Raw genomic sequence first — 288,358 nt, forward strand, 5'->3', positions numbered from 1 at the left:
ATGTATCATTTAACACCAATGTTTCCTTATTGATCTTCTGTTGGTTGATCTATGCATTTATGTAAGTAGAGTGTTAAAGTTCTCTACTATTATTGTATTACAGTCAATTTCTCCTTTTATAGCTGTTAATATTTGCTGTATGTATTTGTGTGCTCCAATGTTAGACACATAGATATTTACAAGTCTTATATCCTCTTGTTGGATTGTTCCCTTTATCATCATGTAATGCTCATCTTTGTCTCTTGTTATAGTTTTTGTTTTTAAAGTCTAATTTGTCTGACATAAGTATCATTACCCCAGCTTTCTTTTTATTTCTGTTTGAATGGAATATCTTTTTCTGTCCCTATGCTTTTAGTTTGTAAGTGATTTTAGGTCTGAAGTCTATCTCTTGTATGCAGCAAATATATTTATCTTGTTTTATTATTCCTTCAGCCACCCTAAGTCTTTTGATTGCAGCATTGAGTCCATTTATATTTAAAGTAACTACTGACATATATGTACTTATTGTCACTGGTGACAATTCTTTCTGTCTCCCTTTTTATTTGTTGTTTTTCTCTTTAAAACCAAACAGGGGTGATGATATATCTAAAGATTTAGCAGTGCTTCTCCAACTTGACTCTAAATTGAGACTATCTCCCTGATGTCTCTAACTGAGTTTCTCAAACTGAGCTTTTTGTTTTCCAGTGTTTTAGGGGTAGGTTTCCTTAGAATAATTTATCCATGTATTAAGACTACTGCCACAATGTGATGGCTATCCTGGTTGATTTTTGCTACATTTTCACTTTCCTTATGGTTTTTCCTCCCCATTATGAATTAGACTTTCAAGTAGACAGCTTACCATCAAAGGAGAATCATTCTAAATTGGGTTGAATATTTAAGATATGGAACCACAAGTAGTATTGATTTTTGTATTAATTTTAAATGTAGCTTTCATATCCATTTACTTTGAATAAAGCAAACAATATTAATTCCTTGAAAGTTTATAATATATTGAACACAGAAGTTCTTTTTTCTACATGTACAAAAATTATACAGTTGTGCTTCTCCATAAGTTAAAAGTTTTACCTTTCTCATTTTCAAAGCTTTGCATTAATCCTCTCTTTGATTTTTGACTTGGGATTTTGGAGAAGGAAAAAAAAAAACTCTGCACTTTTGGGATTTGTGCAAAAATAAGATAAGAAATAGTCTTACATTAGCAGCTTAGATAAATCCAAATATCAATGCTGAGTAGAAAGATTTGATTTATTTTAAGCAAAAAAGGAGATATAAAGCCACAATTGAAAACCTGAGAATACAAATATTATAGATACTATACATGCAAAGTGAGAAAAAAATCCCCAAATATTTTAGGGCAATACTTGAAAAACACTACACATTTTGGGAAAATATTGGTAGAATGAAATAATATAAATCTTTGCTTTATATACCACTTAAAATGAGATTACTAGGTTGTTAAAGGCAAATGTACATTCTTTTTGTCTTTCTGAAATAATTTTTCATGATTATGAAAAGAAAATTTGACATGACCAATGTTATTTATTGACTTATTCCTTAAAGTACTCAATTCAGTTTTCCTCTTTCAAACCATAAAACTATAGATCTATAAAGAAACTTAGAGATCAATTAATAAAGCTCTCTAATATTTCAGAGAAACTTGAGTCAATATCAAAAGCCACATAGCTAGAGAATTGCAGAACCAGAATCTTAAGAGATTTGGAGACTCTAGATTAGTCTTTTCTTTTTTTTAATGTTTTACATTTATGCATCGTAGCCTAGCATCCACAGAATCAGTCAATACATGCAGTAGCGTTAAGTACATTCCTGCCAAAAATTTGTTAGTGTTACCATTACCGCTTTTTATTTGTAAACAGCTATTCATCCTTTTTCCTTGTCGGACTCTATTCACTAATTACCTTCTTTCCATGAGTAAATATCAATTACAACTTGTAATGAAAAACCACATATATGGAGATAATCATTTCCATATTCAAATAGATAAATGAAGTCTACGTAAATGCATTAAATAATTTATTTAAAATATTATTCAAATTGTGGGATACTTACAAAAGTGATTTATATGTGTGTTCCTTTATCTCAAATATACTACCTTCCCCCACTCTTCACCCAAGTCCTTGTCTTGGGCTCTGCTTTTAGTGGGACCCAAACTAAGAGATAGAAACATAAAAAAGATATATATAGAGATGGATTCAGCCTTCAAAGATGTATTTATGTGTATACATATGAATATGTTTTATAAAATGTATTTATGTACATAATATATATGTATATAAGAAGACACAAAAGATGTGACTGTGACATCACTAACCCTTCCATTGATCTCTAGGTTTGGTCAAGTTTAGCTATCAAGTTCTTCCTCAATTGCAGTGATTATCATGAAGTAGCTCGTCAAAACATAGTTCCCTTTTCTTCCTGTCTCTACAAATTGCACTCCTATATATAAAGTCCCATCATGTGAATGTGTATTCATATTTGAAAACCACATATAAAATCCAATCTGATGCTGATTTCTTACTAGAAATCATGTAATTTTTTGGCCAAGTATGAAAGAAACATTCTGTAATTCTTTTTTTATGCTTCCAATTCTTTCTCGCATCTTTTTTTATCTTACATACACGTATAAGGAATTTTTCACACAAGTTACAAGGCATTCTCACACTTTTGGAAAGATAATATTTTTAAATGTTAAAAGATATGCTTTTCTTTCTGGGACTCCTGGAATTCCTCCACCTGTTCCATATGTCCTCATGGTTGGAATTCCTCAGTTACAAGTCACTCACTGCAATATCAGAAAAAAACAGTGACTATGAACTCTGAAGCATCAAGTTAGCAGGTTGCAGATCTAAGTGTAGGAGAGAGGGCTGGAGTGCTCACCACATTGAGAGACCAGCTAAGACAACACCATTGGAGGGCAAGAAGGGCAAGCCAAAGCTTAGAAACCACGAGCCTCTGGCAGAAGCAGCACCATCTTTCCTCACATGGGGAGTTTGTGATGTTGATTAATGAGCTGTCCATCTTGTTTGCTCCCCCGTGAGGATCACTAAACCATAGTAATCTCATATCGGTATCATTCCTTCGGTGTGAAATGATGTTTGTCTGTGTCCTGAAATTCGGCACAGGCATTTGTGGGGCCCAGCCTGTGCAGGCAGCCCCTCAGCCACAAGTTCAGGACACATACAAGACTCCAGAACAGGAGATGGGCACTCTGGACAATTTGAGGCATGTGCGGGACAGGGAGAGAAAGCCCTGCACTCACAAACGTGGGATTCAATGGATGTAATTCATGACTTTCAGGTTGTTATCTGTAAATGATGCTCCTTTGGGGAAAAAGTTATTGATTATAGGAGGGTTCCTCTTTTGATTATTGGTAATTAAATTTTTCTACAATGGATATGTATTGATTTTGCACCTAGAAAAATTATACCTAAACATTTAAACCTCCTGTATGTCACCAACAAAATCACTAACTGTAAGTGCAAGGTTTTACTTTTTAATGTTTTTATTTTCAAAGTTGGGTCTCTATAGACATACAAAGATTTATGTAAATATGCACAACTCTGACAGCCTTCCAAAACTCAATCTATTTTACATTATTATTAACAGCTGATGTTTTATGAAGTATTTTCACAAAGTAAAAGAAATGTGAAACATGAATACAATTATTGCTTTCTGGAATTTATAAAAGGTCTGAAAACTTGCCTCAAATTTGCTTCTAATTTGCTATATAATGGACAAATAACTCTTTGTACCCTTGTTTCTCTAACAAGGCTATACTGGCTTCAGCCATTTATTTCAAATTCATATTTGTAGAGTGGAAAACTGTTAAACATATTAATTTGAAAGAGAATGGCATAGAAATTAAAATTCTGTTTACTTTAAATCCACTGTCGTATTATCATGTGAAAATTTTGAACTTGAAAAATCATAGTAATATTCTAAGTAAGTGGGAAGCACTTATTTCCTTAGGACACAAAGTGTGTTGGAAGAAAATGTAGTCCATGTGGGGAATGTAGAGCCATTTGCCAGTGGAGCTGGCCAGGAGACCAGATGCTGCCACTGGGCGAGCCACCTTCAGTGACTTGGCATCTGGACATGCTCGATTTGATGAGGTGCATCATTTGATCATATTGCGTTTAGCCATTTTCTTGGCTACCTAGCCTGCGATAAGCACAATCCAGCAGTTATGGAGGACCGTGTGAATACTGCTCTAAGTAAATCCAGCATTGCGATAGAGAAACGGAAGGCATCTAATGTCTTATTTTGATTGTGCATATGACACAGGAAAATCCCTGAATTATAAGGCTGATCAGTATTTTTTCCATGTATTTACATCCTTTATAGCTGCATGTGTGCACCTTTAACTGAAATATCCCTGTTACTATGTTTGCAAATGTATAAAATGATAGGGAGCATAAAAGTTAAAAAGACCAGTGGGGTTAAGTATAATAATTAAAAAGCTGTATGGAACTGAGTATTTTGGTGACATTTTCTATAAGTAAAGAGCTCTTGAGGTGAATAAGACATGGTGAGGTATTTCTTTGAATACATTTGCCAGCATTTGGTCAATTTAATAGTCAATTCTTGTATTTTTATGGCAATTTATGTTTCATAATGTCATATAACTTGTTGGAAAAAATTTTGTGTCTTACATTATATACCTAATTAATCTTAAATACATTTTAATACTTCATTCCAGTTCTAAAAATGTTTATGAGTTTAATGTGATTGAAATAGATGTGCCGGCCATGTGAGTACTCGCCCCACCTAGTGGCTCTTTCATACTATTCCATCCTGAGCACAATTTGAGGTGCTAGCAGGTAGAGCAGGTATTCTCACTTCTTACTCATGTTAGAATCACCTGGGGAGTTTTTAACATCGCTGACATTTTAGCTCCAGACCAGAGCAAGTAGGTCAAAATATCTGCAGGTGTGGGTCAGGTGCTGGCTTGTTCAATCCCCGTTTGTTCTAATGTGCAGCCTGTGTTCACACCAAATATAGAAAAGGTGTGGTTTGTTCATCTAAGCATTTTTTTAATAACAAAGAGAAATTAGAAATAGCTTAAATGTTTAATAAAATAGATGCTGGTTAAATAAGATAAACATATGAAAGAATGCCGTGCAGGTATTCATATTCCTGAGGCAGGCCTAAGGCTTTAAGGTATTGCTCCCTGTAGTAGTGTCTGATAGCCAGTGTAACAAATTGACCCAAACTTGGTAGCTTAAAACAACAGAGATGTATTGGAACTCCAGTTCCAATGTATAATGAATGCACAGTTCTGGAGGCCTGACATTTGAAATCAGAGTGTTGGCAGGGCCTCCTCCTTCTGGAGGCTCTGGGGAGAATCCAGGGGAAAATTCTTTCCTTGCCTCTTGCAGCTTCTGGTCACTATTGACGTTCCTTGGCATTCCTTGGCTTGTGGCCCCATCACTCCAACGTCTGCCTCCATCTTCACTTTGCTTTCTCCTCTGCCTTGCTCTTAAAGGGCACATCTGATAGCACTTGGGGCCAATTTACATCATCCAGGATAATCTCCTCAAGATCCTTAATTTACCACATGCACAGAAATTTTACCCTATATGAGAACATTCACAGATTCCAGGCATTAGGACCTGACATTTTTCAGGGGCGCCATTCACCCCACTACACTCCTAATATATTTTGTATGTGTGTGTGTGTGTGTGTGTGTGTGTGTGAAGATTGGCCCTGAGCTAACATCTGTTTCCAATCTTCCTCTTTTTTGCTTGAGGAAGATTGTCCCTGAGCTAACATCTGTGCTAATCTTCTTTATTTTACATGGGATGCCACCACAGCATGGCTTGACCAGTGGTGTTAGGTCTGCACCCAGGATCCAAACCTGTGAACCCCGGGCCCCCAAAGCAGAGTGCACAAACTCAACCATTATGCGACCAAGCTGGCCACCCCATATACTTTTTAGCAGGTTCAGCATAATCTCTAAATTTGTTGAAATATATGCAATTGAAAGGGAATATATAAAAATGTTAAAAGTGATTTTCCAGAAAGTTAGATTGCATGACATTTTTCTTTACTTTTTATCCACATTCCATCTTTTAAAAAATGTCTGTAATAAATACATTACATACATATGCAACATGTACATGGGTATATATCACAGTTGCCTCTGTGGGTAACAAAAACTGACACTTCTTACAGCATTATTTAGCTAACGTCAACTGAATGCATATATTTATTCATATATTTATAGGGCATTTTAGAGAGATGCAACATTAAAAAAATACTTGCTTTCTGGGTGCTAGCAGGATACCTAGGGAGATAGAGAATAAACAGACAAGATAATGTAAGATAAAACAATCAGAAACTATGACCAAATAAAGCAGTGCACCCAGATAATTTTATAGGTGAGTTCTACTACAGTTTCAAAGAAGAGATATGCTATTTCCATGTTCTTTAAATTGTTTTAGAGACGAAAAAGTGTATGAGAACGAATCTTTCTTTCTACTAGACCAGATTATCAAAACTGGATATACTTGGCACAAACAGCCCAATCATACACAAAAACAAAGCAGATAGCATGTATGGATCAATTTCATATATTAATGTGGCTGTAAAACACTAGAAAATTAAATCCAATTCTTTTAAAAGGTAATATGACATGCACAGAAACTATTTTTCCACTAATTGTAGAATGTTTTACATTAGGCAACATTAGTATTTTAAATAATTTACAGCTTTTAGAGATTAATGAGTAAACACCTTGATAGATTTCTGATAATCATTTGATAAAATTCAACACTCAATTCAGGTTTTGAAAGTAATAATGGAAGAATAGAAAGTTCTACATAAAACAACTTAAATGTTGAAACAGAAGAATCCCTATTAATGTTAGAAACTTGATAAGGATGCCCACCAAACCAAAAATTACTCAAAATTGTCCTGGAGTCTACCCAATGTAGTGAATCCAGGAAAACAGATTAGGAATATGAGGATGAAAATCAAGATCTAGAATGATATGATATAAGAATCTGATGAATAAATTCTCAGAATGACAGAACTGAAGCAAGTCTAGAAAACAATCAGGCCAAAAAAAGGCAACTCACCCTCTTGTGGAGCTTTCCTCGGAAACTCAAGAATTCTTTACTCTTCAGTGCACATTTCTGCTGTAGATTTTTCCCCAATATAATGCACCTGACAATGTTATCATAATTTTTATTTTTAACTTTTTAAGTTCAAACATCACAGAAATTGAGAGAATGGAATTTTGAAACCCTATGTAGCCACTGCATAGCTTCCCAGCTTCAACAGTCATCAGAATTCTGGCTTCATCTAAAGCCCCTACATTTATTTATTTATTTATTTTTATTTTTATTTTTGAGGAAGATTAGCCCTGAGCTAACCTCTGTGCCCATCTTCCTCCACTTTATGTGAGATGCCACCACAGCATGGCCTGATAGGCAGTGCATAGATCTGTGCTTGGGATCCGAACTGGTGAAAACTGAGCCGCTGAAGCTGAGTGCACGAACTTAACCACTACACACCAGGCTGGCCCCCCCTACATTTATTTTTGACCAGAATATTTTAAAGCAAATTCCTAACATCATACTATTTCACCAATCAAATACTTGAGGGTGTATCTCTAACATATAGGAACCGAAAAAATAAGAAGATAATCATAACACCCAAAAACCAAATATTAATTCCTAATATTATATAATACATAGTCTGTGTTCAATATTTCCTCATTCCTCAGAATGGTTTTCCTCATTGGTTTATTCAGATCAATAGTATATTTGGGGCTTTCAAAAAATGTAAGTTTCCATGTAGCCTGTGGGCCATCCTGTCTAGAAGTCACTTCCTAGGAAGCAGGGTTGGGGCCAGCCTGTGTTCTGTGCCAGGATCCACAGCTTGTGAGCAGAGAGTAGAGGTGGAAGCATGTTGACCACGGGATAGTGATGTGGTCCCCAAATTCCTGCTGGAAGGAGGACACGCAGAAGTGCTGGCACTGCTCAGCTGGAAGAAAACAAAGGCAAGATTTGGGCTCCAGCACACTGCTTCTGTGATGTCAACTGATCTTGGGAGTGCTAATTCTCCAACAGTCCCCATGATGACTATACCAGTTCCGTATTTATTGAGCATCTTGCAGGTGTGAGACGTTTGAGCTGTGGCTGAGTGCAACAGAACTGGTAGCTACTGAAACTCACAAGTTACTGGGCTTTTCCTTCTCCTGCCGGTGAAATCAGGGAGGAAGGTATAGATTATTTCTGGTTTCCCTATCTCCCTCTCTCCTTCCCTCTGTGAATAAACAGAACCCCAAGCATTTCTGCAATCTAATGTTAGGAAGAGGATGTTAAGCTACCTACATCCTAGGAGAGTAATAGAGAAACATACTTAGGGACTAACAGAGGATCTGGCTGGTAGGTGATGCAAAGAGCCTATACATTTGGCAGTAGAAGCGTGTTATCCTATGCGTCTCCAAGAGAGAGAGGTTGAGGCAGGAAATAGAAGATAGTGGCTTAGGTGAAATGGGGATGGGTTGCCTTTGTATTTATGTCTGGATCTTCAGATATAGTCACTTGCCTTTGTCATAGGTATGTCAATGAAAACTTGCAGCATGCCTGGTACATAGGAACCACTCAGTAATGTTTGGTGAGTTGAATTAAACTGAACTAATCAACTCAAGTAAGTCAAATGAGAAGTTAAAGCTGATAGCTTTGAAGACAAACAAGAAATGAAGTACGTGACAAGATTTCCTTGACTTGTTCAGAAGAATGCATTGGGGAAATCAGCAGAAATGATGTTGATGAAATGGGAGCTTGGAGTTTAGTGAAGAGTCTTAAGAGCTATATAACTGTTTGCATTTAATAAGATTTGTAGTGGTGCTGGGATAGAAAATTTGCTATACCTTGTAAATCCATTTTACTGCATAACTGATGGATTCTACAAAGGATGTGTAAGAAGGCAACAACAGTGGAGAGCTGTAGGTTTTTTCCCCTGTCACAGACTAGCAGATAGAGATGAGCAAGCCATCAGAATTTTAAAAGAGCTACACTTTCAACAAAACCATCTTTGTATTCTAATCACTGTGTTCTTCTGGGCTTTCTATTAGCTTTTTGTCTTCAATTATTTACAAAGTGTATAAATGGTTGTCAAAATATGAACATGTGTTTCTAAAGCATTTCTAAGCTGAATTCTCCCGTCTCTCATTACCTCAGGAACTCGTTCACAGAATCTGAACACGAAATGTGGATATAGGAGAGTTTTGCTCTCCTTGAGGCACTGTGTGTGTTTTGCAAACGTCATCGTTCTGAAGTACAATATTTCATGTCTTCAATAGAACACTATTCAGTGTGCTGTGTAAGAAGTTCGGCATACTGTTTTTAAAAAGAAGTTTAGAAGATATTTTATTTATAAATTTTAAATATAATGCATTTATTGATGTTTTGATGGAAAATAACTATGTACATTGCTTTAAGATTCCATATTTTAAATTTAAAAATAGACATTGGGGTTGTAGTCACCCCTGACACAGGAAGGGTTAATAATCACTGGAAAAGGCTTGCCAACAAACTGTGACCCGGAGGTGAGAAGGCCAGTTAGCCAATGATGGGTAAGACCTCTAGGGGGAGGCAACCTAAGCCAAGTACAGGTCGCCCAGGGGCACAGATGGAGACATGATATTGGGAGCAGGACGGGCCATTGCCTAGGAGGCCTTGCATGCTCCGAGATAAAATATATGAGCACAGCAATAACATGATAATATCAAAACAGAGGCCGAGGGAGGGTTCCTTGAGAAATCACTAAGAAATCTTGGCATTTGCTAATTACATTGTCCAGAACACCTGTGCATGTTTAACAGATGTAAGCTATGTATATATTGAAACGCTGGTTATAATAAACTCAGAGTGGCCATCAGCCCTCTCTGCATCTATCCTGATGTGTACATTGGATTGTGACACCAACAGGGGTTATTTTTGCATTAAATATAATATTTAGGTTACAATAGAGATATCAATATTTAATACTTTTAATGCTACAGAGGAAAAGGGATAATTGAAAAATGGGATAAGGCAGGTAATTCAAGATTTTGGCAAAAATCAACTAAAATCTGAGTGAAACAGCTAAAACTGTTGGTTGTATAAACATTTCTATATGAGAACATCCATGGTGACACCCAAAGTACAAAGACCTGGCAACAAGGGCGTTTAGTTCTATCTTCAGCTCTGCTATGTGATAGAAAATCTCTTACCTGAGTTTCCTCATTTGTAAAATCAGGATAAAACCAGACTCATAAGAATGGAGTGAGGCTCAGATGAAATGGTGTGTATGCCTCAAGGTGTTCCAGGCCCACGAGACAAGGGTCAATCATAATAACATCCTTTCTACAATACATTGTTTACCTGTCACAGGATGTGGTGCTCTGTAAGCTACTAAGCCTCCCTTCAATCTCAAGTTCTAAAGTTGTAAGGGGATTTCTTTTATATTTGTACATATATTTTATCATACTTCTTCATAGATAGAATTTCTTCTGTATTATAATTCACTATATAATTGTATATAGTGAACACAGAAAGTGTTGCTGTCTCTTCTGAGTCAAATATGTTTGTTGAAGGAGCATTTCTAATAAGATTAGAAATGAGATTCTCCTTCCTAGGCTGATCTTCACTTTTTTTTTTTATGCCAAGGAAGATTAGCCCTGAGCTAACAACCATGCCAATCTTCCTCCACTTTATGTGTGGGTTGCTGCCACAGCATGGCTGACGAATGGTTTAGGTCCACACCTGGGATCTGAACGCATGAACCTGGGCTGCAGAAGCAGAGTGCACCAAACTCAACCACCAAGCCACAGGGCTGGCCCCTTGAGCTTCACTTTTTTGCTAGTACCTTGGCGTAATAGGTGGTTTCACAAAAAAGAACGATCATTAATCAGCAAATTTTTATGGAGGACTCCTGAGGGTTTCCTGCTTTACTAAGCCTACTCATGGCAATGCAGTTACTGTAATGAGCTTTGGTATTTAAAATCAGAGAATGAAAGTATTTCACCTTTTTGAAGGTCAATTTTATTCAATAATTTAGAGGAAAAGGTTAAATACTAAAATACAATTTTTAAATTCCAAGCAAGATGGAAACTCTTTGAAATAAAATAGGAGACGTACACAAGAAAACATGAGGTGTAAGGGCAATCTCATGACTCCTAGAATGACAGTCATCACTGGCTTCCTCCTCCAAGAACAACTTCGGAATACGCACCACACACAAACCCCAATGTTATGACTAACAATTAGGCTTCTGGATTCAGTTTAAGATTTCTTTGAAGCTCTCTTAGTTCTCAGACAGTATTCCTCTAAGGACCTGCAATCAAAACACTGTTTGCTAAATTTACTTGAAATTATATATATTTTTTGGAGTCGTCGAATTATTAGCTTCATATGCAGTTTTATTCATTTCAGTTTCTTTTCAATTTTTAGTGATTGATTTTTTCATTTCTTTTTATTTCACTTTATTTCCTAAAAATGTCAAACTTTTACGTATTTTGAAAAGCAAAACTGCATCCTCAAGGTATATTCAAGAAAATTCTCACTTCTAGTTTGTCCTCCACTATATTCCCTCTTTCCTTCTTTAGGGAACCAATTTTAGTGTTTTGCTTTTCCTTCTGGTATTTATTTTTGCAAATATTATAAACACTTCTCTGTTGTTTGATTTTTTTCTCAATGAAGTTTATGGCCTGGGTGGTGGCGATGGGGTCGTAGGTAAATCTTATCCCCAAACTCATTGAATTGCACACATTCAATATGTACAACTTTTCACATGTCAATCATACCTCAATAAAGTGGTTCGAATAAGAATAATAGTAAATGTTTTCTTAAATAAAAAAGTCTAAAGATCAGTTTGTGTCAGTATACAGACATTTTCATCTTTATGAGGCTACATGGTATTCAATTGTACTGATGTTCCATATTTTATTCAACCATTTCCCTATTGATGAACATTTTAATTTTTTCCAATGCTTTGCTTTTGGAGGTAATGTCACAATGAAGGCCCTGTTATTTCATACTTCTGCCACTTTACGTTTGAGATTGTTCGATGAGGGGTACATTCACACGTTAATCATTTCTTTGCAGTATTTACTAGTTTCTTCACATAGGCATTATGCCTGCACAATGTACTGTTTTGTTTAGTTGCTCTGATATTTATTGATAAAGACTATCAAACTGTTTTAAATATTTCAGGACATTATACGAGTAAAACTCATCTTGCTATGAGTAGATATAGTTTCCTCCTTTTTGTACTCTAAAATATTGTTGCTATGAACATTCTTGTGCCTCTGTTCTGGTGTACAATTGCAAGAATTACTCTCTGTGCATGTGTGTGTGTCTGTACACAGAAAACCCCAACATAGACAATGTGTATGCAGAAAACCCTGACATAGACAACATAACCATCCTCTTCTTAATATTGATTAATGGCTGCTTATTATCTACTAGGTAAAGCCCAAATTATAGTATTGCAAACATGTCCGCTTATTGTTTTCAGCCACTCTCCCATGAACGAGCCTTGGTAAACTTTGCCATGCTGTTTCCTATCTCTGTTACTTGGCATAAGCCTGTTCCTTTGTCTGAAGTGCACTTTAGCTCAGTTAATACTAAACTTCTACTTGTCCTTCAAGACCAAGTTCAAGTATCTCTTCCACTGACCTCAAAGATGAGACACTTGTCTTTCTTGAGTGTTCCTATGTTGAAATCCCTATTTGAATACTGAGCACACTGTTAGTGTTAAGTACTTGTATATATAGCTGTCTCTCCCACTTAACTGTGAATTACTACGGGGCAGGAATAAGTTGTAGTCATCATTGTATTACTAACATCTAGCATAGTGTTGGTCTCATAGCAGGCACTTGAAATATTTTTTAAATTGATGAATCAATATTTAAAAAAATATTGAAAGTGCATCATGTGACATAAGATCTTAAATTTTAATCTGGAAATTTCCCCCAATTTTCTGACCCTGAGAGGAGGCAAACATCCAGAAAGAGTTAAATATTGATCTAACACCTTACCAAAGTTAGAAAAACGAGCCTTTCCTGGTAAATCAGAGGCACCCACAAAGCCTGGAAAAGAATGAAGATTTTTAGAGCAAGAGCACAAAGAGAAAGAAACAGATAAGAGTTTCATTTTGGTTTTCCTTATCTTGTCTTACATCTGATAGAATTTTAAAACTCACAAAGGAAGGCTCAAAGACTACTAGACCATAGTTAATATCATAGGTATTAGAAAGAAGAATAATGAAAGATGGTCATGACTTTTCTCCAACAGGAAGTATAACTGGGTGGAGAAGGGTGAGGGTGTTTAGAGGCAATTCGGTCCCCCCTTCTCGAGTTTCCCAGTCCTTCACCCTTTACCATAAGCCACATGAGTTTTTCTTCTCATTGCTGTCATCAGTAGTTGCCATCTGTTCTATGGTATCATCTAAGAGAATGCCATGTGTTCATGCTTCAGGTTATTCTCAACTCTGAATTGTACTCCCACTTTTTCAGCAGCCTGAGACATTGTTAGTCTCCACTTCTGCCCAACTAATGGTATAATTCTTGACATCCAGAAGATCAGTATCTACTTGAAAGAAAATAGCCAAATGTGAGTGTCTGGGTAGAGCCCAAATATGGGGAGGGACACATTTACAACAACCCTGAGAAATCAGTGTCACTATTCACATTTTGTAGATGAGAAAACTAAAGCTTAGAAAGGATAAAAGGTTAACTCATTGGGCCAAAGTCACACAGCCAGTAACTGGTTGAAATAGAAATTTAAACTCACTGTTGTCTGACATTATTGCGGATTTGTGTTAAATTGTCTCCCTTGAACTGCATAAAAAAGAGATGAGTTATTTAGCTTGACATGAAAGCTTTCACTCTGTCTGCCGTGGCCGACTCTGACCACTGCTTATCTGCAGAGGACGAGTTCCTGGCTGGCAGGTGAAGTGTGACAATTTATATATTTTGCTTCAGATTTAGTTGTCTGGTCCATGACAGAAAGTGGCTTATGCTATTCTTTATATATGGATGTATTAAAGAAGAGAGAAGAGAACATGGATTTAGACATTAGGAAACCTGAGTGAGTCCATGACTGATTTGGCTTCTTGCAAGCCAACGGACACTTAACTCTGGTTCTCATGCTCCTCACCCACAGAAAGGATTATATAAGAATTGATTTTACATTTTTGTGGTGGTCAAGTGAGATGATGTCTGTAAAGCCACTGTCAAAGTAAAGCAATGTATTAAAGTGTCATTCGTTTATTCAACACATTTACTTAGCTATATATTAATTAACTAAATAAAAGATGAATTGTGTATATATCTTGTCCTCAGAATGCTTTTTTCATCATGATCTTGATAAGATGTGCACAAAAATAACTATGAATGAAAATGAAAAATCAAAAGAGGTGAATGAAAATAGAGGCTACAATAGTTCCTATGAAACTGTGGAAAAAAATCACTCACTTATAATGAAAATCTTGTTAGCATTTGAAATGTCTATGTAGCAAAAGAGCAAAGAGATTATTTTTACCTGATATATAGGCTTCCATTGAGAAAAACAATTTCCCCTTACAAGACTGATGGATCCCAGTAGGAATAACTGTCACCACTATCAAAAGAATGTCATGGCATATATATCTTATGTTATTGGATTATCACGCCTAGGAGATTTCTACCATTAGTATTATTAACAATATATAATAATGTTAATGACATTTTCAATTATTTAAAGCTATCCATTTCTACTAGCATCTACAAAATTGATAATTAACAGAAGTGACAATTTACTTATATGTCAGTATTGCTGAGAGTGAAGACAGTATGATGCTAATTTTTCAGTAGAACAGATACAAGTGGCAACTACTACTGGTCGTTAAAGCACAGCTTCCCATCTCCTTCATGGAGAATTTTTGCAAGTAATTGATTTTTCAATCTTAGTGATAGATTTACTTTGAAATCAAAACCAGGATGTGTGTGTGTCTGTGCCTGTGTGTGTTGCACTGCTGCGGAATGGTAAGGGGAATAAGAATAAAAGTAAAAACAAAAGAAAAAAAATGGTCCTTGAGATTTCAGCAAGCAATGCTCAAGTCTCAGGGCTTGGAGTCCAATTCTCACCGTGCACCTCTGAGCTGGCAATAATACCGGGAGCTTTCATCTGGCTTCTCCATGCCCACAGGCAGCAGTTGTAGCATTCAATTTGGTGATATAATTAAGGACAATAAGCGAATAAAATGAGCTAAAAACAAAATCGCTATTTTACTCAGTAAAATTTCTCTTGAGGAATCACCAGTAGATTTTATAGAACTCCGAAAAGTTCACTTCATGCCTTTCTTTTGACAGAAGCCCAAGGCTTCTTTCTCTTGTGTTCATTTTAATTTAGAATCCCATGTCTTAGAACAATATTAAAATTTTGTGAATACTCTAGAATTGCATTCTGTCATTTTAACTCTTAAATTTAGCGTGTGCGTATGTGTGTGTGTGAGGGAGGTGGAGAGCGAAACCCAAGTACTGATCTCTGTGATTCTGGGTAAATCCTCACAAAAGCATGTTTTAATGGATTTATCGTTTAGAAAAAACAGATCTATAAATTGGTTTTCGATTTCTGCCTTAAAAAAACTTTGACCCAAGGCTTTGAATCTCTCTCTGTTTTAGTTTTCTCACTTAGAGTATGAAGTAGTTTCACTAATCTTATCTTCACTGAATTCTTAGAACAATACCATTTATGTTTATAAGATGTTTTGAAACTTTTCAAGGAGCATATTTCATGGCTGCAAGATATAATTTAAAATATTTTTTCTTTGAAATCTACCCATTGCTTTAAAAATTTTCCTATCTTCTTGAGAACAGTTTTATATTTCTGTCACTTGAAAACTTATTCTTTTTCTGGCATTAAAAATTTCTATGGGTTATACTAGAGAATATCTTATTTTATGCTTTTGTTGATATTTCTTGTTCCTTTGAGGAAATAAAATCATCATTTAATTATCATTTAAAAGAAAGGATGAAATATTCTCTAAATATGTACAACATTGAGCAAACACCCATCTATTTACTTAACAGGTAAAAGAAGTATTTTGTGAGAGCAGAAAGCAGAGAAAATTTATTTTTAAGAAGAATAAAAAATACATTAATGCAAAAAGTAAGTAAAAGATAACATTTATCTCACATTAAACATGATTCTATACTGACTACATCAGCAATTTTCTCAGTAAATAAAACATAAAGAAAATACAATTTGGGTAGCAAGAAATACATAAATAATAATTTAATAATTATTAAGTATAGAAATAATATTTTTTAATATTGATAATTACGGCAATATTAATAATTTTAATAAATAAAAGAGGTGTATTAGGAAGAAGAAAACAGTCTTGAAACTTAAATTCAAATTCAATTTTGATAATGGATATTAAGAATTGAAGAGACAAAGAATTTAACAAAATTGTTTTCCTCTGGCTTTTTAAACAATCAAGAATCACGTATAATTTTTTTTTTTTTTTTAGATTTTAAAAAATTTTTTTTTCCTTTTTCTCCCCAAAGCCCCCTGGTACATAGCTGTGTATTCTTCTTTGTGGGTTCTTCTAGTTGTGGCATGTGGGACGCTGCCTCAGCGTGGTCTGATGAGCAGTGCCATGTCCGCGCCCAGGATTCGAACTAACGAAACACTGGGCTGCCTGCAGCAGAGCACGCGAACTTAACCACTCGGCCACAGGACCAGCCCCAAGAATCACATATAATTTGAGACCGAAAGGCAGACCTTGGAGACTCAACAGGAGGCCTTCCAAAATGGTGCACAGCTGGCAAAGCGGTGCTGGGGAGGATTTGTCCTCTAATACTCGTGATTGAATTTGTGAATTCCAACATTTTCACTATGTCTCACAAAATTCTCTCTGATCCTGAGTAGAACCTTTTCAATTTTTCAGTCCCACAGTTCCAGCTACATTTGTCACTCTTGGCTACTGTCCAGTGTTTCCTTTAAGGCTAGAGAATTACACAATGCCATATGTAAAATGCATTCCTGGGAAAATATTAAGGCTATATGAAATACATTCAAAAACAGTTCCCAGTATCACTTACTTCTACTCCATTCATTTCTTGGTTGACTTTTGGTTGATTCTTATTTATTCTTCAAGCTATCTTTTGCCTATTCATTCCAGCTTGAGGTGACTACATAAAGAAAGTTTATAACATTCATTAATTAAGTAATCTAATGGAATTATTTTTACCCTGCAAAATTGTTTATTAAAAAAATTGATGTGAGAATTCTGCCTCTGGGGGGATGGAGTAGTTATCCTTTTTCCTATTCCTCCTAAATACAACTGAAAACAGTGGGCATTATATATAAAACAAACATAGGAAGACTGAAACATGAAGAGAGGAAGGCAGGCAGATAGAGATTCTGGAACCTGAGTAGCAACATGACTTGATGAGCTGTCTGCATTTTCTTTTTGTCAAATATTTCCTAGGCTTGGAGCTGAAGAAGCTGGCAATCTGGAAAAGCCAGCTGATGCAGAGGGGGAAAAAAGCTTGCTTTCTCCAGTCAAAGAATCAAGAAATGACCAAAATAGCAAGACAGACAATTTGAGACAATAACCACTCTATTCCAGCCAAAGAACACAGAAAAACTGTGACTTTACCCACTCATGCCTGGTAAAAGCCAAGTAAAGAGCCTTTCACTTTTGTGAAGCTGTGAAAAAGTGTCCCAGCATGACCACCAGGGGGCTGTCAGAAGGTCTAGGAAGCAGCTGGGACTTTCATCACCACCAGTCGGTAATGAGTCTGGTGTTGCAGGGACCACATGGGGAACCTGGACTTCCACCCCACCTAGCAGTAAGGAAGCACCCTTTCCTTCAAGTAAAAACTCTCCCCTAGGCCATCCCTACCCTCCACGCATAAGCATCCTATAATCTGCCAGGAAGACTGACCACTTTAACATGGGCACCAAAGAAAATAAGATATACATACGTATCAATTTATTATTAGGAAAAAAGGAAATAAACATGTTAACATTCCAACAGATAAATGATAGACACCACAAAATGGGATTATGAGCTTATGAAAGATTTCTGAAATAACTCAATATGTTGAAATACACTTATAAACAGGGAATATCGTGCATCTGGGAAAATCAAACCAGAATAACCAGCACTTATATGTGTCTTACTAAAGCTAATGTTCCTTAAAGAAAATAAAAAACAGAAAAAACTACCCTTGGGCATCCAGACCAAATATACAAAAGAAAGAAAATCAGACAATTTCCAGACTTCAGTCAATTGTTTTTATGCCAGGGTGGGAAAAAAGGACCAATATTCTAAAACACTCCAGAAAAGAACATGAGAGGTCAGGCCCATGGCCGAGTGGTTAAAGTTCCACATGTTCTGCTTCGGGGTCTCACGTTTGTGGGTTCAGATCCTGGGCATGGACCTACTCTGCTCATCAGCCATGCTGTGGAGGCATCCCACATACAAAATACGGGAATATTGGCAGAGATGTTAGCTCAGGGCTAATCTTCCTCACTCATGCACAATACACAAAATTTAAAACTGAAAAATAAGGAAAAGAACATGAGAAAAAATGAATTATATCCAGCCAAATCATTGCTCATATGTAAATATGACAATCACCCATCTGTGAACTTAGAGAGTATTGTTTCAAGGAGCCCTTCCCAAGGAATCTGCTAGAAACAAACTTCAGACCACCACAACATGATTATAAATCTTCAGCATTAGCTCTGGAGTGATCATTGAATATATTTAAATGTAGAACTAAGATTTTAAAATGAAATTACAATTAAAATCTATTTGCAATGATTATATTTCTATTAAAATGGGAAGAGACATGGAAACATAAGAGGAAAGTAGAAAAGCTTTAGAATGATCATAATGCTGACAAATCAAGTGTTACAGAGAATAACACCAAATATAATGTAAGCGACTAAAACTGAAGGGTGAGGTAGATTAAGGCAAGAAGGGAAAGAATGGTTTCCAGCTAACTTCAAGACTGGAAATCAAGTTACAGCACCAAAAGAAAGAAATGTCTAAGAACGTTATATAAGCAACCAATAGACAAAAGAAAAATTTAAAAATCCTAATTATTAAAAGAAATAGTAAAAAAGAATGAGTAAAGATAACAGACCTCACATTACATCAGGTAAACAAAAGATGATCTCACAGAACTGAGACCAAACACATAGGCCATATCGAAAATGTGAATAAGTATAAAATCCTCCGCTAAAGTTTGGCTAATAGAGCCAAGTTCGATGCTACGCTGTATATGAAAGACTCTCTGAACAGAATGATTCAGTGGTGGTATGAACAGAAGGATAGGTAAATAATATTCAGGCAAATGCAAATAAAAAGGACAGCGTAGATTCATAATCTTGATGACAGGAGAGAATTTGGGTCAAACAAGTATCATACAAAACAAAGAAGCACAGTTTATAGTACTGTAGAATACAGCATAGAACATGATTCACAGGGAAGATGGGTGAGTTGTCAATATGTATTGATGAAATAACACAGCAGCCACTTGCATACAACAGAATTTAAGGGATGTAAGGAGAGAGAAGAAGAGTGAACCACCATTCATAAAAGGAGATTTGAACATACTTCCCACAGACCTAAACAGATGAGTGGACAAAAACTTAGTAAGGACACGGAAGGTCCAAGCAATGTAGTCAATAAAGTTGATAAAGAAGCTGGGTTTGCTAAGTGTGGGTACACACACACACATAGAAGAGGTGGGAATGAGAAACAGTGAGAGAGGTGCATAATGTTAAAAGATATATATTTTTTAAATAACAGGAAATTTAATTATGGGCAAAATTTTAAATAACAAGGAAGTCGTCTTCATTTTGTTGGATGTAAAAATAACATCGTGGTTATGTCTGAAGGCCTCTATAGTTGTCAGAGATGCGTAGCAAATATTTAAGTGATATGACAACACCTTTAAACTACCTTAAACAAAGGCATAGATAAAACAAATGTGCAGATATTGATAACTGTGCAAGTTTCATCCAGGGAATGGCTGCACTATTTAAATTCTGGGTCTAGGTCTTTCTAACTCTAACCTTATTTACATTCAGTTTTCTAGACTGAAAAACGGCTTCAATAACATTTGCCCCATCGGATTGTTGTGCTTACTCTGTTAGACAGCAGGTTTCCTGCTTACACAGTACAAAAAGTGAAAGCTCATTGCGTTCCGATGAGATAAATTGGCACTAAAGAGGAACAATATCAAGCTTCCATCTCAGGTTACAAAACTGTCTTTCAACTGGCCTTTTCTTTCTATGAATATGACTTTTACTAGATTAAATAAAATAAATACTTTGGTGCCCTGATATATTCCTGACCTTCCAGGCTCTACAGTTCCGTAGGCACTTGGCCTCTCATTACAGCAGCCGACACAGTTAGCTGAGGGGATCGTGGAACTTCTGCGGCTTTGCAGAGCTGGAGTAGAGCAGGCCTACAGCTGGAGTTCTGATTACTGCTTTGTGTGCATTTTTAATTTTTACTTTTTTTATTCAGGAGAGTTTAGATTCCTGTAGGACAGTGGCTCCTAAAACTATTCCATGCAGGTCTGGGACTAAGGCCCTGGTTGCTGACGGAACTGGGTCTGGGGCAAGAACTGAAAGAAAGCTGAGATTTGCCACTCCCTGGGGCCATGACTAATATAAAACTAATTAGTCGAGACAGCCAGCAAGGAGAAGCTGAAACACCTCAGGCCAAGATGTGAGTTAAGCCACTCAGGCTCAGCAGAGTGATCTGTAACATCCCAAATGTCATTGCAAAATGGGGCCTCCATACTGCCAGGTAAGAACGCTTTCTGGCTCGGAGGTCTTCTATTTTGGGGAGAGGCCAGACAGGTGGAGTAAAGGCAGGCAGAGGGGCAGGAAAAACTAAAAACCCCCACAAAACTCACACATTTAAGAAGTGACTGCAAATGGCATAAAGAAAATTGATATAACCAAGTAAGAGCCCTGGTATAATTTGCTCTGGAAAGATAAAATAAACTAAGTAACCTAAACATAGCTTTAAGAATGGTTAATATCCTTGAAGAGATAAAATAAAGAGATGTGAAGAAATGATAGATGTGAAAGAACCAAATGGAAATCTTAGAAAAAAATATTTTTTATATATAAATAAATCTTTCAATAGGCAGGATGCACTCTGAATAGAGTTGAAGAGACAAGTAATGAATTTGAAGGAATTAGAGTGAAATCTATACAAAATGTGGTGAAGATAGATGAAAAGATCAAAATAGCGAAAAGGCTCCAAGGCAGAGGGACGATGGAAGGAGAAGCTCTCATATAAGTCAAGAAAAAGTCCAAGAAAAAAAACTAAAAGAAAGTTGAAAAGAAATGGCAAATTGAAAAAGACCACCGTAAAACGCAAATTCTCCTCCTGCTGGTGTGTGAGATGAGAACCAACAAGCGCTTTCAGCTACAGCTTAGTCTGCATCAGGCTGTTACCGGATTTCTGTCATGATCCGCCACGCGGCTCAGATACAGAGGGAGCACTCCCCCTCAGGGGCGCCGTCATTACCTCGATTTTGGCAGGCGAGGGCTCCTTATCCTGATTCAATATGTCTTGGAGAAATGCGGAACAATTAGACATTGTCAGTTTGAGCACTGTGATACCAGAAGAAACTAGGAGAATAGACAGCATTTCCAGTCTGGGTTCTTGACCCTTTTCTGAGTCCTCAGAGCCAGGACTCTCCCTTGTGACTCCAATGCCCACAGTATGTGAAGAGGTTTCATTGGCTGGACTTCCTGCCCCTTTTGCCCCTCTTTTCAGGGACTTGGGCTTCTGCCAAGTGTAGGGTTGTCATTTCTAAGTTTTTAATTTCTTGGGTCCAGACTAACGAACCATTCTAGACAGGGCATATTCATTGCTCCATCTTTTTCCACAGTCCCCAGTCCTACATTCTGGCAATTCTGTGTATGGTCTATCCAATAGCAGAAACAGGCATTTTTGACACACATCTTGGGTCCCCAGTATCCACGAGGTTACATACATCCTTTGGATGATAGGGTCACTCACATCTAAAGTAATTAATGGATGAACCTTCCTACCAGCGCTTGTTCTGGGAAGCTTTTTTACAAGAGATGGGGGGACCTGCTTATCCCTGCTTCAAGAAGCTGCTTCAGGGGAGCTGAATCATAGCTGCCACGCTAGCTTCCAAGTCTCAATAGAAGCATCTGAATCCCGCTCCTCTCTTTGGTTCTGTTCTCTGAGGCAGTCAATGTGACCTCCTTCTATTCATCCTCCCAAATTAGTTTCACTAACAGTGAAAAGCCTGTAAGTCCCTCTGGTCTCCTGTGAAGTCAAAGTTGCCTCTGTAAGGCTTCATTCTAAATCAATCCAGTAGCAACTTCCATCCCCCTGGGCCTGATTTTTCCGAACTCCACCTCACAGTGCTGTGTTTTACAGCTCACAGAAGAGTTTGTAAAAATCTCAACACACACAAAAAGGTCTTTTCTCCTTCCTGTTGATGTATGATGAGAAATTTGACTTCAGAATCTTGGCAATGTCTCAAACAAACAAATGCCTGTTCCAGTCATGCTAGTCATTCATCCAGAGACAAAGGGATCTGCCGATTTGTAACTAGATATATTTCTTAATTTTGAGACCTCCAAAAGTTTCCATAAATCCATTACCATGCCTCTTCCAAGGCCAGTCAGGCCTGTTACATTTCAGCAGCATGGTGTGATCATAACTCAAAATGTTCTTCTCTAGTTTCAGAGTCTTTGTGATATTCTTTTTACCTGTAGTCTTTACTATGGAGTAGTGGCCGACTTCAGGGCTGATACACGCATCCTCATCTGCTGCTGACCACTCAGCACAGAATCCCTCACTAGGAGTTACCCTCAGTCATAGATACCTACCTCCCTACCTCCCCCTGAGGGGAGGCCTTCCGCTCTGTGGCCAGTGACTGGTTCATGGTGGGAAAAGACCTGGCCCTTTGCCTCAATTAGGATAATTCTAAAGTGCCCTCCCAGCTCCCAAGTTCCCCATGGAGCATCTCAAGTTTGAGTTTTAATCACATTACAAGTTGGTTTCTCTTCCCAATAATACCCATTTGACTTCCTTGCTGGTATATTCCACAAAAGCACTTCCCAGTAAACCTTCTGCATGGAATTCTCCACCTCAGTGTTTATTTCCGGGGAACTCAGTCTGACAGTTGGTATCAGCAGTGATCCTAGGTAACATACTCAAAAACAGGAAAATAGAGATGGATCACTTTCCAGTTAGTGGGCAAGGGGGAGGCCATTGCTGATGGAAGATGAAGTTTTGATAGACCACAGCTTGTGGTAGCAGAGTGGTTGTTAAAAAGTTTACCAGTAATGAACTCGAATGGGAAACCAAGAGAGGGGGATGCACCAGCTGCTGCAGTATCTCCAGTGCTGGAGAAGCATGAGAGAAATGATAACGAGGATTATGGAATTGAGTGACTGCTGCTGAGCATCGCTGTGTCTTTGTTGGAGGAAGATAGTGAAAGGCTCAGAGTGATTAATCAACAGTTCAAGGCAAAATGTGAAAGCCAGATAACCTTCTTGATAACATTTAATGAAACCCTAATATCCCGCATCCAGAGAGCTGATGAAGCAGAGGAAAGCTCAGCGTCTAATTATGAGGGAGGTTTAGGGTCTAATTGTGAGGGCAGGGGAACTTTAGAGGAGGTTGAAATCTCAACCCCAGCCAAGCTCCTACATCAAAGTCATGACCCTGATAATTAAAATGGGGAACCTGGGTAATGCAAGTGAGAGCCTCTAACAGTATACATTTCACTCTTACTTCAGGATTATACTAACTCTCTTTTCTTCTCACAATATATTTCAAAGGCAGCTGGACCATCTGGATATTCTGCAGAATGTCGTATTGATCCATTATATCAATGACCTCATGCTAGGCTAACCAGACTGGATGATCAAGAACTGTTAACTATGTTGGAAGTCTTGACACACACACACCAAGGAGGGTAGGAAATAAACCCAATGATAATTCAAGGTCTTGCCACATCTGTGAGCTTTGTAAGAATTCAATATTGGACTTTACTTCCCAGTTAAGGGCAGATTATTGCAGCACACATCACTCAAAACTAAAAAAGAAGCACAGAGCATGGTGGACCTTCTTGGGTTTTGGCTGAAGTACGTTTGGCATGTAGACATTCTGTTCCAGCCCATTTAATGGGTGCACAAAAAGTAGCTAGATTTGATTGGGACCAAGAAGAGGAAAGACAATATGGGTCCCTTGCTCCAAAGTCTGATCAAAAGCAAGTTCTATACATCAGTGCAATCTCCAGGGAATTCCACATCAGGAGGAAAAGCAGGGCAGAGCTCCTAAACTAGCTAAGCACATCTGATCAGGGCCACACTTCCTCCTTTAGGAAACATGCCAGGTTTTTAGGAAATTGTCTATCAGTTGAGACTAGGTTGAACTTCAAGTTCCAGTTGGTTATTCTGCAAGGAATTGTCTTGAATTTACTCAATCCTCTAAGCACACATAATGATGTTTTGTGTGAAATGTCCAAGTATATCTAGACTGTAGGTTTAAAAATCTGGGGCTATGGAGGAGAGAAATGTGGTATCGTTGAGACTAGGTAGCAAGTGGAGCTTCTACTGAGCTGGTATTCGTACTTGATCTTTGTCGAAGTTCATTGCGTGTGCATTTAAATAAGGAAAATTGTGCAAGGCAGAGAGAACATGGTACCAGTTACAGCGGACCTAAGAAAACAATTGTAGTGCCAGGGACTCCATGGAAACTCTGAGTTCAGCATCAGAATCTTCGGGGGTTTGCAAGATTCGTCCTTGGTGTTGGGGAAGAAATGCTTTTGGGGTGCAGCAATGGGCTTTGGGAAGGTGAAAAGTTTACCAGGTTTACTTTAAATATACAGAACCTCAAGTTTGTCAAGCCCAGTTTGTTTGAATACACAGAAACTCAAGTTTGGAGTCTTCACAGATTAAGCCTAATCCAATTTGCAAAATTTGAGGGACTATACCCTTCATTTTCAAACACTGAATACTAAAATAAAGCAACCAAGACAAAAGTACCCCAAAATGAGGAATAAAGTGATTTTCTCAGAAAGGTGATGGCCTTTTGCTCACTTTCCTCTTGACTAATGGCATTGATCTATTAGCTAGCTGATAAGCTGAGAGTGGAATTTATAAGCGTGTCATATACATTAATTACTCAGCTTGATGTAAACATATGAATATGGAAAAGAAAAGAAATATCATGAAGAGAGAGTCATTTAAAGTGGTGATAGAAACTTAAGTTTAAAGAAAAAATTACTTTTTCTTAGAAATTTTGATATTTTTCTGTGTTGGTGACCACAAACATTATTTTTTTAACAGTCTCTTTTTCACTGAGATAGCATATTATTTGGGGGAAAATAATGATCTGTTGGAAGGTCAATTTATTGAAAAAAATGTTTCAAATTGATAGACATGACAGCCTTTAAAAAAGGCTGAGAGAATAAACAGCAGAGTCACACTTCACAGAATTTGACATGAAAAATGAATGTAACTTGTAGATTTACTATTCTCGTGTACCTCCCATTTGTCTATATCAGAAGTAAGTTTTCTCTTCTCTCCAGTTGCCTCTCAGGTTTACCATTTTTATCATTTTCCTACTCCTGAATTTCACTACAATATTTCAGGGATGTATTTAATATGTGCTATCACCCAATTGTTATTATTATAACTTTTGCACAAGAAAATCACCACACACAATAATTTATTTGCAAGTAGTCTTTTCCACATTTAAACAATATTTAAAAATCCATTTGTTTTATTTAACTCCAACTCTCCGCCAAATGTCATTGTTTTTAGTTTATTTTATTCCTTGCTTTAAAAATGTTGTTACAAACAGAATTAATATCTACAGCTTCAGTAACCTCAAAAGACAAAATTTTTACAGGGAGATGCAAGTCAAGGCAAACTTTAGGTGGTAGAGATATGCTATTTTTTTGTGGTGGAGAGAATTATTGTGGTTATTACGAAATGTGTTCCATTCTGAAAGTCTGCCAAATTAGGCGTTTCTTGATTTGCTTTGCAATAAATGATGCACTTTCACAAAAGTGCTCCAGATTCCAGAAGCACCAAATGAACAAATAATAAGAAATGGACACTACTGTCAATGTACGGTAAAAATATACTGACATGTTTGCTTGCATGTTTATTTATTTATAACTTGCCGGTTCAGCAAAGATTTAAGGCAACTGGATCAAGCTGTATGCTACTTTAGAAAAGGAAGGCATTTGAACTTCTTCCAAATGTGATTTATTGGAACCAATTGCAGTGAACATTTCAGATGGGGCAAATGTTTCCTGCTAGAGAAGATAAAGTAACTTAACTATTTTGGTATTAATCTGTGGCAATTTACTTGTTTCTGATTAAAAATGACCTTCCTTTCTTTCTTTTTCTTTTCTTTACAACAGATCTGTGAGTGAAAAGTGGGAAGCAATAACTTCGCATCTAATAAATATTCTGATAAATATTCTCTCTTTTGCCAAGTAAGAAAATTTAGAAGTCCCCCTTATTCCTGAGAGTCAGGGAAGTGGAGTTTAGTTTCCTTCACTAACTCTCAGGGGTAAGGTAAGGCAGTGTTTTTATTTTACAGGTCCAGAAGAATTTTATTCCCCTCGAGAATAAGGGGAATGGAGTTGGCTAAGAAACCCAAATGACAAGTTAGCAGGGACTTTTGTTTCACATGTCAAGGGAAGGATTTTTGTAAGTTGAGGTATTGCTTCCAACTTCTCACTCACAGATCCTTCGTTTGAAAAGCAATCTCTGTTGGGGTCAGTGGAGTAGGGAGACTGCTTTGGTGGTTTAGATTTGTCCTGTGTCAACTCAGCTAAGCTGGAACTGCATTTCCCAGAATTCTCTTCTCTTCAAAGTTCTGGGTGAATAGAGGTCACACTCTTGAATGTGCGTCTTTTGCATGAGAGTTGGCAGGAAGCAGCAGTCCTATTTGCTTCTGTGCTGCTGCTGCTGCTCACACGCGCCGTCACCCATCATTTGCTGCCGGCTCACCTTTTGGCTGTCTTAGCTCCTGCGGAGTCCCCTTCTGCCTGACTGTGACTGTGGGGCCAGTGGATGTTGTGATGCCATTGGAGGCTGTGAGGTCTTGAGAGACCCACACACTTCCATCACCTTGGGTTCCAGCTCCTCTTTATAGTTTTCCATTATAAAAGAAATGTATGTTTGTTATAGAAAATTTAGAGCATACAGAAAGCTAATAAAAAAAAATCATCTTGTCAAGAGATTTTCACCGATTGAGGCATATGGGGTAACTGCTCAGATTCAAAGCTGGTTCGGCTTGAACTAGAGAAGCCTGACTTGTGGCCTATCAAATATACATTGAACATCTGCTTTAAGCAGTAAAGTAAAGAAGACACTTTCTGAAGGTAAGAATGCTACTCCTCCTCCTAGGACCTATTGGTAATGCCGGCGTTAGTCTCTTTCCCAACAAGGGGGTCATGCTGACCTGCTAATTTGCAGCTAAATATCTCCTTGAAACTTTGAAAATGTATTCTGGGTGTGTTTGATGTATGTTCTTTGTTCTAAAAAGATCTAAGACTGTACTGAAAACCATGCTTCTCTGAAATGCTTTCTAAGGACTTCCTGGGTTATAGTCCTTACTCTGGCTCAAGTAAAACTCATCTTATTTCTCTTATCTATGGACTGGTTATTGGTTATTTTGCATCGACAATCTGTAATCCCAATGCCTCATCAAACTTCTCTTAATATTTTTGTGTATATTATCTTGTCAATCATATATATGCGTGCATGTACATATGTATATATTCATCTATATTTACACTCAATTATATAATGCATAAAATGGGAGACTATATATAAATTATATGTCTGTCTACGTGTTCAATTATATTTTTACATATTTAATATTATGTAATATATTATGGTTATATATTATATAACATATAAAAATGAGACTATACACAAGTATACATATAATTTTTTTTAGAAGTTGGGAGTTATATTGCATATATAGATATTTAATTTGCACGTTTCTCACTGCAATTTGTTATTAGCATTTCCCCAATTCCCTAAATATTCTTGAGTATGCTTTAAATAATTGTCTATTGTTTCATTCTTTATTTACTCAATCATTAATTGAGTGGGTATTCATGGTCTCTTATTTTTCTGTATTATAAGCAACACTGGAATAAGAAACTTTTTACATAAAATTTTGTGTAGATCTGTATTTATTTCCTGAGAATAACTTCCAGAACTTAGAATTTCTGACTTAATGGGCATTTTTTTTTTAATGTTCTTGATGCTTAAGACTACATTACCCTTGTTATCGACTGAATATTGGTTTTTCTCTCAAATTTATATGTTGAAATCTTAACCTACCCAAGGTGATGATATTAGGAGGTGGGGATTTTGGAGGTCCTTCAGTCACGAGGGTGGAGTCCTCAGAAATAGGATTAGTGCCTTTATAAGAGCTACCCCAGCAAGTTCTCTCATCCCTCTTGCCATGTGAGGTCACAGGAGAAGATGTCTATGAACTAGGAAGCAGACCCTCATCCAGACACTGAAGCTGTTGGCAACTTGGTCTTGGACTTCCTAGCCTCTAGAACTATAAGAAATCAATGTTTGTTGGTTAAGCCACCCAGTCCAGGTATTTTTGTTACAGCAGCCCAAAAGGACAAAAATAGCCTTCCAGAAAAGTTTTACCAGATTCTGCCTAATCCAGGAGTGTTTTGACAGTTTTCCCTTTCCTAGAATCCTGGCTGACATTGGTTATGATCAATGATGTTTGTCTCAGAAGCTTAGTACTTGAGAGCTCTCTGTGTAATAGCAAGGGGCATGGGCTCTGGATTGGGCACTGCTGGAGTGTAAATATCAGCCCTACAGCCTCTCTGCTCTTGAATGGTTCATCACCTTCTCCATGTTTCCTCATTTGCAAAATGAGGACAGTGAGAAGAGTACTATGTGCTTAGTAGTTGAGAGGATTAAATGAAATAATTCCTACACAGCTCTTAGAACAGGAGCTGGCAAAAAGCCACTTGTCAATGAATATGTATTTCTCTTATGGAAATGCTATCTTATTGTTTTAATTTGCTTTTTTCCCCTTTTTACAGTTACAGGGCTAACAGTTTTCCATATGCTTATTGCTCATTTTTATTTCTTTTCATAGTTGTATATGCATATCATTTCTCTTTTGCATTGATGTGTCCTTTTTATATTGAAAGGCATCTTTATACAAAAAAGATGCAAACAATCTGTATTGCATTTTTACTCAGTGTGGCCTTTGTGCTTTAGTTTCATTGATGTTTATTTGATTTTATTTAACATTTATTATTTTTGTTGTACAAGTAATGAAGTAAAAATAGTAAATTCAGATATGTAAAAACTTGTAAAAATGAGCAAGGAGTATAGAACCTGTACTATTACATTTTAGAATAAAAACATAATTTGATGTGTATTTTTTATAGAATTTCTGGCTTCCTTCCTTCCTCCTTCCCTCCTTTCTGTTCCCTCCCTTCCTCTCTGTCATATATATGTATATTTAAACAAAATGAGAATCTTGCCTGAATCTTTTTAGACAATTTTTATTCAACAATACATTGTGAACAACTTCTCATATGATGAAGCAAATAGACATTTTCATTATTAATTGTCACCAAGTTCTATTGTACAACTATTTCATAATTTGTTTAACCTAATGTCTTACCCTCTATGTTTGACATCCTTAATATAATATTTCTAATTTTTCACTAATATGAGCTAATGTTTTGTTAAATATTCCACATTATTTATCTTGGATCATTTTTATATTATTTCCTTAGCACAGTGAGCTTACCTTAGTCACTTCAGGCTGCCAGACAAAATACCATACACTAGGCGGCTCAAACAACAGATGTTTCTTTCTCACAGTTATGGAAGCTGGGAAATGCAAGATCAAGGTGCTGGCTAATTTGGTTCTTGGTGAGGGCCCTCTTCCTGGCTTGCCGATGGCTGTCTTCTGGCAGTGTCCTTACACAACAGGAAGAAAGAGAGAGGGATGGAGAGAGTTCTGGTCTCTCTTCCTTTTCTTATATGGACACTAAGTCCATCATGGGGCCCCATCCTCATAACCTTGTCTAAACCTAATCACTTCCCAAAGGCCCACCTCCAAATATCACCAAATTTTCAGTTAGGGTTTTAACATATGAATTTAGGATAACATAAACATTCAGTGCATAAAAGATTAAAACCCAAGAATATGCATTTTAAGCTGTGGTTTCAAATGCCTGCCAGAAAAATTGTAGCATTTACACTATCACCAGTGGTGTTCAGGGTGTCCCCATTCCTCGGGCTCTTGAGAATACAGAGTTTTCTAACTCCTTTCATACATAACTTTCATATGGAGTCACTCAGAGGGACAGGCCTGAAAGGCCCTTCAGTGTTTTCTCAGAGCACCTGTTACCAAACAGAAACATAGGTTCGTTTACCCATCGCACAGGGGAGCCAGTAAAGAAAAAAACCCCTAATACACCAGGCTTGTGGCAAGGAAAGAGATTTATTATTATTGAAAGGCAGTCAGACAAGGAGATGGGAGTTAGAACCCAGATCCACCTCCTTGAAGGGAAAAAATGTAGGGGTTTTTATCTGGAGTCTTAGGTAAGGGAGGGAGAGCATGTGTTCGGGTTTTAGGTAGGGGAGGAAGAGTATTTGGCCTTGCTGGTTGGCACCTTCCTACCAGCCTGTGTTTGGCCTTGAAGACTGAATCTTGACATCTTAATGACTAGACCTTGAATTTCTGGGAAAGATAAGAGGGACAGGAAGACCTGGTTAGTTGGTTAGTTTTGAACAACAGTTGATTTCGTTGAATATACACAGCTGCAGTTATCAAAGCTTATCTCAAAATTTTTGCTTTAGGGAAGACTTTCAAATTCTTACTTCTCAATTTCAATCCCCTTTGTTGCGTGTTCATCCACAATCTTGTGGGATTAAGGGTGTTGTCTCAAATATGGCTAATTCCTGCTGATTAGGGTGTGTCACAAGGAAGCCATGGAATGGAACAACTTGACCTGTCTGATAAAATGACTTTTAGTGTTTTTTTAAGTAGGGGTTTTGACAAGGCATTGTAGTAACCTGTCTTGTAAATTTATGTGCAAGTTGTAACAACAATAAATATCACAAAAGAGGCAAATACAACAAAAATTACAGTAATTAGAATTATTAATAACTTTCCCCAAAAGGTCAACTTTGAACCCCCAAACCAGGAAATTCTGATGATGTCAGTGTGTGTTCAGGTATCTTTTGAGTGGCTTACCTATATCAAGTTGTCCAGCTTCAGTTTACAGGACTTCAGGAACAAGGGTGGTTTCAGTTGTCAATGATTCCAAACGAAAATGTGGGAAAAAAATTCAAAATGTTAATTTGGAGATCTGTACCAGATATTTCAGGAAACGAGAATTCAGGATCCAGTCCAGTTTACAGATAAAAAGTAAAAACCTTGAGGACAATTAACAGAACCAGAATCCAACATCCACTACAATGTGTATTATAGTTTCTATTGAAAAATGATTTTTCTCTCTAAAATCAACCTCATTTTTACCAAAGATAGCCAAATTAGGACTCATTGCTTTGTAAAATGTCTACTGTCAATAAATTTGGCCCAGTTATTTACATAAGTACAGTAAGAGTAATAATTGACCATCTAGGCTCTCTTAAATCTATTTTGCTGGAACTTTTTATAAGGAATCTCACATTGAACTTTAAAAACCTCTTGAGGTCAGGCAAACCAAGCCAAGGCCTTATCATCAGATTAAGCCTTCAATTCCTTGGGTTTCGGTGAATTCTTCTGCTCTCCAAAATATCCTGGGATTCTGTGCACTTTCTGGAGAAGTGACCTTCTTTACTCACCTGGTAAGTTTGGTAGGAACTCTGTAAGCAAGGTACCAGGCCAATATTTTTAAATGGCTTTATTCCATAAAGCCCAATCTTTGTTTTTCAAAACTGTCTGCTTATATCTGAGTTTATGTAAATTTTTCTCAAATATGACATTCCATTCAAAGCCTTGGTGATATAAGAAGTGTTTCCAATTGCTTCCTGTTGTAAGGAGGACAGATCCTTATTGACCTTGAACTTATGCAAATAACTGCATTGCTATGAATATAAGAATACCCACTCGTCAAGAGTTTTCAGATTATGGAGGGATAAGATAGGGAGAAAAAGATAAATGCTTCATTTAGTTCTGTTTGAAAATTGTTATGTCACAATTCCTTAAGAGAGAAAGTGGAAAACCTTTCCTTAAATCTGGAAAAACAAAACAGTAAAAAAGCAATGTTTTAAACAAAAAGTCGTAAAAATTATAATCATCTTCCTCAGTTTATTCAGTCCCATGGTATCAACTCTTGATCTTCTATTAGGGGTTTCATGATGTCATCAGTTTCTTTATTACAGTCCTGTAATTTCTTTCTCAGATCAGTTTCACAATCTGAAAGTTTATCAGAAACCTGCATTCCAGAGCAAGTGTCAGAGTCCTTTCCATGAATCTCTGTGAAGATGAAACATATTTAGAAAAACATTTGAATAAAACAACAGTCTGCAAACAACACTCAAAAATGGTAATTTACAAAGAAACTTGGCTATTTCTGTGACATATAGCACTTTGAGATAATAACTAGAATTATGACTGACAACCAGGACAGATCAGAATATTTAGAATGTTATATATATATATTTTTTTTGTTGTTTTTTTCCAAGGAAGATTGGCCCTGAGCTAACTACTGCCAGTCCTCCTCTTTTTGCTGAGGAAGCATGGCCCTGAGCTAACATCTGTGCCCATCTTCCTCTACTTTATTTGTGGGACGCCTACTGCAGCATGGCGTGACAAGTGGTGCCATGTCTGCACGCAGGATCTGAAACCCAGGTGAACCCTGGGCCACTGAGAAGCAGAACGTGCACACTTAACTGCTCTGCCACCAGGCCGGCCCCAAAATGTTATTATATATTTTTAAAAACACTTGTGTTAATAACACTTACCAACACAATATAACCTAGGAAGATTTATCATTTGGTTGATAATGCTTACCATGTAATTTAACATACTAAATAATATAATTAGTTTAATATTTTCCTGTATAGAAATAGAAGAAATTCTTTGAAAAATCCCAGGGCTGATTGGAACTTCTCAAAGTTTCTTTTAAAGTCAAAACAAAGGCTTTAATTTTCATAGAAGATCATGAAAAACGTCAAAAAGTTTTGGGGCTGGCCCAGTGGTGCAGCAGTTAACACATTCTGCTTCAGTGGCCTGAGATTTGCTGATTTGGATCCTTGGTGTGGACCCATGCACTGCTTGTCAAGCTATGCTGTGGCAGCCATCCCACATATAAAGTAAAGGAAGATGGGCATGGATGTTAGCTCAGAGCCAGTCTTCTTCAGCAAAAAGAGGAGGATTGGTGGCAGATGTTAGGTCAGGGCTAATCTTCCTAAAAAAAAAAAAAAATCAAAAGGTTTTAAAACACTTGGTCAAATAGGAAATAATTCTTAGTTACCCTTTCAATCAAGGTGACAGCAAACACTTAAGTCAAATAAAGAGTTAAAACAGTTCTTAGTAGAGAGACCTCAGTATTTTTGAACATAGGAAATTATTTTAAGAAAACATAGATTTTTTTTGTCTGTTAGGTAAACTGACTGAAAGAAAAGCCTTTTATAACGTCTTTATCAAGAGAAGACCATACTTTCAAGAAAATTATCTTTTTAAGAAAGAAAGCCAAATTCTAATTTTGCACCAGCTTACTTTTGGTATTGAAACATTTACTTAGTGTCAGCCAACTTGAGCATGCACAAAACTCCTCTGTGTTTTACTTTCACAAACCTTCTGGCACTTGTTTCTACATTCAGAATTTGTCCCATGTTTTCTTTCCTTTTTTCTTTCCTAGTAGTTTAGTACAAATTTCTGTTTCTCAACAACAAAAAAATCTCTATTTTTATACCTTCTTTACTAAAACCATACATTTTACTTTCTTGTATACAGACTTTCTAGAAATGTTTTCTTGTAGAAAATTTCTCAGCGTGTACAAAACATGTTTATCAATAAACTCAAGCATCTTTCAGTTTCTTTGAGATAGGAAATCACAGGCAGACAAATCTATGTTCAGTAATCAATTTTCAATATTTTGTCTTGTTTGGAAAATGACCTAGATAATCAATTTCTGTCACTTAACTTAATTTAGCAAAACTCTAAAGTTTTAAGTTACTAAATAGATTTTGGAAGTTGTTTTTCAAGGATAGAGACCATAAAACATAATTACTGCATCCCAAAACTATTACCCATTTTTATTTATCTAAATAATTTGTTCTCAACAATTATGTTTCAATTGTTTTTAAAAATATCATGTGACCTTAAAGCAGTTAGCCATCATCTTAAATTGTTTTAAGTTCATATACCATAACACATAATTGTTAAAAAGTTCCCCCCCAAACTTTTATCCTTTTCACCTCTATTTTGTTTATCTGTTCCCAATAATTGTATTTAGATTGCCTACTAAATCCTCATGAAACATCGAACAAAATCAGCTATCATTCTGTTTTTTTTTGCTGACAAATTTTGTAACAGATAGCATGTTTGCATCATATCCAATGTTGTGAACTCTGAAAACATATTTATTTTAACCAAACAAACTAATGAAATGTTTTTGCTTATCAAAGATTATTTTATGTCATGTTAAATAGTTAGTCTTTTAGAAGTTTCTGCATATTAATCAAAGATTGTTTCCATTGTGAGAGGTTTTGCTTCACAAGCAGGGCTGCTGGCATCTCCCAATGTGGCATGTTTAATTATCCAATTGTTTTCTTTTAAAGTGGCAGTAAAGAATTCCTGATTTCATTTAGAAGCTTCAAAAGATTAAAATAGGTTGGTTGTTTAATTTTATAGCTGGCTTTCTCCAATTGCATGTGGACATACATCAGTGCGGGTAAATTGAAAATGCCGAATTTTGGCTATTTTCTCTCTGGAGTCTAAGGAATATTGTGGTCATGTGATATTACAAAAGAAAACCACCTTCTTCCTGGACATGAGCTCATAGCTGACATCAACACATTTAGCAAGAGGTGGCTCAGAGGGCTTGTCTTGGAGATGGAAAGAGTTCCCCCATTTCAGAATTGTGAACATATAGACACTCAGAAACAGATGGGATCCCAAACAGAACAGACTTGTGCACCCAACAGATTCTGCGTAGTCCTATGCTATGTCTGTCATTTGTGGGTGCCCAGACTCAGATGGGGATATCCCTTCATGATTTCTCCTGAAAGAGACAGGGAGTTCATGGCAGGCCTGGTGGAGGGGGCCTTGAAGACTGAATCTTGACATCTTGATGTCTGGACCTTGAATTTCTGGGAAAGACAGCTCACTCACGTACTAAGGAGGGGCAGAAAGACCTGGTTAGTTTTGAACAACAAATTGATTACATTGAACATGCACAGCTGCATTTAGCAAAGCTTATTGCAGTTTTTGCCCTGGGGAAGATTTTCTAACCTCTTAGTTCTTGGTTTCACACCGAGATGAAGGAGCTGGACTCTGAACCCCAGCTTCCCCATCATCTGTGACAGTTGACTTTGGTTTTATTTGTAGGATAATCACATACATCCTCTTGAACAAAAGCTCTTATTTTTTAGCTAAAAAGAAATTGAGAACTTTGCGTAAATTGTTACTAATCTGATAGTAAACAACTGCTCTTCACAATTCTTTTTGTTTTTATTTCCTTGAGTAATAATGAGATAAAATATTTTCTTATCTTTATTAGTCATTATCATTCTTCTCCTGTGAACTGCACATTTATCTCCTGAACTCAAATTTAGGTTATAGTGCTTGCTTTTTCTTATGGCATGAACGCTTTTTTACCAATATTAACACTTTGATTAACAGGATGTGGAAAAGTAAATCAAAATATTTATTATATGAGAATTAATATGCCATGACATATATATAAATTACAGTACCATAAGTCACAATTGAATTTGAAAATGCCTTGTAAATAGTTTGGCAGTGATTGTATGAACATTAATCCTTGGAGGGTTTAAGATTTGTGCTGAAATTATCCTGGTCAGTATGATAAGGAGAAAGAATAATTGGCTGACAGAAACGAGATAAAGACTAAGACCCAATTAAGTTTGCAGATAAACTAAGGGCATAATAGGATTTCAGTCAAGTGGGAGCAAAGCTTCCATAGGATTAAATTGTGACGCCTCCAATGTGGCTGCTCCGGTCATGAAGTCTTAGCCTCAAGATGATGGCAATAACATGCAAATAAGGTCAAGATGAAATGCATTTACATAGTGCTACCTGAGCTAGTGTTTCAGGGAGATTTGTGGAGGAAAAACATTTGAGGTTGAAAGTAAAATACACTGTTCTAAGCTATATATTTCTAGACTTTCTTATGGTCTTAGTTAATCAGTGTAAAAGTTAAAATAAAAGTTTTGTGTATCCAGGCTGACTCATCTGTTCTATTTAGTGTACATGACTGCATGGGAGAAAACCCCAGGATTGGCATTGTCCCTTCTGTGATTTGGGTCCTTGGATTGTTGTCTAGGGTAGAAGTTTACTGCCTCAATTGTTCTCCCCAGGCTTGCTTCCACCAAGAGGAATTGAACTCCTTAAAATGGTGAGGATTTAGACAAGTAAGTTAACAATACATTTCAAATCTTTATTTTTCCCAATTTCCACTTGATTTACCTTCTTTATAGTTTGGTTGTTGTTTCTTATTTATTTATTAGTTTGTTTGCTGTTACATTTCAATCGTACTGAATTTTAATGTGTGGTCAAAATTTTCTTTATGGTGTCTTTCTTTGGTTATATTTGCCCACTCTACAACCATTTAGATACTAGCCTATAGTTATCTGTAATACATTTATGGTTTAGTTTTAAACTTGGAAATCTTTATTAAATCTGGAAATTATTTTTATCGAAATGAAATGGCAGTTTTATTTTTCTCCATATATATCCAGTTGTCTATAGCATTTTATTTTATTTAATTTATTTTTTAATTTTATTGTAGTAATGTCAGATTATAACATTATGTGGTTTTGAGATGTACATCATAATATATTTCAAATTCTGTGTAGATTACATCATGTTCACCACCCAAAAACTAACTGCAGTCCATCACCTCACATGTGAACCTAATCACCCCTTTTGCCCTCCCCCCTCCCCCCTTCCCCTATGGTAACCATCAATCCAATCTCAGTTGCTATGTGTTTGTTTGTCGTTGTTTTTATCTTCTACTTATGACTGAGATCACATGGTATTTGACATTCTCCCTCTGACTTATTTCACTTAGCATAATATCCTCAAGGTCCATCCATGTTGTCACAAATGGCCTGGTTTCATCATTTCTTATGGCTGAGTAGTATTCCATCGTGTATATATACCACATCTTCTTTACCCGTTTGTCCCTTGATGGGCCCCTAGGTTGCTTCCAAGTCTTGGCTGTTGGGAATAATGCTGCAAGGAACACAGGGGTGCATGTATCTTTATACCTTTGCGTTTTCAAGTTCTTTGGATAAATACCCAGCAGTGGGATAGCTGGATCATATGGTAGAACTACTCTTAATTTTCTATAGCATTTTAAATATCATTCTTTGTTCACAAATTTGAGATAATGCAGTTATCATAAATTAATATATTTTTTTCTGTTTCTGTTTTCTATTTTGTTTCTTTGACTTTTTTTCCATTTGCATTTTCCTACTGCACTAGAATAAAGAAGAACCCCTATTTTAATATTTTAGTTAAGGAACCAAAGAAAAGAAATACTCTTTTGAAGTGCACCTGGTGTTTCAATACAGCTTATCATCTCTGTTCTTTGTCCTTGGGATAAAGCCAGAACTTTATCACATTTGGAGTAGCCTACCCTTGACATTCTCAAATATCACTGAGCTTAGAAGTCATCTTGGGTGCACACAAAATGTGTAGATTCTCAGCTGAGTGGCCAGGGATTCCTATCCAATCAGTCTGGGGTGAAGGCCTGGCACCTGCACTTTTTTTTTTGCAGGGAAAGATTTGCCCTGAGCTAACACTTGTTGCCAATCTTCCTTTTTCTTTTTTTCTTCCCCAAAGCCCCAGTACATGGTTGTATATCTTAGCTGTAAGTCGTTCTAGTTTTTCTATGTGAGGCACCTCCACAGCATGGCAACTGACAGATTCTGTGACCAGGAAGTGAACCTGGGCTGCTGGAGCATTGAGCAATGAACTTTAACCACTAGGCCATCAGGGATGGCTTGAGTGCACTTTTCATAAGTATCCAAGTGATTTTGACATGGCTGTTCATGTGACCAAACGTTGAGAAACTTGGGCCAAAATTTGGCTGATTTTTATATGTTCAAAAAGTCGATTGAAATAAAATATTTGAGTTTATTCTTGAAACTGTCTGATTTTATGGCTGAAATCTAACAAGGTAATTATTTTATTTTCTGATTTATTCTATTCAAAATATTTTGTTTTGACATAAGGGATATTTGTAAATTGTCATTCTAAACATTAAATTGGCTCCAAGCTTACACACAATCTCCCTTGTACATTTACTAACATTATTAAGGCCACTGATTTTAGTACATGGCTTGAGGAATGGATGAAAATGGTTAAAATACATCATCTTGTATCTTCTAATCTTTGTAGATGATGGTGAGAAGAATCCATAGGAACTACCCTCTGGGATGTGCTAGACATCTGGAAGGAATTTTAGAGCAGCTGCAGTTCCTGAGTAGGGTGTGGCTGGGTAGCAGTTCAAAAAAGGATGGTTTTGAATCTGTGACTGTGACCCAATTGCACAATTAGGTTGACATCAGGGATCAATTTCCATCAAAAATTTAAGTTTTTAGAAAACTTAATAAAGTGACAATATGTTGCATGTAAAATATATAAGTAAGCTATAATTTAAACTAAGAGGGGGCAGTTGCTGAAGAACTACTTTTCAAAAAGAAGTCCACAACAGCAAACAGAAATTCTTAATGAGAGAGACAGAGACAGAGATAGGGAGATAGAAAGAGAGAGAGAGAGAGCCCACAAGCAGGTGAGAGAGCCCACTGGGAGCAGGGAAGCTAGAGAACATGGCTGTTAATTCCTAAGTGAAAGGCTGCAATAAACAGTCCAACTTATACAGCAATCCCCCCTTATCTGCAGTTTCACTTTCCAAGGTCTGAAAATAATGCTACATCACAATGCCTATGTCATTCGCCTCACCTCATCTCATCACCTAGGCTCATCAACTAGGTATCACATTGTCTCACATCATCACAAGAAGAAGGCTGAGTACAGTACAATAAGATATTTTGAGAGAGAGAGAGACTACATTCATATAACCCTTACTACAGTATACTGTTATAATTGTTCTATTTTATTATTAGTTATTGTAGTTAATCTCTTACTCTGTCCAATTTATAAATTAAACTTTATCACAGGTATGTATGTATGGGAAAAAGCATACTATATAGAGGGTTTGGTACTACCTGCAGTTTCAGGCACCCACTGGGGGTCTTGGATAGCCCCTGTAGATAAAGAGGGATTACTGTGCTAGTATCAAAGAGAAATTGCACCCGATAGAGTTAAACAGTCCAAGAAGACTTTATTCAAGACTATTGCAATAGGAGTCAAGAATACTGCACTATGAGAGAGATGAACTCAACTCTGCTCAAACAAAAGGTAGGAGAGATTTTAAGTGCTGCAAAAGTCCTGGAGGACATTAAGAGGGAGGTTAGTCAAAGTGATTAGGCTCCTACCATCCCACAGACACTGGGAGGTAAGAGCACTATCTTTCTTGATGATTAGTTTCAGAGGCATGGCCCTCAGGTCCTTGTGAAAGACAGTTTTCTTGGTAATACCAACAAAAAACAGGCTTGATGTGTAAATGATATATTTTGCATTTTGTTATATACCTTAAGCATCTTTGCAAACAGCATCAAACCTCCTTTGTTACCTCTGCCATTCTTTTCCCGGAATTAGCTGCTGTGCTAAATGCCTCCTGCATTTGTGATTTCTCCATGTATTCCTTTCCCTCCTCCTTACCCTCTCTTCCGACCCACCCCCATCTCCTTCATTATAATATTACATTTTCTGGTAAAATGCTGTATTATCATTTCTTATATAGACCCTGAAGGGCTAGCATTACTACCTAATTATCTATGCATTTTAAACAAATATCCTAATAAGCAAATATTTGATTGGCAATTGCCTCGAATTCAAATTGGAAAAAGAAAAATTTCTGCAGAGTCATGTACCCTTGGAATGGGAGAAAAATGTTCTCTAAATCTGCATAGGTGAAGTTTCTTGAATAGCTTTAGTATTTACATTTTTAAAAGATTTTTACTGTTGTTGAAAGAATAACAATTGCTGTGGAGCACTTTTAAATACACTTGGCACTTAATAAATGCCTGTTTTTATTAACAGTAACCTTGATATCTCTTTTAGTAACTTAGCAAAGGATTCAATGCTTGACTATAGAATAAGGGAAGAATATCTCAAATACTTCTCAGGGTTACTTAACAAATAACAAACAAATATACTAGACATAGAATACATTTCAGTTGAAATAAGTACAATGCATAGAGTACAATGACACAGGGTAAATAAATCTTTCTAAAAGTTTCTTTTTTACTCTAATTGCCTCATTTTCTTTTATCTTTAATTTTTCTACTTTAAAAAGTCATTTAAAAGATTGCAATAGTAATGCAAGCTTATTATATCAACTTAAGCAATGAAGAAAAAGTTAGTAGTCTCTCCTTTATCAGTTAGGCATGCTTTGGAATGCAAATAATAGAAAACACCACTAAGAGTGACAAATAGAAGTTTATTCTTCTCATATAAACAGAAGCTTTTATGTAAGCAGTGGCTGGTCTTGATCATATCTCTGCAACACTTTGGGATGTTTCTCATGATTACAATATGACTGCTGAATCTCCAAGAATCATATTTGAGTGTGTAAGACAGAAAACAATTTTCCCCCTGCCCTTTTGAGCTCTTGGCTGAGACCCCTGTAATAAAAGATAAAAGAGATTAAAAAGAACAGACATTTATTGACATGTCTACTTCATCTATGTGTGGGAGAAGACCACGGAAAAATGAGTAACTCCCTGAAGTGGACTAAGCCACTGGCTTAAATACTATTTTCAGCTAAAGACAAGAGAAGGGAAGGTGTGGGAAGGTCAGCAGGAGAAGCTGGGCAAACACGGGGATGGTGGTTGTGCAGATTTCAGTCGGAACCTTCTCCATTGATGAGTCTCCTGTGATTTCATCATCCTTCTCTTTCTGGTACAGAGAGGGAGACACCCTGACAAATGGAGATTCCCCTTATAAATTTAAATTTCCATTGCAAAAGAGTAACTTTTACACTGTTTCCAGAGCTCCTCCCATGTCAGCTGCCTCTCAAAATAATCAGCTCAAAATAATCCTTATGCCAAAAGAGGCAGGTTTTTGGGGTGGCATATTCTGCTACATTTTAAGTTTAAGGCAGGAGAGGAGGAAGAGGAAGGCAGTGCCAGCTGCTTCTGATCCTTTCATTTGCAAGGCAAATGATTTCTCAGAATCCCCTAGCTGACTTTCCCTTTGCCTCATTGGCTGGAACTTGATGACCTGGACCTACCTAAGGGCAAGGCCAGCTGGGTAAGTTAATACCTGGCTTCCCAGCCAGTAGAGTGGAAGAAGGGAAGGGAAACAGGCCAATGAGGCATGAATTTTGAGAGAACTCTGCCTTCTTTCCTTCAGGTCTACTTTTGTGGTATTGTGACTACAGGCCCTCCAGGACCAGTTCACCTGACCCCAGCTCTTAACAACAGAATGAGTTAAATAAGAATTGTCTGTCGGAAAATCTGCAAAGTCACGTAGCCAGGGCATATGCAAAAGAAGAAATTGTGACTTGAAAAGACCTCAGAACCAAAGATCCTCCTTCCCTTGGAACCCAAGGACAGGGACATGATGGGAACTTGAAAGTCAGACTCTTATCAGAAGTCTGGGGTCTCTCATTCAGGAAGATCTGATGTTCAAATTCCTTCCCCACCTCATCTAAGATGCTTAGAATCCCATTATAAGTGTTTAGAATCCTGCCATAAATGTTTAAAACCTTACTGTAAAGGCTGGAAGCGCACCAATCAAAGCCCGTCCTGCCAGGTTTTCCACGTGCCAGCCTGTTCTCCTTAACCTCTTAAATTTCACCCCAAATCCTGAACTGGGGAGACAGATTTGAGAGCACACATCCCTTGTGTCTCTGTAGATTGATCTTGCAAAATAAAGCTGATCTCTTTGCCCAAAGGATAATGCTATAATTAATTGGCTTGTTCATAGGGCAGAGAACCCCAATTTTGTGCAGTAACAGTAATAACCCTTTGCTGTATAGCCCTCTGGTTTCACAAATACACAAACACATTTCTAGACATTATGTACATATATTACATTTTATTAACAGCAAAAATGGGGTAATATATGACATTACTCTGCCACTTTTTCCCTCTACATCTTGTCTTCTCTATATAATGTAAACAAGGATATACATATGTATATATGGTATATATTACATTAACAAATATAATATAGGTAGTATAATATGTAAAATATATTATATGCAGTATAACATATCAATATATATGGCAAAGCTTTCCAAATTTGTGTGCATATATGTCTGTAAATATATGTTTATATATATACATATATCTATGTGCCTGCACATATATATGGAAAACATTTGTTTTTATGTATATGTTCTCCTTGTAAATTTGTCCATATGTGCAAATTTTTCATTTCTGTAAGATTAATTACAGTTATACAACTACATAAAAGACAAACATTATTGTTTTTAAGAGATACTAAAAAATATTGTAGAAAGTTATACCTCCACCAACATTTTATGTGACTTTCTACTTCTCCTCACTGTGTCCAGCATTGGATAGTACTGATGTTTTAATGATTGACTATCTGATGAGGCAGATCAACAGATTTATTATACACATTTATAGATGTTGGAACCAAAGCTCAGAGAGGCTGACTGACCAGCTCAAGGTGAAAAATTATTCAAAGTTGTATGGTTTGTTTTCTTAACAAGTGCATGTTAACCTCAGCTATCTGTGATTATTTTAGGTCTCCATCTTGTTCTTTCTCCACATTTTCTTTTTTAAATACAGAACCACCACTGTTCCATTTCCTCTTTCTCTAAGAGCAATGCCCATTAGGACCCTGCCTCTTCTTCTTTCACCTGAATCCTCTTTTCCATCGTGGGTACAGATTCTTGTCTTAATTTTGGTATCTGAAAAAGGCTGCTTGGATATGTATTCTGATGCTGACCCTGATATCAGTTTCCCTACATTAAACCCAGTATATATGGGGTTAAAACCAAAACATGCATTTCCTGCTTACTCCCTGGCTTCCTGGCTCCAGAACCCACTATCCTCCATGGAGACAGACACAGCCAAGGACAAGCAGCTGGATTCATTATCTCCTCCCTGCAAAGAGATACAGGCTGTTGGGAAAGCTGCTAATCAGCAAGGTCTTGGGCTCCCTCCTCTCTGCAAGTAGTCTCAAGGGCAAACACAGGCTGGTGGGAAAGCTCTGACCAGTAAGGCCATGTGCTTCCCCCTCCCCTACCTAAAACCTCAAAGAAAAACCCTTCCTTTTAGCTTTTTGGGGAGTTTGGGATTTCAGTGTTAGCTGTCCTTTCTCCTTGATCAGCACTGTGCAATAATAAAATTCCTACTTTCTTCCACTACACTTGGCGTCAGACATTGGCTTGCTGCACAACGGGTGAGCGAACTCACTTCAGGTTTGATGTCAATTCCAACCATGACTCAACATATGATGTTGCTGTTCTATGTGCAGGTAAAATTGACTCAATCACTTTTTTCTTTTTCTTTTTTGGTGAAGAAGATTCACCATGAGCTAACATCCGCTGCCAATCCTCCTCTTTTTTTGCTTGAGCTAATATCTCTGCCAATCCTCCTCTACTTTGTATGTGGGACACCTCCACAGCATGGCTGATGAGTGGAGTGGGTCAGCACCGGGATCCGAACCCGAGAACATGGGCTGTCGAAGCTGAGTGTGCAGAGCTTTAACCACTCAGCCACAGGCTGGCCCCTGACTCAATCACTTTTCATTGGGTCAACACGCTCTCTGACACTCTTTTGGTGTATGTAGAATGTTTGAACAAGTGTCTCCTGCCCTTCAGGGGTACACTTGCTATGTACTTATAGATTAAAGCAGCCTCATGTGATAGAGTTATTGATGGAATTAATAGGTTGAAAGAGTATTGCTTCCCTGCTACAAAGGCCTGATGAATATAGATTTTAAAATGTTATGGCGAGTTGCTGGTTCATGTGCAGACATCTGTACACACAAGGGTTTCTCCCTCACCTGATAACTTAGGAATGGTCCTTCTGCCACTTTCTCTAGATGTGAAGACAATTAACTTAGCTCACATAAAATTTTTCTTCCTTGGTTGTATTATGTTGTAAAGGTTAATTTTACTGCACGTGCATGCTCTAAGTATAATTTTTTGACATACACTATTTTATTTATGAAAAAACTATTTACATAAATGTCAAATGCACATTATTGTAGGAGTAATCACCTAAGATTAAAGGCACTCCTCCTTGTTTGAATTCTTTTAGCTCCTCTATCAGTTGCAATCAGGAGGAACCGCTTTTATGAGACAATAAACCTATCAATTTGAAGTTTCTCTGTCTCTATCTTTCTGTTCCCAACACCACCTACTCAAGTGGGGTCAAAACAGTGGTGGATTTTATGAGTGGTACAATGAAGTAAAAGTTATTTTTAAAATCCGACGTATTATAATTATGTTATTATATTATTAAAAGTTTAAATATCTATTAGAAAATGTTTTTACACGCCAAAATATTGATGCAAACACTTTAAAATTTAAAATTCCTAGGTTAGTAATATACTGTTTTTCTCCACTCTCTAAGGAAACAAATCAAAGTTATAATAAATGCGTTTAAGAGCACCCTGTTTTTATACGTTTACGTAATAACTCATGGGTACCATTTTACAACAGCTTTTTATAATGAGGAATATGTTTCATGTTCACAAATATTATATGAAAAAATCAATATCCCATTTTATTTTCAAAGTGATGCATGAAAAGGAGTTTCAAGATTTATGGGATTTTAAAATTCCAAGTTACATTAAAATCTTCAAGTCTAATGATCCCCACCCAAAGCAGACTTTTCTCTATCGTATTCAATTTCTGCTTGATTATTTTTAGAGACAGTCTTTATACAGCAGCTGATTCCAACTTCAGAAAGTTTGAAGTATTGGAAGGTTTTCTTTTTCCTCCGTCAAAGTCAGCTTCCCTGTATTTCCACTCATTGGTTCTAGTTCTATTCCCTGGAGCCACACAAGACACATTTCATCCTCTTCCCCATGACAGTCCTTCAGATATTTGTGAATAATTCTTCCCATAAGACATTTCTGCTCCAGCTAAACATTTCACTTAATTAAATTTTTCCCCATATAACAAGTTGTCTAACTCTTTCATCATCATGGTTATCTATCTCAGCACACAAGCTTATTTTTTTTTAACGTTATGAGCAAAATTTATAAGTAATGTTATCGATTTTCCTCACAGAATGTGGAAGCAGCCACAGTGTAGTGAGTGAATCTAGGAGTGAACTGAAAACAACACTTCAAAAGATGTCTGACCGAAGAGAATATTCCAGACTAATAGCTCCCTTCATCTGAACATTGTGCTTTTATCACTGTGGTTAGTCCACGGCTACATCAAATTTTAGAAAATCAACAGTAGATTGTAAGTTCACATTGAGTTTTCAGTTGTCTAAAAGCTGATATTTAATTTTCATAACTCAATGATAAAAATTATACGTCTAATAATCATGTTCAAAATTTCAATTTATTTGCTAGATGAGAAAGCAAGGAATTTCTATTAATAACAAAAGCATATACGTAGTTCCTTTTCTCTTTACATCAGGCAGCCACCATTATGTCCATTTAAGTAACTTCTTTCTTAACGTAATAGAGGATTTATCCTGTCACTCATTTATACAGCCATTCACTGATTCACTTGGCAGATACTTATTGAGGTGCCACTGTGTGTCAGATCCTCTGGCTGATGCCAGGAATGTAATTGTGAGCAAAACAGATACTGTGCCTTCCTTCATAGAACTTATATTCTAGAGTATGTGTGAGAAGATTGACATTAACCGAGATAATTATTGATTGTCTGAAGTGCTGTGTAAGAAATAGAAGATGTGAGGTGATGGTAGTGATTCAAATATATAGCCAGAGCTGAGTACCTTTTTCCCAGGGCAACAGAGAGGTAGCTTATATATTTTTATGATAACTAACATTAGCTAAAGAAGAAAAGATATTACTTATGCAAGGATGTTCTGCAGTTTAATGTTTACATTTTGTTTAATATCCTGTATCTGTAAACTCTTTGAGAGAGACACAAATCTTGAATTTTTAAAAATAAACATTTGTTTATTTATAAGATAAGTCAGTTAACTTTATTCAAGTAAAGTAAATGGCAGGGAGAGTTAGTTGTACCCTATAACCCATAATCATGTAGAACTGAAATGATCATTTAAAACCTGAATATGTTTTTCTCCCTTAAAACTCATTGGTGATGATATCAATAGGGAGGGAAGACCGAGGATCTCCAGAAATCCTCTCCTCCATAAACGCACTGAATATACTGGCAAAAATATCTGAGTCAACAGTTTTCAGAACTCTGGAAATTAACCAAATGGCTGCAGGAATCTGAGCAGCATTTATTTAAGAACAGTAGGATCTCTGTAAGCTGGTGAGTTTGTGATGTTTTCACTTACTCTACCTCCATCCCCTTTTCCCTACCTACATGGTAACTTTGGAAACAGCCCAAATAGTGAAAACCAGTAGCCTGACATCCACTGGAAGAGGCAGAATGGGTTTGGAGCCCCTTCAAAGCCCCATTCCCAAAGAATTGCTATTATTTGGCCTGTCTGGTAGTTCTCTGGAAGACCACACTTGCAATCCTCTTCTTTATTTGATCTAACTCAGAGGTCTACCAGTGTGAACAGCCTTTTCTCCAGGGGGCATGTGTCAAAAACCATCATCAGCAATTGATCATCATCAGAGCTGTTTAAGAGAGTAGGTAACAGTTGAGACAAACACCAGGCTAATCAAAAAGCTGAAAAGAAAATCTTAGGAGTCAGATGTTTGCAGGGGCTTTGAAAAGCTCTGGAAATCTAGAAGGTCACTCACATGTGTAAGGCTCTGCACTTGCCCTGGACTACATGCACATTCAGGAAAAACCTGAGCAAGCCATAGGTTCTCATCTCTGGCTGCCCCTGAGCCTTTGCATAAGCAAGAAGTGAAGGTGAAGGCAGAGTTATCAATGCCTGGCTGAGAGTTAGAGCCACGCCCCAACACACACACAGCCCCTCAGCAAAGAGTGGGGTCCTCATTGGTTCCAGGCATTTAAGCAAATCACTGTCTAACAATTAGTTGACCACTAAGTTAATCAAGCAGACAGTTTGATGGCCAAAAACATCAAGGAGTACAGACTTTAGAGAATTAGTTCAGAAAATCACTAACAAAACAAAGAGCAACCACAAAGACAACAACAGCAAACCCTGAGAACAGGAGAAGATCTTCCCAGATTTCTCATATTAAACTGTCCTGTTTTCAACAAGAATGACAAAAATGTGACATGCAAAAACAGGAAAATATGCCCTGTGTAAAGGGAAAAAAAAGCACTCAGTAGAAACTGTCCCTGAGAAAGCCCAGATACTGGATTTACTGGATAAAAATTTAACTATTTTAAATAGAGGAACTAGAGAACTAGAGGAAACTGTGTCTAAGGAGCTAAAAGAAGTTGAGAGAGTGATGTATCACAAAGAAGAGAATATCAATAGATAGATATTATACAAAAAGAACCAAATAGAAATTCTAGAGTTAAAAAGCATAGGAACTAAAATTAAAAAAAAAAAAAAAATCACCAGCAGGCCTCACAAGCCTACTCTAGCAGGCCAAAGAAAGAATTAGCGAAAGTGAAGATACACCAGTTGAGATTTTCTACTCTGAGGAAGCTAAAGAAGAGAGAATAAAGAAAAATGAACAGAGCCTCAGAGACCAGTGGAGTGCCATCAAGTGTACCAACATGGGCACTATGGGAGTCCCAGAATGAGAGAAGATAGAGAAAGGGGCAGAAGGAACATCTGAAAAAATATAGGCTGACAGTTTACTAAATTTAATGAAAAACCTGAATCTACAGATCCAAGAAGCTTAACAAACTCCAGTGGGATAACTGAAGAAACAATCCGCATCTAAATACATCAAATCAAGATGTCAAAAGTCAAAGACTCTCAAAAGCAGAAAGAGAGAATTATTAATTAATTATGTACTAGGGATCCTCAACAGGGTTAATAGCGGATTTCTCATTAGATCAGGCCAAAAGACAGGGGGATGATGTTAAAATTACTGAAATAAAAATGACTTTGAGACAAGAATTTATATTTCCAACAAAACTGATTTTCAAAAATGAAGGGGAAATTAAGACATTACCAGAAAAACAAAAAGCTTAGAGTTTGTCACTAGCAGACTTGCCTACAAGAATAGTAAAGGGAGTCCTTTAGGCTGAAATGAAAGGACACTAAAGAATCAATCAAATCCATATGTAGAAATAAAGACCACCAGTAAACATAACTACATAGGCAAATATAAAATACAGTATAAACATATTCATTACGGTTACATATCTATATCAAAAGACATAAACATTATTGTTTTCAAGAGATACCAAAAAGAGATTGTAGCAAATTATACCTCTACCAGCACTTTATGTGACTTTCTATTTCTCCACACTTTGTCTAGCACTGGATAGTGGTGATATTTTAATGATTGGCAATCTGATGAAGTGCATTGAATGTCATATAGTTGGAATCACACCGTATGTAGACTTTTCAGATCGGCTTCTTTCACTTAGCACTATGCATTTAAGGTTCCTCCATGCTTTTCATGATTTTATAGCACATTTCTTTTTGGCACTGAATAATATCCCATTGTCTAGATGTACCAGAGTTTATTTATCCACTCGCCTACTGAAGGACATCTTGGTTGCTTCCAAGTTTTAGTAATTATAAATAAAGCTGCTATAAACATTAGTGTGCAGGTTTTTGTGTGAACCTAAGTTTCAACTCATTTTAGTAAATATCAAGGAGGGTGATTGCTGAATCCTATGGTAAAAGCATTTTTGGTTTTGTAAGAAACTGCCAAACTGTCTTCCAAACTGTTTCTACCACTTTGCGCTCCCACCAGCAGTGAACGAGGGTTTCTATTGCTCTCCTTTCTCACCAGCATTTGGTGTTGTCAGTGTTTTGAATGATAGCCATTCTGATAGGTGTGTAGTGGTATCTCATTGCTGTTTTAATTTGCATTTCCTTAACGACACGTGCTGTGGAACATCCTTTCATATTTGCTATCTGTGAATCTTCTTTGCTGAGGTGTCCCTTCAGGTCTTTCACCTGTTTTTTAAATTGGGTTGTTTGTTTTCTTATTGTTGAGTTGTAGGACTTCTTTAGGCATTTTGATAACAGTCCTTGATCAGTTATGTCTTTTGCCGTTAAAAATTTTCTTGCAGTCTGTGGAAGAGAGTCTTCTCACTCTCTTGAGTAGTTCAGTATTTTAATTCTGTAGTTTTTAACCCGACAAATAAGACATTATTGTTATTTACATTTTTATTACTATGTTATAAACACTTGTTTGGATTTACCTGTACATTTAACGTTTTCTGTGCTCCTCGTTTATTCTTGCCTCTCACACCTTCCTTCTGGGGTCATTTTTCTTCCTCTCGAAGGGTATCCATTAGAGACTCATATAGTAATATCTAGTGGTGACAAATACTCTCAATTTTGCATTTATGTGAAAGTATCTTTATATTCCTCTTGTTTCAGAAAGTCAGTTTTGCTTCCCAGATCCACAATTGAAGGATAATAGTCTTTTTCAGAAATATTTTGAATAAGATATTTTTATACAATATTTTATGTCATAAAGACTGTTTTCAGACTAATTGTGTTATTTTAGGTGGTATTTTTGTTTGCTTTGTTTTGTTTTTCGGCTGCTTTTAAGTTCTACTCTTTGACTGTGATATAACAGAGTTTCACTCTGATGTGTCTGGATTTTTTTTATTTTTATCTATTGATCTTAAAAATTCTGGTACATTGTGCTTCTTGTTCCTGTGGATTCATGTTTTTGATGTTCTGGAAATTTTCATTTTATTGTAGATTCATATACTTTTTGATCCCATCCTAACTCTTTTCTTGTATGGGACTCATTAAATAAATAATTGACTTTCTTCTTCTCCAAGTTTCTTAACTTCTGTTTATATTTTCTCTTATATATTTTCTTTTTCTCCTTCTTTCTTTCAGTTCTGTCTCATCTCTCTCTCCTGCAAATAAACAATCCAGATATTTCAGGTCTTTCTTCCAAGTCAATGATTCTTACTTAAGCTGCCACTAATTTGTCCATCCACTGAGTTCTTAATTTATACTATTTTATTTTTCATTTAAAATTTTTTTTCTTCTTCCAAACTTTTTGGTCTTTGTTAGTCTTTTCTTTATGGACCTTGTTTAAAAAAATATATTTTATGTCTTTTAACAGTGGCACACATAACTTTATTTTATTTTCTGTACTTGATATTTTTTAATAATAAAGTGCCTGGGAATCTGAATTATTTCTTGCTGTTTTTACTATCTCTTACTTGTTTGGCTTATTCCTTCGTATGTCTTGTATTTTCTTTGGTTGTCTTGTTTTCAATCATAATATTTCTTATCTCAATATACCTATAAATATATTTATCAATATAGATAAATATATCTATACATATATTTAATTTAAAAAAGCAGAAATACCACTCATGATGTAACACAAAGCGTAGTCAAATAAAATCTTTCTTGGAACGTTTGACTCAATCTAAATAGTCAGTCGACAGAGCTCTTCAGTTTTCCAAGGACCTTAAATTGCTTTCTTTATCAACACATGATAAAACATTCAGCAAAAAGCATTTGAAAAACTATAATACTTTTATGTCCAAATGTTTTGTTTTGTTGACACAAATAATCCATAACCAATCTATAAATGAAAATTTGTGTGCCCAAGGAAGGAGGGGAACCAAAGAACTGGGGTGTACAGAGTGGCTATATACCCTCAAAGAGCGTGTTTCACATATGATTGAAATGTTCCTTTTACAATAGTCACGAGACTGCTCTGTCAGCACAGCGATTGATGGATGCAGCAGGTAGTAGGTCTGCTGTCTTGGTGGACACAGCAGGGTGGCAGGTCTGTTGTCTTGAGCTGGGTGGTCACAGGTGAGCTCAGCAATCAGTTCCTAGCCTAGGGAGAGATGCTTACCCTTAAGGAAATGTCATTGTGGGGGAAGTTGCACCTTTATCTTAAGGGCGTTTGTTTTTGTCATATGAAATGCTTAAAGTGGATATACAGTGCATGCTCAATGGCCATGTCAGGTCCTTTTGGAAAAACAAAGTCAGGTCCAATTAGATTTACACAAAATGGCTTCCTCATATACTCCAATATATCCTATTGTTTGCCATTTCTATTTGTCAGTTTCAGAACCACCTTTTAATTAAAGATAATTCTTTTCTTAAATGAAGACTCACAAAAAGTAATATTTTCCCTGTACAAAGATACTGTTTTTTGGTAGTATCAGTAATTATTTGTTGAATTTTTCCAATGAATGATAAAATCCTTAAGCTGAAAAAGGTCTGAAGAAGTAGGAATGTTTACATTCTGTTTTTAGAAACAGGCATAGCAATGGTTAGATCCCTTTGATGTTTTATGGACGGCATTTGCAAAACTGTATAACACATAACTAGGTAACCCTTAATTCCATAATTTCACTTCTAGGTATTTTCACCAATAGTATGTGTAGAGATGTTCACTATAGCATTTCTCATCAATAATGGAATGGTTTCTTTAAGTTGATATGCCCAAACAATAGAAGACCATACAACTAGTGGAAAGTAAGCATAATTTTATATGTTATGATAGGGAAATATGTCCATAATATACTAAAGCAGGAAAAACATGTTGCTAATGATTGCAATCTCATTTTCACTAAAAAACTTTATATGAAAGTAGACATTCTTGTCAATTATGCACTGTTCCCACACATACATATATATGTGCTATTTTAACACAAGCCTAGATGATTAACCTTTCTAATTCCTTTTGGCTATAGTAACAGGGAAGTCTTCATTTACATTTTGGCCTCAATGTAGGATTGTTACCATAGAAATACATAGAGAAAGACATTGCTCAGCCTTGACTATCACAATTGACTTTTGAAGTCCATGGCAGAGAGAGGAGCTTTGAGAGAACAAGGCTTTGTGTTATAAGAGCCATGATGCATTCGGTGTGAAAAGGCAACATTTATATCATAAATAATGGATTTAGGAAAGAACAGATGAAAAGCCAAATGACTCTAAAGCAGAGGAAAATGTACTGAAAGATGCCTGGCTTGGGGATCTCAGTGGACAGGATCATGAAGAGAAATCAGTGTGGAGTAAGAAAATATATTGGGAACGCTAAACCCCAAAGTGTTAATGGCAGTTACGTGTAGGGGTTTGTATAATAGAGAAACCTCTTTTTCAAGTTTTTGCATTGCTGTATTTTTGGCAATCTCCAATAAACAGGAATTACTTGTGTGATTTTAAAAATGACCTTAAAAAACATGAAACATAAGGAAAGAAGTATGGAATTTGGGAAAGAGCAAGAATAATCTACTAAAACTCCCGTGTGCATTTTGTGATTTGTTGAGTTTTTGTGAGGTTATTTTTAAATAAATTTTCTTACTCCTAGTTATTCTCCAGGAATTACTAAATAATTCAATCACTAAAACAAAAGAACTAGAAGTAAATCTTTCATAATTAGCAACAAGCTTTGTGAGAAAATTTGCTTCATGTTCCTGAGTTATTTTTGAGAGGTTAGAAATAGGCGGAGGAAAGAAATGAATTACAGGTGAACAGAAAATAGACCCACAGGGCAGTCCCAGGAACCTACTGAAGACGAATGGAGGCCGCGAGTCCAGGGAAGTGACCTAGGATGGAAAAGCAGACTTCAAGTTTGCGGAAGGTGAGCTTTCCTGAGAGAGCTTGCTAATGAACCCAATGGTAGCTGTTATCTGTATCTTACAAATTGTTGAAATCAATGAGAAATACAGCACATTTTATTTAAAAGAGGTTGAGACAACTCAGACTATATGCATGTCGCTGAGAATTTGCCAAAGCAGAGACCACTTGCAGCATGAGGACATTGTAGGTGTGGTGAGTAGTTTTAGAGCTGGTGGGGAGCAGGTGGGGTGGAGGCAACTGGAGTTTAACAATGTGCTCAGAGAATTCCTGTCATGGTATTCTGGGGAAAATATTTTTTTGAATGAGAACGTGACATAACCTGGAACACAATATGCCCCAGAACAATATTGCTGGTTTTGAAATGTGCATTGTGACCATGGACAAGTTCTCTAGGCATTTCCTGAGAAGTTGCTCCCTACATAAAATGTCAGAAATATTCATTTCCACCATCACCATCATATGTATGTCATTATGGTAAATGTGATGGCACTTTTAGAAGCAGGTAGACTTCTTTAACAAATTATTTTAGATCATGATTTAAAAAGAGAAAAAATTCTATGCAAATATCAGCCTCTTACCGATGATGAGGAAGCTACCTATTCTACCAAATGGTGGTAATGTCTCAGTATGTAACAAAATAGTTATAGGCAGCACTTTTTGAAACCAGCTGTTCCAGCTTTATCAAATATGCATTGGAAAAATCCTAGCAGTAATTACTGGAATATTTGAAGGTGATGACCTCTATTAATACAAACTTTATTGTTATAAATTACTCTATTATTAATTTGATCTTGGGAAATAGCATAGAGCAAACCTAATTAACTATAATTAGTAAAATAATCATCTCAACTCTTTAATCCAGAAAGGAAAACACTTTTTTTGCTTTTAATTCATTTAATACTTGAATAATAATTGTTTTTCTCCTCCTTCTTTTAATCAAGAAATAATTGCTTCAATGATTAAGTAAATAGTCTTCATGGACTATAAGCTCCTCCTCTGAGAGAAAAACAACACAACAAGTGAAAAAGAATGAGCCATTAATTAGCATATCACTCTGTGCAATATCTAAGCAGACATACCATGGTGAAACTTTCTGTGAAAAAGCAAGAATATCTTTCTCGACCTCAGTTTGAGTTTTTTCACTTGGCATATATTTAATAGGGCATGTTATTTTTCATCTAACTAACTTTGCTCAATATGCACATGTGTGTTTAAAACAATAGAACTAACGTGGGATGATGAGTTGAAGTTGTGAAAAAGGAGACAGAGGCGGATCGGAGAGCTCTTTCAGAACCACATATAATATTAAGTAATAGAATAGCCGTCTAAGTACTTTAGGCTTCATTTCTCTAAAACGAATTGCTATGCTTTGATTGCTGTGGCAATTATGCAACAGGTTTCCTGGATCGCTGGAAAACCTCATGCATTTGTGTGAATTCAGCACTACATTTTGAAAAATAACCATTGAACAACTCTCCTGTCCATTTGTTTTGAATTTGCCACGCATGATTTAAAGTAGCGTGTACAGTGCATACTGTGCAGTGTTGCAGTCTCTTATCACAGGGCTGAATGTTTAAAGCATGGATCTAGGTGTCCTTCAGGGCATTTCATTTACTCTTAATAATCCATTCTTAACAATTGCCTCTCTTAAATACTCTGATAGTATATGTCATTTGATGTCTCCATTTCATAAATTATTTTCCTGCTGCAGACAAAACATAGGGGGAGAGACTCTATCTTTGGCATAATTGAGAAGTCTAGTTTCATTTGAGCAGACCTGATATTCCTGTTAACTTAGATAATTTCCTGAGGTTTTTGGACCCTCCCCGCCTTTGAAATCTCCTACCTAAAATACCTATCAAGTGTAAATGCTCCCAGGAAATTCATCTTCATCATTTCCCCTTTCTCACCCCACTGATGTGATCTCTGCTTCCAGTTTCTTCTCCTACAGTTTTCCATAACTCTACAAGGTGTATATCTTTCTACAGTATAATTTGATTCTTACTTAAGAAAATACATAAAAAAAAAAAGAATCAAATGGAATCTGGAGATCTTAAAATACAATAACTTTTAACAACTTTTAACGTGCAATAACATAAAACAACTTAAAAAAAAAGTTCAGTAAATGGGCTCAACACAACGTGGAAGGAACAGAGCAAAATCACAGACGGAACATTATAAATCTTCCAATCTAAACAACAAAGAGGAAATCAACTGATTGATTTTTCTTCTTCACATCTATTCTTATTTAGTTGTAAGAGTGAAGACTGAGGAGGAATGAGGCTACTTCATCTTGGTCAGAAGCAGAAGTCCAAGGCAAAAAGTTTGTTTTAGATCTCAAGCATTTTGACACCACTGCACAATATCTTTATTGCATAATCCATACTATATCGCCTGTCATTTATGGTTTCAGTTTATTTGAAGTGTAAAGAGAACTTAACAATGATTGCAGAACAATTTGAATGCAGAATCCTTCTGATTTTCAAAACTTTAAAGTTTTTCTCCCACATTTAAGCCAATCACACATCTTTTTAGCAACTCATTTTTATTGAAGCTATAAAGTTAGGGATAAAAAAAGTAACTCTTTTCATACTTGTTACACACACACAAGCATATTTAAGCTGTGCTATTAAGAAAAACATATTTCTTGTTTATCCTGTGGTACTTACACTAAAATTTACTGCTGTAATCGTTTAGGGCACTTGTAGAAAAGCTTTTGTCTAAGCCCACCCTGACCCCGTTAATTCAGATTCTTTGAGGAAGGCCTAGGATTTGAAGTTAATTTTTAAAGCTTCCCAAGTGATTGTAGAAAAGCTGTGGTGAGCAAGATTGAAAAAAGTCAATTTATTATAAGTAGGATGAAGGCCAAAAACAACTTATTTTAAGAAACATTCAACTCAATTTGTGGACTCAAAAATAACGAGATGTATTCAAGAGAGTATAGCCTGTCAGTCCTAACTACCTAGCCTGCTGTGAGCATATATCAGCATGCTGTAGATGCAATGGGTGGTTTCAGTGTCGTTAGGAGACTACATGCTACTTCTTTGCTCATCTACATCTTTAGAATGAGGATCCGTTCATCTGCTCTGCCTACTTTAAAGGTTTGTCACAGGAATATTGAGATCTGTCTTTTAATGAGCTCTAAATATTTGTTAAACTTAGCTTCGTTATTGTTAACCATAACTATTTCTGTACGAGGTGGCATTTGCCCTCATTTATAGTGGGTTGGGTGGGGCCTTGCACGTATTGCCTAGTTATAAATGTCAAAACTCAAGTTTGTACCTTTCTTCACTACTCATTTGTATTATTTATGTAATAGTTTAGAAAGAAGTGCTTTGGGATTTATAAAAGGCAAGAAAGTAATACATTGGACTTAGATTTGTATAATATAATGTTATACCTCATCTCTTTAAAGGAAGAAGTTATAATTTAATGCATAAGACAAAAGTGACCAGATCACGTATGGTTACTGTTCCTTCAGTTTTCTATACCTCATCTAAGGTAAATCGCTGGACTGCAGCAAAAACACACAAGGGACATCTTATAATTGATGATTCTCAAAATATCTGTTTCATGCCTGGGAGAATTAATTCTTCCCTTCAAGGTGAATATTGCATCCTTACTTTTTGCCACAATATCTAAAAGGACCATTTTTATGCAGCAAGGACATTCTTTGACATTCCAAGTCTTTATTCACTTTCCCAGGAAAGGGAATTGGCAGATTCATCTAACAGAGCTGATGATTGCTGGCATGGAATGGAATTGTCAAATGAATTTAGCAAAACAGATGTTTGAAGAATTTTCCAACCCCCATGAATTAGGCTTTCAACTTATGTTTTGACTTTTTTATTGGAAATATGTTCCCAGAGTTTGAGTCAAACCCACTTTTAAGTAAAAGCTAAAACTTCTTTCTGAAACATAAGATGAAAGACTTTGGGTTATCCTTGTTACTTTTAATTGGTTTCCTGTTGTTCTTTGGGAATGAAGTAAAATTGGCTTTAAGAAGATAGAGAAGAATGTCCTATAGAATGAATACTGTATGATTATGGTGATGGTTAATTTTATGTGTCAACTTGACTGGTCTAAGGGATGCCCAGATAGCTGGTAAAATATTATTTCTGGTTGTGTCTGTGAGGGTGTTTCTGGAAGAGATTCTCATTTGAATCAGTAAACTGAGTGACAAAGATCACCTCACCGTGGGTGGGCATCATCCAATCCATTGAGGGACCAAATGGAACAAAAAGGTACAGGAAACTTTCTCTGCTTGAGCTGGGACATCCATCTTCTCCTGCCCTTGGGCACTGACAGTCCTGGTTCTCAGGCCTTCAGACTCAGACTGAATCAGAGCATCGACTTCCCTGGTTCTGCACGTTTCAGAGGGCAGATTGTGGGACTTCTCCATCTCCATAATTGAGTGAGGTGACTTTCGCTCTGTTGGTCCTGTTTCTCTGGAGAACCCAGCTAATATCACTATGTACCTATAATGAGAAAAACATACACTTTTGAGAAAATTATAAATGATAGTTTAATTGAGCTGAAAATATCATGCTAACACTCTGGTATGCAATATCTGGTGAATAAGCTTTGGCATTATTTTTATTTGAGATGTTCATAATATTTTATTCTTTATGTGATTTCTTGGCTACATGATAATTGTCAAGCAATTTTGAACTCTGTAGTAGCAATTGGTGGATTTTTTTATCTAAAGAGACTGTGCTACTTAAATTATGGACTATTAATCCCTGCTAGCAAGACATTAATGATATTTATATTTACTAAGATGAACTTGAAAAAATTTATTTTGAATCAGAGGTTTTGTTCATGATCTTGTGGTGAGAAGTCTAGTGTAAAACACTGGCAATTTGCTAACACAGCACATAAACTGGGCAAGTTCGAGAACGTTGATTTGAATTACTTAAGCAAGATCTTTTTCTGCTACAATTATCTTTATAATGAAAGATTCTTTGGATGACTGTAAACACATTTTAAGGACTAATTAGTGTAAACCCCATCACCATATATTACTAGGTTAACAAAATTAACATGGAAGTTGTGGGCCAATGATTGGCCACTTCTTATCCATGCATCTAGCTCTGTCAGTAAACCACATACAACAATCTACAAGAGATTTCTGCAATGGTATATTTTATTTCTTTACAAATATATGTTGCTTTCAGTGTTTCAAATATTCCTGAAATTCAGCTTTTAGAAAGCACCAGTTGTAAAATCCAGAGCTATTATTGGAAGAGAGCTTTGTCTAATTGAGACTAAAAGCTTCTAGACATCTCCTTCTTTCTCTGAGTGCTTTTCAAAGGACACCAACTCCTACAGTGAGCTTCAGGGAGGATAATTTTAAAGCGATTTCAAAAACAAAATCATATTATTTTTCCATATTGTTTTTTTAAATGTCTGAATAATTGAAACAAAGAAACTATATTTCCACAACAGAAGGGGGTGTATGGATACTTCTTCAATTTTAATTGATTAGAGCTAATTATATTCAAAATATTCTGGTGAAATTTTATTGTATAAGAAGATCCTATCCTATTTCTTATGGATGGCCAATTCACTATTCCAAAAAGTAAATAAAAGATACTCTTTATTGTGAGTTTGCAAAAGATATAACCATTGTAAGTAAAGCTTATGTAAAAATAATAAAGATAATAAGAAGTGTTTACTTAGAAAATTCAATATGATTCATTGGTAAATGTGTATTATAGGTATATAAATTGTACTTAAATTACCCCAATATATTATGATGCAGATTGTAATACTAATAATTTAATAGTCACATGCAAGGAACTAGAAAACTGAGAAGGTAATGAAAAAACAGGAACAGTAACAGCAAACCATTGTCAATGACATCTGGTAATGAATCATCTGATTTGCTGGAGTATGGGTTTCATTTGGCAAGTCTTTGCAATCAAAATTACATTTTCAAAGTCAACATGATTTTGCTTATACAGATTTGAGATTATAATTCTAAAGATCCAAAATATGTGCACCTGTGCTAAAATTGTAAATGAAAATAGATGTTCCCAAATGACATCTTTTAAGGATAGGATATCTAGTAATTTGATATTGAATACCAAACATTTGTAAACCAGTGCCATCACAGAGATATTTTTACATAGCTTCTTTGGGAAAATATGAAAAACTCATCAGTGTTCTTGAAATTTTATTCAAATAGGAAATCTGGAACTTTAAGCTCTGTGTATGAACAGAGGATATAGAGGCGGGTGTATAGCAAGCTGGAGGAGGAGTCGCACATGTATTTATTCTTGAGTAGTCGAGTGTCTCTGAGAAGACATGTTGCTCCTGGAAACAACTCAGAAAGGGAGGAGTTGGTGAGGCATCATTGATGAGTTCCACTGCTGGTCCCAAAAAGAACAGGAGAAAGTTTCAGCTGGAGGTCAGGGTAGGGTTTGGGAGGTCAATACAATAAGATAGAAATTAAAGCAGAATATCTTAACATCAGAGAGGAGAGTGAGTAAATGTTCATCTTGCAATATGTTCCTTCTGAACAGGAAAAAATATACCCTTCCAGGAAATACAGTGGGAACAGAAGCTTTTAAGTGCATTGTGTGAGCTGGAGGAAACTATGGAAACCAACTTTGAATTGAAACCCAGTTGTTTGAGTTAGAATGGAAGATCTGGCTCAGGCAAAGAACGTGAAAAAATATGTCACCACTCTTGATTTTATTCTTTTATTATTTTCTTCTTCTCACAAAGTACAGGCTTTTGCTATATCAAAGGTGGATCTCTTATGCAGTCGAAGAGGATGTGGCTTGATGAGGAACACTGCTGAGTTTGAGAAGGAGAACTCTGAAGAGAAGCAAGGATGGCAAACACAGGAGATAGCTGTCCTTCCGATTCTGACAAGAGCTCAGTGTTCTATCAAACTGCAGTTAAGAATGGTGATGTTAAGCTAACGTCTTTGAACAGACAGCTCTCAGCTCATCTCTAGGCAAAAGAAGGAAGTGGAAAAATGGTTCCTTTTTATACATATTGTTTTTGTTTATGGAATCAGGTGGCTGTATTCTTTTGTAAATGAGGAAACATGTCTCGGTGATATTGCAGTGTGTGTGATCTGATGCAGCCCAGGATAAGGAGGCAGCCTGGAGCATCTACACAAATGGACCCCCTTAAATCAGTAAACATGGTGGGTGGGGTCTTGGCTCTGCCAGTGCTGAACTATTGTGTGACTTTATTCACATCATTTAACCTCCCTGTCCCTCTTGTTTTTCTCTCTGCAACATTGGGGCCTTGGAACAGATAATTTCAATTGCTTTTCCATCTAGAATAATATAATTGAATCCCTCCCGTTTTACTTACACGGCTATCTTCTCTGACATTTGCCATCAGGGAAATGGAGCATTTTCATAAAGCATAGTCCTGAGAGATTTGAGAATGACCTTAGGGGCTTTGTGCTGTCATTCAGCGTCGTCAACAGCCAATTGAGTCGTTAGTTTAGCATTGATTGAAGGAGCAAGTGTCTCCTCCAGCACTGATTACTAAAATGAGAAAGTCACCCAACCCATCATGGCCGAGTTTCCTGATTTTTGGCTGATCAAAGTAAACTATATAGTACACAGAATACCTTTACAAACCTCACATTTTCTAAGAAGTCTTTATAATAAGTGATGAAACAGCACTCTAAAACTAAAATCATTGCTGGAAATTATTGATCTATTGTGATGTGCTAGGCACACATGTTGTAGGCACATTCCACATGTTAACTCACTTATTTCCAACAGTCACCTGTAAGTTACGGGCATCTTTCCCCATTTTATGAATAGTGAAGTATGAAGCCCACAGAATCATGGTCATATGGTGAGCCTGAGGGAGAGGGTATGTGAACCCAGGCACTCTTACTTAGGGCCTATTCTCTGAACCCCACGCTGCATCTTTATGAGCCCAGGCTACTAATTTCTACTGTTTTTTAATCCTGTTATCAAGGTCCTCAGTCGAGTTCTCGCTTATATTATCTTTCTTTTTGTATCCAGCACTTCGCACACACAGAGATGTTTTAATGTCTGCTCTTATCTTTTGGCCTGGTTGGTCTGATGATGCAACCTCAGAATTACCATGAAGCTTTTCTGTGTGAAATTTTTAAAATTCATTTCTTTCAACTCTGTAACTAATGGCCTTATTTTTTCTTCCAGAGTAGTAACCAGTTCTGTCCCATGCTGATTCTCATTAAACTGAAGAAGAAGTTTTTACTCCAATAGTCCATTCTCTCATCCCAAAACTGTTTTCTTCCCTGCTGCTTCTAGACATAGCTCTCCTGTTTTCATTGGCTTTATCTCTGCAGTTTTAACACACTCTACAGAAAAGCCCTGTTCCCTTTGCTTCTGTAGTCAAGCTGGATTCCATCCGTGACCCCTGGGGGAATTTTCTGCCTCTTGGTCTCTAGGAGGCAGCACGGGCTGTCAGTCAATGGCTATTGACAAGTTGCCTTCTAATGGGACCCAAAAAATCGCCTTTAAGAGAACACAACTTTGGAGGACAATTATACAGAACTACCAATTCTCTACACTTGCAGACTGACAGTAATGGCATTTTAAAAGTAGTTGCCTGCAGAGGGACTGCTCACAAAGAATGAACCACAGAGGATGAAATGACAGATCATCAGGAGTGATATTTTTGGGCAGGCAGGCTCTTTGGTGTCCCTGAAACTGTATTATATGTATAGCTCTTTTATGAAAGACACTTTGATAGAACACCTGTGAATAAAAGATTTTAGATTTTTTCAAAAAAGCTGCCGGTTCTATAGAACCTTCATTTAAACAAAAAATACACTATATTATGGCATTTTCACTTTGTCTCTAAGCTAACAAAGGGATCTGGGTACATGTGGGATTTTATATGCTTAATATAGATTGCCTTATTTTTCGTTCTTAAGCCTACAAGGGAAAATTTGTATTTTTTTGTGAAATCTTGAAACAAGCTGAATAATCCATAATGACACATAATTTAATTTCTATTAGTTGATATTTTAAGTGGGTCCCAGAATATTGTAGTCTTAACTTCATGAAAGAAAGTTTTAGTAAAATATAACATTTATCATTTGGGTGATAAGATCTGTTTTTAATTCAAAAGTCAATTAATGTTTTGCAAGTGTTTTTGAAATGCTTTTTTCATGTTTGAAAATGTATGTATTTTTAAAATACATAAATTGAATTTCTTTTGTAGGTGTTAACATAACTTGATGAGGATTTTTAAGCTGGTTAATTTTAAAACTTCAGATGAGAAGCAGGCTCCGAGGAGTGAAATTTGCTTGCCCTTTGACCAGAGACAGTTGCATTTGTGAAGGAAATCTCCATGCCTCCCTCTCTGCCTCAGGAAGAAGAGGGGATGGCCTTATCTCTGGAAACTCTTAATGGGGAAGGCAAGGACTTAAGTTGTTTACTGTCTGGCAACCTCATGTAACTGACCTCCCCCCCCCACCAAAATCCTCTTTTGTCTTTAGCTGAAGATAATACTTAAGTGGTGACTTCTGCCATTTACTCAATCCGGTTTAAGTCTTATCTAAAAGTTGTGGGACTGCCCAATCGCCAGACCCTACCGGCACTGGTACCATTTTAACATTTTTTTGTCTTGTAAAGAGATAACTCACCTACCTATGCCTTAAATTTAGCCTTACTCTCCACCCAACTTTGCAGCAGAAGCAGCAGCAGCAGTGGCTCCTCCTGCCCGTGGGCCCTGTCCCCACGCAGCAGCCTGACTGCCCATGGGTCCTGTCCCCATGCCGGCAGCAGAAGCTCTGACTGCCCATGGGTCCTGTCCCCATGCTATTCTATTCTCTAAATAAAAGAGCACTAGTGCCAGATCTTAAGAGTCTAAGAAATCTTTCTTTCGACTCCTCGGCTCACCGACCCTGCATCATAACTCACCTGGATTCTTTTTTATAGTCTATGGATGGCTTTCTATGGTTGATATAGTCTATGGTTGATAAGCCCTGGGGAATTGTATGGAAAATTTTGTGTGAACATGAAATTTTCTGGATAAAAGATTCACAGCTTTAGGGGCTGGCCCCGTGGCCGAGTGGTTAAGTTCGCGCGCTCCGCTGCAGGCGGCCCAGTGTTTCATCAGTTCGAATCCTGGGCACAGACATGGCACTGCTCATCAAGCCACGCTGAGGCAGCGTCCCACATGCCACAACTGGAAGGACCCACAACTAAGAATATGCAACTATGTACCTGGGGGCTTTGGGGAGAAAAAGTAAAAAAAATAAAATCTTTAAAAAAAAAAAAAAAGATTCACAGCTTTAATAAGGTTCTTCATGAAACCCTTGAGCTAAAGGCTAAGAACCAACAACCTAGATGAAGCACTCCTACATCATTGTTTTTATTCCCTTTCAGTACTTAGTTTCTTACACCTCTCCAAACTCTGGAATATATATTGTTGGGCTTTGTCTTAGGAATGATTTCATTAAAATACAAACAAATCAAATAGAGCCATCTTGAGAAAGGGCACCTTTTATAAGGACTCAGGAGATCTTATGGAACTCACAGGTGGGAAGTATAGTCATGCTTTGAGGGACCGGAACCAGGATTTGATCAAGCCATCAGACAGCAAGGTTTGCTCTCACTTGTTCTCTTTACTGTCTCATCTCTGCTTCTCTCTGTGTCTATTTCATCCCATCCTACACATGTTCCTTTATTTACTTCAGTACAAACCAGGTTCAGTTCTAGGAATCAACATGAGATGTCTTTATAAGCCACTGTCCTGCATCAATAGCTTATGAAATTAAGTTTCTAAGTGTTAATTCCCAATTTCTGGGAGATAGAATATGACTGGATTAGCTGATACTCCCCTCTAGATCCCGGTTGAGGGGTCACATGGGTGCTTGCTCACCAAGGAGGGACTGTGAGGCTAGTCTCCTTCAGAGACATGCCTTTAGCACAGTCTGATTGTCATATTGGTAACATTGATAGTGAAACCTGTACCAAATATGATCGATTAGAATCCAGTCAGGAGCCATATTTCTGAGAACCATCACTTTCAGTGTGAGTAGGTGAATAGAGTCAAATTGCCAATTCTTCAAACCTGCTGATTCTCTACCACCACCTGGCCACCTCTGCTAAGGCTGGCCATGATGAGGATTATTTTGGGCTGGTTACTTTAAAAAACTGCAGACACGAAAGAAATTTGAAAAGTAGAATTTACTTACCCTTTGTTAAGAGACATTTACATTGTAAAGGAAATCTCTATCTGTAAAGGTGTCTCCCTCATTGTACCAGGAAGGAGGGATGGCCTTATCTCTAGAAACTCTCACCAATGGGAAAGGCAAGGACTTAAATATGCATAATAATCTTACTCTTGTTTACTGTACTTGTCTGGTAACCTCATGTAACTGATTCCCCCCACCTGCACTGATACCACTTTAACCATTTTTTCATGATTTTTCCTTTGTCTTGTAAAGAAATAACTCACATACCTATGCCTTATAAATTTAGCTCTAATCCTCAACACATTGCAGCTCTTACTGCCCATGGGTCCTATCCCCCATGCTATTCTATACTATTCTTCGAATAAAGGAGCACTACTGCCAGACCATGAGAGTCCAAGAAATGTTTCTTTTGACTCCTCGACTCACCGAGCCCCCATGATGCCAGACCTCCCATAACACAACTGCTGGTACAGGAGGGGGCCTCCAGAATCCTTTTCTAATTAGTCATTGCCTGTGCCTAAAGAGTTGTTAAATATTTTTACAATTCTGCTCATTTTTAGAGGTCTCTGTATTTCCCAAAGATTCTGAGAATTATGGTGAGAAATAAATTTATATGTTGCAGCTGCTGCCTCATAAAGACATCGGCTTCTGTTAATGTCAAAGTAGATAAACTGGAGCTTAGAGAGTAAAATACATGCATAGATGAGAGACTGTGAGGAGAAAGGAAGAAGGTGTGGCTACCATAACTATAGATGGCTTTCCAGTTTACGATCTAGTCTTGCCTGAAACTTGAGAGCACTCCCTCTCTGTGACTTTTGTGATTTCCCCTGGTTTCTCACAAATAAACCTCAGTCTGAATAGAAGTGAACTAGATTTCTATTTCTTATAACCAAATCATCCCTAAAATAAGTTCAAGAATATGTAGCCTAGTAATGGGGACCTGGGAGAAACAAAATATTGGAATGGACAGACTAATCGGCAGATTAGATACAGCTGAGGGGAGAATTAATAGCTGAATAGATTATGGAAAGTTTAGCATACATAGATAAACATATAGAAAATAAATATCAAAGGGACTTTGAGAATTTTGGATGATAGAATAAGAATTTCCAATGAACATCTAATAGAAATTCCAGAAGGAGAAAATGGAGAAAAAAGAATGTGGGCATGAGGGTATTGGAAGACGAATTCTGAGAATATTCCTAAATTGATGAAAGATACAAATTCTCATATTCATTAATCCTGACTAAGAAGAAGATAAATAAATAAAAACCTAGGCACAACAGAACAGAGTTCTCCAGAACTCCAGAGATAAAATGAATGAATCTCAGTAGCACCCAGAGGGAAAAGATAATACCTACAAAAGAATAATAATGGTTCCATATCTTGTAGATGATAAGCTCTTCTTATTTTTTAGTTTTAGAGAAACTAGCAGGGGTAGCAATTTTTCCACCCTGAAATATTATGCATTCTCCCAACAGCTTCTCTACATATCTATGTTTGCAACACGTATTTGTAATGCAAGGCTGTTATCTGTTTCTCTAGAGACTGTGAGGTCCTTCAAGGGAAGAATTGTATCTTATGTGCCTTTGTCTCCAGACTGCCAAACCAAAGTCTGGCAGCTAGCTGAAGCTCTTTCAGTGTTTGAGAGAATGAACAAATGACCCATTCCATTGACTTCTCTCAAACTGCTCAGTGAAGATGGTTCAATCTTTCTCATAAGTACTATTCTCTTCCTTATGAGAGTTTAGTGTGACGTGACGTAAAGGCGATATTGAGGAAGGCCGTCTGTATCAACATTTCTCATCTGCTAAGGCTTAAATTTGATGATTTGCAACTATTAATTCCCCTTTTTTTATAGTTATGATCGTATCTGAGGACTTCAGACTATAAGAAAGCCAAAAAATTAAGTCTGTTAAACTTAGGGTTGATTTGTATTTAAGGAACGTTTTTTTTTTTTGACACTGAACATAGTGAGTAGAAAATGAAATTGACAAAGAAATAAAGAAAAGGAACAAAATCAGTTGGGAAGGCTGAAGACCACCTTTTGCTACTTCATAATTTTGTGTAGGGCCAGTTTGACTCCTTGATAGTCAGGACCTTAAATATCTTTATATTATCCTAAAGTCTCTTTCTGACTCTAGTTAATGTAGAAAACAAACAAACAAGAAATAAATTCCAGAGGTGGGAAATTGGAGTGAAGCAGGTATCTGAAATAATATTATTCTAATCAAATTATAGATTCAAATGTAGTAATCATGCTTAGTATCATTGAATTCATGAGCGGGTGATTCCTTATTTTAGAACTCAGTAGAGAACAATTGCTTAACTGTGTCTCTGTTTTGTTCCTAAATAAACTACCCACTGATATCTCAGAAGGTCTCGTTAATTCTGAAAGTCGTATTGACTAAATGCTCTTTCTGGTTTTCAAAATGTCAATTTATCTGGATATCCAGGCAGAAATGCTCTAATCTTTCAAGAACTTACATCACAGAAAGCTGATTAGACTTCTCATGCTGTTTGCTATATTATAGACAAACAAGCATTCTCAAGTGCAAAGTATTACTTCCCTGAGTTTCATCAGTTTTAGGAAATTGAAATATTTGTACAGTATAGTCTTGGATGATGTTCTCACATATTTAAGTTTTTTTAAAAAACTCCAAGAAATTAGAGTCTTTATATTTCAATAAATACCAGGTGCTCTTTTTAAAAATGCCTCAGAACTTCAGCATTTTCTCTACTGTGTTCCATTTTATTTAGGTAATTTACATTATGTCTTTGGACAATCAGTATGGAAATGCTTCCATTTAGAAGTGGCTTAGATGGTGAAAATCACAGCCACATATGCAACTTTGGAGAAGTGCATGTTTTAGTGACTATTGATATAATGTTCCTTATGTTTCATCGAGTAAAATCCACCAGTGAAAGGAAGAGATCTTCTCTTGTGACTGTAAGTGTGGAGTTCAAACTGGCAATACTTGGGACCAGCAGTCGTTACTTACATTCACTGCAGCTGTTTGCACTTAGAAAAAGTTATCTACTTTAAATGAAAAAAAAAGCTTAATTGATTTTCCTTCTTCATTTGAACAGCTAAACAAAAATAAAATGATATAAAGCTGGGAGGAATCTGCAGAGAAAGAGCATATGAAACATAGCACCATCATTTTATCTTTTTATTTATAACTATATTTGTTATCATTTATGTCATAATGGAAATTTTTCCCAAGGGATAATATAACTCCGTTAAAACCATAGATTTCACATTGCTATACCCTTTGCTATTTTCAAGTCAGCCCATCGTGACTGTAGAGAGCAGATCTGCGGCACTTTCTCTTTAAGCACAAATTTGAGTCTCAGTGTGAGATTGCTCCCTTCTACTTCCAGTCTGTTCAGATTTTAATCCATTTACCCCCAGCCAACCTAGAAAGGAATGAGTTTTCTCTCTCTCTCTGGTACTTCACTTGCTTTTGTGGCAGCAAACATAGGTAAAATGGATATACTGCTATAGTTATTGGTAGTTATAACTGAGACCAGGCAAATTTCATCTTTGCCTCCCCTCTCTTTTGAGTCTTTTCTCTTAGGATCTTCAGTTATCTGGACTTACTTCACATTCTGTCCCTGATAGCCTAGGATTCCCCAGTATAATTCTCATATCTTAGGATCTTATAAACTCTTCCCTTTCAATGATATTCTGATCCAAATGGACATGGGGAAAGCTAATAGAGAAATGAGATATTACAATATTGTCTAATATAGTCCATGCTTCTGTGTTCAAAATGCATGCCTTTAAATGCTGGCTAAAGAGAACTTCATTAAAATTGGGGGCATTATGACAACACAGTCACAGAATATTTCTAAGGAACATAGTCTTTGAGTATCCTTGAAACATACTACATTGACATGTGCCACATTCCATGCTCATCAATATATTTCTTGTGTAAATTAATTTAAACTTGTCAATTAGGAAATCTGTGGCTGCAGCCCATGGCAAAAATGGATGAGGTTGACTTCGTTTCAGTCCTTTCAAGGTGTTGCTCCCTTCTTTGTAATATATTGTTCTACTCTCCAGAATTTTTCTACGTCTTTAGTTTTTGTCACCTTTTCTGTGGTATGTCTAGGCATAGCTTTCCTAGTGGATAGTCTGCTTGGAAGCTACTGAGACTGTTAAATCTGTGAATTTACATCTTTCAATGAATTTAGAAAATTTTCAGTCATTATTTCTTCAAATATTTTTTAGACCTTTTTTACTCTTCTCTCTCTTCAAGGCTAATTACACATCTGTTAGACATTTTGGAATTGTGTTATAATGATTGCTAGAATAGAGATGTGCAAACTTTTAAAGGATAACAGGTGGTAAAACTCATATTTCCAATTTTCTAAGAACTGAAAATACAAGAGCAACTGCCTGGTTACTTTGTAGAGTTATCAAAAATCTCTATAGTTACTAAAAGTGCTCTTGATCCAAAGACATATGGAGTTATTATGACCATATCTTTCCCCTACCCTTTTGTCCGACAAATCCTCCAACACCCTTGAATTAGTATGTGAGTGTGTGTTTGTCTGTGTGTGTGTGTGTATGTGTGCCTGCACCACAATCATTTGCTCTATGGTGTTTTTAAAGGTTTTTTCGTAGTTTGCTCTCTTTTTTCTCCCCCTTAGCTGGCAATATCCCTGGAATGTTTAGATGTTAGACTTGAGTAAAGTTGAAGAAGTGTTTTCAAAATAACAAAAAGAGAAGTCCTGTTAGAGATCCAGTGTTCCTCGTGGTGAATATAAAGGGTGTGCATTTGGGAATTGACAGACACAAAAGAGCATGTGAAATTGTTTTCTAGACTAACCCATATCAGATCACAAGTGAACTGTTATCATGAGTCACTTCATGCATGTAGATAGCACTTGTGTTGGCTGGGTCTGGATAATAGAGATGGTCCTAGACTAAAGAATACTCAATTATCAGTTGACTTGATGTCATCACTCAGAGCTGCTCTACAGTTAATGGTAAGATTTTCTTCAGAGAAAGGTGGAAAATGCCAGCACTTCAACATCACTCTTCCTGCATTGTCCTATTATTCTCACTAGGACAACAAAAGCCCCTAACTGTGAACTCTGACTCTAGGTTAGCTCCTAGCTCAGAGCCTGATTTGGCCTTCTTGGTTTTGAGCAGCTTTTAGCATTTTAAAGGAATCTTGCTCAGACATATTTCTGAGACTATATTCATACTGTAAAACTACTTTACAATGATTTCACATTAGGTCACTGTATTAGTTTTCTAGGGAGGTTGTAACAAAGCCACAAACTGAGTGGAGTAAACAACAGAAACTTATTGTCTTACCATTTGGAGGCTGGAAGTTTAAGATCAAAGTGCCAGGTCGTGCTACTCTGAAGGTTCCAGGGAAGGCTCTGCTCCATGCCTCCCTCCTGGCTTCTGCTGAGTGGCCAGCATTCTGCGACACTCTGGTTTACAGCACCGTAACTCCAATTTCACTTGGTGTTTTCCCTGTGTGTGTGTGTGTGTGTGTGTCCATATTTCCCTTTTTTGTAAGGACGCAAGTCATATTGGGTTAGAGGCCAACTCTACTCAAGTATGTCCTCATCTTAACCTAACTAATTGCATTTGCAACTACTCTGTTTACAAACAAGGTCGCATTCTGAAGTAGTGGGGATTAGGACTTAGAGAAATTTTAGGGGACACAATTCAACTCCTAACAGTCATTGACACATTAATATTCATTTAAAACCAGTTTATGACTGGACTTATCTATGGTTCTCAAAGCTGAGAATTGTGAAAAACAGAAAGTCTGCTGCAAGAAAATTTTCTTGTTGGTCTAAACAAGAGAAGAGTTAATTGGAAGTAGAAACAATTGTCATCAGATCAGAAGTTGGAATCTTTAGATTTTTTAATTGATTTTTTTCTATTCATGGAATAAGAAAATAAGAAAGCCTCTCATTGCCAAGGAGGCTTATTATGAAAGAACTTGGATTTTAGATTATTTTAATTGTTTTTAAGTATTTTTGTTTTTGGCTAAGAATGTTTCTACTTTAAAAAAATTATACTTTCTATCCCTCCTTTTGAAGTAAAATTGTTATCCTTGTTTAACACAGACCTCTGTGCTGGAGAGATATGAAGTGTATTTTCTTCTTCTGGGTTCAAAGGGTATTCACAGCTTTTCAATGTTGACATAATACAGCAAGTAGCAGCAAAAAATGGCATAGATTGAATTTAAAAAGGAAACATCAGAGTTTCATTTAAAAATACTTCTATTATGCACTGTTCAGAATTTGAAGAAAATGCAAAGAATGTTGCAAGGGAATGGAAATTCTATTCTTGAATAAAGATTATGCCAAAAATAACATGAATTTTACCTTGTATCTCTTGCTTTGCAATACATGTATTATTGACTGGAAAGAAAAGAGAAGCATTTTGTGTAAAATGTTTCCATCTCCCTAAATAGCAGATTTTTAAAATATGATTTTATAAAATTAAATTGATATAATTTCATTTTTCTTTCTTTTTTGTTCTTGTATTGTTGATCGGGGGAAAAAATCAAGAACAACAAAAGAGCAAAGGACGTATTTTGGATAGTGGAAATGAAACCAAACTCATTCTTACATAATTAATGCCACCAATATTTATTGAGCCCCTCCACGCATAAGTCATTGTGTCAAAGTCTATGACCACTGCCTTGAATTGTGGGTTACAATCTAGAAGGGTGTCTACAAACTTCTTGAACAGGAAATTATAATACAAAGCTGCATTTCAAAAGTACAAGATTAAAAATTTCCCTGAGTTTAGAAATACAAAGAATTATTTCATCTGAGGAGATCAGAGAAATCTCATGGTCATTGTCCATGTGGGGCTTTATAGATCAAGTACAACATTTTTCTTTTTCTTTTGGTGAGGAAGATTCACCCTGAGCTAACATTTGTCTGTTGGCAATCTTCCTCTTTTTCTTTTTGCTTGAGGAAGATTAGCCCTGAGCCAATATCTGTCCCAGTCTTCCTTTATTTTGTGTGTGGGATGCCTCTGCAGCTGATGGGTGGAGCAAGTCTGTGCCTGGGATCTGAACCTGTGAACCTGGGCCACTGAAGTGGAGTGTGTGGAAATTTAACTACTTGGCCACAGGGTTGGGACCTGGTAAAATTTTAGTGAATGACAGAGAGAAAACATTTTGAAGGACTAAACAGCATTTTAGAAACTAAAAATTAAAAGTGGTAAGAAAATCTCAAGGAATATAATTTTCACTAAAGGTCAGAAATTGCTGATAAGACTCAAGGGCGTATGGGGGCAGAGAATGGAGGGCTGTGAAGGCCAGACCAGGGTGTTTAGACTCCATTTATTGGAAAACAATATGACAACAAATACTTTTTACAGCTGGGTGATGTATTAAGGATGATGGCGTTAACATGGCACAGGGCACACACAGTTGGAGAGGTGACGGACATAGAAAGACTTAATATTTGTTTGACTCACTGGCGCTGAGAGAGGAAATAAGAACCTTACCAGTTTATAAAAGCAAAAAAGGAAAAGAGGGACAATGGGTCCTTTTTTTGTATATCTGTTCTTTAATTTGATGGTTCATTAGTCATTTATTTATGCAAATACATTGTACCGGCTTTCCTAGGCAGCATATCTTGTGGGTTAGTAGGACTAGCATTATTGAATTCTAGACCTCAAGGAATTTTTGAAGATTTATTCATTCAGATAACTTATCTAAATGGTTTCTGTTCCTGGTTGTGGAGGACACGAGGGTGTGCCTCGCCAGCCCCTGACTACAGGGGGCATCATTGATCCAGAGCTCCAGCTGCTGTGCTTCCAAGATCCGTGCCGGCAGTTGCCATAAGGCTACGCTTCCTGTGAACTGCCCCCAGTAGTGACTGTGTGCCACGTGTATACTTAAGGCAGACCTGCTCCTGGTAGACCCGGGAGTCCTCTGATGGGCGACTGTGGCTCGAGGATTCCCCAACAGTTTTAGTGAAGCTTCCTTAGACCACATGGCAGCCTAGAGCACTTCCACCCAAACTTCTCTTCCTCTCTCTTTCTCTCTAGGTTATATCTGACTCATGACCTGACAGGTCGCCCAGCTTTACACAGTGCCCTTCCTATTTTATCACACCAAGGCATTTTCCTTGATAAAAATCATTGCATATTTAATGGCATGTCTGGACATCTGCTCCTCAGTAGACTCAGACTGCTGTGAGTGGTACTAGGAGTGGTCTAGCAAAACATGAAGTAAAATGGGGTTTGGAACTAACTCTCACACCACCTGGTGGGCAAATAGGACACTGTCCTGGTTGCCAAGGCCGGGCACACGTGGTTTCTGGCACAAGTTGACAGCTTAAGTGCTAATGATATCTCTAGAGGTGTTTGAAAATATCCTGGTATAGGGGAACGCTGTGGTAGGTATGATGCTGCAGACATTTGAAAAATATGGGGGAACAATGCTTACAAAGACAGTGCCATTGCCTGGTGTATTGGCTAAGTTGTATTGATACCATGCAGAATGATGAGAGACTGAGAGTCATTAACAAATGCTTAATGGCTAAGCGTGACAGCCAAAGAGTCTCTGTGGTAGCGTATAAAGAGGTCCTTATTACCTGTAGTGAAGAGGGGGCACACAGTTAAATGGAAGGCTGAAGGCCTAAGTATGAGAACTATATGGTACCAGAGACTTTTGAATCAGAAGGTAAGTAGATCTGTTCTTAATAAGATGAGGGCTCTGACAGAAAATCTGGAATTCTGAAAATTGGGATGAGAACATCTGGATGGATGCCCCTGGGGATGCTGACTTTACAGCCCTGACTGCCTGGAACTTCATCTTGCCTAGTGAGGGTTAGCACTTCCGTTGCACTTGAAGATGCTGCACAAGCCTCTCCCTCAAGGCAACAGAAGCCTCTTTTCCTGGTGGCCAGGTTGAGAAGTAGGGTTAAACCTTAGCATAACCCTGCTGGGATATGTGGGGCCTGATAAGGGAGCAAAGGGTATATATACCTAAAAAATACCAAAAGCTCATCTGTGTGTACCAGAAGGAGCCTGAGAAGTATCCTTGAGATAGAATTTGGCAAGAGCTTGGTTAAGGAGGCCAGAAGAAGGTAAGAAGGTAAGACTTGTGAGCAAGAATTCATTGGTTTGGGAGCACTTTCTTGGGACACAGGATTTAAGACACAATCAAGGACAAGGGATAGGGAAATCTTACTGGAAATGCCTAAAATGTCTTGACAGACAGAAGAGGAAGGAATACCAGGCTGAGGCAGGTGGACACCCTGAGACAGATATATTAGGTAAGGCCTGAAGATCCACCAGAGAAATCCCAGAGGATACACTATTCACCAAGGCTGTGGGATGTGCCCAGAAGTTTGCTGGTGAACAGGGATGATAGCAAAAGAGGTGGTCACATACCTGGGCACGATGGGACACCAAGAAACAGAAGGCAGGTGGTGACACTTAACTTCCAGATACCAGGAGGTGGGAATTACTATTAAAATTGTCAAGGTAAGAGGAGAAATCTAAGACAATTAACCTGCCATGGGTGGCAGAGATGGTTAACAGAACCTGGTGTCTCTAGGGACAAATAAACAGGCAAACAACAAGGGTGCTGCTTAATCTCTACAATTGAAAATGTAAGAATGGAGGAGCTAGAGACTGAAGGACGTCACCCCAATAAAATGTCACCATCTGTTGTGCAATTGCCAGATCCGACCAACTTTTCATAACTGGAACCCACTGAATTAACAGATCCTATGTGGAAAACACCTTACAACATCATGAAAAGCATGTACTCTGTTGATTCCTCAATCCTTCCCCAAAGGTACCTATAGCCACTTAATCAGGTGCCTGAACACTGGAGATAAAAAGGAATAAGCAGAATTCTAAGACTTTTGGTCACAGGGTTTGAGTTGACCCAGATACACAGTGTCATCAAATCTCTCTGTTAGTGTGAGGTTGTTTTATATTCTTTCATGAGACGGCGTTTGTGGGTTCTGAAAGCAGCACATTCCACACCAAGTAATATGGCTGCAGTCTATATTTCAGGTGACGTGGAAGGATGTCAGCTTTGAGTGAGAGCCAGAGAAGGAAAGGTTTCTGCAGCAGGTCCAGGCCACAGTGCAATCACTCCTGCCATGTGGACTATAGGATCCGATACCCACTAGAGTGTTGGAGGTGTCAGCGGTCATAAACATGCGGCAAGCTCCATTGGGAGAATCCCAATGCAAGCTCCCGAGATTCTGTAATGAGGGCATGCCATCAGCAGCAGAGAATATGTCCTTTGAGAAACAGTTCTTAGTGTGTTATCTTGGATTATCTGGATGCATCCTTGTATTCGTCTGCTAGGACTGCTGGAACAAAGTGGCGTAAACAATAGAAATGTATTGTCTTGCAGTTCTGGAGGCTAGAAGTCTGATCTCAAAATATTGGCAAAGTCGGTTCCTTCTGAGGGCTGTGCGGGAAGGATCTGTCTCCTTGGCTTGTAGATGGCAGTCTTCTCTCTTTTCTTCACATCGTCTTCCCTTTGTTTGTATCTGCATCCAAATTTACTGCTTTAATAAGCAAATCAATTCTACTGGATTAGGAACCACCCTAATTACCTCATTTTAACTCAGCTTTTTCTGCAAACACCCTATCTTCAAATACACATTCAGAGGTCTTGGAGGTTTGGACTTCCACATGTGAATTTTGAGGGACACAGTTCAATCTGTAATAGCCCTAAGTGCCATCACGTGAATCCTTATCAGAGGAAGGTAGAGGCAATATGATCACCGAAGCAGAGACTGGAGTGATGCAGCCACAAATCAAGAAATGTCAACCACTGGAAGAGTCAAGGAATAGATTCTGCCCTAGAGCTTCCCGAGGGAGCATGGCGCCGTGACAGCTTGATTTCATCCCAGTCAGTATTGATTTTGGACTTCTGGTCTGCAGAACATGAAAAAATAAATTTCTGTATTTGAAGCCACCAAGATTGTGGTACTTTGTTGCAGCAGCCTTAGGAAACCAACACAGGTGCCAACTGCTGTGCTCTGAAATCCATCGACAGCTTGCTCCCATCAATGATCAGGTGTGGCATGAAGACTCTTATCTGAGAGACTGGGACTCAGCTGACGGCAGATTTGAGTTCAAGCTCTCTCTGCTAGCTTTACTGAATTTTTCTTAGACCCCACAGAATTTTAGGTTGCTTTCATCCAACTTTATGTCCCTCTCTTCACATGGCGTCAGGCTTGCTTTGCAGGCTGATGGCTGTCCCAGCCTTAAGTAGCTGCTTTTCTGTTTTCTCTCATACAGCCGTTTTCCCCAATAAAACCATATGAGTTTAATCTGTTCCTGCCACCTGCCTTTTAAAGGACCAGGACTAACACAGCGGAATTCTGAGACTTTAATTTAAGAACTGAAAAACAAGTCTAAATGTTTCACCCCAAATTTTTCTCCTACATCCCAGGCTTACATATACTACTGCCTGATCCATAGAGATTTCTCACAGATGCTTCATATGCTACATTCTGTCCAAAAATGGACTCAACAAGTCCCCAGCCCCTCACACAAGTGCATGTGTAAACACACACATACACACACACACACACACACGCATCTTCTGTCTCTAATCTCAGCAAATGGTATCATCATATGCTCAATGCCCAAATAAAAATTTATCCTTCTGTACTCTTCCTTTTCCTCACACACCACGTTAATAAAATTCCGAGTCCTATCAATTCTACCTTAAAATTTTGCTCAAATTTGTCCATGTCTCTCCTTCCCCAATGCTAATATGCGTTCTGGACCATCATTATTTTATGTTTAGATTACGACCTCAGCTCCCTAACAAGCTCCTCTACTTCTAGTCCCATTTGCCTCCAATTCATTCAAAGCACTGAATTTAGCTGGATTAAGCTAAAATCCAGATCTGCTGGATTAGGACACAGTGTAAATTCCTAACGTGCTTCCACAGGCATCCTGACCTGGCTCTTGCAGATGTGTGGTCCCCACCAGCCACCCTTTCCTCTCTTGCTCTTTATTAGTCAGTCCTACACAGCACGTGCCTTTATCAGACTGTGAACTCTGCCTTGCCTTCCTGGCTGTCTGCACATAGTTCTCTCTGCCTGGAACACTTTGGTTTTATCCTAAATGCTTTGTCCCCTGAGAGGCTTTCCATAATAAACCTCTAAAGGAGTAGCTTTCAAGTAGGAGTGATTTTGACCCCCAGGGGACATTCGGTAATGTCTGGAGATGTTTTTTTGTTGTCACAACTTGGAAATACTACTGATATCTAATGGGCAGAGGCCAGGGCTGCTGCTGAACATCCAATAGTGCACAGGTGGTTCCAGCCCCCAAGAATTATCTGACCCAGAATGTCAAGAGTGCGGAGGTTGAGCAACCCTGCTGTGGGCTGGTCTAGTTACCTCCGTTAAGGTCCACAGATCCTTCTACTCCCTTGATTGGGCAGCATTTCCCACACTGCATTGTCTTTGCTTCTCACTGTCTGTATTCCACACTGAGCTTCCTGAGGGCAGAGGCCTTGCCAGCCCGATTCATGCCTGTGGTCTCACTGTCTATCACGGTGCCTCAGCACATACCTATGAATGAACCAGTGAAACTCAAGTGTTTTCACCACCTTAGTGAAAAGACACACACGTTTTATGCTTCCTTGTCTTCTTAATGTGGTGCACTGAAATAATTTGGCTTTTATAAAGGTTTTATTTCCCACTTAGCTCCACCCACAATTCAGTGTTGGTTACGAGCTGGGCTTATGATTTGGTGATAATCTCAGGATTTTAACACAGCCCACACTTCCCTGATATTCTAGGTAACAGGCCTGCTAAAATGTTCTCAGGGATGATCAGAGACCTAGGGATAATTATCTCCATGAGGAATGATTTCATTGCTCTGCCTTTCCATTTCTAACAGTATTGGAGCCTTCTTTTCTCATTGTGATCACTCTTTGCGATCCTAACAGAAATATCAGCATGGAGACGATGAGCTGCCACGTGTCACTTGGCTCAGTATGGCTGAGTTGTTACTTTTTGTACCTGTGGACTATCTGAAATAACGTAAAGAAGGATCAGTATTAGCTTGACTTGCATAGCATGAGAAGATTTCCTCCAGACTGAGAGCAAATTGTCCAGGCAAGAAATTTTGATGAGCTTGAGAGGCCCATCTGGAAAGCCCAGCATTCCCAAGAAAATGCTTGAGCAATGTTTGATGCTAATGAAATTAAGAGCCCTTTCTGAAAGACAGATTCACACCCTCAGCTGACTTTGAAAGATACATCAATCTCTAGTCAGCTTTGTGACTGTGCTAATAATCCTAACTGGGAATCTTTTTGTGTATCAAGTCTAAAAATTATTATCTAGCCAACATTTCTTTTTCTTTTAATGTGTCTCTACCAAGAAGAAATCTTTAAGTTGGCTTTCTCAGGAGCATTTTTTTAAATTATAAGCTTGAAGTAAAACTTTGACATAGGCTCAAAAACAATTCTTTTGAGAAGCGCTTTAACAGGAGTCATTCTGGGCTTCTAGATATCAACCAGCTTCATGGGAGCAGGATGCACAGATAACCCTAACTCAGAAGGGTACACTTCTCCATATTTCAGTAGAGTCGGACCACTTTTCATATTGTAGCATCCTCTTCCAATTTATCTTTGTCTCATTAATAAAACAACATACCAATCCAATCTGTGTCCCTTAATACTCAGTAAGGGGCATTTTTAATATTGGCAGAATATACTGCTGGCTCTTTTGCAGTGTATATCACCTTTAAAAGCTCCATACGCCTCTGTGCTTCCTGACATTTTGGTGCTTGAGTATGTCAGATGAAACTTAAATGTGACTCCCTCACATCCAGCAAAGGTACACCAAAATCCCTGTTACACGATTCCTACCTAGTAAATAGGAGGAAACAGGCGCGCTCTCTCAAAACCCTGATGGCTAATATGCTGTAACAAAGTCTTCGGGTCATGAAATAAGATTATCTCCAGCTGGTTGTCCTTTTGAAATTAAGGAAGTTATTATTGATTTTTACCAAATCTTTGAAAAAAATTAAAAGTCTGAGAAAGAAACAATAAAGGAGAGTAGCATTCAGCCAAGGAAGGTTCAGCTCTGTAGACACTTAAACTCTCTACATGGGAGATCTAAAATATCTCACTTCAATTAGGTTTCAGTGGCTTTATTTTAAAATTAATGCAATAAAATGGAGTAGATTATGCAGCCCAAAATAGGGTCCCAGAACTTTTAAAGAAGAATAGCTAAATACATTGTGTATGTATGTATGTGTGTGTATATATATACATGATGTCTCTATAGTCATGGTATCATCAGGATCTGCTCACTAATACCATGTTTATGACCTTTGTAATCCGTTTTTAATATGAACTTGGGATGAAAATCCTTAGCTGTTTACTAAAATCTATTCTTTCTTCTTCCTGGGCCTACAGCTAGACTACATTTCCCCTCTTCTCTTGCAATTAGCTTTGACCAATGTCATATGAGCATAAGAATGTGTGTCATTTCCAGGGCCAGGCCCAAGAAAACCTCCAGTGGGTGACTTCCATTCTCTTTTCCCTTGATGGGCTGGATACAGATGACCTCAAAGACTTAGGGCTTGTGGAGCCACCAAACAGAAGGAGTTTGTGACCTGAGTTATGGAGCAGAGCAGGCTCTGTCTCCTTCCGCTGACTGGAGCCACGAACCATCTCATCCTCCCATGACTCTGAGCAAAGACTAAACTTTTCGTGCATAAGCCACTGAAATTTGTCTAAAGGTTACCACAGGCACGACCACCCTAACTAACCCGGCAGTTTCAGAGCTTAATTTCTGCAGTTGTAATTCTTTTCCTCTTTTGACACTTGTTTTCTTCTTTCATCTCACTGTGGCTTCTTGGCTTCTTCTCTCTAATAATTCTTCACGCTTTTTCTCTCATATTTTGGTACTTTTGTCTTAGTTCCCTCCTTTCTTGACAAGCAAATCTCCCAGTCTCTACAATGTTATTGATGAGGTCATCAACAAGGCAACAATGAAAGGAAGGCAGAAATACTATAAAACAGATATTTTACTCTTGAAATCATGTTTGGATAAATTTGAAAATTTCAGATTTCAATATATCTTTACCATTTCATGTTTCCTCTTTCATATTTTAGTAGACTAAAGAGATTCCATGGAGGAAGGGGTATAGTTTTGAGTTTAGATAAATATTTATTTGACTTTACATCTCTGACAAAGTTTCCTTCTTGGTGAGAAATGAGAACATACTAGATTTAGAGAAGAGATATTTCCCACAACAAGGTGATGGATCTAAAAGTAAAAACCCTTCTCAATAAACTTGTGGTGTTAATATTATTGACTCCATTTTATGAACTTCAAGCAGTTTTACTACATGAAATATGCCACCAATTATACAAGAAAATTTAAGAAACCATATTTTAGATTAGCAAAACTTATTACCAAATAGCATAATATAAAATTAAGTTTGACAGGCATAACATATATATTTTTTATCCTTGTGATATTTGATATTGATTACGTATTTTGAATTTTATATTTAGTTTATTTCTATATTCTATTTTTGTGAAGATGTTTTTAGAAAATCCAGTTTCACGCAGCCAGTTGGTGTGCAGTACAATGTTCCGGAGAGCTTATTCTGCCACGTGTGGAAATTGTGCTCTGTTTTTGCTCAGAATTTGATAGTCGTCGCCTGAAAAAGCCAGAATTAAATCTCCTCTACTCACACATATTCCATTACTTAATACTCTGCTTCCTAACAACTTAATAGCACAGAGCCTGTGCTGTTAAATGGATCGAGAATCCAGACACAACATTTAGTTCAGAGGGCAAATATTCATTTAAAATAGATTGAAGTCTAGACATGGGAAGCATTATGTAGTTCTTTGTTGAACCATCAAGCTTGAGATTATGCTCTGAGAAGTCATCCAAGGTGACAGAACGACTATTCTCTCCATTTGCGTGTGTGTGGACGTGTGGCAGGCAGTGTTTGTGATTGTACGGTTGCTGAGGAAGCCCTAGTTCTCTCTGCTGCTCCCTTTTCCTGGATCTCTTCCCTTTGCCTTTGTCGGAGATAACTTCTCCTATCTTTCAGTAGCAACTCACTTTTACTTCCTCAGGGACAACTTCCTGTTTTCCCCGTCAGCACAAACTCCCTGTTAAACGGTCTCCTCTGCAGCGTGTTGTCATGATTGTAACTTTATGTTTTGTTTCTTTAGTTATATGACTAGTGTGGATCTCATTTATTAGACCTTTTCCACCGACTGTGTGGCCCATGTATACAGCATCATGGGTGTCACTTGGGATCTTGTTAGAAAAGCAGAATATTGTATTTGATCTCAGACCTATCGAATCAATCTATATTTTAACAATACCCCAGTGATTCATACACACATTAAAATTTGAGAAGTGCTGCACTAGACTATAAACTTCATGAGGCCATGGTCTGTCAATTCCTCAGTACTGAACACTCTCCTAGGAATATATTTATTGACTAAGTTTCTTCATTGAATTAATATATGTGTAATGTACCAGAAGCATGTGGGCTCATTGAAAAATAAAAAAAACAATCCAACTAAAGGTGATTCTTCTTTTTTTTTTTTTTTTGGCTAAGGAAGATTCACCCTGAGCTAATGTCTATTGCCAATCTTCCTCTTTTTGCTCAGGAAGATTGGCCCTGAGGTAACATCTGTTGCCAATCTTCCTCTTTTTGTATGTGAGCCTCTGCAACAGGAAGGCCATTGACAGACAAGTGGTGTAGGTCCATGCTTGGGAACCAAAGCCAGGCTGCCAAAGCACAACATGCAGAACTTAACCACTAGGCTGCCGCAGCTCCCAACGTGATTCTTTTAGAATTTTCCCATGTATTTATTTGACAAATATTCAATTAATGCAAATCACAGGCTAGGAATGGTGCTATTAAGAGGTGCTTGCAGTGTATTCATTTGCTAAATTATCATCTAATACTTGCTAACAGGTAAGTATTAACATACGCCAAAGGTTTAAGAAAAATGTGTCAGAATTATTTAAATTTGGCCAACTGGTTTAATTTTCTACTAACCTGGAAAGACTATGGTAATATATTTTTAGTAATGAAACACCTCAACTGATTTTATAGAAAAACGGTATTAACTGAGAGCACGGTTTATGGATCGCCCTTCTAAACTGTGAATTCATGACAGCAGGAGCCATGATGAATACATTCACCCTGTTGTCCTTGTCTGATGCATAGTGCCAATAGGTACTCTTTTGGAACGGGGTAAGGCATGAGTTTTAGGAAAGGAGGATGAGGTGAAATAATCAGAAAAAAATCTCTAAATTGACGTTAAAATAGGACTTCTTCAACTTAGCATATAAATCATTTAAAAAATACTTATTAAATTGTCTGTCATCCATCTACTCTAGCGAACAATGCCAGATCTGTAACTTCTTTAAAATAACTAGGTCTTTTAAATTCTGAATTTTGAGTAGGTCTCAAAGGTCACAGCTTAGGAAAAAGACTGAACCAAAATGTGTGTGATGGGCATTCATACCCGTCGCCTGGTTTCATTGCAGCTACACAATGTAATGACATCAGTATGCAGAATACACTACAAACTACAGGTTTGTGGAACCAGCAATCGTTAGCTCTAATTAAGTTGGAGTACAGCAAACTTTTCTAAACTTACGCTGTAGACTTATGTAAGTTAGATTTTTTCTCCTTAGAAAAGTTGCACATGTACAACTTCAAAACTGTATGTACAACTACTTATCATTGCTAGAAATGTAAGTTTTTCTCAAAGGATCTAATTAAAGTTCTGGGCATCTATCCTTTTGATATGATACAGACTCTGGGATCACAGGGGGTCTGAACAGGTCTGATAAAGCTTCCAAAAATATTTCAACAGTTTGATAGCATTTTGAACAGTTGATTTTTTAATTAGCTGAAAAGAAAAATTAATAAAACTACTTGAAAGAAAATATATATTGATTATTACATTCTCATGTGGTCAGGTTTTTAATTCCTTGTTAAATTTTAATAATAAAATCTTGATAGTATTTTTTTTTGCAGAGGTTGAATAAATGCAGAAAAAAATATTCTCATAAGATATGCGTTGTGAAACAGTGATCATTTTAACAGGATTAAATTTTCCTGAGAAAATGCTATCAGACTCAAGTGTAATTTGAACTAAATTCAATTTATAAGAATTAAATGCATGCCAATTTTTAAATTATATGTTTTAAAAAGAAGGAAGGCCTTTAGAGATTGATTGGGTAATATTTTCATCTTTTCCACTCTAATTGGAGCATTCTCCACTGCCTTGATCTCTTCATTTGCTCTAGAATCCCAATTAAAGCTGTACTTTTTATTGCTTTGCTCATGTTAATTCCCCAAACTAAAATTCTATCTCCAACCCTCTCTGTCAATTTAAACTATATGCTTCACTATTCATCTCACACTCTACAGCGGACTTCCCTCTTCTGAATTATTTTAACAATATAATCCATAAAACTCACCTATTATATAATAGCAATTCAACCAATAAATATTTTTTAAGTGTCTGCTATCCATGTGCTATCATTACACTCTGTATGGATCTTGTGTGTGTGTGATAGAAAAAGAAAATAAACAAACATATCCTTGTATAGGAGGACATGGTTTCCTACTGGTCCAGATTTTCACTGGTGTGATTCTCACTTAATATTGGGATTAGCTGAATTCTTTCACACATATAGAGAAAAAAAAGAAAAATGCTGTTTTTATGATGTCCTGTTGCATCTAATTTCCTAAAAACTCTAACAAAGTAGAACTACTGGCCCCTAATTTTTCTCAGGGTTGAAACTGAAACTCAAGGAATTATGACTTTGTCAGAGGTGAGACTTGAATCCTAGTCTCTCTGAGTCCACGAGCTTCTTTTGTATGTACAATGCTGCCATCTCAGTCATTTTTAATTTGAGGAACTATACATGACTTACTTCAGTGCTCTTATTCTTCAAAACATGGGAATTTTTTCCAGAGTTTAAAGTGGCATACAATAGAATACATTTACATATGTATATAATATTTTTCTGTTATTATTCTTGAAATAGACAATACTGAGAAATAATGTTTCCTTATAACTCATTGTTTCCTCTCATTCAAACCTGCTCCTTCTTGGCAAATTAATAATTTTCTTACCTATACTTTAATCATAACTTTCAAACTTTTCTCTTTCGAATAGTACTTCAGTTTTCCTGTTTACCAAATTTAAAATAATGGAGCCATCTTAAATTTGCTCTTTATTCACTTTTTAACATTTCTGCATTGCATTTCTTCCTTTAGAGTAATGCCTCATGAATTTAATCCTTTGTATTTCTCTTGTGGCTACCCTCTTTCAAGTCCTATCATTTACTCATGAATTGTGTTTCTTTTATCTTCTAAGTTTTTCTTTCCACAGCTGTCAGATTATTCTTCATTAACCAGAGTTTTCGTTGTATCACTTCACTAAAGCCCCTGCATGGATTTATATAGCTTACCCATTCCTGTCTAAAATTTCTAGCTAATGCTCAGTAGCCTTTGTTGTTTTATCCCTCTATCTCTAACCAATATTCAAATGAACTTCTACACCTCGATCCTTAGTGACTCTCATACACTAGTCCTAATAACTTTTCTCTCTTTATTTAAGCTCTTTCTTTTGTCTGACATCCCTATTCCTTTCCACATGTTTAAAATCTTGCAGAAATGGGAACTTATCAGTGAAGCTTTTCTGATTATACTCACATGTGAATTTTCTTTCACAGCTCTGAATTCTAGGAATTTACTCATTGGAGTATATACACTGCTTTGTACTTTTAGGATCTTGGCTCTGTCATGCATCTGATGTGTGACCTTGAGAAAGTTGTTTAACTTACTTTGTGTCTCAGATTTGCATGTGAAGTGGGCAACATAGTAGAATCTATCTCAAACAGCTGTAAAAATTAAATAAGTTAATATATGTAGAGTCCTTAGAACAGTTCCTATCCTATATTATGTACTCAACAACAGTTGTCTTTCCTTATCACAATTGTTCTGCAAGTCATCTTCCATGCTCCAGCTCTATGATGTTACCACACTGGAGACTCGAGAGGAGCAGTCTCACAAGCTCCCGTTCAGCTTGAGGTCATCTAATTAGAGTAGAAGGCAGCATCAGGGAGGAAAGTGTCAACATTTAAAGACACATACAAGAGGTTAGACAGAGAATTCAATCAGAGTTTTTGCCTACAAGGTTCAAGGGAAAGGTCTAGGAAGAAACTAGGTGAAAAATAAGAAGGTCATTCAGCGCATGGATTATGGGACCTAAAAGACCCCTTACGTGAGCTGTTGCTCCAAGAGTTCTCCGTTCTCTGTGGTTTTCCCACAAATGCTCAAGGTGAGGCTGTTGACTCTGCCCCCATGATAGAGGATTCCTTAAGGTATTATCCTCAAGTAAAGACAAAAATCTCCCTTCTCAGTCCATGCTCCATCCATCCATCCATCCGTCTGTCCATCTGTCCATCCCTCCATCTGGCCATACATAGTCCAAAGCAGGCCACAAGTTCTGAGCACATTTGAATCTCCATAGGAGTTTCTAAATTCTGTAAGAATCTCAAAGATTTCAGAATTTGAAAAAAGCAGTCCTTTTTTGCCAACTTTATTACACCATAGATTTCTCCTGTGAAACAGAGCAGGACAGTGTTGAGTTTTGAGCACTGTGTCAACTGCTCCACACAAATTCAGCATTTTATGGAAGCCAGAGGACTGGGTGTGACCCGGGCTTGGGCACACCTTCCAGGCCTCTCACCTGAGTGAGCTCAGAGGAGACACTTCAGCTTCTCTTCACCAGTGAGCTGCATGTTATTCTGAAAGATGGACAGGCACTGCTGACTGGACTACAAAGGCAAAACCATTTTGTCTTGGAAACAGCCTGCTCATCTATCTGTGTCAGCAAAGAAATAACTTTACTTCAGAGCTCTGGAAGGAACCTTGAGGCAAATTTTCTTAGCTCTTATTTCTGCAGTTGTTTTCCATTGAATAAAAACCAACTCACTTCAGATGTCTTCCTTTATCTCAAACTTGCTCAGTAATTCCTTCTTATAACTTACTGATTTCTGCTCTCCTCCTTCCTAATCGTATCTTCCCATTACATGCCTAGTTTCAATAAACCATAGTGAATCAAATTTTATTATTATTTATATGAACTTGGGTAAGTTGTCTTCCTCAACTCTGGACAAAGATAACTTATAATCACCAGCTAATCTCCATGACTACATCCTGGGCCCTGTCAGTTTACAGTGAGTCACTTCCAAAGCATGAAATTGCCAACGCAAATGACGTATTTAGTTTTTGAGGAAAGCTACATTACTTTTCAAGATTAGCGTTATAAAATTCTATGGTCTCCTTACTTGTTTTCTTTTTTTTTTTTTAAGATTTTATTTTTTCCTTTTTTTCCCCAAAGCCCCCCAGTACATAGTTGTATATTCTTCGTTGTGGGTCCTTCTAGTTGTGGCATGCGGGACGCTGCCTCAGCGTGGTCTGACGAACAGTGCCATGTCCACGCCCAGGATTCGAACCAACGAAACACTGGGCCGCTTGCAGCGGAGCTCGCGAACTTAACCACTCGGCCACGGGGCCAGCCCCATTGTTTTCTTTTTTCTGAAATAACTTTCTCTTTCACTATAAATATAGATAACTCTCAATATATATGTAAATAACTATACATGTGTTCACAAATCTACCCTGTTAGCAACCAGAAGAGAAGTTAGCTGCTTAAAGGCCCTAGACTCAGGATTCTTACCAGATGAAAACCAAACACAATCTTCCTTCAACCATTGAAAGGAAATAGTTAAGAGATTAATCTAATCCAATTACCATTGACTAGAATTGGCAGAGTGAAAAAAATACCCACAAAGAAATAATGTCTAGTTGTGAGAAGCAAAATGATATTACTTTCATCTTTAATATGCTTTTACTCCTTTTTATCACACATAATGCATATTAGGAAATGTCACATTATTTTTTGTGCTGCACTGATGAATTGGCCAGTTGAAAAACAGAATCACAAATATTCTTAAAGTCTTGCCCAAGGTCGCAGAACTGCTGTTAAACTCCATGTCCATTTCATTTTCCTTTTAACACCTTGCCTCTTCTGACAGCTAATTCACATATTGTCTTCTTGGGCCGGATGTGGCAACTATCCAGTTTGAGAAGTAAAATAATGAGATAATTTAAATAGATTGGGGAAACTGCCCTTACGCAGATTCTGAAGCTACAGAACTTTTATACCACTACTCTTCCATCCCATTTTTCAGTTTTTTCTCATTCTTTCATTGAATTCTTCTTTCTCCTGCCCTCCCCTCTGATTTTCTCCTGTACACGCTCATCATTATGTATTCACCTATTCAGAAATCATTGTGCACTCACTAGGCAGCAGGCATTTCCTTAGGCACTGGAGGTACAGTTTCTCACGTGGTTCCTGCTAATGCGGAGTACACAGTTTACCAGGCTTCCCCACCTTCCCACCACCTCCACTACCATAGTATGCACACACACACACACACACCCCTGGATTCACAGTGTCCCAGGTGATACCCAAGCTACCTTTAGTAGGTGATGTTCTATCAATTTTTCACAAACATTGGTCTACTAACCAGCTTCATCAGCGTCACCCAATCTTCTTAAATAAAAGTAGGTTCTGAAGCCGCACCCTTTTAATCTACTACCAAATGAGCGTCTCTGGAAGTTAAGCCTGAAAACTTTTCTTTTCCTTTTCTTTTTCTTTTTTTTTTTTTTGAGAAAGATTAGTCCTGAGGTAACATCCGTGCCCAGCTTCTTCTACTTTATATATGGGATGCTTACCACAGCATGGCTTGCCAAGCAGTGCCATGTCCCCACCCAGGATGCGAACTGGCGAACCCTGGGGCTCTGAAGCAGAACGTGCGCACTTAACGGGTGGGCCACCAGGCCGGCCCCTGAAAACTTATTTTTAACAAGCTTCCAAGAAATTATGGTGCAGAGCCAGATAGGGTAAACCACTCTTAGACTGTGAAACTCGATGTCTTACTACCAATGTCGAAACTCACCTGCCCTGTTCCTAATAGAATAAATGTGTCAAAATGAACCATTAACCACTGCTAAGGAGAATTTGCATTTGAAAAAGAGACTCTTGAGGACAAATGTCTTATGCTAATAGAATAAATATACAATGTGGATGTTTCAGGACCTGTAGTACGCTAAGAAAGAACAATATTTTAGGGGAGCCAGCATTGCAGGTATGCTTCAAAATCAACCATGGGATGGGGACAGTTTCCTACTTATAAAGCAGAATTATATATTAAAGGAGAAAAGTAAAACTTTTGTGTGTACACTAATCAATCATTTTTATTACTCAAGTTGTGGTGTGTAATGGAAGGGGAAAAAGATTTGAACCAGCCCATTAAAATGAAGTGGTTGAGTCACTGTTTGCAGAAATGCATTAAAATGAGGTTGATGACTCAAGTGCTGTCTCCCTTTTCTGGCGAGGCAGCTGCTCACCATTAATGACCAGCAACAGTGAGGAACGATCCATCTGCCCTGTTCTGGCGCCGGGGAAACACCACCTGTTCAATTTAGAGCTACAGCTTCCACGAATCAACATGAAAATGAAGCCTCTAGATTCTTTTAAAAAATTGTTGGGATTGCCGAACCAGAATGGAAATAATATGTAGCTTTTATGTAAAACATCAAGAAAATTCAAAAGCCTTTGTTTGCTCTCCCCAGTTAGTGTTACGAATTACTTGAAAGAAACAGCGCTGTCGCTGTGAAATGAAAATCTTTGACACAATGCAAATTGTGAACTCAAGTGTTCCATATTAATAGAGTGGTTTCAGATTCATTACGAGCTAAGTGTCCCTGGATTTACCCTGACGAACACCTGTGGGAAAAGCAATGCAGTTTGTGAGTTTGAATCTGATGTAATCTTTTTAGTCTTGGAGAAGTAACAGAATTCAAAAAACACAAATAAGAAAATTGTTCAAAGATTTTAAGATCATAATTTTCACTGGGTGTTCAAGTTTACGCCATACAAAACAATGGACTCTCACGATTTTGTTTCCTCTTGTTCACTCCAAATAAGGTTATCTTTTCTGGTAGTAGATATCTCATTTTTTTCCTTTACAGATTTCTGTTTTTCCATAACTTTGCTCACAATATCCTCTCAGCTAGACTTACCTCACCCCATTGTTCATGTTAGCAAAGTCACAGACACCCTTCAAGACTTTGGCTAGCCTACTGTCTCTTCTCAGATGAGCCCTCAAAGCAGCCTAACTCAAGGGTATTTCTAGCTGTTTTAAATATTAATATTTAGAGATTCAATTTTTCTGAATCATCTTAAATTTTTGACTTAAAAATGATAGAAACTTGGAAAATGACAAATATTTTTATATGCTTTTTGGTTTTCTAGATACTGGAAAGACTGACTTTATTTTTCTTTAAGGAGCTAAAATTTAGTAAAATTAATGTGCATTGTACAAATCAGTATGCTCAAAATATTACATTGTAATACTAAAAGCAGCAGTTCACTGGAAGGCTGTCAAGTACTGTGAAGATTTTACACCACTTGTAAGCTAACAAGTTAGTCTGCCATAGTTTCATGGATCCTAGAAAAAGACATGAGACTCCTGGGTCAGAGACAAAGGAATTTATTACTTACAGCACAGTAGGAAGTGTGAACATCTGCATATTTGCACCAGTTTCCCTTATCCCCAAGTCCTATGTGGATATTGCAGATGTACTCAGATGGATGCTTGCACATGTTCTATATGAGAGAAATCTGAGCTTAGGGACCTAAGTCATTTGTAATGGGTAGTAAGCATGCCTGACCTTTGCCGCAGATCAAGAGATCGTGTTTGTTATATTGGACAGTATGCATGACTGCTTTTTTCCAGAACAAAGACCAATTAGTATCTCTGCATCCAAGATGCAGAAATGTGAGAAATCCATGGAGAATTGTTTTTATATTAACTTCCGAGGAATTTTCGCATAAGTACGCTACTATGTCAACCACTCTAACAAATATGACCAATAGAAGTTGAAACCACATCTTTTCAATTCATCTCAAACTGCCTTTATTTAAGGCTACTAACAACAGGACCTCAACTGTCAGGATGAGGCCAACTTGCAGAATTGATCTCAACTACCCCTGTGTTGAGGAACCCCTATAGTTCCAGACCCAACTGAATAAATCTCACTGGGGTCTTCCTTAGAAGTACAGGTATCTTTCTTCTTAAGTTTTTGTAATTGACATGAGATATTAATCCAGGCACCCTAGGAAGTATTAGAGTGTTGTGCAGACTCCACATTGGCCAGCTAGGAGGTATAGGGCAATTGTATCATCCATAACTATCCCGACCAGTGAACTGAGGGTGGTCTTGATTACAGCCCAAGGGCAAGGTGGTATAATTCGTCATGTCAGATAAAGTCAGGGACAAATGTAGTAACACCCTTTCTACCTAGAGGACTCCCATTGTAGCGATAAGTGCCCACAGGGTAAACACAAATCATAGTAATATATGAGTAAGTTATACCTTTGGGAATCTTCCCTCAGTAAACAACGTTAGCCTTATTTTTGAGAGAGTTCCACAGTCATCTGAGGCCTACATGATCTATTGGTGGTATTTCTATGACCACCCCTACAGTGCAAGCCACTGTGTTGGGGGGAAGAAAGGAAGATAATGACAGGCTTTCACACAAGATTTAGTCTTAGGGGTGCACATAATATCCTGGGAAATAAAAAGTGTTGTTTACAATTGTTGGTGCCCCCCAGGAAGACCCAGATCAGTTGTGGAGGGGTAGGGTGACTGCTTCCCACGTGGCATTCTGGTCAGCTGGCAGGGTCTCTGTTCAGTTTGAATAATTGAGTCTAGTCTTTGTTTTTGGAGGGATGCCCAAGGGTAATAAGTCCAACCTGTTCTGATTGTTTACGTCATCTGCCTGGTGGCATTCATCTGCTTCACTGATTGATTGGTAAATGGCTTTGGAAATGGGGCTGGAGGAGACATCCAGAAATGCCATAATGAGTCATCTTCATCTTGCCCCTGTTCTAAAAGGGGAAAGCTATCTATATTTTATGTTTATCTACTTATCTATCTATCAATCTATCTATCTATCATTATCATCTATCTCCATTTAAAGACACGCTTTATCAGACTTCAGAAATCTCTAAAGGGGATCAGAGGATGGGAGGTTGGAGTGCGTTCTTCACTTCAAACCTAGCGAGAGGTGTTTAGTGGGAACAGCGACAGCTTAATATGTGTCTCCTGGTGGCTACACTACTGTTCACCTGCAGTCTAGGATTTGTTTGGGCAAAGGATGTCTATTTTACATGGACTCAATATAGGCCGAATACAAAAGAGTACTTATGTGAAGTTGTATTGGGTTCTGTTAAATAAAGTCACAGGGAAAGGTGAGGCTTACTTAACTAAGAGAAAGCGAAGTGTCATTGAATTTCTAGAGGCTGATGAAGTATGAACTGACCAGTTAGAATAGGAATGCAACCTACTGCATGAAGGACACTGCAGGTCAGAGAGCTCTGGTGATTGGGGCAGGTCTTCTGATAATCGAGATGGAACTGCTTGGGACGGAACATATTTATTTATTTATTTATTTATTTTCCTTTTTCTCCCCACAGACCCTCAGTACATAGTTGTATATTCTTTGCTGTGGGTCCTTCTAGTTGTGGCATGTGGGATGCTGCCTCAGCGTGGTTTGACAAGTAGCGCCATGTCCGCGCCCAGGATTCGAACCAATGAAACACTGGGCCGCCTGCAGTGGAGCGCGCGAACTTAACCACTCGACCACGGGGACAGCCCCAGGAGGAAACATATTTAATCACTGAATTGAGATTGTGTTTGTTATTTTAAGTGACTGTAAGATTTTCTATTTTATAAGACTGACGGGAGAACTGGATGGCTTGAGTAAGTTTTCATACAGGGCCAGAGGAAAAATGAGCCCCGTTGTGTAAATTTAAAGGGGAAAAATAAAGCTACTTTCTGATCATATCTACAGAGTCATGCTTTACAACATTCTGGTTACATAATATCGTGTGCAATTTACTTAGTAAAAATAGAAATACATACATGTTATATATTACATGTAATACTACAAGCTATGTATGCGTTATATATTGTTGTTGAGATAACTTCCAATTTCTACCCATCAGGAATTGATGAAAAATCTCTAGCCACATATGGTGATGAAAATTTTCCATATTCTCATTCAGTCTATATGCTATATTTTTCCTGACATTCTTTTTGCTTCATACCCTCAGATTTATTGGAGCTTTTCATAGTAATAGTTGAGAAATTGGTCTTATATTAGTTTTTAAGTCAGTAATTTTTAAACACTCATTGTAAATAAATAACCATATATTGTCTGGTTTAAAAGTGTTTTTTTCTTTCCCTTTTCTTTGGTAGTCACTGAAAAATTCCTATTGCTAACTACTTATTAACCTTAAATGAGTTTTCTCTCCTTTTGTGTGGCTCAATGACAGTCTATTTTCTGTGTTTTGAATAGTTTGAGCTATGTGTCTGTGCCCTCAGTTCAGCCGCGTCTATAAAATGCTATGATCTGCATCATGAAGTGGGTTTTATAGCCCCACTTTTTGGCAAAAAGAGTCAAATTGGAGTTGGAACTTGATTGACAGTTGTGGTCACCTTGGAAATTCCTGTGTGATTCTGTTAAAGGTTCCTTAAACTGTGGTATGTTGCGGTTTCATTAATTAATAAACATTAATCATTTTTCTCCTCCACATGGGTTATATTCATCATGATCATATATTAATTGTCCCACTTCCAAGAATAAATACTCTCTGTTTCCTATACTGATGCCATATACAGTGATATCAGAAAAAATTCTTTGTTTTTAAATATAAACGTGCTTTCAAAACAGGTAAGTTATTTGAAAAGGAAAGATAATTGTTGGGTATGCTTTAAGAAACCCTCAATCTAAGACATTATTTATGAAATAGGTGTATTAGAGGAAGAATCATGGTTCATAGTTTTCATATTAAATGATTTTTTTAATTCTATAATTACCTGGAGCTTTTTTTTGTTTCTTCTTCTCCCCAAAGTCCCCCAGTACGTAGTTGCATATTCTAGTTGTAGGACCTTCTAGTTGTACTACCTGGAGCTTTTGAAGTTTAGTTCAATTTCACGCGATGTCTGTCTAGCAGGAGTTCGGCTGCTAAAGAGAAGCTGAAGTCATAATGGAATGTCAACATGTGACTGCTCTCAGACTCCTTTCTGAGCCTGCCCCTAGTGGGGCCTGGAGCACAGCCCTGCAGAGTGGCAGAGACACGTGCCATAATCCAGTGCATCCCATCTTGCCTGAGAGTGTGCTGCTGAGCTGTGCTTCCCCTCTCAGAGCCGGTCTGTTCACTCACATAGAACTCGATTTGGTCTGTTTTCTGAACTCGAGTGTGAATTGATCATTTGCAGTTTACTTGACCTTGCTTACTTCTAATCATGTTTAGGAGAGTTCTGAAAAACAGCCATTGAGAAATTAAATTGGGGAAATAATATATAATAATATATTCCCTAAATTCCAATCTACAATTAGATTGATTTCGTTAGTCATGGTGTACCTCATTGTTATTTATTATTTACAGACTATATGAAATAGTCCATTCAATTCTACCAGGTGTCCCTTTAGACACCAAAAAATGCCTTCCAACTGCAGGACTGTGTTTAAGGCATGTCAGAGCATCTTAAAATATTTTTGCCATTTTATGATATCAATCTGTGATCTTTCTATGATTTGAAAACAGTCTGACATTTCCAAGCACGCGTAATGGACAAGTTCTCTGGATAGCCAATATGTCTTTCTGTTTGTTCATTTATTTTGACATCTCCTCCGAATCCATTTGATCATTCAGTATATGTAATTTGGGAATCTGCTGTGACATCAGAATGGGAATCTTCCATCCTGCACACTAACTGCTCTGCCTCCTGCATGGACAGTGCCTTACAGTTGCCACTCAGGGAATGATGAAGTGCCGACAAATACACAGGGAGGAGGGACCTGACTTCCTTGTAGCTTCTGAGAATTTTGTAAGAATTTGTGCATATAATTACTGTCATTTTTCTATTTGTCTCAAAATATCATTAAAAATTTTTGAGTGCATTGTATTTTAATATTATAACTCTATTCTAGGTCTCTAAGTTAGGAATACTCTACCAAAAGTATTAAGCTTTCTTTATAAGATATAGGGGGAGCAGAGATGGAGAGAGAGAGAGAGAGAGAGGAAGATTTTATGATTAACTAAAAAATATGAAAATGGGAAAATGGCCAGGATTAGACAGATCACCATCAGGGTTAGGAAAACAAGCAAATCCACGCTGGGCTGTGTTCACCATGTTCTTCTTAGGGTTACAACGGGCAGAAGCTCCTGTTCCTGAATAAAGGAACACATGGCTCTTACTTTATTTATTTTTTTTTGTGAGGAAGATTCGCCCCGAGCTAACATCCATTGCCAATCCTCCTCGTGTTTTGCTTGAGGAAGATTAGCCCTGAGCTAACATCTGCACCAGTCTTTCTCTACTTTGTATGTGGGACACCTCCACAACCTGGCAGGTGAGTGGAGCAGGTCCACACCCAGGATCTGAATCTGTGAACCCTGGGCCATCGAAGCAGACTACGAGGAACTTTGACACTAGGCCACTGGGCAGCCCCCATGGCTCTTACGTTTTGTCATCAGGACTGTGGTGAGCAGCCTCAAGTTGCACACCTGTCTTCATGGCTACCTTCTGCCTGTGCTCCAGACTGGACTCCCAGGAACTGTTGTCCACCATTTGTACATCAGATGCTAGGTTCTGATCTGAAATTTTTGGTGTCATTGTAGTTTTCTATATTTTAAAAAATCTAACTTTTCCTATAATATCCTGAAAATATATTCCTAGAAATTGAAATTCTGTGCCCCAGAGAATGGGCATTTTGTTTTTTCAGTTGGACATTTGAAATAGCAATTTTACAAGCAGTTTTATGTGTATTTTAAAATGTCAGTTTATGTTGTGAAAAATACATTACAAAGAGAAGAGTGTATTAAATATATGCGTACCTTTTTAAAATAATGGAAATAAAACAAATGCTCATGTCACTACTGTACAGGTTAAGAAATAAAATACTGGCAGTGTCTTAGAAAATCTTTCTTCCTTTCTTTCTTTCTCTTCCTTCCTTCCTTCTCTCTCTCTCCCTCTCTTTCTGTCTCTCTCGCTTACTCTCCTCTCACACACACAGTCCCTTAAGAACACGGACTCTGGAGTTAGACTGGCTGTATACAAAAGACATCTTGGCCACTTGCTTGCTGTGTGAGCTTGGACACAACATTTAGCCTCTCTGTGCCTCATTTTATGATTTATAAAGTGAGAGATAATAATAGTAACTAACTCAGAGATGTTACATGGTTGCTCTGAGAACAACACTAACATACACTTAAACACTCCGTAAGTGTTCATTTAAAAAATTCTCTTTGCATATTGTGTTGCCTTTATCACTACATTGGGGTAGGGTTTGAAACAAATCCATTTTACAGATATGTTTATATGACAGAAATATAGAATCTCCTTTATATTGGTTTAGAGAGATTTTTAAAACAGGTAGCTTGGTTAATATGTGACAGATAAGAATTATTAATGAAAAAACACAAGGGTGTGAAATATCTTAAATATGGTTTTAAATGAAAATTCAAGTTACAGAAGAGTATAGAAAAAAAATCACCAGTGTTCAGAATATCTTTGTGAATTCTGTTTTTACTCCTATTTATTTTGGTTCCACTTATGTCGTAATACTTCACTTAATGTACACTTAGACCATATCAAAATAGGACATTCATATTTTTGTTGCATCTTTGACAAGAATATCTATAGAAGCCATACTGGGCTTGAGAAAGTATATTTCACACCCACTTAATTTATTCATTTAATTTTCATTTCAGAAAAACGGTATTTACGTCTTCGTTGAAAATCAATTTTATTTGATTGATTGTGGCAATTTAATTGTACAATTGAATTACTAAAAGATCCCATTCCTTCTGAACAATACTGGTAACAGGTAAAGTTTATAATTTTTTCAGGTTTCCATATTTCCGATCTTAATTTATCTCAAGTTGAGGACTCCAGTTTCCTGATGCAATTGAGAGCATCATCGCTAAGTATGTCATATTGAAAGGCATGATATTAGTGGGAATGTTATGGAAATAACGTGTTAGCATCGTCTTGCGACATGCAAGACTGCATCAGCCATTTACTAAGATAATCCATGTGAAGAGATTTAAGATAATTCACACGCCGTAAGCATCCTATTTGTAATGTTATCATATATTTTTTTGAGACGTGGGGAAAAACAGCATAACACATAAACAGCTGGTAAACGCAGACTGAAGAAAGCTGAACAGACTTGCCCTGGTGCGATGGCCCAGTTACGTTGAATGGCCCCTGACTGGTGGGAACAGGCAGTGTCAGCCAGATGGACTTGCCACCTTGTAAGGAAAGAAAGTAAAGGCACCATGCCCTACTCAGGAGGAAAGATGGAGGACAAACAAGACGTCCTGGCATCAGCCGCTGGAGGGAGACTAAAAATCTTAGCTGACTGCCGGTTTCTCACGTGACCAGCTCTGGGATTCCTGAAACTGATTTATTTGTCTTCCTTCCACGTATTTTTTCCCTTTTCTCCATTTGCTTAGTCATCCGTCAGCATAATTATACCTCTTCTCACAAAGAGGCTACCAGCAGATCATGAAGACTGATAAAGGCATTTGAAGGGAGAAAAGTACACTTCAATCCCAGTGCTGAGACTAAGTGATAGGCCATAATCACTGTCCACACCCATTCTTGCCCATTCCGAATATTTTTCTTTCTTTTGAAAGAGATTATAGGTCCTGGTCGTCAGCACGGACCCCTGAGGGAAGGGTGTAGTGAGGACCAGGCTTATTGTTTCCTCCAGGATTCAGACAACATCAAGTGAAAGCTGAGAACCAGCACACTGACTTCCGCATGGATAAATTGGTGTTGTAACCTGGATAATTGTGTCAGTAACTTGAACAACAACAGGAGCAACGCCAAAGCCAAAGTGACTAAATGTGTAGACGTGCAGCAATTCAAATCCCAATTATCAATGATACCTTTCCACACACAACTTTTAATGCGAGATGTAAAATCTAAAGGTAACTAAACGTGAGTTCTTCCATAAGTAACACCACCAAAAACGAAGGTTGCAAATAGAACCAATGTCAATATATCAAGTCTACACTCATCATCATCAGAGTCACTTTTTTATTGACACAGCCCTTGTGTGACAAAGTCTTGTCAATTGAAGAACTTAGTGGCGATTACCTTTTATAGTCAAAATACAACTTGGAGTCAAAAATCATATACTTTTTTGGCAAAAAACTTCTTGGGAGTAAAGAACCTGATAGGCATGTCCAAGGGAGAGTCTGGGCAAACAGGCGGGGACAAAGTCAAGAAGAAAAAAGGTACATTTTCTAAGCTACGTTTCTTCCTTTTTGTGTCACACCTTTAAAATTTCTTTGTTTCTGAGAAAAGTAGAAGATCAACGTGCCACTCTGTATTCCTTAGCACTAATTATAGGTACATCATACAGCTGTTCACTAACATAGTTACTTAGTCAGTGTTGTTTTTCTAGCTTTTAACTCCTGGCATTTAATGGCAGGTGCTAAAAGCTGCCTGTGAAGCATGAGTGACATGAGAAAGGCAAAAACAGCATCAGTAGCCTGCGTAAAGGGACTATTTGTAGTTCCAAAGCACTTTATTCTTTCAATTTTTGCAGATGTGGGTGAGGATTTTTGAGCTTTAGGTGAGAATGGGAATCATTCTGAAAAATATATGATGCTTATTTTCAGAGGATGATGACTCATCAGGATTCATGAAGGCAATTTTTCTTTTAGGGTGATGACAGATTAAAATTAAAGCTATTATTTTTCGACTAGATGCATATCTGTTCTATTAATTATGCATTCTACATGTCATGTGCAAAATGAATTAAGGGATAAGGATTAATGGATCAAGAAAATCACAGTTGTAAATAACAAAAATATCTTCTTAAATTGTTTCATAATTTTATGCCGATTTTAATGTAATGTTTTTATTAAATACATTTTTACCCAGAAAAAATCGCAGCTCAAAAGTAAGTAAGCTTCAGTGCATTGTGACCATAGCCACAAAAATTCGCTCTCTATATATTCTGGTATAAATTGAGCAAATTTCTGTAGTTGGAATTTCTATCTACCAGACCTGTTGGGCATTCATCAAAGCCTGACCCTAGGTCATTTGATGCCTCTCACTCAGCATCCGCTGCTACTTTGCTGTGGGATATTAGGTACCATCAGACTGATCACCCGCCATGTTGGTATTATCTAGAACCGCACTCCACGAATGTGGTAGCCACTAAACGCACGCGCCTATTGAGTACTTAAATGTGGTTAGTCCAAACTGAGATTTAAGTAAAATAAATACCAGATTTCAAAGACAGTAAAAAACAGAAATGTGAAATATCTCATTAATAATTGTTTACATTGATTACATCTTAAAATGATAATATTTTAGATAGATAATATTTGGATATATATAATACTGGATATGTATAATATTTTGGATATATTATTAAAATTAACTTCACCTGTTTCTTTTTACTATTTTAAATAGAGCTACTAGAAAACTGATTCCTATGTAGCTCACATTTGTGGCATACATTATATTTCTACTGGGCAGCACCAATCTGGATGTTTTTGTTGGGCTGTTACACGTATACGTTGTGTTTTTCCCTGATTTTTAAGGCAACCTTATAATTTAAAACATTATTGTATCACCTCTACTTCCCAGTTAGCTCATACCAGCTTCATGAATTTATTTCTCTCTTAGCCAGGTTAGTTTTTCTAAGAGATTTCCTACAAAAAGTTTCCTGTTATAGATATGAGGATTTTATGATTGATAGTATTCTTATTTTGCTCTTTCATTAAAAAACTTATTTGACTATAAATTCTATATTCAAAGTTCTTTTCCTTTAACACTTTCAAACTATTTTTTTGTTGTTTCTCTTACATCTTGATTTGCCATTGAAATGTTTGATTTAAAAGTTAATTCTTCTGTGTGTGTGTGTGTGTGTGTGTGTGTGTATTGGGGGTTGTGATGGTTAATTTTATACGTCAACGTGGCTGGGCTACAGTGCCCGGATATGTGGTCAAACATTGTTCTGGATGTTTCTGTGAGGGTGTTTTTGGATGATTGACATTTAAACTGGTGGACTTAGAATAAAGCAGATTGTCCTCCACAATGTGGGTGGGCTTCATTCAATCAGTTGAAGGCTTGAATAGAACAAAAGACTAACCTCCTCCAAGCAAGAGGGAATTCTATAGCAGACTGCCATTGGATTTAAAATGCAACACCAGCTGGTTTTTGTATCCAGTCTGCCAGTCTGTCCTACAGATTTTGGGGTTGCCAGCATCCTTACTCCTCTGAACCAATTCCTTAAAATAAATTTCTTTTTATACAGTCATGTGTCACTTAATCATGGGGATATATTCTGAGAAAATGCATTGTTAGGCAATTTTTTCATTGTAAGAACATCACAGAATGTACTTACACAAACCTGGATGGTGTAGCCTACTACACATCTAGGCTATAAAGTACTAATTTTATGACACCACTGTCATATACGCAGCTCATTGTTGATGGAAACGTCATTATGCAGCACATGACTACACATACATGGACTATTCATTTTGTTTCTCTGGAGAACCTTGACTAATACAGAGTCTATTTTTTTTTTATGAACTACTTTAGAAACTTTTCTTGAATCGATGCCATTACAAGTCTCAAAACTTTCTCTAGGGTTTTACTTTTTATTTACACTATGCGTCTCATGACCAGACTTTTCAGTTCTCCTTTTTTCAAAGTAGTTGGTCACCACTTCTTCAAATATTTTCTTCATTTATTTTTCTCTTTATTAAATCGATGTTGACACTGTTTTTCCTTCACGTTGCCAATTTTTCTTTTGTTTCTTCTATTACTTTTCCTTGACCTGACAGTTTAGCTCACTAATTCATTCTTTGGCTGTTTCCATTCTGCTATTTAGCTTATTTGTTGTATTCTTTATTCCGACTACTATTATTTTCATACAAAATATTTCTATTTGGCCATTTACACTTATACTTGCCTCATATTATTTTTATCCTCCCTTGTTTCTTTGTAATGATGATTTTAAATTCTTATTCTATACTTCATTCATTCTCCCTTGTCTGGCACGTCTACATAGTTTATTCAGGATTTTTAAAATTTCCTATATACGTGTCATGCCCTTTACACAGCTTCTTATTTCTCTGTCTCTCAGTGGTGTCAGCTCTCATAATTGATGATATGGTTGTTGGGAGTTCTCAAGCCCAGACACTAGTCTGCAGACCTTCTACTAAATTTAGATGAGTGTACAGCAGGGGAGGGGGCATCTCAGACATTACAGTCTAGTCTCTGGTCACTCAGTTTGCAGCCTCCTTTCCACTAGGTGACCCTGAAGTCAGGGAACATCCTAAAAACTCAGGAACAAGATAAGCAACAGCTAAATAATTTAGAATTTATCTTGCCATTTGTGATACACCGACAATTCTCTGTTTCTCTCCTCCGATTTGACTTTGTAAAAAGTTTTTCTCTCAATATCTCAAGAGGCTATAGCATCAGGGTCCTCTGGAGTGTGTTAAAAAATTTAAATTTGAAAATGGACGCTAAACTAAAGCTGAATCATCTCAGCAGAGCACTTGAAGATTGGTATTAATATGCTCTCACAAATCCCTCAATGGTGCTTACTGGAAAAATACTTTTATTCCATTTCTGAATCCAGTAAATGAAAGCATCTTACTGTTAGCTCTGCCCTTGGTGTGAGAGCCAAATTTCTTGTTTGTTCTCCTCTGGTGCTTTGTTCTCTATTCCCTAATGTGATTTTGTTACTGCAAATCTTTCTTGAACTGACAGATAAAATGGATTGGGCCAAGGTCCCTGAATCAGACAATTTTGCTGCCTGAACTTGCAACTTCAGCTTAAGTTGTTCCAGTTGGCTCTTTCATGCCTTTTGAGCCTCCACTCAAGGTGATTAATTTTTATTCTTTTATCTGTTTAGGAGAGAAGAACATTGTCAGTGGTCAGGAATTTTCATATTGACCCTGAAATCTCTCTTTGATTTTACTTGTGCTCTTAAATTTTGTATTGCCTCACATGTATATTTTCAATCTGGTTTTATTATAAATCTGACAGAGGCTTGTTATATGCAGATCATGCATTACAGCAGTTGTAGCCAATAATTCCCCTAATCTCCTCAATTGTAGTGGTCTAGGAGGAGCTGTAAATTGTGCTAAAAAGAGAGAAGAGGGGAGATTGGCTAGCAGCCAGTCAGGAAATGCTGGCCAGAATTAAATCTCCTCAAAGGCAAATATTTTGGTAAAAGTTGCAAACAAAATACAATTTAAACTCTGTTCTAGACCCTGAGACACGGATGTCAATACTATATATTCACCAGTTCTTCCTTTGCCGTGATATTTTTGAAATTATCTAAATGTGTTGGGAGATTTTCTGCAAATTTTTTCAAAGATGTATCGTCTTTGCGCATGTGAACTTACAAAGATGACCATTTTTTAAATATAATTTCTGTAGAAAATATTTGCAAAAATTCTTTCTATAACCAAGCTGCGAATTTTAAATGAACAAAGAAAAATCCCTGGACCACCAATTCTTTGTCACAATTGGTTTAACTTACATGTTTTGCTCACTAATTGGAGTACCACTCAAGTTATTCTTCAAAAGGTGTTTTCCTATTTTACATATAATTTAACGTGCATAGGCATTTGATTTTATGTCCTACAGCACATTAGATATAGAAATTTTTCGGGATGTAGAAGAGGAATCTCAATCAATCATATTGGTTAAATGAGAAGCTAAAAACTTAACAGAAAGGAAAAGACAGTAAAAGAAGACAAATGCCCACACATCCCCCCTACACTAACACACACACTTCAACATAGACACACATATGCCCACACAGCACATTTAACACCCACCTATAAACAGCAATCTCAATGCATACACACAACCTAACACACATACACACACACAGACCTCAATCCCAGTACACACACAAGACTTCATTTTAACATACATGCTATCTTAAATCCCAACATACATGCAGATAATATGTCCAATCCTTATAGAGACACAAATACACAGACCACAGCCAATGTCAACAAACAAATATTATTCACAACCCCAACACATTCGCCTTTAACACACACATATCGGTATTCAGATCCAACAGTATACTTCCTCGTTTCTCTCCCCAACCTTCTTTGAAATTAATCTTTTACTTCATGTTTCCTACACTCTTCCCATCCCCTTCACTACTCTGCTGAACCCTCTCTCCTATATCTTCTCTCCCACATCAATCACCCATACACACCCCCATCCCATTATTCCCACACAAGCATAACTGAATGCATACACATAAAATTTAGTGGATGACTAATATCCCTACAAATTTCAAGGGTATCCCTTCAAGGGTATTATAGTATAAATCAGCATATTGTCATAAGCTAATGATCCAGAAAGATTAAATTACATTCATTCTACTTTATTTTAGAAGGTAAGAGAAGATTTAATATGTTTCAGGAAGATTCCCATTAAATCTATGACATAACAAAACTTTGCAATGATTAAAAATCTACGGGGAAAATTTCAACTATCCAGAAAGGTATGTCTTAAGGTTTGCAATTTTCTGATGTATTATTTCCTGGATAATCAGAGATCCTTACCTGCTGCTCTAATAATCACACCATTTATACCTCAACCCCTGTCTCCCATCATAAGTTGACTATACAATGGAAACATTTTTGAGTTCAAAAGCGGAAACTATAATTTTGCCTTAACAATAGACATAACTCAGGACTCTGTAGGAAAAACTGTGGTTAACCTTCCTATACAAAAGCTTTAGATACTATCACTTTCCAATAACTGTTGAACCCACTCTAATCTGAGTCTTGCCCTCTTTACTCCATGGAAATTACTTTTGTGATGCTCATCAAGGGTCTTAATGAGGCAGATATTCAATGAACACAATTCTCAACTTCTTGATCTCACAGTTGAATATTTTATTCTTAAAATACTCCTTTCTCTTGGCTTCATGACACCACACTTTCTTGCCTTTCTTCCTTTCTGGGTCATTCTTTTGGGGCTCTTCCTTCTCTACTTTATTCATACATATTGAAGTATCCTTGAATCTCCTTCTTAGACTACATTTTTGTTCATTCTCTGTGTTTGTTCCCATGGCTATCTCATACACTTTTTGGAGCTAAATATGACCCCTCTAATGCCTATGACCACCAAACTTATATCTGTATTCCAGAAAGCTGGTGTGTTCACCCTCACCTGGATGTCTTAGAGACATCTCAAGTTTAAGATGGCAAGACTAAACTCTTTAACTTTCTTTCCCTATATTTCAACTCCAAACCTTCTCTTTTCCTAGGGTTCTCCATTTCAAAAATATCTTTTTGATGTACCCACACCAAAAGTCCCCCATAACTCTTTCCCTATATCTCATCTATCATCAAATATTGTCCATTTTATGTCAACAATGTCCCTTGAATACATTCCTTTCTCTATCTTCACTGACGCTTTTCCTGTCTGAGCTATGACGACCTCTACTACAAATGACTAAATTAAACTCTCTTTTATCTATTTCTATCCTTGTCCACCTCCTAGTAATTAACCATGTTGCAGCTTACGTAGACGATTTACAAGGAAAATTCATTCATGTCTTTACCTTCATCAAATCCTTTGAAGATCTGCTGCTAAATCCACCTTCTTATGTCACTGTCTTTGTTTCCCTTCCTTAAAACACCCCTTTCCACACCAGGACCTTCATATATACGGTTCCATTTGAATATGCTTTCCTTCTCTTTAATCTGATTATGTTTTGTGTCTAAGTTCCCCTTATAGTCCAAGGTCTAGATTAGTCCCCAATTTATGCCTCTCGAAAACCATATATTTTCCCTCACCACATATATCACAGTTGTAATTACATGGTTACTGGGATAATGTTGTTAAATGTATTTTCCCTCTACTAGATTAAAGTTGCATGTCTCTTATCTCTACCATTGTATTATATATGTCTAGCACATAGCAAGCACTAAGTAAATATTGGTTGAATGAGTGAGGGTTGTAAAAATCTAAAATGTAAAAGAAGTACTAAATAAGCTGGACTCAAGATGTGCAAACAGAAACAAGCTTATTTTTTCCCACTACACTTTAAAATTTTTTTTGTTGGTTCTTTCTTTGTCACCTCTTTGATAAAATCTCAGGCATACCTTATAGTTTGATTTTTGGTTTCATGTAACGAGAAGTCTTCAAATCAATTAAAAACTACAGTCCAGACTAAATACTTGCTTAATTCAACTTAAAATTTAAGATTTTTCTCCTCCTCTAGCCTGGTCAATATCAGCTTTGGAAACTTGCAGTGGAACAAGTTTCAAGGACAGTTTATTCTCTTTCTCTTGATTCATATTCTCCTCTACCACCTTCTTCTTCTTCTCCTTCTCCTTCTCATCCCTCTAGGTCAGGCCAAAGGGGTAGGGGACTAGCCAAAAGGGGTACAATATGGAGTAGCTTCAGTTATAGCCTGGCGTCTGTGCCCGTGGATGGGATGGCAGCTACTCCTTATTTGAATATGTTTGAAAGCTATGGGAAGAAGCCTGTGGAGGGGTACAGGTATACCGTGCAGGAATATGAATAAGTGATCTATATTTTGAAAGATAATAAGGCTCCAAGGGCATTCTTGCAGGAAAGGATCAAGGACACTAGTCACCTAGAATAGAAGGAACACTGTTTCATTTGACACTGCAGGAAAGGATATAATTTTGAGGACAGATAATTATAGCCTTGTAGATAAGTGAAGAGTAGGGGGTAATGAAATGATTTTTGCTCTTGACAATTTCATTTTATTCTCTTGGAGTTTGGAGGCAATATCATCAGTTGATGGGGTGTGTGGGTTATGGGTTGTTAGAGCAAAATTTCTTAGAAAAATTGATCTTGAGCACACGTCAAAGTATATTAACTTGTTAATGAAGGAACTCACAAGAAGATAATAGAGTGTGTCAGGTCAAAGCAGTATTGGGGAGAAGGATTTTATATATCATAAATGAGAAAATGTTTATATAAGTAGTTAGGTTGCTAAGGGTAGGTGCTGGTTTATTTCACACGGTTATAAATCTGTTATAGCTGGAAAATTACCTGACTCTATCAGTTGACATAGGTTAGACTTGGGAGCTCAGCAATTAGAGCCAAGTTCCCAGTGTTGCCAGACACGAATCATTATTCAAAAATAACAAGTCATATATCTGAGAAGCAGACAATATGCAATTGACCTGTGACTGTTAATCAGACGCATCAAGTTAGGAGTTTCCATTCCCTTTCAAGGATATATTTAGCACAGGAATACCAAATGGTATCAAAGAGAGACTGTTTAGGAGAGGCAGCCATCATTAAATTTCTGCACCTTGCATCCAAATATACTAACGACACAATTTGCTTATTTTTCAGGTTTACAATTTTATTTCTGTTTTTGTCCCTCTTTTGGGCCTAGACCACCACAGATGTATCTTGACCATAAATATGAAAATCTTCATTGAAATTTTGTGCTAAAGCCATTTAAGAAATTTCCTGCCTATAAATCATGTTCCAGAATTCTTAAGCACAATGGTAAATTAAAACATGCTTACCTAATACAATAGGATTATAATCATAATTACCAGCAGCAGTTTTCCAAATTGCGTATTATTACTTCAACTCAATTTATAATATGGAAAGAAATTTCCAGTTAAAATACAAATATTGTATATAAGACTGAAAGAAAGCAGTAGGACACAGAAAAAGAGCTTTCTCAGCAAGGGAATCGTGGGGAGACATCTCAAAAACATTTCTGAGAGGCTTTTTTTTTCTTTTTTCTATCGAGTTTGGAGACAATATGAGTTGATGGGATTCAGAAGTTGTGGTATAACGGCATCAGAGAAAATGGTGAAATTAAACTTGTCCTCAAGAAGTATTAATCTTTTGCCTATTCTTATTTTCCAATACTATTTTCCCATTGGGCACCTACTGATCACATATTTCTATCCCTATTTTTTTGTCTGTACTTCCTACAGGAACAGGAAGGTTATAGGGGAGGTTCAACCAAATTTACTTTTATATAATTTTATATTTACTGGTTTTAGCAGATTTCGCCAGAAACAATAGACTTAGAGAGTCTCACTAAAGTTATACCCACTCTCACGGGTCCTAAATAGGCTTGAATAGGTCAAGATATGCTGGGTTCTGCTCTGGTAAAAGAAGGCCCTCCAAATTTCCATGGCTTTAGAAAACAAAATTTTGTTTCTTGCTTATGCTACACGTCCATTGCTGGTTTAATGTGGGCTCTCCTCTGGGTCATCCTCCAGGGTGCAGGGCATCATGCGGAGTATCACTCTAGCACAGCAAAGGAGGGCAAAGCAGTCAGTTGTTCTGACAGGTGATTTTTTTTTTTCATAATTCATTGTCTAAACTTAGCCATATGGTCACAACTAAACACAAGGGTGACAGGAACTGCAATTTTACTGTGTACTGGAAGGTGGAGTGCTGGAAATATTTGGTAAAGGACGTTAATGACTAATAGAGTGTGCCCTTCTGGCTACAAAATATGCATGCATTCTCCCTTCCATGGGAAAAATGAGCTTCCTCAATCTCAAGAGGGACAACTCATAAGTCCCATAACCCATAACCCATCTAGTTATGCCATTAAGCTCAAAGTCCACCATTTCTCAGTGACGGACCCCTATATTAGAAGTATGACTCTTGATCTACAAGCATATAAATTAAAAAGCAACTTACCTGCTACTCTACTCCCAATATACAAGTTGGAAGAGGGGAAGGATCATTCCCACGGGAAGGAAGAGGAATGTGAGATACACAGCAGTCACTGTTCTGTAGCAATTCTGTCCCACGCAGCACAAGAATCTCTTATCCTGAGCGTTCAGACATTTCTTGATTAGGTCCTAATGCTCCTAACACTAGTACCAGATTCTATTATCTATGGCACTTGGCTTTGTCATCTGGAAGATTATTCTGCTTTTTTTAAAAAATAAAATTTTGAGTAGTTTTAGGCTTACAGAAAAATTAAGAATATAGTACAGAGAGTGGCCTTAAACCTCACATCCAGTTTCCCCTATTATTAATGTCTTACGTAAGTATGGTGCATTTGTCACAACTAATGAAACAATATTGCTGCGTTGCTATGAACCAAAATCCATACTTTATTCATATTGCCTTACTTTTTACCTAATGTCCTTTTTCTGTCCCAGGATCCCATCTAGCACACCACATTACATTTAGTCATTGTGTCTCCCTAACACCATAGGTTGAAACCCTAACCCCCATGTAACTGTATTTGAAGATGGGGCCTTTAACGAGATAACGAAGGTTAAATGACGTCATAAGATTGGGTTCTCTAATCCAATAGGACTAATGTCCTTATAAGAAGAAGAAGAGACACAATGAGTGCGAGAACACAGGAAAAAGACCACATGAGGTGACAGAGAAGGCAGCCGTCTATAAGTTGAAGAGAGAGGCCTCAAGAGAAACCAAACCTGGTGGCACCTTGATCTTGGACTTCCAGCCTCCAGAGGTGTGAGAAAATAAATTTCCGTCGTTTAAGCCACTCAGTCCAGGTATGTTATTATAGCAGCCCAAGCTGACTCATACAGTAAACATGGTACTTTTAATAAATAATTTTGCAAATATATTTAGAATTAACTACTTTATATATATATAAATATGTTTGTATATACACATATATAAATATAAATACATATACATATATGTAGGCTTTCCAGAGATGTGTTATTTTATAAATTTTTGTAGGGAAACGTGTAATTATGTTTGAAATATGCAAATTCATTTGCTTTGTGTAACTGAATTGCACAGAGGACTGCAGCAAAATTTATCTGGCAGTATTTGTGTGAGTTGGGTGGGATCATGAAATTGATCTACTGTAATGTCCCTTTCAATAATTATAGAAATGCTCTATTTTCCAAATCTTAGTCTAATAAAGGACTTAGTAAGGTTTACACATTTATATACACTGAACTGAGATTTAAAGAGCTCAAATAAATGTGTTAACATATATGTTTATTAAATCCATATGTACTTGAAAATACATTAGCTTAGAGATTCCATTGTTAAATATATTAATTTATATTGCCACTCATTTTTGAAAGGACGAAATATTTTTTATAAATTCATTTTGAGCTTTTAAATAAATTCAATGTGTTCTACGTAAAAGGATATTTTCAACACAGAATGGTGGATGTGAAGCGTTTTCTATTTCAGCATTATGTTTAAAAACTTTTCTCATTACCAACATCTTTTTAGTTAGTATCATGAGATGAAACAGTGTAACTAAGGAATTTTCTATAAAAATTATACTTCTAAAAATATCTGTTTCTATCTGCTGTACAGTAAGTCATGAATACACATAGGTTATACCTTGAAACATTTAAATGTAGTACTTACAAGACTTGCTTGTATGCTATAAATTCATTTTCTGCTGTCAGGAACCTGAACTATTTAAATGAACCCTCATTAGAATGCTTTCTTTTGTATTTTCGTTATCTACAACTAGTTCAGGGTAATAGTAATAGCAGCAGTGCTATTAATGCTGATAAAGCAGCTAACATTTGCTGATTATTTTGTAGTGGCGCGACCTTGTAAGTAGTTTGCACTGTTTCACTTAGTCTTATCAAAAACCATATAATTTAGGTATAATTACCAATCTTATTGCATAAGAGAAAATGGAAGTGAGTGGAATTAACAGGAACTTTCTGAGCTTACCCATCTAGTAAGCGGAGTCTGGATTGGAACTGAAATAGCCCATTTCACGATCTCTATTCCTTTTTGTGTGTGTGAGGAAGATTGTCGCTGAGCTAACACCTGTGGCAATCTTCCTCTATTTTATGTGGGATGCTGCCACAGTGTGTCCTAACAAGCAGTGTTAGGTCTGGGGCTGGGATCTGAACCCAGGGCGCTGAAGCGGAGCTTGCGGACTTAACCACCATGCAACCAGGCTGGCCCACATTGTCACTATTCTTAAGAATTACGCATTTTCCCCTCAATTTCCTACACTCCCATATCACTGGGGAGTTTGCTTCTACTTTCATTCCCAGCGTCTACCCATGGAGATTCTGATCCCGAAGGTTTTGACTCAAGACATTCATCTTTGGAACTACAGTTTGACAACTACTGCAAAGTGATACATTCCTTTTCCAAATGGTAAACTCTCACTTCCAACAAAATGAAGTTTGAAAATCCATTACAATTATACTGTAGTAGACTGAATCATGGCCCCCAAAGATGTCTACATCCCAATTCCTGGAACCTGTGAAGGTTAGCTTATTTGGCAAATATTTTGCACACGTGATTAAGTTAAGGCTCTTGAAATGGGGATATTATCGTGGATTTTCTTTTTTTTTTTTAGAAGATTTTATTTTTCCTTTTTCTCCCCTAAGCCCCCCAGTACATAGTTGTGTACTTTTAGTTGTGGTTCCTTCCAGTTGTGACATGTGGGACACCGCCTCAGCATGGCCTGATGAGTGGTGTCATGTCTGAGCCCAGGATCCAACCCAGCGAAACACTGTGCTGAAGCAGGCGTGCAAACTTAACCACCTGGCCACGGGGCCGACCCCTATCGTGGGTTTTCTGACTAAGCTGAAATGCAATCACAGGTGTCCTTATAAAGGGAGGCAGAGGAAGATTTCAGACAGAAGAAGAGAAGGCATTGTGACCACACAGACAGAGATTGGACCAAGGAGGCCACAAACCAAAGACTAGCAGGAGCCACCAGAAGCTGAAGAGGCAAGACAAGATTACGCTCCAGGGCTCTCGGGGGAGCACAGCCTTCAGCCATCTTGACTTCTGCTCAGCGATACTGATTTTAGACTTCTGGCCTCCCAAGCCAGGAGAGAGGAAATTTCTGTTTTAAGCCACCAAGTTTGTGGTAATTTGTGATAGCAGCCATAGGACTTTAACACATGTACCACATGACGGCTTCATAAATTGCTTGTCGCTCTTGAAATTAGTGAATAGTTAACATATGCTGAAGTTCACCTTTAGAATAACTGTGAAGAAAAACTTTGCCTATCAAATTAGTATTTCTAGTCTCTGTGCTCTAGCTCATTGCACATGAATGGACTGCCAGATTTAGCAAAATAAAAATATAGGCTGCTCAGTTAAATTTGAGTTTTAGAAAAACAACAAAGAACTTTTAGTATAAATATGCTCCATGCAATATTTAGGACACACATTTAGTAAAAAGTTTTTGTTGTTTATCTAACAGTCCAAGTTAACCGAGTATTCCGTGTTTTTCTGGCACATGGAGCTAAGTTAGAAAAGGAGCGAGCGGTCTTAGATGAGAAGTGATGTGCAGAGCACAGGCCTATGTTACTGGGGTCATAGCCCAGCAAAAATCTCACCAAAATAAACATTTGAGAAAGATGGAGCAGACAAGGTCTGAGGAAATAAAATCTGAGTTTTGTGGCTCTCATGCAACAACGACAAAAATGATCCAGGGGGAAGAGATGCAGGTGGAGCCCTGACCCAAGTTAGACAGAGGCTGAAGCCAAGGTATTCTGTCCCCCTCACTTGGAGAAATCAAAGGACCTCTTCAGAGGGGTAGTAGCAAAGTTTCAAGATGGCCCCTAGAGACCTTTTGGGAAATTCAAAGCAAATGAGATTCTCCATTATCAGCTTCCAGAGTATTAATTAATTAGAAACAGCTACATTTTGGGGGCTCACACCACAGCAAACCCCTGACAGAAAAGCATAAATTATTGCCCTGGCCCCACTCTGGGCCAAGGAGGAAAGTGAATGCCTCGTATGAGTGTTTAAATTTTGGCAAAGCCATATTTCACACAGAAGTTATTACTCAGCACTCAACAAATTAGCGTTATTCATCCATCCATCACTGAAGAAATTGACTTTTTCTCGAATGTCATGAGAGTGCAAAGGACCAAGTATGTCTGGAATTTACTTATGAAGTCATTATGTGATATCTAAATGTGGTACAGACTTGAAACTGCAATTAAATGTGTGAAAATTCAAATGTACTAATACTTGTTTGATTTTGCGTGTGTGTGAGACCCAGCCAATACTGTAACTTAGAGAACTTGTTTTATTTTGAATTTCAGTAAAATATTTTCAGATGTTTGATTCTTCATATTACTTTACTTAGTTTACAGGTATCTTCAATTAAAAAGTTGAACTAGTATATGCCCTGAGTTAGAGAATATCTGTATCTATTCGTTCCTTTTAAAAATTAGAGCTTAGTACTAAGTCTTCCTGTGACCAAAGCTAAATAATAACAATAGTATCAAAGAGAATGAAGAGTTAAAACATAGTGCTAAACAATACCCAAAGGCGGGATTTGACCGTATTTTTTCTCCTTGCTATTGTTTATTTTATTGGGTTTTCATTGGATCAGAGTGTTTTATGCTTAGGAATTCTTTGATGTTCTCTTTTTTAAAAAAAAAAGATTGGCATCACCTCCAGGAGCAAAACAAAAAGACAACCCACCAACTGGGAAGAAATATCTGCAAATCATATTTGAAGCAACCCCAGTGGCCTCCTTTGGGTGACTGGATAAAGAAGATGTGGTATACATACAATGGAATACTACTCAGCCAGAAAAAAGACAAAATCATCCCATTTATGACAACATGAATGGACCTTGAGGGTATTATGTTAAGCAAAATAAGCCAGACTGAGAAAGATAAACACCCCATGATTTCACTCATACGTGAAAGATAAACACTTGGACAAAGAGAAGGGATTGGTGGCTACCAGAGGAGAAGGGGCTTGGGGGTGGGCATAAGGGGTAAAGGGGCACATTAATATACTGACTGACAAATAATAATGTTCAACTGAAATTTCACAATGTTATAAACTATTATGACCTCAATAAAATAAAAAAATAAAAAACAAAAAACAAACAAACAAACAAAAAGATTGGCACCTGAGCTAACATCTGGTGCCATTTTTTTTTTATTCTCCCCAAAGCCCCCCAGTACATAGTTGTATATTTTAGTCGTGAGTCCTTCTAGTTGTGGCATGTGGGATGCCGCCTCAGCATTGCCTGATGAGCGGTGCCATGACCCTGCCCAGGATCTGAACCAGCGAAACCCTAGGCCGCCGAGGCAGAGCACATGAACTTAACCACTCAGCCACAGTGCTGGTCCCTTGATGTTCTCTTGGAGAAAAGTTTATTTTTATTTTTGAAAGGAGAATTGGATATTTCTTTTTGGATAGTTGTGCCCAAATGATACTGGCAAGAGATACACTCTAGACCTGTGTGTTTGGAATAATTTCCCTGATACATGAGCAGAAGGTCAATCTAAAAGAAAAAAAAGAAGAAAAGAGATACTTCTAAACTCAGGGACTATATTCAAATTTGAAAATATTTTTGGCATCTTGACACATAACCGGATACATTGAAGTTATTTAAATGAAAGAAAAAATGTAACCAATGAATCTTATGGAGAGGGAAAAGAAACAAAGTGAAAATGCTAAGTTAAACTTGCACTCATTTAACAAAATTTTAATTATTCTGCTTAGCCACTACAATGTTTCTATTTTAAGTTATAGTATAATTTACATAGAGTAAAATGCACAGCTCTCAGGGTATCTTCACAGATATAAACAATTGTGTAAGTTCTTCTGAATACTACATTTGTATAATTTGTAAAAAAGCTTCTTCTCTGGCGTTTTCCTATACTATTCCTTGTACTCATTGAAATTACACAAATGTATCCTCTACTACTATTCTCTGCCTAAAGGAATTAGGGATCCTTGGAAGATTAGCTGATTTCATATCTTCGGTCAGAAAAAAAAGACAAAACCAAATACAATAAATTTCTCTCTTGGATTTGGAAGAAAAGAGTGAGCTTTCAGAAGTGCTCCAAGATAATGATCATGAGGACAAAGAGGCCTGTCTCATGAGAGAGCTGTCTACATCCACACGGGAACAACTGGAGGATCAAGAAGAATATGTTAATTGCAGTTCTTTGGAGCCAAGTGAGCCTGGAAATTCTGAAGTGGTGCTCAAAATAATGTTTGCTAGTGCAAAGCCATAATCCTAATATGAATCAACGAAGGTGTGCAATTCCTGCTAAAAAGGAAGGAATGTTGGAAGACATGGGATTGATTTATTTAGCTGATGCTAAATGTTTCTCCTCTTGAGTAGTGCAAGCAGCTATTGTGGTGAAACAGATGGGTCTGTATTCTGACCTCTGCTTGAACGTGAAAGATGTGCGGGACGAGAAGTGAGGGGTAGCCTTGCTAAGCTGATGCTGCTGTGGGTGACGGAGTCTTGCTCCTACATGGAGTAGGGGGACTATAAAGCTCAGTCCTATTTAGGATTCTCATTCCCAGGATGCCTGAGATGACTTTGCGATTCATCTCTGCCTGCTCTATTTGTCTGGAGTGTTCTGGAGCCGGCCCACCCTAATTACCCAATAATGACAGAATTAGGTAAATACTTCCAAGATGAGGCATTCTGGTATTTTGACACAGTTATTTTAAAGGACGTACTTCAGTCTCAGAATGTTGTGACACAAGGGCATAGAAATCCTGCCTGAAGAAGGGCCCAGGTTAAGCTTCCCCCATTCCTGTTGTGGTTTCCACACAGCCCTGCGGTACCATCAGCTGATGGCTGCCTTGCTGGGAACTGGAAAGCCAGGGGAAACTTGACTCTCTGATGGGGCAAAAGGCTTTCCTGGCCATCTTCATTTATCTATGCTTACTTTAAAGAATTATAGTCTTTACCTCTTTTTATTGCCATCTTCCAGTCAATCCTGTCATACTTTCTTCAACTACATAGCAGGCTGTGGCAATTCGGACAGCTTCTCCAGAGGAGATATTTTTCTCATAGGTGACTTTGAATCTGAGAAGAGAGAAGGGACTGGAAATTAATAGTTTCCACCATTTAAGAAGATACATTATTCTTACAGAGAAAAATAAATAACTCAAATCGATTTACTTTGAAATTGCTTTGAAATTATGTTTTCCATTTTTTTCATCAGAGACACAATTCAATTAATAGTATGTTAGATATAGAGATGTGTGGCTCATAATCCCTCCTCTATAGAGATGTAGAATAATATAAGGAGATCTATGTTAATGTAATAACTGGAAGAGTAAGGAAGTGACAGGATCATTTACATGCTCTATGCACATCAATCATACATTCATCTTTTTAACATAACCTGAGATAAGTTTTACTGCAGTTCATCAATTCGAAGACACACTTTTATTTTCACATTTTAATGCTAAATGTCTTTGCTATCTGGATGTACTTCACAATCGTGATGTCTCATGATTTTTGTTAGCTAGATGGCAACTCTGGTGTGGATATCGTTATCTGTGCATCATGAACCTCAGAGTGCCTGTATAAAAACTTCAGATTCAGTGTCAGAAGTTTGAGGGAAAACCTCAGAAACAAGAGTGGAGCACTTTTTTAAGGCCCAGGACCCAAATGATGATGGATATTAGAAAGAAAAGATAGTGATTCAGAAATTTTAAACAACTTTCCTGGACCAGGAATCAAAACTGGCTGTCTATAATATCTAAGCCAGTGTAAGAATCCAGCACAAATGGCTTTCAGTTCTTTTATGTATTATGTGAAGAAATACTGAATCACCAATCTTTTGGATGACCCAGAGAACTACATTGTATGAAAGGAAACAGAGGTACATGAATTCTGAATCAAAATGTGATTCAGAAAAGTCAGATACTGAAAGTGAAAAAGTTTCACAGACACTTTGACCAATTTATCTACCTTATATCTTCTCATTTTATTCATGCATTAAAGTCACAGGTGATAAATGCTTATGTCTAATCAGGTCTAAAAAAGCTAGTCTAATAAATATAAAATTACTCTAAATGATAAATTATATTTTAACTGGCAGCATTTTTGTCTTTTTTGGTGGCACAAAATACAATGGTGTGTCACAATTCTTGTCCTTATTTTAGAAATGAGAAAGTTGAAACCAGGGGTAGCCTCATTTTGAACAAAGCCACACAGCTAGTAAATAGCAGAACAAGCTTTACTTTCAGATTCATCTAATACCTAACCATGAACTGTTACACACCACATTGTGTTACCTCTACAAAGAAAGGGTTGCAAGCCTTTAAAAGAGAGAGGAAGTACATTTTATTAGAGAGCAAAGCATTCATGTTGTCCTTTGCACTAGGCCTTGCAACTTAAATCAAAGTTGTGTCCTTCATAAAAGTTTTCCTCTCTGCCATCATCTAGTAGCAAGTATTTTGGCCGTGGGCAAAAGACAGAAGAACCAGATTCAGATTCAAAGTAGAGAAAAGCCAAGCCATCTTGAGCACACAGTGCACAAGGTAGGAGATTCTGACCTGAACCAACACATTTACGTTCCCCCAGTGCTGTACCTGCAGGCATAATTCTCGATGATGCCATCCCTAGTGGTGATGGATGTGGGAATCTGAATAAGAACATGTCACTATAAAACTCATCAGTGGCCACTGGATCCAGATGTGTACGTGCCACCCTGGGAACATGTTTGCCAGGACCTGCTTCTCTAAAAATGTCATCTCTGGGGCTGGCTTGGTGGCGCAGCCATTAAGTGCGCACATTCCGCTTCTCGGCGGCCCGGGGTTCGCTGGTTTGAGTCCCAGGTGCGGACATGGCACCTCTTGGTACTCCATGCTGTGGCAGGCGTCCCACGTATAAAGTAGAGGAAGATGGGCACGGATGTTAGCTCAGGGCCAGGCTTCCTCAGCAAAGAAAGGAGGACTGGTAGTAGTTAGCTCAGGGCTAATCTTCAAAAAGTCATCTCCATCAACGGTTTGACAATTGAAATCAATGAAATGCAAATTCCTGCTTCCACAAGTAAGCATTACATTCTGGACACGTCTATAGAGGGGATCACTTCTACCCACTTCAGTGGTAATGACTCCATGAAATTTTACTGTATAATAAATTTATGTCCATATTCAAAAGTAAATTGATTATAATTTTAGATCTAAATTCAATTCTTGGTTATATACATAAAAAAATTTAAATATGATACAAAAATGGGACATCAATAATCTGATGATCAGATGAGACTTACCTTACTTTGGATTACTGACATACAGATGTGTATTTAGTCTCTGTGACTAACAATTAAAAACCCTTTTCAGAAGGGAGTTTGCTGAGCTGTTGCACTACATCTTTCAAAGTAATCTAAGCAAAATTTCTAAAGCCTGTATGTTTCATAAATATTAGCTAATAGCATCACTATTTTGTACTGTTTAGTAAAACTCATAGGTAACTCTACATTTGCATAATAACAGGTAGTTTTTTCTTCAAGCTATGATTACATTTTTCGTGTCTGGTTCCCCTGCCAAAATTTATAAACAGATTGAAAATTAGATGGATTCCAAGTAGGCATTTCTGAGCCATCTCTCCCACACAACCATAAATGAAAATTACCAATTTAAAACAAACAGATAAAAACTCTATTTTAAATTTGGTGCCATTCCACCTTATTTAAGTCCAGGCTGAACTGAATAGTTGAATAAATTGTTTATTTGAAAGAGGTAAGGGAACTGTGATTAGCTATGATGAAGAGAGAAAGCTAAGTGGTGACTTCATCCGTATTTTCAAGTATAAATGAGAAACTGTTATAGAGAGAGTTTTAGACTCCATTTCCTTTTGGAAAAAATCAATTAACTTTAGTTTGCAATGTGACAGATTATGACCTACAATTTAGAAAAAATCTGAGAAGTCAGAAATGATAGCAGAAAGGGGCAAATTTTACCTAATTTTATACGGTTATAGTACTGATGAACTTGCTGCTAATGTGAGATGTAAGAAAAATATGTTCTCATCCAACTCCACGTGCACCTTTGATCCCCAAATGTCTATAATTGTAGCATTATAATTTAGGATATTAAATTTTTTGTTTTGAGGATTCCCACTTAATGTCAAATAATTTGCAAGCTTTTAAATTTCTAGCCAATTCCTTGCCAGTTAACATCTTAGAGTAGGGCATATTCTCTTATTTCTAATTTTGAGACAAAGCTATTACAGAATAGGGCCCAGATGAAGAAGAGCTTCATACTAAGATTGGACATCTGGTACATACTATTGCTGTGCTTGATATAGATTTATTAGCTACTGAATTGTGAAATAATAGTTATTGAATGGGAGGCTATGGATATATACACACACATAATATGTTTAATATATATTAGATATAATAAAAGAGACAAAACAGTCCTATAAGAAGAAACATCACTATCAGGCACTGCTTGAGAATTTGTTGTCTGGATTTAGATAAATTTGGGCTTGAATTCCATTCTCCCTACTCTTTAGCTTTCTCATCTATATGATGTAGATAATAATATCTACCTTGCAGAATTTTCTTGAGGTAAATCAATCATTTATAATTTATTTCATAAGGTTGCTGTGAAGATTAGATGATATAATACTTACAAAATCCTCACCACTTACCTGACTCAGAGAAATTGCTCAGTAAATATTGTTCTAATTACTGTCTCCCTCAAAATTGCCAAGACGGATGCTTAGCTGTGTGAGTAATTGATGCAATATGCAGAGATAAGTGGCGATATGCAAAGCTCTTTGCGGAAGTACAGCAGGAACTCTCAGAGGAAAGTCAGTAGCTAAGACTCTGGGCGTAGAGGAAGGAGATTGGGCAAGAGTGTTACTGAACCTGAAGTGAGTTCACTCACCTGTTGCGGAGCAAGCCAATTTTTGACACCGGGTGTGGTGGAAGAAAGTAGGAATTTTATTTTTGCACAGCACTGAGCAAGGAGAGAGGGCAGCTAACGCTGAAATCCCAAACTCCCTGAAAAGCTAAAACGAAGGGTTTTTATTTGGGGTTTTAGGTAGGGGAGGGGGAGCATAAGGCCTTGCTGATCGGAGCTTTCCCACCAGCCTGTCTTCAGCCTTGAGACACTTGCAGAGAGGATGGAGCATGTGATCTTGCTGGTCAGCAGCTTTCCCATCAGCCTGTATCTCTTTGCAGGAGGAGATAGTCCAGGTGCTTATCCTTGATGGTGTCTGTCTCCATGGAGGATAGTGGATTCTGGAGCCAGGAAGCCAGAGAGTAAGCAGGGAATGAGTGTTTTGGTTTTAACCCCGTATATGCTGGGTTTAATGTGGGGAAACTGATACCAGGGTCAGTATCAGGAGGGTCAGGACATATTTCCCAAGAATTGATGATATTTGAGAAAAAATTAAAAGAAATGTAGTTATTCAGATGAATGGAACAGGTAAGAACATTCCATGCAGCAGGATTAGTGGGTGTGAAGGCACAGAGGCGTAGGATTGAGGTACCTTAGGGAGCTATAAATTCCTCTGCATGGACGTAGCATTAGAGATGGCCTGGGGGAGATTGGTAAGAGATGGATCTGCAGACTTGGACAAGAGCCATACTGTGAAGAATTTTTCTTACAATATAATAGAATTGGGTTTTGTGGTATACAAGAAAGGAACTTCAAAAATGTTTTGAGAGGGGGATTGGTGTGGTTGGATTTGGAACCATTCTGGAGGTAGTGAGAGCGCTGAATGAAATATACCACCACCAGCTGCAACATAATCTATTAATAATCAAAGACCCAGGTGCGGGGACATGTTACCGACTCGACGGAGCTGGAAAGAAAGCAACACTGTACAAAAGTATGTGTAAGGTAAAGTAGGCAGGGTTAATAATCGATGCTATACGGGGCCTTAAAGAGAGAGAGGCTTCCCAGATGACTCAGGTTTCTAGCTTTCACGGTTGAATTCTGCTTTTCACCAGATAAAAATTAAAATTGGTGGAATGAGTTTGAGAAGATAATCAGGACTTTAAGGAAGAACAGTACGTTTCTTAAAACTTGGAGGTCTCCTTTCCTTTCCTTCTACTTTCCCAATCCTTGAATGCTAACAGGAATTTTTTAAAGTGATTTTTAATCATACTACTCATAAGCATATTGATGTGGTAACTTTAAAAATACGAATGCAAAAGTTTGATATTGCTACTAACTTTTAATTCCTTGCTTTATCTTATTTTCTATTTATTCCCTGGATATGTATTCAAATTTTCTTCCTTTCTACAAAAGGAAAGGTCATATTAAATATCCTCTTCAGTGCAACACTTGTCACATTACATAGATTCTCACAAAAATTCCTTTTTAAAATTCTAACAAGGAACCAAATTATCTCATTGAAGAAGGTCAACCCAGAACAACTTAGATAAATTTGGAAACAACCAACTCTTCTCACACTAAGTTACTTGGGATAGAACATAAAAGACTTTAATGACTAGCCTTCGAAATTGTTTGACTATACTTTTTATCTTCAGATTTATCAGTAGAAATAGGTCCAAGCTGCCATATATATGTGCTGATCAGTTAGTCTATACGCTATCAGTGAAAGCTGAAGTGGTCATGTTGCCAGTTCCCTGTTTTATGGCTGCTAGATTTCATAATCTAGGGATTGTAGACAACTGTACCAGAAAGTTTTAGCCACAGTCATTGTAGATATAGATTAATATTTACCATAGACTCTTAACATTCACTCCACAGGAAAACTGACCTCATGGATATTCAGTATGTTTTGAGAGCTTTTTAACATCGTCACCTTAAACTTGTACCCCTCCAGCAAGAGTCAGCAAACTTTTCCTGTAAACAGACAGATACTAAATATTCTCAGCTTTGTAGGACAAATGGTCTGCGTTTTAACTACTCAGCACTGCCATAGTAGCGCAAAAGTGGCCACATACAATATGTAAACAAATGAGAGTATCTGTGTTCCAATAAAACTTTATTTACACAAATAGACAGTGGCCTGAATTTGGCTCATGGGACAGTTTGCAAATCCCTACCCTAGAGCCTGGTCAATAATCTGTAAGCAAGTGAAATGCCCTTGTAGGGCCTTAATTCAAGTTGGAACTGTGATTCAAATTGGAATTCAAAAAGGATTGCTTCCCTGTGAGTCATCATTAATATGTGTCTTCCCTCACAAGCAACCAGAATTCATATAGCAGGGACACCTTTAATTGAGTCTCACTCGAGAGACTGCAAATCAGTGCTTTGGCTGGAATCAATTGAGCTGCGTCTCATTCAGCCCGTTTCTGTGCCTGCTTGTCTACTTCTTCTCCCTCCTCTGACACCAATTCTGTTGTGTCATGTATAGTCACTATGTAGAACATTTCTATCCCCAGAAGGAACCCCCATGTTGCCCTTTTATAGCCACACTGATCTCCTTTCTGCCACTCACCAAACCCATCCCTAAACTCTGTAATCCATTTTGTCCACCCACAGCAAGTGCACCAAAGTTTCTGCAGAGCATATTCCACGCTAGCCTGCTACATACTCATTACACCTTCCTGGCATCTCCTTAAAAACTCACTCGCACTAGCCGGAGGTTTTACATCAATGAAAATATGAGATAGTTTCTGCATTGATTAACTTTCTCTCAGGGCTTTTGGCTAATATATCATCTTACAATACTGTTAGATTTTCTCTCCGTACCTGGTTATTACATGTGACCTCCACTGTTGATCAATCATTTCTAATCCTGGTCTAAAATTGCTGTTTTCTTAAAATCTTCTGGCTTTTTTCACACTTCCCTGAATCTACTAAAGAGACCACATGCTGAATGGAAGCAGAACACCTGCAATATATTATAGATAGACATCATCACAGGGTTATAATCACATATTAACTTACACATTGCGTGCTCATAGCAAACCAATAAAAAGTCATCTTAATTTATTAATCCAGAGATCATATTTATAAGTTAAACTTTTGTTATGAGATATCGATTCAGATGCAGTTGTAAGAAATAATACAGAGAGATTCGGTGCATCCTTTACTCAGTTCCTCCCAATGGTAACATTCTGCAAAATGATAGTATAGTATCACAGCCAGGACACGAACATGGAAACAGTCAAGATACAGAACACTTCCACCACAAGGCTTCTTCATGTTGTCCTTTTTAGAGCTACACCTGGCTCCCTCCCCCATCCTCCAACCTTGTCCCTAAACCCGAGAAACTACAAGTCTGTTCTCAAATTTTATAAATTCCTGACTTCAAGCATGTTAGATTAACAGAATCATGCAGTATGTAACCTTTTGGGAATGGCTTCTTTTACACTGCACATAATTTGCCCGACATTTATCAAAGATTTTCCTTATATCTACTGTATTCAAGTTTTTTCTTTTCTTTTGTTGAGTATTATTTTCTAAGTTGTTGAATATCATGAATGTAAATTTGTATTTTTCCCTTATCTTCTCAATGGCTGCAGAGTCTGTGGGATTATACTCTATTTAATTCCTTACATTAATAACTTGCATCCTCTTTCTTTTTATCTTGCCAGTCTTGCTAGAGGCTTATAAGACTTTTAAATTATTTCAAGGGATCAGTGCTTTGATTTGTTAATTTTTATCTATTGTTTTTGTTTTAATTTTACTGATATCTGCTCTTACCTTTACTAGGTCCTTGATTTTTTTTTCTTTTTGGATATATGTTGCTCTTTTATATCTAGATTCTTGAGATAGAAACTGAGATTTTTGATTTAAGACCTTTGCTCTTTTCTAATATAGTAATTTACTGTTATAAATTTCCCTCTCAGCACAGCTTTAGCGGTGTCCTATACAATTTGGTATGTTGTGTTTTCACTTTAATTCAGTTCTATTTCTTAAAATTTCCTTTAAGTCTTCGTCTTTAACCTATGGATTATTTGGAAGTGGATTGTTTAATTTCCACATATTTAGAAAATTTCCTGCTCTTTTTCTGTTATTCATTTCTATTTTGCTTCCGTCATGGTCAGACAGCATAACCTATATAATGTCAATTATTTTATGTTTACTGAGATATGTTTTATGGCCTAGAATATGACTTATTTGGGTGAATATTTTACAGATGCTTGAAACAATTGTATATTCTGCTGTTGTTAACTGGGGTATTCTGAAAATATCAGTTAGATCCTCTTGGTTGATTTTCTTGTTCAACTCTTCTATATCCTTGTCTAGGAGGAAATATATCAATCTCTGAGAGAACAGTGTTAAATTCTCCATGTGTAGATGTGGATTTGTCTACTTTTCCTGTAACTCTATTAGTTTTTGCTTCAAATGTTTTGAGTATCTGTGGTTTCATGCATACACATTTACAATAATTTTATCTTCCTGGTGGATTAATCTATCATTATCTAATATCCCTCCTTATCTCAAATAGTTTTCTTTGCTCTACTGAAGTCTACTTTTTTTCATATAAATATGGCCCTTCTACGTTTTTATTAAACTAATGTTTGCATAGTATTTCTTTTTCCATCCTTTTTTTTCAATCTACCTATGTCATTAAAGTTGATGTGAATTTATCTAAACAGCTTGTAATTGCGTTGTGACTTTTCATCTGCTCATTTTTTTAATTTAATTTTATTTTTTGTTTTTGTAGCAGTAATGTTGGATTATAACATTGTATAACTTTCAGGTGTACATCATAATATATTTCAAATCCTGTATAGATTACATCATGTTCACCACCCAAAGCCTAATAATAATCCATCACCACACCTGTGTGCCTAATCACCCCTTTCCCCCTCCTCCCTCACCCCTTCTCTTCTGGTAACCACCAATCCATTCTCCATTGCTATGTGTCTGTCGTTTTTATCTTCTACTTATGAGTGAGCTCATATGGTATTTGACTTTCTCCCTCTAACTTATTTCACTTAGCATAATACCCTCCAGGTCCATCCATGTTGTCACAAATGGCTGGATTTCATCCTTTCTTTTGGCTGAGTAGTATTCCATTGTATATGTATACCACATCTCCTTTATCCATTCCTCCCTTCATGGGCACCTACGTTGCTTCCAAACTTGGCTATTGTGAATAATGCTGCAATGAACATAAGATTGCATGTATCTTTATGCATTTGTATTTTCAAGTTTTTTGGATAAATACCTAGCAGTAGAATAGCTGGATCATATGGCAGATCTATTCTTAATTTTCTGAGGAAACTCCATGCTGTTTTCCATAGTGGCTGAGCCAGTTTACACTCCCACCAGCAGTGTACGAGGGTTCCCTTCTGCCACACCCTCTCCAAAACCTGTTGTTTCCTTTCTTGTTAATTATTGCCATTCTGACCAGAGTGAGGTGATATCTCATTGTAGTTTTTATTTGCATTTCCCTGATAGTTAATGATGATGAACATGTTTTCATATACCTATTGCCCATCTGTATATCTTATTTGGAGAAATCTCTGTTCAAATCTTTTGCCCATTTTTTTAATTGGGTTGTTGGTTTTTTTGTTGTTGAGATGTATGAGTTATTTGTATATTTTGGATATTAACTCCTTGTCTGATATATGTTTTCCAAATATCTTCTCCCAATTTTTAGGTTGTCTTTTCATTTTGCTGATGGTTTCCTCTGCTGGGCAAAAGCTTTTTAGTTTGATGTAGTCCCATTTATTTATTTTTTCTTTTGCTTCACTTGCCTGGTCAGACATGGTTCTTGAAAATATGCTGCTAAAACCGATGTCAAAGAGGGTGCTGCCTATGTTTTGTTCTAAAAGTTTCATGGTTTTGGGTCTTATATTCAAGTCTTTAATCCATTTTGAGTTGATTTTTTTTCATGGTGTAAGATGATGGTCTATTTTCATCCTTTTGCATGTGGCTGTCCAGGTTTCCCAACATCATTTATTGAAGAGACTCTCCTTTCTCCATCGTAAGCTCTTGGCTTCCTTGTCAAAAATTAGCTATCCATAAATGTTTGGATTTATTTCTGGGCTCTCAATTCTGTTCCATTGAGCTATGTGTCTATTTTTGTGCCAGTACCATGCTGTTTTTGTTACTATAGCTTTCTCACATATTTTGAAATCAGCCAGTGTGATACCGCCAGCTTTGTTCTTTTTCCTCAAGATTCCTTTGGCTATTGGGGGTCTTCTGTTGTTCCATATAAATTTTAGGATTCTTTATTCTAATTCTGTGAAAAATGTTCTTGGAACTTTGATAAAGGTCGCATTGAATCTATAGGTTGCTTTACGAAGTATGGACATTTTAACTATGCTAATTCTTCCAATCCAAGAGCATGGAATATATTTCCATTTCTTTGTGTCTTCTTCAATTTCTTTCAACAATGTTTTACAGATTTTGATGTACAGATCTTTCATATCTTTGACTAAGTTTATTCCCAGGTATTTTATTCTTTTTGTTGCAACTGTAAATGGGGTTTTATTCTTAATTTCTCTTTCTGCTACTTCATTTTTAGTGTATAGAAATGAAATTGATTTTTGTATGTGGATTTTGTATCCTGCAACTTGACTGTATTCGTTTATCATTTCTAAAAGTTTTTCAGTGGATTCTTTAGGGTTTTCTATGTATAAAATCATGCCATCCACAAATAGTGACAATTTCACTTCTTTCCCAATTTGGATCCTTTTTATTTCTTTTTCTTGCCTGATTGCTCTAGCTAGGACTTCCAGTACTATGTTAAATCAGAGTGGTGAAAGTGGGCATCTTTGTCTGGTTCCTGTTCTTAGAGGGATAGCTTTCAGTTTTTTCTCCATTGAGAATGATATTAGCTGTGGGTTTGTCATATATGGCTTTTATTATGTTGAGGTATTTTCCTTCTATACCCATCTTATTTAGAGTTTTTATCATACGTGGATGCTGTAACTTGTCAAATATTTTCTCTGCATCTATTGAGATGATCATGTGATTTTTATTTCCCATTTTGTTAATGTGGTGTATCACATCAATTGATTTGCAGATGTTTGAACCATCCCTGCATCCCTGGAATAAAACCCACTTGATCATGATGTATGATCTTTTAAATGTATTGTTGTATTTGATTTGCTAGTATTTTGTTGAGGATTTTTGCATCAATGTTCATCAGTGACATTGGCCTGTAATTTTCTGTTTTTGTGTTGTCCTTGTCTGGTTTTGGTATCAGGATAACGTTGGCTTTGTAGAATGAGTTAGGAAGCCTCCTCTCTGCTTCAATTTTTTGGAACATTTTGAGAAGGATAGGAATTGAGTCTTCTTTGAATATTTGGTAGAATTCACCAGGGAAGCCATCTGGTCCAGTACTTTTATTTTTTGGGACATTTTTAATTACGGCTTCAATCTCCTTACTGGTTATTGGTCTATTCAAATTCTCTACTTCTTCTTGATCCAGTTTTGGAAAGTCGTATGATTCTAAGAATTTATCCTTTCCTTCTAGATTATCCAATTTGTTGGCATATAGCTTTTCATAGCATTGTCTTATAATCTTTTGTATTTCTGAGGCGTCTCTTGTAATTTCTCCTCTTTCATTTCTGATTTTATTTATTTGAACCTTCTCTCTTTTTTTCTTGGTGAGTCTAGCTAAAGGTTTGTCGATTTTGTTTATCTTTTCAAAGAACCAGCTCTTGGTTTCATTAATTTTTTCTATTGTTTTTTAGTCTCTATTTTGTTTATTTCTGCTCTGATTTTTATTATTTCCTTCCTTCTGCTGATTTTGGGCTTTGTTTGTTCTTCTTTTTCCAGTTCCTTTAGGTGCACTGTTAGATTGTTTATTTGGGATTTTGCTTGTTTGTTGAGATAGGCCTAATTGCTATAAACTTTCCTCTTAGAACCACTTTTGATGTATCTCAAAGATTTTGGCCTGTTGTATTTTCATTTTCTTTTGTCTTTGGGTATTTTTTCATTTCTCCTTTGATTTTTTCATTGACGCAATTGTTGTTCAGTAGCATTTTGTTTAATCTACACATTTTTGTGGCTTTTCTGATTTTCTTCCTGCAGTTGATTTCTAGTTTCATACCTTGGTGGTCAGAAAAGATGCTTGGTATTATTTCAATCTTCTTAAATTTATTGAGATTTTTGTGGCCTAATATGTGATCAATCCTGGACATTGTTCCATATGCATTTGAAACGAATGTGTATTATGCAGTTTTTGGATGGAATGTTCTGTATATATCTCCCAAGTCCATCTAGTCAAATGTGTCATTTAAGGCCAGTGTTTCATTATTGATATTCTGTTTGGATGATTTATCCATTGGTGTAAGTGGAGTGTTAAAATCCTCTATTATTGTGTTACTGTCTATTTGCCCTTTTATGTCTGTTAATTGTTGCTTTATATATTTAGGTTCTCCTATGTTGGGTGCATAGATATTTACAAGTTTTATATCCTCTTGTTGGATTATTCCCTTTATCATTACATAGTGCCTTTCTTTGTCTCTTGTTACAGTTTTTGTTTTAAAGTCTATTTTGTCTGGTATAAATATTGTTACCCCAACATTCTTTTGTTTGCCATTCGCATGGAGTATCTTTTTCTATCCCTTCACTTTCAGTTTGTGAGTGTCCTTAGTTCTGAAGTGTATCTCTTGTATGCAGCATGTATATGGATTTTATATTTTTATCCAATTAGCCACCCTATGTCTTTTGATTGGAGCATTTATTCCATTGACATTTAAAACAGCTATTGAGAAAACTGTATTTATTGCCATTTTATTACTTTTTTCTGGGTGTTTTAGGAGTTGTTCTCTGTTTCTTTCTTCTTCTCTTGCTGTCTTCCTTTGTGGTTTGATGGCTTTCTCTAGTAATATGCTTGATTTCTTCCCTCTTACTTATTTGCTTACTTATTATAGGTTTCTGGTTTGTGATTACCACAAGGTTTCTGTATAATATTCTATGTATATAACAATCTATATTGAGTTGATATTCTCTTTAGCTTGACCTCTTTCTAAAAGTTCACATCTTTTAATCCCCTCCTCAAATTTTTATGTTTTTGAAATCATATCTAATCTCCTGTTTTGTTGTCTCTATCCTTTACTCTCATCATGGTAATATGTAATTTTAGTACTTTTGCTTTTTAATGTATATATCATCCTCACAGGTGATTGATCTGCTACCTTTACTGTATTTTTGCCTTTACCAGTGATTTTATTGCCTGATATTTTTTGATACTTTTTAATCCCTATTTGTGGTCTTCTCTTTCCCACTTAAATAAGTCCCTTCAGTATTTCTTATAGAACTGGTTTCTTGGAGATAAACTCCTTTAATTTTTACTTGCCTGGGAAGCTTTCCACTCTCCTTTCATTCTGAGTGATAACCTTGCTGGATAGAGTATTCTTGGCTGTTGGTTTTTTCCTTACAACACTTTAAATATGTCTTGCCACTGTCTTCTATCTTGTAAGGTTTCAGCTGAGAAGTCCCCTGATATCCTTATGGGCTTTCCTTTGTATGTCACTTGTTGCCTTTCTCTTGCCACTTTTAGGATTGTCTTTATTTTTAATTTTGGACATTTTAATTATAATGTGTCTTGGTGTGGGCCTCTTGGTGTTCATCTTGTTTGGTGCTCTCTTTGCTTCCTGTACTTGGATGTCTGTTTCCTTCCTTAGATTAGGAAAGTTTTCAGTTACTATTTCTTCAAATAGATTCTCTGCCCCTTTGTCTCTCTCTTCTCCTTCTGGGACACCTATAATACAAATGTTAGTGTGCTTGATAGTGTCCCAGAGTTCCCTTAGACTGTTGTCATTCTGTCTAATTCTTTTTTCTTTTATCTGTTCAGCTTGGGTGATCTCCTCTAGTCTTTTGTCTAGCATGCTGATCTGTTCTTCTGTATCATCTACTCTGCTTTTGAGTCCCTCTAGTGAATTTTTCATTTCCAGTATTGTATTCTTCATTTCTGACTGGTTCTTTTTTATATTTTCCAGTTCTTTGTTGATGTTCTCACTGTGGTCATCAAGTCTTCTCCCAACATCATTGAGCATCTTTATGAGTTTTTGTTTGAACTCTTTGTCAGGTAAATTGCTTATTTCTGCTTCATTTCATACTTTTTCTGGGGTTTTGTCCTGTTCCCTTGCTTGGAATGTATTCCTTTGTCTCCTCATCATGCCTCTTTCTCTGTACTTAGATCTATGTGTTAGGTGAGTCAGCTATGTCTCCTGAGCTTGGAGAAGTGGCCTTATGTAAGAGATGCCTTTTGAGGCTCAAGAGTGTTCTTCCCTCTCATCACCAGTCCAAATGATCCAAGAGTGACCCCTGTTTGGGATACTTGTGTCCTTCTTCTGTGGCAGGGTTGCTCTTACTGGAGCTATCCAGGTAGTCTAGTCTTTCTCTCCCTGGCCAGCTGTTTGTAAGTTGGGTTTGGGGAGCCCCAGCATGGTTGGCTACAAGGTCTAATAGCACACTCCTGTTGCAGTTTTCTTGTTAATTGAGTATTTACCTAGTGTAGCTGGTCGCTAGGCTCAGGGGCTTACAGTTGCTGAAGGCCTCAAGCCTGTAAGGCTATTGTCAGCTCTCTTAGGATTGCGACTGAGTGGGGCTGGCCCTAGGCATGAGAGTAGCCAATTGTTTCAGGCTTTGGAAGGTGGAGTCAATCCTCTTTGTGGCTGATTGTGAAGCACAGGTCTTCTGCTGCTGATAAGCCCCACTTCCCATGGATCCACACATACCATCAACAGTCAAACAGCCCTGGTCCATGCACACTTCCTAACCCCCTGGAGTGTACCCAGTTGCTCAACTACAGAGACCCCCACCTCTCCACCAATGCCCCCCCACAGTGCATCTGGTCCTCACACAGGCCCTGCCCCACAGAGGCAGACACACTCGCCTACCTGTAGAGGATCAAGTCATCCAGTCTATGCAGGCCGGCAAGTAGCCTGAGGGCTTCCTGTTGGGTGAGGCTGGTCCCTAGGGTGGGCTTCCTGCCCTGGCTGAACTAGATTAAATCTGTGCTCTAGTGAGTGTGGCAGACCCCTGGGCTATCACACCAGAGGAAGAACTTCAATGTCACCTTCCTGCATCTGTGTCAGCACACCTGTACTAGGTCACAACAATGACAGCCACCAAAGTCTCAGTCCCTAGAGAGGTCTCACTTCTCACCAAGATGCACCCAGAGCCTACCAGGTGAGTCTCTTTTCACCAAAGGACTGTGTAACTGTCTTTTTGGTGATTTTAGGTTGCTCTCTGAAACGAGTGAATTTGTGCATGGGCCCTTTAAGAGCTGGGTTTTTTGGGCTTTCCTCCTATAGCTTATCTAGGGGTATTCCCCTTGCAGTTAATAGCCAACAAAGCCAGATAATAGAACACTCATCTCAGTTGTGCTGAGTCTGAAGGATGCTGATAGTGTTAATGTGCCCTTGCTAAGGTCTCTTCTTCTCCAGGGAGGGCTGTGTACCTTAGGGTGGCTCCTGCCAGGCTGGCTGTGAAGGTCTGCATCTTGTGAAGGTGGCATTCTTCTTTTCCAGAAGGAATTTCTGCCTCTTCCACCTCAATCAGGACTATCCTTTGTTGTGGGGGTTCTTTTTATCCAGTTTTCAGTTTTCTCTCCAGAGTAATTTTTCTGAAAATAGTTATAACCTGGCTGTGTTTGTGGGAGGAGGTGAGTTCAGAGTCTGCCTATGCCACCATCTTGACAAGATCTCTTTCTGCTCTTCTATTTTTCAATCTCTGTCTTTTTTGGAATATTTAGACAGTTTACATTTAAATTAATTATCGATATGTTAAGAATTAAGTCTGTCAAATTATTTGTTTTCTCTGCTTCTGATTTCTTTTCCTCTTTCTCACCTTCCTGTGTGTCACTTGTACCATTTTTTTAAGGATGTCATCTTGATTTATTTACAGTGTTTTTAGTGTATTATTTTGTAGAGTTTTCCTAGTCACTGATCTGGACATTACAAACTACAATATACATGTGATTTGTTACAACCCACCTGTACCATGTTACCACTTTGAGTGAAATGAGAAGGTGGAAAACTTATAGTTCCTTAGGCCCCTTTACTCTCCTCACTTCTAAAATATAATTGTCTTGAGTTTGGACATTTTTATAACTTTTATTTCAGCCATCACAAATAATTTAGAAAACACACAAGGTGAAGGATAGTCTTTTCTATTTACTCTTATTTCTAATCTTTTCCATGTTCTTTCTTCTTTCCTAAGGAAGGAAGATTCTTTCTTTTGTTGTCCCTATTCTATTTTGAAACTTTCCATTTTTATTCTGTTTCTTTCTATGTTTTCCTTTCTATTTGAGGCAGCTCGGTTCCCTTCTCCTGTTGGCTGGGGTGTTGGGGCTGGAGGGAGAGTTGTAAGATACCCTACCTCAACCTTGTTCCTCTAGTCCTGGGGTCCCTAACTGGGTTGCATCCCGTTTTTCATCTTTCAGAGTTCTTATGTTGTCTCTTGTGTTATTTTCAGAGGTTGTAGTTGTACCTGGTGCAAAGGAACAGGGAGAGACTAATCCATGCCACCTTGTTCAGATTGTAAGTGACATGAAATCATGCTAAGGACTTTAAACTCATTTTTGAGAATTTCAAAAATGTTTTTAGTTTTACTGTGGGGTATATATACATGCATCCATTATTTTCTGAATATTAGAGGCCCCAAATTTATGAGGTTCTATAGAGAAGAAATACTCATATCAAGAACATGCTCCATAATGAATTACACACTTATAAGACATTCCCCAGTCTTCTCTGTACTCTGTCTCCACTTAGCAATACTATCAAATTAAGCATTTGTATTTGTCTCGTGCTGTCATCAGTTCTTGTCTAAATCCAATTCACGTAGTACATAAAGCTAAGTTATGGTGAAATGAAAGAGTACTTAAGATGCAAATCATGAAATCAAGGAGAGTCAGAGTGTAAAACTGCTTGCATTACAAACAAAGTCATTGGTGTTTCAGGATCTGGCAGAGTTACACCAAATAACATGCAAAGAAAAATAATTCTACAAGACAATGACACTATGACGAGCATATTAAAGGAAGTATTTGACCATTGAAATTTGTAGTTGAAGTCTTTCTCAAAATGATGAAGCTTTCAAATACTTTTGCAAAAATTGTCCTTTTTAGGATTATGTCATGAAGCCTACACCTGTAGAGGAGAATAATGAATTATGTTTATCATAAAATTTCATTAGAAAATTTAGACTAACCCTTGTAGAACTTATTTTTACTTTTTTTTACTCTAATAATTAGCTTAGAATTCCTAATTTAGTCTAATTTTTGAGAACAATAAAAGATAAGCTTAACTGCATTAGTTGGGATTTGCTAGACTATGATGTGGTAACAAATAAATCTTTAAATCTCAATGATTTAACACAATAAATATGTACTGCTCATTAAGATCCAATTTGATGTGGATCAGGAGCCCCCTCTGTCGTGTAGTTTGATCATCAGAAGCACATGCTTCCAGGGTTGCTGTAGAAGGGGACGAGGGGACTAAGTAATTTCACAGAATTTTTTATGGAACAGGCAGGCCTGTAAGTGGCTTATATCCCTTTGGTCTTATTCCCAGTTACATGACCCACGTGCAGAAGGTTGAAAAGAAAACAATTTCTTTTGGCTTTATATGTGTAAGCACATAGTATTTTTTCTGCCACCATTATTTTCATCTTATAAGATATATTGAAAACAAATCTTTTCACTATTACTCTGACCTTTTGGATAAAGTTTTAATTACATAACTATGAGTGTTTTACATGACAATTTTCCTGAGATAATTAATAAAAGCCTTCTGTATACATGAATCTTTTTGCTTCAATAAAAAGAAAATTCTATTTAAATTGTGCTTGTTCTGCAAGATTTCATAAACAATAAGTTTTAGCCAGGAGTGTCAATTTAATATGCTGGTGAAATTTAACCAAGTTGATTAACATTATACTAAGCCACTTCAGAAAGGTAGCGTAGAAATATGCTATTCTTAAGCCAACATGTGGTTTCATTTTAGAGACAATGGTATCAGAATTCTTCACTAAAATGTGAAACCTGACTCAGCATAAAAAGTATCTGCTATCAATTGCATTGCCAGCTACCCAGGCAATCTTTTTCAGTCAGTTCCCAGGAAATTAATGAACAGATTTGATTCTGCTTAGCTTGGAGAAGTGATAAAAATCTCACTCCGAGGTTATGTAAAGGAAGATATAACCTTTTATTTTCTATTCTTTGAAGAATAATTAAAAGATTTAATTAAAAAATTCCCCACACAGTTCAGTTTTTTCCACTCCAAACTATAGTAATGCTGATTTATCAGATAACACAACTATCTATGCCCTAGGCTATAATAATCTTCTCTCTGTATTCTGACTTTGTGAAAGGTTGTTTTTTTTTTTTTTAATGGTGAAGTGATTTTTCTTACTTCTACTTTAACTTGCATAGGAATTTCTAATTTATTAAAACAATAAGTCTGCTCTCTCTTGTCCCCATAGAGGAGAAAGTTTACATAGAACTGTGTATCCTGACACTATACATACAAAACAGAAATCACTAATTTCTGAAAACTAAAATATATTTAATTATGTTACTTTTAAATAATTTTTATTGCTAAGGGTATACAATGAAGGCCAATTAATTTGACCAGGAAGGAAAATGTCAAAGAAAAAAGTGGAGAAATAGTAAACTTGTTACCCATTTTTGAAAAATGAATGAGAGAAGACAAAGGGGTTAAGAACGGGAGGCAGTATTCTAGAATAAACTCATCAAGATGTAAACTGTGTTTAATCTGTCATTGTTAGAATATGGGGCATTTGAAAGACATACATGGGAATGGAAGACATGGAATACTGGAAAAAAGTATTCTAGAAACTTGTCAATATAACTAAAATGCTATTTGAATCCTTTCCTAGTAAGCAACTATACTTACGCAATCTAAAAGAGTCAATTAAAAATCAGTTCCAGAAATGAATGAGAACATATGAGGCATTTCTGTTCTTTATTTTGAGACAGTGGCTTTTTCAGCATCATTTAGATACTATGACCACATTTGATATCTATCTTTAAGATAATTCTGAAACTGAATGTCAGCGGTCTCTTTGATTTATTCATGTCCATGCTTAGAATATTACAGAAAGTCACCAGAATGTGAAAGACATGTTGCATGTCAAGACAAAGTTGGTTTAAGTAAACCACATGGTATCCATTGATATCAGTACCCCATAATAGTAAGTACCCCAGTATCCCATTCTCAGCATGCTAATATTGCTTAGATTATTGATGAAAATTGACAGGCATTTTGTAGTGATTTACCATTCAAGAAGGTATCAAATTTTGAGGTGACTCAAATTACTTGTTGTAAATGCCAACATTAAATGGTAAAAACTTGTGGGGCTGGCCCCGTGGCCGAGTGGTTAAGTTTGCGCGCTCCGCTGCAGGCGGCCCAGTGTTTCGTTGGTTCGAATCCTGGGCGCGGACATGGCACTGCTCATCAGACCACGCTGAGGCAGCGTCCCACATGCCACAACTAGAAGGACTCACAGCGAAGAATATACAACTATGTACCGGGGGGCTTTGGGGAGAAAAAAGGAAAAATAAAATCTTTAAAAAAAAAAAAAGGTAAAAACTTGATAATGCCGTTTTTGCAAGTTAGTTTAGCTGCTTTGCATATATTATTCATTTCTTCATTCATTCCCTCATTCATCCATTCATTAGTTTTCACACACACACACACACACAGACACACACACATAGACTATCAGGTATATTCAAGGCATTATGCCAGGTAAAAAGATGATTACGATGATCTTGCCCTCAAGGAACTGATAATCTATTATTGGGAGAGAAATGTAAACAGAAAAAGCCTAATGAAAACAAAAATAAAGATCTCCGGGAGAAAGTGAAGAAGGATTAATTTAAATTAGACCTTAAAGAATAAGGGAGATGTTGACAGAGATGCCGACAGGCATCCCAGGCAGTAGGAAGAGACAGTAAGTGGGAGATTCCTAATGGACAGCAGGCAGGAGCTAGTGTTCAGTGGTGGATAAGGCTGCATGGCAGTGTTCTGATTATCACATAGCCAAGGACAAAGTAGAAAAATGACGTTCTGTGGCTAATGTTTTCTATATTTCTCCAAAGTATTGTAAATTTGGAAAGAATTAAAGAGATTTTCAAATCCAAGAAATATTTTTATGTTGCATTATTAATTCGGCTAAGTATGCATACATATCATACATGCAGGGAATGTAATCATTTTGCACTTTAAAATCTTTACTATTGTTAACTTGGTATATCTAATTTGTGCCTAAAGACTGTATTTGTTTTCGTGTGCTAAGATTCACCTGCTGTTTAACAATTTACCGTAACTTTATGAGAATGACTTCACCACCTTGATTTCCATTAGACATGTGTAAGTGATGTGTAACTTACAGCCTTTCTACTCACAGAAGCTTTGAAAAGATTTGATAATGGTTATCTTAATAATCACTGTCCATTGTTGGTCAAGCCAGACACATTATCAGAACCATTGAGTGAATGGGTGTTCCACTGATAGTTGCTGAGATTGTTTTGAAGCTGTTTTGTTTCACGAAAAAAAGGAAACAAAAAGAGTAAGGAAAATCTGTCCATGCTCTATTTTATGATCAAAACAAGAGTGAAAACTCAATGGCTCAAATCAATCTCAAAAGTTTATCTTGAGAAATGATAACATAATTTGACATTAATGGAGCAATCATTCACAATTTTCTTGTTTTTATTTTTGTGTTATCCTCTGTAGCCCAGTATTTTCAATTGCTAAGTAGAGTTTGGTGGGTTTTTATCAAATGTTTAATAACGCTTCACAATAAGAAACACATTTTCTCTCATGATGCAGTATACACACATGTACATACATACATATAAAACTGAAACAAAAGTCTCGTGAAACAGTATTGTGATGCTCCTGGATATTGTCCACTTTATTTTGCTTCATTTTGTTTTATTTTATTTTGTGAAAAATGTTCTTGTTGAGATCCGTTAAATTTGTTTCAACCCTCACCAGTGGGATGAAACCTAGAGTTTGGAAAATTTTAAGAGAATATGATTTTCCTCCTTTCTCTCTCAGTACAAAAAAAATTTAAAAAACTAGGTTGCATCCCTTAATCAGTTGTTTTTTGACTTTAAATGGTCTCCCTTACTGTAACGTATTATCAATTAACTTTTTTTGCCTTTTGGTAAAATGAAGGAAATTTTACCTTGACTTAAGGCTACATATATTTACAGAAAAATAACAATCAAGAAATTATATGTTAAGAACCTAATTGTAATAGTTTTTTCCTTGCCAAGCGAAACAATGAATCATTTTAATTTTTTTTTTTTTCGAGGGAGATTAGCTCTGAGCTAACATCTGCCACCAATCCTCCTCTTTTTGCTGAGAGAGATTGGACCTGAGCTAACATCTGTGCCCATCTTCCTCTATTTTATATGTGGGACGCCTGCCACAGCATGGCTTGATAAGCAGTGCGTAGGTCTGCACCTGGGATCTGAATCGGCAACTCTGGGCTGCCTAAGAGGAATGTGCGAAATTAACTGCTATGCCACCGGGCTGGCCCTTCATTTTAATTATTTTGATACTAGGAATTATTTTATAGATTTGTGGGATATGACATTGAATTATAACATGGTTGGTTTCTTTCTATGGGAAATTGATTCAGTGAGCTAAATGAAAATGCCAGAGAGAGCTGGAGGTAAGCATGAGTTTTCTTGTTGTGTATTTTAATATTAATGAAAACCACTTTTATGCAGAACAAAAACAAGTCAGCTACTGTACCTATGGGGAAAATTACATCCCGAAATCTTTTAGCCATTACACATAGAGTCTCGTCAGTTTATAATTTGTTTTATCCTCTGGGCATGATATTGATCTGGCTTCTTAAAACTTAAAACCTAAAAATGATAAGAAAAATAGATCTTCAGGTGATTATACACGAAGAGTGTTTCTGTGCTACAAATGAAAATATTTCGGTGTTAATTCTCATATGCACCTATATTCCTTTAAATACTCGAAGTGAAAGATTAAAATAATACGACTTGTAAGTGATTCCAGCTGTTAGCTATGTGTCAGGCAATATGCTAAGCATTTACACAAACCATATTATGACAAAATCTTTAAGCCTTTAACTTCACAAAACCTGTTAAGGAAGACAATTATTTTTCTACTCTTTGAAGATGACATATCTTTAAAGGAAATAATAGTGAAATACTGTGAACTTTTTCCCATCTGAGCTCTTAACAATTATGCTGTACTGGTACCTTTATGACCACATTTATTTTAATTATTATCATAGATGCAGACAATCATGGTGCTAGCATTTTAACAACTTTCAAAATGAAAAATATGTATCCACTACTTTGTGACATTTTTACTTCAGTATGTTATTCACGTCACCAAAATATATACAAAACCCTATTTTTCCAACTCAAAGTGAGACCTCACAGAATGACGTCATGAAAGGAACATAAAATCATAGCCAAAAGAATAATAGGAAAAAAAATTATGTGAGCATCTTAACACTGCTAACGCACAAAGGAAATCAAGAAATTAACAAACATCTATCATGCAAACGTATGCAAATGTGTTCACCTTCCGGAAACTCCAGAGGACATATAAACCATGTTCATATTCCTGATCCTTCCTTGGAGTAAACACATGGTTCAACAGCATTTCTCTGTCATTCATTTGATTCAGCCATTGTCTGTGATTTTCAGTCCTTTATTTAATATGGATTACACGGTGATATGTCATTGGAAGGAGTGACGTTTCACAAGGAAGGAAATGAGAGGGGGCGGGTGGTCAAGTATTGCCATGAATTAGGAAGCATGATTTAATAAACTGGCCTGCTCAAATCACCTTCCTTTATCTGATTTCTTTTCTCCAAGGAATTCACCAATCTTACTAAATATGTATAATTCAAAGGTTTAATGAATGCACACTGGATATATGAACTTTTAAAAAGGTTTATTGAGCCAGCGCTGATGGTCTAGTGGTTTAAATTAGGCGTGCTCCACTTTGGCGGCCTGGGTTCGGTTCCTCTGCATGGAACCACACCACTGTTTATCAGTAGCCACGAGCTCACACAGGAAAACTAGAAGGACTTGCAACTAGAATATACAACTATGTACTGGGATTTTGGGGAGAAAGAAAAAAAAGAGAAGAAGATTGGCAGCAGATGTTAGCTCAGGGTGAAACTTTTCCAACAACAAAAAAACAGCAGCGTTAAAAAAAATGTTTATTGATAAAAGGCATTCACTGAATCCTTTTCCTTCTTAGAATATGTTAAAATGTTTATCAATGACCAAAAAGTTTTGAATTAGTTTAAGACCAGATACTTGTAATTTTTAAATATATATTTTTTACCTCATGCCATTCTATTTAATCATTTTTCATGAAGATGGTGAAGATACATAAATGCAATTTAAGTGAATCAATGGAAGTGTATACTTAAGTTAGTTTTGTTTATTATCATATGATAAGAATTTTCCTAGGACTTTTTTAGGATACAAAGCACATATTATGCAGACTTCAGGTGTTATATGCATTTAACTAAAGATTTTATTCTTAGCTAATATCCTCTCTACATCACATGGCTAACAGACAACATTATTGTATACTTTCTTGGAATAATTAGAAGGGAAAATGCAATAATAACATTATCTGCATTTGGACAAGAAATCAAATTTGGTTTTGGTTGTCAGGTTTTTTCGTAAGAATATTAGAATTATTTTAAGCTTTAGAATTATTTTAATATCTTAGGATGTCTATATGTTTATTGAAAAGAGAAGTCACTGAGCTAATGAGAGCAAGATTTGTCTCTTTGACATACTTTAAAGATGTTTAATTAGTATTCTTGTAATTCACCAGCATTAGAGTGCCATTTATAGAGTGGTTAGCTCAAATTTAATAAGCTTAGAGTCCTGTGATTATGAACATAATTTTCTTCTTGACCTAGGCCAATGGGTGGTTATTATAGAAACCAACTTTTCTAGAAACTTCACACAAAGAACATACGTTGGCACAAAGAAAAGTCTTAAATTAATAAAATGCTTAGTAGCACAGTGACGTTGCTGATAATCAGAGTATAAATCAATGAATCGATCAACAAAAGCTAATCCAGAAGTGACTGTATTTTTTTCATGAAGTTCCATTGTAGCAATTTAAAAAATTGTTCGAGGAGAAGTCTTCTGTTTTCTTCATCTCTCTTGAGATTTTTTGTTGCGAATCTTTAAAAAATATGAAAAATAGGGGCCAGCCCAGTGGCGCAGCAGTTAAATTCACACGTTCCACTTCAGTTGCCCCGGTTTGCCAGTTTGGATCCCGGGTGCAGACCTATGCACTGCTTATCAATCCTTGCTGTGGTAGGCGTCCCACTTATAAAGTGGAGGAAGATGGCCAAGGATGTTAGCTCAGGGCCAGTCTTCCTCAGTAAAAAGAGGAGGATTGGTGGCAGATGTTAGCTCAGGGCTAATCATCTTAAAAAAAAAATAAGAAAAATAAATATTATTTTAAACCATTTATTATGACAGATGAGAGTAAAATTTTGACAGATGTATATTATTGGCTCTTCATTAAGAAATTAAATTCAAGATAAAATTCCCCAAAATACTGAGGAAGTGAATATTTGAAAGAAATTTAAGAACTGATAATCACTCAGTTTTTTAAAAAATTTCATTGGCTATGATTACCTCTGACAAGAGACTTGAGAATATTTTTCAGTGTAATTATTCCAAATTTAGGAGGAAGTTTTGTTTTGATTTTGAGCTTAGGTTAGACCTTGGATATTGTTTCTAAGATTAATGGTCTATCTTATGCTGCTTCAACTCTCTTTCTATTTTGCACTTTTAAAACATTTTGCCCATACCTTGTAGTTTTTCGCCACTATATTAAATCGCTTCCCAAATATAAATAAACAAAACCAAATGGAGCCTTCTCTTGACATTGTGTCTCTACAGCATAAACCCCATCTGTCTGTTCAAATTCACAGCCTCACTGTAATGACTAGTGCTGTTCATTCTCTGACTCCATTTCCTTGCCCTGTGTTCACTCCTCCTCCTCCACCCTCTACTATTGCAAGTGTTTCTCTTTGACAATCATAGCACACATTTTCTTTGTTCCTTATTTTTGCCATCTGTTCCTGCTATTGGTTTCCTCCCACTCTCCCCGCTTCAAGATCATATTCTTGCTTTGTCTTGATAGAAACTACACATTCCTATGTCCTCCCTAAGTCTCTTAGAAGAATTTATCCCCTTCTATGTATTTAATTGCCATCAACAAGAAAATAGATAACTCTCAAATAGATATATGTTCTTCTTAGATTTCTTCCTGAATTTTGAATCCATATATATAAGTATAAATATATGTTTCTACTCATTACAAATATATATACACAATCTCCAAACAATGGATATTTGTTATCTATATATAACATCAGAAGTCTAGTAGACTAAATGACTTATAACCAGTAGTTTTCCTTTTAAAACTTCATTCAACTTGCTATATTAATATTAAACTATTTACTGTAAATATTGCAATGGTTTACAACAGTTTTCCTCCTAGTTGGGTTAAAATTACAGCTATGCTAATTGCTGCCTGATCTCTATTATTACCACAAATGCAGGTACTCAGTTGGCATATGCATACATCTATAATCAAAATACATCAAAAACATTTTCTTTCAAGTTGTTGAATCCTTTTTTATCCCTTTTATTCGGATGAAGTCAGAGTTGTAAACAGAAGAAGTAAAAGAGAAGTTGCTTGAAATGACTGTGGTGAGGGAGGAAAGGACAGCTGTGAGGTGGAGCTCAGAAGCTGGGAGCCCTAGAAACCACTTTACACACACATGCACAAGGCACACACCCACGTTCACACACTTATATGCAGTTTAAACATCCCTATCTCTATCTGAGATTTTGTTTATATTTCTCATAACTATCTCCATGCACAGTAACCAAATAATTAAAACATAAGAATTTAGTTTATAAAATGCAAAATGATATACAAATGTTAGGAGCTACTATTATTCGAAATTGTATTACTTAGAACTCATCATAGAAACATAAGTAATGTTGATTTTATAGATGTTACATAATAAATTCACACTTTTGGGAGTCCCTTTTTTGAATTCAAAGTATGTACATGTTCAACTACACAAATGGTTATCCAATTCACATAACTGTCATTAAAGTATGTAGGTTGCAGTGGCCTCACATTCTTGATGTTCTAGTGGGTGTGAAATGGTATCTCTAATAATGCCGGGGGGAGGAGTGCACGTGGGACCTGAAATATCAATATAAGAATCACATGGAACAGTAAATGTCCAAGCATGTTCTTGAATGAAAAGTAGATCCTTTCCTACTTGATAGCATGACAGTGTAAATGTGGATTACTTAAGTCAAAGGGGCATTGCTGCAGGTTTAGACAAAGACAGACATGGAACAGCCTGGAGGCCCAATGTATAGACCCTTGCTTATGTGAAAATCAGATATATCAAGACTAACATTGAAGATGAATGGGGAAAAATTCATTAGTTGCCATGGTTCGATACATCATACTGATAAAATTGCTATTCTAATAGAAAATCAAAAGTGATCCCAACTCTTTACCATACACAAAAATAATCCCGGGTTAATCAATGACTTAAATGTGAAAGACAGATCTTATAACATATTAACACAAGTTTACGATAATTTACTTGTGATCTCAAAAGATGGAATATTTTATTATAAAGGGTAAAAAGCATAAACCATAAAGAAAACGTTTGACAATTTTACTACTTTAAAATTCATAGCTTCTATTCGCTTAGCAAAGACCAAAAAGAGAATGAAAAGAGAGCCACAAACTGGGAGAAGAGATTTGTAATGTAAACTTTAACAAAGAATGATTATCCAGACAAAATAAAGAACTATACATAAGGCTGAGTATAACATAAAAGAAACATTGATTAAAAGGATAAATAGATAGTTCACAGAAGAGGAAACATAAACATTTGAAAAGATAGTCAACTCTTAATAGAGACAGTTCTGTAAATTGGACAACAATTTGTGTAGTTGAACATGTACATACTTTAGATTCAAAAAAATAGACTCCAAAATGTATGATTTATTATAAAACATCTATAAAATCGACATTACTTGGTTTGTATTTAGCAACTTGCTAACCTCTTAAATTGAGTTGAAGCTTTCTTTTATTGATTGCTAATACTTTCTATGTAGATAATCATGTCAGCTTCAAATACTCACAGTCATCTTCCTTATTTTTAAAATGTCTTCCTATTTCATTTGTTCTTATTTTTGTTGCTGTTATTTATTTTAGGTCTGAATAGAACATCTTGTATAACGGAAAATGTAAGTAATAATATGAAGCATTTTGTCTTGATTCTTATTTGCATTCTCAGGACCATTCCAGACTGGTTCTGATCTTTTTCCTTTATACCGCTACATTAATTTTCTAATATTTTGATTAGAGTATGTCCTAGAATTGATTTTTTGAATATTCCATTTTCAATATTTTGTTTCTAATATTACTAATATTTATTTTTCTATACTATTTCATTATACATATATATTCATGAATTATATACATCTATAATTCTCAGGCATTATATTTTCAATTATTGCCTCTTTACCATTTCACTTATTCCTCCTTTTAGAACTTTAAAAACAAATTGAAACTTCTAATTGTATCTCTTGAGCACTCTTCCATATTACTAATATCTTGGTTTCTCTGGGTTACATTCTTGATAGTTTCTTCCAATAATTCTTCCATTTTAACCTCCAATTTCCAATTGAAAGAAACAAGCATCCTGTCCATTTTTCTTAAATGATTGAAAACATTTAAATCTTAAAGAGGAAAACACATAATCACTAAGTTGGGTATACTAAGTTAAGTGATTATGAAAGACATGCCTAGACCTGCACTGTAGACACTAAGTACATGTGGTCTTTTAAATTACGTAAATAACATAAAACTTAAAAAAAATTAGTTTCTCAGTCACATCCCAAGTACTTAGTAGCCACGTGAAGCTAGTGGTTACCATATTGGATAGTACAGATATAGAATACCTCTATCATTATAAAAAGTTATAGATTGTGAGTCCCAGTAGGGCAAAAAGTTTGTGCAAATGTGTTCAATACAGATGTGTCCTACTGAGTATGTTACATACATAAACATATTCTATTAATTCCAATATGCTTTTGTAAGAGGTAAGTGCCATTTGAGCTTTGCCCATAAAGAAGGGTCTATAGAGGAGCTGAGGTGGTGGCTCCTTAGCCTGGGCTTCTCTGGGTCTGCCATTGCAGGGAGGGGGGCCAGGACAGCTGTGGAGGCTTGCACACTTCTGGGCCATCTCCCCATCATCTCTATAAATATCTCAGCCCTTTCAATCTTAATAATGCTAAGATAAAACATTTGAACCTCTTATTTATTAAATTTCAACTATACTATTTATTATTATTATTCCAACTAAACTATTATTTGATATGGATATTTGATCACTGCAGTGTTACATGTTGAACTACTGGTTACACTGTCTTACTGGAAGAGGGAACGTTTTTACTGTGTAAAGTCAGAATGAGCTATTAATAACCAATTAATAGTTTTACTACATTAACTTTCTAATCAAGATAAAAGTATATATATTTTTGAAGCTTAAACAAAATGAAATTTTAGAGAAATATTCCTTCGGCAGAATTGGTTACTTTCTAATGAAGTTATGCATTGATAATATACTTGAAAATATGTGGTAAACCCTGAAATTCTATGTGAATTATTATTAATATTATCTAGTCAATCTTGATTCCTGTAATCAGTCTGGAAAGTATATAGTGTACAAAAAAGAGGAATTCTAGCCAAAATTATGTTTGTTTTAATAAAAATATATGATGATTAGTAAAAGAGTCTATTTGTATGTATCCTTAGTTTCAAAGTTCCAGTGATTGAGGGGAAAAAAAACATTTCTTCATCTTTCTGTGCCTGGAGCCATCATTCTCTAGTTGAACAGCTTGAGAAACACATTGCTTACATCAACATGCTCGTTAGAGCAAAATACCTTAAAAAAGGATCAAAAGTATATATACCATATGAATCTAAGGGCTTTATTTATTTTCTCACACATTTTCCTGTTTCTAGTAGTTCACAAAGATGAACACTATATTTCATCTTTAAACCCTTTAAAATGAGATATTGTAAATACATGTTGCTGTTGACACACAATTGGGGAATGGTAACAAATTAAGCAACAAGATTGTGGGTCTTTTTGGTTAGTTTGTTTTGTTTTTGTTCTGCCATGCTCAGAAACTTAGGCTGATGGCCATCCTGACTGGAAAACACTGATAAAGTGGGGCGAATGACCGGGGTCCATATTTTAGCCTTAACTCTGAGGAAATGCCTGTATCTCCTCTACTGAAAGGGCACAAATGTGGCCTCATGTAAGTCACTAAAAAAGATGAGACTATATGAGATCTATTAGACTGAATTATGAACTCACCCTTTATTAGGTACATGACTCAGACAGATATAATTTTTAAATACAGCTGTTTGCTACCAAAGGGCATGATTTTATGCTAGATATGTAAGCAACTTTAAGAAATGGTTGTTTCTCCCAAGGAGACTAACTCTTAAAATCCGTTACTAATTATTCAGAGAAGACAACAAAGAAGAGTGACTTTTATTTTAATTTTTCTCCTAACTCACTTATTTTATGTTTCTGAGTATAATTCTTTTACTCTCAGAATATTGTAGTAGTATTATTATTAAATTGGATATCAAATTATGTAAAAAGTCAATAGTATAGCTTAAAAATGTAAATTGAAAGAAAAGGAAGAAAGTTTAGAAAAAATATGATGCTTACCTCTTTTTTTGCTTGAAAAGTGGGATAGTAAACATTATTATTAATTAAATTTATTTGACTTGCTTCCAATGTTTTATGGATACTTTAAGTTAATCTCCTTCCAAATGTATCCTCATATATTAAAATGTCTGAAACAAATGTGCAATACACAAATCAGCTAAAGCAGAAAGCATTTTTTTTTTTTTGAGGAAGATTAGCCCTGAGCTAACATCCACTGCCAATCCCCCTCTTTTTGCTGAGGAAGATTGTTCCTGAGCTAACATCTGTGCCCTTCTTCCTCTATTTTGTATCTTGGACACCATTACAACACAGCTTGATGAATGGTGCATAGGTCTGCACCTGGGATCTGAACCCATGAGCCCGGGGCCACTGAAGTGGAGCTTGCAAACCTAACTGCTATGCTACTCAGCCAGCCTCAAGCAGAAAGCATTTAATGAGGGCTGCATCAATAAAACCATTCACACATGGCTAGTTCCAGATCACCTCAGGAGAGACTTTAAAACTTCTGAATTCAATGTTTCCTGTGCTTAGGCATCCCAGTAACCATTTATCCTCACGAGAGTCTTCTCTTTATTCCTTCACATTGAAGCTTTTCCACACAATGATTTCTTTACTTCGTGAAAGTTTCATTTTAATCAGTGGATCACTCAGGATCTTGAAATTGGCATGGGAACATAAGGAAATGAATGATTTAGAGAAAAAAGAGCTCTATGCCCTCTTCCTCATTGTTGTCTGGTACTTCTCAGTGAGCTCCAGACTTATTGATCACCCTGTGTGTTCAGTGAAGCATCTGCACGACAGAGATGAGGATGTAGAGGAGGCAGACATTTCCTCTACCCACTGTGGGTTCGTCTGACCAGAGAACAAATTAAATTCACATGAGACAGACTAGCAGGAGAAAAGTAAACACAGCTTTATAACATGTATACATGGGAGAGGCTCAGGCAACCTGAGCAACTCGCCAAAATGGCTGAAGCCACCACCTTAAATATCATCTTCAGCTAAAGACAAAGGAGGATTTTGTGGGTGGGGGAAGTCAGTTACAGGAGGTTACCAGACAAGCATAATAAGCAGGAATAAGATTATTATGCAGATTTAAGTCCTTGCCTTCAGCATTGGGAAGAGTTTCTAGAGATAAGGTCATCCCCCTTCTTCCTGGTACAGAGAGGGAGACACCTTTACAGATGGAGATTTCCCTTACAAATGTAAATGTCTCTTAACAAAGGGTAAGTAAATTCTACTTTTCAGTTGCTTTCCTGTCTGCAGTTTATTAAAAGTAACCAGCCCAAAGCAATCCTCATGCCAAAGACATATCTTGGGGTGGCCAATTCCAGGCCTCCACAAGGACCTACGAAAACGAAAACCAAAAATGACAAAATGAAAATGAAAACTGTTGTAAACAGAGCCAATGAACAGCAACAGGCCTCTCTCCCTTCTGTCCTTTCCTCTTGCCCTCTTTCTCTCCCTCTTTCCAAAATTTAAATGTGCTCAGCATTTATTACAACATTTAACCAAATCTTCCTTTAGTATTATGATTCTACTCTACTGTTATATTTCTCTGAAGCCTTTTACAATCCATCAGAGGGGCTGCCCCTTATTCACTTACTATTCTGTAACTGTTTTTGTTTTCTCCTGTACTCTTTCAAGCTTTTCTGGCCTAAATACCTAATATGCTTACTAGGCCTTATAAAATGTATAATCCAGTCTCAGTGAAGGTGAATTACTCTGTAATTAGCTGTGTGTCTGCCTTTGACATCATTTGATCTCTCAGCTGGCAGGAATATGCTTTAAAATACACATGTGTGTGTGTGTGTGTGTGTGTAATTTTATGAACATTTTGGATCCACAAATGTAATGTCTGGAATATCTATCAATATGAAGTATTTAAATAAAGAAATCCATACTAAAAGGGGTAAAAAGGATGGCATATATGAGGTTAACTTGCTTTAATGATCTTTTTTTAAAATCTAATTTAAAATGTAATTTTTAAAAAGTTATTATCTCACCAGTTTCTGAAATTTTCTAAATTTAAATCCATTCTAACCTAGCTTCTTTTTTTCCCCCACCTCCTTCTTTTTCTTTTCCTCTGGAGGAAACTTCATAACCTTAGAATATCAGAGTGAAGTGTTATTTTTAGTTTCTCCAAAACAGCTTGATTCTTCTTATGAAAGAAAATGGTTGAGCTGATATGTAAACTACGTTCTAAATGCTCTGGATACAAGTGAAGAACTGCCAGTGTTTGCTTGGAGCCATTTCTTCATCTACTAATTTACTTGTCCTTCTTACTCCTCCCAATACAAGACTCACAATTAAGCATCCTAAATATGTGATTGCTGATGAGTTCAAGTATCCTAAATGCCTCTGTGTTAGCCAAAAGTAGTCAACAGTGGGTTTCAGTAGCAAATTACACACACAAAAATATGTAAATCTAAAAGACACTCATTACAATCTTCTGCATACTTAGAAACTTGAAGCAGCTGTGGCTGTTTCCTAGTGAGTAAAGCCAATTCACCTTTTCTGCTCTTGTCTTTCTTTAAAAAAAAAAAAAAAAGTATGATTTGCTATTCTTGACCTCTACTTTCTTCTCCAAACTTCCTTTTCTGTTGGTTTTCTTGATTCTTCCCATCTTTGCTTCTACTTTACCTTCCTAGCAGCTCCTTTTCAGTCTATGTCTCCCCCGGCCCCTTAGATACTAAAATTTTGAGCAGTGTTTTGAATACCTGGTTCATATCAGAATTATGTGACAATGCTTTTTTAAAGACTAGTTTCTGGGCCCCTGCCTTGGAAATCCACAGTCTCAGATATGAGTTGGTGTTAGTTTTCTAGGGCTGCCATGACAAAGTACCATAAACTGGGTGACTAACAACAGAGATTTATTTTCTCACACTTCCAGAGGCTAGAAGTTCAAAATGAAGGTGGTGGCAGGCTTGGTTCCTCAGGTTCCTTCTGAGCTGTGAGGAAAGGATCTATTCCAGGTCCCTCTCTTTGGCTTGTTAATTTCCTTCTTGTATCTCTTCACATTGTTTCCCCCTTATGTGTGTCTCCATCCAGCTTTCCCGTTTTTATAGAGACACTAGTCATATTAGTTAGGACCCAGCCTCAGGACCCATTTGAACTTAATTCTCTATGGAAAGACCTATCTACAAATACAGTTACATTTTAAAGTTGGGGAATTAGGACTTCAACAGATGAATTTGTGCTTGTGTGTGTGTGTTGGGGGGGGTGGGGGGGTGCACACAATTCAAGCCATAACAGAGTCTTAAGATCAGTATTTTACAATTATATTAAACCTAATATACAATTTTGGAAAATGTCTTATGTCTGTGTCTTTGGCCTTTTCTTTCTTTATTTTGTGCACTCTCTTAGTTGATGAGACTGGGTCATCCCTTAAGGAAGCGCACGTTTCTCCACACCACTTCGGCGGGCGTCCGGAACACACGCTGCAAGGTGGGAGAAGGATGCCATGGAAAGTTCACAGCGCAGCGTTGTTCGTCCTCCTGGCGGATCGCGGTAGCTGTGCAGACGGGCCGCTGCAATTATTAGAGAGAGGGACTTTGAATTCTACAGATACTGAGACTTTAATTATAACTAAAATATGCAATGTTTTACAAGTTATTAGATGAGCTGAAAAGCTATTAGTTGGTAACTTCTCAGCCTCTGTATCCTGCCCACTAAGATTCAGGCGATGGGAGCTTAAAAAAAAAACCTTGGTACCAGTCTTTAGGAAAAATAAAAACACTCCATGCTTGTACCTTGCTGTGTTGAGGCTGATCAAAACAAACTTTTATAATTAGTTTTCAATGCAATTTTCCTTTTAGCTATCTTTCCAGGATTTGGGTAAACATTTTTGCACCCAGTTATTTTTTTCTTATGCCACACCCTCTTCTAAATTACCTCTTGCTTTCACTATTTTTATGAGCTATCATCAGAAATTTTCTCTGGAACACGGAACTCACAGACATAAAATAAGATGAATCCCGTTTCACTAACAGCTGCTATGTGTTGACTCAGAAATGATGATAACTGCTGCTCTTATTTAATAATCACAATAATTTCCTGGTCTGTCAGTGCTTAGAGATTTAAAAAATGAGATTCACAGATTTGAAGTAATTGTTCCCTCAAGGGAACGTAGTTTTGAGGTCAGAACTATTCACAGTTCCCATCACTCCAGAGCTCATGATTTCAGCCACTGAATATTTTGCTACCTTGATTTAGAAGAGTGTTTTATCAGTCCAAAACACTATTCCATCAGATCATAATAAACTCTCATCTAGTCAGGGCAGCTATTTCTACTCTATTTTAGAAAGACAAGGAAGCTGACTTTCAGAAAATTATGTGACTTGCCCAAACCAGTCCATCAATGCATGACAAGAACCAACCTTGATGCCTGGTCTCATGTATACCTTGATTAACATCTATTTTGTTTGATCTGTGTTTTACAAATTTTTTTATATAAAATATAATTTTACTTTGACGAAAATTTTAGGAAAATTTAATTTAACATTTTTCTTTCCTAGCTTGTTTTAGGACTGAATCTTTTTTTCCCAGTTAATTTACTGAAAAAAAAAACCCCTCATAAATCTTACTAAAGTGCTTTTGTTTCTGAGAATTACGTAAAGTCACTACCTCCCTTTATGAATTTAATATATGGGTAGTTTATAAAGATAAAGATGGAGAAAAGCGAATTTGGAGATATAAGTTTTAAAAATGAGAGGTACATAAAAATATAGAGCATATATGGAAAATATTTAGAAAAAAATGAGAGTAATGGCATAGAAAACTTGATTCTGTTTTCCGATTTTTTTTTTTTTTATGAGGAAGATTGTCCCTGAGCTAATATCTTTCGCCAATCTTCCTCTTTTTGCTTGAGGAAGATTGTCACTGAGCTAACATCTGTGCCCATCCTCCTCTATTTTACATGGGGATGCCATTGATGACTGGTGCCAGGTCTGCACCTGGGATCCGAACCTGTGAATCTGGAGCCGCCAAAGAGGAGTGGTTAAGATTGTGATCTTAACCACTATGCCACCAGGCCAGCTGCAAAATTTGGTCTTAAATATTTTCCCCTGATTACTAAATGAATACTTTTATTATATGAAAATGGATGTTTTTATTATTCATTTATCTTTGCTCCTCTGGTGTACGTAAAATGGTTTCTGAATTTTATGTGCTCAGGAAAACTTGAAGGAGGCCTGTTGCATAGCTAAGAGTCAGTGGAGCTGAGCCTTTTAGTCATAATTGCAGTAATTAGGTAATCTGAAACTTGGCTCTCAATTCAAATCTAGTTATTTATCTGTCTGAATAATTCCCAAGATCTGCTTGGACAGAAGTCTTGTAGTTCTTTAGTGAAACTTGGAAATAGTATGTACCCTTCATGAAGACCCCATTGACAGCACAGGAAGAGAAAAGTTCATAACAATTGATTGTAACCATGGATCCAGATGCCCTTTCAAATATTCATAAAGATTATAAAACAGTCTTGTGGTTGCTTTTGTCTCTTCAACATTTAAGTATTTCTCTAGGCTTTGGGGAAATGATCATGCAAAAGACACTATAGTAACTAACTGTTATTTTCTGTCATATACCTATTATACTTCCAAATTTTCTTTCTGTGTTCTTTTTTGGATTGAATATGTTAGTGAAAATTGAAAAACTAATTGTACTATAATTATAGTTATTTATTAACTTTATCCAATCAAAGAAAGAAAGAATGGTAGAATTAAAACGTAAGTGTTGGTATTAGGAGAAACTAAACAAGAAAATATAACTAGACTTACTTGTTTGGTTGAGTAGTAGGAAAATGTTTTCCCTTTAGAGTGTGTAATAGAAAACTTGAATGAGTCTTAGTTATCATCTGGATAACACTTCATTTGAGTGGATAATGAAACTAATGGCTAAAGAGGTTAATTAATCATAAAAAATGGAATTCCTGCTATGTTTCTGGTCCTGGACTGGCCAGAGGAATTTGCCCAAATATTAACTATTACAGATTGATTTTGGAATATCTCTTTGTAGTTCATAACCAATCTAGAGAAGACTAACACAGGCTAGATTATAAATAGTCTTAAATCGTGTTTAATTGTGATTGAATATCGTTCTTGTATATGTCAGATTAGCACTATGAATCATCAGTCCTCTTAAAACTACTTTTTTATAAAAAATGCCGACCGCTTCCTCTATCTAGAAATGCTCTCCTTTTGTGACTTCCTTGGCATTTTTCCGACTTCACCAGTCACTTTTCTTCTGACGCTCAGCCAATTCAGCGTCCTGTCTTAAACCTCTCTGTTTTTTAAAACTATAGGGTGAATACTGGTATCTTTTTCCCCTTTCTAAAAATTTATAGTCTTTCTTTAGATGAATTCATACATTCTCATGGCTTTAATTACCTGCTACATGTTTGTAATATGCAAACAAAATCCTAGCCCAGAACTTTCTCCTGAACTTTTAACCTATATATCCAACTGCCTACTTGGGTTATCTACTAGTATGTCTCATGAATTTCAAAAAGATATGTTTTCATTCCCTTCACATACATCTTCCACTTCTGCCTAACTCTCCATCCATCACCATCCATTTTTCTTAGTAAGATGTGCATTCCTTCAACCAGTTACCTGGAATTGCCCAGGGCAGAAAATGAAAATTGTCTTTTATTTTTCTCTCTCTTTTTCCTTCACATCTATGGGAATTGACACCAAACCTATTCTGGGTAACCTGTAGATGTAGCCTATAAAATATATCGTAAGTGCATTATTCATTCATTCAGCCAATACTTCTGAGCACCATGTGCCGGGCACTGGATTATACACTAAAGTACTTAACTGTGAACAAGACAAGCAGGATCCCTGCTCTCGTGGATCGTGTATTACAGTGGAAAAAGCAGAAAAAAATTACAGCAAATAAGCCAATACGATAATTCCATAACATAATACCACGCAAGAAATAAATTGTGTGCCACTTTCAAGAATAAGAGTAAGTCTATTTGAACATGGTAGTTAGGAAAGGATTCTTTTGAAATGAGAACTGAAGGATGAGACCAATTTAGCCATAAAAATGGCCTGATAAAGGGCATGTTTGGCATTTGTAACCACATTGTTTCTTTATTGTAAACTTTAATTTGCTTACAATGACCCATTGGTTCTTGTATGAATTGGCTCCTGCCAGCATATATGTAATAGCGTGCTGGATATTATTCAAGATACTTTAATATAGCTGTGACTAAGGCAGAGAAGTTTAGTCCTTTTATTCTACTGCAGAGAGTTAGAGAAATAAACTAAGAATTCGAGGAAAATATCAGACACTGGGAGGTCGAAGGAGGCCTTGAGAGACACGACATTTAAAAGGGAGATTTGAATGAAAGAAGGGGTCAGTCATTCAAAGGGAAATGCCCAAGTGAAGAGGTTAAGGAGAGCAGAAGCTTAGTGGATTTGTATCAGAGAATGAGGCAGTTTGGCTGGAGTGTGGGGGATGACAAGAGAGGGTATAAGATGAGCCTGTGTAGATAGTCAGGAGGTGATGGGGTGGGGGAGGGGGGGTGTGGATTTGATTTTAAGAATAAGCAAATCAATAATTTATTGCATATAAAATATCATGGAAATGATGATATATATGTAACCTAATCAGTTTGGATCATTTTCAGTGACATAACATCATGCTCATTACCTCTGATTTGCCTTTTTTTACAGAAATATACTGTTTCTACGTGCAACTCTAATTAATTAGTTTAACAAGGAAACTTGTCTTGATAAAATTTTTAAAACTTTATGCCATCAATTATTTAGTAAACATATAGCTTCTATAATTGGGCCGTGTTTTGGGTTTTCCCATAAAGAATATTTTCCTCTACTTCTCTTACAGAACAAAAAGGCAATGTTACATTATGCAATTTCATCTAGTATTTGACATTTAAATTTGTTGACTTCACATTAGAAAGTGCTGCTATAGTAACTGAAAAAGTAGATATCAAGTGAGTTATTGCACACCTGGATCTTCAGAAGAGCAGATGTTGGCTCAATTAGAAGAAATGGAAATGTTAAATACCACTGAATGAATTCACCATGGGTATATTGCTGTTTACTTTCTATGAAATGGATTCATATTCAACCAATTAAGACAAAACTTAATATGGTTTCTATAAACCTAAATATTTCCAAAACAATATTTTGCTTTTTTTAGTGTTAAATATTTTTGAATGTAAGATATAGACAAAATGATAGGAGCAGTTAAACATAGTTCACAAGTACTATATTATGAGTTCAAGCTTTGACTCATTTGTTTTTTATTTCCCAGAATTTACCAATTTATGAAAATGACTTTATTCCCTGAATTGTGGGAGTCGTAAAATGGAATAAACAAACAGGAGGGGCCCCCTGTTCTTTGTATATATGTGTACTGAAAAACAGAAGTGTCTTCAATTTTCCAAGCAGTTCTCTTAATTATCAGATAGGCTAAAAATACATCTTGGAGTCAAAATTAAAACAGAACATGCCATTTATTATTTAAGGTTCATAAAGCAACTACGACACACCTCATTTGCCAGGTATAAATCATAGTCAATGCTACTATAATAATAATGCAAGCTACTATAATAATGTAAGAAGCCTTGTGCCCACATATTCTAGGCCTTTGGGTTTAGTAAAATGTGGAAAGGAAAATTTTATAAATGGATTAATATCCAGAACCTTGGGTGATAACCAAAGTTGTCTTAAATTTTAAATGAAAATTTAAGAGAGATTGACTGTTATTTGATGTTTGAAATTAATATAAAGACAAAACCAAGATGTCACTAAATTCTGAACCACAATTTGGTGGTTCTATGAAAAGGGCCAGAGACTTTCAGAGTAGAACTTCTATTATGGATTATTGATTTTGAGACAATTGTTAAATTCCCAATAAACAGCTAGAGACTGAGGAATTTTGCCTGAGAGGACATAAATGTAAATGTGGGTTTGCAACCCATTTTGGCATCAATGCGATTGAAATACTAGGGTTAGATGAATTCTCCAGGAATAGAGGCAGAAAGAGGAAGATGATGCTTCAGAGATCCTCATTGTTAAAAAACAAAAGAAAAAGAGAGAGAGAATGGGAAAATCTTAGTAAATACTACTTTCAACAATAAACAAGAGAACACTGGGCCAAAGAAACTGCCATCAAAATATTTGGGGGAAGCTAGATTCAAATTCCTTTCCTGTCCCACTTTGTTGAGTGTTTATATCATGAAAAATGTTGAATTTTGTCAAATGATTTTTTTGTGTTTATTGAGATAATCATGTGGTTTAACTTCTTTATTTTATTAAAATAGTGTATTATATTGGTTGATTTCGTAAACAGAATTAACATTGTATTCCTGGGATAAATTTCACTTGGTCATGGTGTGGAATCCTTTATATATATTACTGGATTCTGTTTCCTAGTATTTTGCTGAGAATTTTTGCATCAATATTCTTAAGGTATGCTGGTCTCTAGTTTTCTTTTCTTGTAATGTCTTTGCTTGATTTTGATATCAGGATAATACTGACCACTTAGAATGAGCTGAGGAATGTTCCCTCTCCTTCTACTTTTCAGAAGAGTTCACATGGAAGAGCTTCTTTTATCTAGGTTATCTAATTTTGGGGGGGATAAAATGGTTCATAGTAATCCCTCCCTTTTTTTTCTGTAATGTCAGTAACAATGGCACCTCTTTCATTCCTGTTTTTAGTAATCAGAATCTTTTCTTGATGAGACAAAAGTTTTAAAAAAAGAAAATGAACAAAAGAAAAGAATCACAATGAAATATCCACTTTGGAAAACTGGTATTTTCTAATAAAGGGAAACATACTACTGCCCCGTGATGCAGCCTACTCCTAGGCCTTTACCAAAAGTAATAATAATAAAAAATGCCCAAAACAACTTGTGCAAGAATGTACATAGGATTTTTATTCATAATATCCAAACCTTGCATTATCCAATGTCTATTAAAAAATAATAACTTTTTCAAGTGGAATATAGTCATACAATGGATTCCTATCCAGCAGCACAAAAATAACGAGTTACTGATAAAGACAGCATCTTCAACCTTCAAAAATAGTATGTTGAACAAACAAAGCCAGTCTTAATGAATAAATACTATAAGATTCTATTTGTATGAAGTTCAAGGAAAGGCAAAGACTAATTTTTGTTAACGGAAATGGGAAGAGCAGTTGCATGTGGTGTGAAGCCTGACTGGGTAGATGCAGTAGGGGACATTCTGGCATAATGGAAATATTCCATATTTGATTGAAGTGGCAGTTAAATGAATGTGTTCATTTGTCAAAATTCATCAACATGTAATTAAAGTACGTACCTTTCACTGTATGCAAATTTTGCCTTCTTTAATATTGAATTTATTGTAATGATTCCCATTCATGCTGTTATATTTTTACTGTAATTTATATATTCTCCTAAAACAACATGTAGAGTATTATTTTGCATATTTAAATGCTTATATGATTGATGGCATAATGCATTTATTCTTCTGCACCTTGTTTTATTACACATTGTTTTTATGACACTCATGAAATGTGTATAATTAATTCATGTATGAATTTCTCTATATAATTAAAATAAAATGTATTTTTTTCTTCTGTTGATAGGTATTTTTGTGGTTTCTTTTTTTTTTGGTGAGGAAGATTGTCGCTGAGCTAACATCCATGCCAATCTTCCCCTGTTTTGTATGTGGGATGCCACCTCAGCATGGCTTGATGAGTGGCATGTAGGTCTGTACCCAGAATCTGAACCCACAAACCACGGGCAGCCAAAGTGGATCATTTGAACTTAACCACTATGCCACCAGGCTGGCCCCTAAGTTTATTTTTCATAATTAAAGGGAATACCCTATTAACTAAGGCTGATATTTTCGGCATATGTTGAATAATTTGGATATTTTCCTGCACGTAGTGAGTGTTAGGTTGTAGAGACTACGGATTCTATTCCATTCCTTTAAAGATTGTTGGTTTTGTCTTTGTCTTATTTTAGCTGGCAATTAACTCGGTTAGATTCAAACTTCAAACTTTGTTTTTTCAGTAGCAGGTCAAATCTCACTTTACTTATTTTATCTTTAGCGGGCTTTTTTGCTTTGTTCTATGTATACATGTTTGAAGGGTTAACCAGAGATGTGGGAAAAGCTTACACACAGGTTGGTGGGTTACCCTCATTGTATATTTCTCATTGTATATCATTGTATATCCCATTCCATGTTTGGTTACTGTGATTACTCCAACTATTTTTCCTCTGTTTCTTCAGACCTGAAAGTCTGCAAATTTCCCTTTAGGGTTTTTGCCACCCTGTGTGTTGCTGCCTGTAGCTACTATTCAGGCTAAAGCTGTGAAAATGGGAAATCACTCTATGCTTTTTATTTCTTCTAGGATTAACTCTCTTATAAAATTAGTCTGCATTTGTTCATTCTCCAGTTGCTTTATTCACTTAACTCAGGGTTAATAGCTTATATCTGCAAGATTATAATTCTGCTAGGAATTTATCCATATGAAAAGTTGATGGACAACTTTTAATGTGTTGGTAATTATGCCTGCCTTCAACTATTTTGTCATTTCCTAGTGTCAAAATTTCAACAATTGTTTGATATTTACCTTTGTAACTCTTTCTAAATACTTTACCTTAGGATAAAACTTTTATTTAGTAATTGCACATGAAATGTATTTGATAAAATATGACTTTAGTTTCTTAAGTAAATTAAAATTTTGAGTTTACATCATGAAAATGGTAACATTGTAGAGTAACTTACAATTTTAATTGCCCTAGGATCATGAGAAAATGCAGACATGAGCTCAAAATGTAAATTATAGGTTTCTATCAAATGAAGGGTAGCATCTGTCATAGCGTGCTGTATAAATGAGAAATTTTCATTAGGTCAAATATTCAATGCTAAAGATAAAATAGAAATGAAAACTTAATTTAAACTGAAGTCACTTCCAAAATGGTTTGGATTAGTTATGACAGAATGTACTGATTTTCTTCAATTAAATAATTTCTGGGTCTAATTATTTGTCCCTGGTTCTACACTAATAAAAATTAAATTTAGACATTAAGTATTAGCTCTGAATCCTAGTAATTAAAAGATAGAGATTGTTAGTACAGAAATAATATTTCAAGTGGATAAGACAGAAATACAGAGTTATCATGTGATATCTAATTACAACTGACTTTTGAGAAGTGCTACCTTAGTTTTGTTCTGATTAAATATAAGGTCCAATTATTCTGAATTAGCAAACCAAATTTTGACATCAGTAATTCCATTCTGGTAACAAAATGTCAATTCTCTATATCTGTGTCACTGATGTTAGTGTTTATAAATGTTAAGTGTAAAAGAAGCTTGAAATAATGTATTTTTTCTGTAAAACACTATCACGTGAAACTAATGCTATTAATTTGAATGTTACTGATTTTTAGGTTTTGTTTGTAGCTAATTTGAAAATTTATTTTTTTAAAATAGGAGAAAAAGGGCCAGAAATTTCTATCTAAATTAGATTTGTACCCATTTACATTACCTTTTATTAATAGCATTAAAATATGAACCACCACTAAGATTCTTCATGTATCATTTTCCATAAATAATTGGCACTTTTCTTTAATGGCTATTTTCTCCCTTAGCTAGAGGAAAATATACAGTCTGAAGGCCGCCTTCAAATCCCAGCTTTATCACCTACAAGCTGTGTGGCGTTTGGCAATTACATAAAGTCCCAGTGCTTCAATTTCTTCAGTTGGAAAATGGTGGATAAGAATAGTATTGTCCTCATAGAGTGTAATGCAGATTACATGAGTGATATTTGTAAAACCCATAGACCAGTGCTTGACATGTAGCTCTCGCTCTGTACATATTTGTAAAATAAAAGTATTCTAGTCAAGTAGAAGAACAAACTTCCTTCCAGATAATTCCTCTAGAGAGGCTATGCAAGAGAGAAAAAATGCAGTATAACAAAGAGTTTACTCTTATCAGAGAAAATTTGAAATAGAAGCTTTTTCTAGATACACTGGAGAGCTGTTAGGCCTTAGAGAAGATGTTAGAAGAAAAAACCAGAAGATTTAAACAATATTTACCTCTTCTCAGTGTCAGCCCAGTTATTTTTTGCAAATTATGTTTATCTAACACGTAAGGTCAGTTCGTTTTGTTGCCAGCACATCTGCAGGACCTGGTGTCTGGTTCTTCCAGGGTACCCCATCAGGTACTTTACTTTTGCTTCCATTGTCTTCCAAATCGTGGGGTATTACTGATAATAAATTATTACTAATAATGAGTACTACAGCAAGGCTTGCCAGGGTTTCTCATTTAACATCTCGGAAGATCCTAATATTTGATTTAGAATGTATGAGGGAGATATCACATCCACAAATATGGGTAATAAGTCATGAGAGAAGGGGGAAGCACAAATTCCATCTCTTCTGGCCACCACGTGCTCTCTACAGGATATCTGGATTCACGTGACTGCTACTGTAAGCCAAGTCAACGAAGCAGCTGGCCCTTTTCCCTAAAGACACATTCTTACTGTGGGGGTATGGGAAGGGAAATAAGGGAATTTCATCTCTATAAGTCCTTATGTAGAATCGAAGATTTCAGTCTCTATAGATTAAATAATATCAGTAAATGTGGCAAACGTTGACATCTTCTGTTTATCTTAGCAAAATATCGTCATTAAAATTTCATAATTATCCCATTGAAATAGGTGAAAAAATGAAGTACTTTCTAATCAACTACACTTTTGGGATGTCTGCAGTTAGGGAAAAATTCTCACATTAATAGTGGGAGAAAAGGTGCTGATCAGTAAATATTATCTGCCAACTTCAGCAGGAGTGGAGTCAACCGAGGTACATTAAAAGTAGAAATTTCCAGATGAGATATAGAGTATGTATGAAATCTGGCTTTGGAAGTACCTGTTACTCTTTTCATCAGTATTCTCTACCTCTGTTCTTGTAACATAATTTGAGTATAACATTTATAATGAAACAGTTGATATATTTTGCTATAGTACATAAGAACAATATTATTATGGTTTTATCAAAAGGAATAGATATTCATTACTTATATTTATAAAATTGACTTATTAGCCCAAAAGCAATTCTTTTTTTTAAGATTGGCCCTGAGCTAACATCTGTTGCCAATCTTTCTTTTCCTTCTTCTCCCCAAACCCCGCAGTACATAGTTCTATTCCAGTTGAAGGTCTTTCTGGTTCTGCTATGTGGGACGGCACCTCAGCATGGCTTGATGAGTGGTGCTAGGTCCGTGCTCAGGACCTGAACTGGTGGAACCCTGGGATGCTGAAACAGAACACATGAACTTAACCACTCGGACATGGGGCAGGCCCCCAAAAGGGATTGTTGTAGCAGGAAGTAGAAATATAGTCAAGAACCCCAAAGTCATTGTCCTTCATTTTAATACAAGAGCCCTGAAAATTTTAAAGATTTCAGATGAGGTACAGTAATTCTTTTATGTCCACTTTCTCATAGGGATAACTTTATATCTCACCAAATGAAAGCAATCACTTCATTACAAATTTGCTGCATTTAATATCCTCGATCTGAATGAAAAGCTTTTCTTTAATCCAAATGGAATTTTCTATTGTGTTGTCTGTATTATATTTGTAATTACACTGAAGTTACTATTTGTTTATAATTGGGTCATAATACATGATGCAAGCTAAGAGGAAATAACTAGCTTCAATACAAACCATTAATTTTCATGGACAAAGTTGACACTCTACAGATGTAATTTGCAAGTCAAATATATGGTTTTTCCCTCTTGGATCCTTTTTTATTTACAGGAAGTCTTGGTTGAATTAATAAATAAATAGTAGCTGAAATATTTCACTTTAATTAGTAGGAAGTGGCATTTGTAGAGAAATATTTAACATGAGATGTGAGATGCTGTCAGATGGGGGATTAACACTAAAACAAAGATCTGAATAAATATGTGGTTTTTCAAGCCAAGTTCACTAAACACACAGAGGATCACACTTTAGATAAGAGTTTCCCATTTAATATGAGACAGGATAGCTATGCTCTTTGAACTGTGATAAATTGCTCAGCAGGTATCTTGGGAGACGTGAGACACCAAGATATTATTCTTACCCAGGAAATTGTCAAACCCTATTATTTCCTAAGAAGCTAGACAGTTTTAAAAGTGAAACAAAAAAAATTGTTGTGTGGAATTATAATGTTCTATAGGCATGGATTTTTTTTTCAATACTAACACAAAATTAGCATCAATGTCATTCTTTTAAAGAATGCAGACTAGTGGTAAAATGGAAAAGCATAGATCTTCTTTCTTCTCTTAGGACCATAAACAACTAAATAAGTGAACCTTTACTCTTTTGATCTTGGTTTCTACTTTGTGTATCAAATTCCAAATTGTGCAGAGACTAGTCACTTTGTACATTAGAAAAGGTGTTCTGATCTGTCCTTTTCCTTATATACATTCCGTCTATGCTGAAACAAAGATAAACTCACCTCGTTCTTATGTTTTTCATATATCTATTGGAGTGTGTTCGTTTGTAGGACAACTATTCTTGGAGCCATGTCTTTGCTCAAAGATTTGCTAGGTGCCATCTAGATAGATGAGGTGGGCTATCTTCAATGGGTTTCCTTTATATTTGGGACAGTAAGACAAGTGCCCAATATTGGGTTAGAAGTGTCGTAAAGGTATTACAAGTGATGTCACACAAGTTCACCAGAGGCTGATCTAAATTCTAGTTCGATCAATCGAGGAAAGGAGATTTGTTAATCAATTTGGGGGTGGCATCCACAACTTAGTGCATGTAACATTCATACTCAGTGCATGCACATGTGATTTCAGGCGAAACCTCACCCAAATTAACAGAGAAAATGTAAAAAAAAAACAGCATATAGCTCCAATTTAGGATTTAAGTAACTTAAAATTCAGGTCAAAATGGTCTCCTTTCAAAACTCTCAAAGCTCTGTACAGCTGTGCATTGTAGATAAAAATCATCTACTATAACTTTTCATTGATTTACTTTGCTCTTGGCACAGTGCCATTACTCGAAAGTTTTTATTAAAATTATAACCAGTGCTTTTATAATTATGAGTCAGTGTCATATTTGATGGGATGCAGGTGAGCAGCAAAGCTTCACCACTAGCAGGACAGTTCCGCAGCCTGTCTTTTCCGGTTTGGGCAATGTAGAAAACTGCATCTTACCAGTTCCATGTGCAAAATTTTAACTTCCTGAAATGGATTAAAAAAAGAGCTAACATGTAAAACTTACTGTAGACAAAAGCTTTTTAAAATTATAGATAAAAATATACTTTAGCATAAGGATGTCAATAAGATGTGATAGTTTGGATTCATTCTTCAACAACTTAAAGAAAATACATGGATAAGGCAAAAGGATTATTGACCATTAAATTCTGTTAATTTATATTTGATAATTCCTTAAATTTGTTCATTTTAGTTATTAATGGAGAAGAAAGGACGTTTGGAGAAATATTTTAATTGGAATTTGATTCAGATAATTTTGTATTTATGGATCAACATAAACATTGAAGCCTTTATTAAATATACTTTTCCTTGTAATAAATTATATACTTGGTTTCAAAGCATAAATTTTTAATATTTTGCTTTTTAAGTTATTTTGTGTCCTATAAAAAATAGCAGGCATAAAAAAATTCTGCTTTACAGATAGACATTTTTAACTTTTTGAAAGAAAAACATGCTAAAGTTCACTTAATAAAGATCATGAAAGTACCTGTCAAAATATTCCAGGATCAAGAAGACAGTAGCAATTTCAAAAGTGCAGTTTCAAAGATTCTTTATATTCAAGGAGCAAATAGATTCCCTTAATCTCTCATAAAAGAGCTTTTATAGTCTCAAGTTATACAAAAATAAAACTAAGAACAAAAGATTATATGAAGTTACCTAGAACTTTTTAAGTTAGAGTTCTCTCTGAAACTTTCTTACTTGCTTTAGAAGACATAGCAAGCCAGAAATCGAAGGAACGAAATACTGTATTAAATAGATTTAAATTCTGTTGTATGTATTTATTCTCAGACTTAAATAGTTTCCAAACCAATCACCTCTTTCTAATGAGAGATGCACATTTTTTCTACAGCTTTAAACAAATAATTTCTCTTGAACGAGCTTCCCCACCACATTGGGTCCTCTGACTTTTCATCAGTATTTTCTCTTTTTTGAAACACAGGTTTACCTAGAGCACCAACAAACAAGGGTTTCAAGAGATGACTACTTCAAAGCAATATTGGCATTAAAATATTTATTTGACATCATTTCACATATTTATACCACCCAGGATTTTCCCTGCCATGTGATTACAGGGACCTATTTTATGTGCTGTACCAGCTGGGATGGTTTTAGTTACATTTTAAAGGAAAAGAAAATCACACTTGCTGAGCCAATAAGACCGTTTACTACTTCTCATAGCATGCAGTTTCCTAGTAAGGTGGACTCCAGGTGTAAGAAGCATCTGAGACCTGAGAGGCTGTCTGCTCAGAGATTTTACAGAAAGAGTACTTTGCTCTTAAGCAAAAAAGTACTTCTCTGCATATTGCCGTGTCACTTGGTTGAAGTGCCTAGGATGGCGGCAGCTTTCCTGAGGTTATAGAGGTGGTTTCTTGAGAATAGAGGCGGAACAATGGCAATGAGAGGAGAGGGCCCGAGAGTGGAGGTAGTGATAGAACCGGATCCCTGATGACATCAGTGTGCCGGTTCCTAAACCTACCTTTTCCGTGAGGAGTGTAGGGATCTAAAGAATGGCTTAGCCTATTCACAATGCCGTCCCTAAATGCGTGAAGGGGTCGCCTTTCCCTGAAACACTTGGTTGAGAAGGAAATCTGGGTTATTTATCAGGAAGAGAGGAGGGGAAGTAAATTTTTAGTCATTAGGGGTATGTGCTGCAGGTACCAAACTAAAGTAAGAGAACTTCATTTTCTGATGGTCTTGTATTTTATAATATCATAAAGTTCATATAAGTGCATCAAACTTCATAAAGCTCTCTTAAGACATTGTGTTTAGACTACCTTTAAAAACATCCTATGGGAGCTGGCCTGGTGCCGTAGTGGTTAAATTCCCATGCTCCACTTCAGTGGCCCTGGGTTTGCGGGTTCAGATCCTGGGTGTGGACCTACACACTACTCATCAAGCCATGCTGTGGCTGTGTCCCACATACAAAATAGAGGAACAATGGCACAGATGTCAGCTCAGGGACAATCTTCCTTATCAAAAAACAAACCAACCAGGGCCCAACCCGTGGGTTTGTGTGCTCTACTTCGGGAGCCTGAGGTTCGACAATTCCGATCCTGGGCATGGACCCACACACCACTTATTAAGCCATGCTGTGGCAGGCATCTCACATATAAAGCAGAGGAAGATGGGCATGGATGTTAGCTCAGAGCCAATCCTCTTCAGCAAAAAGAGGAAGGTTGGCAGCAGGTGTTAGCTCAGAGCTAATCATCCTGAAAAAATGACGACAACAACAACAACAACAAAAATGTCCTATGTGAGAGTGGGCAGAGTGCTTTCTTAGGAATGACTAGTCATGGTTCTAACTCTGACACCACCACTGCATGATTATATGACTTTGGACTAATATTTTAACCTTTCTTTGTTTCCCAAATCACGAAAAGACAGATGACATTAGATTCTCTAATGTCTTTCCTATGTTTAGCAGTTCTATGTCCTATACTTATTTGTTCAACCAGCAGGTATTTATTTAGTGCCCAGATTGTCACTGATCCTTTCAACGCGATTGGTCCTCTCCCTCACTTTGCTTAAACTGGAGAATAAAACCCAGCTGTGGGCTCCCACTGTTCCCAGCAACTGCCCACATACACTAGACTTTTAGTCAACTGACCTTCACTGCATCTCCCTGGTGTTGCATTTGCAGCTCAGCTCCTGTCTCTTGGATCCCCTGTCTGCTGTTGTTCTGTTTCAGGCTGGTAACTCTTTTGGGCTTCCTCTGGCTGATGGCATTGTGGTTTACCAGATGCTCAGGTTTGCAAGTGAGGAACATTTTGAGAGATAGTTTTCCTTAGCTCTGGTATCACCAAACTGTTCAGCTGAATTGTCCCTGGACTTTTGATAGAGGAGGAAGCTTCAAATACTATGTTAGACCCTGAGATGGATGCAGAAAAATGTAAATGAGAAGTATCCCTTGCCATTAACTGTGGGGGTGACAAGAGAACAGCAATATGACTCATAAAGCTCAATGAACATATTAGCAGTCACCATAAAGAGGCACAGTGACCATGTGGTGCCACTATACACTGTGAAGTATGAAATGCCTCTCTCTGTAGTCTCCTTAGTCCTGGCTTTCTCATCCACAGTGAACTTTTAGGAGACAGAGATGGGCTTTGTTGTCGTTATGCAGTTCTATTGGCCTGCACTATTCACACGTATAAATAAATGCCTGTGAATGTATATATGTATTTAATTGTTCAGATGTGAATTTATTTATTTATTGTATTTATCAGGCATTTAAATAAAATAAATAAAAGGAGAAAAGCAAATTACAGGAAAGGAGAAAGGAATCTTGGGAGTTTAGCATCAATTTGAGACAACTAATGGGTGGAAAATTATCTTTAAGTATAAAAATTTGCACCAGAAGATGGGAAATAGATCTCCTCTAATTCTACATTATAAGAAGGTGAATGATATGGTTTATTGAGACAGGTTATGTTGAAAAATTACTCTGAAAATTCAAATGAATGTGATTGCACCAGGCAATTATTCTATGACTATTCCTACTGGCAGATATAATACAGAAATTGTATGTTCATTGGGTAAAATAATACATAGTCATGCATCCCTTAATGACAGGGATACATTCCGAGAAATGCATCGTTAGGTGATTTCATCGTTATGCGAACATCAAAGAGTTCGCCTACAAACACAAACCTAGATGGTACAGCCTACTTCACACCTCGGCTCTATATAATAATCTTAAGGGACCACCGTCGTATATGTGGTCCGTCATTACCTGAAATTTCGTTATTCGGCACATGACTGTAGTTTTATAAGAAGTAGTTTAAATTGTTTTTCAACAAGCACTTCAAACTTAATGCTGGAAATATTCATTACAACTACAATGCTTAGTATAGTGCTGAGAACACCTCTGGCTCTTAATAAATATTTATTGAAGCATCCATTTTACCAAAGTTAAATTTAGTCTTCAAAAACTTGCTTTGAGATATCCCCAAACCCTGACTGTTTAGCCCATATAGCTTCTCATACAATTATTATTTATTCTATTGAGAGTACTATTTAAAAATAAGAGAATAACTTTGAAAATAATTTAATAACCTCTCTTGAGATCTCCCTGCAGTTAAACGTTTTGTTCCCTTTCATGACATCTTGGTCATAGTGTGATTCCATTAAATGTCCATCAGGCATAAATTGTAGAGTCAAATCTACAGAGAAAAAACTTAATTCTAACAGATGTGTATACGGATATGTGAAAACAAAGTGCTTTAACATCAAGGACCATTTTAAAAAATCTATTTCATATTCCGTAGCATTAGGATAGTATCTAATTAACTATACGCTTTTAAAAACTATTAGGTTTTTTTCAGTACTATTAGTTTTTTTATGTTAAAAATTTAAAGACGTCTGAAACTATTGCATCCTGTAGTTAACAAAAGTTTATTCATCATTTTGCTAAAATGTTAAACCACATGTGCTCATCGATGTTTGTCTCCTGAGATGGACTGACCCACTTTTTTCTACAGAAAATTTTCCTGTCATCAAAAATTGCCTCAACTTATGCCTGAAGGGATTAACTGGCCTATCGAAGAATCAAGTTCTTCCAAGTAAGATGGGAAGCGTTCTTTGGAGTAATATCCAAAGCTCAGCATTACTTGGCTTTATTTTTCCACGAAGGTCAGGGATCAATTTAGTAGCAAGAGACGCCAAAGCCAAGCAGAATCTGCAGGAGAGCCGAGCCAAGGAGCCAGTCTGCCTCAAAGAGTCAAGGCAAATGAGGAAGTTTACACAGAAGACACAGAGGAAAGTTGAAAGGGTTGTCTTTGGACATGGCCTGACTTCCTGTTTTCAGATCTGCTTTTACTCACTCCTGAATATATTTATAATTTTCTAATTGCAGTACCCAACTTTTAAGGCCTCTTCCCACACCGGATAGCCATTATCCAGGCTGAGTTCTTGCTGGGATGGCATCATAGAAGGTATTGGGGTTTGGTTTGGTGATTGGCAGGCCTCAGTCTTCCTTCTTTGGGAAGATAATCATAGTTGATCTGGTTTGCAACCAGCTTTGATCTCACAAGATTACACTGAGTAACCAGTTACATCGAATAATGTAACTCACCGCGTGAGTGAAGTAAGGGGAGGTCAGGTGTGTTGTGGGGTTTTCATTTGTTCAGATGGAAACTGGATCACCGGAATCTAGGCTAGACTGAGAGAAAAGCTGAGGACAGGAAGTAGAAGGAACTGCATTTGATTAGAAGGCTTTCAGAGACTTGTAGTCTGACTGTCTGCAGGAACAGATAAGAACAGAAGGTCTGGCTCTCTCTTTAGAGTCAGTAGATGGAAATAGAGACATACTCACTGCCTGTGAATTTATACCTGGATTTTGCTTCCTGGCATGTGCTCAAAGATTAGACTGAACTTTCACTTGTTAGTCTTCATGTGACAGATTCTACTGTCTCCTATTCTTCTGTCATTCTCCACACAAGGAATTCCGCTGACCTCAGGAGATCAGTAAGGTACCATTTGCTTGAGTCACACATTAGATTGAGTCTGAATAACTGTAATTCATTACATAAGTTAAAAAATGAACTGGAAATTTTAAGTTCAGTGTGTTACTGAGCTTCGCCATGTATGTAAAACAAAAAAATAGTTGTAGGGGCAGACCCTGTGGCTGAGTGGTTAAGTTCGTGCAGTCCTCTTTGGCAGCCCGGGGTTTTGCAGGTTCAGATCCTGGGCGCGGACATGGCACCACTGGTCAGGCCACGCTGAGGCAGAGTCCACATGTCACAACCAGAAGCACCCACAACTAAAAACATACAACTATGTACTGGGGGGATTTGGGTAGAAAAAGCAGAAAAAAAAAAAAAAAGGTTGGCAACAGTTGTTAGCTCAAGTGCCACTCTTTAAAAAACAAAACTGGTTTTATGAGCGATAAGTTGTGTGGAGAAGCTTTTCTTCCCCATGTGCTTCATTCCTAGTGGCATTTGAATTTCAGAAATCCTTTGATCCCATGAAACAGCTTAGTAATTCTCATGAAGTTCCTGTGAGCTATCTGTCTGCCATCGTTCAACAAACTATTTTACCATACTTTAAAGTGGCCATAGATTAATAATAGGGTAATCTCTGGCCATGCATAGATTTATTGATATTGATAACCTCCTTCATATCAGGCTAGCATGGCTAGCAAAGTTCGCAGAGTAAACAGTTCCGGTAAATGACGAAAATAAAAGAGCAAATCAATTTCTTCTCATTTAAAGAAACTTTTCAGGTAAAGCAGCTGTGACAAAGATCTTCAGGGTTTTGTTCTTTTTCTTTTCATATGTTAACCACACCTATAAAACTTTTGTCAGACCTATGCCATACTAGTTATTGTTAACTAACTAGGTAAGTGAAGATTATAAAAAAATATATATCTCAGGTGGATTTTTATATTTAAGATATATTTTTATATATATCTCAGATTTTAAAAAATATATGTACATGACAAGGTCAGATGGATGCCTCTGAACTAATCTATTAGGTTCAATATCTAAGTATAGAATTTGCTACCTTATTTGGTTTATAGGCATATTTGTGATGTATTTTTATGTGTTCAGATGATGCTACTACATAATACCAAAAGTTTTGAATTGTATTGTTTTCCAATAGCAAGGATGAAGCCACTAAAATGTTCACACCAGCACACTGCTGATTTGTAACTATTGATTGCCATGGACTTTTTAGATTGTTGGAGAGGAGATAGTCCTTTAGATAGCTGGAGAGGAGAAAGTTTTTCCTGTACAACAACTGAACCGACAGTGGGAACTGGGAAGCTAGGTTTCATGAAGAGTATTAAGCTGTCGATCAGCTTTGCTAACTATGTTAGGTGATGGAGGAGGAGAGTTTGTAAAGTTGATATTCTTTGATCAGCAAAAGTGTTTTAGTTACGTGTCAGTGGGCCAAAATTATGGACATTATAATTCCTGTCATTGAAAAACCAAAAAGAAAACATGTTACAACTACACAATGAAGTGAGAATTATTTCACAGTTGCCTTCAATGAATAAGAAACTAAGCTATATTTACACCATTAAGCAAGTATTAAAATAGGATGAAAATTAGATATTGATGTTCATTCCTATGCTGAAAGCATTTAGTGATCAGTATGTAATATTTTCCATATGATTGCACAAGTAACTCTTTTATTACTCTTTTTCAAATCAGATTTTAGTGTACAGAACAATGGCAAGATTTACAATTTGTGGTAATACATAGCAGAGTTGGATTTTAAAGGAAATGTATTATTTCTTATAATTAAAAATACTTAGTTGTTTTTCTCGTGTAGTAATTTAATAACATTGACCTTTCAATAAATACCAATTACTGATGGTACATTTGTGAAAAGAAGGTTAAAAAATGAGTTCTAAATTTGAAATTACTCTCCAGTAAAGCAGTAGTTTTTTAAAAACTCTGCAATTAGAGGTTATTCCACAGATGAGGTTGTAATGGCAGAAATGATGCAATGTGTATTTTGTGTGTGTGTCCTTTTAAATATGCCGATTTAATCACAGACTATGCCATCACAGGCTGGATGGTCTCCTGTCACATGGATCTATGGGTGACGCTTGCCATGAAAATATGTTCGGAAATCTGCTACTAAAATGAGCAAATCCAAAGACAGTTCATCTCTTTTAAAGGTTTTTGTCTTCTTCATTTGAAATGAGACTCTGTGTTCTTAATGCCACCTGGATTGACAAATGCCCGAAAGAAGTTATATGACTATTATTTTCAAAGACTTGTCATAGTTTCTGTTGTAATGTAGGTCTTCTAAGATATAGCTATCATTAATTTTATTAACCACGAGGAAATAATTTTCAAAATTTTATGTGAAGATTTTTCAGAGTTCCATATTCATTGCTGTGTTCTTCACATGACTGTGCTTCAACTGCTAAAATATAACATTAAGATGATTTTTCTCCTGTTTGTATTTTGAACTTGCCTATCAGATTGTTAGTACTCAGGAGTGTAGGTGGAAATTCAGTGAAAATAATTAAGCTGAGATCTCAATTAAACAGTTCCGTATTTCAGATCATTCCATTAAAAAATGTGTTAAAAATTGCAGGGGTGAATGATCCTTGTCAAGGAGTTTATAACTCGTTATAACAGGAGAGTTTGAAAATCACACTACTGCAGCACCTGACAAATGAGCTACGTTTTAGAATCAGCATATAAATTGAAAACCACATATAGGTGGAATGACCCCTGAAAATCCCTAAGAAAAGTGCCGAAGTGGAGTAAACCTAAATTCAAGACAGTGCGCCAGCATTGGAATAAATAGCTGTTCCTCTGGTGGAATCACGCTTAGATTGGTGAGCTTCTGCTGTGATGAGCATTATAGAAATAAAAGAGTCTGTTGAAAAGCAGAGACTTCCACTCCCTCTCATTTTGCAGTTGGGCTGGAAATCATTGATTGACCTGTTTAAATAATTATCTCTGCATCTCCCTGTTTCTTGGTTTCTCATTTTTGTCTTGATTAATTTGTTTGTTTGTTTGCATCTGTATCTGTCTCTCTATTTCACTTGTTGTCATGCTCTTCTCTCTTCCCAGGTGCCAATATTTGAATTCTTAAAGGATGGCTAATGCGGTGACCCTGAAACAAACGACTCTTCACAAGATGGCTTGAGGAGAGCACACTGTGTTCTATGACATTACATGGGGTTCAAAAGAGCAGTGGATAGCCTCTAGTTAGGGAGTAGGAGAAACTAGCATGGCGAGGTGGAGTTGAGATGAGCATCCTAGTCGTGGATAGAATTTTAAGTGGTACAGGTGAAGAAGGATATCACGTTTCAGGTGAAGGGAATTGCCCGCAGACACAGAGTAGAAAACAGTAGAACATATCTCTGTCTAACATAGACTTGGAAAGACATTTGAAAACAGACTAAGGGTACATTTTAGTGCCAGGAGAGAGAGCATACTAAAAACAAAACTCAGTGAAAACTGAAAAAATATTTTTAAAACACTTGTGTCCTGACATAACTGGAGCTCTGCTTCAAAAAGAATAATCTCAAAGCAGTTTATGGAATGTAGAGCTACAGAAATAAAGATAATACAATGAATATGGTAACGAGAAAGTAAAAATGATCAAAGATGACTTTGAAATTTTTGAGCTTATCTTGCAGAGAGAGACTGTGCTATTTAAAGAATTAGGAAAGCCAGGAGCCTGCCAATTCCCTAAATCTGACAAATAGTCACTGTTTTTCCTTGTAGTGTTTTTCCCTTCAGTTTTATTTTACCATTTAATTCTTAGTCCATCTCTTTTCTTTTGAATTGTAATATAAATCTAATTTGATTTGTATTTCCACTGGGTAATTTTCCCTCTAACATTATTGAAAAGTTAACCTCTTTTTTATTGTTTGGATTCATGTAGCCTTACTATGTGTTATACACTGACCATGATACATAGTATAGAATTAGATAGTGTTTATTTTTATATACAGTGTCTGGCATTATGCACGATATTTAATACCATAGTCTATCTGTCTATCTATCTATCTATTTAACTACCTACATACCTATTGTCTGTCTATCAAATTTATTCCTAGATGTGAATGTGTCTTTTTTCACAGTTCCTCTGCTTCTTATATTCACTTTATTTTTAAATAAAAAATTTGATTTTTTTTCCCCTCCATTGAAAATATTTCAGGCTAAATTATGAAATGTACCTGTATTATTATTGCCATCAGCTCCCCCATGCTTAAGTTCAAATCTTCAAAGAAAGTAGAGATGTCTGTGAAGAAAGTAAGGGGGCTAGGAAGCCTCTAGAAGCCCGTATATTCAAGGAAAATTTAGAAATGGTGGAATATTTAAAGAGGTAAATTTGACCCCAGGTATAAGTTTGGCTCTGCACAGATGCCTAAGCTACCATCCATACAATTACTTTTATTTGTATAAAAATAAGGAAAAATATGAAAGAGGGGCGACTGCCTTATGTTACTCAATATGGTGTTAGATTTTAGAAAGGCTATACAAGTTCGTAGTACAGCAAGTGGAGAGACATCGTCAGTTTGGAATGGTGTTGGGCATCATGTTGGAACAACAGAAGGTATTGCACATCTTTGAAGCTCTGCAAAAGTTATGAGAGGTGGAAATAATTCTGTAATTAATCTGAGTTCCATATCACCAGGTATACAAGTCTGGATGAACAAGTTACGTTCAGGATTGGTAGGGTCCATGAGATTGGAGCCCCATGCAAGTCTACGTAATTTGGAAATCACCTGTGAAATGGCTACCAATCCATTTCCTTTCTCTCACCATCAGAATCACTCAGGCAATTGCCATGGGCTGAATGCTGCATCCACCAAAATTCATGTGTTGAAATCTAATTTCCAATATGATGGTATTTGGAGATGGGGCCTTTTGGAGGTAATTAGATCACAGTACTGGAGCCCTTATAATGGGGTTGGTGCACTTCTAATTGAGAGACCTTGTTCCCCCTCTCTGCTCTCTGCCTTGTGAGGAAACAACAAGATGGCCATCTGTCAACCAGGAAAAGAGCTCTCACCAGGCGCTGGATCAGCCAGCACTTTCATCTCAGACTTCCAGCCTCCAGGGTTGTGAGAAACATGCTTGTTGTTGAAGCCACCCCGGCCGTGGTATTTTGTTATAGGAGCCCGGACTGACTAAAACAAGCAAGCTTTCATTTATCGAGTCATTACATCCTTATAATTTCTTTGTTTTCTTTTGCTGTTATGGACATATTTTACATACTTTTAACTTACTACTTTCTTATTTACCTAATGAGCAAGAGAGAAAGAAATAAGTCATTTTTATTGTGGTAGAAGGGTGGTATTCACATGTGGTGTTGACTTTCTTGTCAGCGTTGAGGCCTTGACCCTTGGTTTTAGGCCAAGGTGAATGAAGGGGAGCTGACTGTCGGGTCCTGGTTGTTACACCTCATCCTTAGCCCAGCAATATAGAGATAATGAGGAAAAGAGGCAAGACTCATGTGGTTGGGGGGTGTGGACGGGTGGTCATAACCCTCTCTATTCCTTCATTCTGCCCCAGCCAGGGGCAGGCAGCTTGACATCCTCTTTTCTAACGCAGGAATATTAAAAAAAAAAGAAAAAAAAAAGAGTATATTTTATTTAATCTATTCAGACTGTGTGGTTGCTTTTAAATGCAGAAAAAAAGAAATAAAGAGTTTTCCTTCATTCATTCCTTAAAATAAATGTATAAAATGTGCGAATAAATATAACATACTTTACTGAGATGAGTGGTTTGTAGGGAGAGGGACAAAGGCAGTTTTAAAGAGAACTTTTTTCAGGATAAACTGTTCCTGAAGGCTGTGTGTCTTCTGTCAGAGGAATACAGAAACGTCATTCCTCGTTGAGATGTATAGAGTTAGCAATAACCTCTAAATTATCTACAAACTCTCGGATGGTGCTAAACCTGCTCTATTTTTATCTTGAAAATGCAAGTCTCTTTGGAATAGATTCTCCCTGTCTAACCAGTGCCCGTCAAGAATTGTGTTTGTTTTCTGAAAGAGTGAGCGTGCCTGCAAAGAATGGATTATTCCTCTGCCTCATGAAAATCAATTACGGATTTTGTCTAAAGCTTTATCAAACACGGAAGAATTTATACGCCCTAGAGAGTGTATACATATCAGGGTTCTTCCTGGGGCATGATTTGCATATACATTCCACACTATCTGGGCATAATATGTAACTGAATTTGGGGCTACTGCCAAGGTCCTCAGGTTCCATAGTGCAGGCTTTACAAAGAAGGCATCTGGATTCAGAGCTGCAGAAGGGCATCCAGGCCCTCCTGAGAAGCATGGGGCTTCACTCTGAGTGCAGAGACAGTTAGTGGACCTCTGCTGTACCTCAGGATGCAGCAGGAAGCTTATGAGCAGCACTTAGGAGTGTAGGGAATTACACAGGTCAGTGACCTTGCTCCATAATGAAATTCTAGAAGAAAATACTTGCTGGTCTCTGAATATCCTATGCCTTTTTTTTTTTTTCTGAAGAAGATTTGACATGAGCTAAGCTAACCTCTGCTGCCAATATTCCTCTTTCTTTGCTTGAGGAAGATTAACTCTGAGCTAACATATGTGCCAATCCTCCTCTATTTTTTTCTGTATGTGGGATACCTCACAGCATGACTGGTGGGTGGAGTAGGTCTGCCTGGGGTCTGAACCTGTGAAGCTGAAGTGGAATGTGCAGAACTTTAACCACTCGGCCATGGGGCTGGGCCCTCCCATTCTTTTCTTAATACATAGTTTGATACATGCCAGCTCCTCTGCTTGGGATGCATTTTAAACACGTCTTCACGTGGCACAGTTCAGAACTTGACAGATAGCACCTATTCTTGGGGCTCTACATAATTTTACACATTTTACTTTTTATAAATGTTAACAATATCATCCAAAAGGCATACAATATGAGGTCCTACAAAATGGATCAAGAGCTGCTTTTTCAGCTGCACCCGCCCCCTGCTCGCTCTGCTTTGGTGCCTAAAACAACCTACACTTTCCTTCATCACTTGGCGCAGGTGAGCTTCTCCGTCTTCCGAGTCCTGTGCAGTCCTGTTTGCTTGATCTATTCTTCTCTGGGACTCTCTGCTTGATCGAGAATAACGCTCATACTAATGGTCATTAGAACCTGTAGATCTCAGAGAATTCTTCTGAGAGCCTAGAGTTGCTGATTTTTTTCTTAGACAACGTGAAGTTAGAGTCAAATACCATTTGAAAAATATTTTACTTTTTTCTTGATTTAGAAATTTAGGTGAAAGTGGTGGGTACAGAGGTGCAAATACATGCTTATGCATGTTAGATACATTTACATATGTAGTTTAAGAAATAAACTAGTAGATTCTGTTGCCCTTCAAAACCCCTTGATGACTCTCCTAATTCTAGTTAAGAATTTGCCTCTTAATACATAAATGACACAGCACCAGATCACCATTCTTTCCATGTAAAAAAAAATGATTTTAATCTAGAACAAAGCCAGAAGTTTACAGAAAAGCATCTTAGTCAAATTGGTTTATTTCTTAGTGCCATTAAAAACAATTTGACTAAATTAAAACGTTTTTTGATTTGTAAAATGTAATCTGTTTTTTGATACGTGGCCTATTTGTCATATGTACAAATATGTATATGTTGTATGTACTTTTCTCCCTATTTTGTTTTGTTTTTGTAATGTTATTGTTAATATCTTCTTATAACCTAGATGTGAGCAAGGAGAGTCACAGGCAGGCATTCAGGATAAATTTATGAACCAAAGAGATGTGCCCCCGCACACACAGCTTAAAATCTAAGGGAATATACAAAAGAGTAAGCAGATAGGGCAAGCATAAATTGCCCTGTGATTCTAGAGGAATGAGGTATACCACTTTCTTTATTTTAGAATGTAAAACAATAAAAATCAGGCCCCAGTTATTGAGAGTTTTCTCTCTCTCGTCATTAGATTGTATCAGAACTCTGAGGCCATTCTTTAAAGTTTTAATTTAAGAGCGTCCTGGTCCTTGTTCCAGGGTGGTTCCCACTGCTCCCTCTGTTAGAGATGCTGAGAACTACTCCCTCACCTTCTGCTGGTGCGAACAACTCAGGGGAGATGGTCCTCTCTGCCGACCAGTGCCCCTTCCACTGCTGCTCTCAAGGCTTTGGCTTGAGGCCAGTTAGCCCAGGGAGCCGATGCCACCAGGCTCTGCACGGAGCGGGGTTCCTGTCTCTGCTGCTGTGAAACTCTGCACCCCTTCCTCCCTACAGTCTCTTTCCCATCTTTTAGCCTCAAAGTCCAATTAAAATAATTGAAGATGTCATGAGATCTCAGAAATCCAGATACAACTAGGGGCTTTAGAGAATTTGGCTTTTTGGAAGTGGTATCTTTATTCGAGATTTGAAAGATGATAAACAAACGGCAAGTAATAGTATATATTGGAGACTATGAGGAGCCATTTGGTGTAAAAGTAATTCAGCCTGACTTTGTTTTCCCAAAGGACCTGACCGTGGCCATTGAGCATGCATTGCATATCTGCTTTAGACATTCCCTAGGGCATGAACAAAGGCCCTTGAGATAAAGATGCAACTTCCCTCCCCCTCCCAACATTGGCAGTTCCTTAAGGATTAAGTATATTTCCTTAGGCTAGGAACTGATTGCTGGGCTCACCTGTGACCACACAGCTCGAGAAAATAGACTTGCCTCCTGCTACGCCCTCCGAGATAGCAGACCCACTACCTGCTGTGTCCATCAAGAGCTGACAGGGCAATCTTGTGACTATTGTGGGAGGGACATTTCAATCATATGTGAAACATCCTTTTTTTTTTTTTTAAAGATTGGCACCCGAGCTAACAACTGTTGCCAATCTTCTTCTTTTTTTTTTTTTCCTGCTTTTATTCCCCCCAAACCCCCCTGTACATAGTTGTATATCTTAGTTGCAGGTCCTTCTAGTTGTGGGATGTGGGATGCCACCTCAACGTGGCCTGACAAGTGGTGCCATGTCCACGCCCAGGATCTGAACCCTGGGCTGCCACAGCAGAGCATGCAAACTTAACCACTCGGCCAGGGAGCCAGCCCCTGAAACATCCTGTTTGGGGGTATACAACCACTCTGTATACCTCACTTCTTTGGTGCCCTTTCTTCCTTTGGGAAGAAAGGCCCCAGGCTGTGGTCCTCAGATTTTAGTTCAGAATAAACTCTCCCAAATTTTCATTTACATATTGGTTATGGATTATTTTCGTCAACAGAAGTTATTGCTAAAACAGTTGTTTTCATAGACTGTCCTTTCCCAGTCCTTTGGCTAGAGAGCGTAGTCTTTTCTTGGGAATTTGGTTTACCAGTTGCCAGCTTCTCCAGCACCCAGCCCAGGACATACTAGAGGCTAAAAGAAAACCTCGGAACTCACTGCTGGGTTGTTGCCTGGGTCTGCAGTTTCCCAGCCTATCTGCCTCCTCTTCACCTTTCGGAGTTTTTTATGTCATGTCCAGGGTTTTTAGCTGTACCTAGTGGGAGGAAAAGGGAAAACAATGTGTATATTCCATCTTGTCTGGACCAAAATGTCCCTTTTAAATTTTGCATCTGCATTAATTAAAATATTTTATTTGTTGCCATTTTGTGATAACTGTCTCAACTTAACTCCACTAAATTGTCATCAGCTCTACACTGGGTATTGGGTAGGCATCCTGTTGAGAGTCCTCTATTTCTGGGGTGCTGTACTGTGTTTGTTCTCAAGCCTGTGTTGCATTCTTTCCCATTGCTGTAGGAGTTTATACTTAGTTATGAGACTCAAAGCAACTGCAGGATATGGGCACTTATCTTCTCCTGACATTTTCACTGCCAATCAGGAGCTCTGGGGGGAAACCTCATGAGTGAAATGCATTTGATTTTCTTTATCATGCAGTAATACCAGAGATAAAAAAAAACCTTAATCTGAGCAGTGCTACGAAATCACTGCTTTAAACTTTTAATGTGTGTTTCTTCCAGGCAGTATTTTCATGGACTCTTCTCTAAGGTTTACTGTTATAGAGAAATGTCCTGTGTGAATAAATAAAAAAACCCCTAAGCTCGAGATATATTGGTAAATGTTGAATGAAACCACACTAACCATGCTTCCCTTCAGTTTTGAAGATTGTACCCATGGGTTTTATTGGTTTTAAATTTCATCTTTATGACTCTAGAGGTTAGTTCATTTTTGTGCCTTCTTTTCCTGCAGAAGAAATAAAATCATGTGTCTCTACACTAAATTTTTATACTGTTCTCTGGTAAGTTTCTTTCATAATTCAACAGAGAAAAGGCTTACCAGTTTATCATTTATAATGTCTCAATTTTTGTAGTTTCATCTGTTTTGAAATGTTTCTGTGTATAACTCACTGTGGATAATTCGAAGTGAGTAGAAAAAAACTGATTTTCTTTTCTAAAGATGTCACTTTAAATAAAAAGATTCTTCTTTTTATTTTAATCAAATTGCTTTTTCACATCATCTACATCATCTTGGAACAAAGAGCCACAAATGACAGGAAAACTGTTTATTGCCACGATATACAAGAATAAGAAAAAAACACTGAATATGATTTCCCTGTCTAACTTGTTTGCTCCCTTTCCGGGATTAGAAAAAAATAACCCTCACTATGGAATAAAAGTCATACTTTTTTGTTTGGCATATAAGAAGGCTTCAACGATCCTTCTGCTTTTAATAAAATTTTCTAAATATCATTTGTAATAGTCATCTTAAAACAATTTAACTCAATCGATGTTGATTTTAACATTTAGATATTAATCTGAATTTATCTCTAGAGGTAAATAATATACTTTATGGAATTGCATAACATTAGGAAACACAAGGTCTTTATTTACATTACACAATTCTGAGATAAATCCATGAGGTTGAACTTGAGCTTAATGCTCATTGCCTGAAAGCAGTGATTCTTAAGGAGGCGGGGGCGGGGGGATGATTTTTTCCTTTCAGGGACATTTGGCAATGAGCATTGAGTAAATATCCAGAGACTTGTTTTTCTGAGGAAGATTAGCCCCAAGCTAACATCTGCAGCCAGTCCTCCTCTTTTTTCTGAGGAAGGCTGGCCCTGAGCTAACATCTGTGCCCATCTTCCTCTACTTTATATGTGGGATGCCTGCCACAGCATGGCTTGATAAGTGGTGCATAGGTCTGCGCTCTGGATCCGAACTGGCCAACCCCTGGCAGCCAAAGCAAAACGTGTGAACTTAACTGCTATACCACTGGGCGGACCCCAAATATCCAGAGACATTTTCGACTGTCATGACAAAGAGGTGCTATGGCATCTGGTGAGAAGAGACCAGGGATGCTGCTAAACATCCTAGAAGATACAGGACACATCCCACAGTAAAGGATTATCTGGTCCAAAATGTCAATAGTGCTGCTGTTGAGAAACCATGGCCTCAGAGGCATAATTCTAGGGTCTGGTATTTATGGGTTGTTGGAACCTAAAAGAATAAATAACTGATTCATGCCAAGAATTTTATTTTCTGTGTTAATGCATGCATAATGTAAGACATTTCACCTTACAGAGGTTTTTAAACATTCCAGCAGCAATTATTTCCCTCTAATGTACTCTCTAATTGTTTACTTTGTTTCTCCAAGCTTTTGAACAAATATATCTTGTAAAAAAATTCTCCTGAGTGACTCTTGCTGAAACAGACAGAAATGAAGACAATCCTCCATTTGTGGCTTTGCAAATGATTACATATCCCTAACATCTGGGCGGCAGATCAACTGAAGGTAACATTTAGGTCGCATTCATTTTAATCTGCATTGTGCTAGATACACCACCTCACCTTTTCACACAGGTATGCGGCAGGGTGTAATTTTCTCCCTGGACCCCACGCCCCTCTGACAACCCCATGGTATGTGGTGTCTGAATCCACATGGGCAGCGTGCCCCTGGCGCCGCTGTCTCTGCAGGTACCTCCCGCTGAGAGGGGCAGCACAATGTAAGCCTGGTTGCTCCACCTCTCTCTGTCCCCACCAAAGATTCTTGACAGTTTGTCCCAGACAGACTCTCAATCTTCCTGCTGCTGCGATGATTTCTTGCAAAGGAGGAATGATCACAATTCTCACCCCTGGACAGTGCCTTTTAGGTTTCCCATAACATGGTTGTATTCACCTTGTAATGTTCCCATTAAAGAGAAGCACCTTTTCATTTCACACAGACTTTTTCCTCCCAGAGAAAATGGATGTCACCAGAGTGTCCTGAGGATTAAAGCCAAACCCAGAGGCCAGGAAGCACCACATGACTGCTCTCTTCTGACCCTCAGGCTCTGTTGCTCATTTTCCTGGCAAGACTTCTTTCTTTAGGGAGAATTCTGTCTCAGAGCCTCTGGCATCCTGTTCTGCAACAACATGCTGCCCACAGCTCCACCCCACTCTGTCAGACTCTTCCATGTGTGTCTAAGTCGGTGGGAAAGGGCCCACCTCCTCTCCGCCGGTAGGAGGCTCCTGAGCAGAGATCAAGTGCTCCCTAGGGTTCGCTGTTTTAGAACGCTTCATGACCAATTTGATCCAATCTTATCGTAATCCAGTCGAGACCCCAATACATCTTTAATCAACAAAATAAACAAAAATGAAAAAAACAATCATTACAACGACACAAACATTTTTTTACCTGACCATAAATTGGCAATAACAGGGCAGAGCTGGAACAGAGTAATAAGTGAGTGTGATAGTTAATTTTATGTGTCAGCTGGACTGGATCAGAGGATGCTCAGCTCTCAGGTTAATTATTTCTCGGTGTGTCTGTGAGGCTGTTTTCCGAAGAGATTAGCATTTGAATTGGTGAACTTTGTAAAGTAGATTGCCCTTCCTGGTACAGTGGGAGACCTAAGATCCACTGAGGGCCTGGGTGGAACAAAAGGTGGAGGAAGCGGGAATTCCTTATCGCTCTGCCTGCCTGGATGAGCTGGGACATCTCCTCTCCCTTTCTGCCCTCAGACTGTGGTTTACCTCATTGGCTCCCAGGGTCCCAGGCCTTTGCACTCTGATTGAATCACAGCACTGCCTTTCCTGGGTCTCTGGCTGGCAAATGCCACATTGTGGGACTTCTCAGCCGCCCTAATCACATCAGCCATTTCTTCATAATAAATCTTTTATATCCTATTGGTTCTGTTTCTTTGGAGAACCCTGACTAATACAGTGAGGGAGAGTTCAAAGCCTTTAGGAATACTCAGCCAATATATTTTTAGGACTTGAAATGGTCTGATGACTCAGGGAAGGGACACAGCAGGTTCAAAAATATTGATAGTTATTATTTGCAGGTCTGTCTACCTATCATCTACCTATCTATGCACTTATTCTTTGTGCAGATGAATATTTCATTTAAAAGCAACGGGCCTGGCCATACACAACTGAAAGGTGTTTGAGAGAAACGCCCTGTCTAATTCCTCAGGGCTTTGCAAGCTGAATCAGTGCATAGAAACAGATTCTTTGGAGTTCATGACAAAGATCATGCACAAATGCCTTTGAGCAGTACTTCATATATTCTGGCCAGGTCTTACAGATAACGATTATCACGAGCTGTCAAATTGATTACTGTTGTACAGCTGCAATACTACGTGAATGTGTGATGTTTAGTAATCACCAGGAAACCTCCGGAAAATGTGGCCCTGGAGGGCTGATAAGAAATTAAATCTGGATGCGGTTTAATTGACAAGGTTGGGGTTTTAAAAGGCTTAGTACCCTGTGGTCGGCCGAATAATAGTCCCCCGAAGATTCTCACATCTGAATCCCTGGGACCTGTGAACCTTACCTTATACGGCAAAAGGGACTTTGCAGATGTGATTACATTAAGAATCTCGAGATGGGGAGATGATCCTGGATTACGCTGGCAGGCCTCAGGTAATCAGGAGTCTTTATAAGAGGGAGGCATGAGATCAGCTTCATTATTGGAGATATTATGAAGGAAGCGAGAGGTTGGAGTGATGTGAGAAAGGGGCCTTGAATCAAGGAAGGCAGGTGGCCTCTAGAAGCTGGGAAAGCAAGGATACGGATTCTCCCCTGGAGCCTGAGGAAGGAACCAGCCCAGTCCACACCTTTACTTTAGCCCAGTGGGACTGATTTTGGACTTCTAACCTCTACAACTGTAACAGAATAATTGTGTGTTGTTTCAAGGCAAGAAGTGTGTGCTATTTTGTTGCAGCAGCACTAGGAAAGTAATGAAAACCCCACCTCGGTCTCCCACCACCTGCATGGCCTCCTTCTCCAGAGGCTGAATCTCCCAGCCTCCCCCCAGGCTTGTCTCTTGTGAGAAAGTGGGCAACAGGAAGATGGTGCTCACTGAGCTTTTCCTTCCACCTGCGCCTTGAAGCTGGCTTTGTGGAGATTGTATTCTTTGAATTTTTCACAGTTAATTCTAAATTCCGTAGGATTATGTATCTTGAGGATAAATTTCACCAATTTTTTTTGATGACTTTTTTCATATAGGCACCTTTCTCTCCTCTTGATCCTTAAGAAGCAGTTGCAGAGCCAAATACGCACGATTTTGAGAACTCCACATCTTCCATTGATTTTAGACAGCTAATTTGATATCATTGAGCCTTGGTTACCTTATCCACAGAATTAATGTTTGCATAGCTTCCTCTCCTGGTGATATTTTAAGGATTGGATGAGAGACATATTAAACTTCTGTCAAAATGTTCATTTTAAATAATTAGCAACTATTCTAAACGCCAAGGCACTAAGATAACTACTGTACCTAGGGTGACAGATCTTAACCAGAACTAATTGTCTACAGTATGGAATAATGGAGAACCCGAAGCCTCACTTTTTCTCTTTTTTAAAGATTCACGCTGAGCTAACATCTGCTGCCAATCTTCTCTTTTTTCTTTCCTCCTTCTCCCCAAAGTTCCCCAGCACATAGTTGTATGTTCTACTTGTGAGTGCCTCTGGTTGTGCCATGTGGGACACTGCCACAGCATCGCCTGATGAGTGGTGCTGTGTCCACGCCCAGGATCTGAACAAGTGAAACCCTGGGCTGCTGAAGCCAAGCACGTGAACTTAACCACTTGGCCACAAGGCTGGCCCCAAGAACGCTCTCTTTTTAAAGCTACACAATTTATACTCCCACTGCTCCTAGTGGAGAGACAGGCTTGCGAGTGATGGACTGGGCTCCAGGGGAAGCTGCCTGCATGCAGATCCTATCTCTTCTATTTATTCCTATCTCAAAATGTGGTGGCAAATGTTGTGTGAATTGATACACTTAGATTACCTGACTCATTACTAGTATTCAGTACATATTAGCCATTATCATTTCTATTGCTACACTAAGGACATTTTTTTGTCAAGAATAGAAAGAAAGAGAAAAGCCAAAGATACTTAAAAGTGATTCCACTGAGACGGCTTGAAATGTCGAATCAAAGGCTTTGCACACATGTCTGAGGTAGGCGTCTCAAGGACATGCAGGTAGAGAACTTAGAACTGTCAGCTGTGTTAAAGAGTCTTGAAAGTCTGAAGAATGGGAAAGTGTTGAAATGTAGAATTCTAAATTTTTGCTGGTTTTACCAGTTTGCTCATTATATCATGTTTCATCATGAATGCATTTCATTTACAAAATCACTCTACCGTATTTTTAGGCAAAAGTTTTATCTCTATTTTTGCTTCTTAGACTTAATTATCTATTATTTAAACTTCCTTTAATGCTGTAACATTACTAAGTGACTGCTAATCTCCATTGTTGAATAATTTGTCCCTCCTGACTCTTTAGATAAAGTTCAGCCCCGTTTCATGTGCTCTCAGCCAGGACGGTACCACTGGGCACAGGTAGGGCTTTGCATTTATTTGTGTGATTACGGAACAATATTTGACTCCTCTCTGAACTGGAACTCTCTCATCGCAGTGACTTTGTTTATTTTCGGTACTGATTCCCAGTATTGAGCCCAAGACTGACATGTGGCAGACGCTAAATGAATGAAAAGTAGATGCCTGCCAGTCCACATTAATATTACGTTATAATTATTCTATGTGAACATATACATGATGATGTAGCCAAAGAACATTTTATCATATTGTCTTTTACCAACCTCAAATTGATGCCACTTCATCCTACATGTTTCTTTGCATCTCAGCAAATCCTTTTCCTATTTGATTTGGATTAGATTCTGCCAATAAGCTACACTTACTCAAAATTTAGGAGAAAGAGAAGGCGGCGTGATTCGGGGCAGCAGAATCTCTGTTGCTCCAGGCAGCTAAGACAGCCATTGGGGACCAATCTGATACTTTCTCTTGAGCCTTCTAGTGGTTCTTTCAGGTGTCTAGGCCTGTATGAAGGTCTTTTTACCGGGAATATCCAGAATGGCTTCTGTTTTCCTGACGTAATCCTAACAAACACAATCAGTTTGGGGGATCTCTGTTTCACTAAAGAAAGACATTACATATACACTATTTTATAGTGAATAGATAAGCTGAAATTCAGATTGTTGTCTTCTTTAATATTTCCAGAACCACACACAGTGCTGTCTAAATTCCATAAACAGTTTAATTTGGTTAAGGATGGATTATCCATTTTTTACTTCCTTTTAGATAATGAATTATTTTCAATATTACTTCAGTTACTGTACTTTTCTCTTTTTGTGACATTATATTTTATATTTATTAAAGTGTAATAATCAATACACAGTTTAGAAATTTAGAATAGTTTTCTTGTCAAAATGTGATCTTACTTATATTTTTTTCCTCCATGATAACATTTGGTGTTTTTCACTAATTCTCACATTCAGATCGATTCAGACAATTTGGTCATTTGAGAATCAGTCATTTTGTCCTAGAATATTCAGAGTTTTGTTTGTGGTAGTAGAAATCTGCTAGTCACTAAGATCTGAATATTTAGTCCCTAAAGTCATTTTCATGGATTCACCTGCAGCCATCTAACATGGGCAATTTTAGATTTCTTTTAAATCTATCATTTGCTATCATTATTCTTGCTTGTTTTAAATCTACCACAGACAATGCAGATAATGTTTCAAAAAGCCTCAGTCATTTCTTTGGAAAGACGATTGATTTAGAAAGAAAGAAAAAAGGAATGTTTTGCACTTCCCTGAGCATAACTTCTTCAAGTCTGACAGCAGGCACTGCATTCCACAAAGTTTTATTTTCCCTTCGTCTGGATCTTATGCCCGTGCTTTGTACCATGTCGTGGGCATATCTTCTTTACAGATGCCTCCTCTCAGATGCAGTTATCAGGAGGGTACCATGTTAAGTTGTGATTCTTATTAACCTTTTCAAAAAAGAATATATTTTCTTTACTTCTTGTTATTACCCCAAAAAACTCAGAAACAAAAACAAACATTAAAAATCATATTTGTAGCGCCTGGCCCTGTGGCACAGTGGTGAAGTCTGGCGTGGTCCACTGTGGTGGGCTCTGCTTTGGTAGCCTGAGTTCATGGGTTTAGATCCCAGGCATGGACCTACATTTCTCGTCAGCATGCTGTGGAGTCATCCCACATACAAAATAGAGGAACATTGGCACAGATGTTAGCTCAGGGTGAAACTTCCTCAAGCTAAAAAGAGAGGAAGATTGGCAACGGATGTTGGGTCAGAGCACATCTTGCTCTCCAAGAAAGAAAAATCATATTTGTCAATGGTGGTTGATTATCTGAATGGAAAAGTAAATTACACATGAAGTCAAAGTTGAGGACACAATGAACTTTAGGTCAGCCAAGCAGGTAGTTGTAAATATGGTTTACAGAAGTGAGAATGTTTGGTGTCTATTGAAGGGGGACCTCATTAATAGTGTATTATTAGTAAGTTAATGTCTGACATTATGATTTGGAGAATATGAAAGAAGCTGGAAATAAACAATTATCAAGTGGAAGTTTGTGGGAAGTCTCATTGGACAAGAAGTATCTGTATTAAAGCCGTACTACAAAAATAAGGAATAAGGACAATAAAGAATAATAAAGTAAAGGATAAGGAAATGAACGTGGTATTATCAGAAATAAAGATTCTACTACTGATGCATGCAACAACATGGATGAATCTCAGAACCATACACTGAAGAAAAATAGCCAGACTCAAGAGATTATATACATGTGATTCCATTTATGTGAAGTTTTAAAAGAAGGAAAACTAATCTATTGTCCTAAAAAGCAGCAGTGGCTGCTTCTGGAATGGGAGGATTGAGCCTATCTATGGTGATGGGACTGATCTACACCTTGATGGATTTGCATGGGTGTTTGCATTTTTACAAGCCAAACAAACTGCACATCTGAAATCCATGCATTCTTTTTTGTGCTTTATCTCCCCAAACCACCCTAGTACATACTTGTATATCTTAGTTGCAGGTCCTTCTTGTTGTGCTAGTCCATTTTTGTATATGCAAATGACACCCCTAATAAAAAATAAATGGGATTTGAACACTTAGTATATTTTAGAATTTCAATGTCAGTACACAGAGATCCAAAATTCTTGTTAATGGCCACACTATATTCATTTGTATGGATACGTCATAAGTTATATAGCCATCCACCTAGAGATAGACATTTGCATTGTTTTCCTTTCTTTCATTTTTATGATTTATTTATTTGCAATTTGAAATAATGCTGCCATGATCATCCTTGGAAATTTATACTCTCACAGTTTGGAAGTCATTCTTTGAGATACATGCCCAATATCTAAACTCCATGATCCCTCCAACAATGCCTTCTTTGCTCCCATTTTATCTCCATTGACTAGCACGGGGCCTGAGACATGGTTAAGTACTCAACAAATATTTGTAGAATCAGTGAATAAAAGCAATTACTAGACTGTAGGGTACAAACATCTTTTCATTCAAATAAACATTTTTAAATTGTCCTCAATACCTACTTAAGGCTGACATGCAGCAGTCACACTCTGGTGCAGTTAGAGCATCATTAAGATCTGAAACACTTCTCACCTACTGGTGGAGTCATGACCCCGGCAGCCCCATTCCCCAGCGCAACACTCACCCACAGCCCAGCTGCTCCTTTCCTCGGAGATGCCAGCAAGTCCTCAGGATCTAACAATTCAAGGTTTAACACAAAGCTAAGGAGTAGGTCACTTAGCTGAGGGCCTCACTCCAGTGCAATGGCTTTTTCTCTCTTGATTTGTCAGAGCCTGTATGTGGCCCTTAAATATTTTAAATATCTTTTTTATTCTATTCTTCTAATTTAAATACCTACAACTTTGCAGAAAACTGATCATTTTTTCCCATAGACTCACCAACTCTGAATACATCAATTGTTTATCACTAATGATCTAATGACTGAAACATGAGAGCCCTTCTTAATTTTAGTTATTTGATAATTACTGAAATTGGTCTTTTTTAATATTTTTACTCTCCATTTCTATTTCTTCAGTGAATTTCTGTTGATACCTTGTGTCCTTTTTCTTATTGGTAGTTTGTGTTTTGTTTTTGTTTTAAACGATTAACAGAATCCTTTATGCTTTATTAACCTTAATAATGACAATATTTACAATAATAAAATTTATTTAATTCTTACTATGTTGCAGTATGTTTCAGTAATAGCAATACATTATTACCTTAGTTATCCATCATAACAAACTTATGAGGTGTCTATTATTATTTTACCAATGTACATAAGGCAAAACAAAGTTATATAAGTTGTACAGGGTTATAGATTTGATAAGAATTGGGACCAGGACTTGAACTCCCTAGTCCAATGTTTTAAACAGTACATATGATGTTTCTCCACCTTAACCTGATTTTTTTTTGTATTTTTCACATCTCAGATGTTGTCATCTTGTAAGTTCTCTTATGCTGTCTTTTGCTGTACAGCAAAACTACTGATGTGCGTTAACTCATGTAAAGGGAAGAAAAAATGAACATAGATGGGCTAGGCAGTTGATAGTAGCTATCTTTGAGTTCTATGATGATAACTCCACTTTCTATTTTATACATTTCTATAATGTGTATCTAAGTGTATACTTATATATAGTGTCATAAATATGAATTACATCTTAACCAGAAAAAATGACAACATACAGTAGTTGAAGGCATGTTGCGTTGTTTGTATTTTTCACGAGCTCTTTGCTTCTGTGCATTTGTGAAAGAAAGCTTTATTCTTCATGACTTTCTTATTCCAAATACAAATAGCTCTTCAATGCTATCTATATTATCTGTGTAATGAAATGCTGCTTTTAATTGGCAAAAAGCACCAGATGTCAACAATCCAAACACATATAAAGTTCTGTGATTTTCCTTTTTCTTCTTCAAATATGTCTTTCATCATTTTTAAGTTTAATAAGTTCTACCTTCCTAACCAGGTTTAACTAACTTCTCCAGTCACAGTGTTATAACAGGAATGTTTATGTTGAAAGGGAACTCTTTGTGTTCCTAATCATGCTAAATGTTGTACATTATTTCACAATCTGAAATTTAATTGGAAGTTTTAAGTTTATCATTTTTTAATGAAGTAGTAGTTATCCATTGTTTTTAAAATTGGGAATTACTGAGGTACTTGCAATTTTTAATTTGTTGAATGAGTAAATGAACAAATAAGTAAAGGTCGTTCGGCAAAAATAGAAAGAAAAATGCCGGATCTAATAGTTTCATGTTATATCGATTACAGACAACTTAATCTACTCTAGTTAATTTAAGAAGAGAGGGATTTATTAAGGGATATTAAACAGCTCACCAAAGCAGTCAGCCATCTAGAGAAACGGGACTGGAGCTAAATTTTCCGGAGTAACCTCAAATTGTAAGTGTATAGACTGGAGGTGTGGAGAAGGCAGTTACAAAGCCCTTTCTGGACTGTATATGTGAGAGTATAGGAAGGTGTTAATACTTAATTACACAAGCAATTTATTGATTCTCGCTCTGATAAGTATCCCAAGGGCAATCACAGTGTATAATGACGCCGCACATCAGTGAGCCCTAATTTGGTCTGTGCATCCGGGGAGGCTGCCCGAAGGACTGACATTTAAGCTGCGTCCTGAGATGAATAAGAGCATAGCCAAGCGAAAAGCTGAGGATCCAGGCAAACGGAAAAGCCGGCACAGAGACGATATTGTCAAGGGCAAAGCTATTTATCACGCTCTGCTGTGCGTCAGGCACTGTAAGAAACAATGGAAAAATACAGGAGAAAATACGACATTGTCCTCAAGGCAAATAACGTATAGTGGGATTATTTTAATATGTAGATAGAGCGTTTTTATGTTACTAAGGGTTTTGATATATATTATATCAAGACATCCATGCACAATCACTTGATGATGTATTCAGGGATTATTATCCTCATTTTAGAAATAAATGCATTGAATTTCACTGAAGGAGAGTGAGTGCCTGAAAATCATGAGATGTGTAAGTTTTCATAAATAAGCATTTGTAAGCTAACTCTTTGCAAGAAATTTATGCCTTTTCCAATATACCATGCATAAAATTTATATGCACATATCAGTATAAAACATGGGGATAAGAAAACGTTTAATCAACCTGTAAAAGAAGTCTTCTCTGCTTTTTGGTTCTCCTTTATTTTCTGGCATAAAGGGGAGGGGAACACATCAAACATTAAATATATGGTTATTAAAGGTAAACTAAAAGTAAGAAAAATTAAAAATCCTGACTCCTTTTCTTTTTCTTTTGTTTCCTACGGGGATCAAGGTAGTTGTAGTATTTTAGCATGCAATTGTACTTGATTGATTGCCCAAAGCACAAAGCTGAGGTAGGAAAGAACAAAAATCAGGTAGGATAGGGTGAGAATAAAGGAATTATGAAGCATTTCTTCAAGAACTGACCACAATGGGATTTAGTTATGCACAATTATCTTCAATCGGAATACTAATAGCAAAGCAATGAAAAGTGGCAATCTGCACTGAAAGGTAATATTTTAATAGTGTTTTAAGAGAAGCATTCTTAAGCAAATGCAAAAATTTCTTTGAACTTCATGTTTCATAAAAAAGATTGTTTTTCCTGTTCTGTAACATCTTTAACATTTTTAGGTAGATCATACTAGTACTTTAGAAGACTTTGAGATATTATTCTATACTTGATATTGTAACAAACTTTTTCATCATCCAGATTCAGTTGAGAATGATCTTGGATGAAGGAAATAATAAAATCTTTGAATCTTCTTCTCTATCCAGCTGAAGCAGGGCAAATCACCTCAACATCTGTTTTCTGGAAATAAATTCAACTTATGCTTCATGGTAGGAGAAGATGACAATTCCAAGTAAATGTATTTGATAAATGATTGTGCTGTTAGTTTTAGATGTGCAACCTACCAATGGCTGGGGCTATAGTAGGCGTTGTGCTGTCACCCTGGAGAGATCAATTATTTCTGAACTTCTTCTCTAATGTACTCTATTAACTTTAAAACTCATTTACACTGTTTTCGTCTCTCATACCAGGTGGCACATCTATTTTTTTTTTTTTTTAAGATTTTTTATTTTTTTCCTTTTTCTCCCCCAAAGCCCCCCGGTACATAGTTGTGCATTCTTCGTTGTGGTTTCTTCTAGTTGTGGCATGTGGGACGCTGCCTCAGCGTGGTCTGATGAGCAGTGCCATGTCCGCGCCCAGGATTCGAACCAACGAAACACTGGGCCGCCTGCAGCGGAGCGCGCGAACTTAACCACTCGGCCACGGGGCCAGCCCCACATCTATTTTTTTTTTAACGGAAACATTTAGGAAACCTAAAGAAGGCACATTATTTCATAGTTTCATATTATTTAGCAACTTTTTATGAAAGACTTTGAAGTTAATTGATGAAGTACTATAAAAATTTGGGGAAGAATTTTTCCTACTTCCTTATTCAACTTCCAGAAAAGAACCTGGAACTTTTCCTACATACACAAATCTGAACATCTTTTTCTACATTTGTAAAACCAGACTAATCACACATACCCTTACTTCATAGACTTTTTTAAGAATTACATGTGGATGTATTTTATTAGCACAAGAATGCCGTCTTCCCCTTGCTGGCTCATTCTCCTATCTGTTTAAATTCCATCTCCTCTCTTCACACTGTTGCACCTCTGTCGTCATCATCATCAGAATAGCTTCTTTCAGGCTGCTCTGACTTCAATTACAAGCAAAAGAAGACCCCAAACTAAATTTGACAGGCAGCCCGTGATAAAAGGTTGAGTATAGGGCCGGCCGGTGGCACAGCGGTTAAGTTCATATGCTTGGCTTCAGTGGCCCGGGGTTCTCCAGTTCGGATCCCGGGTGCAGACCTATGCACTGTTTATCAAGCCACGCTGTGGCAGGCATCCCACATATAAAGCAGAGGAAGATGGGCACGGATGTTAGCTCAGGGCCCATCTGCCTCAGCAAAAAGAGGAGGATTGGTGGCAGATGTTAGCTCAGGGCTAATCTTCCTCACCCACCCACACACAAAAAGACTGAATACATATATATTTAGCACATATGCATTTAGTAATATGAAGCTTTAGTGCTAGAAAAATTCTAACTCTGGAAAACAGGGACTTGATTTGCTCAAATCCTAAGATAATTGCCAGGCTTAAGTATTAGACCTAGCAGAAGAACACTCTTAGTATGGTACAGCTCACTGCCTGACTCCACCATCATCTGTCATCTTCTGACCACACACACACACCTACATAGAACTGAAATGTCCTCTAAGCTTAAACCCAAATATTGCAATCTTACTGTACTCCGGTATTCTCCATACATAGAAAATCTACGTGTCATATTAACACTGCTATTCTTTCTCCACAGACAGTGGCAAGGGAGTAGTAGTTAGGCTTAAATGAGAAGCCAGAAAATAGCTCCCTTTCCTGGATGCCGTTTAACTCAAATATGGAAACACATCATGATGATCCACTCAGTACTCACTATTAATGAAGGATGGGAGACGGCGGGGGAGGGGGACATCTGGTCATTGGGAACACAGCCCAGTTCCTTCAGCAGAGAACTGTAGTTTTTACTTCATAAGGCCTTTTTTTTTTTTAAATAGGAAGTAAATACATATAGAGATTGTCACCAGAGGTTATATGAAGAATAAAGACATCGAGGACTGTGTATTCAGAACATATAATTTGTAGTGATTTTGCATATTATTATTTTATAAAATATCAAATTATTATTTGATAAAATTGTATATTACTTGAATATTTTATTATTTTCCTGTTGACTAATCCCGAAGTAGACTCGTGATATTTATTTGAAAATTTGACATTGTATTAACTTTGCTAAATTTTCTTATAGTCTTAAAACTTTTTAGGTGATTCTCTTGAGCTTTTTATGCAGATAAATAATTCTTCTGCAAATAGTGACGTTATTGAACTTTTACCTTTAAGTATTTTTCTTTTCTGATCTTCCCAGATTGAGAAAGATCTCCAGGTCTATGTTAAAAAGCTACAGTAATTAACACCCAAATTAAAGAGAATGTATCTAAAGTTTAAAAATTTAGAAACAGGATTTATCAAGTTTAGTATGTACCCTCATCCCTAATTTCCTGAGTTTTAATCAAAAATAGGCACAAAAATTTAACATCTGCATCTGCTGCGATAAACTTTTTCTCCTTTAGTTCACTAACGTGGTCATTACATTTACAGAGTCTTCTATTTGAGCTATCCTTTCACCCCTTTGAGAAATCTTATTCATGATGAATAACATATTTTTAATGCACTGCTGCTTCCATTCATAATATAAAATAAAATTATTTTAAGCCTGAGATACTTTAATTCCACCTTAATGAAACTGTATTTGAACTATTGGTCTCAAGTTAGAAAGACTGAAAAAAACCTGCTACCCTAGGTATATATAGCAAGCCCTTTAAGAATGTTAAGCCCTTGATTAGCTTTTACCTTGGGCTTGAAAATATAAGAGAGATTATGACTCAATGGATACTATAAAATGTAAGTTAAGTATATATTTATTCTTAATCTTGAGACCCTAAAAATGAATTATTATCTTTGTTTATTTACTAGGTTAGCACAGTACTTTAATAGAGGCATAATACTTATCCAAAACACTTAGTTTATACCATCGGGACAGTTAAATTAGCATACGAAATGTTTGCTGAACATAATTTTGGGTTTGTTCACATAAATATTTGAAAGATAGAATTAGTCTGCTGGATGAATTATATAAGTATATAAATATATCCCCCAAAATACATATATAATGTTATCATATATTACATTATATGGTATGTAATATATATTAACCATATAATATATAAATATTGATATGTTATTTGATTATTTAAGATAAACAGATTCTGTTGTTAATGAAAATGGTAGTCTTATACAACATATATTATATAGAATATAATTAATAAATATTAATTTAATAAATAATAAATTACTAAATAATTTTTAGTGATAATAGAATCTGTTCTGTTATCATTCACTTTTATCAAATTCTTTATTTTATTTTGCATACCCTGGCTTGTTATTATTTTATTATAAATGTTCTTTTTTGACAAGTGATATAATTATCTTCCTTTATCATTTTGGAAATAATTATTATGCTTCTTTTAAATTCTTATTCTGCTGTAACATTAATTCTGATTCGCCTTTCTTTTTATCAGATTATTGCATTTATTTGGGGCTTTCCTTTTTTTGTGAATGGTACTTGTTAGACACCTGCTTGTTCCCTGGAGGTTATTTGATGCCAAAGTTGGTCTTGGTGGACTATGGGGAGATGGGACAGAGAATTAGCACCAGAATTCCATGCCCTGGTCTGTACACCATCCAGTCAGTTTAAGATAATGCAGAAATGATCTTCACAATGGAAAACCCTGGGCTAGACCACTGAATGTGCTGGGCCTCCACCTGGTGACTCTTCCAGAATGGAGCCTTTCTTTCCGTAGCCCTGCACCGCTCTTGGCAGGCGATTCTCCCCTGGATTGTAATGGTCCAGTCTTTGGGCTGTGAAGGGGGAGTGTGGAGGAAGGGCTACTTTTGGCCTGGCTGTCGTGTCGGTTTCCAGGCATGTCTGGATGGCACCCAGATATTAGCGTTTGAGCCTGACTAGTGCTCACGTCAGTGAGCTGTGTCACAGTACAGTGAGGAAGAAAAAGTGTGCAAATCAAAATCTACCATGCAACCTGCCTCTTGGGAGGGACCCCCTGTTTTTTCTCCTTTAGGATGTTACTTGTATCCATCTCCCAAACACCAAATACTAGCCTCTTCTGTCTCCCTAGGAGATTGTCAAAGAATTTACTAGACTTCACTGTGACACTCCAAAGTTGCCTTAGAGATAGTAGTCAGAGCCCATTCTAATTTACCATCTCAAGGAAAGATACATTAAGTTTTGCACACATGAGAAAATAGTCCTGTGTGGAATTTGCCCCAAGGTTTCAGGGGATTAAAAATTATTGAATAATTGGGGCTGGCCTGGTGGTGTAGTGGTTAAGTTGGAGCACTCTGCTTTGGCAGCTTGGGGTTCATAGGTTTGGCTCCCAGGTGCAGACCTAGTGTCACTCGTCAAGCCATGCTGTAGCAGCACCCCATATAAAGTAGAGGAAGATTGGCACAGATGTTAGCTCAGGGCCGATCTTCCTCACAAAAAAAAATGTTTAATAATTATTTATTTTTCAATTGGACACAGCCATTAATTAAAAGATGATTACTTATGGAGGAGAAGTAGAGAAACCCTACTTAGATTATGTAGTAAATGAACTCTAGAGCTGCTTTTTAAGAAAACATAATTGTACTACATTTTTTCTAAAAGTAGTTTAGGCAAGTCACAATAATTCATTATATAAAAAAAATATAGTAAAATAATAAAAACTATGATTTAGCATAGGAGGAAGGTGAACACAATGACAGTTATGGGAGAGAAAAGGCTGTGTATTCACCTCTAAGAATCTGGGCTCCTGGAAAAACAATCAAATAAAATCAAGCAAACAAACAAATAAAATAACCTGAAAAAAAGGGAAAGAAAAGAACCTATGAGCTCTTTCACTATTATAAAATAAATAGTAGTCCAGTTATTATAAGCAAATGTTTTTCTTAACTACAGTCCAAAAAAAAGATCTCCTTTATATATATATAAATAAATCTTATGAATGACAATGGACAAAAATATAGAATAATATATATATATAAAATTAACAAATCGTAACAAAATGCAAAATATGAAGACAAATATAAAGTAAAAGTCTTTATGGATGCTCTTAATAAGTCTTATAAAATTGTCTTAACATTCAAGGATGATTCTGTATAAGAAGCATTTGTTCTGTTGTGGAGAATGAAGGGGTGAGGCACCGAGTTATGAAGCAAAGAGCACCATTTTCTGAAGCAGAAGGATCTGAGAACTTGTCCCCAGGTATGGGCCTGAGACAAACAACCTTATTTCACTCAACCTTAGTTTCTTATCTATAAAATAGGAGTAACAGCACATATCACTCAGAACTGTAGTCTGATTAAAAGAGATAATTTATTAAGTACCAGACAAAATCTTTGGCATTTATGATGATTCACAGATCTCCTAATCCCTCTATGGTGTGAATCTAAACAGTAAATTAAACCTGATCTCTACCATTAGCAAGATGAAAAGAACAAAGAGACACACATTAAAGTTATTTTCACATACGATACAAAAATGTTACAAAATTATTTTAGTATTTCACCCCATTTTATCAGTATGGACACACGGTTGAAGTGCAGCACTCCTTTTCCTGAATTACTGCTAGCTCGAAGGCTGTATTTTTTAGTAATTAAGTCCCTTTGTGGACTTACCTTCATCATTATTAGGCTAAACCTGACTTAAACCTCCTGGTTCAATATTTTTACTCTTAACAATTATACCCATAAGCACTTTTCTGATTTTTCATCCAGAGTCTTGACACAGTCATAACTTTCTTTCATTACTTCCTGGATTTACCCATAGCATGGCACCATCTTCTCTTAAAACACTTCCGCACAGCCCAGCGTAGAAATGGTGGCTGCATTATGAAACGGTCCATGCATAATTCGTAGGCTCCATTCTAATGCTTATGTTGATCTTAAGCCAAAAGAAAAAAAAAAGCCTATGCTTTTACTTTTAAATTGTACGCACCTTGCTTCATCTGCTGAAGGTTAAGTATTGTATTAAATATTATCTTTTTTTTCCCTTTTCAAGACTTTGTAAAATAATTGCTCATTTGAAACAGTGGCAAGTACAGTAACATCACGTTAGGGAAAAAAAATTGTCTCCAAACAAGGCTTTTATCTTACAGCTTGTATAACAAATATAGTTCATTAAAAAGACGGTATCAAGTGCTCTGCTGGCCTCTTGCTCCACTGTCTCTGGTCATTTACTCATAAAATTCTCACTCTACATATGGCGGTCCTAAGAATAGATGGATGAACTGGTAACAATTCATAACACCAACTGTAATAACTGTCACAGCTATATACTGATTTGTAGGGCAGAAGTTCTGTCCTTCAAACTGGCCTGTGGGTTCCTTCCTCTTAGATTCAGAGGTTGTGACTTTTAGGTGTAAACACTGTAAATAATCTTAGTTATGATACTGTGTGCTGACAGAGAGAACACAGCATTTCTGTTAGAAGGAATAGCCATCTACTCACCTTGCGAAGTAGGCTCTCAGACAACCAAGTCATAAATAGTATTCATAAGAAAAAAAAATATTGCAGAGGAATCTCCATTTATTTAATTCTGATTTGATGCTGTATTTTAAAATATAAATGTCCTAAATGTTTAACTTTTAGATATGAGTGACATTTGCTTACAAAAATTCATGAAAATATTTTGTGATATAATTCCATTTTATATATTTTTGACATTAAAATTGAATATACGCAACTACCACCAAAATGTTAATTTTTTAGGCCCTGATTCCACCAATATGATATATCTGATCTTTGAGAGTGAATTTTATGAGGCATATCTGTTTGTGTGTATTGGGGGGGATAGGAAGAAGGATGCATTTTGAAAAATTCAGAAAACTGTATTTTGCGTATAGATACACCATCTATGAAATACAAGTCATTGGTGTCTTGAATTTGGGCAGGTATTTTCAGTCATAATTCATGAATACATTTGCTTATAAATATATAAAACTAGTCATTTCAATAGAAAAACAATTAAAATAAATGAAAACTGGCTCTAAGTAAGAAGATAAAATTATTTTATTAAAGGTGCTATTTTTATCAATCAAAGGAGAAGCTTTCTTAGGGAAATCCTGCTGCCAATTTGTCTCCAGGAATATTAAATTTTAAATGAGGCTTTATATTTTCAATTTTTTCTTTATCCTAGGTTTTTCTTTACTTGTTTTCATAAATCATCATTAATGCATATTTATCATAAATTTTTCATCATTTTAATTAAAGTTTGATTCTATTTTTATTTTATGGGAGATGAAGTTTTTAAGAGAGGAGCTGTAGAGAATAAATAATACATGGTCTGAAGTTCTGAATCTACCTTTGAAAGAGCATTTTAAGAATAGTGTTAACATCCTCGGTTTTAAATTGCAATTGCTCACTGGTTTGTCACTACAAAGAGAATTAGGAGATGCTAAAACTACTTTTACTTTTTGATGGGAGATGAAGAAAAAAATGGTGAAACAGCTCAAAGTTAGGACAGAGTGCTAAAATCTATCACTGTGTTTTCTTTGATAACATCCTTCTGGTTCAGCTTGCTGTCTCCACAGCCCTTTTACCAAAAAGTCTTCTTCCAAAACCATCCATCAGGGAAGGGAAAACCAAACTTTTAAATAAAGTGCAAATGGCCCATCCATTTTGAAATATTCTGAGCCCCTTCTCATCACAAAGTGAAGTTGAAAGAAAGGAAGAACATTTTAGGGAGTTACCAGAGCCAAAGAAATGACAATCTTGGCAGCCTGGGTGACTAGAGAATCACAAGGTGCTCCAGCTAGATGCTGCTGAAACCACGTCTATCCTTAAATCTAAGTCCCCGGTTTAGGTAAAACTCCAGTCAGACCGGGTCTTCACAAAATGGAGTCCCTGATCTCTCTTAGGAGTCGGACCATCTACACCCGCAGTGCGAGGAGATGTGGTCCACGGCACAGTGCACTGAGACCAGCCGACGTGATACACCTGGGGCGAGGTACCTGCACCGGGGAGTGGTCACAGCGCCATGCTGGGATTCCAGGATGACAGGCACAGAGACCCTTGGCAATTCCAACTCTGGCCTCCTGTCTCCCAGAATTCTTTACATTGGTCTTTATCTAATATGCAGTTGTATCTTTCCTTTTCATTTTCTCGCATAATTACATACATTTAAACTTTCTATTTAGTTTGGTATATTTTTCTTCTAAATCTGTGCAATTATCTAATTCAATGATACATGTTGAGTAGCTTGAATGCTTATATAGAATGTATGTACTGCAAATTAAATTTACTTCAAAAAATGAGGCTAATAAATTGATTTCCTGTCTTGTCTGTATGAACCAAACTATAAATATCCTCTGACTATTTCAGAAAGCCACATTCTTTCTTCATTAAGGAGTGCATTAGGGAAAAACACAATTGTTTCCTGAACTTTCATTATATTCCCTTTCTGTTTGTACCAGCTATTTGTGAATCCTGATTAGGAACCCACCTCTAAAGCTCACTTCATTTCCCCCATCTCTCCTGGAAAACAGGATAGACAATCAGATTTGTTTAAATCACAAACTCTGCTTCCTACAGGGTTTAGGCAAAGTGATAGAAATGAAAGAAATGAGCAGGATGAGCTAGAAAGCACAAGTCCTGCTTAAACAGGCAAATTAATTTACAAGAGTCAGAAGGAGCTTTGTGAGAATGAGTCCTGAACCAGGATATTTGGCAGGAAAGAGGTATCAGCGATGGAGCTAAGACATCTCATGACGCATGAAGTTCCCCTATACTGCTTCCCAAATTAATCGAGATTGCATATTCCTTTCAAGAACTGATGGGACTTTAAGGAATGATGTCACCATCCCTGTAAATAAGTTTCCTTGAAATTTACGCCGTGGAAGGTGCTGCAGACTGATTCTAGGGTAGCCCCATGATGCCCAGCCCCTGGCATTCAAGCCCTTGTGTCATCCCCTCTCCCTGAGTGTGGGAGAGACCTGTGATTTCCTTCTAACATGGAAAATGACGAGGTGATAGGATGTCACTTCGATGGTTACCTTATATAGAATGGTAACTTTCCTCTCGCTAGTGGACTCTCTCCCTCGCTGGATTAAAGATGGAAACCGCCATGGTGGGAGATGCCCTACCAAGAAACCTGAAGGCAGCCTCACCTCTGCAAGGAACTGAATCTTAAATAGCAGGTGAGCTTGGAAGCTGAGACCCAGCTCTGGGCAACACCTTGATTATAGGCTTCTGAGAACCCCTGGAGCAGGGAACTTGCTAAGATGGACTCGGACTCCTGACCCACAGAACCTGGGAGGTCATGCATGTCTGTTGTTTTAAGCCACTCCATTTCCGGTAATGTATTACAAAACCCTAGGTAACTAATATAGAAGAAAACATTAAAAATGTATAAATATCTTGGATCGCTAGTAATGATTGAAATACCTATTCGGGAGAACAAATCTTACCATATGTTAAACTTCCACAGGCCTATCTTAAGATCTAGCTTTCAATTCTATAATTTTTTATTTAGGAGAGAATAAAAAAATACACGCTGGTAAAAATATTTGGAAACAGATGTTTAGGAGTTGAAGTATGGCAGTATATTACTTTTTTGTCTTTTCCCCAATTTACTGCCTTCCGAAGAAACTAGTATACACCAACGGTGAAATGGCCTTGATGAGGAGCCGGTAATTAACATTGAACATTTTAGAAATAACTTTCTACGTCTAAAAAAATGGCATAGAATTAAATTTTTCAAAAGACAAACAAAAATACATGTGTTTGCCATGTTTTTCTTAACATATACAAAGGCCTAATTAACTCTATGTGAGACGGTTATTAAAAAGAACACGCCAGAATCACAAAGAATGATTTCGAGAGGGTGTGAGGTCATATAAACACTCCAAGTTGGAAAGGGTTTTGTTTTTATACTTCAGATACTCCATTGGCCCAGAGCTTTGTTTCCGTTCTTGAATAATTTAAGAACCTTTTCTCTCTCTTTTTTGGTAACTTTGATAGTCTGCTCTTCTGCTTTGATGAATAACATGTTTTTCACAGCTCACATCCCGCGTCAGGAATGAGAACAACTACAATGCGGGCTCTCATTTTCATTGTTTCATATTATGTATGAGATATGCTAATTACCTGGCGCGGTTCCTGCCAGAAGCATCCCGTGTTGATGTAAGCGCAATCGTCAGGTGTGAACAATGCATCCAGCAAGTCCTCGGAGATGCTTGGCGAGAACAAATCAGCGGAGAGTTGCAGTCCACCTGCCACACAGCAGCTTCACTTCAGTGACCAGGTGCCTGTTCAGATTTTTCAGAGACATGCCTGGGAATACTCTGTAGGTTCCGCATGGTCGGATCCGCTGGTGCGTGTCCTGCCCCTTCCCCAGCTGCTGCAAAGAACCCGGCTCCTGGAAACTGCTCAGAACTGATGTAAATACGCATTCCACCTCAGTGGTTCCTTACTCCCTAAATCTCTCCTGGGACAAACTTGCTACATGTTTTGAGTGGTTCTAAGCTGTGACAGGTTCAATTAGCAACATAGGAAAAAAAAACAGAATCACAGCAAAATGGACATGGTCCCATCCAACCCCTGATTTAAATCAAGATGAATTTATTTAAACTGTGCATGATCATAAATTACACATGTGTTCAGACTAAGTACTTACACATATGTTATTTTACTACCTGGATACCTTAAACTATAACTCAGACATCATGCATCTATTCATTAAGCATCTACAGTGTGCAGACCTTGCTTTGTAGTAAAATGCTCATTACTTCCAGTGTCATCCACTCTCTTTCTGTACTGAGTCACTGTGAAGATACCAAAAAAATACATTTCTGTGAGGTGTTGATCTTTTTTCTTTACTCAACAATTATTAAGAGAAACTGAACGAGATGAAAAATAAATCATGGGGTCTAATTAAACTTAGAGCCTTAATTTTTATGGAAAACCCATGTTTGTCTTTCTACTTGTACAGTCTTTAACCTCTAACTATGTTGACTCTAAGATGACAGGAAATATATGTCAAATACAATTTTTATAAAAAACAAGATGAAACTCGGCACTCTTGTGAGAAAGAGACAGCATGTCTGGCTTCCTTCAATTACATTATGCATTTCCTTCTCCCCAGCTGACAAAATAGGATTTTTATGTACCTGGCTCTGTAGTTTACAAGAGATTTTCACTTATATGGTTTGATATAGTGACCACAACACATGCCCAAGTTAGGTATTTTCAACCTTCCAGATGGGATCATGGAAACACTGGTGTTTCATCAAGATCAAACAGCCAGTAAGAGACACAGTCAAGATATTCTAGATTGATCCATCATTCCACAGCTGCTTTCTCATCTCCTCCCCCTCAGCTTTGAGTGTCTTTTTGTTTTCCTTACATAACTCCTCTGTGTTTTCCTTACATAGCTCTCCCATCTCTGGGAATATCCCCTGCTCTGAAACCTCCCTTGCTCCATACACTCAAATCTACACTCCTGCTTATCACCAAGAAAATGAATTACATTCAATTTTTTTCTCCTCCATGAAAGATTTGCCTTAAGACATATATTTAAATTATGAATAATGGATCTATGAAGGTTGGGTTAACGTTGTGGGTAGGGTTAAGGGGGTGGTAGACTGGAAATGTTCCCTGAGACACAGGAACTTTTCTCTCACGTTAGGCCTGTCCTATGATGCCATGCGGTTATGCCTGGTCCCAACCCCAGGAAATGCTAGGCATCTTGATCAATGGAGATTTAGGGTGACAGAAACAGGGACATGCAAAGTGGTGTTGCCACTTCATGCTTGCTGAGATCTCAGTGACTGAATGGCTAAGAATGTATCTCACAGTGAAGCCAGAAAGATGGAATTTTACATATGGCTCAAAATGTTTAGTTTTACCATTGGAAAATATATACATATGTATATATATATATATTTTTTAAACTAAAAGACAAAAATCTTTCTTGCAGGCTCAATCCACAAAACATCATCTATCGAGCAAATGGAATTTTATTAGATTGTAAAGTGAGGTGCCTAAGAGAGAAGTTTAAAATGTTAATCCAATTTCCATTGGGTTATAAATAGGATATTCTTATCCCCAACTGTAACACGCGTGTGTCTGGAGCCTTTCACAGTGATCCCCACTGGGCTGTAATCCGCACCGTCAGAAGTTAATGTATGGAAGTGTAACACTCGTACATTTTAACTGGGAAAGGAGAAAAAGGTAAGTCATAAAACATGCATAATAAAGAGCTTTTCCCCACCACCAGAAAATTTATGCTCAAGACTAAATTAGTTTCTTATAAATTATGCACAACCTCTTATGATGTTAGTAAAAATGTGGCACAAACTGCTGAGAGCTTGTTTCTAGTGCAAATTCGATAGCATTTTTGAAAATGATTGTATTCATTTTTATCAAAATTTTTAAAAGATAACATCATTTGACCATTTATTTTTGTTAAGAAATACTTTTGCTCAAGAAGTTTATATTAGCATAGTAACTAAAACAATGTGGGAATTAAATCAATGCTTTTAATATTTAAAATGTTAACTTCAAATGTTTGCCACGGGTATTTCCGAGATCAAGTAGCTGTGCTGTTGAAAGTGGTCAGTGTCGCTTGCCTGACCTATAACAACAGGCGTGGGTAATGGGGAGAGGCAGAGGTGGAGAGAGTAATTTGCAAATTAGAGCAAGACAAAAATCTATAGACCACCTGGCTGTGGCTTTTGTGTTTTTTCCACCTAAAAAATGCTCATACAAACAAAACATGCACGAGGTCTTATGGTGTTATGAGTCTCTGATTGAGACCATGTGTTACACAGCACTTGCTTGAATCTTCATAAGCTCTCATCCTATTAGGAAATTTGGAATAACCGAGTTAGAGTTGAATATGCCTTCTCATATATTGCTCTCAGAATCCCCTTCTGAAGTGCCATTTGAGACTATGTGACATCAGCCCCCAAAATACTTATAATTCTTAGCCCAGTAACTTTATTTTTAAGGTAAAAAAATTTATTTTATATATATATATACACACATATATTTCATATACATACACATATACATATACTAGTATATATGTGTATCTATTCATATACACAAGGAAATTAGCCATACAATTTATTAAAAAAACAGAAAAACTACAATGTCCAACAGAGAAGTTAATTACAATAAATCTATACTATAGAATACTATGCAGTTGTTAGAAACTAATAGTCAAATAATATTTAGAGATTCTGAAAAATATTAAAGATATGGTTTTAGATATTAAAAGTGTAAAATTGCATATGGAAGATAATCTTGTTCTTTTAAAATATAAACACAAATAACCTATATGTTATTGATTATCACTGAGTGGTAAAATAGCAGGTTTTTTCTTGTTTTCTTTTTTAATTTTCTAATATACAGTAAACTGTTATGCTTTAATAATCATACTTTTTCAAAGGATTAAAATAAACATTGGGTTACACTGATGAAATAAACCAGCTGTTTTATATTAATCTTGCCTCCAAAATTGTGTGAAATGTGGAATTTGAGTGGGTGGGATTTGTTTTCCCTGGCTATGAATACTGTTTATTCTTTTTAATGTCTTGGTACTTTGGGTTAAATGTAACTAGGAAATATTTCAAAAACTTTTCTTTTACAATGAGCCAAATATTTCGTCAGAACGTGGTGATTGAGCACACGTCCTCAGAATTTGACTTCTTTTCTTCTGCCTACACCAAGCTTCATGTTAGTAAGTGCGAAAGGGAACAAAATAATATTTCAACTCTAGGGGAAAAAAAATCCCCCTTCTAAAGGAAAGGCCATTTGCTTTAGTGGCTGAACACAATTTTGCAAGGTCTTTTTTGTACCGGGAAAGGGTTTTATTTATTTTTGAAGAAATAATGTGTCGTTTCAGCATCTGAGGAGGTTCGTCGTCTGACTTCAGCAGCAGTTTGAGGAGGACTGTGGTGCCTCAGTCTGGACGTAGGAATTACCTCCTGCTTCGCGGGAGGAGAGAGCTCCAGCCGGGAGGAATTCAATGAAGTTGCAAATGATTTGACGTTACCCAAATTTTCTTCCCTGTAGACCAGGAACTTTGAGTACTTTCGGGTAAGGGATTGCTGTCTAGATGAAAGGCTATGTTCTGTATTTACTGAGTCAGAATCGCCATCTTCGTCTCCCCCACCTCAGCTACTCCTGATCATTATTTAAAATAATTCTTAAAGCTAAGTTTCCTTTTGTGTTAGAACAGCTTTCTCAAATTTAAATAAAATAAAGATTTTTTAGCAATATGAATTCCTGGGACCTTCCCTTTGAAAATCAGATTTAGCAAGTTCACCCCAGGACCCTGGCTCTGTTTTTAAATGTTATCCATGTGATTTTATGATAAACTTTGAAGAACGATAGAGCATGTTTAAAAATCAGCACCACATATTTATTAAATGATTCTTCATTGATTTTAACCACAACTTCCTAATGGTGTTCACCTACTTTTATTTCACATGCCAACAAACAATCGTGACCTACTGCGTTCATTTTTTGACAATAACGTATTTTACCTTTAAATTCAAACACGTTGTGCGTTTTAGTTTTCCTCACTTATCTGCATGTTGACAACTTCTGATTTTGTATACTCTTTTTCTTCATTCTCTTCTTAGAAAACCAACCCTAAAAACTGAGGGAAAAAGGAAAATGGCTCACATTGTAAGTGTGAATGCTTTGTGGTCCCAGAGCACTCTTCATTTCCCTCAAGGGCAAGTATGATGGCACCAAACGTAATAGTTTATTTTTTTCTCTCTTACCCACCAGATTCAATGCTTTTCCTCCAGGGCTGAGGTTGTTCTTGTTAAGAGAGCTCACACCACTGAGCATTTCGTTGGTGCAGGGTCAGGGAAGCTTCCAGAGCTTAGGGGAGAACATTGCTAACATAACAGGAAGTGATGGAGCTGGGGTTCTGGGCCAGGGAAAGTCACCCCAGAGCCCCAACACTACTCCACATTCCTATTTCATTGTGTCTGCTCCTAAGCAGAAGGTAAGACCTACCACATAGAAAGTGATCACGCGAGAAAGTATTCATTGAATGAATTAATGGACAAAATTTAATGAAATCTGTAAGAAAATATAAAGGTGTTAATATATCTACTGACTCCATTGGCAAATCTTAAAATATAGTGATAATACCACATTTTCTATGACTCTTTTTGAAACACCCACACTATATTGGAAATAGTTCATTGTTACCTCCATGATCTCATAAAGATGGTTAATATACATACATATATATACATATATGTTAGTGGCATTTGAACTATTTTAATTTAAGAGAGCTCCAAACCAGTGAATATGCATAAATATATTTGCCTAATTTCACAAAGACATGGAATTTACTCTTTATTAGTACTTGAATATACTGAAAAGATAGTTATTTGACCCCTAAAGATGGCCCTACCTCCATTAGAGCTTTATATTTTGCAGAAATTTGGAAAACTTTGCATAATTCATTTAATGAGAGGGAGAGGAAGGAGCAAGAATCAGCAGTCTAACACTGGTTGAATGACTACTCTACGCTGTGTTATTTTTATACTTTAATCCTGAGAACTAGTTTTAAAGACTAATGACATTTTACACCAAAGGGGGCTGAAGTGAGACAGGTTAAAAAGTTACTGTGTCACAAAAAAATTAGATTGTATATCCAGTCTCTTTAATGCCAAAGTGGTTTTGGACACCTCACTAGAGCACATCCTGACAATTATTTCTCACAACAGCATTGTAATGTAGCTCATCATTCAAAAGGGCTTTTGGGGTAAAGGATGGTATCACTTCATGTTACTCCTTTTCATCTATATGTGTTCAGGTAGATGTATATTTTACTGTAAAGATGTAGATATTTTTGTATAACTAAAGGTAAATCAATATTGGCACAGTTGCACACACATACAAGTCACACTTGGCTCTCACAGTTCAGAATCATTATTGAGTCCAGGTGCCGATACCATGGCCTAGTGGTCTTAATAAGTATAATGATACAGGACTTACATAGAGTGAATATTGCAGGATAGACTATGAACACCTCCCAGGGGGAAAAAAAATTAGGACAAAATTTTGCGAGTTTCTTTCAAAATGAACAGAAAAACACTTTTCATCTGTTGATCTATGTTTTCCTTATCTTAGAAATTTTGGGAAAAATAGATTGCTTTGACAAGCCTTTCAAATTCTGCCCCCTGAAATCTGCAAAATACTTAGAATGCAAGAACACTCTATTTCCACACCTGTGCTCATGTCACAGTACCTTAAGGCAAAATAATGCAGTGATTCCTTTTTGAAATTTTATATGGTGTTGTCTACCAGACCAAGGCTCCTTTGAAGAAATTTTGAAACATACTGGTTTTGTATCAACGAGGTCTGGAATCAAGCTGTCGTCTCTGTGAGTGAAGAGACACTTTTTTCATTGCATCTGCTATTTACATGGACATATTCACATGTGCACATTACTGTTGCTAGGAAACTTGGAACTAGATTCTGCCACCAACCAGGAGAGATGCATAAATAAATGTCATCAGATCACCCCATTTATCACAGTACAGTTTTCTCTATTGCTCATCTTACTGCAGCTGAATTATACTTCAAAACCCAAGCCTGTTTAAATTAGCCCAAGTTATCAAACGTCAGCAAATATCTTAAACTTCAGTTAAACACCCCACAGCTGGTCAGTGAATTCTTCCATCTATAATTGATTTGCTGGTATACATCCATACATCTTTCTTACATCTAAGAAAGCATAGTCAATACCTTTTACTTTATCTATATCTCTACCTACATCCATGGCATAGTCTCTTAGTCATACAGTTCAGAAACTAGAGTTTTTTTTAGACTTCTTTTTCATTTATGCAACACATTTTCATGTTACTATTAATGATTGAACTGCTGAGAACCCAATAAAAATATGAGTTAAACCTGGCTTCTGCACACAAGAAATCTGCAATCGTGTAAGCAAGATCAATCAGGTAAAAATTTAAGTGCTCGTCTTACAAAAGAGGTGAAAGTGTTTTAATGTTCAGACTGGTGGCTGTTTCCTACAGGAGATATCAAAGAAGACGAACTAGAATGTGAGAAACTTGACTTTAGATTTAAAAGTGGGTAAAATGAGGCCGGTGGAGTTGTGAGAAGAACAATCCAGTAGGAAGAAACAACTTTAGCAAGTTTGTTGTGAAATCAGATGTGAAGAAGATGTTTGCTACTATGTCAAGTGTAAGTAAAAGAGTAAAGGAGATAAACCGTTGCTAGGCAACATAGATGGAGCCATGTGACCAACAGTGCCTTTAAGTTACAAAATGGGAAGGGGAGAGGGCTGTGTTTGGAATGGTAATATCTCTTCTTTTGGGGATAATTTCACTGGTCCTATTAAACCTATGTGAGGGCTCAAGCTTTATTAAAACTTGCGCACATTTCTTTCCAGGTCCATATGTGTGAGTTTGTTTGAGCCTAATAATGTCTCAGAGAACTTCCTGAAAGGTACTCCATGAATGAGACTGCACCTTGAAAAAAAACAACAAAATTTTTTCTTCTAAAAGTTTTTGAAGGCATGCATAAAAAAAATACCAAAAATATTTAAATACCTATGTTGTTTTTTGGATAATGTTTATTTAGGAATGATGTGCCTTACACAGGGATAGTAATTAATTCTTAGCATAAAAGTTTAACTGATGCTTCTACAAGCTATATTTGATCTACACATTCTTGCATATACCAGCTAAACATCACATCGATGAGTTTCTTTCTTCGACCATTGGCATAGGTGAAGTATCTTAAAGGTTGCTATTGAACTTAGTGCAAAACATTGATGTTTATCTGAAATATTTGGGTTATTTGACATCAAGCACCACCGAGGTATGAGGATACAGCTCTACAAGTAAATTGATGTAGTCTGGCACCAACATGGGAACCTCATAGGAAATTTCTTTGAAAGCCTATGGGGTAAAACTGGCTTCTCCTGAGATAAGAATATAAGCCCCCCAGGGTCCAAGTAACAGTGTAGGCAATCAAAAATACAAGTTAGAGACCTTAAGAAACCCATCCTGTGCCTTAACATTCTAAAACCTGGTGAAGTCTGTGAGAGACTAGAGACTCAGTGAGAATGCCATGACTTAGTGGGACCCTCCGAAAGGCAGACAGGCTCTGAAAATCCTTGGTAGACATTGGAATGGGACCACTTAGACATTTCTTCAACTTGAATTTGAGGGCAGCACATTGCACCAAGATGGCAAACTGAGGAAATTTTTTTGCAAAACAGGAAATCAAAATTTGGTCAGACAGCTGAATCAAATGTCTAGGCTCAAAACACAAGTTGTAGTGGTAGGCAAAGAAGGGGAGTCCATTTAAAAACCAGCACTACTGAGACCAGAGACACAGACTAGAGAGAATATTTGAAGAAAAGAGTGGGAAATAGACCTTGCCAGATTTTAGTTCCTACTCAAAGAATGATTTATGTTGCTAAACAGAGGAAGAGCAACTTACCATTTATAGAAAAGTCTGTGGGATGAAGTTGTAAGTAAAACAATACAGTATTAAGTATGTTGATAGTTGTCCCACTCTAATTCCCTTTATAACTCCTTCTCTCGCTGCCTTCCCTCCACCACCAGACACTCGGCATCTAAGTTGGCCTCAGCTATCTCTCCCTTTCTCCTTAGACCTACCTTCATTCTTTGAGGATCTTTCTCTTTGTTGAAAGATCAGCTAACACTGATATGATCATGGCTCAAGAAGCTTACAAAGTTAACTCTCCGAGTTACCACGTTTATACTATAGAAGGGACTTACTAGAGAGAAAATGTATTGGAGACGTTTGAGGGATAATGAGAAAGAAGGGATTCTTTTGTACTCCCTGGCTGATGGGAGAAATACGAAGATTTCAAAGAAATTCTTCAATGGTTTAAAAGCACACCAAGTATACTGACACCTGTCAAGATCTCCCTGGACCTATGGCTCTTTTACTCCATCACTCGTCGTAATGAGAACATAATGAGAATCTCATTATTAGTGGAAGTTCTTTACATACAGAAACTCTGATGCCATAAGAAGAAACCCTTCTCATACAGATGTTTATGTTATGTGGACTGCAAATCTCCCTCCAGGTTTTCACTTCAAGCTAAATCTTGATTATCTACACAATGCCTGACTGTTTCTTTGAGGCATATTTTTTTTTCCCAATAAGAAGAAAAGAAGAGAAATAAGCAACCCTCAGTTTCCATTTTATTCTATTATGTCAATGAAAACAATCTGTTTGGTTGGTAGAGTAAGAGTCAAAGAAGCTTTGTTCTGATCTGGATGATTTTCATCCTGTGCTGAAGGGCAACTCACAAGGTGTCAGGATTTGGCAATAGCTTTCTCGTTCTTTTTTATTTTCTTTTAATTTCTTTTCTCTCCTTCCTTTCTTCTATTGAAAAAAATATTTTCTTCTAAAAGTTTTTAAATGTAATCATAAGAAAATACCAAATATATGTAAATAAATAGGTTTTTCCTTTTTTCTTTCCTTTCTTCTTTTTTCCCTTTGGATCTTTATTACTTTCCCTGTACATGAGAGAAGCATGACTATGTAGCTTTAGAAAATTACAAGCATAAGAAGAGAACTGTCAACTCAGTATAGTGAGTTCTTTTATCTTTTCTGGCTGTAGTTACCACTGAATTAATATTTCCTAAATATTCATTATGTTCATATAGAGTAGATACCATACTAAACAAAATATTTACACCAAAATGAATTCGTTTCAACTGCCTTTGGGTTACTGGCCTTGTTAATGTATCATTGATGAGACTTTTTAAAGGTTGGAAATTAAATATAATTTTTATTTCTTTTGGTATAAAGGAGTTTATCGCGTTGGGAATGAGGGAAAAATCCTTCACTAGTTCTTGCTGTAGTCCACTCTTTCTTCAAAGGTTCTTAAGACTATTGTCTGGTTAACTTACACTTCACCTGGTGATGCAAATTTCTTAGGACTCTAGAGATGAAACATGTATTACCATGCATTGTTACTTTCCTTTCTAGGTCAGTAAAATGAAGCCCAGAAACTTTGGAGCGTGTCCAGTGTTGCATAGACAGTGAAATAGGCAGCTCTGGGGCCTCAGTCCATGTCCCCTCCTGATACGCTGTGCTTCTCACAGCCTGGCACTGCTGATGAAAACCCTTCCACTGAAGACAGAATACATGTATTATGCATGTGCATTGTGTCTGTGTTTTTAGGGGGTGACAGCAAAATAAAGTTATTTTCTTAGTGTAAACAAATTATCCAGGATAGTCGCTAATAATATCGGATGATGACAGCCTGTGTTCCAGGAGGTGTTTGAGAGCAGAAATAGGCTCTTGCAGAAAATTACCTTTTAAAATGTCAGTGTGATTATTATCATCTCTCTATCTCTAAATATGGATCCATATACCTAAAAGTGAATGCGTATGTTTATTTCTAAATTATTTCCTCCTTCTGATTCCCTCACTTGTTTTAGTAACTCAAGTTAAAATTCAAAATTACCATTAACAGTCTCCCGTCCACCCTTCTTCCCACACCAACCAGTGTTATTTTCAGTCTTTGTGTTTCTACTTCAGCAATATGGCTCATTTTAATCCTTTTTTTTAAGTTCCCACAGCCTTCATTATTTTCCCATTATTTCTCTTCCGGAAAGATCTTCCTGGGGCTGGCCCGGTGGTGCAGTGGTTAAGTTCGCACGTTCCACTTTGGTGGCCCAGGGTTCGCCTGTTCGGATCCTGGGTGTGGACGTGGTACCGCTTGGTAAGCCATGCTGTGGTAGGCATCCCACGTATAAAGTAGAGGAGCATGGGTATGGATGTTAGCTCAGGGCCAGTCTTCCTCAGCAAAAAGAGGAGGATTGGCAGCAGTTAGCTCAGAGCTAATCTTCCTCAAAAAAAAAAAAAAATCCGACAAAATTCCTAATGCATAGCTATGTCTATACAAATTCAGGTTGATCTTCATGATTGGAATGAAGGTGATACGCCATCTCTACAATTGTTCTATGTTCTCTCTTAAAAGAAAGAATAAAGACTTTCTGTGTAAGATGGAAAAAATAGTACAAAGATGAAATAGAATGACTTGAATAGGATGAACAGAATGAAATCAATGTGAATAGGGAGGAAGTAAAATATGGTCCTGAGGGAATAGACATCAAAGAAAGGAGAAAAATGTGAATCAGTGGCCCTATTCAATGAATAGCTTTCTTTTTTAGAGAGGAAAATTACCTAGTAATAGAATCTCTGAAGCTATGTCCTCTATCATGAAAAAACAAGAAAAATTCTTCAGGAACAAAGAATATAGGAACACTTCACTAGCCCGCTGAGGGAGGGATGTGTCATGACTGTCGATGACACTTTGTTGATGTGTATTTGCTTGGGAAAATATAGATCTGACTTGGCCAATGAGGTGGAAATGACCGTCTTGTTGTAACAGACACCTATATGATGACAAAAAAATCTTTGTCTTAGAAGCCTGCTAACTACTAAGCCCCACCTATCAACTGGGTATAATTAGCACCCCTACAAAATATCTAGGCAGGAAACCAAATAATTAGGGGACTTGACCATTTTCATCTGTTTTGAACCAAAATTTGAGACATCAACAAAAAACTGAGAATCTCAAAATTGGCTTTAAGAGTGGACTGGTCATGATCATCAAAACCCATTTCCTCTTCTTCTAGAATATATAGCTAGACAGCATTTCTTATTCTTGGCAACTTGATGTTGACAAGAGAATGGTGCAGGATTGACTTCTAGCCCCTCCAGTCCTGCCTTCAGAACTTTCCCACCCATGCTCTTCCATGCTCAACCCTCTGCTGCCGGCTGGATGTAGACATCCAGAGCGACCTTTGAATCATATGTCTAAGACGGCAGAGCGTTGAGCAGTTTGGCTCACTTAATCCCTGGAGGAGTCTTGAACTGCCTCGAACTGTTTTGCCCAGTTTTACAGGAGTGAAAAAAATTAAATACCCAGTATGTTTAAACCATTATTCAGTTGGAGTTTTAATTGCTAAACCAACTAACATTGTGGTAAATTATATAGATAGAATCTAGAAGTATTTTTATGTAACTAATATAGATGATATATCAAAGTGTTAAATATCTTTCTAGTTTATGACTTTAAATACTTTAAAAGATTTTATTTTGGCTAGTCAAAAAAATGTAGTTTGGAAGACAGTGACTAAAGATGTGTTTTGCCTAGAGAATCAGTGGCATGAATAGGCAGGAGTTTGAGTGAAAATAGAGTGTAAAAGAAGATTTTCTAGGGAATTAAAAATTATTTTATAGTAGTTAATGAAGAAAATAGAGAAGAAAAGCAAAAAAAAGTGATAAATAATTCATAAGAGAAATAATGAGTCATGAATTTAGTACATTCCTTATGCTTTCAGAAGTTTATACACCAAAGAACAGGGTAGTATTAATATATTGAGGTGGTCTTTATATAGGGAGGTAGATAAAACCTCACAGGTTTGTTATGGTTGAGTATGGTTGCTGTGGTTGTATTCTAAGATGGTGGAATTTGGCAGAAAGAAATCAAGGATTGGGTCTATTTGAACAATATGTTATCCAGTGTTAAGATTTTGCCCTGTTGATCTTGGTTTGGGAAAGGAATAAATAATATACATTTATGAATAAAGGCACTGTTTTAGTAAAGATACCTAACTGAATTAAAAGCCCACAAAGCTTGTACTTAACATAATAAAAGTTTATTTCTTACTCACACGAATGCCAATTCAGACCTGATGCTCCTCAAATTGGAAATGAGTTGGGGAGCAAGGACTTATTTAAGTTTTCGCTGGAACAGGAAGAAGAGTGAAGTCCTAATAAGATCAGTTTGGTGGTGGGTGATTGGCAAGGAAAGTTCGGACGCCTGGAAGCCATTCTTTCTCTCTTCTTGAGAAACCTGGAAAGAAGGAGTGACATTAGATATTGTTATAATCATTCTAGTAAGTGGACCTTCTAATAAACTCATAAATGGTATTTACCAGTGGAAAGATAACAGAGTCATTTTACATGAAATACTTTTATCAGAATATATCAATTCTGTTTAGGTTATTTACCTAAATAAATCTGGAGTTTGTGCATTTATGGTCATGACTGGCTGGGAAATAAGATATAGTCACACAAGCTGTGTAATTAATGTGATGAGATAACAATGTTCTTTAACATCTAATAGTCATGGAGCATTCATTGCTCAGAACAACCACCACAGATAGACGCTAAACGAGAATGCATCTCGAGGCCAGAGATAAAGGACCATACTAGACAGTTGTTCCAGACAGTCTTGGGTGTCTCCATGAGAATAATGCTCCGTGTCTCATGATTTCTTTTATCCTTTGGTTTATTAGTAAAATGAACGAAATCTTTGTTATTGAGTAAAGTCTATGATTCCTGTGAATTTGCTTTGACAATTCAACACTTTGTCTTGTCACAGTGGTATAACATGAATGTGTAGAAGAGAAAATGTAGAGCTAATAAATTTCTAAATTATTTCCCTCTTCTTTTTGGGAAAAAAATACTTTAAAAGTGGATCAAAAGTTGAGATCATCTTTTGGTCCAGGCAAGTGTATCAGTTGGGATTCATTTAGCTGAAAGTAAAATGGTTTAACTAGATAGAGTTTTCTTATTGACCACACTTGAAATCAGAAAGCAGACATTTAAGATCTGCGTCAGAGTTCCCAAGGATGTCACTAAGGATCCAGCTTCCCATCTTTCATAACTAACTGTCAGCTGGTGGCTTCACCCTCATGGCCACAAGATGGCTCTCTATCTCAGGCATCACTTCTGCCCACTTGGAGGAAGGAGAGGGAGAGAGAAAGATGTAGTGAGCAAAACCACATAGAGAAATTCGATCAGACATTCACTTCTATCTCATTGACTCGAACTTTGTCACAGGACCCCCTACATGAAATGGTGACTGAAAAGTTAATTAGTTTTAGCCATGTGTATTGCCACATGGAATAAAGTTATGGATCAGTTACTAAGGAAGAAGGAAAGGATAGAAATTGAAAAAGCAATTTTCAATGTCTACTCTGCCAAAATACAAAAAAATTTATTTCTGGAAGACACCATGAAATTGCAGTGGATAAAACTGGATTGCTATCACAAACAGTTTTTGAAAGTAGTTAAACATAGATTGCAGATAGATAATTATGGATATTTCAGAAGGGTTTTTGGATCTAAACAGTGGCATTACATGATCACTGCTGTATCTTCCAACGGTGAGATTTGATGTCTATTGTTTTCCTTTTGTGTATCTCTTCATCGATATTGTTTCATCCCAATCCAAAATGAAAGCAACTTTCTTTTCAGACACATCACAAACAAATTTATTTAAATATTCAGATACCCTCAGTGGCTTCTAATTGGCTATCACAGACATATTGAACTGGAATTTATAAAGTTTATGAATCTGAAAATTTTCAGAGTCGTCTTTGATTAGAACAGGCAGCTAGGACTGAGAATTGTGGTGGATCTTATGTTGTAACAGACTTTTCCAATCCTGTCTCTTCTCTCCTACATTTTCTCAACTCTCGGTTCCATTAGGTTACCCAATGTTCTTCAATCTGACACTTATTTTCCTGCATCAGTAACTTTGTTTTTGCTGTTTCTCAGAATGATGCCAACAATAATTGATCAACTAGTTTTAATTGTATTTTTTATTTCAAAATTCTCTTAGTGGTCAGCACATTCAGGGATCTTTCTTGTTATTTCCAGGAGGTAATATTTCCTTCTCTGGACATAAAGACTATTTTTTTTTTCTCTTACAATGCTGTGTCTTTTAGTAAAATTTTGAAATATTAGAATTTTATCTTTTTGGGTTTTTTACCTCTCTGGATATTTTAGGAAAATAACTCTCATACTGAACATCATATAAATTCCATAAATGTTTCCTAACATTTTGAGAAAAAGAACATGAAAGATAATCAGAGAAAGCAAAGTAAAATTGACATTTAAAGGCAATTTCAAAATTAAGTTATATTCAAAATTAAGCTACCCCTATTACTTGTTATAAGACACAGAGATGAATGTATGGTATATAATCTATAGCAAAGTAGATATGTTTATATTTTCTCCTAGGAAAACATATTATTAAAGGCCAAATACTATGATTTTTAATGGACTTATATACATGAAAATCTCACTTTGTGAACCTCGAGGCGGTATCTCTCTCTCTTTCCTTTCTCTTGTTCTGTGTGTGTGTGTAAATATAGGTGTCTGCGTACTGTGTAAATATATATGTGTGCGTATGTGTATATAAAAGCTAGATAAATGTGTGTGTATATATTGTGTTGTATTGTAATACATATTATATAATATTTCATATGATACATGTTGTGAGCTCTCTAATAAAAGAGCATTTTCCTTTGGATTTTAGCATGGTCGTTAGAAAAATGTAAGTGAAATTGCTCAATGTCAAAAGGAACTTTCACAATTGTGATGATTGTAATAAACAGAGAAGAGAGTCTTGGAAATTAAAATCATTGTCAGCTTTCACATTTTTTACCCATTCATGTATTTTCTGTGTCTTGGGTCTGAGATAAGTACAAATTAAGAAATCTGAAATGACACTGAGCTTGATGATTTACTGTCAGGATATAAAATAATCAGTGTGCAAAAATCAACTGGGCTGAATACAATATATTTTCAACCTTCAAGGGTATTGTTTTGTTATCATAACCCTAGTGAAATGAAAATGCGCAATATAAAAAGGATCTGTACTGTGTAATTAATAAAAATCTTGGATACCAATTGTAAAGATAAAATGACAGAACCCTTGTGAGTGAATTGAACTAGAAATAGAAAGTCTCTTCATCTGCTCCTTAAGAGAAAGTTGAGGACATGTGAAATTGTACATAATAACAGTGCCATTGCCAAGTTTTCCACTGGTCGTATTTTACTAGCATCTTTTTTTAGGTAAATTAAAAGTTTTCAACAAAAATACTGGAAAAGCCCTGAGTCTTTTTGTCATCTCCCTCCTGGCCCCACTCCAGTCAGTCCTCAACAGGGTTCCACAGGAATGTATCTGAAATTCAAGCTATTAAGACTTTTCTCAACTCTTTATTGGCTTATAAAACCTAAATGCCTTGCCATAGCAGAACAATGTCCTCTGTAATTTGCTCCCTATATCCCCTCCAATGTCATCTCCTCAGGCTGTTTCTTGCAAGATTTTTCTAACACCGTTACTGTTTGTTGTTCTCTCCCCATCTTCATGCAATCCTCTCTACTCAAATGCACTTCCTTACGTTCCAACTCTAGTCAGTTCACTCCACTCGAAGACTCATTTCAGGCATTGCTTTCTCCAGGAAGCTTTTTTAGCCACCGAGGCTTGGCTAGGTGTCCATTTTCTGTGCCCTCATAATATCACATTTCAAATCGACCTTCTTATTGAAGGTCAACATGCGTACAAAGAAAGGCAAGCACAATTAAATGCATAGCTTGATAACATTAATGCATGTAATCAGCAGTAAGGATGAGAAACAGGACATCATCTGCACTGTGGAAGGTTCCTTCATGCCACCAAAACTCCATCCAAGACAACTACTATCCTCACTTCTAGCATCATAGGTTAGTTTCATCTGTTTTTGAATAATAGAATGTGTGTCATTTTGTGTATTGAGCAAAAGTTACCTTTAAACAATGATCTTGTGTTTGTATAGCTTAGCTAAGTGATGAATATGTGATAGATGAATGAAAATATCCATTTTTTCTTCCCAAAGAACGATAGATTTTCCCTCTTTGAATAAATTAAAGTAGTTTAGCAGGCCACAAAATATTTTAATATGTAGCAGTAGGAAGACTCACAGCTGTGGACAGATCTTATAATGATTTTTGTATGGTATTTATGCTATATTCTTTATATTTCTAAGAAGTATTTTGCATAGCAGACTCGGCAGTTTCAGGTCACTTAACTGTGTATTTCCGTGAAGTGTACTACTCCTTGTAGGAAAAAGCAGAAGATAAAGACAAAGAAAGTATTGGAATACTCTAAATATACTGATTTAAATTATATTTGAAAGATAATACATGAAGGAACAGCACTAATGTCATTTTTCTTATAAACATGGAAAGAATTTTAAATAGGAAGTGTAAGTTATGTTTGGACCAGGTTACAGGAAAAGTGCTTGTCAAGAACTATTGTGAATATGAAATTCAACTTTAATTGCAAACTAAGAAGTTAGCCTGTCACAGTTTCATGGATGCTGACAGAAGACATGGGACTCTTGATTGCAGATAAAGGACTTTATTACTCACGAGAATAACAGTCAGAGTATTAGCATTCTCTTGGGCTGGATTTCTGAGCTCCAATTACTACGGATGTGACAGGAGGACAAGTTGAAATCTGCACACACAGTGGAGGGCATTATAGGAGAAGAATATTGAGCTTTACAAACTCAAATCTTTTATGATGGAAGGTCAGCATGCCCTTTGCTCCAGAGGAAGGCACTGTCTCCGTCTTCCACGGCTCGCAGCAAAGCTCTGCTTTGTTGTGTATTTTGCTATACCAACAGCCTAGCAAAGATACTCTGAAACAGAGACTGTCAGTGTCTGTGCTTATAAGACATGCAGAAATGTGAGAGAGACAAGGACAGTTGTCTTCCCAAAATATCTACTGCTAGTTTTTACATTGTTTTGAATCCTGGCGAATTTTCTTGCAAGAATACCACTCAGTCAGCCCTTCTGATAAATCTGAAAGAGACCAGAACCAGATCTGTGCGTTGTGTCATACAAAACTTAATTAAGGCTTCTATCAACACAACACCAAGCAGCGGGGTGAGGCAAACGGTATTGGTTTCAACCATGACCCTCAGGGTCCCGGACCCAGCCAGCTGGACAAATCCCATTAACCACTATGGTCTATCTTAGAAAGTCGTATGGCTTTCTTAGCTTTCCAAATTGACCTTTCTAGTTGATCTAAGGAATTAACTAGATACAGCAGGAAGTATTAGTGATTTCAGTGCTCCTCTTTGGCCCATAAGAAAGAGGTGTCTAGGGCAATTCTATTGTCCATAAAGACACCGGTCAGTGAGTTGAGGCTGGCCTGTTTCCCTTTCAGAGATGGTTTCATTGATCACGGCAGATAAAATCAGAGACATAATTCATAACAGCTTTTATAATCAATGACTCTCATTGCAGGGATAACTACCTGCAAGGTGTGTTATCCCTCTGGGTAGCTCCATGCAGTAACCAAGAGGAGTTCTATTTGGGGGAGATTCCTGCAGTCATCTGAGGGGTACATGATCCACTAGTGGTGTTTCCTTAACTCTTAAAGGTCTCCTCTGATCTTACATAAGATGCAATTCATGGTGCTTTGGAGAGGGAGGCAAGCTAATTCCTGTCTTCTACACATAAAATATTGTCCCAAATCCCCTGGAAAGTATAGTTCACAATTTTGGGGAGCTCCTGTAAGTGCACAGGTTGCCAATGACTCCAACACAGACTCTCTGCTGGCTAATAATCCTTGGGGTTCTTAGGTCAGTTTCAGTAATTAAATAATTTTCTTGTTTTGAGAGGGATTTCCTGAGGACAATTAAGGCAATTTGTCCTGTCTGTCCACACCACCAGCCATGTGGTGTTCATCTACCCCAATGAATGACTGAACGAAGGCTTAAGCAAGGTAGGAGACACCGAGAGGAATTGACAGGGGGGTTTGCATGGGATGTCCGGAAACTGGAGCCATCCTTGGCTGTTTCAGATAAATAGACCTCTTGGTAAAATTAGAAGCAATGGTGAACAAATGATGATCAGAGCCTGAGATCTGGCCAGGTTTAGCAGATCCAGTAGTCAGGTCCGTTTAAGGCATTTGCAACCATTTGGGAGAGTTGCACCAGGGCCTTTTCCTTCCTTGTAAATGCTGCCCTGAGAGGCTCTGAAAGAGAAAAGATTATTAACCTCTCACCCTCCCCCATAATTCCCAGAGTCAAAGTGCTGCCTCTGCAGATGTTGGGGTTGTTGCTCTTTCTCCACAACCACAAAATCAGTGGGACACGTTTCAGTGGTAATAATGTTACCTCTGTTTATTACTTTCCAACTTGTAGCCAGATCTTTTGATCAGAAAATCAGGTGCAAGAAGGACCTGGAATATATTTTTAAAACATATCCAAATTTTATTTGCATCTCCAAGGCCCTCTTTTGGCCAGGCTGCCACCTGGAGGGTGTATGTTTGGTTTTCAACAACTGGACTATGATTTATCCAGGTGTGGTTATCATTTTTATATCCTCCTTGGGGTTTATTGCTCATCTCATATGAGTAATTTTATCTCCCCCAAACTGAAAGGATTTGGACATTACTTTTTCTGCACTCTTTCTCTCTTTTCTCTCGTGACTCCATTTACACAGTGGTTGGATCACTTGATATTGTCCCACAGGTCAGTGAGGCTTTGTTAATTTCTTTTAAACCAATTCTTCGATGAATTATTCAGTTTTTTAAAAATAAACATGTTGGGACCTCCTGTTTAATAGCTTTATAAGTTATGATTTTGCGTGTATAGTTTACAAAATGCACTTATTTGAGAAGTACTGTTTGACGAATTTTAACCTTCGTAAAGGACCTTTTAATTTCTACCACAATCAGATCTCGTCCTACAGAAATTCCTCATGCCCGTTTACAAGGGCCTTTCTCAAAGAACCCAAAGCGCTTCATTCTTATTCAGCTGTTCTTCTCCACACAGGGGGAAACCACTTGTTAGACTTCTCCTTTTTGATACTAGCACCTGCTCTCCTACCAAAGTCACTACCGTAATCACTCACTTCCTTTAGGGTGTCCTGAGGGCTTAGTTTTTTTAAGGAACTATGAACTACTAGTTCTATGAAAGCAAAACATTCACACCTTTTCTTATTGAGTCCTTTCGGAGGTAAAATCATGCAGAGGTAAAATAGCACTTTAAAAAAACAAAATCACTTTTCCCCCCAAATCTCTGCATGTCTTGTGCTTATGTATGTATAAACACAATTCTCTTGGTAAATTATTTCAGTGTTTATCCAGAATTGGGCCCCCTAAAAAAGACAAAATCTGTTTGAATTGTCTATATTGTCCAAGTGTGGAGTTTCGCAGAGGATAATTTTAAACACAAATGAGGCGAGAGGTAGGTTAACAATCCTGAGCTGGTTATGCGACACTAACATTGACAACTGAAGGCTTTTCTTGTGAGCTAAGGGGCTGGCTAGGACAGGAATTGTTTCCAGTCATTCCTATCAGTTGTGATGAAAACTAATCTAATGTAATACTTACGACCTTGGTGCTTTTATTGCTATTTCTTTTTCTTTTCCAGAGAAATTTTGGACTTATAGACCGGGGTTTACATTGAAGTGCAAGATATAGTCCTTAAAATGTTTAATTATCTTTTTCTGAGTCTTCCAATAAAATGTCACTCTAAAACACATTGACATTTCTATAGTGTTTTAAGTCTTATATTTAGATTTTCATTATTGTTTATTTTTGCCCTAGTCCTTGCCTCTTCTTGGAGAGAACACTTGTTTTTATCCAGTGTATTCATTATATAAATTGTCTTTGTCTATGAAAGTGTAATTATTTGGAAATAAAAATTGAATTTAAAACGTAAGTGCTAAAAGCTTAAAATGGTCAAGTTTAAAGTTAACAGCACTTTTGTATTATGTACCAAAAAATCTATTTTCCATTTTATTTAAATATTCTTTTCTTGTTTGTGTCCTGGATTCTTCTCCTCAGATAGCCATAATTAAAATAATTGATTCTGTGAAAAGATCCAGCAGTGTAATGCTTAACAGTCCATATCAAAAAGGTCAGACACCAATTACTGTAATTTTGCATAAAATGAAATAGAAAAGCTGCCCCTTTCACTCCAAGTGAAAAATGTTGGGATAATCAGAATTCTCATGAGGCTTTTTCAATCAATACATGCTTCACTGGATGACTGCAGCCCCAGAATTCAAAGAACATTCTATTCAGGCCTACAATTATGGCCACACTGAACATAAGTCCTTTTAGAAGGACTTTTTTCTGCTTGAAAAGATTGATTTTGGTTGTCCATAATCCTCACGTTTTCTCTAACACTGTATTCTGTATGTGTTCAGTGTTCAGTCCCTTTTGTGAAAGTTTGCATTCACTTGATTGACTCTTTCCTGAATTGTTTATGACTCCTTATAACAAGGATACTTTTTCTATTTAGACTTTCAGGGCTTTAAGAATGCATTTTAGGGGAATGCAATACTCAAATCTTGAGGGTACCTTTAAAGTTAGCATATGAAAACCTCATTCAGATTAAAACAACTTTTTTAGTCTGCACAAGTGCAATTAATTTTTTTCCAGTAAAATATCCTATCTTTTTCCTTTTAGAGCCAGCTACCCATAAGCTAAGTTAGAAAGCAAGTATTTAAAGGGTAAATTTTTAGGTGAAGGATGAGAAGTTTCAAGAAACACATAATATACATGAATAAGCAAGTATTAGCTGACGACAGCTGTTGAGCACTTCAGACAGAGGACCTGCCTCTCCCACTCACCCAAACACTCTAGTTAGAAACGATGAAACACAAAGTTAAGTTGGAGTAAGAAACTTATTTAAGATCTATAGTAAGAATGCATAGAGTATGAAGTTATAGAGGAAGGACAAATTTATTTAAGGTATGGCACAATAGTTTGTTGTGTTTGCCCTGCTAATATTTTCTTTTTAAAATTCAATTTCACTCAGACCTTGAACAACAAGGTTTCAGTTGCTAGAGAATAACGTTTTATGTAGGGGAGAGAATGAATTAATTTTGCTAGAATTGTGGATTTGTGCAGAATCATTTTCGATGGGCCAACAGCAGTCAAGGTCTCTACATGTTGGTTCCTTCTGGAGGTGTGAGGGAGAATCAGTTCCCTGACTCTTCCAGCTTCTGGTGGGTGCCTGAAATTCTTGAGGTTCCTTGATTTGCAGCTGCATCATTCCAGTCTCTGTCTCTGACGATGTCACATGGAGTTCTTCACTGTGTGTGTGTCTCTTCTCCTCTTCTTATGAGGACATCAGGTTTATTCGATTTAGACCCCATGTTAATCCCGTAAGATCTCATCTTAACTTGATTACAAAGGCAGACCCTATTTCCAAATGTCACATTCATAGGCTCTCAGTAGATGTGAATTTTGGGGCACATTATTCAATCCATTACATTATAAATCAAAAATTATAACTATGAAAAAACCCTCATGTGCCCTAGGTGACCCAGCCAGTAAGCGGAATAGATCAAATTTCAACTTTCATCTGTTTGATTCCACATATAGTTATCAGGCTGCCTTCACCTTGATAGTGGATATATTTTTTATACTTTATGAAGAGCTCAAGGATGTTCAAAGCTCTTGACTCCCAACACCAAAGCCCTAACCCAGACAGACACACTCTGTCTTTAATTTCAAGGAAAAATGTTCTGATATGGGTAGAACACATTACAATAGTACGTTTGACATTTTTGAAGCATGGGAAAGGAATATAGAGTCCATAGTTTGGCACCTGTAGCTGGGCTGAAGTTTAAAAGGGCATCTTCTCATTTTCTCTCTGCTTTGGACTGAATTGCATGAGGCAAGATTCAGAGGGCTGGTTCCACAATGAGCCTGCAAAGAACTGGTTCTCTCAGTTTGGTCCCTAGACCAGCAGCAGCCCCTGGGACAATATTAGACGTGTAAATGCCTATCCCCAGCCATCTGTAGTTCAACAAGCTCTCCAGGTGAAAGTGATGAACCCTAAGGTTTGAGAACTCCTGCTCTGGAAAGAATGAGCTTTTCTTCTATTTTTGGGCATTTGTTAAAAGAGCAGGAGAAGTCCTTTGTGTCTTACCTGGTACAATTATATTCACCAGGGGCAAAAACTAGAAATGTATTTGTCCTCGAGGCTTAACCGATAATACGGAAGTTCATGTTCTTGCTATGCTCGCTCTGCTTATATTCTGCAACATCCTGGTTAGGTTGTGGCGTCACTTTAGGGAGTGGTTGGGTTGTGAGACTGCAAAGAACTTTGTGTATTATATCCCACACACATCTTAATTTCAGTTTCTGCCTCATAAATATTTGGGTACATGTTTTCTCTGTTTTTTATGGATCTAAACTCTTTTAAGACAGGGATAATATACTGTTACGCTTCCATCCTTCCACAGTGCCTGCAAAAATAAACTTTCCTTATAGGTAGTGGTTTCTCAGTATATTTTTTTGGAAGAGTATGGCTTGAATTAAATATGTACTCCTAGAAAAATAATTTCACAAAAGCAATTTTTATGTGCCAGATAGTTAATCATATTGACATTTCATAGTATTTATGTGTATATTTCAAAGCCAATGCCTTTCATTGGAAACTGAATAGAATTACCCACTAAACTCATTTCTATAGTGAAAAAAACTTTCGGAGCAACAGGAATCAAAATGTCCTTTTGAATATAAAGTACAGTGACAGTAATAATTGAAGTTCCTAGAAGCAATGTGGCCGTAATGAGCTCATGCCACAGCTGTCTTATACTTACTTATTAAGCACAGAGGAGCTGTTTGCTGCTATGGATAAAAAGAGCCAGACTCCTTGATCATTTGCTTAACTCCACTTTAAATAAAGTCTTTAGAAAATAAGCTTCCATTAACAAGAATCTCTTAAAACCACTTAATGGGTCCCCACCTTCTAGTTAATGTATAAGATGTCAAATGAGCAAGTTTCTTCTTTAGCGATCTCTACTGCTAATTCATTTCTACGGAATATGACATTCCTCCTCTACACAGAGAAAAAGATAGAGCGTTCTTGTCCCATTGGGTAACTTAAAATGATTTTTGATTTCTCCAAATTAATATATATACACATACACATTTCTAATTTCATTATATTTTTGTTTATCTAAATTCATCCTTTAAAAATAGAAATTCTTTCACAAGCTAGGTATTACCTTTGTTTAGATATTAGCATATTTTGGAAATTATTTAGAATATCATATCTAGGAAGCCAGAATTTAGAATTTTGTTTCATTTATCATTGATTCCCAGACTAGAACACTGGCACCCAATAAATATTTGAAAAATCGAACGAGTTAATTTAGTATGGAGGTGAATTTCAATTTGAAGTAACCTGACCAGGGGATAATGGCGTCTAGAACTGTGCAGTGGGGAAGAGCATGGCTGTGTCTTAGAACCTCGTCCATCTGAATGTCAAATGCCAGCTGTGTGGAGAGAAAGCTACCCAAGAATTGTACAGAGTGTCCCTTAACAGGTCGATGTGGTTGAAGTTATTTCAATAATTTATTATAAATCTTGTCAGTTTGGGATTAATGATTTGAGAATTGTCATATAGTACTATGAAATTTTAAACAGTCATTATAAACAATAACAGGCAATGTCAGTGTATGATGATAGGAAAAAATTGCTACTGGCTTTCTGGAGAGTAATTTTTATCCCTATAAGCAGAGTAGGTAATTTGGAATGATAATTTGTGCATAATTTATACTTAGGTAAAGTTTTCTCAGCATTTGAAGTCATCCAATTCTTCAGGTTATCAACTGCTGAAAGCAGGTATAATGTAGTTTATCTATAGCTGAACTGAAGATAATCATCTGAAAGAAATGAAAATAACTTCTTAGCATAAAAAGATGCTTATCTTCTGATATGTCTACTAAATATAGGTTCAGCCAGAGTTAAGAACACCCAGATTAAAAATAGCTGTTGCATACAAATTAGCCTGTTTGCCTCTCCTTTGCTCTTCCTCAGTCCAACCAGGCTGATGTTTCTCTTTATGTTTCTTCCCTCTCACCTCATCCCACTCTGCAAGTTGATCAGCAAGAATTTAACATTCCTGATGGGTAGTGCAGACAGTGGTCTCAACTCAAATTTACACACCACTTCTTTTCTTCATTTTCAGATTACCTAAATAATTTTGATGTTCTTTGGGCTATACCTTGAAGTATACTAAAAAACATACTTGATTCCTATTATTATTAACTGATCTGCATTTTTATTGTAACATTGTCTTCCACTGTATTTCATTAACCATGCATATCATTTAATACTGGTGGAGAACATTCTGGAGATCTAGTTTTGGGAAGCATACCATTCTTTAATATACTGCTGTCATAGCAAAACACTTTCCCAGTTTAGGCAAATGAATTACAAATGGAATATAGGAGCATCAGCAAATGACCCCTATTTGAAGAGCATTTGTTGATTCAGAATTGCTGCTTAGAAAACTTCTAATACAAGAAATATTTTTATTGTTATCCACAAGTTTCCTTAAGGCATATTTGTAAGCAGTTTAGGAGGGAAGAAAGAGAGGAATGAAAATTGTGACCTTGGAATAAAGCCAAGCTACCTCATCAACTGAGAAGAGGCAGCGAATCCCAGTGTCCACTGTGCCCCACAATCACCAAGAGTGATGTTAGTACACAGGTTGCTGAGCCCCACTCCTGGAGTTCATTGTCAGGATGTCACTGGTCAAGTTTATTTACATGTATTATGTGGAAATTTGTTTCAGCATATGAAATAAGTGCACACGATTCAATGGACTTGTAGCAGGCTTCCATAAGGAAACTCAGATTTCCAATATCCCCACTTTGCTAGAGTGATATACCTTCCCACCACTATGGTGCTAAGTATTTTTCTTTGAATTTTTGGTTTTTAATCTATCAATAGAAATTCTTTGTTAAAATTATTTTGCCTTTCACTCCTGAGTATAATTACTCTATCAGAAAATAGAAAGCAAGGGGAGGAATTTTTATGGATTAAATTGACAACACATGTTGAATGTAACTTCATCCCCTAAGTCAAAGAAAGCTGTCTGGCAATAGGTTATAGCAGGCTCAGTAGAGTGCTTTATTATGGCAGTAACTTGAGAAGACAAACTATTTTTTTGTACCTACAGAGGACTGGCCTCAATGAAGATCTTATCACAAACAGACCAATCTCATTGATGAGATGACACTGCACCCCCTCCACTTCTCTTTGCAGGGCACAAAGAGTTAACAGGGGAATGGAGCCTTCTTTGGATGGTTCTATACCTGTATTCTTTCCTTGGTTATCTGGCTCACCTACCCATACTCTTGATTGACCCTTGGTTTTCAAGATATTGAGATTAGGAGAGATAGGAGATAATTTTGAGAGAGTGGACAAAAATAATTTTTGAGAAGTTTTTTCTGTGAAGGAGAACAGCAATATGGTGGTTATCATAAGAGAAAGAAGAGATTGAGATTATTATTATTTTTTAATAGGGAGATATAAGATATGCATCAGCTTAAGGGAAAAATATATTAATAATGTAGAAAAGGATGATAATTGCTAAGAAATATCACTGATACTGTGAGAAAAAATCAGAATATGTAGTGGAGGCATTAGTTTTTGCTGAAGTGCTCACAATTTATTAATAGTAATAAGAGAGAATATAGTGTTATTTTGAGGGTGTAATTTTTGACATTGACAGCTTGTGAAATATTCTTCAATTCCTTCTATTTCTCCATGTATGGGCTGTTTGAAGAAGATTTTGGCAGTTGGGATTATAGCTGTTTTGAAATTAATGATAATAAAGTGTAAGGTATAATTTGCAGTGATTGGTTAAGGAGAACCGAGGCCAAATAACTTACAGGCCGGGATTTGGAAAGATCACACAAATATATTGAAATAACCAAGAATTAAAAAGAAGTGTTGTTATAGAGATATAGTGTATCTCTATAGTATATAGAGTATATGTAGAGTATATAGTATAGAGTATATGGGCAAGGAGATAAGATTTCAAGGAGAATTGCTAGGAAGATGGCAGCGTGGGAGAACTCTGAACTCACCTCCTCCCACAGACACAAGAAATTTACAACTCCCTGTGGATCAATTACTCCTGAGAGAGAACCAGAAACTAGATAAAAAGAACCCCCACAACAAGCGACAACACAGACAGGGGTGGAAGAAGCAGAAATACCTTTCTGGAGAGGAAAAAAATCGCATTCTAGCCATGACACTTCATGGCTGGGAGCAATCTTAAGGTATGAAGCTTTTCCTGGAGGAGTGGGGCATCTGAGCAAGAGAGCTATGCCACAATAAGCAACTTTTGAACTTAGCATAGCCAAGATAAGTGTCATAATATCTGGCTTTGCTGGCTATTAAAAGCAACAGGGCATACCTCCAGAAAAACTATGGAACATAAGAGAAAGAACAGCCTGCTTTTAAAGGGTCCATGCACAAATTCACTTTTTCTGGAAACCAACACAAAATCACCAGAAAGAAAGGTGCTAGGTCCTTTGGTGAAAGAGACTCACTGGATACGTTCTGGTGCATTTCAGGGAGGCAGGAGGTGGCTAGGACCAGCTCCCCAGGGACTGAGACACTGGCGGCAGCCATTATTATGATCTAGTACAGGCATGCTGACACAGATGCTGGCAGATGCCATTGGACTTCTTCCTCTGGCCTGCTAGGCCAGGGATTTGCCCCAGCCAGTGGATCACCAATTTTAATCCAGCTCAGCCAGGGCAGGCAACCTGCCCTACTAGCCCTGCCCACCAGCAACCCTAGGAGAAACTTGTGGGCCCATGTGCGTGGAGTTTGTGGGACCTCTGAAGAGGGGCAAGTAGGTACACTTCTGTTCAGCTGAACCTTATACAGTTCCCACAGGGAAAGCCTAGCCTCCCCATGCACCTGCAGTAAGAGCAACCCTGATACAACAGAAGGGCACATGTAGGCCACAAAGGGGACACTCCCAGAACATTTGGAACTGGTGAAGAGAAGGAAATACACCTCTGGGTCTTGTAAGGCATCTCTTGTATAAAGCCACTTCACCAAGATCAGGAGATGTAGCTGATCTACCTAATACATAGATACAAGCACAGAGCAAGAGGCAAATGAGGAGACAAACGAATATGTTCCAAATAAGGGAACAGGACAAATCCTCAGAAAAAGAGCTAAATCAAACAGAGGAAAACAATCTACCTAGCAAGAGTTTAAACTAATAGTCTTGAGGATGCTTACAGATCTTAGGAGAAGAATAGATGAACACAGTGAGAACTTCAACAAAGAATTAGAAAATATAAAAAAGAATCAGTCAGAAATGAAGAATACAATAATGGAAATGAAAAATTCACTAGAAAGAATCAATAGCAGAGTAGATGACACAGAAGAATGGATCAGTGAACCAGATGAAAGAGTAGAGAAAGTCACCCAAGCTGAACAGAAAAAACAAAAAAGAATTTAAAAGAATGAGGACAGTCTAAGGGACCTCTGGGTCAAGATCAAACTCACTAACATCCATATTATAGGTGTCTCAGAAGCAGAAGAGAGAGACAAAGGAGTAGAGAATCTATTTTAAGAAACAATAGCTGCAAACCTTCCTAACCTAAGGAAGGAAACAAAGGTTCAGGTACAGGAAGCACAGAGAGTACCAAACAAGATGAACCCAAAGAAGCTCACACATTATAATTAAAATGCCAAGAATTAAAGATAAACCAAGAATCCTAAAAGCTGCAAGAGAAAGGCAACAAGTTACATAGAAAGGAAACCCCATAAGACTATCAGCCGACTTCTCATCAGAAACCTTACAGGCTAGAAGGGAGTAGCACAGAATACTTAAAATGCTGAAAGGAAAAAAAAAAAAAAAAAACCTACAGCCAAGAATACTCTACCCAGAAAGTTTATCATTCAGAGTGGAAGGAGAGAGATTTTGCCACATAAACAAAAACCAAAGGAGTTTATCACAAATGAACTCAAACAAACCAGTCTTAGAAGAAATTTTAAAGTGACTTAAGTGGAAGCCCACAAATAGGAATAAAAAAATTATGTAAAAAAATCACTGGTAAAGGCAAATATACAATAAAGGTAGCACATCAACCACCTATGAACAAATATGAAGGTGAAAAGACAAAAGTTCTAAAATTAACTATTTCCATAAGAGGTTAAGTGCTACACACACACACACAAAAGAGGTTAAATAGCATATCAAAAACATAAAATGTAGGAGAGGGAAATAAAAGAATAGGGCTTTTAGCAAGAGGTAAAACTTAAGACATCATCAACTTAACAATGATTGCTATTTACATAGGTTTTTATATATAAACCTCATGGAAATCACAAACAAGAAACCTAAAATAAATACATAAAAGATTATAAGAAAGTAACCCAGAAATAATAATAAAGAAAGTCATCAAATCACAAGGGATGAGAGCAAGAGAAGAAGATAGGAACAGAGAAGAACTACTAAAACACCCAGAAAAAAAGTAACAAATGGCAATAAAGAAATACTTATCAACAGCTACTTTAACTGTCAATAGAATAAACATTCCAATCAAAAGACACGGCATGGCTGATTGAATAAAAGAAGACCCATATAAATGCTGTATATAAGAGACACACATCAGACCCAAAGACATTCACAAGTTGAAAGTGAAGGGATGGAAAAAGATAGTCCATGCAAATGGCAATGAAAAGAAAGCTGGAGTAGCAAAACTTATATCTGACAAAATAGGCCTTAAAACAAAAACTGTAACAAGAGATAAACAAGGGCACTATTTAATGATAAAAGGAACAATCCAACAAAAGGACACAACACTTGTAAATATCCATGCATCCAACATAGGAACACCTAAATAAATAAAGCACTTATTAATAGACATAAAAGGAGAAAGAGACAGTAACACAATAATAGTAGGGGACTTTAAAATTCCACTCACAACAATGAATATATCATAGAAACAGAAGATCAATAAGGAAACATTGGCCTTAAATGACTCATTAGACCAGATGAATTTAGTGGACATACACAGAACTTTCCATCCCAAAAACACAGAATACAAATTCTTTTTAAATGCACATGGAACATTCTGCAGGATTGATCACATATTAAGGCAAAAACAAGTCTCAATAAATTTAAGATGATCAAAATGATACCAAGCAGCTTTTCTGACCACAAAGGTATGGAAGTAGAAATCATCTACAAGAAGAAAACTAGAAAAGGCACAAACATATGGCTATCAAACAAATGTAACTGAACAACTATTGCGTCAATGAAGAAATCAAGGAGAAGTTAAAAAAATATCTGAAAATAGGACATGCCAATTTTGGGGGATACAGCAAAAGCTGTATTATGAGGGAAGTTTATAACAATACAGGCCTATCTCAACAAAAAAGGAAAATCTCAAATAAGCAAATGAACATTGCTCCTAAAGGAACTCTAAAAAAGAGAACAAAGCCCAAAATCTGTAGAAGAAAGGAAATAACAAAAATCAGAGCAGAAATGAATGAAATAAAGACTAAAAAAAAAATAAAAAATAAACAAAACAAAAAGCTGATTCTTTGAAAAAATAAACAAAATTGACAAACCTTTAGCTAGACTCCCCAAGGAGAAAAAAGAGAGAAGGCTCGAATAACTAAAATCAGCAGCAAAAGAAGAGCAATCACAACAGACACCTCAGAAATACAAAAGATTATAAGAGAATACTACAAAAAGCTATATGCCAACAAATTGGATAATCTAGAAGAAATGGATAAATTCTTAGAATCATCCCGACTTCCAAAACAGAACCAAGAAGAAATAGAGTATTTGAATAGACCAATTACCAGGAAGAACATAGAAAACAGTAATCAAAAACTAAAAATCCATGGGGCAGGGCTGGCCTGGTGGCACAGCGGTTAAGTTCGGATGTTCCACTTCGGTGGCCTGGGGTTTACTGTTTTGGATCTAGGGTGTAGACATGATACCACTTGGCAAGCCATGCTGTGGTAGACATCCCACATAAAAAGTGGAGGAAGATGGGCATGGATGTCAGCTCAGGGACAGTCTTCTTCAGCAAAAAGAGGAGGCTTGGCAGCAGTTAGCTCAGGGATAATCTTCCTCAAAAAACAAATAAATAAATAAATAAAAATAAAAAAAAACTAAAAGTCCAGGACCATATGGCTTTCCTGGTGAATTCTCTCAAATGTTCAAAGAATAAGTCTCAAACTCTTCCAAAAATTGAAGAGGAGGAGAAGCTTCCTAACTCATTCTAGGAGGTCCACATCACCCTGATAGCAAAATTAGACAAGGACAATACCAAAAAAGAAAATTACAGGCCAATGTCACTGATGAATATAGATGCAAAATTCTAAAAATAAGTTAGCAAATTGAATACAATAATACCTTAAAAAGATCATACACCATGGTCAAGTGAGATTTATTCCAGGGAAGCAGGGATGGTTCAACATCTGCAAATCAATCAATGTGACACACCACATCAACCAAATGAAGAATAAAAATCACATGATCATCTAAATAGATGCAGAGAGGCATTTGACAAGATATAGCATCCATTTATGATAAAAACTCTGAATAAAATGGGTATAGAAAGAAAATAACTCAACATAATAAAGGCCATATATGACAAACCCACAGCTAATATCATTCTTGATGGAGAAAAACTGAAAGCTATCCCTTTAAGAACAGGAACCAGACAAGGATGCCCACTTTCACCACTCTTATTTAACATAGTTCTGGAAGCCTTAGCCAGAACAATCAGGCAAGAAAAAGAAATAAAAAGGATCCAAATTGTAAATGAAGAAGTAAAACTGTCACTATTTGCAGACCACATGATTTTATATATAGAAAACCCTAAAGAATCCAAAAAACTACTAGAAATAATGAGTGAATACAGTAAAGTTGGAGGATATAAAAGCAATATACAAAAATCAGTTGTAGTTCTATACACTAATAAAGTAGCAGAAAGAGAAATTAAGAATACAATCTCATTTACAATCACAACAAAAAGAATAAAATACTTAGGACTAAATTTAACCGAAGAAGTGACAGACCTTTCTACTGAACACAATAAAACATTGTTGAAAGAAGTTGAGGAATACCAAAGAAATGGAAAGATATTCTGCAGTCTTAGATTGGAAGAATTAACATAGTTAAAATGTCCATACTTCCTAAAGCAATCTACAGATTCAGTGCCGCCCCCATCAAAGTCCCAAAGTCACTTTTTTATAGAAATAGAATAAAGAATCCTAAAATTTATATAGAACAACAAAAGATCCTGAGTAGCCGAAGTAATCCTGAGAAAAAAAACAAAGCTGGAGGGGTCACACTCTCTGAATTCAAAATACACTACAAACCTATAGTAATCAAAACAGCATGGTACTGGCAGAAAAACAGACACACAGGTAAGTGCAACAGAATAGAAAGCCCAGAAATAAACTGACACATCTATGGACAGCTAATTTTTGACATAGGAGCCAAGAATATACAATAGAGAAAGGAAAGTCTCTTTGATAAATGGTGTTGGGAAAACTGGACAGCCACATGCAAAAAAAGGAAAGTAAACCACTATTTACACTCACACAAAAATTAATTCAAAATGGATTAAAGACTTGAATGTAAGACCTGAAACCATAAAACTTCTAGAAGAAAACATAGGCAGTACTCTCTTCTGTCTTAGCAGCATATCTTCAAGTACCATGTCTGACCTGGCAAGGGAAACAATAGAAAAAATAAACAAATTGGACTACATCAAACTAAAAAGCTTCTGCATAGCAAAGGAAACCTTCAACAAAACAAAAAGACAACCTAACAATTGGAAGAAGATATTTGCAAATCTTATATCTGATAAGGGGTTAATATCCAAAATATATAAAGAACTCATACATCTCAACAACAAGGAAGCAAACAACCCAATTAAAAAATGGGCATGAGATCTGAACAGAGATTTCTCCAAAGAAGGTATACAGATGGCCAACAGGCACGTGAAAAGATGTTCAACATCTCTACAAGTATTAGGGAAATGCAAATCAAAACTAGCATGAGATGTCACCTCACACCCAGTAGAATGGCTATAATTAACAAGCCAAGAAATAACAAGTGTTGGAGAGGATGTGGAGAAAAGGGAACCCTCATACACTGCTGGTGGGAATGTAAACTGGTGCAGCCGCTATGGAAAGTTCCTTAAAAAATTAAGAATAGAACTACCATAAGATCCAGCTATTCCACTGCTGGGTATTTAACCCAAAGAACATGAAAACATGAATGCGAAAAGATATTTGCACTCCTATGTTCATCGCAGCATTATTCACAATAGTCAAGACTTGGAAACAACCTAGGTGCCCATCAAGGGACAAATGGATAAAGAAGGTGTGGTATATATACACAATGGAATACTACTCAGCTATAAAAAGATGAAATCTTGCCATTTGCGACATGGATGGACCTTGAGGGTATTATGCTAAGTGAAATAAATCAGATGGACAAAGTGAAATACTGTATGATCTCACTCATAAGTAGAAGACAAAAACAACAACAAACAATCACAGAGACAGAAATTCGATTGGTGGTTATCAGAGGGGAAGCGGGGAGGGAGGAGAGCGAAAGAGGTGCCAGGGCACTTGTGTATGGTGATGGATGGTAATTAGTCTTTGGGTGGTGAACATGATGTAGTCTACATAGAAATCGAAATACAGTGACGTACACCTGAAATTTATATATTGTTATAAACCAATGTTACCTCAATTAAAAAAAATGGATTTCGAGGAAAACAGCAAAGTGAAACTAGGTCAGTGATAACTGCAGCAAGGAGGGGTGGTCTTCTGATCTGAGAGTGGAAGTTGAGGGATTTTAAGGAGAGAGGGAGAATGCTCTAGAAGAAGCAACATGGAACAAGGCAGTCACATATTCATTTTCAAGCCAAGGAGTATGAGGAGTGTGGGAGAAAACGCATAAAAACTTGAAAAGCCTGCTGCGAAATCAGTGTCCTCAGGGGAAATTTAAGTTTCAATTAGAGGAAGAAGGTATGGCACATTCAGAGACTGCTCATGATAAAAAGACTGTTCGATTTCTCAGTAGTTGCTCTCAGTTATACACTCTAGAATAATTTCCTAACTCATATAGATATTAGGAGAAATAAAATGGCAATAATTTCAAGGAAAACAAAATTAGGATTTTCAAGGTATACGTTCTAAATGGTGAGTAAAATAATATGAATTTAGACACATTTCCCTCTGATGTGGCAAAATATCTACTGTAGCCAGTTACTTAATGATTAGAAAATTCTATACTTTTAAGGAAGTTCACAGACTCCTATTCTTTAATATAATTTTTAAAAAGCTACTCCAAGGCATTTCTGATTTGATCATTCTGAGTTCAATAACTCCCTTTTCCACTTGTCCTCATTATGTTTAAAATTTGTTGTAAAGGTGATTCAAAGTTTAAGAGCCTGCAGCTATGTTTAAATGAGAACAATATTTATATGGAGAAAGAACTTTCTTGCCCAAGCTCAGTAACTGCCACAGTCATCAAAATGTTGCTGTTGTTTATAATAATCAATACGACGTAGTGTTTAATAGCCCTTTCATTAGGGCTACACTTACAAGGTACAAGAGGATACCCACATCCAATCTCATGTGACTTTTAAAATACTCATCAGCAGCAGAGCAATCCTTGGCAACTTTCCATTCTCAGAAATGACTTTGATTTCTGGGAAACAGCTAAACAACCTCTGACAGAATACTCTTTCTTAGTTACCAGCGCATGTTTGACAAGAAATAGAATCACAATACATAAGCACAAAATATCCCTCTAAATCTATTGGTAGGTTCTGAAACTAATATTTTTTTCCCAGCAGCTGGTTGCCAAACAAATTGAGTAGTTGCGTTTTCATTTGGCGCCTTTATTTTGTGTCTCCACAGCAGTATTTAGCTCCTCTTTTCTTTATGAACTTCCTGTTTTCTTAGAATTGTTCTAGCTCTACTCTAATCACTTTATAAATTTAAAAAAGTCCCTATTATATATTCAAAAAAGAAATTAGGTAAATAAGGGGAGTTAAAACAATTACATTTAAAAGGATATTCAATGGAATCTAAAGTCGCAATTTTTATCTTTAAGGATATACATTTACAAAAATTAATATGTAAGAAAATACGTAAATATCTACATTAGTTAAATTTTATGCTAAAATGAAAGGGAAAACTAGTGGTTATTTTTGAATGTCTTAGGGAAAATAAGTTGGATAATATAGAAAACAAGAAATAATATGTGAAAAAGTAAGGACGTTTCTTCATCCCGACCACATTTCCAGTCCTTCTGTGACCTATCTTTTATATTACTGGCGAAAGTCTAAGCTTTTCCTTAATGGGTGTGATTACACAATTATCACTGGTCTATAACTGTCCCAGGGCCATCTACGTAAATTTCCCTTTGCTAGAATAAATTACCCCTAAGAAGCCCTATAAAATGTTAAGTGTTTTATTGGCATTCTCCATGAACATTATGTCATTTGCTAATATACTCCATGAGTATTACTATACATATGAGCATTAATCAAACTTTGAACTTTTTCAGTAAGCAGAAAGTTATTCAATATCCAGACAATATTGAACAAACAGAAACTCTGAAAAGTAAAATTTTACGGAGCATGCAATTAAGAGACACACCAATTTGATTAATGGAAGAAACTCTGAGCCACATCAATTTTCTTTTTCTTATCCAACTACAGCCCCGGGAGCACTTTAACCAAATCCTAGAGAGGGAGGAAATAAGGTTTGGAAACAACTAGATTAGATATTTCAGTTAGATGGCTGTTACGTAGAACAGAACAGACCCCGTTCAAAAAGGGATGTGTGAATGGATTGTCTACAGACATTAAAGATGTAAAAAATGTATTGCCTTAAGTTATTGAAATGTAGCCCTAAGGAGGTTGACAGTAGGTAGTCCTAGTAAACAAAATGCTCCCAGGACATTTGGAAGAAATGTGTTTACAATTCATTTGACCTAGACAGCAGCTGACTATTTTTGCAGTTTGCCTTCCAGCCAACCTCTCCTCCTCCTGCCCACTCCTGCCTTACCCTCCACAGGCAGTGCATTTCTGATCAAGTCCAAAAGATACTACTAAACCATGAACAGTTATAAAGACATAATTGTCGAAAGATCACATAATTTTTTGAGTTTATAGTAGGATTGGTTAAGTCTGTCTTTAGCAAAGGAAACCACATTCACAGAAAAATTGCAATGTGGATGTGTAGTGTGTATGAATTTTATATAAAAATGTTATAAAAATAATACATTTAAAGATTTCCCTAAATCAGATTTTTGTTTTGACCTCAGCCACCCTCACTTGCATACTTAGATGGGAGGATATTTAATATCAGTTTTTGTTGGGTCTATGTTCCACCTGATGGGCACATTAAAAAATCCAATTCTTAAATGAAGTCAGGTAACCATTGAATGGGGTTAGTCCTTGATCTATAGAGATTGTCAGCTTCATAGTCGCTCCTTTAGCATCAAGATGCCGTTGTTGAACAATTGTGCTCTGTATGTCTATATGAGACTAGACTGAGAGAACTCAAGCACTGCTCATTGTGGTCCATCCTTTTACTCCAACTGTTTCACAGAAGTCCCATATGCATCTTTTCTGCAAATGCATTGATATCTATTCCATGGTGTGCAGGGTACATCCTCTGTTCAAACTTTAGCATGCAAACCTATAGCCTGAGGGTTTATTGATACACAGGTTCCCGGGACCCAGTCCAAAAGATTCAAATTCAGTAGGATGGGGCAGGACCTGAGACTGCATTTCTAACAATTTCCCAGATAGCACTGATGCTGTGGGTGTGTGGGCCATATTTTGAGTAGCCCTGCTCTAGAGGAATCCTCTTGCAATTCTACAACTAGGATGATTCATGAAAGTAGGAGAGAATTTTCTGCCATGTGGAAGAAAATTTTCTTTGGTGACTTCTCAGTCTCCATCACTCCAGTGTATTACTTCAGTGTCTTTGCACACCATGCACTCACCATCATCTCCTTGTATTTAAAATTTTGCCACCTCTTCCCTCAACTTAATCCCCATAGATGAGTCTGAAACACAAAACTTCTTTACCTGTTAATGGATGAGGAGTTTTAGGACCTCTAGAAATAAATTATTGGGCCCTTGTCAGTAATGTGTGTAGGGAAAAAATATGTTAACACCAGCTAAATATTTCTTAATTAACCAAACAGTGGGATGTAGAAAATATTAAATTTATGAAGGAGTCAGAGTTGGAATTTAAAAATTGCAGTGCAAGAAAAGTAATTTCTTTTGAAGTAAAACTTTATATTAAAATGATCTAAAACTACAGGGCATGAAAGAGATGGTATGAGAACAGACAAAGAGTGAAATCATTTCAGAAATGTAAACACTTACAAAAAAGTAATGTAAGATCAATGGTTTTTTTAAAAAAAATGAATCGTATATGGGAGAAAAGCATAAAAATGCATAAATACAAGTGTGCAACACAGTGGAATAAAATAAAGAAGTAAAAGTGATAAATTAAATGTAGATTAGACAAACCTTGTGTATAACACTTATTCCTATAGAGGAGAACACAATGAAAACTCAGCATAAACTAAGGGTGGTTACTTTGTATAAATAAAAAGTTATAATAAATCATGAACACAGAGTTATATTTCTCATTTTCCCAATAAAACTGAGTTCTTAATATCTAACAAAACTAAACTTCTAGAAAAAGGACTGCATCTTACAGGTGTCTATGCAGAACAAATACAGTTCTTAAAGCTGGGGGAAAATGAGACCAGCCCGAGTTCTCATAACATTAGATGCCGGAATATAATGGAAAATATTTTCAGAGTTCTGAAGGCAAATGGATATGTTTAAAATTCTCTACCCAGCCAGGATACGATCCAAGTTAAAAGGAGCAGAATATTGTCCAGATACATGAAAGCACAGATGAATTATGGTGTTCACCACTTGAAAATTTTACTTGAATCCATGCTTCAGGAAACAGTTGAATTGAAATAAAAATTTATAAGTGAAGTAGTCATGAAAGAGCTGGCTGCCCTCTCAAACAATATTTTCTTTAAATAATTGTGGCAATTATACTTACAAACTGAGGCCTAAAATTTATTAAGTCAATGGTAGGGAATATATGTTTTAAAAAATTATACTACTCCCAGCAGGGAATACCCATGGAAATGCACTAAAGATTACAAGGTAAATTACTTACTGAAACAACCGTATTTGTTTATGTGGAAATCCACAAAATAACCAGAAGAAAAACAGCTGCATCTTGTCCTTGGACTCTATGAGATACTATTTAAGTAAATTATCATGTAATCTATATGAGTCAATTCCAATTTCTTAATTAAAACCAGAGAAGTTCTATCTGAGACACACAGATATTAGGGTATGTGAGAGCTTGGTAAATAACACCCTATTTCTGTTTCTTTGTCCTTCCAATTTTGAATCCAGTTGCAGATGGTGCAAATAACCATGGCTATTGCCTTCCTTATACCCACACCTGGTTGCAATGCGAGTTTTCAGTTCTCCCCGTAAGCACACAGAGTCAGTTTCCATACTCCTTGACTCTAGACTGGCCTTGTGACCGGCCTTGTGACTTGCGGTGACAGACAGAGCTCATCAAAATTGATATCATGCCAGTTCCAAGCCTAGGCTTCAAGAGATCTTAAATACTCCACTTGTTCCCTTGAACACTTGCTAAGTCACTCTGTGAACTAGTGCCAGACACTGCTACTGGAAGGTGAGATATCATGTAGAGGAGAGGCAACCTGTCCCAGAGGCCATGCTAGCACAGCCAGCCCCAGGTGACAGGAACCTGACCCTAGACACATGTACAAGCTGAGCTGAGGTCAGCCAAACCCAGCACAGACCAGAAACATCTCCCAAAGCTCAGTCCAAATTTCCAACCCACAGAATTGTGAGTTAAATAAATGATTGCTGTTTTGATCCACTAGCTATTGAGGTGTTCAAACCGCTGGTAACTGAGTCAACAATTATCTGGCTACGTGCCAGATTTAAAGTCACCATCACAACTGTATGCTTCCTGTGACCATAACCATGTTATGCTTATGCTTTTAATGGGGCTATGCTCATGGGAGTCTCTTTCTTAAACACAATTGAATTACCCTTTCCTTATGCTTTCTGTACTCAATTTCTTCTTCTCCTTCAAGGTAAACATATTCTGTGATGATTTTCTGGGAAAATCTATAAAGGTCACAAATACCAATGAAGTTTTTGTGCTGAAATCTGAAGGATAAAAAGAAGCAAACAAGAAAAAACATAAAATGACAGGTAGTTGAATAATAAATCTTCTAACAGGGGAAACTGATACATAAACTATCCCAGGGATAGAATAAAAGGCACTGGCTGCAGCAGAATGACCTCAGGGCAGGTGACAGGAGTTCAGAAAGTTTGGTAGGGCTAAATCATGATGGTCTTCGTGGACCATGGTTAACATTTTGGTATTTATTCTTTAATTGTACTAGGTAGCAATTAGAAAGTTTTAGATGTGGAATCGGCATAACCTGATATATTTATTTCAAATATATACCTGTGGTGGTTGTATATTAAATGAATTTCAAGTAGAAATACAGGAAAAGCTAATTGTCTCTTTCAGTAGTCCAGAAGAAAGAATTTGAAGAAAATTTGGATAAAAATTTTGCCTATGGCTGTAAAATAACACTAAGCTGTATTTTGGGAGATAGAATTGGCAAAACGTGTTAGTGGTTTGAATTTGTGGAATAAGAGAAAGGGAGAAAAGAATAAATTCAGTTTTTGAGCTCAAGCAAGTGGGTAAATGCTACCATTCATGCCTTAAGGACAAGTTTGGAAGTGAGAAGGAGGGTCACAGAGAAGACTCGAAACAACGGCTGACCATGAGGTTGACGTTTGCAATGTGTTCTATGATGGACCACATTAATAGTACAATCATCTATTAAACTGCACTATCATGGAAATGCCTCTCTGGAGAGTACAAATTACGTAATAGGCAAGATGCTCCGTGATGGTAAACTCTGTAAGGAAAGATCTCATGTCTCTTCTATTCATTATACGTTGCACAGTGCTTTGAATGTAACGGCTGATTATTGATTTTCTTTGAATGAAGGATGGAAAGTGAGTGAGAAGTGTGCAGATAGATGATAGATAGATAGATATACAGATAGATATACAGATAGATGGATTGTCTTCAACTGAAAGAGTGAAATGTTTCTCATGTTTTGGTTATTATTATTTTTTCCTTGAGGAAGTTGCAAAATGCCTGTCCTATACTGATAAAATTCTTTCCATGAAAATATTTCTGCTGATACTTTAAAACGAACAACCAAATTGAGTTGGACATCAGTTTTCTGTTTCCCGGCATGAAAGCTGCTCATGGAAAATAACAATGTCCAGTGAGACATTGTTCTGGTAGAACAGATAAAAAGGAAGCCTGCAGTGTCCCACTTTTCTACGAGCAGCAGTTTAACCTGGGTGGGTGAACACAGTCCTCACTCACAGGGATATTTGCTAACCATCAGAGTGTATGTTAGGACCATTTTAGGACAGCTTCTGCAACAATTTTATGCTAAGAGAGAGCAGGTAATGGTGAGCAGTTGTTGATAACTAATTTTACTAGACTTAATTCCATCCAGACATGCTATATATTAATGGAATCCTCATTATGGAATATTTGAAGTCACTTTCCAAATACTTTGTCATAAAAATTTGTGTTAATTTTTTTTTTTTTATTTTTTAACCATGCTTCACTGATGTACTGTTGAGATCCAGGTCAAATTTATTGGGCATTCTTTGAAAAGTTCAAGCAGAAAGAAAAAGATAATTTTCAAGTATAGTTAAAATATACCTTTGGTAAGATAAGGCAAATGTATTAATCAAGAGTTTTATTGCTTTAACAAAATGATTAGAATAAAATATAATTCTGAGGGAAGTTTGTGTGGCTGACCTTGCTCTGAGTCTGCCACGTAATATAAAGGGATAGCTCCACGTGGTCAGATACACTCCAGATACCTATAAGTGATAAACACTGTAGAAGAAGTATTTTATGGACATTTTTTCTTTTTATGAAATCTGTGATGAAATTATTTCTGAAAGTTCAGTAACTGTTTTCAACTTAGAAAAAAATTTAAAGCTTATTCATTTAATAGACAAGTCTAATTCAAAACAAATATTACAAAATTTTAACAAAAATAAAGTGGTGGAACACAAGGGATAATTTTTATATTAACCATTTCTTCTTTTCTCAAAAGAACTTACCTAATTGCAAAATTCTAAAATGGCTACGAGAGACAAAATGCAATATATATATTTATTATCAGTAATGCTTATTTTTCAAAGAAACCTTTCAAGGATATATTTATCAAGCAAACTTTTTCCAATTTTTTAAATTAGTTGCCTGTTTCAATTTCCCTTGGATTTGTCTTATTGTATTCTGGTTTTGAAATGAATTGTAAATTTTGCAATAATGATTTCTTATTTACTGACGTGACTATTTAAAATTATACATTTTCTTCTCAGCGCAGTTTCACCGCATCCCATAGCTAGTTGTACGTATGTTTAATCTTCATTATTTTATAGATGATTTAGGATTTAGCTTTCTATTGAACCAAAAGTTGATTAAAAAGAAGTTTTAAACAAATTTCTAATGCTTTCACTTTAATTTCTAAACAAATTTTAGAAGTTGGTTTATTTTCTATTTTTGTTACTTAATTAATTTCATATTGTTACCTGGCCCACAGACCCCATAAGACTTTAACCACAGCCCTGCTCAGAATAAGCTTAACTTGTTCTCTTTAGCTTATAAAAACCACAAAGAGAGGAAGGAAGAGATGGTTGAGGCGTATGGTCAAAACCAGTTAAAACTGGTTGAATGCAACATGGCAGTATTCAGCATAGATCCTGTAGCTCATATACACTCATTGTAATAATACGTTACCATGCTACATAACCCACCCACTGGCACCATGACAGTTTACAACTGCCATGGCAATGGTAATATATAACAAAATGAGGAAAGAAAAGAGGTGGCATCCTTGTTCCCCTGAAAATCGCACCCAGGCCAAATAACTATGAATATCCCTCCTGTTCATTACCTTGACGGCTGATAACAACTGCTTAATTGTCCCAAGAACTGAGAAGTTGATTTGTGAACATAGTTCCCACTTCTCCATTCTTTGGCCATTGAATAAAATTTTGTGCTCAGCTTCCATATGGTTTCAAAGTTGTGATACCAAATAGAGGAAGGACCCCAAGAGGAAGGGCTGGAGATCCTTTCTCAGGTCTCAAGTCTTTCCCCAGCTGGGGAGAGAGTTTGACTGGTAAGAATATTTTCTTGTGCAGAGAATAAAACCAGAAAAAAATGCTACTTCTGCTTTTTGGAATTATTGAGATTGCCTTTTGTTAGCTTAATCTGTACTCAAATTTTATAATTGTTTTATGGAGATTAGGTATGAGTTGCAATTTTAATGTATAAAATAATTATAAGAAAACTTTACATATATAAACTGAGGTCACCCAACTTGGAACAATTCAGACCTTAAAGTTTTTCACTATTAAACAAGAAAGGATGACAATAATGAATCAGATCTTCAATACAAAGAGCTAAATAAATAAAACCTAAGAAAAGCCAAATAAATACATGTAAACAGATAAATTCACAGATAAATGACTTAAAAATAAAATACATATACTTAATGCCATTTTTTTCAATTGTGATCTTTCTCTTGCTACTTTCAATATTGTTTTTCTTCCTAATATCACTTCATTGTCTTGTTCAACTTGCTGTTTGAACTTTTTCCAGTCTTTCTTCTACCCTTTATTCTGATCTCTTCTCGGTCTGTCTCATTGCCTCATTGTCGCCCCAGCTCTTCCTCTTCTCTCTCACACAAATGTTACAGACTTAATTTTTCTCTGTTTTCTTGCCTTAGACATTTCCTTAAGCTTGAGTTCTGAAGCGTGTTAAAATGTTGAAAACATGTCCAAGAAGAGTTCAACCACATGCATTACTGTTTTTGAATCAAAGGAATTCATGTGTGTGTGAAAGTTAGCGATAGGAAATCTCCATGCCAGAGTCTAAATGATTGTGGGAATGGAAGGCAGAGTCTAAATGACATTCCTTTTCTGATGACAAGGGCTTAAAGTTTGAGAACTTTTCAGAACACTGAGTAACTTTAGCCATTCACCATATGAGTGTGATGTGTTTTCTCACTGGAGAGGATTTGGTGGATGTGTTTGTTTTGCATGAAAGCTTACAGAGCCCTCAGGGTGGGCTTGTCCTTTCCAGGTAGACACCTGGTGAACTGCTGCTGCTTAGGGGTCAGCAATACTCATTTTCCTGTGGACTTCACAGGAGAGCCCTTAGCAACTAAAGCATCCTTGGTTATCTCTCGACAAGGCCATTATAGGCATTTGTCAAACACTTATGTTTTCTCTAAAGATTTCTTTTGCAGCTGGAATGGCTTCAGCTCTGTACAGCCATATAAAAATTATTATTCTGAGACAAACAGTATCTAGTCAGACCTACTGACCTTTTCCTCCTTTCTCTCCCTCACATCCTAAGTGTTAAAGGACTGCCGTCATGAATCCCAAATCTTTCTCATACACAAGGCCCCTACTTTTATACTCAAAGAGTGCAGGACAGTAGGGTTTGAGCAAGCCCTATTATTCATAATATGATTCTGTTTTGAATATTGAACAAGAAAACTGTATTTGCCTTAAGACTTTTAATTGGCTATAATGGTTACATAGTTTGAGCATATTTTTTTCTCTCAATAGCATCATAGATTCTTTCAAAATCCATATATAATCCTTTTTGTCCATTTGCCTGTCTTTGTCTTCTTCTTGCATCTCCCTCAGTAGTCTGGATAGTTGAGATTTCCTTCACCTGCTCTTGCCTCCCTCTTCTTTACTGGTCCTGAGATTTTATGTCAATCTTTTCTGCTTTATTCGTAACTAAATGTGTCATGTAGAACTGCCATTTCTCAGGACCCATTTCCTATATTTCCTCCGGCTATTGTCTTCATTTTAGCTCATCCAGTTTTGTCTTAGGAGAAAATGAAGCCCCCATTACTTTACAATGGCATTTCCGTGAGCAGAGAAGAAGTAATATTTGTCAAGTGTCTTCCATGTGACAAGTTTTCTGTAGTTGGCATAATTTTAAAGTCAAAAGCCTGGAATTTACATCTAGTCATTTATATTTTTAGGTTTAAAAGATCCTACTTATTCAATAGATGATTCTGGGCAGATTTGCCCATATTCCGTATGATATTTAGGCAGCTACATTGAGCAAACCTTTACATGTAAGATGTACAGTGTGTTGCAAAGCTTAATACATAGGTGTCACATGGGGCACGTCCTAACATAAAAATGCCTTGACCATTCTCAGAGATTCGGGTTCTGTAGAACTTGGGTGAAGCCAGAATTTTGCATTTTTAATATATTACCCAGACAATGTATACTTGGGTGGTTTAAAGCCATATCCTGTAAATATCTAAAGCCTATCATTTTTGCTCTCTCCCCCACACCTCCAGTTCAACTCTATTTCAGTGGTGCAAAGTCCTATTCAGGTAATCATGTGTCATGGTACTATAGAGATCTTACACTCTCTAATCCTCCCGTATACAATAGTGCAAGTAGATGGAGGGCGTGGTTCAAACTTGCTATCCTGTAGTACCTTGAAACTGAGTATCTGAATATTTTCAGGATGATTCAGGTGACCTGTAAATTATGTCTTTATTGCTGTAGCAGAATACTATTTCTCGAGACTTTAAGAGACAAACTAGGGTCCATCCCCGCGGCAGAGTGGTTAAGTTCACACGCTCTGCTTCTGTGGCACAGGGTTTCGCCACTTCCAATCCTGGGCGCAGACACGGCATCACTCATCAGACCACGCTGAGGCGGCATCCCACATGCCACAACTAGAAGGACCCACAACTGAAAGTATACAGCTATGTACTGGGGGCTTTGGGGAGAAAAAGGAAAAATAAAATCTTTATAAAGAGACAAACTATTTATTAACTTCCTGAAATAGGAAAGGAATGGACATCTTACTTCTAGAAATATTTTTTTTTTTAAGATTGGCACTTGAGCTAACAACTATTGCCAATCTATTTTTTTTCTTTCTGCTTTTTCTCCCCAAATCCCCCTTGAAATGGGGAGATTATCTTGGATTATCCAGGTAATCACATGAGTCCCTAAAAGTGGAAGAATAAGGTAGAAGAGTGGGTCATAGAGATGAGATAGAAGAGGCAGGAGAGAGCTAAATATAAGAGGAACTCAACCCACCACTGCTGATTGGCTTTAGAAATGATGGAAAGTGACCATGAACCAAGGAATGCAGTGATGTCTAGAAGCTTGGAATGATCTCTGGCTGACAGCCAGCAAGGAAATGGGGACCTCAGTCCTACAGCCACAAATAACTGAATTCTGCCAACAACCTGAATGGGAATAGAAATGGATTCTCCCCCAGAGCTCCAGTAAAGCATGCAGACCTGCCAACACCTTAATTATGACCTGGTAAGACCTGTATTGGGCCCCTGACCTACACACTGTGAGATAATAGATTTGTGTTGTGTACACAACACATTTAGCGGTTTATAAGCTACGCATTTTGTCTCTCTTTTTTATGGCAGAAATAGAAACCAAATACAGTGGAGGAAAAGAAATGTGTTGAAATGCTTACGTAACAAACATTATGATTTTATCTTGAGTAAAACCTTTATAACATACTTGACAATTTAATGTCAAGTAGTCAGACTCCATTTTTGTGAGGAACTTATTTCCACATCACTATTGTGTTCTTTTTCCTGTGTATGGCTCTTCTTAAATTTCAAGTTAGTAATTGTAGAAGGAATTAGCAAAACATGTTCGTCTAGCATTTCGAAGACCTGATAGTATGGCATACAAAATCTCTCCAAGATTATATAAAGTGATCCTAAAGATTAAGTCCTCCTTTGAGGGGAGGGATGGAGTTCTGAACTGGTCTAAGGAGAGGGAAAGTGTACAAGCCTCTGAAGCTGAGTTGAAATTACATTTGAATTGCATTTCAGTGCACCATCTTTGTTTTACTTCTCTGGAAGTCAAAGTAGCTAATATACTCTCTAAACAATGCAAATTGTCTTCTCTATATTGTGCTCTGAGAATTAAGCTTATTCTTCACAAGTGGAACAATTTGGAGAATTGTATTGCATAAAGAGGTTGACTTTTTTCCCTGTTTGTAGATGTTGAGTCATTCTCTCTCAGTTGGTTAAATAGAGTGGAATTACTCATCAGGCTTCCTTTCATTCCTCACAATTCTGGACTTAAATTTCAGCTCTCTATTCTATTGTGTATAAATGACATACTGCTATTTGTGCTGTAACTGAATGTTATGGTGCTTGCTAATAGTTAGAAACCAACTGGTAAAGTCAACAAATTGAAAGTAGACAATTTGAGAAGGGACAAATATATTTTATTTCTTGGCATGGCTGTTGTTTTGTCTGAAAAGTCATACATATTAGTCTGATATTTCAGTAATAAACTCAGTTTTATATCAGCTATGATTATTGTTGTATGCATACATGATTGAAGTAAAGTAAATGAGGTAATAGGCTACAAACATCAGTCATGAATGTTTAAAAACTTAAATTGCACCACATTTTTTCTTTTCCTTTTCTTTCGAAAGATTTTGACTCTATTTTCAGAGTATTTCAAAATGAACTTTTCATTTGTAAACATTTATTTTACATTCATTTAGTGGTTATAGACTGAAACAAGGATGCTTCCCCTCACCATTCCTATTTATCATTGTACCAGAGGCCCCGGCTTGCACAGTAAGGCAAGAAAAGAGATGAAAAGGATAATGAAAACTGAAAAAGAAAGAAACTCTCATTACTCACTGATGCCATGATTGCCTATGTGGAAAATTCAAAAGTAGACAAATTTCAGATATAATAAAGAAATGTATCAGTCTTTCTAATTACCAGGTTGATATACAAAATTTAATCATATTTCTATATGCCAACAACAAACAAATAAAAAACAAAATTCTCAATTATCCACTTACAATAGAATTCATCAATATCAAACATTGTCATAAATCTAACGAAAGATGTACAAAACCTCCATACTGAAAATGACAAAACATTAGAGAAAAAATTAAAGACCTAATTGAATAGAAGAAAAAATATATTTAAAGATTAGGAGACTAAATATTTAAAGATTCAAATTCTTCACAAATTAATAGATTCAAAACCATCTCAATCAAAATCCTAAGGATTATTTGGGGGAGGGGGCACAAATTAAAAACATAATTTCAAAATACTTAAGGAAAAGCTTACAGTCAAAACAGCCATGACAATTTTGGAGAGGAAAACTAGAACATTTAAACGATGTTTCAAGGTGCTATCAGTATCGATGTCTGTTGTGCAGATTTGGCACAAGGACAGACCAAGTGATCAAAAGGAAGAAATAGAGAGTCTGAAGGCACACATATCCCATTAGATAATTTATGACAAAGATGACACTTCAGTGCAGTAGGGAAAGCGTGATAATTTCAATAATTGATGATGGGTGAATTTTCCAACTGTATCTTCACTCCTATGTATCTTGACTCCTAACTAATACCACACATTAAAACAAATCCAGATGAGCTGAAGATCCAAGTGTGCTTGGCATTATGAGAACTTTATATTTTAGACATTCAAATAGGGGTGAATAGTGTTTCATTTAGTATTAATTTTATTTTTCCTGATAACAAATTACAGTTATCATCTTTTCATGTACTTATTTGCCATTCACATATATTCTTTTGTCAAGTGTCATAAAAGCTTTGCCAATTCCATTTTTTTTTAAATCAAGTTGTATGCTTTCTTATTGTTGTGACTAGAGAATGATTTATATATTCTGGACACGAGTCCTCTGTAAGACATGATTTGCATATATATTCTCCTACCCATAGCCTGACTTTTCATTTTATTAATGATGTCTTACACAGAACAAAAATTTTTATCATTCTGAAGTGAAATTTATAGTTTTATTTCTTTAATAGATCATGCTTAGTGTCATATTTAACTCTCCCTAAAACAATATTATGAAGATTTTCTATCTATTCTTCTAAATATTTAATATTTTCACATTTTATATTTAACCCTATAATTCATTTGAGTTAACTTTTAGTATAAGGTATGAGGAATATGTTGCGAGGTTCACTGTTTTCCATCTGGTGTGTAATTTTTCCAGCACCACTTGAGAAAACTATCTTTGGTCCACTTAATTGTCTTTACATTTTTTTCTCAGTAGTCAATTGGATATAATTATATGCATCTACTTTGGGCTACTCTATTCTTTTTCACTTATTTATTTGTCTATCCTTTCACCAATACACAATATCTTGATTATGGTAACTTATGGTAAGAATGAAAATGGTTAATGTGAGCTCTCTGTGCTCTTCCTCTTAAGAACTGTTTTGGCTATTTGAGTACTTTTGTCTCTCAATATAAATTTTAGAATCAACTTATTGATATCGCCAAATAGCTTGTTGGGATTTTGATTGGAATTGTGCTGTGTACATCAAATCTGGAAGAACTGACATCTTACCCATATTTAGGTTTCTAACTCACGAATACAGTATGCGTGGTTCTTCATTATTTAAATATTCTTTGCTTTCTTTTGTTAATGTTTTGTAGTTTCCTTCATACAGTTCTTACATATATTTTGTTGAGCTGCAGGTTTTTCACAAATAGATCAAGAAAGTACCCTTCTATTCCTAGTTTTTTGAGTTTCTATCATCATGAATGTGAATTGTAACTGTTTTTACTCATATAATATATATTAATATAAGTATATATTTTTGTTTAATCTTTTAACATGGTGAATTGTATTAATTGTGTTTTTTCCATTTTTGAATCAACTTTACATTCATGATGTATTAGTCTTTTTAAGTATTGCTAGGTTCAAATTACTAATATTTTGGTTAAGGATTTTTTCATCTATGTTCTTGACAGATACCAGTAGTTAAAAGTTTTTTTTATATATTTGATTTTTGAAAAGTCTTTGTTTTGTTATAAGAGTAATACTGGTCTCATAAAAAAAGTTGGGGAGCACTTCCTCCTTTTCTGTTTTCTGCGTCAGATTGTGCAGAATTGGTATTATTTCTTCCCTAACTGTCAGGTAGAATTTATCTGTAAACATCCGGGCTTGAAGTTTTCTTTTAACTCTATATTCAATTTTTTGATGCCCTTGGAGAGCCCTGGCTGCTCTTCTCTCAACCTCTCCCACGCCCACCACCCCACACCCAGGGGTGCAGCACACCTCTGCATTCTGGTTGGGGGAAGAAAGAAGCAAATCTCTTTGACAGTGTCCCACAGAGCTGTGGAAGCCAGGGCTCCCTCGCACATTGTCGCTTTCACCGCTGGGGAAATCAGAGGAGAGAAGGGCCCTCTGGGTGCTGAGCTGTGCCGCCTTGGAGGAGGGGTGACACAGATTAAGTGAAACTATTCCTCTTACCCTCTTCAATGCATTTAATTTGAGGTTTCTTTTTCGGGGGAAGGGGGAGGGTTGCTCCTACAGTGTTCTGGAACTTCTCTGCTGGACTCCCAGACTTCCATAAAGGCACTCCACCCATGGCTTAGAGTCAAAATCTGTGTTCTCTGGGGGAAGATGGTAGAAAACTATTCTGCCATTTTGCTGATGTCACTCCCCATTACAACATCTTATTGTTAGAGACACCAGAGGCTTTTTTGTGACCACTCGGCTCCCAGTGAGGGGCATTTACTTGTTTGCAGCTTATCACCAAAATGAACAGTGCAGCTGGGGGTAAATCCCCGGACTAACTGGACCTCGGTTTCCTCTCGGTGCAATGGGTACATCCATACCGCAGGTGGGAGATTCTGGAGGAGGCAGCTGGCTTACAAACGTCAGGATTTGCATTATTTCTCATCCTGGTAACGGCCCCAATCCTCAGTGTGGAGCAGAGTAGGTGCTCCGGAAATGCTCTCCTTTAATTCTAGTTTATTTCCATTGTGGTCTGAAAACTTACTTTCATAACATCTATTCTTTTAAATTTGTTAAGGTGTGTTTTATGTTTAGGAGGAGGTCTATCTTGATGAATGCTCCATGTGAACTTGAGAAGAACATGTATTCTGCTATTATTGGATGAATACTCTATAAATGTCAATTATATTAAGTTGATCGACAGCACTGTTCAGTTCATCTCTATCTTTATGGTTTTCAGCCTGCTTTATGCATCAGGTACTGACAGAAGGGTTTTGGAATCTCTAACTGTTATAGAGGGTTTGTTATTTCTCCTTTCATTTTTCTCCCTTTTAGCCTCACATATTTTATCTTTATGTTGTAAGGTTCATGCACATTTAAGATTGTTATGCTTTTAAAGAATTGACCCTTTGTTTTTATGTAACATCTCTCTTTATCCCTGATAATCTTAGAAGTTGACTTAGTCTGAAATTAATGTACGGACTCCACTTCTCTTTTGATTTTGTTGGTATGGTGCAGCTTTCTCTACCCTTTTACTTTTTAAAAAAAAAAAGATTTTATTTTTCCTTCTTCTCCCCAAAGCCCCCCAGTACATAGCTGTATATTTTTTAGTTGTGGGTCCTTCTGGTTATGGCCTTTGGGATGCCGCTTCAGCATGGGTTGATGAGTGGTGCTAGGTCTGCACACAGGATCCCAAAGGGTGAAATCCTGGGCCGCCAAAGCAGAGAACGCGAACTTAACCACTTGGTCATAGCGACGGCCCCCTTTACTTTTAAAGTATCAGCATCTTTGTGTTAGAAGTGAATTTCTTTTAGGTAACATATAATTGGATCCCATCTCTCATGCAATCTGGCAATTTCTGTCTTTTAATTGATGTTTTTAGAGCATTCATATTTAAAGTTGTAACTGATATATTTGGATTAATAATAACCATGTTTATAACTGTGTTCTATTCATTGCTAGATGCTTTTTTCTGCCTTCTCTAGTTTTAATTCACCATTTCTATGACTGCCTTTAATCTCCTCTTCCACTAAGTGAATTATATTCCTATTAAAAAATAGTGGTGGCCCTAGAGTTTATAATATACATTTTTAGGTAATCTGTGTTCGCCATCAGATCATACTATTCCACTTCATGCGTCATGCAAGCACCCTATGAGCATTGCCAATCCTCCCCTTTATTATATTTTGTCAATCATTTCACTTATCCATATTTTACAATAATCCAATGCATTGTTACCATTTATGCTTTAAACAGTTATTTTTTAGATCAAGTAAGAATAAGAAAGATAAAAGACTGTTTTAACCTTCATTTACTCCTCTTCTGATGCTCTTCCTTTTTTTCTGTAGGTCCGTATTTCTGACCTATATGATTCTCCTCTCCCTGATGAAAAGTCTTGGAACTTTTCTTGTAGGCCAGGTCTTCTGGTGATTAACTCCTTCAGCTTTGGTTTGTCCAGAAAGGCTTTATTTCTCCTTCATTTTGAACTCTAGGTTGGTGTTTTATTCTTTCAGCACTTGAAAAATTTCATGTCACTATTTTCTTGTTGGCATGGTTTCTGATGAGAAGTTTGCTGTCATTCTTATCCTTCTATGGTGAAAGTGTCTCCCTGGTTTTTCAATATTTTCTCTTTGCCTCCTTTTTAAGTTATTTTATTTTATTTATTTAAATTTTGCAGTTTTAATATATGCTTAGATACAATTTTTTTTTTAGATACAATTTTTATGGGACATTTTTCTGCTTAGTGTTCTCTGAGCTTCCTAGATCTGTGTTTCTTGTCTATCATTAATTTTGGAACATTCTTGGCCATTATTACTCCAAATATTCCTGTTTCATTTGCTCTTTCTTCTCCTCCAGGTATTCGTGTTATGTGTACACTATGTCTTTTAAAATTGTCCCATAGTTCTTGGATGTTTTGTTCTTTTTTAAAATTATTTTTTTCCTTGCACGTTAGTTTGAGAAGTCTCTGTTGACCTGTTTTGATCCTCACTGATTCCTTCATTGATTATGTCAAATATATTCATGACCCCGCCAAAGGCATTCTTCATTTCTGTTTCAATGTTTCTGATTTCTAGCATTTCCTTTTGATTTGTTTTCAGAGTTTCCATTTCTCTGCTTACCTTACCTGTTTGTTCTTGCAGCTTGTCAATTTTTTTATATTAGCACCCTTAACGTGTTGTTCGTGGTTATTTTAAATTTGCTATCTGATAATCCTAACCTTTTCTTCATATCAGAGTCTGGTTTTGATACTTGCTTTGTCTCTTCAGACCGTGCTGCTTGTTAACTTTGGTGTGTCTTGTAATTTTTGTTGTTGTTGAAAGCCATATGTGTTGTACTGGGTTCTCTGATATGCTTGTTTTTGCCTCCTCCTTTGACTCTGGGCTTTCCTAAGTGCTCCACCTCGAAGAGAGTCTGTGTCTTGTGGCTCTTCCATCTGTATCTACTTTTATTATCCTGGAGCCCTGTTGTGGAGGTAAGGTATCAGGGAGGATACCAATTAAACCTAATCAAGTCTGAATCATTTAGGGAATCTGTGTCTCTGGTCAATGACCTTCACAAGTGTTTCTTCTTGTGTAGCTCTCCTCCTACCCCGTGTAAGTGTGGAATTTTAGAAGCGGCTGGATGGCGTAAGAGGAATGCCCTTCCCCCTCAGCTCGAGGTCAAGGCTTTAGAAAGTCTTTCCTCCTTGAGAATAGGCATTTGTGTGGAAAACACTCTGGATGTGTTTCACAGGGATTATTCTTCTCCCTGCCATGGCCAAGAGAAGATCTTTTGGAGACTGCACTGTGAAAATCTGTTGGGGTTCCTGGAGGTCAAGCCTATGAATGTGTACCTCCCTCCAAGACTGTGGACCCAGGGGTTTCTCACTCTCATGCTAGTTCACACTCAGCCTCCAGCAATATGTCAAAATTGCCATTTAAATGTTATTCCAAACTTATGATGCCAGTGGTTCCTGTTCCAGTTAAGCACATCCTGTCTGTATTTTTCTGACTTGGACTTGTCTTTCCAGATTCCTAATGGTAGTTTGCCCTGCAAACTCAGTTTTTTGGTGGGTCCAAGAAAAGTCATTGATTTTCAATTTGTCCAGACTTTTCTTGTTTTACGTATGGGATTGACAACTTTCAAGCACTTTTCATTGCTGAGCTGTGAGCTGAAGTCCCCATAGCCTTTTGCTTAAGTTGTAGTTCATGGTAGGCTAATCACACAGAGGCTAGCAGATATTTTAGCTTGTTTAAAGTCTAATTTGTTGCTTCCAACTGTAGCACTTAAGAGTGGGCTCTTTTTACTTCTATCCAAGTGGATACGGACCAAATGGAAACTAAATGTTACATCTTTCTCTCTCCATGTTATATATGACTTTCTGCCCAAATAAGAAAGCTAGAGGATTTTTTAAAAAATTGGGCTGAATGTAGATATCAAGATATCAACAGCATCCAGGCATTTATAAGCTGAGAATTGAGGGAAGAACTACCTGGCAATTTTTTAAATTTGTCATGAAAATCAGTCATACTCTAAATTCAACTTAGCATTTAAAACTAACATCAAACTACTTTACTTTAGCAAGGTTGCATCATCTTACTTAAAACTGAAAATTATAGCCCTCAAGAAATTTAGTGAATTATCTGGTAAGCAAAAGGAGAACGCAATTGTTATAGGCCCAGGACCAAAAATGGGCGTTTCTCAAACATCATAACCAAAACAAGTACATATGAGCTTTTCCACAAAAAATGTGTTGCTTCAACATCAAATTTCAAGTCTAATATATTTTTTTTATTAAGTTGAAAATACACCTTCATCAAGTAATGTAATTTTGTATGGACTTGAGCTTTCTGGGCTCTTTGTTAACCTTAGTGTAGTCACTGGGTTAACTCGCACAGCAGTTGTTTGTATAACTCGTTATTTTTATGGCAGAGAAAGTCTTACCTTATTATTTATTTGTTCTCAAAATATTTTTATACATTTTTTGGGGAAATTTAGAGACATTCTTTCAAATTCAAAATAAAATTTATATCAGGAGTGTATTGAATTTATGAACTAATTAAAGGAGAATTACTACTTTTATAACATCTTATAATAAGTTGAAATTTTCCATCCTACAAAAACACGTCTTTCTCTTGACTCAAGTCCTCTTTATGTTCATTTGTGTATTATAAATTCTGCCTCTATTTATTATGTTAGTTCTTGATCTGTTTTTTGGTCAGGTAAAGTTTCTTATAATGTCATTGAGAAAATACTTTATTTAGACTGAAATTCAGAACAATTGCAGTTTATTTTGTGGATATATCCAAAGCCTTCTCCAAAAGTGGAAGATTTGTAATTGTACTTAACATACAAATTCCTCATGGTATTTTTGCATTATAAGGAGCCTATATAGTTTTACTTCCCATTCATTTTATAGTATGGTATACATGACAGTTCTGTTTCATCCTTCTTGATACATTTTGGTCCTGTTCTTCTTCTTTTAGGATTTGAAGTCCATTAATAGTAGGCTATCAATCTTATTTCTCTTGGTTTTTTGCTCTATGAATATCTCTTAATTCTCAGTTTTTACATTCTTTCTCCTGTGTACTTCAGACAAAATGTCTCTAAATATTGCCCATGTACTTTATTTTTCAAAGAGATTTGTCTGCTTCCTGCTGTGCTCGTTCTGATTGTATTTTCCTTCATGAGCACACAGTCAATTTTCTTGGGAGTCTGAAATGGTTTCAAATATTAGATCAATTTCTAAGACTTTTAACCTTGGGCAAATTTCCTAATCCTCTTCTTGATGCTTTTTCTACTTTTTTTCTTTTCCACATTTATATTGCAGTTTGGAGGACCATTACTTTAAAATAATTACATATAATTTTACCTGTTACATTTCTATGAAAAACAAATTCGGCACCAATGTTTTGTTCAGGAATATTATGTCCCATTAAAAAACCTTAGCTTTATCAAAAAAATACTTTCAGTCTCTTTTATATATTATAATATCCAGGAAAATAAAAACTTTAAGTTCTATTCATTCACCATGATAACAAATAACATCATCAAGTTTTTTTCCATAAGTTCTAAACAGTGTCTTTTTTTGGGAAAACTGAAGATGACACAGTGATTGTTAAACTTGCAGTGTAGGTTATGACATTAAGTCATACAATTATATGAATTCAGTTATTAATATATAACCACTACAGTAAATTTCATTATTTTTCCCCAAGATGATAGGATAATCAAATAATTGAGTTAAACAGCTGATGATTCTCTAATTCAAGAATCATACTGTAAAAATTACATATTCTGTGCACTAAATGGAAATATTGTTTGCATCACACAATATATTTTTACATGGACTTGAGTCTATTTCTGGGTTCTTCATTGATCTATAACTTGCACAACAATTGTTTTTACAATCTATTAATTTTGTGCCTCATTTCATATTTTCCCTCCACTCATCTTATTTCAGTGCAACACTCGTGATATCTAATGCAAGCGTCTTGCCACAAGCAGGCTTCTGCAGCCTTATTCTGCATTTTGGGGTGTCCTGAAGCCAAGGAAAGCCATCGAAGCAGCACAAAGAGAAGGCCTGAAAATCTTGGAAAATTAGGGCCCCAGAGGCACCAATCAATCAAATGGGATGGGAGTTAGTGGATAAATTGCTTCCTAACATATCAGAGGAAAACTGCTGAGGCATATCCCCTGTGGATCCTCAGAGGATCTCCTACAGAAATGGGCACTGTTTTCCCACAGCAGTGACCAGATCAGTGATGCATGCTTTATTGTCTTTCCCCTCTTCCTGTCTCACATTCCTGGATCTCTCCTTTAGTTCCTGAAATTACCTCCCAAATAATATACTTGAAACTAAATCCTTGTTTCAGACTCTGTTTTTGGGTGGAACCCCAAAAAAGATAGTTACAATGGAAGTGGCCCAAGAAAGCAGTTCCTCAGGATGGGATTCTGACCTGGATCACTTAGAGGCTGCTGGATAAAAAGAGACAATTTACCAGTAGAGGCGAGGGTGATGTGAGCTCTGACATGCAGTACCCTCACAGTTCCTCTGCCTTTTCCCTGTGCTGACTTGGGAACAGGTACAGGGAGAGGGGGAGGCTTTGGCTTACCTAGTAGCTCTAGCACTTGAATGGCATGGAGGTAATGGTAATTCAGATTGTGGAATTGGCCCTTTTATTAACTGCCTTAGAAGCCTTGAAAAATACAAATGTCAGGCTAAATCCAATAACTATCAACTCAGGGCACACTGTGAAAAACAGGTCCCCAGGGAAGTGTTTACAGAGACATTTAACTCTTGCAGATAGAAAGAAAACAGGGATGAAGATTAGGGCTAGGCTTTAATTATGAGTTTGGAAGAACCTCAAAGGTGAATAATATGCAGTCTCAAGAAGTCTCTGCACTAAAGTAGGGGCCTTGATATGAAATGAGAAAGACCCTGAGTGTTGTGACGGAGACAGAGGGGTCAATGAATCTGAGGAAGCTGAACTATGAGATACTCCTAAAAACACTGAGAAAGCCAAAATAGGCCCCTCCTCACTGCTGGTGCTGGGAGGGTCTCCCATTGTCTGGAGACTAATTGCATGCCTCTCAAAATAATGATTATTTTCCTCAAGATTCATGCCTGAATGTCATCAGTACTTCTGGCTCAATAACTGGAGTCAAGTTTAGGCATAGCCTCATCCAAGAAGTACAGTCCCTGATACGAAAGGAAATAGCTGTTTACTGAAAGATTTGTCAGATTTGACTCATATATACAGGCAGTGGCTCAGGCTACAAATGTTCTAGTGGCACTTGAGGGTATAGGACCAAGCCATTGGGAGGAGCATGGGGGCTGGTTGGGGGGAGCGGTGTGCATTACAAGGCTGGATAGAAAAGAATTTATTGCTTTCTTGTGCTCTTTCCCATGACTGGTGTTTTAACATCCAGGGAAGGACATGTGGAACAAGTCCTAACACGGCAATGTGGGAATGGTAAGGGAGCGCTAGAAAGCATCATGTACATCTTTGAGAGGTTCAGTGGTGGCTGTCCTCCGTAGGTCCGGGTTTCATTACAGCAGATGCTGATAGAGAACTGGGCTCCCTCAGGTCGGTGAGATTGACAGAATCCTAAATGAGCAGAATCCAGGTGGTGGCCCTTACCTGCCAGGGGCATGGTTGACATAATTACTGTCATGATCAGCAAAATTGGAGTGCCAATGAGCGGGGCCTGCAGGGATTTATGGCACTGTCTAATAGACCTTGCTTGGTGTTCCTATAGATCAGGTAGATGAGCAGCCCAATAGGGTCTTTACCTTGTTCAACCAGAAAAAATTAGCTGTTGCTAAATAGAAGACTTATGTCATTACTGCGCTGCCTCCCATTGATTGTAGGTTGGGCTGGTTCCCTCTGAGAAAGGTCCCTGAAATACCAGTACAAATATAAACAATAAATACTCTTCCAAATCTTACCCAACTTTGTATGTGCCCATTTGTCAGCTTGACTGTACACCAGGGGGAAAAGGAATGCCAGGCTTTGTGAAAGCAGTGGATACAGAGAAGAGGGGGCCCCAAATGCCAGCATGGCCACTCAGAGCAGAGACAGACAAAGCTCATCTGTAAACAGAGTACTAGCCTGAATATATCTCACTGTGGGTTCTCTGTCTTCCTTGTCCTGGTCCTCAAGGATGTAATTGGCATGAATATACTGAGTAGCTGGTAGAGCCCTGCAATTAATTTCCTTTCCTGAGGAGTCAGAGAGCTGTTACAGTTGAAAATGCCAGTCAGAAGCCCCAGAAACTGCCTTTCCAATCCTAGCCATGATGACAAAGCACAGCAATCCCTCACACCAGTGGAGTTGGAGATAGTGACCCTCAGAGATAGATTGTCCCTGTCATATCTATCCATGGGCCCTGTAACGACCAGATGGATTTTGGCATAAGACCACGGACTGCTGTAATCTTAACCAGGAGTTGCTCTGATTGCAGCTGTGGTGCTGGATATGTATTTCCTAAATCATATCAGCAAGTGAATGTGGCAAACGTGTTCTTTTCAAAACCCTCCGAAAATGGAATAAATTATTATTTGCTTTTTGATGAGAAGGGTAGCAAGGCTATTTAACTCCTCTGCTCCTTGTCACAGTGTAGTCCACAGGAACTCTGATTGTGTTGAAATTTTGAGGAACATTGTGAAATCCAGCTAATTGTGCCCTGCTCTACAGGAAGTGGCAAGTATTCTGGATGTCCCAGAAGGACACATTCTGGTGCTGGTGTCTGAGGGGAATTTAGTTAGGCTGGTTCTGCAAGTCATGGAAAAAATACAGTTGACCATTGTTACCAAAAGGAACTTCTGCCTGGGTGTAACCACAGCCCGGTGAGGGGATGACTACAGGAACAGGAGGCGAATCAAATGCCAATGGAAGCAAAGAGGAAGGAGCAGGTGCCTTCTTTCCCCTCCAGGCATATAAGCTCCCTTTGGCAGTCCTATTGGCAGAGCCCAACAGTGAGCAAGATGGCAAAACAGAAATGCGGATTGCTGAGTCCAGGCATCTTTTGCCAGGGTGGATGTGGAGCTGAGAGACAATGGCTTCGTAAATGGCACAGCCACCCTGGTGGCAGTTCAATAACGTACACTTTATTGGCTTTCTCTGATTTACTGACTCACTGTCTCCACTTCTTCACTCTCAGGTCACCTCCCATATAAACTACCTGTTCTCATGTCCTTGCTTCAGTCTCTGTTTACAGGATGGAACCTGCTATGGACTAAATGTCTGTAGCACTTTGAAATTCATATGTTGAAATCCTCATCCCCCATATGATGGTGTTAGGAGGTAGGGTCTTTGGGAGCTAACTAGGTCATGAAGGTGGAGTCCCCTTGAGTGGGATTAGTACCCTTATAAGAAGAGACTCAGGAACTTGCTGCTGTTCCTCTGCTCTCTGCTGTGTGAGGATAAAACAAAAAGACAGCTATCCGCAAACCAGGAACCATGTTCTCACCAGACACCTGATCTGCTACTACTTGGATCTTGGACTTCTCAGTCCAGAACTAGGAGAAATAAGCATTTGTTGCTTAAAATAAATATATCATTATAGCAGACTGAACTGACTGAGATTGAACCCACACTAAAAATAAAACATAATAGTGATTCATATTTAAAATACACACAATTGCATCATTCACATAAACAAAAATCACAATGACAAATTCAGTTTTTAGAAAATGGTATTTTCCTGTATAATCTCCAACCAATTATACCTTAAGTCAGTAGTCATCTTTCAGTTCACTTAAGTTCTGGTTTGCCTAAAGAGATTTGCTGGAACGCAGTCTTATGCGATATTTAACCTCATCTCTTTTTACTTATGATTGAATTGATCAGTGCTTTTGTAAATTTCAAGATGCATTGAAATGATGGTAAATATTAAGCTTAGCACTATTGAGTCAATCCTTAACTCTGAGCTCAGCAAACCTTTATAGCAAAGCAGAAAGCTACTTCTGAACTTTGTCTTTTTCATATTATTCATATCATAAAGAACTCATAGAAAAACATTTCATTTACTGTAAAATTTCTGAAGATTAAAAGTATAGTTAAAAAGCAAAGAGTCCTCATTGTAATTGCTTTTATTGTCTGTCATAAATGCCCGCTCTCTTTTCTCTGAAGCTGCAAGTCAATAGCTCAAAACTCTTAATGGGAAATAATTTTCTTTGAATCGACTTTAGCTTTTGGGTATCTTGAACTGATTTTTCTTTTATGGAGTTAAATTCCTATATTATATAGGTAAAATGAAGTTTGCCTCCCAATTTATTGAATTCAGTTCAATTTAGTGAACTTAAATCGTCAGAGTTTGTCATAGATTTACCAATTTGGCCTTTTCAAACGCGTAGTTAGTGTCTATAATTAAAAGTGGAGTGGTTAAATTATTCAAACATTCAAAAAATATTTATTGATTGCCTGGCTCCAAAAGTTCATATTCTAGGTCCACTTTAATATTCTCTGTTGGCCAGGATCTTTACTTTCATAATGGATCTCATCTTTAAAAATAATTTTATAAAGGCCAGCCCCATGGCCGAGTGGTTAAGTTTGCACACTCCACTATGGCAGCCCAGGATTTCACTGGTTCGGATCCTGGGTGTGGACATGGCACCACTCATCAGGCCACAGTGAGGCGGCGTCCCACATGCCACAACTAGGAGTACCTGCAACTAGGAGATACAACTGTGTACCAGGGGGACTGGGGGATATAAAGCAGAAAAATAATAATAATAATAATTTTATAAACAAGGAAAAATCTTAAATTTTCCATTTCAAGGTTCCAATAATTTTTATATAAAACCTAACTTTCAAATATTGATTATATTAAATATTAGTATGTAAATTCTACTTTTGTTTATCAATCACTGCTGTATTGCTAGCATCTAAAAAGAGATATAACACATGCTGAGAGCATAATAAATATAGATTTAAGAAATGAATTGATATTACTTGTCTATAAATGATAATTGTTTTTTATAAAAACCTGCAAGAGGTGGTTGAGTTAACTGTATTCCTAAATTGATGGTACATTTTTATCAATCTCTGAAAAGTAGCTTTCTATTTTTATTTTATAATTTCTTTATCCCATGCCCCTCTCCTATTTTCTTCTGGCTCTCACACATCTGAAATCAATCTATCAATGCATTTTGTTTAATATATATCTTTTGTTTTTATGTATTCTTACAGAAATATTGCATACTTTTTATTTAGGTAAATCAGACACATATACACACGTATGTGTGTATGTATATATGTATGTCTGCACACATTTGCCATCTGTTTCGTTTTTTTTCCCAGTAAGGACTGTACTATATCGGATCCAACCATGTTGCTCTGTGTATATTTAATCCATTATTATTTCTTACTGAATAATATTCCATGTAAAACTTATCCAATCTTCCAGATGGATAAGTAGTTTGCCTCTAACTAATCACAACAAAAGGTAATGTTGCAATAAATAACTTTTTCATGTTGTTTTATCGACCTCTGAGAATTTCCTTTGAGATACACATGCTGGAGTGCAATTGCCGGGTCATGGCTATGTGCACGCTTAATTTGAATGCCATATCAGAATATGAATCCTTATTAGTAGTTTTTCATCACCCAAGTTGTCTACCTGTAAATTAATGTCAGTTTCCAAGTATCTTTTGAGTAGTGTAGTCACGATTTGTCTCATCCAAGTAGACATATTTTAGCATTATTGCCTTTCATATTTATTTGATTCTTTCTCTTTCATCTATTTAATCCTGCCAATAATGCATTAGGTTATCTCAGAAAACAGGAAAGGAATTTATTTTAAATACATATTCCTATTAGCCTCATAAAGTGTACTAATTTGAAACTGAAGTCAATATAAAAAAATTGCTAATGAATTAACACCAATATAAAATGTTAAAGTCAATAAAAAAATTCTCTTATTTTAAAGCCAATATAACTTCCTGAGCCACAGATTTTACTACCAATATCCAAACCCTGGTATTTCTGTTTTCTTCAGTGAGTAAAACAAAACAAATATTTATAATGATTTTAATAAGCAAAGCCAAGAGAAAACATTTAATTTTTTATAATACAATTGTATTTTTGTTCTTGGGCAAATTCCAGTAATTCTCTAGATAATACCTTAATCTGTAATTATTACAAAATTACATCTTCATTAATGAATGAATTAGTAACTCACTAATCACTTATATGTTCATTAATTCTGTATTTCTATTTATAATTTCCTACTTATTTTCAGTTTCTAAAAAATAAATTAACATTTCCCAGGTTAATCAGCAATAGTTATACCATACACTATAAAATGCAGTATGACCAAGTTTATTAAATTGTTTTGTAATAAATTGTATATTCCACTTATCCCAAGATAAGACCCTTGGGAAATGGAGACAATCCACATGATCTCTGGGCAGCAGATGAAATACCTGGAAATGAAGTGTTATAATAAATACCTGCCAAGTTCTCATTTATCTCTTACATTTCTTATAGTCCATAAATCTATGGAATTATGTATAAATCAGTGAACTGACAACAGATTGATAAACATTTTTAGTTGTTATATGACAAAAAGTGTGTTTTAATATCAATAATTATTTTAATTGACTATAGTCATATAACTAGGTTGAAGTGAGAGTAGACCCCAGCTCGCCTGAATATAAAGCCCACCTCTAATTCATTCACTAAGTTTGTGGGTTGTCCAATAAACACCAGGCCCTGTGTCAGGGGCTCAGTATTAGCAGGTAAAATCTAGGTAATTCTGCTTGTAGGAAAACAGACACGTCCACACACGCATGTGCATCTGTGTGGTAAAGTGTGTACCTCTAGGAAAAACACAGAGCACTCGCTGTACTACCAAGTTTTCGTTCTGAGGAACACTGCTCTCTGAGTGATGCTAATAGCTATTCTTTAAAAAAAAGTCCACAATGCAAAATGCCCGTGAGGCACTAGATAAAGCAGATGAAGCGAGGAGAGGTTCAAGAGCTTAAGGACTTGAAAGGCTATGGGAACTGCTTGCCTTTAGAGGTTTTACCCTCTACCACAAAAACTGATTATTTGCTGCATCCAACAATCAGTATACAAATTTGGCTATAAAAATAATGAAAAATTTATGCCATGTTGAAATTACCATATTTTGTTAAGAACAAGCAACTCACTTTCTTCTTGTTTAAACTTGTTTTTATTAACAGATAAATATGCAGCACCTGAATATCATCTGCTATATCTTATAGGTACAAGATACTTCTTGATATCTTTGAAGACTTTTATTAAATTATAAAGTCATTAACTATTTTTTCAGGACTCACATATCTTTTTTTTTTTTTGAGCAAGATCAGCCCTGAGCTAACATCTGCTGCCAATTCTCCTCTTTTTGATGAGGAAGACTGGCCCTGAGCTAACATCCGCACCCATCTTCCTCTGCTTTATATGTGGGACGTCTGCCACAGCATGGCTTGATGAGCAGTGCCATGTCCGCACCCGGGATCCAAACCAGTGGACCACGGCCTCTGAGGCAGAATGTGTGCATTTAACCGCTGTGACACCAAGCTGGCCCCCAGGACTCAGCCATTTTTGAAGGTCCTTGAAAATCTGAGTTCCAAGGGATAGTGCATGTATTCCTGACGGATATAAACGACTTACAGAAGATATTCAGGTTTCTTTCCTGTGACTTTCAGGGTTTTAATTGAGGTAATACTTTGTGAATAATCAAGTGAGCCCTCGAGTTCATTTGAACACGGTAATCTTTTGGGGGAAATGAGTAATTCCAGTGCAGAATGCTCTTTGTACACTGAAGCAAACTAGCATGGTCTGTGCTCAAATATTTCCGTTAGAAATAAAACCACTTTTAGGAAGCCTAAACTACAGATGATTATTCCCTGGAGCCTTTTGGGTAGGCTTTATACTACTGGACACTTCTGCTCATGACCCAGATTGATTTTACAAACATATTCAAATATATATACACATTGGCTTCAATTTTTCATAGATATGAAAATTAAGATATATTCTAAATTATAGATATTGTGTATATTTTTGAAGCCAATTTGCTGATATTTTAAATAGCCTGGTTCAAAAATGTTGACCATGTCCCTATTCACAGAAAATAAAGTATAGACTATTTTAGTTCTCATCATATATTTCATGTGATCTGCCTAAAATTTCTCTATCTACCCCTTTAACTGCATGCCTACATATTGTGTGGCCAAATTATTTTATGATAAAAGATGATAATCATTAAACCATTTATGCATCTTAATGACATTATTTTCACTAGCTTATTGCGAAAGTAAAGCTTGAAGAGATCACATTTTTCTATGAGAATTTAGTTAATTTCACTTTCTCCTTCATTTAGGCAGTTTAATTTGCTGCTGATTTCAAAGTACACGTATATTGTAATTCTAATTAAATATAGCCTTGTATTGTTTGACTTGAGAAAATAATTTATCTGTGGGAAATAGATGCTTGGGAATAAATAATTTCTTGAAAACTAGAAGATTGAAAGTTTAATTAGGAGAAATTAAGGAAGACAGAGGAAACAAATGAGTTTGAGCAAAAGGTGGGTTTGGTTTGTGGAATATTGGCTTTGGAGCATTGGTACATTTTAATGTATTTGTTTATTCCAGAAATGTTTACTGAATTCCTATATTTTGAGAGAAGCTGATGTTAGAATATTTAAAAGTAAAATATTTTATCAGTCCTTATAATTGTATTCTAAATTTGGGTAGTTAAAGCAAAACTAGAAGAGGCAGAATAGTTCTACTTCTTCAGGTTATCAATAAAAGGGAAACATTAGAATAATAGAATTTTAGAGTTAATAGAGATTAATATTTCAACTCTCATCATTTACAGATAAGGAAAGTGGATTAACATTTTTGTTCTGTTTTGAGTTTTCCATGCAAATAATCATACTTCTTTCATTAGATTAAAGTAGAAGAAAAAAGAAAACAAACCTTGAAACAGAGAAAATCCAATGATGAACTTTTACTTTACCTGCTATACTGGTTTTCTATTGCTGTTGTAACAAATTACCAAAAATGTAGTGGCTTAAAACAACATTAATATCTTACAGTTTTGGAAGTCAGAAAACTTTTTTAAAATTTATTTTAAGTTTTTATTTTTTTTTTATTGCGGTAATATTGGTTTATAACGTTTTATAAATTTCAGGTGTGCATCATTGTATTTCAGTTTCTGTGTAGACTACATCATGTTCACCACCCAAAGACTAATTACCATCCATCACCATATGTGTGCCCTATTACCCCTTTGCCCTTCTTCCTTCCCACTTCCCCTCTGGTAATCACCAATCTAATTTCTGTATCTATGTGTTTGTTGTTGTTGCTGTTGTTTTTATCTTCCACTTTTATGTGTGAAATCTTACCATACTTGACTTTCTCCAGGAAGTCAGAAAGTTTAAAGCCAAGATTTCTGCAGGGCTAGGTTCCTTCTTCAGGCTCTACAGGAGAATCCATTTCCTTGCCTTTTCTAGCTTCTAGAGATAGCCCACATTTCCTTAGCTCATGGTCCCAAACTCCATACTCAAAGCCAGCAGCGTAGCATCTTCCAAGCCTTCTGACTCTGAACCTCCTTCTCCCTTTAGAAGGACACTTGTGCTGATATTGGGCCCATCAGATATTCCAGGATATTCTTCACATCTCAAGATACTTAACTTTATCATACTATAAAGTCCTTTTTGCCATATAAGGTAACATATTCAGCAAAGATCCCAGGAATTAGGCCCAGACATCTTTGTGGTCGCTACTCATCCCATCACATCTGCAATACTTAGTTAGGATGTTGTATAATTAACAACTATGTATTCAATGCATATTGATTGCTCAATTTTAAATCAAAAACCTTTTGGAATATCTGGTAATAAATATCTATGAACCTATTACATATGGAAATTCATTTATTATTTATTGGCTCTTATTGAGAAATTCCTCTAAATTATTATTATGTTGATTCATCTGTGCTTGCTAATTCATGAATAGCTATTGAGTAATTATTGGATGTGGTAAAAAGTCCTTAATGTTACTATTACAAAAGAAATAGAACCAAGGGCCGATCTTCATGTGTCCCTGAGGCTAGAGGGAAGAGGGAAGGGCTCAAGATCAGTTTCCTCTACTTTTTATTTTTAAATAGTTGCTAGAGCATAGTGATGTTTTATCCTAGATAACAGAAAGTTGCCTACAGTGAGTTGTTCCATTTAAACTAAATACTAAATCTCAAAAGTTCCACGAGAAGTTAACTGATAGATCTAGTTTTGTACAATACCTTTGTTACAAATAGGAAAATGGTCTTCCTTTCTTACTCAGAATACGAATCAAAGTCTCTAGAAAAGTCCCCACGTGATTTGGCCAATTTTTAACCTCATCTCCCTCCACTCTACGCCATCTTGCTATTTTCCAGCCACATTGGCCTTCTTGCTGTCCCTTGGTCCCTTCAGCTATCCTCCAGCTTCCCTCTCTGTGCTCAGGCTGTTCCCTCTACCTGTAAGGCTCATCTAACAGATGACTGCATGGCTCTCTGTCATGTCCCTTGTGTCACTTTCCCAGTACTACACTGAGTTATTCATTCTTCAGCTGCCCTGGATAAAATAACAATGCTCAACCTCACAGCCCCTCTGTCCTTTGCCATAATTCCATGGTTTTTTGATTAATATCTGTATCCATGTGTCTCCTAGTTTATTTATTGTCTGTCTGACTTTGTTTTATTCATAGTTATAGCTCTCAAGTGTAGAAAAATGCTCAACTAATGTTGGTTGAATTCAATTATTTTTTAGTCTAGCCCTTATATTAACCTGATCTTGTTTTAATGTTTTAAACTCATTATGCTCATCCAATCCTCAAAATAATACTATGAGGTGGAGACTCTTGGTATGTCCATTTCGTCAATAAGAAAACGAGTGAAGTGTCTTGAAGGTACAACAGTGTAAAAGATGAGTACAAAAATTATTTTCTATAAGCCATTTTTGGTTTAAAAGTATATCTCGATTTGCTTCTGTTGCTATTTATATAATATTTATTACATGAAGAGTTTTTCAAACACAATTCATTCTTTTATTTTGTTTTATTAGTGCCTTTGAGTGGATTCTGACTTCTAGTGGCCCTGTGTACAGCAGAAGGGAACACTGCCCAGTATTTTGCACCATCCTCTCACCTGCGGGTGCGTTATCAGACGATGCTCCACTGCTATTCATAGGGTTTTTATGGCCAATTTTTTCTGAAGTGTGTGGCCAGGTCCTTCTTCCTAGTCTGTCCTAGTCTAGACGTTCTGCTGCCACCTGTCCACCATGGGTGACCCTGATGGTATTTGAAACCCCAGTGGCATAACTTTCAGCACCACAGCAACATCATATACCACAGTGTGACAACCAACATACAGGCGGTATGGTTCCCTGACAGGGAAATGAACCCAGGCTGTGGCGGTAAGAGAGCCAAATCTTAACCACTAGACCAGTGGGGCTGGCTTTCTCTTTTTTTTTTAATGTATTTCTCAATATATCTTTGTGTGCCTTTAGAAAATTTTTGGGATGGTATCATCTTTAAAACCTTAAGGTGATAAACCTTGGGATGTTGGGCATTTGGCCCATTAATTATAACTTAGATTTTTAAATAGATTACTTTGAAAAGCTAAACTTGTCTTCTGTAACATTATACTTCTTTTTAATTAGAGGTCATTGGTCAAGTGTCTTTGATCTTTACAGCAGCCTTTTGTAAGCGGCAGGGCCTGGAAAGCATATCAGCGCTGGCTAATAGAGGGAGGTAATTTTTACTCAGTTGCTGTTTCCATTTTAATTGCATCCCCAGCTGGCTGTTTTCTGTCAGGAGATAATTTTATAAATTGCTTAAAAGTAAATAGAGGACTATATTAAATGGAATTTTATCAGAAATTAGTGTAATAAAATGTTTTAATTATGATGACTGTGACAGTTGCTAGTTAAAAATAGCTTGTCTTTCTTTTTCACTGGGTAGCATTAAAAAACAAAGCAAAATAAAACAAACAATAAAACCAAGTGGCCGCATTTATGTTGTCCTTTACGACGTCCTAACAGTCACTTTCTCATGTACACTCTGCATCAAGGATCAGACATGTAAACGTCTAGAGATTTCCAAAAGGAAACTGAAATACATGAGCCAGTTTGTAAATATTGGAAGAAGTTAGGGAGATTTGTGGCAAAATGCGGAATGGAAACCGGAACTCAACCTCAGCAAGTTATTTTAATACTGAGATATGGTCCCAGAATTATCAGATTTTATTTATTCAAATTCATTGAAATCTGGATTTTGATGAGAAATTGTTTGTAAATCTAACAGATACCCATTGTCAAATGCTAATTTATAAGAGCTTTCTAAATTGAATTCACTTAAATAAAAAATAAAAATCTTTTTGTAGAGTGAAAATGTCTTGGTAATTTTATCTGAAATATGGAATTTTTTAAAAAGTGTAATTTGTCTTGTATTTTAATAAATATATATTTTAGTTATATTTATGTAATATTTATGACTCTTTACTAAGATAACGTCTAGCTTGACAAAGAAAAAATATTCTAAACAGCCTCAGAATTGTACTCATCAAATCGTTAATGCTTACGTAATGAGGACCATATGAAAATTATTTTAATTTTTAACAATATGTTGGCCAGTACTATATAAGCTATAAGATATTTACTATACTTCTCTCTTAGGCTTTCCCCCTACCCCCCCGCCAAAAGAAACCTAGAAAAATCGCTGAAAGAAAATGAGAGAACATGAGAAAACCGAAAACCATCAGCAATCATACATATAAATGGACAATTTCACTCATCAAGAATAGAGATTTTTAAAGTTGGTACAACCTAAAATCATTTCAGGAGATTCAGGAGAATCCAAAACAGGTTTGAATAAAATTTAGCAACTATTCATATTAAAAATTATTTGGTAACTAAGGGTTTCAGAAATTTACACAAAAATATGACAGAAACCTGAAGCAAAGATATAATTTATGGTAAAATCTTAGACGCCTTTTAGTTAAAGTTAGGAGAAAGTCTGTTTTTTTTATCATTGCTACTATAGTTGGATGCTAAAACAGATAAATATCAAAACCCAGTGATGTAAAGCAGTTGAAACGTGTCCCTCCTCTTTCTCTCCTGGGCCAGTGCACACTGTGGGGATGTGTGGTCCGGGTAATCATTCAGCAAACCCATCAATTTTTCTTCACATGGTTTCAACATATTCTAAAGTCTCATCATCCTCTACACTAGGCTGGTGGATAGAGAAAGAGCGAGGAGGATTGCCCATGAAGAGGGACCAAGTATTGTATTATGTATTTCTTTGTCTCCTCATTTTGCCTCTTTCTCTGTGCTTATATCTATGTATTAGGTAGATCAACTATGTCTCCTGATCTTTGAGAAGTGACCTTATATAGTAGATGCATTAAGAGGCCCAGCAGTGTGCTTCCCTCTCATCACCTATTCCAAATGTCTTAGGAGTGTCCCCTGTGTTGGCTATGTGTGTCTTTCTGTTGTGGCAGGGTTGCTCATACTGCAGGTGCTTGGGGAAGCTAGACTCTTCCCCTGGCCAGCTGATTGTAATGCTTAGCTGTGTATGGCTGCTATAATTGCTACAGTGACTTTATTGGGTCTCGGGAGCCTCCACACAGTTGGCTGCAAGGTCTAATAACACATTCATTTCTATTCCAGTTTTTCTGTTAGGTGAGTAAGCCCCCAGCATGGCTGGTTGTTAGGCTTAGGAGCTTACAATTCCTGTAGGCCTCTGGCCTGCAAGGCCATTGTCAGCTCTCTCAGGAGTATAGCTGGGTGGGACTGGCCCCAAGCATGGGAGAACCCAGTTGTTTCTGGCACTGAAAGGTGGGGCCAATCCTCTATGTGGCTCTTTGAGAAGCACAAGTGTGCTGCTGCTGACAAGCCCCATTACCTGTAGGCCTACAGAGCTAGTCAACACAATCCTGCCCCATGCACATGTCCCAACCCACTGAAGTAGACCCACTCTCCATGCTGCAAAGGGCTTACACACTCCACCAATGCAGGCCTGCCCTTCATGCATGCCCTGCCCCACAGAGGCAGACTCAGTCACTCCACTGCAGAGGTTCCACACACCCTGCCTATGCAGGCCCACGAGTTGCTAGAAGGCTTGCAGTTGCGTAGGGCCATTCCCTAGAGTAGACTGCCTGCCCTGGATTAAATCAGTGCTCTAGTGGGTGTGGCAGACCACTGCACACCAGGCCTTGGGAATAACTCCAATGGCATCTGACAGAGTCTGTATCAGCCTGCCTGTACTAGGTCACAATAATGGCTGCCACAAATGTCTCAGTCTTTGAGGAGGTGGTCCCAGCCTGGGGTGGTCTGCCCTCTTGCTGAGATGCTCCCAGAGCGTCAAGTGAGTCTCTCTTTACACCAAGGGACTGTGCACCTTTCTTTCTGGTGATTTTAGGTTGCTTTCTGAAATGGATGAATTTGTGTGTGTGCCCTAAAACGGCAGGCTTTTTTTCCCTTTATGTCTGATAGCTTTCCTGGGGGTATTCCCTGTTGTTGTTAATAGCCAGCAAAGTCAGATATTATGACACTTGTCTCGGTTGTGCTGAGCCCAAAAGCTGCATATTGTGGTAAAGCTCTCCTGCTCAGACCCCCAGGAAACGATCTGGAAAAGCTTCAGACCTTAAGATTGCTCTTGGCTGGCCTTGAAGCGACACAGCTAGACAGTGGCTTTTCCCTCTCCAGAAAGGAATGTCTGCCTCTTCCACCTCAGACAGCACTGTCCCTTGTTGTGGGGATTCTTTTTATCCAGTTTTCATTTCTCTCTCAGGGATAATTGTTCCAAGAGTAGTTGTAAATTAGTTGTGTCTGTGGGAGGAGGTGAGTTCAGAGTCTGCTTATGCTACCATCTTGACACCGGACCTCCAATATTTTAGTTTTGATAATAGTACCATGGTTTTTTAAGTGGATAACATTAGGGGAAGGTGAGTGAAGTGGTATATGGAAAACCTCCCTGCTATTTTTGCTGTTCTATAAATCTAAAATTATTTCAAAATAAAAAGTCAAAAAAATTAACTTATAGAGCTTTTTAAGGAGATACGAATAAATTTCCTTTCTAAAAACAAAACTGAATTCTCAGTTGTACTTAAAATTGGCTTGGAAAAATTCCTCTTACTGCTTATTTGGAGCATGCTTATTACTTAAATTAAATCTGAAGAAAAACCTGGGTTAACTAAATTTGCTTTTGATGAGAGCAAATGCACTAAAAGTGGGATAAACCATGAGGCTATAAATGCTTCATGTCTGCTCTTTCATCCAACTCTGTTCTTTCCAAATCACTCTGGTCTGTGTGCCAATTGGAATTGCCTGGCTTGGTCTGGGGCAAAATGTTTTACTTCTTCTCTAGAAAGCCATTTCTCTTCCATATGCAAAAAAAAAGAAAGAAAGAAAGAAAGAAAGAGTCTTTGAATCAGTTCACTGGAGTTTAAAAGTAGCTTTTCTCACTGGTACACATAATTTAATGTCTACTTTCTGCCATACAACTGTACTTCATCTGCTTTACCAGCTCTTGTATAACTCATTGTAACAGAGGGAAAACATGGCCAAATTCAATTCATATTTCCTTGGTTAAAAACGTCTGTTAACAGCTCATTACATTTCTTTCCATCTCCACACATCATAGCTACATCCAATTTGTGGCAAATACATTTTTGTCAAAATTTCTACTGAGTGTTTTACATTTGTCTAAAGCTGTAGCTGTTATACTTAATTAGGTTTCACTTTCCTTGGAAGAGCTGGAGCTTAAAATCAATTTATTCTACTCATTTAAACCTTGACCTCCTTTGCTTGTAAAACCAAAGACAAAAATAAATCCTGCATGGTATTTGATAACTTTGTAGTTGTCATGTTAAATATTAATAATGTGAGTTATTGTGGCTCCTAATGTTGAATGTACTTATAATTGGTTATAATTATTCAAATTTGCGTGATTAATGAGTTTTTAAAATACTATATCCTTTTCTCTTAAATTATTAAAAAATTATTTTAATTAGGAATCTAAAAATAATTGTATTAATTTTTTTCCAATTGATGAGTCACAGTTAGCTAATTGGTTTAACATAAACCTTGGAGGAAAATCTGTGGTGGAAAGGCCTGCCAATGTAACCGAAAGAGCGTACATGTTTCCTGGTGACACTGTACTTTGCCAGCCTCAACATTTTAACCTTAATACTACCAGCATGACCAAGCTGTATGAGTTACTGGTAAGAGTCTTCCCCCTCAACCTCACAGTTTTAGCTTCACCACCATAATTTGCCTCCGAGATTTTTTTTACTTATTCTGATGTTTCCTATATTTCAAGAAGCCCTACACTCCCAGGTAATCCCTTATCCCTGCAGATATCATCCCCATATAGCTCTGTGCCCCTCCCAACATGAGACACCTTCACAAACATCTCTAAATCCCCAAACTTTCCATTGAGTCTTCAGGAAACCCCATCACTCCTTTGTTTCCCTCATCTTCTTTTCCTAATTAGTATCTCAACTATCCTCAAGGACACAGCTATCCCTGAAAATACCTCCAGCAATGCTAGTTTCTCTCCCACAATTCAGATTTCAAACATCTGCAGATGGGAATGATGTTTTCTTTGCTCTTAATTGCCAACTTAACATTCTTTTCCTTCTCTCTTTCCTGTTATATGGCTTCCCTAGTTTTATAGCATATTACAATCAAATCATTCACAACTTTTTTTGGCCTTTCTATAAAAATATCTAAATCGGTAGGGGCCAGCCCGGTGGTGCAGCAGTTAAATTTGCACGTTCTGCTTCCTTGGCCTGGGGTTCACCGGTTTGGATCTCATGTGTGGACCTACACACCACTTGTCAAGCCATGCTGTGGCAGGCATCCGACATATAAAGTAGAGGAAGAGAGGCATGAATGTTAGCTCAGGGACAATCTTCCTCAGCAAAAAGAGGAGAATTGGCAGTAGATGTTAGCTCAAGGAAGAGCTTCCTCAAAAAAAAATCCAAATCTGGCCCTTTTTCACCATTTCCACCATGCTACTTTAACTAAAACACCACCATTCTTCACCTAAAATTTTCAGGTAGAATTCTAATTGATTTCTCTGCTCCCAGATTTGATCCAACCAGACCTGGTGCTCTAATGGTTAAGATTCAGCACTCTCACTGCCAAGGCTTGTGTTCATTTCCCTGTCAGGGAACCACACCACTTATCTGTCGGTTGTCAGACTGTGGCAGCTGTGTGTGGCTGGGATGCTAAAAGCTATGCCACCAGTATTTCAAATGCCAGCAGGGTCACTCATGGTGGATAGGTCTCAATGGAGCTTACGGACTAAGACAGACTAGAAGGAAGTACCTGGCCACTCACTTCCAAAAAAATTAGCTGTGAAAGCCCTATGCAGTGGAGCAATGTGAGATAGAGTGCCAGAAGGCTAATGGATGGCACAAAAAGACTGGGCAGGGTTCTGCTTTGCTGTGCACAGGCTCGCTATGAGTCAGAATTGATTTGATGACATTAACAACAATATTTGATCAGCAGAATTTATTTTCTTCACATGTCCTAACTGAGTGGTTCTCAACAGAGGTGGCCCAAGGAATATTTGGCAATGGCCTGGAAAAACCTTGTGCTTGTTGCAATGAGGGGTGAGAGTGTTACAGGCATCTGTCTAGTGGGTAGAGGCCAGAGATGCTGCTAAACCTCTCACAAAACATTGGACAGCTGCCCACAATTATCTGCTTAAAGGTCAGTGATGCCAAGTTAGAGAAATCCTGATATAGACTTGTTATTTCCAAATATTTTGCTCCTTTCTTCAAAAATTTGCAATGATTCCTCATCTCTCTCAGAGTTAAATCTAAACTAAAAGGCTTTATAAGATCATGGCCCTCACTATCTTTCTCATCTCTTCCTATAATACTCCTACCAGGTCCACTCTTGACTGAAAGCCTTTATATCTGCTGTTCCCTGAGCCTAGATGGATGGATCTTCCTTCAGAAATCTATTTCAATAATACACCTGATTAATTCAGGTCTATGTTCAACTGTCACCCTCTCAGGGCATCTTTATCCTTAACTTTTATGGAACCTCTCTATCACTTGCTCTCCCTCATAGCTATCTACTGTCGCCTCTCAAAGCTGGAAGGTAATTTCTGTGAAGACAAAGGCTAGTTTGTTTTGCTTTCACTTCTATAGTTTTAGAAAGTAATTAGAACATATTGAATGGTCAAGACATATTTGTGAATGAACAAATACTATTATTTAGTTTAATAGACAATTTAAATAAATTCCTGTACTTAACAGCAGATTTTCTTTTCATAAAAACTAGATGATCACATATTAAATAATATGGTAACTTTAAAAATGATATAATTTCCAGGTAAATGATATGTGTAAGGATACAAGTATTTAGGGAGTCAAAAAAACCAGAGTCAAGTCTGGGTTGAAATGTCAAAGGTGATATTGTTAAAGAATCATAGTATTTTAGAAATGGCTATTTTAGAGATTATCTAGCCAAATAACCTCATTTTTTGAAATGAAGTGATTCAAGCCAAAGCATTTTGATGAATTTCTGACTTTGCTTTAAGTCAATTTCATGACTAACCCTTGTATTCATTTATCTCCCTCTGAGGGCTATGGAACTTTCAGTAAGAATAAAAATTTTATGAGAAAAGCAAAGCATGTTTGTTGCTGAACGAATTCACAGCATGTTACCCCAAAATATGCCATTTGAGCTTATTGATTATTTTTAGTTGAGGGCACTTGAGAAACAGCAGATGCAAGAAGGCACTCTTACCTCCTTCTTATTCTCAAAAGCAAGAGATACCTCTGCCCTATGAAAGGTTCCTTCTCTGTATCAGGAGCAAGGAAGACATTCTTATCTCCAGAGATGAGGAATAGAGGCTGAGAAAAATCTGTACAAGCAAAACTTGTTAAACTAACCCTTGTCTTCCTTGTACTTTCTTCACAATGTACTGCCCCAGCCCCAGCCCCTCTATCTTCTCAATCCTTTACAAATTTGTTTCTCTCTCTAAAAGGTACCAAGACTTTCTTCTCTATTCACTTCTTGTAGTCTTATTTCTCTTATAAGAGCTCCCATGTACATGTAAAAATTTTAATAAAACTTATATGTTCTTCTCCTGTTAATCTACCTTAAGTCAGTTTAATTCTTAGGCCCAGCCGGAGACCCTAAAAGAGTAAAGGAGAGTTTTTCCTCCTCTAAACCACTGAGATTTCTAATTGACCCCATTGTCAAAATTACTCTTCTTCTATGATAATTGATCTTTTTATTTTTAGCTGGACATCTTTCCCAGATTCTCTTTCCACTTGGCATGACCAAGTCACTCAGTGATGGTCAATGTCTTATAAATGGAAGTGGATTTCCTAACTTCTTGGAAATATCCTTAAAAAAACCATTGATGCTTTGCTTCTTCCATTTTTTCTCTGTCTGCTGGCTAAAATGTAGACTGAATGCCTCTGCTGAGCTGGTCACCTCGGACAATGAGGTCTTCCTGGGAATAGAGGCAAAGAGCACACAAAATCAAAACGCAGGATGCTTGGGTCCATGACGTAATGGAGTACCATGCTAGTTTGGGGCTACCCATGTCTAGAGTTTCATATCAGAAATAATAACACTTCTCTCTTATTCAAACAACTAATATTTTTTATTTCCTATCAATTGCAGTCAATCCTATGACTAATGCAAGGGAAAGCATCAGAGAAAGATACTAATATAAACCTGAAGACAGATATGATGTCATATATATGTGGTGTAATGTTAATGAACAGAAAAGATTACATTGTATATTCTTGAGTTTTACTTGTACTTTCAAGAATTTTAGAGCTACAAAATTAGCAAGAACGAACTTACCAAGAACAAAGAAGAAAAGTAAAGATAAATTAGAAATATCTTTTATAGTATATTATATATGAACTCATAAAGGTATGAATTAAGTGGGTGATATTGGAGTTAAAGAGTTAGGGATAATTCTAAAGATTTACTGAAATTTAAAAAGAAAGAAAATGGGAAAAGGGAGGGAAGATAAAAATGTCAATGTTTTGAGTCTTCATAACCAAAGGATGATAGTATCAAAAGAGAAAAGGAAAGATTTATGTAAAAATTCCTGAATGTCAGTGAATCTCAGTCCTGTTTGGATGCCTGGACCTTGAGATCTCAAGCATTTGTGGAATACTATAATCAATGCTAAATGCCGTGAAATTAGGGAATATGTATACAACTCTATCATAAAATTTTCTAACATTATTATAATTTAAAAGAAACTATTATTTTTAGGCAATAAATCACAGGATGAACAAGATCTTAATGAGAGTAGGGAATGAAATTTTTCAACTTAAATTGGTTATCTTATAACTTTTCCATTAGATTTATAATATACTATATGTTGATTAGTTTTGTCATATGCTAGCACTAATTTTCATAAATATATGAGTAGCTTCCAATAATTAAAGAAAAATTAGGAGAGTCTCTATGTTAAGATAATGTTTTTGGAAATTTATAAATTATTACCATTATACTAGGTTAGAAATAGAACAGCATTATATAAATATTATAGAACCAGTGTTCTACAAGAGGAGAATTTGAATATCAATTTTTTAAAATATTTTAAATTATTTAGCCAGATATTTTAGTTACACTCTGAGCTTTCTTGGTATAATTCGGGTCAGATTCTGTGAGATGATATCATTGTTCATTAGACATGGTAGACAGTAGATTCATTCATGCAGTCATTCAACAACATTTACCAAGTGCTGACGTTGTTGAACATAGTATGATAGATGGAGAGAGACTGTAAGTCTGGGGATGTAATCCTCTACAGGTCTTCACTCTTCATCTCAGAGTACTCACAGTGTTTTATGAGAGTCATTAACTGATAATCGAAGATAAGGCATTTTGAAATATATAGCTCTTTATTATTAACAGAATGAACAGTAATTATGCAGGATATAAGACAGTTATACAGAGTTAAAAGTCAAATTGTTTTTGAGTTGAGCACTTATTTATTTGCCGTAATTTTACAACTAACATAGTACTGGCAAGGTCCTGTATGATTTCTATGGCAGATGCAAAATGGACAGCAGTCATAGATATTTCAGATTTAAGGAAACATGACATGATTTCCTTAAAGTTGGTAAGTCTTGACCACAAATTAGTGAGTGCCATAAAACTGTTACTTTCATAATCATAGGATTTTCATGGAGAGTGTTGCTTTCAGATGGTATTTGAAGACTAAGTGAGGATTGGATATAATAAAATGATGAGTAGAACAGTGAGAGTTAAGCATGGAATGGGAAAGTGAAAATAAATAAGAGAAAGCAGTAATTTGCATTGACCTGAATATAAAGTCAGAAGAAATGAGTTAAACAGGAACCTATGATAAATTAGACAGGCACAGGTCATGGAAGACCTTAAATGTCAGTCACTAAGAAGCCACAAATGTTTTTCAGTGGAAAAGTGATTTAAAAAATACTGTTTTTTGGAAAATTAATCTGACAACATTTTGGAATATAAATTAGTTTTGAAGAATCTGGAAGTGAGATATGCAGGTCGAATGATATGTGCTTCTGAGGTAAAGTCCACAGAACTTGGCAAGAGCTAGCACTATAAAAGATACTTTAATACTTAATTTATAAATACAAGGTGCTCGGTTTAGCTAACTCTCTCCTTCTTCTAATAATGGCTTGACCAAAACTCAGCTTTCCTATTTTTCTGTGGAAACTTTTTAACATTTAGAAAATCAACTTTCTTGCTTCTGTTTGGCCCCTTGGCTTTGAAATTTAAAAATTCACACTACTTCTTTTCTCCTCATCTGCTCAAAACTAAAGTTTTTCTATAAACTAGACAGTAAATCACAGTGAATACAACTCCCCACAGTTTTCTCCATACCATAACATAAGCTGTGAGAGAAACTGTCCCTCAACGTGACAGGATTTTTCTAGATTTACCTGTGTTTATCAGCTTTAAATTGACCAGTCAGAGAAGCCAGTCAGAGAGAAACACTGTGGAAACTCATTGCATTATTATCCTGATGTTTTCATGTTCCTTATACTCCGTGCTCAGAGAGCTGCAGATATTTCTCCAGCCCTCTGCTTCCTGTACCAAAATTTGCCTCTTGATCTTATTTTCTCGCAAAATTTTGTCTCTCAAGATCTATGCCCAAACTATTACTCAACATTTTACTCTTCTTGAGTACCTATTTAGTATTGTTCTTGAGGTACTTGATTACTCTCTGACATCTTGCTCTCTCCGTCAGCTTCCTGACCCTTGCTGTGATGTCTCCTATGAAAATTGATTGAGAGCTCCTCATAGTTTCCTCAGTCTTAAAATATTCTCTCTCTTCTTTTTATCTTACTGTATATGCTCAGCTCTGAGTTTTTTCACAATAATTCAGGAGAATTGTTGACATTATTCAGCCTGGCTTTCTAACACACCACAATTCTAATGATGAGTTCCCAAACTCGTCACGGTTTAAATTATTCAGTCAACAAATATTGGTTAAGTATTCTCCAAGCAGATGTGTGCACTCCTAAAGGCCAAAGGGGATGTAAGGATGATTAAGACTTAATCAAGTACCTCAAGAACAATATTAAATAGGTGAGAACTTCAAAGATTAAAATAAAATATTTTGAATACAAAATGGTATTTGTGAAGCAAATGATTATTCTAAAATTTGTTAGGTGCCTTATGTGGCCCAAGAAATGTGCTAGAAGCAGGGCGAAAAAATATGAATTGGGCATAATCCATTATCTAAAGGAGCTCATATCTTGTAGAAGAAACATTTCGTGTGAGTACCATACTTTCAGCTCAATAGTTCTATTCTTTATTTTATTTTTTTATTGAGGTAACATTGGATTATAACATTATATAAATTTCAGGTGTACATCATTATCTTTCAATTTCTGCATAGACTACATCATGTTCACCACCCAAAGACTGATTACCATCCGTCACCATACGCATATGACCTTTTACCCCTTTTGCCCATCTCTCTCCCCTCTGCCTCCCTGGTAACCACCAATCTATTCTTTGTATCTATGTGTTTGTTGTTGTTGTTGTTATTTTCCACTTATGAGTGAAATCATGTGGTATTTGAACTTCTTCTGACTTATTTTGCTTAGCATAATACTCTCAAGGTCCATCTATATTGTCACAAATGGCCAGATTTCATCTTTTTTATGGCCGAGTAGTATTCCATTGTGTATATATTCCACGTCTTCTTTATCCATTCATCTATTGATGGGCACTTAGATTGTTTCCAAGTTTTGGCTATTGTGAATAATGCCACAATGAAAATAAGGGTGCAAATATCTTTTCCCATCCATGTTTTCATATTCTGTGGATAAATACCCAGAAGTGGAATAGCTGGATCATGTAGTAGTTCTATTCTTAATTTTTTGGGGAACCTCCATACTGTTTTCCATAGTAGCTGTACCAGTTTACATTCCCACTGGCAGTGTATGAGGTTTTTCCTTTCCTGCACATCTTCTCCAACATTTGTTATTTCCTTTCCTGTTGATTATAGCAATATTGATGGGCATGAGGTGATATATCATTGTAGTTTTGACTTATATCTGTAAGAAATAGTGATGTTGAACATCTTTTCATGTGCCTATTAGCCATCAATATATCTTATTTTAAAAAATGTCTGTTCAGAACTTTTGCTCATTTTTTAATTGGATTGTTTGTTTTGTATTTGTGGAGTTGTATGAGTTCTTTATATATTTTGGATAGTAACGGCTTATCAGATATATGATTTGCAAATATATTCTCCCAATTGTTAGGTTGTCTTTTTGTTTTGTTGATGGTTTCCTTTGCTGTACAGAATCTTTTTAGTTTGATATAGCCCATTTGTTTATTTTTTCTTTTGTTTCCCTTGCCTGCTGAGACATAGTACTCAAAAAGATGCTGCTAAGAGCAATGTTGAAGAGCATATTGCTTATGTTTTCTTCTAGAAGTTTCATGGTTTCAGGTCTTACATTAAAGACTTTAATCCATTTTGAGTTAATTTTTCTGTATGGTGTAAGATAATGGTCTACTTTCGTTTTCTTGCATGTAGCTATCCAGTTTTTCCAACACCATTTATTGGAGAGACATTCTCCATTGTATGTTGCTGGCTACCTTGTCAAAAATTAGCTGTCCATATATGTGTGAGTGTATTTCTGGGCTCTCAGTTCTGTTCCATTGATCTGTGTGTCTGTCTTTGTGCCAGTACCACTATATTTTGATTACTATAGCTTTGAAATCAAGCAGTATGATACTTCCAGCTCTGTTCTTTTTTCTCAGGATTGCTTTGGCTATTCAGGTTCACTTGTTGTTGCGTATAAATTTTAGGATTCTTTGTTCCATTCCTGTGAAAAATGTTGTTGGAAGTTTGATAGGGATTGCATTGAAATATAGATTGCTTCAGGAAGTATGGACATTTTTAACTATGTTAATTCTTCCAATCCATGAGCATGGAATATCCTTCCATTTCTTTGTGTCTTCTTAGATTTCTTTCAACAATGCTTTATAGTTTCTGTGTACAGGTCTTTCACTTCTTTGGTTAAATTTATTCCTAGGTATTTTATTCTTTTTGTCATGATTGTATTCTTAATTTCTTTTTCTGCTATTTCTTTGTTAGTGTATAGAAATGCAGCTGATTTTTGTAGGTTGATTTTGTACTCTGCAACTTTACTGAATTTGTTTATTATTTCTAATAGTTTTTGGTAGATTCTTAGGGTTTTCCTTATATAAAATCGTGTTTTCTGCAACTAGTGACAGTTTTACTTCTTCCTTCTCAATTTGGATCTTTTATTTTCTTTTTCTTGCCTGATTGCTCTGGCTAAGGCTTCCAATACTGTGTTAAATAAGAGTGACATGAGTGGGCATCCTTGTCTTGTTTTTGTTCTTAAAGAGATAGGTTTCAGTTTTTCACCATTGAGTATGATGTTTCTGTGGTTTTGTCATATATGGCCTTTATTATGTTGAGTTATTTTCTTTCTATACACATTTTACTCAGAGTTTTTGTCATAAATGGATGCTCTATCCTGTCAAATGTTTTCTCTGCATCTAATGAGATGATCATGTGATTTTTATTCTTCATTTTGTTAATGTGGTGTATCACATTGATTGATTTGTGGAGGTTGAACCATCCCTGTATCCCTGGAATAAATCTCACTTGATCATGGTGTTTGATCTTTTTAACATATTGTCATATTCAGTTTGCCAGTATTTTGTTGAGGATATTCTCTATGTTCTTGAACTTACATGATCTATAGAATATTTATAAGGAGATTTTCAATAAACTTAGTTTCGTGTTTTTTTGAGCATGCCTTTTTTTTTTCTTTTTTCCCCAAAGTCCCTCGGTACATAGTTGTGTATGTTTAGTTGTGGGTCCTTCTAGTTGTGGCATGTGGGATGTCACCTCAGAGTGGCCTGATGAGCGGTGCCATGTGCGCAGCCAGGACTTGAACCAGCAAAACCCTGGGCTGCTGAAGTGGAGCGCACGAACTTAACCACTTGGCCACGGGGCTGGCCCCAAACTTAGTTTTTATTAATGTAAGACAACAAAATAAGTTTTTAAATAACTTTAACTTTTCATTTTGAGTTTGCTTTTCTTTAAAATCTTAGTATTTCTTATAATACTACAGTGAATTTTGGCAACCGAATAGAATAAATCTCTTCTAAAGGGTTTTTCTTTTTCATAAATAAGTTTTATCAAAAAGATTAACTGGATTGTCTGATTTCCCTGGATTAAAATTATTTAACCCAGTTTTTCACAAAAGTCTCCAGCATATTAAAAAGAATTGTGTTTGGGAGAAGAGAGGAAAGCTTTCAGTGATGAAATAAATTTGAGAACATTAAAGGATTTCTGTAACAAGTTCAGGGCTATTAAATTTTTTGTATATTAAAATGATTCCAAGGGGGAGATCCGCTATACATAATCTCCCAAATTTATACTACCATGGGGATGTTTCCTGGAATTTGTGATCCTCAGGACATTAGCTGTGGCAAGTTACAGTGTGCTGTAATAGGGTATTCAATGGGGTGAAAGGGCACAGGGTGGGATGAGAGACCATCGGCAGGATTCCTGATGCTGCCTTGGATTATTAGGGAATTATTTTCAGAGAAAGTGACTTCACTCTAAGAGTAGGCTTAATTAAAATAGTAAATTGCCTCTTTTGAATATTAATTCTTTCAAAGTAATAGACTTGCTAAGAAGTAGGTAAGAACATATTTGAACAGAATGTAGCTTAAATGGAGTATTTAAACACAAAAATAGAAATAATTATCCTTTTTCTGATCATCAAGATTTTATGAATAGAAAAGTCAAGTCTGTTGGCTTTTCTTTCTTATTTGTGTGGCTGCAAATGACATGGAGACAATACGCAAAATAACAAACTATATTTGTGTGAAAATTTATACACAGATGGAATGGATACTGTTGAGTAACACCAAGGTCTTTTCTTCTGGGCCTAGTAGAGACGACCCCTCTGACAAGGAGATAAAGTGGCCAGAACGACACATTGTAAGGTAAGGTAGGCTCAGCCTGCATGCATTCAAAGGTGGACATAGTATATCAGGGATTGCGCAGGAAAGTGGCAGAAGACACAGGAAACCAGACTGACATGTTTATCCACCACCCCACCGTTGCAGTGATACCACCCCTTCAGCTCCCACTGTGAATGTCCATGTGCGGTTCTCAGCTGATTCAGGTGAAAATATTCTGCAGCTGGTTAATAGATGAGCCTGTCTGGCATGTGGTTACCAGTTAAAAATATAATGCTGTTAAACTAAATCTTACTCAGGTGTAATCTTGCAAAACAGCAGTGAAAGTACATCTTCACAATGACAAAGCTTCTAGAGGTTCACCTGTCATCCACTCCCTGTGAAAAGAGTGTGGCCTCAGATAAGAATACACATACAGTGAATGGTAATATGGCTAGATGGTCTTGACTCCAGGAAAAGAAAATAACAAGATTGGGGACAAGGACGTCTGGAGAAGAGGATGGATCTACGAGAGTAGGTGCTATATTAATATCCATCACAAAGCATCCACTATAAAAGAGGTACTAATCAATCAATCAAGCAGACAGAATGACTTGGCCAGTTGATATCAGTCTGTTATGTCATGGGTCACCTTGGGCTGGAACAATGGGTAGAGAAATGGAGTTCCATGGGGGCAGGAATGAAGGCTAAGCATGAGCCAAACTGCACGGGATCCACTCACTAAGACTGATCTGGCTACTGATGTTACCAGCTGTACAGACTGCTGAGCATCTCACATGGCAACTTCTCAGGAGGAGACCAACCAGTCCCTTATCTGCAAATCAATCTCATTGGACCCCTTATATCCTAAACATGGCAGCAATTCACCTTGACAGGAATTGTTCATATACCGGGAGCTGGTTTGCCTTTCCTACCCACAGGGATTCAGCCAGCACCAGTACCAGTGACTTGCAGAGTGTTTGATACATCAACATGGGATGCAACATAGGATCACCGTGAAGAAAGGGACACACTTTGCAGCAAAGAAAGTGGAGCCACGGTCATATCGCTGTGGAATTCACCGGTCCTAGCACATATGACCTTGTGCAGAAGTTGCCATGTGATAAAGTAGCAGAATGGTTTCTTGAAGGTACACTGAGGCGCCAGATTAGAGAAGATGCCCTACACATATACAGTTTCATCCTCCAGGACACAGTATGCATCTTAAATCACTGATCATTATTTGATACTATGCCAACAAACTGAATACATGAGTCTGGGAAACAAGGCAAGGAAAACTAGTGGCCTTATTTATCAGCCCTCTCAATAACCCACTGGGGGATCTGTGCATCCTGTCCCTGCTACTTCAGACTTTGTTGGTCTAGACATTCTGGTTCCTAGAAATGGGAAACTCCCACTGGGAAACAGTATAAGAGCCCTATTAAATATTAAGCTACAGCTGCCAGCTCACTTTAAGCTTCTTGTGACAAGTCAGTAGATAAGGAAAGGAGTTGTGAATCTGGCAGGAATAATTGTACCTGATAGTCACAAAGAAATACAGCTAATGTTATATAACAGGGAAAAGAAAGAATACCTTGGCATGTTGGCAATTCACCAGCCTGTCCTTTGCCCAATTTTGATGGCAAATGGTCAAGGAAGCAGACATAACCTGAGAAAACTTGTTGATTAGTGGGTCTGACTCCTCAGGAATGAAGTACTGGGTCGCTTCACCAGAGCAATCACCTTAACTGGCAGAGATGCTAGTTGAGGCTGAGAGCAATCTGGAATGAGTAGTGAAAGAGGGAGTTGATGAGGACCAGTGACATCTTCTAGACCAGCTGTAGTCCTGAGGCCTTTAGTTGATTCACTAACTCTCTCTTGTAAATTAATCCAAGAAAAAGACCAAACAGAAAATAATTTTTCAGATGGGGTAAACTTACTAAGTGGATTTGAGCAGGGGAAGGGAAAGAATATTATGAATGCTGCAGCATATCACTGAGATCCTTTTTTTTTAGGAACAAAACATGCATTCCCCCAGTGGCTGGGAATATACGCTCTTGACAGCTCACAACCAAGCCCTTAGCTTAGCATTCTAAGCCTTAGGCAAAAGGACCATTCTTTGCTTAAGAAGTAAGTTGGAGGTAGCTCATAGCTCATGACTTCTTGATATGAGGGTACAAAGCCTGACCTCTATGCCCCACCACAGGGTAGTTCTGAAAGGTCCTGTAAGACCTAGTGTTTACATGGATTCAGGAGAGGTCTCCTGAGCACACGTATCATCTCAGAATGTGATTCCTGAGCTATCCCACCTAAGGCAAGAGCTATGGGTCATAAACCTAAAGATTTTGTGACTTATAAGATGTAATATGATCTGATTTAATTTTTGTTTAATTTGCTTTATACTTATTTTTTTTTTTTTTAAGATTTTTTTATTTTTTCCTTTTTCTTCCCAAAGCCCCCCGGTACATAGTTGTATATTCTTTGTTGTGGGTCCTTCTAGTTGTGGCATGTGGGACGCTGCCTCAGCGTGGTTTGATGAGCAGTGTCATGTCCGCACCCAGGATTCGAACCAACGAAACACTGGGCCGCCTGCAGCGGAGCGCGCGAACTTAACCGCTCGGCCACGGGGCCAGCCCCCTTTATACTTATTTTTTAAACAGCTTTTAGAGGTATGATTGACATACACTAAAGTACACGTATTTAACATTTACAATTTGGTAAGTTTTACCTAGAAATATACTCATGAAACCATCACAAATTGATGATGGCGAGCGTATCCTCTGACTGACATGTTTGTAATCCTTTTGTAATGACTGCTTCTCTTTTCTCCCTACCTCTATCCCCAGGCAACCACTGACAGCTTTGTGTCTCTGTAGACTGGCTTATATTTTCTGGAGTTTATATCTGGAATCATAACATATGCACTCGCTTTTCTTAGGCTTCCCTCATTCAGCATAATTATTTTGATATTCATCCATGTTATATGCATCAACAGTTTAGAGTTTATATTGAATTGCTATCATTTCTCCTCTAAATATTTTATAAAGTACACCATTAAAGCCATCTGGGCTAGGGGTTTTCTTTGTACAAAGGCTTCTAACTACAAATTTAATTTCTGTGTTATCTATAGGAGTATATAGTTCATCTGTTTCTTCTTGATAAGTTTTTATAGCTTCTGTCTCTCAAGGAATTCATCCATTTCATATAAATCAAACTCAGATTCCTGACTCCCAAAAACTGTGAGATAATAAATGTTTGCCTTTTTAATCTGCTAAATTTTGGGGTAATTTTTTGAATAGCAATATGTAACTAACGCAGTTCATCTGAAAACTATCACTTTTCATTCTTCTTGCAATAAGTTGATGTGATCTTTAGGGTACATTTTAAATGATTGAAAGGGAAATATTTTTATATATGTCCAATGTACTTAAAAAAATAATTGCTCTGAGCACAGAAGGATACTATTCAACAACAGATCAAATACCAATTGTTAAAGCCAATTGCTCACTTCTGGTTGCATTATTAGTAGCCAATTCCTCAGCCCTTTGCTCAGGCTCCCAGTCCATACTTGGCCTTAAAATGAATATTTTGGGAGCAATTCATATTTCACTGGCTCTAAGACACTATTTACTGTGAGATGCAGCAAAATTTTAAATGCATAAAATGTGAAAACAATTTATCTTAGAAATGATTAAATATGAGTATATCTTTATAGATAGACATGGTGGAGTCCAATTTAAATGCCTTGAGAATTTAGTAAAATATTTAGCTAAAGACTTTTTGAAATTTCAGAGGTCCAATGTTGTAATGCCAAAGGAATGCTATTTTTAAAAAATAGCTTATTCTGTATGCGGGTCACTTCAATCTTACTTTCAATATTAGAAACACAAATATTATTTTATTAAAACAAGTTAATTTTTAAAAATCAGTGTGTATTTAATACATTTAGATTATATTTTGTCTTTTGAGGGGGTGCTATTATGAATAATGGTGCTATGTACCTTTTCATATAAGTCTATGTGTGGCTATGTATGTCTTTCTTTTTTCTTTTCTTTTTTTGAGGAATATTAGCTCTGAGCTAACATCCACCCCCAATCTGCCTCTTTTTGCTAAGGAAGACTGGCCCTGAGCTAACATCCATGCCCATCTTCCTCCACTTTATATGTGAGATGCCTGCCACAGCATGGTTTGAGAAGTGGTGTGTAGGTCCCGTGCCTGGCATCCAAACTGGTGAACCCCAGGCTGCCCAAGTAGAGCATGCGAACTTAACCACTATGCAACCAGGCCGGCCCCTATTTTTCTTAAGTAATACTTAACAATTGGATTGTTGTATGAGTTTACATTTAAATTTATAAGAAATGAACAAACTAGATTTTAGTTTTACTTGGGTAAATAGCTGGTACAATATTCACATGATGAAAACTTTAAAACAGTTATAAAAGAAGTTAAAGAAGAGATATTTACCATGCTCATAGATCAGAGGGCTCAATAGTGTTTGGATGTCAATTTCCACGAGACTGATCTAATGAAAAATTGGTCCAACATAATGCAATTATAATTCGATCAGACTTTTTCTCCATGCTTTCAAAATCACGTAACTGTAAAGCACATTACAGTTGCAGCCTTTATCTATACTGGTCATTGAAGAACGGGCAATGTTACCATACGGTCTTCCAGAAGGCCTGCTCTTTTACAGTCCCAGTTGAAGCTAATTTCAACACACTGAGGAGAATCAAGATAATCCGGCAAGAAAGTTCTTGTTCTGGCTATAACCTCTAATTACCCCCAACCCTAGGCCTGCGTGTGGGAGGATGGGCTTTAGAAGCATCATGAATGGAGGAGCCATAGACTATGTATGATAGTGGCATGCTTCCTGAGTATACCAGGAGAAATAAAAGTGAGGCCCCCTTCACAAATGTGTAGAAATGATGCTACTGAGGTGTTGGCCAAAATTGAATAGAATAAAATTTGTAACATTTCCTGGTTCCTAGTAGTCAATTCCTATTGTATAAAGACGTAAGAAGTTTGTTCACTAAAGGGTTGGTGCTGGGAGAGCTGGCCTTCTGGTTGAGTCATGGAGTTGGAAAGAAGAATCTATAGTGTTTGAATACTTCCGATCGGTAGCAAGTGATGAGACCACACACTCTAGCAGTGAGTGTACCAGATTGTATCTCTTTGACCAAAAAAAGCCAGATGTAACTAGTGAAACCTTAGTGGTAACGAGGTCATGGAGCCAACTAATGATGAGCTGGTGGAAAACGTGAGGTGAGGGCGCATTCTCAGCCCTCATCACGAGGTCATACCTGTACACTGGAACATCACCTTGAAGACAGACACTCAGGCACCAGGACCCTTAGAAAGTGAGAGTGTGTGCAACTGTTTCCAACAAGACTGAAATGCCTTCAGAGACTGTGAAAAATATTGGCTCTAACCGAGATTAACCGATAAGAATAAATTCTCTTTTCCATTTCTTTCCCTACTCTCCAGTGATATTGAGACTGACAAAGAAATCGCATCACTAGGGAATTAAAAACTGAAATTGAAATACAAAGGAAGAAAAGGATCTATAAGTTCTTTACACAAGCGAAAATATTTTGACCTATAAAATAAAATTATATTTTAACTGTTGTGCAATTTTTTCCTTCAGAGGTAATCAACGAATGTTTTTTCTTACCAATGCTTGAAGCTTGCATCAACCGATACATCAGGTAACAAATATGAAATAAACTCTGTGTTTTCGTGAGGTTTGTACAGCAGGAAACACATATAAAATTACTTCCTTGCTTCCTTTTAATAAATCAACCTATAAAGAAATAATAGTCAATGCTATATCTTTTATGTTCCAAGGTGGGTTTTTTTTTTAACTGAATATTTTTATTTCAGTTAGCATAAAACATCACAGTAACCTTTTTTATTTTCTTTTTGAGCTATTTCTAGTTTCAAGCATTTTAAATTGCATGCTGTCTTGAACAAAGGTTATATTTGCAATCTGCATGGGAAAGCAGAGTTTTCTTAGTACTAAAGACATTGATATACGGTAGCGTATTTACACTGTCAAAGAGACTACACCAATTATGTTGATTTTAAAGGTCACTCAGATGGTTCACCAGCCAGTTCAGGAAGCAGAAGATTTCCTAACACCATTCTGTTTAACATGGTTAGTCTCTGAAATATTATCAATTTTATTTTATTTAAAATAGAACAGTGTATTGAGAACGCCTTTGAACACAGAGAAAGTGCAATTTTGAAATGCTCATTGAGGTGTATGATGAGAATTTCATCCATTCAATTGTTTAGGTAACAAGAAATATTTTGGATATATACTGAAAGGGTTAAATTAATTTTAATAAAATTTTATCTCTTGATTATTTCAAGCTTAGAGTGGAACATAATAGTGAATACATCAACGTGCACAAAAGATATTATAAAGGGTTTTTGCAGTTACCATCAAACATTAAATTATAATTTTCCCCCGTAGAAGTGCTTAACTTTTACAGCACATTACCTCATTTTATGGAAACTGATGAAATTAAGTGAGTGCTATCTATTTCCATTAAGTGAGACAATGTGCCTTAAAATAATACTATCAAATAGTTTTTAATAGTGTGATTTTTTTTTTTTTTTTACTGCCTTTTGTTTGCAATCCCCTTTCAAGACATTAAATGGGACTTGGTTCCTTACTAATTTTATCCTTTTCAGTTGGAAAACGGTAGCTTTTCCCCACCCTGTGTTTCTAATGGAGCTTGAAATTAACACTGTGCTTTTGATGTAATTTACTTTTTATTATCATGGTGCTGAAAATTGGAAAATGTTCAGAGTTTTTTGAAAACATTGCTTAGCGTTAAAGTATGTCAACCAAAGGAGAGAATGTTTTGAAAAGCCAAATACTGTGAAAAGATTGTGACTTTGATTTTATCAAATTATTTTAATTGATTTCTTCCTAAGTAAAATGTAAATGACAAGCAGAAAGCCTTGAATAGGTTGGCTACTTTAACTAATCTTTGGGTAAATTCCTCTTCATTAAAATGAAGAACATGGGCTCCCTTAAATTAAAAGGGAAATGATCTCATTCCCATTCCTCTATTCAGTTATTCTGCCTACATCTGGCGGGATATGAACACTAACTTTCAGAAGCAAATATTCATTCTAACACTGGCTGTGTTGAGGCTGCAGTTTATAGGATTTTGATTAGCAGGTACTTATCTCCGCAGAGGAGAGGAGATCAAATGCGACTGCGTGTCTATTCGATACTACACCTGCTCCCCCTTCATTTTCTTCCACCTGTATTGAAGGCTCTAATTCCTCAGTCTCTTCAAATGGCTGGAAAATGAAACAAAACTCACTCTCTAGTGTGGAGATTCTGGCTTATTCTTGAAAATGATATTACTATATTCTAACATTTAAAACTCAATGCATAGCAAGTAAAAGGCTGTAATGTCAATGAGATACTTATTCTGACTTCTATTAGAAAATGTATTGGGGCCTCTGATTTTAGCCAAAGATTGTTAAGTGCATAGTTGTTTTTTGTTTTTTTTGGTTTTTTTTTTTGCTAAGGAAGATTGGCCCTGAGCTAACATCTGTTGCTAATCTTACTCTTTTTGCTTGAGGAAGATTGTCCCTGAGCTAACATCTGTGCCAATCTTTCCTCTATTTTGTATGTGGGTCACCGCCACAGCATGGCTTGGTGAGCGATGTAGGTCTATGCCAGGTCCGAACCTGAAAACCTGGGCTACCGAAGTGGAGTGTGCCAAACTTTACCGCTATGCTACCAGGCCGGCCCCGTTAAGTGTAGTTTTAATCAATCTAAAGAAGTATCCCCAGTCCTGGTGCACATTAAAACCACCTGGAACTTCAGTAAATCCTCGTGCCTAGGTCCCACTCACTAAAAATCCAATATACTTGATCTGGGATGTGGTGGGCTGTGGTATACATATATATATTTCTTTAGGTATTAGGTATTATCACTCTCATGCAGAAAGTTTCAGAAATATCTGTCATTAAATATTAACAGACTTTCTTAGCATCTAAAGGAACGTTAGTGAATGCTTGGCTGAATGTCTGTATATCTCGGTGATTTGAGTACAAAGCCGTCCATCTTGCCCTTTTAGGAAAAATCTTGCCTGGTATTCTGGCCTTTTTAAAGTTGGAGTGGCCACATCTGTTCTTGACCTGAAATGGGTACAAGATTTCTAGAGAACCATTGTTAGATTCATGACACCATGGGACTTAGCAGTGGTCCATTGGGAACTGGTCCACAGTTCCTGTTACACTTGGAACATTCCCGGCAAGGCTGGGAACATGACTTTAGTCTTCCTAATTTATTTTGAACACTTACCTAGAGAGGACCTTTATCGGAGGCACTTTGTACACTTTGATAGAATCCATACATAATGTCCTTTAAAGCATTAAATAAGGCAAATTTTTCAAGGAAATTTTGCCTAATGGCTTTAACAGCTGTCCATTCATTATGGCCATGGTGGATGAATACAAGGAAGTGATGATCAATGAGGTAATTATAGGGAAGGCGCAGCAGTTTTAAAGTTCAAATAGGTGTCCTTGCCAGACCCAAATTGTAGTTAATTACTCCTACCCATCTCAATATGCTAAGTAAGCGAAAATTGATCCCAGTGTCCTTGTTTTGCCTGCTAGCCTGCCTGTACTATATTGGTCAGGTGATGGCAGGGGAGGGTACTGAAGGCTGAAGGTAAAGAGCAGCCAGGTCGTTAGAGAGAACATGAATATGCATATATGATGAAGCACAGGTTCACACTTTATTTCTTCTTAAGAATGCCCCTCTCTTTTTCCACCAGCCTTGCTTATCATTTTATTTTCTTCATAACTATATCAATGACTCTTCACTTCTAGATAAATTTTAACTCTTCCTTGTTATACCCTTTAATTCCAATTATTTTGGTAATTTTGGAAAGTCTTCATACAGAATGCAGCTACGTAATTCAAATATAAAGTACAATTTTTTTTTAATTTTTTACTTGCAAGTTTCTCTCGTCAGATGAAGACACTTGAAAAGAAAGATTGTAGGTCTTCCATTGTTAAGACATAGCATGTTGTCTGTACTTCATTACTGAGGGCAATTTAATGGGAGTGTCAAGGGAATATTGTAGAAAGAGTTTAGAAATTTGAGGGTCAAGTACTTCTAAGTGGTTTTGTGATCTTTAATGTAGCAACATAACATCCTCAGATATCAATTTTCTATCTGTAAAATAAGCTTGTCAGACTCACTGACATTACTGTGTTAGGAGCCATTCCTCTGGGATTACTTCTAGGATGCTATTTACTACGTTTTATACAGTTATGCTTGGTGCATATACATCACACGTTGGACTGTGATGCCCTTCAGGAAATAGGCAGACATTCCTGAATCATCACCACTGATATGGTGCTCAAATCTAACTTGAAGCTCAAAAAATTATTGACAAAGAAAGTATACGTTGTTTACGATTCCATAGTTCACAGGTTTGTTGATTATAAAAAGGCACTTGAAATTTCCAAATCTTTCTTAATTTGTTCCTGGCTTATAAGGCTAAACCACATCTTTTGAAATAATCTTGCACTCCAATTTCTTGTTAGGATTGAAGCCTCATAGTATGCTCGAACCTTTTTGACTGCAGTCTTCAAAATCTACGGTTTCCAAAAGAACTTTCCTCAGGTGCCGGAGCAATCCCTGCTCCTTCTCTGGTCACTGGAGGCAAAGTGTTAAATCATAGGAATCCTTTGGAAACTCTAAAGCCATCACTTGGTTCTGTCATAGCCAGATCCGTCCTATAAGTTGTGACCCCACACAGCCCCACTTTCTTCTTTTCATTAAACTCACCTGCTCTTTGTATAATATAAGTGCTGTCTGTATAAATGATGTCCTTAAAGCCTTGTTTCTCTGAGTCACTGGCTCCTCACTTAAAGTCTGGGCTGGGCTGGAGTGTGACTGGGAAAATGAGTATCCAGTGTTTATACTTCTAAGTGAAAGAATGAATGAGCCACAGAGTTGGGAAATTTCCTTCCCATAGGAGGGAATTCAGATACTGGGTGGCTGTTCTTTCCATACCACTTCCTATCATCCCAGACTTTCTGTCAGAAGGAAAAGCAATGATCTCAATTGGATAGGAATCAATATAGTAAAAACGAAACTGAAACTATTGTTTATG

The sequence above is a fragment of the Equus asinus genome, chromosome 7 (genome assembly GCF_041296235.1).
Source record: "Equus asinus isolate D_3611 breed Donkey chromosome 7, EquAss-T2T_v2, whole genome shotgun sequence".
Lineage (NCBI taxonomy): Eukaryota > Metazoa > Chordata > Mammalia > Perissodactyla > Equidae > Equus > Equus asinus.